Source organism: Mytilus californianus, unplaced genomic scaffold (assembly GCF_021869535.1).
Source record: "Mytilus californianus isolate M0D057914Y unplaced genomic scaffold, xbMytCali1.0.p SCAF_6, whole genome shotgun sequence".
Classification (NCBI taxonomy): Eukaryota; Metazoa; Mollusca; class Bivalvia; order Mytilida; family Mytilidae; genus Mytilus; species Mytilus californianus.
The window spans coordinates 111546352-111828873 of record NW_026262712.1 but is presented as its reverse complement, the minus strand read 5'-3'; the positions used below and the strand labels follow the sequence as shown (position 1 = coordinate 111828873).

The 282522-nt window shown below is 32.3% G+C and overlaps 3 protein-coding genes and 4 long non-coding RNA genes across 21 annotated transcripts; 1 reads left to right on the top strand and 6 right to left on the bottom strand.

The window, feature by feature from the left end:
• Nucleotides 1-17013: 17013 nt before the first annotated feature.
• On the bottom strand, nt 17014-20909 carry LOC127705839 (uncharacterized). Its single transcript, XR_007984063.1, has 3 exons — nt 20838-20909; nt 19562-19665; nt 17014-17293 (listed from the first exon to the last, which is right to left on the bottom strand). It is a non-coding gene; the product is annotated as an uncharacterized LOC127705839 (long non-coding RNA).
• A 72441-nt stretch (nt 20910-93350) lies between these two features.
• LOC127705829 (uncharacterized) lies at nt 93351-98044 on the bottom strand. The gene is made up of 5 exons (XM_052210188.1): nt 97980-98044; nt 97411-97488; nt 95187-95274; nt 94763-94866; nt 93351-93678 (listed from the first exon to the last, which is right to left on the bottom strand). The coding sequence occupies exons 2-5, from the start codon at nt 97472-97474 to the stop codon at nt 93611-93613; spliced, it is 324 nt and encodes a 107-aa protein (XP_052066148.1). The 5' UTR covers nt 97475-97488; nt 97980-98044; the 3' UTR covers nt 93351-93610.
• A 4957-nt stretch (nt 98045-103001) lies between these two features.
• On the bottom strand, nt 103002-109029 carry LOC127705831 (uncharacterized). The gene is made up of 3 exons (XR_007984056.1): nt 108574-109029; nt 104005-104102; nt 103002-103218 (listed from the first exon to the last, which is right to left on the bottom strand). It is a non-coding gene; the product is annotated as an uncharacterized LOC127705831 (long non-coding RNA).
• A 29576-nt stretch (nt 109030-138605) lies between these two features.
• LOC127705834 (uncharacterized) lies at nt 138606-143656 on the top strand. Its single transcript, XR_007984059.1, has 3 exons — nt 138606-138648; nt 141800-141879; nt 143119-143656. It is a non-coding gene; the product is annotated as an uncharacterized LOC127705834 (long non-coding RNA).
• Nucleotides 143657-161527: 17871 nt separating this feature from the next.
• On the bottom strand, nt 161528-279012 carry LOC127705825 (uncharacterized). Of its 4 annotated transcripts, XM_052210181.1 has the most exons (8): nt 278921-279012; nt 275361-275440; nt 273078-273186; nt 270142-270251; nt 269093-269122; nt 267297-267399; nt 266856-266977; nt 264390-264570 (listed from the first exon to the last, which is right to left on the bottom strand). In XM_052210181.1, exons 2-8 carry the CDS (start codon nt 275437-275439, stop codon nt 264488-264490), a joined length of 636 nt encoding a protein of 211 aa, XP_052066141.1. In that variant the 5' UTR covers nt 275440; nt 278921-279012; the 3' UTR covers nt 264390-264487. The 4 variants fall into 4 exon arrangements, with proteins under 4 accessions (XP_052066142.1, XP_052066144.1, XP_052066143.1 ...); XM_052210182.1 differs by lacking the exons at nt 264390-264570; nt 266856-266977; nt 267297-267399; ... (1 more) ...; nt 270142-270251; nt 273078-273186 and adding exons at nt 161528-161805; nt 163142-163236; nt 163531-163609; nt 165915-166009; nt 166304-166382; XM_052210184.1 differs by lacking the exons at nt 264390-264570; nt 266856-266977; nt 267297-267399; ... (3 more) ...; nt 275361-275440; nt 278921-279012 and adding exons at nt 161528-161805; nt 163142-163236; nt 163531-163609; ... (2 more) ...; nt 168479-168558; nt 169175-169195.
• LOC127705836 (uncharacterized) lies at nt 208290-218208 on the bottom strand. Its single transcript, XR_007984061.1, has 5 exons — nt 218123-218208; nt 216786-216865; nt 214964-215066; nt 210596-210708; nt 208290-208731 (listed from the first exon to the last, which is right to left on the bottom strand). It is a non-coding gene; the product is annotated as an uncharacterized LOC127705836 (long non-coding RNA).
• On the bottom strand, nt 227348-249789 carry LOC127705824 (uncharacterized). 12 transcript variants are annotated; one of them, XM_052210179.1, is made up of 12 exons: nt 249634-249775; nt 248396-248505; nt 245909-246011; nt 245057-245169; nt 241661-241763; nt 240259-240371; nt 238996-239098; nt 237438-237550; nt 232542-232604; nt 230690-230792; nt 230236-230367; nt 227461-228870 (listed from the first exon to the last, which is right to left on the bottom strand). In XM_052210179.1, exons 4-11 carry the CDS (start codon nt 245151-245153, stop codon nt 230265-230267), a joined length of 798 nt encoding a protein of 265 aa, XP_052066139.1. In that variant the 5' UTR covers nt 245154-245169; nt 245909-246011; nt 248396-248505; nt 249634-249775; the 3' UTR covers nt 227461-228870; nt 230236-230264. The 12 variants fall into 12 exon arrangements, 3 of the variants coding, with proteins under 3 accessions (XP_052066139.1, XP_052066140.1, XP_052066137.1); XM_052210180.1 differs by having other exon boundaries at nt 230269-230367; XM_052210177.1 differs by having other exon boundaries at nt 230246-230367; nt 249634-249774.
• Nucleotides 279013-282522: the final 3510 nt, after the last annotated feature.

The window sequence follows — 282522 nt, the reverse complement described above, 5'->3', positions numbered from 1 at the left end:
CGTTAGGGGTTTAGTAAAATGTCATCATAAATTATATGAGAAGAACATAACCCGTGTCATGCTAACAACTGGTTTTATAATAAATGTGTTTATTTCCGATGCAAAGACCCTATGAGTGAATCAATATTAATTTCAAAATATGCCATCTTGAATGACCTGACAACAATGTCGTTACTATATCCCTTCTGAATAAGTCTGTTTAAAGGTTTGGTTACCTTTTTAGGTGAACGACGACATGTTTGTGCTTTGTATAGAATATTACCATAAAAGATTGGATGTACTGAACGTATTAGATGCCTGCATGTTGATTTATATTTACGAATGATGTCCTTGTACCGATGATAAAATTAAGTAAATGTTTTGACTAGTTTGTGATATCGAAAACGGTGGTGTAATAATTTTTCAGTAATACAGAGATTTCGTTCGTTAAAATCAAATACGTTGTTACATACACGAGCGAATCGAACAATAGATATATAAACATGATAAGATGGTGACAAGCGAACAAAAATTTTATCTAGTAAAAAATCAAGTGCAGTTATCGTATCAAAGCAGGTCCAATTGGCCTAATTCTTTTGTTTGTTGTTACTAAAAAATGACCTTAAAGAGTTGGAACATATATATTCGCAATCTGACTTTTAAAATACCCATTTAATAAGCTTGTGAATTTCTTCATAATGAGATTATTAGGCAAAGTGGTATATAGGGTAGAAAAATCAAAACTTTAAACAGATTCGATATCACCAATATAAGCATGCAATTTATCAAGTACTTCCAACGAATTTTTGACATTCCAAAAGTAATTAATTCCACTATTTTCAAAGGCCTTTTTTGAACAATTTATTGCCAGGTTTTTAATTGTACTAAGGGTACTAGTTTGTAGAAATGACAGTTTAGTAGTTGAACAATGGCTTGAAGACGAAATAAATATATTTTTGTAAGGTGTTTTGTGCAGCTTCTGAAGCCAGTACATAGTTGGAACTTTCATTGTATTTGGTTCTGCTTGTAAAAAGGTAGCTTAAAGTTAACGTTTGTTACAGATGTCATTTTAACAAAAATGGAGTCAGTTGGAATGTTGGTGAATTGGTGATTTCCTTTTGCAGAACCTCAATGTAAAATTTACGTCAAACAATAATAATATTATTGGCAGCCTTATCAGCCGGGACAGTAGGTATACTGTCACTTATAGTAACATATTGCAATTGTCAGTTTGTGGTTGCATTAGCAAGAAATTGTTTACCAAATCTTTTATCAAATCAGTAAATTGTGCACGATATACTGGATGAAATCCAGTTTTTCTTTAATATAACGGAAAGTTGTTGTGGGGTTGAATCAAACAGACAACAACCTTACAATATTTAAAGCGAAACGACGAACAGAAGCATATTCACAAAGCATCCATTAATTCATAGACCCGTTGATGTCTCCGTTAAGTTTCCATTCATTTTCATTTATATCACAAAGCCCGCTTTATTTAACGCACCCGTTAACGTGTCCGTTAAATGTTTCGTTCAAACCGCAAATAAACGGATACGTTAACGTACTGGTAAACGGGCACTTGACGGTACATGATATGCAAGTGTAAAACTGATTAGATTTGATATGTTTTGCAATATTTGATATAAATTCTTCTATGTTGAAATTGAAGATATGTAAAAAAAAAATGTTTACCTGTTACACACGTGTGTCTTCTTCATACTTGATTTCCTTGCGCTTACATAAGTTCTGACTGTAAGTGGATAGTCTATATTAATTCTATGATAGAAAAAGCCTCAATACCACTAAATTTCTTGTGGATTTATAGTTTTGAAATTTTAACTAAACACAGAATACACATGACATCCTTATTCTTTCAATTTTAGAATATTCTATTGAAGTATGAAACAACTATTGTCTACGAAATGCGGATCGATTAGAAAACCGAAATGCTACTTGATTAACTATTTAAGCAAGTACATATTCTTCATGAGTTTTATTTTAAACACTGAAGCAAGTTGGGAAACCCTTGCATAGACGACAAAACATAGAAAAAGAAAGCTTTTGACTAAGATATATATCAAACATATTGTTCGTCATGAGAGATTTTAAACATTTCAACTTATTCAGGAAATATTCAGAAAAATTTTGACAAACAAATATTAATTTGGATTGCACTTGACCAAATTGCTAGTTTCCTGTTTTCGGAGATTTCATGGGAAAATGTTTTTTTTGAAATCACAATAGTAATGTTTGGTCATGACATTTTGTCAATTTCCGTATTTTCATCCTTGTTATCTTTTGGAGCACCTGAGATCACCCCAAGTTTTTGGTGGGGTTCATGTTGCTCAATTTTTAGTTTTCTATGTTGTGTTTTGTGAACTATTGTTTGTCTGTTGGTCTTTTTCCTTTTTAGCCATGGCGTTGTCAGTTTATTTTCGACTTATGAGTTTGAATGTCCTTCTGATATCTTTCTCCTCTCCTTTAGAATAGAGTTACATTTTGCACATGAGTCCGATTTACTATATTCGTAGAATGTATGATTAAATCTTAGTTTTTGTCTCAAAATTATTCTAAGTTCTGGTAATGAATTGTTATCAGTTTCTTCAAACAGTCATGTTACGAATATTTTGAATAGAGTTAAATTATAATAAAATATCTGATTCATCAATAACATAAATATCAAAATTGCGTTGAATTTAAAAAAAAACAATGATTTTAACCCAAGTTCATCTATTCTAACACCTATTTACGTAGTAGCCTTTTAGTCCACCATATATGATGACATCTTGACATGAAATCAATCACGTAGCTTCCGTTGCAATTTTATTAATTGATCAGCCTTCCATCCATAGATTAACTGGACTATAAAACTCAAGCCACCGATTTTAAATCAACAAAATATTTTATAATAAACTGATGACACAGAGATTATGTCTCCCCTTTATGTAACCTTAATAGTATAATGTAAGTGTTGAATCAAAATGAATCAACGTTAGCATGTAAACTATGCAAAACATACAAAGTAAAATAAAAATTGAGTGAAGATGCGTAGCCAAATAATCTCCGTTGACCATGGACATGACTTATCCCAATGCTAACACAACTGCATACCAAATATCATTGACGTATTGTAAGTGCCTACCATCCAAACTTTTACATGATGTAAACTATTCGAAAGTTCTAACATTAATGCACCATGATTTACGGGGTGAGATATATAATTTATATATATAATAATGGTTCAACGGGAAAACGAGCGAACACTATACAAAAACAAATACAACAACCGCTTAATAACACGCTACTGACATCTTTATTTCAATTGGCTTTGAACTAGCTCACAGTAACTGCCAGTACTTTTGAGTTCTGGTGAATAATTACATGGTAATCTGTAATCTATCACACAGAAATAACGGTCATTCAAAGTAGACATTCGAGACATTCCAAGTTAATAACTGTTATAAAGGTAATCAAGAGCATATGTAAAAGTTAAAGCAATTATTTTAAACACATACTTTCCTAATGTGTAAAATCAAATGACCAATTACTTTTCTTGTCAACCAACGTTGTTATCAGAGTACGACTTTGTAATTATTGCAATTTGAATGTGATTGAGGACGAGCTCCATTTTATACTGGAATGTCCTTTATATGCAGCATCAAGAAAAGTTTTTCTAGATGGTCTATTTATTAGGTATCCAAATTTGAGAATACTAAACATAGAAAATGTATTCATTTGGAGTATGTCAAATGACGACAAAAGCTTTATAACATCTTTATGCAATTACCTGAACATAAGTTTTGAAACTAGAAAACTAAAAATTGGAAAATAAATTGACCAAACTGAAACACCTAAATACAGGGTTTTGTTCTTAGTGTCATTATATAGATTGGAGTTATCTTTCTTGCACCCAGCTGGCTCTCTCACAAATTATTTATCTATGCACATGTTATATAAATCATAAAATGATGTTTAATGAATGTTTTTGTCTAAAATGATGTATACATGTTTGTCTCATTATTATTTTTCTTGTTTGTAATTGATATGCCCTTATGGGCCCTTTAATTAGGAAATATTTGATTTGATTTATACTATAAAAATCAGGAGACAAATGTCAAGGGTTCATTTGGGAACTTATTTGAAAGGTGAACTTTCAAATGAACTGATTTTACTTGATATATCAATTTACCATTAATAATTTAAGATTCCGATTTAGATCCGTATGACGCAGACAACGCTGTACCAACTAAAATGTGACAGAGGGACAACACACAAAATGCAGTACCCTTGCAGAAATGAGCACTAAATGGCATTAAACTGACAATTTAAGATTTGCGGAGTCTGGTAAGAGGATAGTTCTCAACTTCTTAAAGTGATGGCAAGTTGAAACCATATACAAACTCTCGTGACCCAACGCAACTGATGATTGAATCGCACAGACATTGGTAAAATGTACGCCACACAACTTTACACACATTTTATTTTCATGTGTGATAAGGCAAGATTATTCATTTTCACTTAAATAAGAGCCAGAATATTTATTTCCAAAATCTGCCAGGCACCCCCTTCCCCACTCAGAATCAAATTGCTGTCCCCTTAGGACTTAGGATAGCCACATAACATGTATTTGAGATCTTATACTTACCACTTTTTAATCTTGATCATAAAATAACTTAACTTACACAAAGAACGTCATGAGAAAAACTCTTAAACATCATGTGCATACATGATATGTTTAAGCAAGACAATAATCAAAAATACCATACCAAAGTTTATGGAAAGCAAGATCAAAATTATTACTTCACATGGAAACGGTGTTAATATGAAACAGTTTTCTAGTTCATAATGCTGTTTTTTTTACTGATTTTTTTTATAGTATTTTACTGATAAATGGACCTTTTTTAGTTTTTTAAGTTATCATTTTCATACAATCTTCGGTCATGTTGGTTAGATTTAAAAGGCATCAATATATGACAAGCCATTTCTATATATATTTCATTTTCAAGATATCTTAAATGGTAATACGATATCTGTTAACTAAATTAGATTTCTTATAAATTAAATTATAAGATATCTTTAAACTAATCTAGATATCTTATGAATTAAATAAGATATCTTTTACTTCAATTAAATATCATATAAATTAGATAAGATGTCTTTTAACAAAAATAGATATAAAGCCACCCTTAAGAATTCTTTATTTTGTAAGATATCTTATAAACTATTTAACATATATGAGCTGCATCGGATAGAAATCGACCTTATGCAAGTGCACGATACATGTACATGTAAAAGACTTTGATTGATTTTGGAACATTCAAATACGAAATAAAAGATGAATTTTTATCTGTTTTGTAGGGTTCTTATAACAATTCAATTTTCAAACAGTTACAGACTTTCCATAGTGATTTTTTCTATTCGAAATAAGTTAACAGATGTATTGATATTCATTTGCATAAGGTCGATTTCTATCCGACACAGCTCATATCTTATATTTTGTTTCATTTTAAAAATATTTATCTTATACACTAAATAAGATATCTTATAAACTAATTGAGATATCTTATAAAATAAATAAGATATCTTATAAACTAATATAGATATCTTATAAACTAATATAAACAAGTCTAAATTGAAAACAACGTTCAAACCTATGATTGCGTTGGATAAAAACCGCAATTTTTTGACGTGCGCATGCAAAACAAATTTCTTGGTAGAGGGGTATAAATACAGCACAAACAACATTTTCAAAAAGACAAAAAAAAGTGAAAAAGTATATTTTAACAAAACGCATTTGACTAGCAGGTCGAACAACGGATGTACTTAAACCCTGCTAATATATATATATATATTCAAGATTTGTATAGTTTAATCTAAGTAGACTGATATATGATTCATTCAACATCACAATCATATTTACTGATGAAGGATATCTGTTATCCGAAATATTTATAAATAATTACATTTATAGTTCCTTTTTTTGTTATTGGTGTTGTTGTGTACACTTTTTAGGCGTTTTTATATATATATATATATTTATATCACTTTTTTGGTCTTTTGGAAAATGTTGTTTGTGCTGTATTTAGACCCCTCTAACAAGAAATTTGTTTTGCATGCACACGTATAAAAATTGCGGTTTTTATCCAACGCAATCATAGGTTTGAACGTTGTTTTCAATTTAGACTTGTATATATATATATCTTACAAACTATTGATCATGATATCTTATAAACTTTTTGAGCTATCTTATCAATTAAATAAGATATAGAATAAATCAATCAGAAAAGCTATCTTGTTTAGCTTATACAATATTTTAATAAAAAAAGATAAGAAGATATCTAATAAAGTAAATAAAATAGTCTATATTCTTTTAGATATATCTTATTAACTGTACATGATATCTCACAAAGTAGTTTGTTTTAAAGATATCAGAATTCTTATTTGATAACTTAAAAACAAACCCAAGATATCTAATAAAGATAACAACAGTCTGCACCAAGATCTTTTCCAACTACTAGTCCAAAGACCAATATTCTGATTTTTTTTATGTTTCTAAACAAGTATTTGCAAACACTTACTACTAGTATTCAGAAGAAAAGGAGCAGGGGCAATAAGCCCCTTATTTGGCCCAAATATTACTGCAAATTTAAAAGTTATCATACATTAAATTTGTCCTAACTAGACTAAGGTACAAGGTTTTCAGAAAATAAAAACAAATTTCACATTAAACGAGCTACCATGGCAACAAACCATGACGAAATTTGTATATTTTATAAAATTTCTTGAATTTCCTTGTTTTTCATCAAATTCTAAGTATATTTAAGATTGGCAAAGTATGTGCGCACCCAAGAAACAACTTTATATTTGGTGAGATCATTTCAATAGTAATGATAAAGCTTCTCTTAAATCATTTTATTGTTTCTTGGCTGCGCACGATGTTTCCGTAATGGAAATAATGATGGAAAATTGCACAAATTCTGCATTTTTCATCTTTTTCATGAAAACGGTACATATTATGACGTAACTGTGACGTAATCATATAAACAATCTTATGTTTTTCATTTATATTTCTTCACTTTATGCATTTCCAAACCTTATGTGCCAATTTGAAATAGTTGTCAAACATTTTTTTTTCTTGGGCCAAAACCGGGCCTAAATGCCCCTACTCCTTTAACTAGTCTGGAGCATGGGACTAGTGGAGAATGGTGCAGACTGTTACAAGATATCTTATAAACTTTATAAGATATCCTATATACTTTATGAGATATCTTTAAATTGGATAAATATTAAAATGGCCGCTTGAACCCTATTAAATGTTTAGAAAATAGCTTCGGTCTGAAGAAAATAGTTGGGTTTTTCTTCTCTTTTCACCCCATATTTACTTACAAATGATACTTTTGGTGTTTTAAAATTGCTTTCAAGGTTGTAAGAATCATCTATACAGGCCAATAGAATATATATAAAGTAAAATTTTCTTTAAATTGCAATTGCGGTGGTGGATTCAAAAGTTGTTTGTGAAGTGTGACGGAAGACTGAACTATATTGTCTTGAATAAGTCTCTGTATGACATCATTGTTTTGATAAGTGAATACAGGTATTGTCAAACTTTACTTACTTAATTGATGTAATCATTTTTATGTCCCTGTTGTAGTTCCATTTTCGTTTCCACTCTAAGTTTACTATGCCTCATGCAAATTTTATGAAACTCATATATAATGCTAAAAACCAAAGCTCGCAGACAAAGTTAGAATTGGGGCCGTGAATCACTTACTTTTCTTGAGTAATGTTTATAACTTGAACATTGCAAATTTTGTTTTGTTTTCCGCACTCTAATATAAGTTTTCCTCAGTCAAATTTTATAAAACTCATACACAATTCTAAAAACCAAAACTTGCAGACAGAATTCGAATCTGGGTAGTGAGTCACTCACAGTTCTAGAGTTATGCTCCTTTATAACTTGAAAACTGCAATTCTTTTTCGTTTTCGAACTCTAGCTTAAGTTTATCTCATCCAAATTTTATGAACCTCATACACAATGCTTAGAACCACAACACACACACAGAGTTCGAATTTAGGTCATGTGTCATTTACCGTTCTAGAGTTATGCCCCTTTTTAACTTGGAAAATTGCAAATCTTGAGCGGGGGCAATAGTGTCCTCAGACACATTCTTCTTTTATTACTTATTTTTGTTAATTTTTATGCCCCCGGCGTAGCGGAGGGGGCATTAAGTTTTATCCGTGTCAGTCTGTACGTCCTTCCGTACGTCCCGAAATTGGTTTCCATTATCTAACTTAAGTTTGCCTCAACCAAATGTTATGAAACTTATACACAATGCTTATTATACCCCACGCAAATAGGTTGCGGAGGTTATAATGTTTTCTGTCCGTCCGTCTGTCTCTCTGTCCGTCAGTCCGTCAGTCCTGTTCTTGTCATCACAACGCCTCTGAAACCACACAACAGAATTTCATGAAACTTTGTAAATAATAAGGACATACTATGTAGGTGTGCATATTGACAGGAAATTATGCTTTAATTTTTTTTTCTATGAGTTATGCCCTTTTGAACTTATTGGCCTCAAAATACTACTGCAACAGTTTGTCATCACAACTCCTCTGAAACCACACAACAGAATTTCATGAAACTTTGTAGATAATAAGGACTAGATGTGCATATCCGATATTTAAACATATGTTACTGTAAATTCAGAAATAATTGCGTGCATTTATTATTGCGATTTTTTAAAAATGGACAATAATGCGAGATTAATTATTGCGATAATGGGAAAATATGCATACAGTATTATGTATTAGATATCAAAATGCGAGTTTTTATTATTGCGATATTCACCCAGTCGCATTATTCGCATTAATAAAAACATCGCAATAATTTCTGAATTTCCAGTAATCATATGATTTTTTATAAACATATGTTTGTCATTTGTTTTTCATATGATTTTCATATGATCAAAACATACGTTATTATATGTTTTTGAACATATGTTGCAATTTTTCCTGTGAAGCATATTCATAAAACTATCATAAAAGTGACTAGCACGATTAAAAAGGCTATCACGTAAATCTGCCTATATTGGACATTGCAATAAAACATGTTTTTCATTTTCAATATCATTATAATTAAAAAACAACCTTTTTTCTAAACATATATACTCGTATCTTTCAGTTTCTATTCGAATGGGTGCGACGCCACACCGAAATTTAGACATAGCACCCCTGTATTTACCAGGCATATTTTTAATCAAATAATTCTCAATACCATATATACATTTAAATTCTCTGTAAGTTCGCATTTTACTTGTATCATTAGACATCAATTTTCTTAACCAATCCTGCTTAAAATGTTCAAATAATACATTTTCGATATCTTTTATATCATATAGATATAGGAAGATGTGGTATGAGTGCCAATGAGACAACTCTCCATCCAAGTTACAATTTATAAAAGTAAACCATTATAGGTCAAGGTACGGCCTTACACACGGAGCATTGGCTCACACCGTACAGCAAGCTATAAAGGGCCCAAAAAAATTACTAGTGTAAAACCATTCAAACGGAAAAACCAACGATCTAATCTATATAAAAACGAGAAACGAGAAACACGTATGATACTTACTTAAAATATAATTAGTATTACAAAAATTATTCGTACCAAGACTTATAAATTTGGCATTTACTCTAAATTGCCAATTTTTTATTTTACCCTTTCGATAGGAATTCATCCATAACAAAACTTTTTTATGCAACCTCTCATCCCACATTTTTGTTAATCGTGACCAGTTTCTAAATATACAAGACCATTGTTTAATACTACAAGGCATCCAGCCCATATCACCATATAATGATAGATTAGGTGTATATTTACCGACACCCATAAAAAAGCGCATGGCCCTATTCTTCACACTAATAATACATGATAAATCCTTCGTACCCTATATGGCAGCACCATATTCAATTACAGACCAAACTAATGAATCAAAATGTTTTGTAAATGTGGAGTACTGAAAACCTCCATTTGCTTTAAACTTGGATATTAACAACCCTAATGATCTACTAGCGGATTTTGCCACCGCTTTTGCCATATATCATCATAACTAAAAAATTCAGTAAAATGTAAACTAAGATAATTATAATGAGATACAGTATCTATTTTGTTACCATTAAATAAAAATGGAAAAGAATTTCTAGGCACAGACTGTGTTCTAAAATGTACAATCTTTGACTTATCTAAATTAACTGTCATATCATTTTTATTGCACCATGTATTGAGTGTATCTAACAGTTTTTGTAAATCATTTTCATTTTCAGTTTAAAATACAACAATATCTGCATACAATAATATACAAAAGTTATCTTTATCAACAATAATACCAATATTTAACCTTTTAATATCATCAATTAGATCATTAATAAAAATGTTGAACAATAATGGCGATAATATACACCCTTGTTTTAAGCCACAAATTACGTTAAACCAATTAGTAAAATTACCGTTAATCTTAACACAAAACTGAACATTTCTGTACAATGAATGTATTGCCCGCAGCATGTTCGAACTTTTTCATAAGGACTGTAGTTTACAAAACAATAAATCTCTATTTATCCTATGAAAGGCCGTTTATAGTTAATAAATGCAATATAAGTTGAAAGTTTTCGAAGTTTTCGTGTTTCAATAATGTTTGTTAAAGCACTTATATGGTCCAATATATTTCTACCTTTTCTAAAGCCATTTTGCTCATCATGCAGGAAGTCGATGTCATCAAGTCTGTGTGTTAAACGTACATTTAGAACACCACAATAGAGTCAATAAGAAGTTGGCACTAAAGTCAAACCGCGATACGACAGAGGGTCTCGTGTGTCTGACGTGGAACTCTTGAGGGTTGGAGTAGTAACACCTCTTGACCACATAAAAGTTACCTTCCCGGAGTTGTAACAAACATTAAACATTCTAGTTAATGCCATTAACGTAGTCTGATTCTTATAAAGTTCAACGGGAATCTCATCATAACCAGGAGCTTTTCCGCTTTTAGAAGACAGTAGAGCGTTCAAAACTTCTTCAACTGAAATTTCACTGTCAAGCATATCATCAATAGATATAAGAAGATGTGGTATGAGTGCCAATGAGACAACTCTCCATCCAAGTCAAAATTTATAAGGGTAAACCATTATAGGTCACAGTACGGTCTTCAAAACGGAGCCTTGGCTCACACCGAACAGTAAGCTATAAAAGGCCCCAAAAAATTACTAGTGTAAAACCATTCAAACGGGAAAACCAACGGTCTAATCTATATAAAAAACGAGAAACGAGAAACACTTATGAACCACATCAACAAACGACAACTACTGAACATCAGATTCCTGACTTAGGACAGGTGCAATCAAATCAAATATAGATTGATTCTTTAAGTCATGATAATAATTATTACAATTTCTACTAAACATATTAGAAAACTCAGATTTCCATTTATGTAATATATCATTTTTATTACACGAAATAGACCCATCACTAAGTTTCACTTCCATAGGAATACCTTTTTGGCGCTCGTTTCCAACACCAATTCTACAAATCTTTTTCCAAAATTCCTTTGGATTTTTACAAGAATTATCCAAATCTTCTTGAAACAAATACCAGTAATGACGTTTTGATCTTTGCATAGCTTTATCAAATACTTTCCGTTTATTTATAAAATAATTGCGAAACTCTTTCTTTTGATTTCGATTTTTACATTTTATCCATTTTTTTTCAGAATTACACACTTCATTCCAGAGAATTGTTAATTCATCATTACACTTTCTTTTTTTACTACTATCTCCATCATGTATTCGTATCGTTTTAGGTGGAAGTTTTGACGACATTTCGTTTTTATAACGCTCACGAAATCTTCGTACACACGGTCAATGTTGTCTTGAGTTGCCTCAGAAGATTCCAAGTGTTGAATAAGCCTATTTATTTCAAAAATAGCATAACTAGTTAACAGCCAATCATCGGGTAGATTGCGTGTATCGTATTTGACTGTTTTACATAAATTTTGAGTTACATTGTTTGTTTCAATTCCAGAATTAAAATTCAACGAGAAGTCCCATGACAGAACGGAGTGATCCGGAACTATTCTGGTCAGATCGTATTTACCGATGGCACAAGTTTCATTGATCATTACACTTGTTCTAGTTACTTTGAAATTATCAAAACAACCAAGCGTTTCGTATGGTACCACACAATAGTCTACGACGCTACTATAACGTGAAGATACAAATGAAAAGTCGTTTTTAACTGTTTTGCATCCGTTTAAAATACAACAGCTTACGTCAATCAAGAAATCACAAAAGGTGCTACCATAACTATTATGATGAAAGTCAATTACATGTCTTTCGGGTAAACTGTCTATTCCAGCAATCGAATCTGACAAATCGGAACATCTACTATTCCAATCGCCACACAAATAAAACGAAGACCCTTGAGGAAGGGTTTAGATTTTTGTCATTAAGGTTTAAGAAAATTCGTTTACGTTTACTGCACGTGTGGAGTTTGCAGGGGGCAAATATACCATACAAACACAGAAAGCGTTCTGTAAACAGTTTGTATCCTCCAATCTCACCGACAATATTCCATCTGTATCATTGTCAATTATTTAAACATTAAATTGACTGCAAATATCATTTCGTTTTAAAAGTCCGACCCCACCAGAACCAATTTTCGCACGCAGGTGAATGTTTTTACGATTAAAACCGAACCAGTTGTAACCATCGACTTCAATGCCTTTATTACTGGTCAAATGCGTTTCCGCAATTCCAACCATATGCAGATTATAATGTTTAAAACATGAATCTAAAAAGTAAAACTTGTCACTATGTACATTAGTATTCCATCCATTAACATTCCAAAATCCGCAGGATAACTAATATTTACCTCCTCTAGTATTTGTTCCGAAATGGTGACTTTTACCACGACTGTAGTGCCCACGACTAAGACAGTTATAATTTCGACTTCGATCGTTATTGTTCGATTTTGCATTACTGTCTTGTTGATTTTCAAGACGTTTGGGTGATGTGTTGTTTACGGACCTATCTACTTCATCCCTCTGACTGTTTTTATCTACTTTTGGTTTCACAACTGTTTCCTTGATATCTAATTTATGTTCACCAATAGCTTTCACAATATGCTTCAGGCTCCGAGATGCCATAGTGTTGTAATTTGTTAAGTAGGCGTTTGTGTGGCACTTTATCAAATGCTCTGGCAATATTCATGATTACTAGGTCAGTTTGTATGTTTTTATCGTTGTTTTGAGCTAGTTGATGTACAAGAGAATTTACTTGTGATCCACATGATCTTTTAGCTCTGAATCTATATTGTAGTTCATATAATATTTTATTTGTTTCAATGTGTCTCATCATGTTACTAGCTAGTATATGTTCAAGTAATTTACATGAGATGCAGGTGAGTGATATTGGTCTGTAATTTCCAGGATGCTGTTTGTCTCCTTTTTTAAATACTGGTGTAACGTTAGCATGGTTTCAGTCTGAAGGTACTTTGCCTGTCTCAAGAGATTTGCTGAAGATGATTGTAAGAATATCTGAAGTTATTTCGATGTTTTCCTTCAGTATTTTGCCAGCTATATAGTATTTGGTCCTGTAGCTTTGTTGGTATTTATTTTTTTTATTAGTTTATATACTCCTTCTCGACTGATGTTTATTTTTTCCATTGTAGGGTGTGAACTATGTTCTTTCGTTGGTATTTCTATATTTATTTCTGATGTGAAAGCTGATTGAAATTGCTTATTTAGGATGTTGGCTTTTTCAGAGGGGTTTGTATGAAGAGTACCTTCACTTCGTAAGGATGCAATGCCGGTATTCTCATTTCTTTGGCTTTTGATGTATGAGTATAGCTTTTTGGGTTGCTTATTGAAGCATTGCTGGTTTGGTTCTTTTATGTCGATGTCAAAGATCATATTTTCAATGTATGCCCATTATGCTTTTCTCATCTCTTTTTGGAGTTTGGTCTTTATCTCTTTGTATTTGATGTTGTAATATGAGTCATGATTTTTCTTTTTGTAAAGTTTGTTTTTCTTTCTGATGAGTCTTTTTAGGTCTTTGTTTACCCATGGTAATTTTGATTTTCTTCCAATTTCTTTGGTTGGTATGTTTTTGTTTATGGTTTATGTCGTTTTCGTTTTGAAGGTGGTCCACAGATCATCGACAGTCAAATTTGTCTTGTTCACTTTTAAATAATCATGTGTTAGTATGAGATCTTTCTTTATGTTCTCCCAGCTGTCTGCTTTTTTGTATATAAGTTCTTAATGTGGGTGTTGTTTTGGTGATAGTAAAGCAAATTTTATCTCACAGAAGACAATGTCATGGTCACTTCCTCCTATAGGTGGGAGGGTCTCAATTCTGTTGACAAAGGATGGATTTGTCATGCACATTAAGTCTAGTGTTCTATCATTTCTGTTTTTTTTTATTACTTGTGCAAAATTATTATCATCCAGAATATTAAGCAGTTGTTGGTGTAATGCTGAGTCTAGTTTATTAGGTACTTTCAAATTTTTCTCCCAGTTTATGTGGCCATGGATAACATGGTTAAAGTCACCACTTAGCGAGATGTTTGCATTTGCTTTCTTGCACACGGTATAAAGAGAGATACCCATGGTCTCAAATGATTCCCCTTTATCTGAAGGTGGTCTATAGTACGCACCTAAGTATAATGTTTAATGTGTGAAGATGTTATTTTTGCCCTGATTATTTCGCAGTCTGTGTCAAATTCAGTTACTTGTGATGAGATGTATTTATTTTAGACTGCTAGCAATACTCCTCCATATCTGTCTTTTTTATTTTTGTTGTAAACAGTGTATTTGAATGGTTATATATACTCTTATGGTGATATAGTATTTGAAAGCCAGGTTTCTGTACCATAGATTATGTCTGGATCACAGGATTTAATCATTTTTACTATTTCAGGTTTCTTATTTTTCATAGACTGAAAATTTAAGGTTAGTGTTCTCAGTGGTGTTTTACTTGGTTTAGTTTTGTTTTTGTGATTTTTATATTAATTTTGACTATGATTTTTTGGTAATGGTGAGGATGTGAAATTAGGTGGACCAATGTTTTCCACACCAGTAGGCTCATTGCTTATGTCTAATTTTGAATAACTGTTTGATGTCTCAATAGTGGTATTGAAAAAGGTTGTGGAGAAATTTGACATGCCACAGTTGATGCATTCCCACGAGATGTTACTATGTCCTAATATTTCATACATGGAGTGATTTATTTGTTGGCAGTTGATGTGATATCACTGTCCATAGCTGTCACAGCAAACAGCTTCAGTTTTCCATGTGACCACAGGTTTGCATGTTCCACACGGATATTTTGGTGTACATGGCCCTGGATTTGGTTCAGGGGCATAGGAGTTTTTGCATCTGTATTTTACATTTCTTTTGGTGCTAGTGTGATCAATGGTGACAAACCTTAAGATTAAGACCTCAAGTGATCGCGTGAAGTCCTCAAATATCCAAACAATGGTCGCAGTGAATGTGCTTGGCATCTAGTTGGAAGAAACACACAAAATTGGTGTTCTCTTGGCTTGGCTTCGTCTTACCACAGTCTGCCTTTCCAGTGATCAGTAATAGACCGTTGCGGAAGCAGAAAGTGATTTCTTCTGTTCGCAGTAGTTTCATTGTATGAGATATCTTCAACGTCCATTTCTTAACATAAAATGACAATCTTTTGACTGAAATGTACCAGGAATGCAGAGACGAAGATTCGCTTTGAAGTTATATATAGCAACGGATGATCGGGTGGAACATGCGCAGTGTGCAGACCAAAGAAATCCCAGTTTGTGAGTTCTACATATACCAGTGGTGACTGAATGAACAAACTGATTAACCACCTACCAGTGGACATGCATCTCCAATGACACAACTTCAAAGGATCTGTTATGTTTAACAGAAGAATCCAACCACTCGAAACTCTTTATGTGATAAAATATGATAATAGAAAAACAAAAGATATGGAGTATCCTTCAATGACACAAAATTAGTACATGTACAACAAAAAAACACGCAAAAAGCAAAGGAGAAGCGCTTTTATTGCTGTTCGTCATCTCAAAGTCACAGTAAGGCCTCAACATGGAACAAAAAAACTCTCACCTCAAGTTTAAGACGGCCCCTAGCACCGGCTTAAGCGGAATTCTTTGCAATTTGCTCTGAACACAACGTATTTTAAAAGTGATTGTTTAATGTTGCTAAAACTATCCAGTCGCAGTTTTTGTAACAAAATTTTTAAAAAAATACCTGAATTTAAACCTAAAAATTAATTCTATTTAAAAAAGCAAAATATTAATTAACTGAATGTTTTTAACACCAAATGGAAATATTTTATGAATATTTAGAACGACAATCTCTAACAATTAAAAGAAGACGTTTTCCACAAGGCAGTTTGAACTTGACATCAGAAAATGAGTTTTTTTGGATAGGGGTAGAATATTTCCCCTGAAACAGGCCACTTATGGACGCATGAGAGAGAATGCAAAGGTTCCTAAACGTGAAGAGGGCGAGGTACTTTCAAATTGCACTGCACATGGCTACGTATTTGTACATCCCGCACAACTAAATGAACGCCCCCATTCCAACAGGGGTCTTGTGTCGGACGGGGGAAATCTAAAGATGACCTTACTTCTATACCATCGTCGTAAAAAACCAAATAAGAGCCCGAGGTGCACACCGACACTGAGAAATAATTGAGTCTTTATTAAATTAAGTTAAGGAGTTAAGTTACCGATCTTGGAATTTAACAAAGTCCATGTTATGTTTCTGCGAAAGTGTCAAAATTCTGTCTCGCAGTTAAGGAGCAGTAGCGGATAGAAAAATGGGATGAAAGGTTCATCAGACGGGCAAATCCATGGTTATATATACAAAACGTACTAACTTCTAGGAAGTAGTACAATAAAAATGTTAAAACTAAGAGTGCAAACGGGTTTGAGATATTCATATTTCAGAATTTATAATAACCGTTGTAAGAAAATCATCATAATTGTAAAATAAATTTATTAATTACAAATTAAACCAAAAAAGTATGCAAGTGTCCAAATAAGATTTTGCACATTTGTTCAATCCTTACAAGCAGTGCAAATGTGTTAAAGTGAATTAGATTAAGGCGAAAAACTTAAATCCTATACAGTTTTTGGAAATAAGTACATGTATCTTCAGACTTGTTCATATGGATGTACTAAAATGCGGCATCTAAACAAGCATATAAAATGTAAGTCCTAAACCAATGACAGTCAGGTTGACAAGAATACTTCCGGCTCCTGCAAAGAAAAACAACTTATATAAAACATCTGTAACTTTTGAATATAAAACAGTTAAATATTGAATTGTTAATTACTTGTTGAATGTAAACTCGTATTGTACCCCTCCCTCCAAAAAAAAAACAAAACAAAAAACGAACATCAAATTCTGTTGTAAAAGTGTTCATACTATGACAATTTTATAAAACGTCAATGTATGAAAACAATTTGAAATGAGGATTACACAACTATTTCTGAAATCACATTCAAAGCATTGTTCAATGAATTAGCAGCCGTGTGGTAGTCCTGCAGTACTAATTTATCGTATTTGATACCATAAAGACTGACAGTAGCAACAGCAACCAAGTGGTAGTACTGGATATTTTACTACTAGAAAGATGATAAAAACTTAGGGACAAACAATCCACAAGCAGCGACAGCGACCCAGTTGTACTTCTCTGAAGTACTGACCTTACTACTATACAGATGATAAATTAATGGACTGTCAGTCTTCAAGCAGCGACAGCGACCTGGAGGAGGTACTGAAGTAATGATTATTAGAAAGATGATGACCTTAGCATCGTAGCAAAAACGTTCTAAGAGATGATTTCAGCTTCCCAATTGTGACCTTTTCATTTCTAAATAAAGAGTTCCAAAAATAGCAGTTGAAATCATCACTTCGTAAATTTTAGGGACTCCATCACGATTTGGTTGACCGTTATGGAATATCCGTTTCAAAGATGATATCGGATATGTTCCCTATGTCGTAACTACAATCCCGTTCCCTTTTCACGAATGTGACCTACCAAAATAGACTATTTACCGGCATTGTAATAACATGAGCAACACGACGGGTGCCACATGTGGAGCAGGATCTGCTTACCCTTCCGGAGCACCTGAGATCACCCCCAGTTTTTGTACCCTTATTTGTGACATGTTTACCCATTGTGTCTGTTTGTTTTGTTCACACATAGTTGTCAATATAATGGAATTTGATGCGACTGTCATACAAGTCGGATGTTTAGCTAGCTTTAAAACCAGGTTTAATCCACTATTTTCTACATAAGAAAATGCCTGTACCAAGTCAGGAATATGACAGTTGTTATCCATTCGTTTGATGTGTTTGTTTTTTTGATTTTGCCATTTGATTGGGGACTTTCCTTTTTGAATTTTCCTCGGAGTTCAGTATTTTTGTGATTTTGCTTTGTACTAAGACAGAAATCGCGCTGTCAATGAAATGCTGAAATGACAGCTAAGTTTGCATAAACTACTAAACTAGATGATAACAAGCCATGACATTCATTCTTTGAAAATTTGACAAAACTCCCAAGATCCATTTTGGGGTCGGCACCTTGACAAATATTCAATAAAGAATATAGAATACATAATACTGACAGACAGTAAAAAAGGAATTTAGGGTCCGAGTTCAAATTGGTATATCTTTTAAACAAGGGGCGCCTTAAGGGGACACTCCACTATTTAGTTGTACCTGTTTTAACAGACGTCGAATATTTCTAAAATAGTTTATGGATGCTAGTAATTTATATGGAACTAATTTATCACTGATCTAATAGTTCAAGCGGCCTTAATCGTTTTTATTAGGAGGTCAAAAGACGGAGAGGCGAGTTCTTACAGAACATATCAACATGGTACGCAAGACATTTTAAAGCTACGCAGAGTGTACAGTGGTAACGTTATGTTGGCAATAATGTAATTGAATCCGTTTGCTAATTTAGTTGACTGAATATATATAAAAAATATTTTTTTTATTTCAATAAACTTGATTTGCGATTAAATAATCAACATGGCATAATGGGCAAAATTGGTTTTGATTTTTTGAGATTTTTCCCATATTTTCCGATTTTTTCCTGAAACAGGGTGCTAATTTAACTTCTTCAACTCGGTTGAATTTATGTTTTTTGAAACCTGTAGTTGCCGAAACTTTTCTAATAGATCTATATGCGTATTTTTCTGTTTATATTTTTAACTATTGCAATAGATTGAATCCCAGTGGTCTTCATATTGCGTTAGACTGTGAGCTTCTTCAAAGAACATTGTAACTGTTATATCAGTGTCGTCCATTATATCCGTTATCATAATACTAAAATTCTTTAAAACACACCGTCAAATGTGCATTTGCATCTGGTGTATCCATTAGTACGCAAGACGAAAATTGCGTCTTGTGTATTAATGGATACAGCATATGCAAATAAGACACATCACCGGGAAGCCCATTAGTAGTAGCATATCAGTGTATATCAAAGGATAATTAAGATTTTATATATTTACCACAATCGTACTGGGATACGGCCTTTCTGGTTCCATCAATAAGGGTCTTTGCTGTACCAAAATTGCAATTATCATTCAAACATTCCAGATAGATATTTACTGCACTGTTTTTTTTTATAAACAAAACAATATATTAGCATAGGAACGAAGTTTAATTTCAAAGTTGCATATTCATATTTTATATTGGTACAACTGTTTTATAAATTTGAGAATGATATACATCTACTATAGTATCGAATTTATTATTTTTAACTAAATCTTCTGCCAATAGTTACTTTCACTTATAAAGGTGGAACTGTTTACATATACCTGAGTTTCATGTATAGAATGTATTCTGTAGATGAAAACGACTATCATCAATGGACCGTTGTTAAAGTGAGCAAGTACATGCTTGTTGAGGTGCATGCAGAACAGTCCTTTTTACTAGTTTTTTTAAGACTGGCCTACGATAAAGTCTAGTCCTAGGATTTGTTTTAGAAAAGAACCCTGCAACTAGAACATAAAATTCTGCCTCTGAACTATGATTTGTTGCATGGAACAAAAAAATAATCATGTAGTGACACATAAGACCTCAAAGATAACATGTTACGAACTATTCACGTATAATGCTAATTTAACTCATAGAAATACTATGCTTGTATTTTGCGAGTCTGGTTGTTAATGTGCAAATCTACATTGTTGTAATGAGTAAACACAAAACACGGCTCACAATTTTAATTGAATTTTACTTTCGAAATAACTGAACATTTTATGAAATCTTGATAAGATTTCAATTGCTGATTAACATTAATTAAGTAGTTGACTGATAAACGTTTACGATACAGGTCTCTAACAACACAAATAAATCTAAGACGTCTACTCATGCTTCCGTTTGATTTATAATATTAATGAAAAATCGACCAGCAGTAAACTGTTCTACAGTAACACGTGATAATTTGTAGGCTTGTATGTCAATACAAATACGTGTTTAGGGCAATTTATAATTTTATGACGGGGTTGCGTCCTTCCTTAGGAAACTTTTTCTTTGTAGATGCACGAATTGCTGTAACAACTACCCCTCGACGTATGAAAAACGGTCGGAAAATTTGATGAGATGAATAAGCTTGAAAATTGTCTATAATCGGACAACCCATAAATATTTACAAGTACATAAACATCTGAAAAAGAAAATGTTCTAACTATTTAGAAATGACGAAATTTGATTAAATGCCATTGTAGACATCAAAATAAAAAATATTTAATTAGACAACACAGATCTAAAGAAAAAATATCTTACCTTGCATATTAATACCAATAAACACAAGACAAATACTGAGACCAATGACAGACAGGATGTGCATTCTCGTGGTTTAAACTGTACAAAGAAACAAAATTTACAAAATGAAATATAAGAAGATGAAAAAAGAAAAAAAAAATGCACCCAATTCAAACAAATATAATAACAACAATAAGTATCAATAAGAAATGAGGAAGCATCTGTATGAAATATAAACAGACATAGTAATCTTATAATGATTTACTATCTAACATCCAATTAGTAAACAAAAAGAAAAGTGGACGGTTATGATCAAATACTAGCATGAATTATTTGCGTTTGTTAATCTAAACATGTACAATGCACAAATAAAATATTTTGTTTTAGAAAAAAATAAAGAACCACAAATGTCCTCATAATTTCGAATATTTGAAGAAATATTACCTGATTGGTGTAAATAAATGTTGCTGTTGTCGGTTACATAAAAGCCTTAATGAAGTTTCAATCCTTCTGAAATAACAAGCCTAAAATCTTTGATGAGTTATTAGCTCAATTTATATATACTTGGCCACTTCTTAATTTCACAAATCACTTGATCCACCTATTTTGTACTTGAGTCCAATCAAGTTTCAAGTTTTGTGTCACTCTTAGTTTACACTATAACAATAGGGAAATAGGGAAATGGTAAATTATATTACGCCATAGATCTTCTGGCTAGGCTTGAGATGGATTTTGCTTCATATTCAAGAGTACATTTTTCTTTGAGACTGTTTATATTTACCGCTGCAAAGACAAATAAATAATAAAATTCATTTCCTATCAGTCCTTTTTTGAATTTATTGACGAAGCGCTCCAATAATATACCACCTTCTAATTTTAATACGAAAACTAACTATAAGTTGCAACAGTGGGGTTAACTTTATTAAAATCGGGTGTTAGGCTTGAGACAATAAGGTAGCTATTTATAGACACAAAACTGTTTCAACTGAGTATAACTCGGGTCTATAAAATAGAATTGAGAATGGAAATGAGGAATGCGTCAAAGAGACAACAAACCCGACCATAGAGCATAAAACAGCCCAAGGCCACCAATGGGTCTTCACCATAGCGAGAAAATACCGCACCCGGAAGCGGGTTTCAGCTGGCACCCTAAACAAAAATGTGTACTAGTTTAGTGAAAATGGACGTCAAACTGAACTCCAAAACATATAAATGAACTAAAATTTAAAAAAAACATACAAGACTAACAGAGGCCAGAGGCTCCTGACTTGTGACAGGCGCAAAAATGCGGCAGGGTTAAACATGTTTTGTGAGATCTAAACCCTCCCCCTATACCTCTAGCCAATGTAGAATAAACAAACGCATAGCAATACGCACAGTAAAACTCAGTTTAAAAGAAGTCCGAGTCTGATACAGAATAGGTTACAAAAGAAACTGAGCAAAATGACAATGATACATAAATTAACAAAGGACTACAAGCAGTGACTGACATGCCAGCTCCATACCCCAATTAAACTGATGGAAAGATTATGTCTTCATCATATGAAACCAAGCACAATCCCTCCCGTTAGGGGTTTAGTATCATGACATCATAAATTATATGAGAAGAACATAACCCGTGTCATGCTAACAACTGGTTTTATAATAAATGTGTGTATTTCCGATGCAAAGACCCTATGATTGAATCAATATTATTTCCAAAATATGACATCTTGAATGACCTGACAACAGTATCGTTACTATATCCCTTCTGAATAAGTCTGTTTAAAGCTTTGGTTAGCTTTTTAGGTGAATGACGACATTTTTGTGCTTTGTATAGAATATTACCATAAAAGATTGGATGTGAAATACCTGAACGTATAAGATGTCTGCATGTTGATTTATATTTACGCATGATGTCCTTGTACCGATGATAAAATTTAGTAAATGTTTTGACTGGTTTATGATATCGAAAACCCTGGTGTAAAAATTGTTCAGTAATAGAGATTTCTTTCGTTAAAATCAAATACGTTGTTACATACACGAGCGAATCGAACAAGGTGTTTTGTGCAGCTTCTGAAGCCAGTACATAGTTCGAACTTTCATTGTATTTGGTTCTGCTTGTAAACAGGTAGCTAAAAGTTTACGTTTGTTACAGATGTGATTTTTCAAAAATAGAGTCAGTTGGAATGTTGGTGAATTCGTGATTTCCTTTTGCAGAACCTAAATGTAAAAGTTACGTCAAACAATAATGATATTATTGGCAGCCTTATCAGCCGGGACAAAAACAAATTCCTTGTTCTTTTACCTTATGTTTGATACGAGAAATAGAGCTATTATGGTTGTTGCTAGGAGTAAAATGTTTTTTACAATGTTTAGGTGTAATACCACCATTGATTGTCCCCTATTAGTCTTTGTTAAATTTGCACTTTTCAAAAAATTGTGCAGAATTTATCTTTGTTTCAAATAAAGAAATACTTGGCATGAGTAAAGTTTTATCCTGTTTAGTACTATAGAAAAAATTTCACATAACATTTCATTGCATGTAAGAAAATAATCATCACTGGAAGTTAACCAGTCAAATTTTCCCCCTTTTTTAACCTGTGTACAAGCTTTAGTAACCATGTAACCTCAAGTTTCCAAAATATTCTATAGAAACCCCAAATAAAAAAATAATGGTACTTTGAAATACCCAAGATATATGTTTATGACCCAGAAATGTTTTACTGCAATGAAATGTAGGATCAATTACCTACAACTGTCAAATTCAAGGGAATATATTTTTTCGACCTATTTTCGTATGAAACCGGATGTGACGTACTATGATTTGGTGTTATTACACCTTTAATACGAATGTCAACTATGTTCATTACTTAATTTAAAAAAGAATCTAAGGATGTTTTGTCAGCTTTTTCTCGTTTTATCCATTTCGCGCAGTAAGTACGGAGTGAGTCGTTGATGATATTACGACACTCATTCCAATTAATAATTGACGGGGCGATATTTAGATCCTTTACTGAGGAATAATTTCAACTCTTGGTCATGGACGATGTTAAAGTCTCCTGTTATAACATGGGAACTGAGGCCATAAATGTATTCGAAATTACTGCAATTTCATGACGTAGGTGTACTGTCACTTATATTAACATCTCTACATACTTCGCTATAATTAAACACATGTTTCCGGGTTGATTTTTTGTAAAGATAACAGATAAGAGGGAACTCAGTATTTTCAGAATAGCCAGAAATTTGATCTTTAACGGAATGATCATTAAAAATACCAGCAATATTTACAAAATCAAAACCTTTATTGACATATTTGATTTTAATAAAATGTTTTTTATTATCTTAATGGCGATCAATTTTAGGAAACAGTTTAGAATAACAACATGCAATTATTTTGGACGATTTCATATTTAGGACTGCAATATGGAATTGTGTTGCAATCCTTTAAAATTTGATGTAATTTATTAACAGGTAAAGAACAGAGCTTGTTTAACAGATAATGTCTGTCGTTGGTTTTTTTTGAAATAGTAATTAGGTCCGAAAAATTTGTATTGTTGGTACGAAATATTCTCTGATGCGATTTATTCTACGCCTATTTATGTCTAGATTTTTAATACAATGCCATTTCCGTACTTATTGATCACATGATATTCCTTTAACAAAACGTGTTATTGTTTTCTTATTTATTCAAAACGCCCTGAATATACCATACGCAATTGGGAAATGCGCATCTATTGAAGTTTTAAATTGATACCTTTAATGTTATTAAGCCTATGCAATCAAGGGAACACTTGATTTGGACCAACTGCTTATTATTACTCAGTCAATTGCATGCTGAGCAGTATTTGATACATGCTTGTTTCACCATAAACTTAGAGTTTAGCATAGTTGATTTAACTGACATCAATCTTTCCAAAACCTTGAGATGTACTTTATCTTTTTAAAAATATAAATATTTTTAACCCCTTAACTGCAAAGTATATAACAAAATGCATGCATCAGTTAACATTTGATATATTTGTAAAAGAAGATAAATATTGATTGCAGATGTCAGTTTGTGGTTGCATTAGCAAGAAATTGTTGACCAATTTCTTTTATCAAATCAGTAAATTTTGCACGATAAACTGGATGAAATCCGGTTTATTTCTTTCATATAACGGAAAGTTGTTGTTGGGTTGAATCAAACAGACAACAATCTTACAATATTTAAAGCGAAACGACGAATAGAAGCATATTCACAAAGCATCCATTAATTCATAGACCCGTTGATATCTCCGTTAAGTTTCCATTCATTTTCATTTATATCACACAGCCCCCGTTATTTAACGTACCCGTTAACGTGTCCTTTAAACGTTTCGTTGAAATCGCAAATAAACGGATACGTTAACGTACTGGTAAACGGGCACTTGACAGTACATGATATGCATGTGTAAAACTTATTAGATTCGAAATGTGTTGTAATTTTTGATATAAATTCATCTATTATGAAATTGAAGATTAGTAAAAAAAATATCCAAAAAATAGAAATGCCTGTAAGAAAAAAAAAATGACAACTACTGTACAAAAAATTCAAGCTGAGACCATTATGCCTTTCATTAAGTTATTTCATTCAAATCAAAAGTTTACCTGTTACACATATGTGTCTTCTTCATACTTGATATCCTTGCGCTTACATAAGTTCTGACTGTAAGAGATAGTCTATATTAATTCTATGATAGAAAAAGCCTCAATATCACTAATAATACCAATAAAAATGCCTGTCAGAAAAAAAAATGACAACTACTGTACAAAAAATTCAAGCTGAGACCATTATGCCTTTCATTAAGTTATTTCATTCACATCAAAAGTTTCCCTGTTACACATATGTATCTTCTTCATACTTGATATCCTTGCGCTTACATAAGTTCTGACTGTAGTTAAGTGGATAGTAAATTTCTTGTGAATTTATAATTTTTAAATTTTAACTAAAAACAGAATTTACATGACATCCTTATTCTTCCAATTTTTGAATATTCTATTGAAGTATAACAACTATCTACGTATTGTCTACGAAATGCGGATCGTTTAGAAAACCGAAATGCTACTTGATTAACTATTTAAGTAAGTACATATTCTTCATGAGTTTTATTTTAAACACTGAATCAAGTTGGGAAACCCTTGCATGGACGACAAAACATAGAAAAAGAAAGCTTTTGACTAAGATATATATCATACATATTGTTTGTTATGAGAGATTTTAAACTTTTCAACTTATTCAGGAAATATTTAGAAAAATTTTGACAAACAAATAACAAATATTAATTTGGATTGCACTTGACAATATTGCCGGTTTCCTGTTTTCGGATATTTCATGGGAAAATGTTATTTTTGAAATCACAATAGTAATGTTTGGTCATGACATTTTGTCAATTTCTGTATTTTCATCCTTGTTATCTTTCGGAGCACCTGAGATCACCCAAAGTTTTTTTTTAGGGGGGGGGGGGAGGTGTTGCTCTGTCTTTAGTTTTCTATGTTGTGTTTTGTGTACTATTGTTTGTCTGTTGGTCTTTTTCCTTTTTAGCCATGGCGTTGTCAGTTTATTTTTGACTTATGAGTTTGAATGTCCTTCTGGTATCTTTCGCCTCTCCTTTAGAATAGAGTTACATTTTGCATATGAGTCCGATTTCCTATTTTCGTAGAATTTATGATGAAATCTTAGTTTTTGTCTCAAAATTATTTTAATTTCTGGTAATGAATTGTTATCAGTTTTCTTCAAACAGTCATGTTACGAATATTTTGAATAGAGTTAAATTATAATAAAGTATCTGATCCCTCAAAAACATAAATATCAAAATTGCGTTGAATTTAAAAAAAAAACAATGATTTTAACCCAAGTTCATCTATTCTAACACCCGTTTACGTAGTAGCCTTTTAGTCTACCAAATATGATGACTTCTTGACATGAAATCACTCATGTAGCTTCCGTTGCAATTGTATTGATGCTTCAGCCTTTCATCCATAGATTAACTGGATTATAAAACTCAAGCCACCGATTTTGAATAAACAAAATATTTTATAATAAACTTTTGAGATATGTCTCCCCTTTATGTAACCTTAATAGTATAATGTAAGTATTGAATCAAAATGAATCAACGTTAGCATGTAAACTATGCAAACATACAAAGTAAAATAAAAATTGAGTGAAGATGCTTAGCCAAATAATCTCCGTGGACCATGGACATGATATATCCCAATGCTAACACAATTGCATACCAAATATCATTGACGTATCGTAAGTGCCTACCATCCAAACTTTTACATGATGTAAACTATTCAAAAGTTCCAATATCAATGAACCATGATTTACGGGGTGAGATATATAATTTATATATATATATTAACAGTTCAACGGGAAAGCGAGCGAACACTATACAAAACCAAATACAACAACCGCTAAATTACACGCTACTGACATCTTTATTTTAATTGGCTTTGAACTAACTCACAGTAACTGCCAGTCCTTTTGTGTTCTGGTGAATAATTACATGGTAATCTGTAATTTATCACACAGAAATAACGGTCATTCAAAGTAAACATTCGAGACATCCCAAGTTAATAACTGTTATAAAGGTAATCAAGAGCATATGTACAAGTTAAAGCAATTATTTTAAACACATACTTTCCTAATTTGTAGAATCAAATGACCAATTACTTTTCTTGTCAACCAACGTTGTTATCAGAGTAGAAATTGGAATAATTCCATTTCGAAACGTTGTATGGAAACCTTTTATAAAAAATCTTCGAATCGTTCTTTCCAGAAGTCGAATTTCGATCGCTCTTTAATATTAATTCAAATTTTAAGTGAAAGAAGAATGTAAACTCGAAGATTTATTCAAACTCACTCTCGATGAATAACGTCATTCACTTACAATATAAATTGATTGGTCGATTGATGGGTGTTTGACGCTACTTTCAGCACTATTATGCAATTTCGTAGCGGCCGATTTTTATTGAGGAAAGAAGTCGGAGCGCCTTCGGTAGGAAAACTCACAATTGCGGGATTCAAACAAACAACATCAGTGTTGACAGCTAGTGATACAGTTGTAGTTCGACTACCTAGACCACTCGGTAACCAAAGCCCCCTTTCACTAATAACAAAAGAAACTTCTAACATAAACCATTAATATGTTTTGAATAAATGACTTACGTAATATTGTATCTTCTTTTAAAGAAATTGAAAAGTTATTTCATGCACATCAAAATTTTACCTTTTACACATATGTGTCTTCTTCGTACTTTATATCCTTGTACTTACTCAAGTTCTGATTGGATTGTCCATATTAAATTTATGATAGAAAAGCCTCAAAAACACCAAATGTCTCGTTGATAAATAATTTTGAAAGTTTAAACTAAACCGTGTGTTTTTGGATAGAATACACATAACATTCATTCTTCCAATAGTATATTCTTTTAAAGTATGAAAAAAGTAAAATAACAAAAATACCGAACTCCGAGGAAAATTCAAAATGGAAAGTCCGCAATCAAATGTCAAAATTAAAAGCTCAAACACATCAAACGAATGGATAACAACTGTTATACTCCTGACTTGGTACAGACAATTTCTTATGTAGAAAATTGTGGATTAAACCTGGTTTTAAAGCTAGCTTAACCTCTCACTTGTATGACAGTCGCAAATAAACACAAAAAGGCATACAGACAAAGCACATTAGCAAAAATGAAAGACAAGAATTCAAAAAAAAAAATTACCATAGCACAATAACACACTGACGGTATGTATAAGTAAAGAGCCACGTCATATGTAACAAAGAAACACAAAAGGCATAAAGACAAAGCACATTAGCAAAAATGAAAGACAAGAATACAAAATGTTTTATCATAGAACAATAACACAATGACGGGATGTATAAGTACAGAGCCACGTCATATGTAACAAAGAAACACAAAAAGCATATAAACGAAGCACATTAGCAAAAATGAAAGACAAGAATACAAAATGTTTTACCATAGAACAATAACACAATGACGGGGTGCATAAGTACAGAGCCACGTCATATGTAACAAAGAAACACAAAGGGCATATAAACAAAGCATATTAGCAAAAATGAAAGACAAGAATACAAAATGTTTTTACCATAGAACAACAACACAATGACGGGATGTATAAGTACAGAGCCACGTCATATGTAACAAAGAAACACAAAAAGCATATAAACGAAGCACATTAGCAAAAATGAAAGACAAGAATACAAAATGTTTTACCATAGAACAATAACACAATGACGGGGTGCATAAGTACAGAGCCACGTCATATGTAACAAAGAAACACAAAAAGCATATAAACGAAGCACATTAGCAAAAATGAAAGACAAGAATACAAAATGTTTTACCATAGAACAATAACACAATGACGGGGTGCATAAGTACAGAGCCACGTCATATGTAACAAAGAAACACAAAGGGCATATAAACAAAGCATATTAGCAAAAATGAAAGACAATAATACAAAATGTTTTTACCATAGAACAACAACACAATGACGGGATGTATAAGTACAGAGCCACATCATATGAAACAACTGTTGTCTACGAAATGCGGATTGTTTCGAAAAAATCTCGAGTAAACAAAAATGTAACTGGTTTAACTATTTAGGCAATTAAAATTTCTTGATGAGTTTTATTTAAAACCCCGAAGCAAGTAGGGAAACCCTTGCATAGACGACAAAACATAGAAAAAGTAACGATTATACATTGAAAATTCATGAACATTTTGACAAACAAATATTAATTTTCAAAGCACTTGACAAAATTGCCGGTTTCCTGTTTTCGAAGATTTTATGATTTTCTCAAGATTCTAAATATAAATGTATGGTCTTGACATGTTTTTAGTTTCCGTACTTATGATATAAAAACATTCCGTAACAATTGTATTGATGTTTAATTTTATAACGTGTTGTTTTCATTTTTTACTCCATTCCTGCATAGATTGACTGACTATAAACCTCAGCCACCTATTTCAAATAAACTAACCATTTCAACAATAAAACTGTTGACACAGACATATGTCTCCTCTGTATGTAACTTTGATAGTATAGTGTAAATGTTAAATCCAAATAGCAAAACTTTAGCATGTGTGCGAACAAAAGGTCTTGGTATCTTCCGATGAACTTTTTTTAGAAAAAGGATGAGACGTTCTTTGACAAAACCCTGGTTCATCAACTTTCTGCTCTGACACTGGTGACGCTTTATAAAGACTAGAGTAGCAGCTAGAAGCTTTTTAATACCGAATAAGTTGGGAAATGTATATCCCATATGCAGTTGAAGTTTGCATATTACTGCTAAGGTTAGGGAAATTTATAATTTAAAAATTCAAATCGTCTCGTTTGTCATACATTCTGGTACTGAGATGAGGGCATACGTCAAATTCGAGGTATAAGTCTAAAATGAGGTGGAGGAAGTTGTGTATGTTGTTTATTTGATTTCTAGTTCTGGAGGATATATTAATGGAACCTAATCAGAAGAGTTTGGATTGTTAATGGAAAGATCATCATCAATATATCTAAATGCGGAATTAAATGATGTGGCTTCTTTGATCTTCCTGTTTTTGACAAGTGTCTGAAGGAACTCCGACTCATATGAAAATAAAAAGAGGTCGGCATAGAGAGGCGCACAGTTCCTTTCCATAGGAATGCCGACAAACTATTTAGTAGTTGTTTTTTACCTGTATACAATATCACTTACTGAATAATCGATTAGTCAGAAAACTGACTCAAATATTAAACATGACTTACTTATTTATTGTTCAGACTTTACAGATAATATTTAGATCAACATGACCGTTTAGGACTAAAATTCATTTACCGGTGTATGATTTGTCAGAACAAATTTAAAACTCAAAAGTTATAATCTGAGTCTGAATCAATTTGAACTGATAAACGTGCACAGAAAACAGTTATAACAACTGCAGTGTTTCTGCTTTAAATAGTTACTGATACAAACAAACCGTTTTAATAAAATCTCCCTTTCCCCCCTCCCCCTTTTCGTAAAAAAAAATCAATATTAAAAGGCGCAAACATTGAATTTGCATTGACAACGGTATATTTTTATGATAATAATGAAAGCATGTGACTATGAATAACCAAATCATAATAATGCTGTGAAAGACTGCAATATTTCAAATGAAGCCCAATGTTTATTAACTTAGTTTTTCATGTCCATGAAATATAAACTAAATATATAACTTGTCATCTAAATGAAGCAATCTGATGAATTTAAAATTAGATGTCTAAATAAACGACTTTAAACGGATTCATGATTTTGTTATGTAATAATTAATTCTAAGTTTACAAAAGTTGCAGTTTTTTTTAGATATCATTAGCAAATGTAAGACGAATCTTTACTAAGTTAAGCCAAAACTATCATAAAAATGTATATACCTTATTTAAAAAGACATGAAAAAATTGACAAAAGAAAAAATCTTTGGTAATCACCCCCTCTGCTTGGTCTATCTATTGGAAATAATATATTGGTAATGAATGATAGGCCCAGAAAAGATTCAGACGAGAATCACATATGCCGAAATAGAAGTGTTTGTGAATAAATTTTAAATATATTTTGTTAATCTTAAAATCATAGATTTCTCAATTTTTTGTCTGATATACATTTCATTAACTATTAAGGAGGAAATATCAATTGAGCTGTAAAAAAACAAACGAAATTGGACTTACAGAAATGCAGTGTGTTCTAAAGCAGAAATGACATCGAACAAATTTATAACATTAAAATGGAAGTTGAAAATACACAGGAAATGCCTCGAAACACTTTTGAATATGTATAAAATAAAATAGCAATTGTTACTGTCATAATGGTGTTGTTAACATAAAAAATACAACATTTGCTAATGATATCTAAAAAATACTGCAAATTTTGTAAACTTAGAATTAATTATTACATAACAAAATCATGAATCCGTTTAAGGTCGTTTATTTAGACATCTAATTTTAAATTCATAAGATTGCTTAATGTAGATGACAAGTTATATATTTAGTTTATATTTCATGGACATGAAACACTTAGTTAATAAACATTGGGCTTCATTTGAAATATTGCAGTCTTTCACAGCATTATTATGATTTGGTTATTCATAGTCACATGCTTTCATTATTATCATAAAAATATACCGTTGTCAATATATATATATATACGCCTAAAAAGTGTACACAACAACACCAATGACAAGAAAAGGAACTATAAAATTAATGTAATTATTTATAAATATTTCGGATAACAGATATCCTTCATCAGTAAATATGATTGTGATGTTGAATGAATCATATATCAGTCTACTTAGATTAAACTATAACAATCTTGAAATTTATACAACAAAAAAGTCCAACCGAACATCAGGTAAGACGCTTGCACAATTCTAAATATGTGTTAAACACGACATAGGTTATATGACTAGTAACAACAGAGAGTTCAAATATATGCTTTAAATAAAAATAATAATGTGCGATATGAACTAGCAAAATTCTAAAGCTTTAACGGTGACGACAGTTATGATGTTACAAGAACGATTGCGTCAATAAGAATTCCAAAAATAACAGCACTGAACGATCTAAATTTGTAAATATTTCAAATTTGACAACGGTAGAGCAGCTACAACAGAGTCTGCGTACCTAAACATCGCAAACAAACGGCCGTTAAAATATAATAATAAATTTTGACCAAGGTTAACTAGTTGAACGAACTAGTTATAACCATCTTTACAACAAATCATGCCAAGAACTTTCCGGTCCTGAATTGCTCACTATCAACGAGCGCCTTCGTGACATCTTGCGCATTGAATCCCGGAAATTGCACAAAAAACAAATTAATAAATTTAAACGAGACGGCGTACTTTTAGACACTGTTGTTAGAGAGCAGACCACCTTAACTCTCGATCGTACCATCATAACCGGAAAAAAATCCCGGAATCGCCGATTCAGGAGAAAAAAACAAAGTTGCATGAACTCTACAAACACTGTAGTCAATTTGTCTTCAGTTGCTTTGTCGGAGACCGAGACTAAGGTACTGTCAAAAGGTCTTAATTTTTGTCCCACGCCGGGCAAAATAGAGTCTATACTTTTGGAAGATGACCTAGACAAGTAAGCAAGATCCCTCATAATCAAGGAATATTTTTCTAAGGACACCACAAAAAGTACCACTGATAGTGACACAAGTTATCTCGCCTCAGATGACGACCAAGAAGATGTCGATATTCCCAGATTCAGGAAAAAAAATTCATGGATTCCTAAACCCAGTAAATGTGCTACTTTAGAACATATTATTGACAAAATTAAATCCGACGTAACACATCTGTCCACTGCCACTTCCCAAACAACCAACAATTTATCGTTTGAAGAAAATGAAGCTGTGCGGTTACTTAAAAACAGAGACGACATTACAATAAAACCAGCCGATAAAGGTAGCGCTGTTGTCGTCATGGACTAATGTGACTACATTCAAGAGGCAGATCGTCAACTCTCTGATGAGAGATTTGATAAGAAATAAGACTCTGACCCCACCCCTCAATTCAACAAAAAGATCACCACAAACCTGAAAAACATGTGTGAACAGGGTCATATTGATGAAAACACATTAAAATATCTAAAACCTGAAAAATCAAAGCCGGGGCGTTTCTATCTTCTGCCCAAAATACATAAAGTCAATAATCCAGGTAGACCAATCGTTTCCGCCAATGACCACCCTACAGAGAAAATATCAGAATTTATTGACTTTCATTTAAGACCACATGAAGAAAATATACCGTCCTATATACACGATACAACACACTATCTTAAGAAAATGGAATCCTTGAACCCTTTCCCACCTGAAACATTCCTTGCCTCGCTTGATGTTACCTCCCTCTATACTAACATCCCTCATGACGATGGTATTGAAGCCTGTAGGGAAGTCTGGAACTCTCGTAACACCTTACATCCACCGACTGAATGTCTCATCCAGCTTCTAACTTTGGTATTACAATGCAATAACTTCACATTCAATGGTGAACACTTTCTCCAAGTTAATGGAACAGCAATGGGAACAAAGATGACCCCGTCTTATGCCAATATTTTTATGGGGAAATTAGAACAGAAAATTCTCAATTCTTCTCTTTATTAACCCCTCTCTTGGTTCCGATTTATCGATGATATTGACATGAAGTGGGATAATACTGAACAAGAAATAAATTTGTTCATTCAACATGCCAACGATGCCCATCCCTCAATAAAATTCACATATGAAATCTCTGACTCTAAGATCACATTTCTTGACACTACAACGCAAGTTAGGGATGGAAACATATTTACAGATCTGTATTGTAAGCCCACAGACAAACATCAATATCTATCTCCTTTGAGTTGTCACCCTAAACATTGCACCAAGAGCATTCCCTTCAGCCAGGCCATACGAATAAAAAGGATTTGCCCCACCAACGATATTGCAAAAAAAGACTACAAGAACTTCGCGGTCACCTAAAACATCGGGGCTAAAAAAGAAAAGACATTGATAAAGGTTTTTCTCGTGCTAACAACATCAGCCGGGATGAACTTTTACAATATAAAGTCAAAAAGGTCAACAGGAGATTGCCTTTTGTGTTGACTTACCATCCAAAATTTGACAACTTATCTCACCTAATACGCGAAAATTGGAAAGAAATCGAAAAACATCCTAAACTATCCAAGATCTTTCCCGAGCCACCTGTACTGGCTTTCCGTAGGCCCAAAAGCCTTAAAGACTTGCTGGTGAGAGCTGATTTATCCTCTCAAACAGGCTCTTCGTCTGTGGGCTCTTGCAAGGGTTGCGGAAACAAACGATGTCTGACTTGCAAACAAATACTGGTTACCCAGATTTTTAACAGTCACTCCACTGGTACAGAATACACCATATTTTGCAATGTTAATTGCAAGACTACAAATGTTGTGTATCTCCTACAGTGTAAATGTGGTAAACAGTATGTTGGCGAGTCAGAACAGCCGTTTCACAAACGAATGAACGGTCATCGTAGCGACTACCAATGCAAGCCAGACCTCCCTCTCAGTCGATATTTGAGATCCCCTGGCCACACTAAGGCAGATCTCAATCGACTGACCATTACAATCATTGACCACAACTCTGCTTGGTCTAGGGAGGATAGATTCACTCGGGAAAGATTTTGGATAAGAAAATTAACAACTTTGGCACCAAATGGGATAAATGAAAACATGTAGTTCAACTCCATGCAGTGCTTCACATTTGGGTTATATTACTTATTATTACAGTCTCTGTTTCTATTTCTGTACATTTTGTACCTTACTCATCTCTAAAATAAATCTGTTGAATATACCAATTTAGATTGCTTAATTTTTTGAGGGATGTAAAAGTACCAAGCCACGTTCAACTAGTTAACCTTGGTCAAAATTTATTATTATATTTTAACGGCCGTTTGTTTGCGATGTTTAGGTACGGAGACTCTGTTGTAGCTGCTCTACCGTTGTCAAATTTGAAATATTGACAAATTTAGATCGTTCAGTGCTGTTTATTTGGAATTCTTATTGACGCAATCGTTCTTGTAACATCATACTGTCGTCACCGTTAAAGCTTTAGAATTTTGCTAGTTCATATCGCACATTATTATTTTTATTTAAAGCATATATTTGAACTCTCTATGTAACTAGTCATATAACCTATGTCGTGTTTAACACATATTTAGAATTGTGCAAGCGTCTTACCTGATGTTCGTTTGGACTTTTTTGTTGTATAAATTTCAAGATTGTTATAGTTTAATCTAAGTAGACTGATATATGATTCATTCAACATCACAATCATATTTACTGATGAAGGATATCTGTTATCCGAAATATTTATAAATAATTACGTTTATAGTTCCTTTTTAGGTCTTTCCACTTTTCTGTGGAAAGACCTATTGGTTTTCTTCTGATTATTATTTTTTTTTTCTTCCGCCTAATTTTTCTTCTTGCGTAGTTTTGTTGTTTCATAAGAGGTCGCTTAGATATTTGGAATATGATATCGTATAGTTTATACGATTTTAAAACTGACAACCGCGTAACCAAATACCCTACGTTGTAAGAGTTATCTCCCCAATCACTGTTTTTCTTGTGGCCACTACTCCTTCGCAACCGTAAAAGATTACGACAAATTTATTTTACCAAATTGCTCGTTACATCTTCAGGATTAGGATTTTTATTTGACCGAAGCTATCCGGAGACTCCATATGAGAGTTATTCCCCCTTATGTATTTGATATAAGTGATATGCGTTTCTAACTGGTAAACCATAAGTGATATTGGCCTAGAGTCTTTGGATTTGAGGTCCTTGGTCCAAAAAAAAAGAAAATTAGGTCAAGGTCAAAGGTCAAGGTCATATTCTTAATTTTGATTTTGGTTTATTCTCACTTCTTTTCAAAAACCGTATAAGATATCGACAACATATTATTACTAAATTGTTAGTTGCGACATGTCGTAACACATACATTTTGGTTTAAAGGGTGCGCTAACATTAAATAAGAGTTTTCTCCCCTCTTGTATTTAAAAATACGCGTATGGTGATATAACTCATTAACCATATATAATTAAGACCTAGGGTCTTTTGATTTGAGGTCCTTGGTTAATAACCTTGAAATTGATCTCAAGGTCATAGGTAAATTTGACGTTCTAGATTTTGACCTTTACTTTTACCTCATATGTATACATGATAAAGCCATGGGACTTTTTGCATTAGGTTGCAAGCCATTTGACCTTGAAAAATCCAACCGGAAGTGACCTTGTGTAAACCGGAAGTAGCTATTTTTTATATTTATTTAATATAAAAGTATATAGAACCATAAATTTTTGGAATCAGTGTCAAGTAAACATTCAAATTATACCGGAAGTAACATTTTTCAAACCGGAAGTGACAAATTATCTCCCTTATTTAAAAAAAATGTATAGAAACCATATATTTTTGGAATCAGCTTACAATAAGCTATCAATTTTAATATTTTCATTTCAAAATAGATCTTAATGGGTGGAAAGACCTTCAATTGTTCTCTGAACAATTGGTTTTTAATTTTGTTATTGGTGTTGTTGTGTACACTTTTTAGGCGTTTCTATAATTTATTTATTGTGTACATGTATCGTTACTCGTAACGATCCAGCGCCCTCGTGGGAAAAATCGTTGACTATTATTCAGACGTTTTATATATATATATATACACACCGCAATTTTTATACGTGTGCATGCAAAACAAATTTCTTGTTAGAGGGGTCTAAATACAGCACAAACAACATTTTCCAAAAGACCAAAAAAGTGAAAAAGTATATTTTAACAAAACGCATTTGAATAACAGGTCGAACAACAAATGTTCTTACACCCTGCCAAATAAACGGATCACCGATGGAATAAATGGATCTTAATTATAAATTTAATACTAAACAGAAAACAATAAACTTGCGAAAATGATGGTATACCGCAAACAAAAGGTGCAAAGGTTTTGTACACCATATCCGGATTTCGACAATGAATGTCTCTTCAGTGATGTTAGGAATCGAAACGGTATTTGGAAAGACATACAATTAACCTCAATTTAGGATAGACTTTTGAATTTTGAGGAGTCAAAATAGGATGAACGGATCATATAAACCCGAAGGCAAATATAATACAAGCCCAAACGAAAAAAATATAAACAAGTGTAAATTGAAAACAACGTTCAGACTTATGATTGCGTTGGATAAAAACCGCAATTTTTATACGTGTGCATGCAAAACAAATATCTTGGTAGAGGGATCTTAATACAGCACAAACAACATTTTCTAAAAGACCAAAAAGTGAAAAAGTATATTTTAACAAAACGCATTTGACTAACAGGTCGAACAACAAATGTTCTGTAACCCTGCTGACTGCCATTGGCGATTGCCAAATAAACGGATCACCGATGGAATAAATGGATCTTAATTATAAATTTAATACTAAACAGAAAATAATAAACGTGCGGAAAAGATGGTATACCGCAAACAAAAGGTGCAAAGGTTTTTGTACACCATATCCGGATTTCGACAATTAATGTCTCTTCAGTGATGTTAGGAATCGAAACGGTATTTGGAAAGCCATACAATTTACCTCAATTTAGGATAGACTCTTGAATTTTGAGGAGTCAAAATAGGATGAACGGATCATATAAACCCGAAGGCAAATATAATACAAGCCCAAACGAAAAAAATATTAACAAGTCTAAATTGAAAACAACGTTCAAACCTATGTATATACATATAGTAGTTACTATACATACTAACTATAGTCTCAAATATGCGTATGTTAATTTAGAACAACAGAAAGCTAAAAACAAATTATGGAATCGTATAAAATGCTCGGACGGCAAATATAAAAATGACATAGATTCAATACTATCCGAGCAGGATAAAGTTTACTCCGAGTTGTTTAGCACAGAAGGTTGGGACGAAAATAGCGCAGAAAAACTTATCGGATGTATTGACAGGAAACTGACGGACGATGGTAGACAAAATATAGAACTACAAATTGACGCTGATGAATTAACTATGACAGTTAAAAATCTCAAGAAAGATAAATCTCCGGTAAGGGATGGGATTATATCGGAATTTTATCAAATATACTGGGACCTTATCAAAACGGATTTCGCTGAAGTAATAAAGGAAGTATTTGACGAAAATGAACTCAGTAAATCGCAATACCAGGGAATGTTAACTTTACTACATAAGGGAGGGGAACGAGAATTATTAAACAACTGGAGACGTTTAAGCTTGATGAATACGGATTATAAAATTATATCAAAGATGTTGGCTGAGCATCTTAAACCATTGTTAAATAAAATTATTCATCCGGATCAAAACGGGTTTGTAAAGGGGAGAAATATAAGTGATGGAAATAGACTAAACAGGATATTTTTGAATATGTAGAAAACGAAAATATGGAGGGATTAATTATATTTCTAGACCAACAGAAAGCTTTTGATAGAGTCGAATGGGGATGGCTGATAAAGGTTATGGAGGGTTTCAATTTTGGTAATAATTTTTGAAGCTGGACAAAAATGCTATTTAAAAATGCCAACACTTGTATTAAAACAAATGGGTTTCTGTCTAAATCCTTTTCAATAAGCAGATCAATAAGATGTCCTATAGCCCCCTTTTTATACATAATACAAGCGGAACCAATGGCGTGCGCCATTCGCACAAATGTAGAAATACAGGGAATTAAAATACCAACGGAAAATGGACATATTGAAACTAAATTATCGATGTTTGCGGACGATACACAACTTATAAACAAATCCGAACAATCGGCCGAAAAAGCCTTTGAAATATTGGAAATATTGGAAATATATGAAAAGGCCTCCGGCTCCAAAATTAACTGCGATAAAACTAAGGTTTTGTTTATTGGGAGACTAAAGGGCAAGAAACCAAGATTAAAAAAAATGACCTAGATCAAGGACAGTATAAAAGCTTTAGGGGTCCACCATAGTTATAATATTAATAACAGTAAAATATGGGATTCCATAATTGGCAAGATAAAAAAACTGTATTTTTTGGAAAACAAAAAATTTAACGTACAGAGGTAAAGTATTGATTATAAAAAACCAATTAATACCGATTTTGGGATACGAGGCTGAGATGAGGGGTATACCTTATGAATGTGAAAAAGAGATAAACTCGCTTTTCTGGGATTTTGTTTGGGGCTCTTAAGTCAGCCTTGTTGACAAAAAATTATGTTGTCTGGAAGAAAATTTAGGGAGGATCAAAATGATTAATTCGGAAAGTTTCATAAAAAACATATAAAATTAATTTATAGAATCTTAGAAAGTCCAACACAAAGTTGGAATGCAATTGCCAAATACTGGCTTAAACATTTTGACAAAAAAATTGGTATTGAATATTTTATATGTACCTGTAAAGATCTAAATGGAATTAATATTAAGTATATGTCAAATTTCTACGAAAAGGCGGTTACCGCATGGTGTGAACTTTACACTAGAATGACCGAACGTTCAAAACATAGTATTCTTGAAGAGAATATATTTGGTAACAACAATATAAAATGGAAAGGGAAACCTTTGTTCTTTCTTTCCTTTACCAAGAGTCATATCGCCAAAATTAAAGATGTTTGGAATAATGAAACGGAAACCTTTTTTAGCAATAAACTAATATTTGATAAACTAATACATACAAGTAATTGGATATCTCGAAAAGACATTGTCAACCTTGGCTTCGCCTCAGTTGACAATGTTTTCTCGGGGTAACAATCTGCTCTCTCACCCACTCAGCTATGTGTTATTTATATAATGTAAACCACACTTTGAATTTCAATATAAGCTGATTTGTATGTATTTTTTTTTAATGTATTACTTTTTTCCTTCCTTTTTTTTTAAATTGTTCTTTTACCGCTGCCACCAATTGAAGCTCCAACCTTTATTGTAAATGGTTGACAGATATTATACAAATATCATTTATAAAGTCAAAGTAATAAAACTGAAGTCCAGACTTTGGATAATCAAGAAATAAGATTTGTTTAAATAAATAAAAGCAGCTTTATTAAAAGCTAATATCATTAATAATAGTTATTAATAAATTACAATATATGTGAATAGAATTGCAGCTGTTCTCTATGGGCTATAATTTGAAACTCACTATACTTTCTGAAAACGTTTGTTAGACGACGTCATTCAATACACACTAAAAATAGTACACTAATATGAAAGTAAACCAAAGTGACGTTCTAGTTGACAAGTATGATTTTGGATAATTCTAACATTATAAAAGGATAAATATGGATTAAATAGGATGCATTTATAACTTCTGAATAAGGTTATTATGTTGTAACTATGAACAATTATTCCGCATAACAAGCAAGTGTGCAAAAGTGAAAAATAAATATTACCCAGTTTTGCGGAAAATATACGCCGGGAAATACGAATGAAATGAATGTTAACAATGTTACTGTAAATAATCGTGGCACAACAATGACCTTAACAGTTTTCTGTTTGTGATTTGTGGTGTTCAATGCTCTTCATGGACGGATTGTCTGCCCTTGATGTGCATGGCGGTGATTTGTGTGCTCTCAGGAAAATATTCATAAAATCTTAGTTTTAAGAGTTTCAGGAAGCTTTTTTTTCCCGGAAATTTCATCGAAATGATCCAAACTGGGAGAATTGTGTTTAAATAATGTATTGACATTTCAAACTTGACTGTTTACAATACTGTAATTGTACTAGATCTATATCAACATGACATCTACTCATCACTCGATAACACAAACAGAGATAATCAGACGAGATTTGTTACTACTATTTAGTCATAAATTTTATAAAGGTATAACGCATGAAGAAATATTAGAATCGTTGGAAAAAGAAATTTCACGAAATGACATAAAATCTGTCCAAATCACAGAGAAGTCGTGTGTTATAACCCTCAATGAACTGAGAAAAAAACTGTTGGTATCTGGTGTTTCAATACGAAATAGAGCAGCTATTTTATATGACGTGGATAAAAATATTACGAATGTTACAATAAAAGATGCTCCGTTCGAACTCAGTGATATGTATATAATAACTCAAATGACAAAATACGGACAAGTTGTTCCTGAATCGCTAAAAAGGGGGGTCATCAAATGTACTGATATAGAAACGGGTACAAGATACCTCCAAATACTAAAGTGTACGCCAACTCTTCCAAACCGTACCACATTCGGACGTGTTAAAGTCCGTGTCTTCGCCGACAACAATAGAACAGCGTGCTCGTACTGCCAGAAAACTGACCATCCATATTTTAAATGCCCTACGAAATCAAACATCAAATATTGTTACAACTGTTACTCACCCGCTCATCTTTCACGGGACGATCTGCAAATTTTGCCATCGAGAAGGGCACATGAAAATGGAATGTGGGCTTTTTGCGGAGGAACAAGCACGCCAACAATACGGGGAATACTCTAACGAAATATTGGAGGGTAGATGTTTAAACAAGGAAGACAATGAACAAGACCAAAGTCTCTCTGCACCTCAAGACATCATGCAGGAAACACTTACCGCAAAACAAGACAAACAAACGGGGAGAAATACACGGGACACTGACATTGTAAATGTGGTATTAGGTGCGTCGAATGCAAAACAAATAGGTGCATTTTCAGATAAAACTTCAAATGCGTCTATTTCCGGAGCCTCACTAAAGAACATTGAAAAAAATTTAAAACTTGCTGACTCCTATACTGACAAAAACAAAATAGAAAAGGTCGTCATATGTCTAGGTAGCAATGATGTCTCTCGTTTTAAATATGGACACAATATTGTTATTCATAGTATAACTCAGGCAGTAACCAAAGTCAAATGTCACTATCCTTATTCTGAAATAGGTGTCTGTACAATAATCCCTAGAAAAGGAAAGAGTCCAAACGTTGCAAAATTCAATATCACCGCAGAAATGCAAATATTTTTGTGAAACACAAGTGTGAGAGCAAACAGATTGAATTGATCGATTGTTTTGATATATTCCACAGGAATTGTACGATCCTTAGATCATTATTTGACGGTAATGACTCTAGTGGCTTACATATAAATGTTGATGGCTGTGAAAAATTTAAAAGGTTTGATTGTATCCTTTCTTAACAAAGATGGTCCAGAACTAACTGATTTCAAAACTCCTAACACGCAAACGGTGAGTGTAAGATCAGGAACAACAAACTCGGCTGAACGGTACACCAAACATTCAAAGCACGGATCTCCAGAAGCAGATTCTAAATGTCCATAACATCGTACAATGTACATGTATATTTTTGCACCTCATGTTTGCGGTATACCATCTTTTCAAAGTTATTGTTTTCTGTTTGGTAATAATTTAATAATAAGATCTGTTTTGTTACATCTTGTGATCCGTTTATTTGGCAATCGCCAATGGCAGTCAGCATGGTTTAAGAACATCAGTTGTTCGACCTGCTAGTCAAATGCGTTTTGTTAAAATATACTTTTTCACTCATTTGGTCTTTTGGAAAATGTTGTTTGTTCTGTATTTAGACCCCTCTACCAAGAAATTTGTTTTGCATGCACACGTATAAAAATTGCGGTTTTTATCCAACGCAATCATAGGTTTGAACGTTGTTTTCAATTTAGACTTGTATATATATATATATATATATATATATATATATATATAGAAGTTTATAAAAAGGACCAACCAGCAAAGTTTACTATGTACCGGATCGTCTAGAATTGTTAAAATTATTGACACCGACGAAGGCTATTTGTTAAGCCGAAATTTTGTCAACACGATTTAATAACAACATCTTCGTATAATACCATCTTATATTAGTATCGTTGTGCAAATTTTTAGACTTATATAATTTTTTCCTTATCTGCACAGTATCGTCTATTCTAGACGATCCGGTACATAGTAAATGTGCTGGTTGGTCCTTTTTATAGACTTCTATATTATTTTTCCTGTGAATGACCTGTATTATGTTACTCACATAATCCCAGTGAACTTAAGTTTCTAGCTCCTATAATATGAACACCAATGATTATTTTGAACAACTTAGAGCTATTCAACAAAAACAAATTAGAACTGAACACCATTTATCTAATTTAATTCATTATGAGTATAATGAAAGTATTCCTAACGGACTACGAATCAAGATCAAGCCACAAGCACCTGGTAATTTATCCAACACATCACTTCGCAGATGGGATCAAACTTTCTACCATTGTTCCAAGCGGTTAATGGTCCTCCTCAAACAACACTGCGAAGAACATCTCAAAACTCTTACTGGCGAATTTAATACCCCTTTGAATAGCTGCAAAAGAGATCTAACATCTGACAATTGTGATGCTATCAATACTCGCCTTAAAGACATAACAACTATACAATCCAAAAATTTGAGTGAAAGACAAAAACAATTCCGCAGGGATGGCATCGAATATATCCATCCTTCTTTACCATCTGAGGAAAAGAGAAAACGAAAAAGACGCTTTAAACGTAGACCACAAAGGACTGATTCACCCTCCAACATTGTGGTCAATCTTTCCAAACACCAGTTGACGGAATCGGAAACATCCCTTCTCTCGAGAGGCCTTAATTTCTGTCCTCTACCTGCCCCTGTCAATGAAACTAAATTGTCGGAAGACCTTGACAATTTGCCAGAAGTCTACGCATTAAGGAATATTTCGCGTCGAAGGAGAATAACAACAAAAGCTCGGATAGTGACTCAGAAATTTCAGAAGACGAGAACAACTACAAATTTATAAAAAAGAGTTCTTGGATCCCTAAACCGAGCAAAAATGCAACCTTGGAATCATTTATTGACAACTTTAAGTCGGACATTATTAGAAATACCAGAAATAACAATAAACCTTTTGACAATCTTACCAATGAAGAACGGGCTGCACTGAAACTTACGATCTAACAACAATATCGTCATTAAACTTGCAGACAAAGGCAGTGCAGTGGTTGTCATGGATAAATCTGCCTATATTCAAGAGGCTGAACGACAACTTGGCGATGCAAGGTTCTACCAAACACTAGACTCTGATCCTACAACATGTTTTAGCAGAGAAATAACTGATAGCTTGGTAGAAATGCCAACGATGGTTTCATCGATGACAAAACTCTTGAATATTTGAAACCAGAAAATCCAAAACCGGGCAAATTTTATCTTTTACCTAAAATTCACAAGGCCAATAACCCCGGAAGACCTATAGTTTTAGCGAACGGTCATCCGACGGAAAAAATATCGGAATTCGTTGACTTCCATCTTCGTCAACATGTTGAAGACTTACCATCTCACATTAAAGATACAACCGATTATCTTAGAAAAATGCAGGCCTTAAATCCATTTCCCTCCGACACGACACTTGTTTCTATGAATGTTACCTCCCTCTACACAAATATTCCACATGCAGATGGCATTGATGCATGTAAAGAAGTTTGGAATTCCAGACCAGTGAAACATCCACCTACTGAATGCCTGTTCAAAATGCTCACGCTGGTACTAAAGAAAAACAACTTCACTTTTGATGGAGATCATTATTTGCAAGTTAATGAACTGCTATGGGCACCAAAGTTGCTCCATCATATGCCAACACATTCATGGGCAAATTAGAAAAACAACTCATTGAATCTTTCATCGAAAAACCGCTTTCCTGGTTTAGATTTATAGATGATGTGGATATGAAATGGAATAAAAGTGACGAGGATTTAGATACTTTCATCACTCATGTCAACAACATACATCCAAGTAACAAATTTACTCATGAGAAATCTAAATCCAAAATCGCCTTCCTCGATACTTTCAGCTCGCTCACAGATGGCATCACATCCACAGATCTATATTCTAAACCTACTGACACTCATCAGTATCTGTCCCCTAAAAGTTGCCATCCTCCTCATCTGACTAAGAGCATCCCGTACAGTCAGGCACTAAAAGTCAAGCGAATATGTTCCAGCACAGAAACAACAAAAAAAACAACTGGGTCAATATCCCTATTGCGCCTCCAATTGAGGAACACAAAAGTTGTGTGTAAACAAAAAATCTCTGTGTAGTGATATTGGACATGTTTCTATTTTTAACAAGTGACTGAGCTTAACCATTTGTGTTGATCTGGAAAGTATAGGACCATAGAATAAATGTGTAAAAACTATGGAGTTATTATATGTATTCAAAGTATTAAATTTTCAAAGAAATTATTGTGTGAAAAAAGGGACTTTTTACAATGAAGAGCCGCATCACGAAAAGAATTTCAAGGTATGCTAATTTACGGAAAAATGAATCACACTTCGTGCCCGGAAAATTTAACCACATATGTGAAAATGTCTCAGCTTCGAAACGAGCCATCATAAATATCCAAGTTTACGATATGGACTGAGCTACAGAACAAAAGGTTACCATTACCGTCTATGGAGAAACAATTGCGCATATTGCCCCAACTACGTCAACTTGAAACCCGCTTGAAGAAAAGGGGATACAAACACAGAAATATCAAAAAACGTTTTCAGAAAGCGGAATCATTTCCTAGGAGTAAACTTTTAGAATACAAAGATAAAAAGAAAAAAAAAAGGACTCCATGTGTTCTCACTTACCACCCATCCCTCAAAAACAGCTTTGGTGTCATTCGTGAGCATTGGAAAACAGTTGAAAAGAATTCCAAACTATCCAAGATTTTTCCCGAGCCTCCCATGATAGCTTTTAGGCAACCCAACAGTCTGCGGAAGCTGTTATGGCGGGCTAAAGTGTCTGATAATAGAAGTACTTCTGGAGAATGTCGTTCGTGTGAGGAAAAACGCTGCAAATGCTGCCTACAGATGCAACATTCATCAACGTTTCACAGTAAGGCAACCGAAAATAACTATAAGATATTTTGCAATGTTACTTGCAAAAGTATGAACGTTATTTACATACTGGAATGTTCGGTTTGTGGCCTCCAATATGTTGGTGAGTCAAAGCAGCTTTTCCACAAACGCCTCAATGGCCATAGGAGTGATATCTCTGAGAAGCAACTTCTCCCAGTTTCTCAGCATTTCAGACAATCAGGTCACAAACTTGATGACTTTAATCGCATGAAAATCCTAGTGATTGAACAGAACATTCACTGGAGTGATGCCCAGCGACAGGTTCGGGAAAGCTTTTGGATAAAGGAACTAAATGTAAATCATCCAAACGGCATCAATAAGAAATACTAAGTTTTGTTTTTCACTCATTTTGGAATGTAAATATACACAGTCACGTATATTAGAGTATCGAGTTTTGTTTATATTATGATGTTCAAGATTATGGATTAAAATCAATAGACCTAAACTTACCTGTATTACTGATCTGTTTTTACACCTACAATCAGATTTGTTAAAATTATTGACACCGACGAAGGCTATTTGTTAAGCCGAAATATTTGTCAACACGATTTAATAACAACATCTTCGTATAATACCATCTTATATTAGTATCGGTGTGCAAATTTTAAGACTTATATATATATATATATATATATATATATATATATAAAAATTGCGGTTTTTATTCAACGCAATCATAGGTTTGAACGTTGTTTTCAATTTAGACTTGTTTATATATATATATATATATATATTTATATATAAAAGTCTAAACTGAAAACAACGATCAAACCTATGATTGCGTTGGATAAAAACATGCAAATCAAATTTCTTGGTAGAGGGGTCTAAATACAGGACAAACAACATTTTCCAAAAGACCAAATGAGTGAAAAAGTATATTTTAACAAAACGCATTTGACTAGCAGATCGAACAACTGATGTTCTTAAACCCTGCTGACTGCCATTGGCGATTGCCAAAAAAACGGATCACAAGATGTAACAAAATAGATCTTTTTATAAATTTATTACCAAACAGAAAACAATAAACTTGCGGAAAAGATGGTATACCGCAAACATGAGGTGCAAAAATTTGTACACCATATCCGGATTTCGACAATTAATGTCTCTTCAGTGATGTTAGGAATCGAAACGGTATTTAGAAGGCCATATAATTTACCTCAAATTAGGATAAACTCTTGACTTTTGAAAGAGTCAAAATAGGATGAACGGATCATATAAACCCGAAGGCAAATATAATACAAGCTCAAACGAGAAAATATAAACAAGTTAAAATATATTTTTGCACTTTTTTGGTCTTTTGGAAAATGTTGTTTTTGCTGTATTTAGACCCCTCTAACAAGAAGTTTGTTTTGCATACACACGTATAAAAAATGCGGTTTTTATCCAACGCAGTCATAGGTTGAAAAGTTGTTTTCAATTTAGACTTGTTTATATTTTTTCGTTTGGGCTTGTATTATATTTGCCTTCGGGTTTATATGATCCGTTCATCCAGTTTGGACTCCTCAAAATTCAAAGTCTATCCTAAATTAAGGTAAATTGTATGGCTTTCCAAATACCGTTTCGATTCCTAATATCACTGAAGAGACATTCATTGTCGAAATCCGGATATGGTGTACAAAAACCTTTGCACCTTTTGTTTGCGGTATATCATCTTTTCCGCAAGTTTATTGTTTTCTGTTTAGTATTAAATTTTTAATTAAGATCCATTTATTACATCGGTGATTCGTTTATTTGGCAATCGCCAATGGCAGTCAGCAATGTTTAAGAACATTTGTTGTTCGACCTGTTAGTCAAATGCGTTTTGTTAAAATACAATTTTTCACTTTTTTGGTCTTTTGGAAAATGTTGTTTGTGCTGTATTTAGACCCCTCTACCAAGAAATTTGTTTTGCATGCACACGTATAAAAATTGCGGTTTTTATCCAACGCAATCATAGGTTTGAACGTTGTTTTCAATTTAGACTGGTTTATATTTTTTCGTTTGGGCTTGTATTATATTTGCCTTCGGGTTTATATGATCCGTTCATCCAATTTGGACTCCTCAAAATTCAAAGTCTATCCTAAATTAAGGTAAATTGTATGGCTTTCCAAATACCGTTTCGATTCCTTAAATCACTGAAGAGACATTCATTGTCGAAATCCGGATATGGTGTACAAAAACCTTTGCACCTTTTGTTTGCGGTATATCATCTTTTCCGCAAGTTTATTGTTTTCTGTTAAGTATTAAATTTATAATTAAGATCCATTTATTACATCGGTGATTCGTTTATTTGGCAATCGCCAATGGCAGTCAGCAGGGTTTAAGAACATTTGTTGTTCGACCTGTTTGTCAAATGCGTTTTGTTAAAATACAATATTTCACTTTTTTGGTCTTTTGGAAAATGTTGTTTGTGCTGTATTTAGACCCCTCTACCAAGAAATTTGTTTTGCATGCACACGGAAAAAAATTGCGGTTTTTATCCAACGCAATCATAGGTTTGAACGTTGTTTTCAATTTAGACTGGTTTATATTTTTTCGTTTGGGCTTGTATTATATTTGCCTTCGGGTTTATATGATCCGTTCATCCTATTTTGACTCCTCAAAATTCAAGAGTCTATCCTTAATCGAGAAAAATTGTATGGCTTTCCAAATACCGTTTCGATTCATCAAGTTTATTGTTTTCTGTTTAGTATTAAATTTATATTTAAGATCCATTTATTACATCATTAATCCATTTATTTGGAAATCGCCAATGGCAGTCAGCAGGGTTTAAGAATATTTGTTGTTCGTCCTGTTAGTCAAATGCGTTTTGTTAAAATATACTTTTTCACTTTTTTGGTCTTTTGGAAAATGTTGTTTGTGTTGTATACATATATATATATATATATATATATATATATATATATATATATATATAAGTCTAAATTGAAAACAACGTTCAAACCTATGATTGCGTTGGATAAAAATCGCAATTTTTATACGTGTGCATGCAAAACAAATTTCTTGTTAGAGGGGTCTAAATACAGCACAAACAACATTTTCCAAAAGACCAAAAAAAGTGAAAAAGTATATTTTAACAAAACGCATTTGACTAACAGGTCGAACAACAAATGTTCTTGAACCCTGCTGACTGCCATTGGCGATTGCCAAATAAACGGATCACCGATGTAATAAATGGATCTTAATTAAAAATTCAATACTAAACAGAAAACAATAAACTTGCGAAAAAGATGATATTCCGCAAGCAAAAGGTGCAAAGGTTTTTGTACACCATATCCGGATTTCGACAATTAATGTCTCTTCAGTGATGTTAGGAATCGAAACGGTTATTGGAAGGCCACATAATTTACTTCAATTTAGGATAGACTCTTGAATTTTGAGGAGTCAAAATAGGATGAACGGATCATAAAAACCCGAAGGCAAATATAATACAAGCCCAAACGAAAAAATATAAATAAGTCTAAATATATATATAAATGAAGTATGCGAGTTATATGAAACAACATAGATGTAGAATGATTGAATGAAGTAGTAAAACTAAGTCTCACCACGAATTGGTTAAAGAGGAACAACTCTTATCAATTTCATGCATTATCATTCTGCTAATAGAGAAAAAAACACACTTTAATTTAATTCGGAATACATCTAACATTAAAACAGAAACCCTTTGTCCGAATATATGATATTTTTTTACCTATTTCTCTTTTGCTAACGATCGAAATGAGGATTACGTATGTAGTAAGAGTTTGTTTCAATGTGTCAAATACACCAGCTACTGGACGTTGAGCAACCAACAATTAATCAATCAATTACACCAGTGTCAGAAATCAACTCATTTATATCAGTTTTTTTAATGTCTTCATGCAATAATACTTTCTACCGTGTATCTTTAAAACGCCTTCTTCGTTATCTTAAAATAACATTCTTCGTAATACTGTGTTTCCTCTTTTTAAATGTTCGACAGAACATATTAATAAACGGAGATTTTTTTTCTGGCACATTTCTACGTAAACTATAGTTTGACAACATTTTTTTTCTCTCACGCTACTCGTGTACTAAGATCAGGACGAAATTGTTTAAGACATTAGCCGTATGTACACACGGTTCAAGTTGGAACTAAACCGATAAAAAAAACCTGTTATATTTCAAATTTTCAGCCGTCAAAGTCATCATAGAATATTTCTAGCCTGATCATAATGTTCACTATCATTTAAGAAAGATAAGAAGTTAGCAATATCCTTTAACTTTACATTCTGCTATATAGATGATGTCCTCTCACTAAATAATACAAAATTTGGTGACTATGTTGAATGAATCTATCCCATCGAACTAGAGATAAAGGATACTACAGATACAGTTAAGTCTGCCTCATACCTTGACTTACATCTAGAAATTGACAATGAGGGTCGGTTGAAAACAAATCTTTACGACAAAAGAGATAATTTCAGCTTCCCAATTGTGAACTTTCCATTTCTATGTAGCAACATTCCAGCAGCGCCTGCATACGGAGTATATATCTCCCAATTGATACGATATTCTCGGGCTTGTATTTCCTATCATGATTTTCTTGATAGAGGATTGCTGCTCACAAGGAAGTTATTAAACCAAGAGTTCCAAGTGGTGAAGTTGAAATCATCCCTTCGTAAATTTTACGGACGCCATCACGAGTTGAATGACCGTTATGGAATAACCGTTTCACAGATGATATCGGATATGTTCCTTATGTCGTAAGAACAATACCATTCCCTTTTCACGAATGTGACTACCGAATTAGACTATTTACCGGATTTGTAATAACGTAAGCAAAACGACGGGTGCCACATGTGGAGCAGGATCTGCTTACCCTTCCGGAGCACCTGAGATAACCCCCAGTTTTGGTGGGGTTCGTGTTGCTTAGTCTTTAGTTTTCTATCTCGTGTCATCTGTACTATTATTTGTCTGCTTGTCTTTTTATTTTTGGCCATGGCGTTGTCTGTTTGTTTTCGATCTATGAGTTTGACTGTCCCTCTGGTATCTTTCGTCCCTCTTTTAAATAAATAGATGATTCTCAACTACTCAATAGTCCGGCGACGCTGCAAACCGACATCACATATATTAAATTATGTTATCCGGAGAAGTTTTAATTAGGCAATTACACATAACAAAGTTATTGCAGTTCACATACATTAATTAAAAAAATTGTGTACATTGAAATAGAGGTAGAAATATAATGACTTTGAAGACCGATCACCAAATCTTCCCAGGTTTGCTTTTTAAACGGTGATAGTAAATATAAGTGGTAATTTATTAAACAATTGCAACTTGTTTTCAGTACAAGAGTGGCGTTCGAAACACACTTTTTGTCGAAATATAGTTTACAAAGAAATGTACAAAAGTGAAAAGAAATAATATCTGTTTGTTTTCATGTTCTTTCGAACATAAAGAAAAGGAAACACCGGCATTATGAAGAATGTAATTCAGACTAGGAAGAAGGCAAGCGTTTTTAAGCACACGAAAGAAAGCAGTCCTGCACTTAATATTAAAAAAATGTTTAGATAAATCAAATAAAAAAAGGCATTTCATGCTGATGTATGCAACAACCTAAGATATTCTCTACATTATCATGATTTCAATCATATGCAAAAATATTTTTTTTTTGTATTTTTTTATTTTATCAGAAAAAACTCCAAGCATTGAGATACATAGATATATAAATAATTTATGATATAAGTATTAATATTAAATTTTTCAATAGCAGTCAAAAACTAAAATGTTAGGTACGCTAATTGTATGCATATATATAGTAATTATCTACTAGATCCTACTCATCTTTTATCACTCTGGAAAAAATTACATGAATACGTCGAAAAAGTTAATAGTGGTATTGGCCTTTTCCTCGTACCACATACATCTCTGTCAATAATATGATGTCGAAAATGAGAGGCACCAGGAAAGGCCACCAGAGATCATTAACATATAAGGGTTTGACATGACATGTTGGACAGAATTACAAAGTAAATAACAAGCAAAGTCAAGAGGAAACAATTCAAATACAATAAAACAAAATTAATTATATCTATATATATATAACAATATCAATAAACATCATAAGTAGCAATTTTATGATACACACAAATCACTGTCCAATTGTGATGTACACCAACATCTTATTAATTCTACATGAATTATTATAAAGCCTTAAAAGAGCACAACAAGAAAGATATCCCCTCACATGTACACTAAGTTTTTAATCAATTCCCATTAACTATCAAATTTCTCTCTTGTTTTAGGTGATCTGTAAAAGGAGGTAGGCATATTTTCTATTTGGTAGGTATTTTTAATCATGCTATCGCACCTGTAAGAGTCGGTAATGAAGTGTTAAAGCGACATGTATAAATGTAATACTTAACCAGAACAGTGAATAAGTTTAGGGAAACATCCCATGACTCTGACCCAAGAACAATATTTTTTGCATTTAATATTAAAGTTTAATTACATGGAAGTTGAAAAAGTGCTGAAATTTCTATCCATAAATTTCTTACTCGAGTACATTCCCCAAAAAAATGACTTATAGTTTCTTTTGTTTCATTACAGAAACTACATAAATTGGTTTCTTTGAACCCATATTTCTGCAATAATGTATTTGTAGCGAGAGAGTTCTATGCAAAATCTTAAACTGGAACGTACTAAATTTGTTGTATTTAGTACATCAAAAGGGTACACAATAAATGAAATCCCAATTTTCTATATGAGTGCTTAGTTATTTACACAATTTGTCTTCTTGTTTTGTAGGACGTTCTGTATACCTTGACAATAATTTTTTATAAAAGAATTGACATGATTTTTTTATTGTTTTTAATTAAATCAAATTTTTCATTTTATATGCGCATTATTTTCTCTGAGGCAGTTATTAGATCTTTCCAAGCTTTTGGTATCATATGAAGTATAGAATGGTATTCCAGGAAATTAATATTAAGATTATATTTTCTGCAGAATTCCTTCAGAGTCAAATATTCACTGTTCTCATCAAGTAAATCACCTACAAAGAAAACTCCTGATTCACACCAACTCTGGTAAAAGACAGTTTTATTATTTATCGTCAAACTTTTGTTTAGCCATGGATTGTTTCATGATCCCTTCAGCAGTGTCATTAGTGACAGTGTTTAGGATATTCCAGTTTAGTAAAATGTCTTTCCAAAAATGATTAAAATTTATTGAAATCTTTTGGATTACCATCAGGGGCCATATTTTGTCTGCTCCAAATCTGTTATATTGATCTATTAACAGTGTTTTCCATGGGGATATATTCAAGGGGTCTAAAAGTTTATTTATCCATGTCATCTTTTGAGAACAACAGAAAGATTCTATATCTGGCATTTCCAACTCCCCCCACCCCTTTTCATACATCCCTATCATAACTTTTCTTTTAATCTTAACTGGTTTTCTTGATCACAGGAAACTAAAGAAAATATTTTGAATTTGTTTTATTTTATCCACTGGTGGGTTTGGCAAAACTGTCAATGACTGAATTTAAATAGGTAGAGCTAATGATTCAATAACAGTAATCTTTCCCATATAGGTTAAATCTCTATATACCCAGGTATAAGTAAGCTCTGCATTTTTTTTTAATGTTTTTTCTCAAAATTAACAAGCGTTTTACTTTTACTGAACAGATCAAATTTTATCCCTAAAAGTTTAAATTTTCCTGAATAATTCCAGTTCAAGTTTCCTGTAGTTGTTAGTTTATCCATCGAGTGAATCTCTGAACCAATCCATATGGCTTCAGTTTTATCAAAATTAGCTCCTAGTACAGCACACCCAGGGAATTTTTCTAAAATAATTTGGTAAAAAAATAATTATCTCATATTCAGACAAACGCCGAATAGAGCTTGAAAATGTTTAAAAGTTTTATAGGCTCCGAACTTAAATAACTTTGTCTTAATATAATCATATAGCTAAAATGATAAAACGTGAAATTGACAAGATATGTTCCCCATTTATCAAATCTTATTTCATCTTCTTTAAAAGTTCTTTATGACACTACGTTTCAATAATTTTATTAGAATGATCGTCTACATTTCCCAAACTTCTCGCAGAATCTGCATGAAAGCAGATAAGCACTTTTTTGTGACGACTAATAGAAAGTAGTTAACATTCAAGTTGATATTTAAATCAAAAATTTCTTTCTGCAGTTTAAAGTAAAATCACAAAAATACTGAACTCCGAGGAAAATTCAAAAAGGAAAGTCCCAATCAAATGGCAAAATCAAAAGTTCAAACACATCAAACGAATGGATAACAACTGTCATATTCCTGATTTGGTAGAGGCATTTTCGTATGTAGAAAATGGTGGATTAATATTGGTTTTAAAGCTAGCTAAACCTCTCACTTGTATGACAGTCGCATCAAATTCCATTATATTGACAACGATGTGTGAACAAAACAAACAGACAAAATAGGTAAAAATGTCACAAATAGGGTACACCACATCTTCCTATATCTATGTACAACAGCAACACGAACCCAATCAAAAACTGGGGGTGATCTCAGGTGCTCCGAAAGGGTAAGCATATCCTGCTCCACATGTGGCACCCGTCGTGTTGCTCATGTTATTACAAAGCCGGTAAATAGTCTAATTCGGTAGGTCACATTCGTGATAAGGGAACGGGATTGTAGTTACGACATAAGGAATATATCCGATATCATCTGTGAAACGGATATTCCATAACGGTCAACCAACTCGTGATTGCGTCCGTAAAATGTACGAACTGATAATTTCAACTGCACAATTTGGAACTCTTGGTTTAAAAATGAAAAGGTCACAATTGGGAAGCTGAAATCATCTCTTTTGTCGTAAAGTTTTGTGTTCAACCGACTCTCATAGTCAACTTCTAGGTATAAATCCTAATCAAATGGCAAAATCAAAAGCTCAAACACATCAAGCGAATGGATAACAACTGTCATATTCCTGACTTTGTACAGGCATTTTCTTATGTAGAAAATTAAGAGATATTGACAAATATTATCAAAATGGGGTCCGAGTTTTCCATCCTTTAAACCTATTTAGTTTGTATTCTTACCACAATTATACAATGTATGTGGACAAACCATCAGAACTAAAGTTAAAAGTTGGTGTACATAAGATATGTAAATAGTTATTGATATGTGAATAGCTTAACATGTACATAAAAGACTAATCAAGCAATGCAAACAGACTCACCCCCCCCCCCCCCGACACACACACACACACACACACTCACTATTTAGAAATATGTAAAAGTGGGGAAAAATACCAACGGGACATTCAAACTCATAAGTCAAAACTAAACTGACAACGCCATGGCAAGAATAGAAAAATACCAAAAGACAAACAACAGTATACAAAACACAACAAGGAAAACCAAAGTCCAAGAAACACGAACCCCAACACAACTGTGGGTCATCTCATGTGCTCTGGAAGGATAAATAGATTCTGCTCCACATGTGGAACCCGTTGTGTTACTCATGTAAGTATATAATGTATAATGTATGCCAATAAAACAAAACAAGAAAAAGATACATTGTATCGAAGAAATGAAAAAACAAGATCAAACAACAAGGTCTACTTGCCTATTTAATTCGTCTTTTTATTAGCAAAAATGCATGTGGTAAGGAGATATAAAAAAGAAGATGTGGTATGATTGCCAATGCGACAACTCTCCACAAGAGACCAAATGACACAGAAATTAACAACTATAGGTCACCGTACGGCCTTCAACAATGCGCAAAGCCCATACCGCACAGTCAGCTATAAAGGGCCCCGAAATGACAAAGTAAAACAATTCAAACGAGAAAAAACTAACGGCCTAATTTATGTACAAAAAAATGAACGAAAAACAAATATGTAACACATAAACAAACGACAACCACTGAATTAGAGGCTCCTGACTTGGGACAGGCACCCACATACAGAATGTGGCGGAGTTAAACATGTAAGCGGTGTCCCAATCCTCCCCCTAACCTGGGACAGTGGTGTAACAGAACAACATAAGAACGAACTATAAAAATCAGTTGAAAGAGGCTTAACTCATCAGATGGATTAAATACAAATAATACAAATACAAGTGGACGTGGCCGGGTACTTGTACATCCATACAACAAAAAGACACTAGGTACAGATCTGAGAGTACTCGCAGTTACTGACAGCTAGTTCAAAGCCACTAACAACTAATGAAAAAAAAATCATGCATCTAAGACTAAATTATCAATCAGTACACATCCAACATCCAATGGATTTAGTGTAAAAACGTCATAAACAGTCAGAGAAAAACATGACCTTGTGCAATGCCAAGATACAGGTATCGACAGGTTGTCAATCCATGAATGTATATATGTATATAACAATGATATTTAGTTTGCTTTTAAAAGAGGGACGAAAGATACCAGAGGGACAGTCAAACTCATAGATCGAAAACAAACTGACAACGCCATGGCCAAAAATAAAAAGACAAACAGACAAATAATAGTACGGATGACACAACATAGAAAACTAAAGACTAAGCAACACGAACCCCACCAAAAACTGGGGTGATCGCAGGTGCTCCGGAAGGGTAAGCAGATCCTGCTCCACATATGGCACCCGTCGTGTTGCTTATGTTATTACAAATCCGGTAAATAGTCTAATTCGGTAAGTCACATTTGTGAAAATGGAATGGTATTGTAGTTACGACATAAGGAACATATCCGATATCATCTGTGAAACGGTTATTCCATAACGGTCAACCAACTCGTGATGGCGTCCGTAAAATTTACGAAGGGATGATTTCAACTTAACCATTTGGAACTCTTGGCTTAATAGCTTCCTTGTGAGCAGCAATCCTCTATCAAGGAAATCATGATAGGAAACACAAGCCCGGGAATATCGTATCAATTGGAAGATATATACTCCGTATGCAGGCGCTGCTGGAATGTTGCTACATAGAAATGGAAAGTTCACAATTGGGAAGCTGAAATCATCTCTTTTGTCGTAAAGTTTTGTTTTCAACCGATCCTCATTGTCAATTTCTAGATGTAAGTCAAGATATGAGGCAGACTTAACTGTATCTGTAGTATCCTTTATCTCTAGTTCGATGGGATAGATTCGTTCAACATAGTCACCAAATTTTGTATTATTTAGTGAGAGAACATCATCTTTATAGCGGAACGTAGAGTTAAAGGATATTGCTAACTTCTTATCTTGATTAATTTACTGATAACAAAATTAATATTAGTACCAATAAAAACAATATTTAATTATCTAATTACAGTGTTAAATTGGTAACCTTTTAGAATAAGTTTATTTAAAGGATCGATAAGTTTACCAGGATCGTTTCTAAATTTCCGGGCACGGTAAACAATATTGCCGTAAAAATGAGGATGTGCAATCCCGTTTGAAATAAGTTTTCTACAGGTACAACCAAACTTCAAAACCAAATCTTTATATCTGTGGAAGAATTTAGTAAAGTTTTTAAGTAATTTGTGGTAACGAAATCCCTGGCTTAATAATTTACCAGTAATACATAGATTACGTTCGTTAAAATGAAAAACGTCACAACAGACACGGGCATAGCAAACGAGTTGTGAAATATGAACACCGTAAAATGGTGCCAAAGGACCATCACCATTCAAAGAGGGAAAATTAACAATAGGGAACGAAAAATCGTCCCTTTTGTCGTAAATTTTAGCATGGAGTTTCCCGTGTAAAACCGAAATATCTAAATCTTGGAAAGGACAGTTGTTACCGTTTAAGTTTGATTTATTTAAAGTAAGTTCCTTTGAGTAAATTTCGGCAGTATATTGAGAAAGTTCTTGATTATTTAACGAAAAAATATCATCAAGATAACGGTAAGTGTTGTTGAATATATCAATTAAATGCAATTTAGACGGTTCTTTACTGAGTTTAATCATAACCTGTAATTCATAACAGTACAAAAACAAGTCTGCTATTAAAGGGGCGCAATTAGTGCTCATAGGAATACCTACAACCTGTCGATAAACTTTGCTGCCGAAACGTACATAAATATTATCAAGGAGAAAATTAACAGCTTCAATCATCTCATCACACCTCCAGTAAGTATATCTAGCAAATTTACCTTTCTCATTAGAGAAGAAGGCTTTAAATAAGTTGCAGCAAATATATTTGCATTCAGATTTACCAAACGACCATTTAATTAAATAGTCAAATTTTGTTTGATAAGATTGTGTGGAAGTGAAGTGTAAAGAGTAGAAAAGTCAAAACTGTTAACAGAATCAAAAGGACCATCAAAATCACGTAATTTATCTAAAACATCCAAAGATTGTTTTTAAACGTAAATGTTGGTCAACGCCATCATTTACCTTTTCCTCAGGTTTAATGTAATTTATCCCAAAGTAATAAATGAATGTATGATCAAGTTGATAATTACCATATATATAAATATATATAGGGTGCATAAGTAACATTAAGCGTTAGACTGTCATTGAAAAAAAATATTTATAATACATATACCGTTCATATCTAAGTATCTTAATGTTTAGGGTTTTTCAGATATTACAAGAACTACGAAAAAATCTAAGACAAAAACAAACAAAAGGACGAAAATGAACAGTCAAAACGTAAACTTTAAGTAAAAAAGGCTGGTTAATGTTAAGCATTATATTTTAAAATCAATAGTACACGCTTGTGTTTAATGAATGAATGATGTGAAGATAGGTTTTCAATCGCAATTAGATACTTTTTATAATTCATACCGAAATTTTACTTCAGTTATAACCAACCACAAAACAAACAATGAAATTCCATAGTTATATTAATAATTAGTTTTAAAAACCACAACCATATACATTATAGTTACTATAAAAAAGATATGGTATAATTGCCAATGAGACAACTCTCCACAAGAGACCAAATGACACAGAAATTAACAACTATAGGTCACCGTACGGCCTTCAACAATGAGCAAAGCCCATACCGCACAGTCAGCTATAAAAGGCCCCGAAATGACAATGTAAAACAATTCAAACGAGAAAACTAACGGCCTAATTTATGTACAAAAAATGAACGAAAAACAAATATGTAACACATAAACAAACGACAACCACTAAATTACAGGCTCCTGACTTGGGACAGGCACATACATACAGAATGTGGCGGGGTTTTCAATTTTCCAATTTACTTTAATCAAATACACTCTGAATTGCAACTCACTTTTATTTTTGTTTTCTTATTATTTAGGACGTTATATGAAATAATAAGCTTTTGTTATGAAATTTCACTCTTTTTTTAAATCATCTTGGAGTAAATCAATATTGTTGCTATACTTTTTGTTCTCGTACCGAACGTTTGAACTCTTGTGCATAGTTGTCTCATTAACAATCATACCACATCTCCTTATTTTTATATTAAAAACAATAAAAAGAATAGATATAGTTTAGGTTACTGTGACTGAAACCATACGACAAATATAAACAAAAACAATTTAAAAAGTACGCATTTGTCTTAACAATATGTCAGACTGTATTTCGTTCGGCGTCAATACAAGTTGTGAATAAATTAAACTTGTTTAGATTTCTAACAAGGATATGCTAAGGAAGCAATCATTCCGGACCTAATTGCGATTTCCATATCTTCCAAGTATCGTAATGTCTATTGACATAGCTAAGGTTAAAAGTTATATAGCTAAGTATACAAATATAATTGATTACAATTTGTGTGTTTTAGATAGCATCTAGCAATATTAAAAAGAACGGAAAAGAGCAAATTATAAGGTTTGCATTACTCTATCTTCTATTTCTTGTGTAGTGTTGTGTGGACTGTTTTGTGTCCTTTCGTTTTATTTCTTGTCCATGATGTTGTCTGTTGTTTTACCTTGTCTTTGATTGCCTCATGGTTTTAAGTCAAATCGACAAACACGAACTTGACAGCAAACGTCCCTTTAAGCAATAACTTCGTTAGTAACTAATTAAAGAAACGGTACAAAATTCAAATTGATTAAAAATACTTCAGAATTGTATAAAGTCTGAATGTCTTTTGCATAAAACACACAGTTAACTCACTTTTTAGATTAATGACACATTAATAAAACATCATTTGGAATAACAAATATATGAAGAATTATGGGTTTGATGTTTGGTGATTGATTTCTATGTAGAACCATTCCAGCAGCGCCTGCATATAGAGTATATATCTGTCAGTTCATACGATATTTAATAACTTAACAACATGTACGTTATAAGTAAAATAACGTTCTATTAGAGATTTCCAATAAAATGACTTTACTCGACATAACCGACTTAACTCAACGTATTTCGTCCTATTGCACTGAAGCATGACGGAGGGGAGCATACACTGCATGCACTTTTTGCTTTTTGAACACGCATTTTTTGCTGATATAGACTAAATGTGAAAATCAATCACAACTACTTTTTTAAATCTTTAAATATTTTGTTATTAAATTTTGAATGATTATATTGATAAAAATATTTTAATGGAATACTTAAGCTATCAACTTGTAATCAAATACACCCATCATTTCTTGTCATTTCACTTGACCCATATTTCAGTTCTTCTCAAAATGTGAATTTTAAAAACTACCAAATAAAAATTTAGCATGAAAATATTAAAATAATGAAATTCGAAGCGAGAAGTTTATCTCTTTTTTTTGTTTTTATAAGTTTTAACGTTTAAAAAGTAGATTCCAACACACCCGAATGTAAAAGGTGTACGCGGTTAACTTTAAAAAAAAGTTCTATAATTTAATTCAAGATAATTTGACAGAAATTTATATCATTGATACATTTATCAAATAGTATTTTTTAGTCTTCAAGTATTATTATGCATGGGACGAGTTTTTTGTCCATGTATACCTAAACGTACATTCGCAGATACAGGGGTAGAGGGCGTACTCCCCCCTTTCGATCGCCAAATAATTTTGAAAATCTCATGTTTTTCACGTTATCTATACAAATGTTTAGTATAAAATCGTCTAATTTTTTTCGCGTTGCTCCGCTCGGCAGTATAAAAACACGGAAATGTGATACTGGCGTGTAATCTAATGGACAAATATTCTCGTTTCTGATGTTTCTTTTAATATAAATATTCATTTATTTGGCTATATATAATTCCACTAACAAATAATCATGTATCTTTTACTGATAAATTAGCATTACATTTTATAGAAACTACATATAATCTACTAAGCAGTTATGAACACTAATGGTCCTAGAGACACTCTGTGCTTTTGACATGACACAAGGTCTTGCTTTTCTAGAGTGTTTATGTACTTTTTTACTTATTTTTGTGATATGTAGAAAAAAGAAGATGTTGTATGATTGCCAATTCGACAACTCTTCACAAGAGACCAAATGACAGAGAAATAACAACTATAGGCCACCGTACGACCTTCAACAATGAGCAAAGCCCATACCGAATAGTCAGCTATAAGAGGCCACAAAATGACAAATTTAAAACAACTACAAATGTAAAACAACTACAACTATAAAACTAACGGCCTAAATAATGTACAAAAACATGAACGAAAGCACAGCAACAAACGATAACCACTGAATTACAGGCTCCTTACTTGGGACAGTCACATCCATACATAATGTGGCGGGGTTAAACATGTTAACGGGCCCACTTACCTAATACATTGGTGTAACAGTACGAAATAATTGATTAATATTCTGGACTGGATAATTGAATGAATTATTCTGTATTTATTAGTTGTAGTTGTTTTTAAGATAGTGTTCAGTAGCTGTGAATACTCTAAGATCGGTACATGGAGTTTATTTGGAAATACTAGTAATTGCTGTTTTTGTGCTTCGTTTTAGTCGGACGAGTCAATCCCTTTCTAATTGTTTTAATTGTGAGTAGACATGATCATTTGATAAACATACTTCTATGATCTCTATTAGCTTTAACTTGGACATTTATAAAAACTATGTAGAAAAGAGATGCATGCGTAAAATAAGTTCTCGACATAAATTGGTTAAAATTTCAGATAAGAATTTAGCCTCAAGCTATGATACTTACAAGCTATAATAAATACGGCGAATATTTAGCTTCAAGCTATAATACTTATGATGATGATGATGATACTGATGTTTGTCTTATATCCAGCGACAAATATTACATATATATTAAGGATGATGAAATGATAATGATAAATGATTATAGATATAAGAAGATGTGGTATGAGTGCCAATGAGATAACTCTCCATCCAAGTCAAAATTTATAGAAGTAAACCATTATAGGTCACAGTACGGTCTTCAACACGGAGCCTTGGCTCACACCGAACAGTAAGCTATAAAGGGCCCCAAAAAATTACTAGTGTAAAACCATTCAAACGGGAAAACCAACAGCCTAATCTATATAAAAAACGAGAAATGAGAAACACTTATGAACCACATCAACAAACGACAACTACTGAACATCAGATTCCTGACTTAGGACAGGTGCAAACAAATGCAGCGGGTTTAAACGTTTTAATGGTACCAAACCTTCACCCTTTTTCTGAAACAATAGTGTAACATCACACCATAGAAAGACACACTATAAAATATCAACTGAAATAGCTTAACTCAATCAAAGGACATATTAACACCATTGAACATACACTGAACAAATAAATTTGACCTATGACACAATGTAAATACAAAATAAATACCTTTTTGTACATGACCAACACTTGCAGTCGCATTTTTATATGCTAGGTAAATTAGCGTACCCGATATAAAGACACACTTGTCTTTCCTCGATTAAACCAATACCTGCTCTTACTCGTGAATGCATCATGCTTGGTAGTGAAGCTGAAAAATCCAGTCTTAAAATCATTCGATCAGTGGGTCCAACAAAATAATTGAACCCGTAATCGAGGCTAATCTGCTACCAGTCAATCCCATATTTAATAAAAACCTGTTTATATATTTCATGCTTTATGTGCATATATTACTATTCTAGCAACACTTGTTTTGTTGCATAATTTGTTTGGTTTTTCTCCTTGTTTCTTTGTTTCAAAAAGCTTAGTTTTTATTGTAAAACGGTGTTTCACAGCTTCCATTATCCTTGTGACTTGCTATTGTATTAATATCCAGTAGGCATGCAATTATTATTCTAAATAGTATAAAATATTTTTTAACAAGTAAAGATTACCCCGTTTTGATTCAGACTTCCTTACCACTAGCATCTAAGATACATACACTGATAAAATATTGTACCTGCACTCATATTGCAAGCACTCTGTCTGTCCGTCCGCCAGTCTGTCCCGGTTCAACAAATATTTTCAATTTTCTCTTCAAAAGCATTAGTATGCTTAGCATGCATTCTTTTTTCGATTTATTCCTTACACTCCGACATGTATATACCTGGATCCGTTTGGAGCGTCCAACTATCAAACAGAGTCCAAATGGCGTGAATTACGACTACAGTGGCTCGTGCTGTCGTCAACAATAAGCAAATACTCATACCGTATTATCAGATAATATAGTATATAAGGCATTGAATTTGAACAATGTAAACAGTTCAAACGAAATTAAACATTTTTACAAGAGTAAAATTAACCAAAAAATGACAGAAAGTAACCAACGACATCCACTGAATTGAAAGCTCCTGACTTGGGAAAGCCAAATTGAATATAGAATTTGGCCTGATTAAACGCGTTTACCAGCGATCAACACTCTGGTGTAACAGCACAATATAAGAAGAAAAAACCCTGTAAAATTTTGTTGGAAACAGCTTAACTAATCAATATTGAATTAAGCCTAAAACAATTACATTTTTATAATGAAAGACAAAGGGTACCGATCTTAAAGTACCCACAGGTACTGAAAGCTAATTCTTACATGTTAAATTACCTAAGAATATTAAACGTATTTAGTTAAAAAAAATAAAAAAAATAAGGAGATATGGTATGATTGGCAATAAGAAATGAAGTGGATGTAAGCAATGATAGGCAACCGTACGGCCTTCGTCAATGAAAAAATCCATACCGTATAGTCGACTATAAAAGGAACCAACTTGAAAAATATGAAACAATTCAATTGAGAAAACTACCGGCCTGATTTAAAACAAAACAATTTACGGAAAACAAATATAACAGATATGAACCAACGTCAACAAGTGAACCACAGGCTCCTGACTAGGAACAGGCACTTAAGGAATGAGTGTTTAACCCCCCCCCCCCCCCCCCCCCCCAAGCCCGGGACAGTGGCGCAACAGCACGACATAAGAACAACCTGGAAAAACCTTCCATCAGAGAGCTTGGTTTACATATGGAATTTTTATTCCTCAATGCTCTGATGAGTCTTATGTAGACGAAACGCGCGTCTGGCGTATCAAATTATAAGCCTGGTACCTTTGATAACTATATACATATTTAAAGTAATTATTAATATAAAATGTGTTTTCAGCCGTGTATCACCTTCACTGGTGATCCTATGCATGGATATGTCGTAGAGTTTAACTTTTATATATAAATATATACCCCTAAGGCGAGACAAAATTTGAAATTAAAATTTTTTGTTTAACTCAATCAATGTGTGATAGTTTTAGAATCCACTTCTTATTGGATTAGTAAGAGTTGTCTAAATCCAAAAACAACTATGACAATATCAAGCCTTAATAATTAAAAGTACATTTTAAAAAGAAAATTACTGTAAAGACTGAAGTGGCATTATAGTTGTCTTAAAAAATTTATTTTTAATGCAACAAGTATATAAATTGGCATTCTCGTCCACTTTTAATCAGAGATACTTGGGGACAAGGACATTTTTTAGCCAATTACTATGTACTATAAATTGATAGTTTACTATCCACAGCGATCAATGTTTATATGCAGATTAGTCATCAATTGCTAATCAAGTACACCTTCCAAATTACAATCTTTATAGCGAATTGGTGTACATATTTATTTACATATATCATTATTTATTACTAAATTCTTTTTTTAATGTTGACTTTCATTTGAAAGAAAAGTGTATGTCAACTATTAGAATTTAATGAAGTACAAGAACTGTATTAATATTTTTTTTAAATATACACATCCCTTTGTCGAACGTTTTCCCTGGGAAAAAAAACAAGATTAACTGCAGAAGAAAAGAACGTTTGAAATGATGCTTAATAAGGTATGATGCAATCCCAGTTATCAACTTTAACAGAGACAAATTCTAACTAACACTTTGAATTCGATATTTCTGAAATTGCTAGAAAAATCTCTGTCTAATAATAAATACCCACGGAAATTAAATATTATAAAACATTTAGAGACGAAAGGAAAAAGGGACACCAATCTGATAACGAAAAATAAAAGCATGTCAAATATTAAATAATAAAACGTTCATTTGCAAAGTATATCGAAAAACAAAGTCATGGTCAAAACCAAGATAGACGACTCAAATCAATTGTATGATAGGTAAAGATACGTGTATATACGTGGACTTATGACAGTGAAGTTTTGGCGGGAATCTCAATAATCACGTGATATATAAAAATCATGATTTCTTTCGTTTTTCATCATCTTAGAAATACTTGATATTGATAGAATTTATCATGAATGGGTTTAATAGTTTAGGAATACTTAGTTAAAACTTAAGTGACGCATTTAACAAAATTAATAGGTTAGCAATAACCGGTCCCGTTACGTGCGTACGTCGAGTTAGGTACGTATGTCATTTTATTGGAAATCTCTAGTTAAGCGTGATAAACATTCAAATACTTAGTATACAGTTTGTAATACATTTGTTAAATCCATGCTCAAACTTTCCGCGTATTATGACCTGCCAGTCAATAACCCACATTTCAGTGTGTGCTTGCATTCTCACATATCCTAGTGAATTTGAGATTAATTTTACTACAAAAGCTAGGAAGTCTGCTTTTGATCCTGTCATTTCTATCGACACAGAAGGACGACTTCTGACTACAATCTACGACAAAAGAAGGGACGAAAGATACCAGAGCGACAGTCAAACTCATAGATCGAAAACAAACTGACAACGCCATGGCCAAAAATAAAAAGACAAACAGACAAAAAATAGTACAGATGACACAACATCGAAAACTAAAGACTAAGCAACACGAACTGGCGATGATCTCAGGTGCTCCGGGAGGGGAAGCAATTTCCAGTTGTTAACCTTTCATTCATTTCTCAATTGTAACATGGCCATGGCTCCATCGTTGGGTATTTAGTAGTTAATGTTAATAGTTCGAATAAAGAAAATCATGACAGTTTACGAATAAGGATGTTTTGCAAATTAAATATATGCATAACCTATATTTTCAATTAACCATGATGATAAATAGAGGTGCGATGTAATAAACAATGTTTCATCACATATATTTGTATTATAACCAACTTCTTTAATTTTTGCAATTTGATTTTAAATATCAAACAACTAAATTTAAATATGTCATGTTAAACTTTGTTTACTTAATTGTTTATATCAGTTTAAAAATTATGATGGCTTTAATTCTTCCAATTCTGTGCGCCGTGATTTGCTAATAAAATGTTTGTACTAAAGTGGGACATTTAAAAACGCTTATAAATGCAACTCCCAAAACCATAATACGCATGTTGACAACAAGACAACCGGCACCATTTCCTGAAATTAGAAAAAAAGTGTTTTGTGAAACAACTGTAACATAAAAATCAAGATGGTAAATCAATTAGATAACATTGTGTTGGTACAGCGACACTTTTTTATCAGTACAAGGTCATAACTTATGACCTGAAAATCGTCATCCTTATCTTTTCTTTTTATTGTAACAGAACTGGAGATCTGGGCCCGTATGCATAAAACATCTTAACTTAAGTATTCCTTAAACTTAAATTTCACTAAGAATTCCCTTAGTTAAGTAAAATTCTTAAGTCGTATGCATAGAATTACTTAAGTCTATACTTAACTAAGGAATACTTAAATCGGAACCTTTCTATAATTACCGTTTGATATATGTTAGCTCATCGTATGTACTCATCCGTGTAAACATTAGCTTTGTTTAGTTACATTGATTGAACAAAACATACTTTTATAACTAACTAAGTATACATTGACGTTGGTATGTAAAACAATTTAAAAATAGGTAACCAACTAAAATGTCCAAAAAAATGACAAATTGGCGCATAAGAGAAAGGGTTGTTTTGATGGACGAGCATGGGAAGAAAAAAATAATGCAAAACCTACTGTTACCTCCAGTGGAAAATATCTCATGCATGTTTAGAACAAATTAACTATATACATACAATAGGTAGATCTTGTAATAGATGTTGTCCGGGATAAAGGTCGGGGAAATTTTGACTGCCACTGAAGGTATTGGATAGGGTCAGATACTATGCTTTGCAACATGCCAACTACGGACCTAAAAGAGTTGTTGCAGGTGTACGTAACGTACATAGTGCAAAGTAACCATATTTCTAATCGCCAGTTACCCTTGGGGATGGAAGGAAATCTTTTAAAATCTCTTTCGATTTAAGGTAAACTTTTTTATCCCTTCCTTTTTATAACAATAAAAAAAGGGTGTAGGATCAATTTTCCATGAATTCATATCAAAACATGGGCATTTGTCAAAAGTCCTTCAATCTTTACTAGAACACACATTATTAGATTAGATCTTAGCGTATTTCCAAATATTTCACTTAAGAGTTATAAATGGCTATATATTACTCAAAACTGCAAACATTCGACGAAAGAATTACTTTCTCAACCAACACCAAAATTCTATTGGAATTATTTGCATAAATTTTTCTTTCAGATACACCATTATTTATTTAGGTTAAAGTCTTCCTTCTGTGCTAAATTATTTGCAATATTTTCGTTAACAGCAATATATCAGGAAATATAAAAAATAATTGAATAAGATTTAAGTATCATGAATATGTTATACAGACTTCGAACTCCATGGAGTAGGTCTTAAAACTTTCTGATTTTGTCCCAGTTAGTGAAACTAATTCCGGGAAATTTTGCCTTATACCTTTAGAATGAAACTATATAATTGAAAATTAAACAGATGACCCCCTCAGAAAACAGGATTTTGCATGTCTAACGATCCATCACTCCCTTCCTTCATACTTTTTTGTACTAACAGTTACAATTGATACCAGGCGGTTATTTTAACAATATAACGTTCAATGTTATTTGTGTAAGCATACACAAACAGAGCAAATAATAGCATGAAACCCATGCTTGTAAAAACTGAGTACTTTTCGGTATACACCATAACGAGATTGAGAAATAAGGGAAGAATGAAATTATATAACTACTTTCATTTATCTCTTCATTTTGTTGATTATGCGTGATTTTAATAAAACTGCAATGGTCGTTAATATATTGAGCAATAAACAAATGAATTATTACCGAGATGTAATTATTAATCAATTAAATGGTAGCTAATCTATCCATGTTCTGCAAAAACGCATACATTCGACTGGTTTTACCTATTTCTGAAAATTTAAGGTAGCTCTATAGGTACCTTATACTTAAGTATAATCTTAGGCGTTTTCTAAGTATAAGGGGTTTTATGCATACCACTTAAGTTTTGTGGGTGTGACTTAAATCAACTAAGATTTTACTAAGGAAATACTTAGTTTAAGATTTTTTTATGCATACCACTTAGGTAAAAAGGGCGGCGTTTCCTTAACTCAAGTGTTTACTAAGGAAAATCTTAACTTAAGTAGCTTTATGCATACGGGCCCTGACCTCTAGATGGTTTAAAATTGAGAGAAATCCCATAGTAGCGACACAAATTCAGTGATAGTACTACAGTACTAATTACTTTAAGGATATAACCCATCAAAATTCTTAATCAAACAGGGTCTGACAGCGAGCTTACCATCCAACGTGTATGGCAGTTATATATATTTCTGTTTTATTGAATAATTTGGTGATTTGTGTCTATGTTTAATGATACTTGTGTATGTCCCTCGCGCCCTTGTAAAGGACCAAAAATAGAAGTTTGATTGAAAACAACATGTTCATGACCAATGATAGACAAGGTTAAACCAATAGAAACAACATTGTATGCATAAAAAGAAATCAAATAGATAACAGATATCGAAATGAAAAACTATCTTACCTTGCATGAACATACTAATAAACACAAAACAAACAATAAGAGTAATGGCAGACAGTTTCTGCATTCTCGTGGATTTCACCCTATACAAATAAACACACATATACAAAATGCAAAAAAATTAAAAAAGAAGAAAAGTTAGGTCGAGGGTTGTTAGGGGGAGGGTTGGGGCGCCTTCAAACAAGTATAACTCCGCCACATTCATAATGTGACTGTCCCAAGTCAGGAGCCTGTAATACAGTGGTTGGCGTTTGATGCTGTATACCAAGAAGTATTATCACATGTGTATTGTTCTTTTCTACCCTCTTGTAAATCAGTATTGAATGGCTACGTGATAAAATTGTAATGTTCTACTTTTGGTAAATTAAGAACTGATTTGTTCTGTACTGTAACAGTATTGTTTTTAGTACTGTAACAGTACTGATATTTTCAGTACTGTGACAGTACTGATTTTTTCTATACTGTAACAGTATTGTTTTTTTAGTACTGTAACAGTACTGATTTCTATAGTACTGTAACGTTCACGGTACTGAGTTTTATTTCAGTGGTGATTCAATACTTACTTTAGAATGCTGTTCCTAATTGATATTTTATTTTGTTGAAACGCACTCAGAAAATCACATTTGAATGCGGGCGTCATTTGGCCCGGCCCTTAACAATATTGTATATACTAGTTCAGCGAAATGGACGCCACACTTAACTCCGAAACAAACAAATGAACCAAAATAAAAAGAAAAAAAAAAGCGCACAATACTAGCAAAGATTAACGGTTCATAATTTGGGACAGGTGCAAAATGATGCATGTTTTGTGAGATCTAAATTCTCCCACTTTATCTCTGGCCAATGTTGAATAAACAAACACACAACAAAACGACCAGTAAAACTCAGTTTAAAAGCAGTAAGAGTCAGATGTTAGAATATGTAACAGAAGAAACTAGGCAAAATTACATTGAAAACCATAAATTAATAGTAACTGACATGTCGGCTCCAGACTGCAATTAAACTGATTGAAAGATTATGGCTTCATCCTATGAAAATCAACCACAATCTCTCGTAGGGGTTAAATATTATTCCATCATAAAAGATACAAGAGTATAAATAGTATCATGTGTTTATTTACAATGCAATGACCCTATGAGTGAATCTATATTATTCTCAAAAATACCCTTATTCATGCAGCAGCACTTTAGTTTAACCAACATTTTATCTGACGGCGTATGCAGTTGTACAAAAATCCGAAATTTGTCAATATGAAACCTTGAAGCGGTTCTGTTCTGTATACATGTCATTCAGTTCATATGCAATACAATACTCAGTTCCCATCTCCTTAAAAACAAGTATGATATTTTACCAATTTTCAATGCACAGCTATAGAGTCGTTTACAACTAGCAACAAACTCTTCTAAATTCTTTGCTAAAATATAGAAATAAGATGTGGTATGATTGCCAATGGGACAACTCTCGATTCAAGTCGCAATGTGTATAATGTAAACCATTAAAGGTCAAAGTACGGTCTTCAACACGTAGCATTGGCTAACACCGAACAGCAAGATATAAAGGGTACCAAAATTACTAATTTAAAACAATTCAAACAGGAAAACCAACGGTCTAATCTATAAAAAAAAACAAATAAACAAACAAAATTAAAACGAGAAACGAGAAACAATTGTGAACCACATCAACAAACGACAACCACTGAAACTAACAGTCTTTAACATGAAGTGATCCTGGTGGGAGCTTTTGCTCTGTGTTTAAGGCGTCAATGTGGCTTTGTGATTAAGAGCAGGAACAAAAACCTGTTCTTTTGCTTTGTTTTGTAATTTTGTGTATGGATTTATTTTATGTGATAAAGTAATACACTAAATCAAGTTTTTGCTATTTCAGATAAATTGAGCTATCTTTTTATAATATTCATTTGTGTATTGTGAAGAGTATCTGCATTGAGAGTTCCTTACGAGTGAAAAAAATCTTCTTTATATCTGCAATCTGCAATCTGTATTATTAACATTACCTGGAGAGCATATTTAACTTTCAGAATAGGGCATCTGACCAGTTGCTGCCAAGGTCAACTTGATTTCTCCATTATTGTTTATTTTTCTTGTTAAGAAATTTTGACATTATACCTAATAGGGGACGACTTAAACACTTGATCAAATCGTCTGAAAGTAGTTATCCGAGTTTGTACACAACACAGATAATTATGCACTGCAAAATAGGCAATGTAATTTAAAAATCTGGTTTTTGGTTATTCATTTTATAAGATTTATAAAATTCAAACGGTTTATTCAGGAATTTTTTAAATGTTGCTTTAATTATGAAAAAGTACAACGAAAAAAATAAGTAACTTAAATAGTACACTTTTCGAGTGGCACGTCTTAATTTATTAGAACTTCACTTCTTCGTGTAAGGACAAAGGAATGACAAATTCGTGTATATTACAATGTACCAATACATGTAATATTCATTTTAGCTTATTCACAAATACTTCATGAACGTTCCGTCATGTACGGATACGTCCTTGATACTTTGATAAGTTCTGCAACAGCTCTACTAGAATACATTTCCAGGTGTGCAACACTTAAATGTAGGTTATTTAACTAAAAAGGGCCTACTAGATAATAAGTCATTTCGAAGAAAAATGTGATTCTTTTTTTCAATCCATTCCATTAAACGAGATAAAATCAAACAGGAAAACAGTGTTAAAAGCTTAACAAATTTTTTTCTTTTCCTTTGCTCATTACAATGAACACAAATTGTATGTAATTTTAAATGAGTCGAAAATAGCAATTCCAGCAAAATTAAAATATTTTTAAATCTTCCCTATTATTAGATATGAATAAAAAGTTTAAAAAAATTGCACATGATTAAAAACATTTCTCTATTCCATTTTGTAAGTTTTTAACCAAAGTGAAAAACTACGTCATTAACATTGCCGAGTAACTGTTATAGTTTCCCTAGACATATAACAACAACAGTACAATACATTGATTATGTTACGCGATTCTGTATAAAATTGAATAAAAACCGTGCCCAAAATTTAATATTAGCTTTTTCAAATTTTATCAATACCCCCTCAAATTATATATGCATCCGTTTTATACTCAAGTTATTTATAACAACGAATTTTTGAATAATTTACCGAACACGCCATTGTGATCATTTCAATTTCTTGAAATATTAATTGTATAAAACCACAATATTATTTAAGAAACTATCCGAGTTACTCTTCAGTTTTAAATGTATATATTCAAACGCAGTAAACGATTTTTGATGAACAAAATTAAAAAAACAACATTTTATATTTCAGGGAGATGGATTTTTAAACGATAAAATTAAAAGAAAATCATTAAGTGAATATATATTTTTTTCTCTTAATAAAGGCAACAGTAGTATACCGATGTTCGAAATTCATAAATCGATTGAGAAAAAAAAAAAAAAAAATCCGGGTTACAAACTAAAACTGAGGGAAACACATCAAATATAAGAGGAGAACTACGACACAACAGAAACACACCATTAAAATGTAACACACACAGAAACGAACTATAATATAACAATGACCATATTCCTGACTTGGTACAGGACATTGTCAGAAAAAAATGGTGGGTTGAACCTGGTTTTGTGGCTAGCTAAACCTCCCGCTTTTATGGCAATGTTAAATATATTTTTTAACTTTTATGATTGAATGATGTTAAAATGTTCAATATTACAGAAGAATTCAACTGCGTTTACACATTTAATAATTTGAAGATGCAGAGAAAAGGAATAGCACGAAATGGATAATATTTGTTTATACCCGCTTTGATACTTTCTGTGACAGAAATTCAGCCAAAATTTGCATCGGAAAATAAACGGCGGATATTCTTGTTTAATTTTAGTGTATTCGATACTTTATTTTATACGACTCGCAAAAAACAGGTGCTTGTTAATAATGATATATCCAGTGTTTATTGTATAACTTTGATCCCACTTATAAAAAATAGTACAATGTATCAGCCGTTTTACTAAGTTTTCCTTTTTGTTCAATATCGCGTCACCTTCTTTAAAATCTTTTCTATGGATGAACTCTTTTTTCGAAAGTGCCCATGGAAATATCCAATGGGCAAAACGTCCTGATGAATGGAGATGAACAAAAGAAAATATCTCTTTATTCCTGAAAAATTATGGAGAGTTTATTCAAACAAAAAAAATACATCACAGGTGTATTCTAATCTTAGATGCACGACATTTTTTTTTATCAGTTGTAGGCTTTGAACTTGCCTTTAGTAACTGAGGAATACTCTAAAATTTGTACTTTGTTTCTTTTATGTTTTTGTTAGGGTGTTTTTGTGCATTGTATCGATAGGATGAGTTAAGTCGTTTTCAATTGATTTTTATAGTTTATTCTGAAATTGTACTGTTACAATTCTATTCTAGGTTAAGGGATGGTTTGACACAAGCAGACTTGTTTAACCCCGCCACAATTTGTATGTGCCTGTCCGGATCCTGAAATCCGGATGTTGTCGTTTGTTGCTGTATATCATATTTGTATTTCGTTTATTGTTTTGTACATCAAGCAGGCCGCTAGTTTTCTCCTTTGAAATGTTTCACATTTGTCATTGAGTGACGATTTATTGCTTGCTATGTGGTATGGGGTTAGTTTATTGTTGAAGGCCATACAGTTACATATGATTGGTAACTTCTATGACAATTGGTCTCTGGTGAAGAGACATTTGTCTAATTGGCGATCATACCACATCTTCTTATTTTTATTATTCAAAATCACAAGTCAAAAACAAAATGCCAAAGCAATAGCAAAATAAATAAAAACAAAAAACAACGAGGAAATGACAACATTACTTGATTTTATGACATCACAACATAACACAGTAAACTAAAGATTGTGCAACATGAACCATTCAAAGACCCGGGGTGATTTTGGTTGATCAGAAAGGATAAACAGTTTTAGTGTCACATCTGGCATCTGTCGTGTTGCTCATGGAAGCATGATACCCGCAGATAAGTCTTCTTTGATAAGGTCATATTTGAGAAAAAGAGAACGTGATTGTGGTCAGGACAATTGGGACTTATCCGTCGTCATCTATTTTGATTCCTAGTAATTACAATTGCTATAATTTAAATAATGAGAGAGCGAAGCCTCAATTTACATTTAAACGAACGAAAAAGAAGGATAAGTGTCATGAGTGTGCTCTTAACACACATTATTTGAAACAGGCCACTTGTGGACGCATTAGAGAGGGTGCAAAATGTTAAATCACAAAAACTCCGAGGAAAATTCAAAACGGAAAGTCCCTAATCAAATGGCAAAATCAAAAGCACAAACAAATCAAACGAATGGAAAACAACTGTCATATTCCTGACTTGGAACAGGCATTTCCTTATGTAGAAAATTGTAGATTGAACTTGGTTTTATAGCGCTAAACCTCTCACTTGTATGACAGTCGCATCAAATTCCATTATATTGACAACGATGTGCGAATAAAACAAACAGAAATAAAAGGAAAAAATGTCAAAATAGGGGTACAGCAGTCAACACCGTGTCACAATGTTCTTAAACGTGAAGAGAATGTGGTTCTCCAAAATTGGACAGAACATGGTTTCCTATTTGTACGTCCCGCACAGCTACCACGATATAATATTCTGTGAAATAATTACGGAATTCTGTCTAGCAGTTCTGGAGTAGTGACGAATATAAAAATGTGATAGACGGTCGATCAGACTGGCAACTCTCAAGCTATATATACAAAACGATCTAACTGCTAGGGAGGAGTATAATAAAGTTTTGTTAAATTTTAGAGAGCAAAAGGGTTTGAGGTATTCATGTTTCAGAATTGATAATTACTGGTGTAAGAAAATCACAATAATTGTGAAATGAATTTATTGATAACGAATTAATCCAAGAAATGTATGCAAGTGTCTAAAGAAGATTTTGCACATTTGTTCGATCCATCAAAGCAGTGAAAATGTGTCAAATTGAATTAAGTTAAGGCGATGAACTTAAATCATAAAGAGTTTTTGTGAATATGTACATGTATCTTCAAGTTTGTTCATACGGGTGTATAAAAATGCGGCATCTAAACAAGCGTATAGAATTTAAGTCCTAAACCAACGACAGCAAGGTTGACAATAAGACTTTGGGCACCTGTAAAGGAAAAACAAGTTAAGTTGAAACATCTGTAACTTTTGAATATGTTATCGTGGAATATAAAACAGTTAAATAATGATTATATAATTACTTGCTGAACGTAAACTCGTATTGCTCCCCTCCCTAAAAAAAACAACGAAAATCACAAATTTTGTTTTGACGTAGGATAGACAATAATTTACCGAAAGAAACAACACAGATCTAAAGTATATCTTACCTTGCATGATCATGATAGTAGAGAAGAGGCAAATACTAAGAGTAAGGACAGACAGGGTGTACATTCTTGTTGTTTTAACTCTGTACAAAGAAACAAAAAGAACTAAATGAAATATAAAAAAAAGATGAAAAAAAAAGAAAACGGACGCAATTTAATTAAGAAATAATTCATGGAAGCCATAGATTTGTTGGAAATTTACACATGACCTGGGCCGTGATATTCGAATTTTATCCTGAGCGTTAGGACAAATACGGTCATTAAAAAACTGAAGCGAGGGTGGGTATGCCGTGTGTGTCGCTATTCTTTTTTACTCCCTGTTAGATAAAGCTTAAACTTTCTAATAAATATGTAGCTTGCAGCAAATATTTCGCAAATAACTGCTAGAAAAATGTGTTTAATTCTTTTAACTCTCAAACCCAACATTTGCCATTTGTAATTTACATGTTTTTCTCGTAAGCTACCGTCAAATCCATAGTTGACATTTCGTAACTAAGGAGCCGCCATGTTGACTTGCTGAAATCAGTAAATATGCGAATAATGCATTAGAATAGAAAATAAAACAAACCCTACCTCAAAATTCATTTAAATGCAATATTATACGAACTTCCATGGTTCACGTAACGGAAAAACCTGCAGCTTTAGCGTTTTCATTCGTATGACGTCATGTTTTGAAATGACTTAAATGAGTCAAAAGCATTAACGGACTTTCGCGGAATTTTAATTTATTTTGCTTTTGTAGATTTCTCCGAGCTATTCCGCATTTATTTATTTTTTGTTATGCATCCGAATAAGAATAGAAGTTCTGTAGTCTTTTTTCAATTGTGTTATTTTTAAAACAATAAAATCGGCATAGCGTTTGCAAATAAGTTTCGATACATGTGGATTTACGTAGGAGGTATTTTGTAACATCCATTATTATGTATATCTCTGAGTCTGCGCTAAGTATAGATATATCGAGTATTTTATCATGGTGTTGTTTACAAAGCGAAAGAAGCACGTCATATTAGAATTAAATATAATAACAACAATAAAGATAAAACATATCAATAAGAATCGATTATTTACAATATAACAACTCATTGACAATTCTAAATTAAAAAAAGGAAACACACATTCATTTTTTGAAGAAAAAAAAACTGTAACGGTAACTTAAGGGAAACGAAAGGTTAAAAATTATAATCACCTCTTTTCATAAGAGGAAGCATGTAATATATATTCTTCCGTTTGGGCTTGTTTTATATTTGCCTTCGGGTTTATATGATCCGTTCATTCTAAATCAAAGTAAACTATATTCAAAGATCTAATTACAACATTGGTAAGATAACCTTTACTAATAAGTTTGTTTAAAGGTCCAATGAGTTTACACGGATCACATAGTGATTTCCGCGCTTTAAGTACAATATAACCGTTAAATTTATGATGTGAAATACCGTTTTTAATAAGGTACAGCCAAATTTACTAATCAAATCTTTGTATCGATGAAAGAATTTAGTAAAAGTTTTTGAGTAATTTATGGTAACGAAATCCCTGACTTAATAATTTACCAGTGATACATTGATTACGTTCGTTAAAATCGTATGACATCACTAAACACACGGGCATAACGAATGAGTTGGGATATATAAACAAGGAAAATTAACAATAGGGAATGAAAAATCATCTCTTTTGTCGTTAATTTAAGTATGGAGTTTCCCTTAAGAAATTGAAATGTCTAAATCTAGAAAAAGATAACTACTGCTGTTTATGTTAGATTTAGTTCGAGTAAGTTCCTTTGGGTAAATTTCTGTAGTATATTTAGAGAACTCTGAATTATTTAACGAAAAAATATCATCAAGATAACGGTAGGTATTGTTGAATGTATCAACCAAATGTAACAATGACGTGTCTTTACTGAGTTTGGTCATAAACCGAGATTCATAGCAATACAGGAATAAATCTGCTATTAAAGGGGCGCAGTTAGTGGCCATAGGAATGCCTTCTACCTGTCGATTCTCTGTATCGCCGAAACGTACATATATGTTGTCCAGGAGAAAAAAATGTAAAGCTTCAATCATATCTTCACATTTCTAGTAAGTGAATCTGGCATACTTTCCTATTTCGTTACAGAAAAAGGCTTTAAGCGAGTTACAGCAAATAAATTTGAAATGAGATTTTTCAAAAGACCATTTAATTAAATATGAAAACTTTTTTCAAAGGTTGTGTGGAAGTGTAGTGTAGTGTAGAGAGTAGAAAAATCATAAGTGTCAACAGAATTAAAAGGACCATCAAAAGCATGTTTTTATCTAAAACCTCTAAAGAATTTTTTTACCATTATTTTCATAAGTTTTATTACAAAAGTTAATAACAAGTTCTTTGATGGTAGTAAGGGAGGTAGTTAGAAGCTAGATTAGTAGTAAAACGCTTTCTAGATGCAGAAATATGTCTGTTTGTTTGTTCACACATCATTGTCAATATAATGGAATTTTATGCGACTGTCATACAAGTGAGAGGTTTAGCTAGCTATAAGACCAGGTTTAATCCACCATTTTCTACATAAGAAAATGCCTGTACTAAGTCAGGAATATGACAGTTGTTATCCATTCGTTTGATGTGTTGAGCTTTTGATTTTGCCATTTGATTAGGGGCTTTCCTATTTGAATTTGCCTCGGAGTTCGATATTTTTGTGATTTAACTTTTTATAGAAAACCTTCAGAATGTTGTCCTTTTTAGAATTCGAATTTAAACGGCCTTCAATATTAATGAAAATGTTAATTGGAAGTAGAATTCAAACTCGAAGATCTTTTGCAAACTAGCACTTTACGAATAACATTACTCATGTTACTTACTAATAATAGAATAAATTTTTTCATAAACCATTAACAAGTTTTTAATAAATGCCTTAATAAATATGGTATTTGTTTTTTAGAAATAGAAAAGTTAGTTCATTCACATCAAATATATACCAAATACACATATTTATCTTCTTCATACTAAACATTCGTGCGTTTACTGAAGTACTAACTGTCCATATTATCTTTATGTTAGAAAAAGCATCAAAACCATTAAATTTCTTCTCGATTTATAGTTTTGAAAGTTTAAACTAAACTGTGTGGACAGAATATACATGACATTCATATACTTCCAATTTTATAAATTTCGTTTGAAGTATGAATCAACTGTTGTCTCGAAATGCGGATTGTTTAGAAAATAATCTCGTGACAACACGGAATGTAACTGGGATTAACAATTATAGCAAGAACATATTCTTGTTGATTTTAATTTTATACACGGAAGTAAGTAGGGAACCCTTGCATAGACGATAAAACTTTGAAAAAAAGGAAGCTTGTGGCTAAGATATATTTCTAACATATTGTTCATTGCGAGAGATTTTAAATATTTCAACTTATTCAGCACATATCTAAGAAAATGTTGACAAAAAAATTAATTCGCCCCTTTTCTATAACACTTGACAAATTTTCCAGTGTCCTGTTTTTTTAAGATTTCATGATCAAATCTTTGATTTTTACTCAAAATAGTTATGAAAAGAATATAAGCCGATAACAGTCCATTCTGTAAAATATTGGACAGTTCAATATCTTACAGAACGGACTGTTAGAGGCTTATACTTACTTAAAACATTGTTTAACACGTCAAAAAGGTAAAAAAATGCAAGCAAATACAAACTTTTGGTAAAGTTTATTTTCATCAAGTGTGAAAATAGTCTGGTGAATAAACTTTCTTAACATTCAAATTTATCCTACATGTTAGCCCCTTTAAACAGTAGCTCAACTTTAACAATAAACAAAAAGAAAGTACAGCTGAAGGTAAACAACATGTATTGCTACATGAAGATAAAGACACAGCGTATGAGTATCATGATTTTTGTGTGCGTAAGGACTGCTCTAAATAATTTCCTTAAATACCTTTACATGCGTTTTGTGTTTCAAAATGGATAAAGACGATAAAAGTATATTCTTAATGCAAAAAACGAAGAAAGTGATGTCGTTATCAGTGATTGTGTTGGTTCAAACTTTGGATTCAGGTTCATGTGGACCCTTTGGCTATAATGGCTGCGTGTTCACCTCAAAATTTTCTCTGAGTACGGACAAACCTGTGAATCTGGAAAAGTTTTAAGGCATAGCATGCCCTGGATAAATAAAATTCAATAATATTCTACGTTTAAGAAAATTTAAAACTTAACTGGATTTTTCAGTAAATTTTGAGGTGAAAATGCAACCATTTTAGCCAAAGGGTCCACATGAACCTTAAGATCAAATGTGTATTCAGATATATTCGATTTCAGTGTGGATTCCAAAGAGGATATAGTTATAGCAGCTAATAATGGCAAGTTTTATATTTATTATATTTCAAAATGTAGTCCTCTACTATTAGTTTCTTGTTTCTTATGGGGTTTTTATTTCTTACTAGGTGAATGAGGAAAAAAGAAAAAGACAGGATAGCTTTAAAGAAAATACATGTGTAGGCACACACATGACAATTACCAAAACATCCTCATTTAGAAGCAATAACTCATTAAAGAAGTCATAATTTTTGTGAAATAGATAGATTTTGATTAATGTGTTGTACCCGTATGTTTCATTTTTTGCCATGACGGCCATTTGTGTCGACTGACCGGAATAAAAAAAAGATACTTTGTATATACGAGATCTTTGAAACATTTTACGACGGATGCAAAGAGATGGAAAAAGATCACATGACTTTTTAAACCAGATGACTGAACAAAAACGTAATTGTCAAAAATACTCAAAAAGTCTAGAAACTATTTTGAAACCAATTCAGTCGGTACTAGCATCATATTTGTAACTATAATGTTTCTCCTTAAAATTTATGCTAATTGTATTTAATCATATTGTATTTGTATGTCGTTTCTTGAACTAAATCGATGAAAAAAATATATATCTAAAAACGAGAAACTTCTAAAACAATTCATCAGCAAGGACCCCCCCCCCCCCATCACCACCATCACCACCCACCACCGGTGATAGACTAACTAATTCTTAAATAAACATGTTTTATATGATGGTTTGACGATTTAAAGTATTTACTGGCACACATACTGCCGATTTCAATTTTCATTTTATGAGCATATTAGAAAATAAAACAAACGGCGGTTTCAACAGGTCACAAAACTAAGTACAACAGTTTTACCACCCACAAAATGTATTTGCTGTTCTTTCACTAATGACTTAATTTGAAAAGTCTCTTATGGCTAAAATCATGTTTTAATTGTAAATACGAAAATTTGCACATTATTTCACCAGCAATACTTTTCGATCAACTCAGACTTTGTGTAAAGTTATAGATTGGCATAAAAGAATAAAATATCCGATAAGTAAAGATATCAAAAAAAGGAAGTTCAAAATATGTTTATAATAGAGTTAGCGGATGGAATTTCTTTTGATTATTGCATTTTCTTTTCGGGTGCATTGTGAACATCGGGATTTTTTAATATTTCTAAATGACTAGTATCCGAAAGGAATCAATTGTTTTAGAAATTGTTATTTACTGTCGAACTTCTTCAACAACGTTCCTATTATTTCAAAGACGTCTGACATTAAAATTGTTTACTGTAAACTTTATGCCTCTTCAAAATTCACGACTGTATCTTAGACACGCCACCTCGGCAATTAAAAAGAGGACAACTATTTATCAAGAGATTTTTTAATATTAAACACAATCATTTCTTGCTGTTTACAGTTTTTGTGGGATTCTGTCAGTTGGTAGGCAAAAGCATGCATATTCACAACAAATATCCTAACAAATATTAATATAAACTACATGTATCGAAGCAATATTTGCCGTTCTTTTTCCTAGGACTACATGGGAATGCAGTAACGTTGTTGATCTTTGCACAAAAAAGGAGGCTCGATATTATTTTGTTAGACCGAATGCCAGTATAGAGAAATGCAAGAACTTTTACTTTTAAACTCACATAGATTGATGAATACTTCAATCGATCAATAAAACCGGATTTTTTACTTATATTTATCTTCTTTTGATGACTAATGGTTTTAGTTAACAATACAAAATATTTAACAACAACCTCACAAAAATACATATGTAAAAAACATGGAATTCATACATAATTGAAACATATTAAACATATACTACCATTGAATATATTATTCTTCATGTTTGTCACTACATTATGGTGAAGGTGGAATTATCTTTTTGTATACAGACGCCATCACGAGTTGGTTGACCTTTATGGAAAATCTCTTTTCACAGATGACAACGGATATGAATCAATTTTCGTAACTACAATCACGTCACCCTTTTTCCCGAATGTGATCTACCAAATTAGACTTATCACAGGGTTTGTACTAATTGTTACATGAGCAACACAACGTGTGCCACATGTGGAGCAGGATCTGCTTAAACTTTAGGAGCGCAAAATATATCCCCAGTTTTTTGTGGGGTTCGTGTTGCTCAGGCTGTAGTTTTCTATGTTATTTTTTGTGTACTGTTGTTTGTCTGTATGTTGTTTTTTTTCCTTTCAGCCATGGCGTTGTCAGTTTATTTTCGCCTTACGAGTTTGAATGTCCCTACTGTATCTTTCACCTGTCTTTGGTCTCCTAAAGTCTGTCCGTCCAATCTTGTTAGCGCTCTCACATGTTCAATTATTTCCAAATATATATGAAACGTGTAGCATAGGTTAATATCAGTTATGTCTTAGACAAGTTCGAAAATCAGTCCCGATCAATTATTTTCAAAAGAGTTATGCCCCAGGAAATATAAATGATATGCACAATTGCGTTGTATGCATGTTCAACTCTGGCCAAATTTTAATTGACTTTTTAATAGGTTTATATCAGCCATGTCTTGGACAAGTTCCAGTGCCGATCAATTATTCTTAAAAGAGTTATGTCATTGGTTATTAAAATTGGTAATATTGATTATATGGAAAATTGGACTGTAAAAGCTTTCACTTGTACGATTCTTTCCAGAATCTATGAAGCTTTAATATAGCATAGGTTTTGATTAGCAATGTCTCGGACAAGTTAGAAAATCAGAGCTGATCAATTATTTTTAAAAGAGCTATGCGCCTTGGGAATATTACTAATATGGAAATTGCATCGCAAACGCTCTCATGTATACAATTCTTGCCAGAATGCAATGAAATTTATATCAAATGTTTTATTACATCAATGTCTCGAATAAGTTGTAAAATCAGTGTCGATTACTTTTAAAAAGAATTATGCCGGTTTGAAATATTTCATTTTAAGTTAATTTTAAGTGCTCTCATGCGAATATTTCTTGCAAAACATATATTAAATGTAACCCCGCCGCATTTTTGCGGCTGTCCCAAGTCAGGAGCCTCTGGCCTTTGTTAGTCTTGTATAATGTTTAATGTTAGTTTCTTGTGTTTAATTCGGAGTTTATAGTATGACGTTCATTATCACTGAACTAGTATACATAGTTGTTTAGGAGTCAGGTAAAGGACGCCTCCGGGTGCGGGATTTTCTCGCTGCATTTAAGACCCATTGGTGGCCTTCGGCTGTGGGGCATAAAAAGACATCAGACACTTTTAGATGGGCGTATATTTTCAAAACATAAACTTTGTATGCCTTTTAAGACCAAACTGCCTATTGTTTATGCACATACGCTATTAACACAACTTGATTGTAACAGAAAGCTCTATGATGTTGGGTCGAGCTCTTTAAAATGCAGCAGATAAGAATGTCCTTTGCGTACTTCAAGGATTCAAATATGATGTACGCTTTAAAATATGTTAAGAAAAAAAAAAGAAAATACAGCAGCCATAAATATTCAGTAGAAATCAAACAAAAATTCATGCATAAGACTAATGCTAAGAATTTTGAACTTTCAAGATTTGCACAATTGAGCTACCAACAAAAGTACCTCTAGTAGTTTTGATCTAAGCACTAATTTTGAATTAAACTAACTGGTTCCCGTAACACATCGTTGGAAATGAAGTTCAATTTTATTTTTACTGCAAAATTGTAAAAATTTTAAAACATTGCATTTTGAAATTGCCAATAAGGAAAAAACATGATAAAGATTTTGTGTGCTCATGTCATGTATCTTACTGAGAGGGTGGTAAGGGTTTTTTTCGTGCAACGTTTTCGGCCTTTTTATTTCACGTATTTGCGTGTTTTGACGTTTTATTTCTCGTTTTCGCATGTTTGGTTTGATGTGCGTGCTTCGTGTTTTCCCTTATTTATTTCCCGTGTTTCGTGTCGGTTCTCTTTATTTCTCGCGCATTTGATTCAAAGGTTACGAAACTAATGCAAAGTCGTCCAGGAAATTGTGAATGTATGGTATATGCTATAAAGGCCATGAAATTACTATGAATAATATTTTTTTTTCTCAATCAGATGCAACTAACGAACGCTAAAAGGAGACTGCAAGGTCTTCATTTCTATTAACAATGACTAAGCATTCTCCTAGAACGGTTTAGTATTAACTTCTAGTACTTTTTTCATTAATATTTACGATTTTTTTTTCTCGTGCTTCTTTTTTCCAATTTTTATTTTCTGTGCAAAGTTTTTGCGATTTTTAATTCACGTGTTTCCGTGTTCAGAACCCACCTTTACCACCCTCTACTAAATAAATCCTCTAGATTATGTTGAAGGCAAACGTTTTAAGAAATCAATATTTGAATTTGAAAAAGCTACAATGACCAGAAAGATTGAAAACAAATTTCTTATGTTGTAATTTTTTTTCCCAAAAGAACATTTAAATTCCTAAAACTGTAATCTTTTACATTTACTCTGTTTTGAGAAATACTTTCATTTGACTTCACAGTTTCCAATGGAAAGTTTTTTTCTTTTAGCTAGTTTAAACCAAAATTGTTAAATATAGACTGTTTTCCGTACTTTGTGTGTTTACCATGTTTACTGTATTCAAGGCCCGTGAAAGAGTAATAACAGAAATCATATTTTATAAAAAGGCCATATACTTGTGACATTTAAGTACTAATAACCTAAGTCTACCGGGCTCTACCCTATCATTTCAACTTCCTTAGATTTTTAATATTTAAAAATTATGAACCTACCAATAAGATGGAATAGATTATACATGCCAGACTAATTCCGAAAGTTGCATGGTATAAACTAGTACGGCCGTCAACACTCTGTAGTCGTAAATACTAAATAAGGAGATGTGGTAAGATTGCCAACGAGACAACTATCAACTAGAGAACAAATGACTTAGAAGTTTACCGTACGGACTTCAACAAGAAGAAGAACTTAAACTAATAAAACTTATAGTTCAGAAGTTAAAGCAGAGTAGACATGGTACGAAGGAGATTTCAAACAATATTACATTTCATGGACAGTGATTATGAAAGCTTATTTTAAAGCTGAGATCATCAGTTTTAGTTAGTCTACATTATGAGATCTGACAAATACTGATGCATAAATGTGATCTCTTGTATTATACTACAGATAATAAAATACTAGTACTAGTAGATACTATTATAATTTAAATGTGTGTTTCAAACGTCCAATTTGCAAAATTAATTTTCAAAAATTACAGGAAACTTGTACTTTGACGTCAGATTAAGTGTTCATAAAAAGACAACGCTTTTCTTAAAAACAAATGAAACAAGAATGTGTTCCCAATCGCAAATCAACAAATTTTGAGACAGATTTGTAATTTATGTATAAGAATATTTATTTGTATAAATAAAATAAGTGATTTATTGAATAATACAAATGCTTATACAAATACCAAATATTTGTGTGTTTCAACTATTATTATAGTAAATTTTTTAAACTGGAATGATCGTGCAATTTTTACTTGAAGCAAGAAGACTAGATCAGTGGCACCCTTTTTTCTTATAGAACATTATCATGAATATAAAATCTATCTTTTCATATTTTATTTCAAATTTTCTATCTCATGGATTTCCTTTAATTTACATCTATTTTCATGAACAATCTATGCAAATTTTGGCAAATTGACAAGACTTGAAACTTGAAAAATAGCACGGTGGCCCATTCTTTTCTTTATATGTTTGAAAATAGCATGGTAAAATCTTCATTTTGCCAAAGTATAAGAAAATTCCATCTGAGGAAATATATACTGATGACACCTCAACTAGTTAAACATAGCATTCAAGTAAACAGTTAAAACAAGGACATGTGCTATGCTTGCTGATAAGACAATATTCACTAGAGACCAAAGGATGCAGAAGTAAGGAAATGTATTTCACTCTACTGCCAAAAACACTGCAAAACTCATACTTTATAGTAACCTGTATTGCTCATCTGGATCTTAAACATAATGGCCACTTTGAGTAAAAATAAATCAATATAATCAACCAGAGCTCTGTCGACCAATTTTTAAATGAGGAAAAAATCTTAAAATTAATCATAAAAAAAAAATTAAAATCAGGCTTCTTAAAATATTTGAACTCTTTTGTTTTGGTTCATGAAATATTTCTTGCAAACAGGACATTTGTACAGGTGCTGTTTGAAAAAAATTCAGGTCAAAACACATTTTCATCAGTTCATGCAGTTCTTTTATACAAGCTAATACCGTAGGGTTGTGGTTAAGCGTGAAGACTGTGATATAGTATTAACATATGTCAGATATTTTTAATTTTAATCGGTCAAATTGTTCTGACTGATATTTTCAAGAAATCTGTTTCTAAATCATGTTATTAAAATGAAAATTTATTAAATTTTAATCATGCAAAGGATAAATTTATTGGCACCATGAATCCTCTGACATTTAGTTTTCTTCACAATTATTTGATCATGATTGAAATTTATTGATTACATTTTAATTACAAAGCTGATTTATATACATAATCATGATAATAGTTAAACAAAAAACCAAAAATATTTTTTTTAAATAAGTGTTTTCTTATTCAAAGAAAGAATAACCTAAACTGAATTGTGACTTTTTTCCTATGACTTTTTGTCCTATATTCACCTTAATTGTATTAGCAAAAGTAAGAATGGTTTAAATTCTTTGCGGAATTAATTATTTATAAATATTTATGAAGATAATTTTAAAACTTAAAATTTCATACGAATAATAACTTCCAAAATTTAGAAAAATTACATTTTGAGGTCATGAATCATAATTTAGCCATTTTATTTATTTAAATATAGTTCAACAAAAATAAAAAAAAGTTGTTTTCTTTTGATATCTTTTTTTAAATAAGTCATTTGTAAGTGTTTTCGTATTCAAAGAAAAATAATCTCAAAACTGAATTGTGACTTTTTTTCCTTTGACTTTCTGCTTTGTGAAATTTGTAAATATATATGAAGATAATCATAAAACTTTAAATTTCATACAAATAATACTTTCCAAACTTAAAGAACATTAATCTAATAAGAATCATACTTTAACTGTCAGCACAGGAGCAGATCTTTGAATACAAATCGCTAGAGAAATTAGAATTTAAGAAAATCCTTTCCCTTGATCACAGGCACTAGATGTTATACATGTTATAACAATAGTTATAAAATATGGCCAATGGGAAGAAAATATTAGTGCCTGTATGGACATGAATGAAATGTTAAACATTTACTTGCTAACGATACACTAGTTAATTTATATAATTAAATCAATAACCATAAAATATCTATATCGACAACATACATATTAAATTGTGTAAATCACAGAAAAAGTACGACATCGTATATCCATCCATGACATAAAATAAGAAAATCCATGAAATTCTGATTTCAATATCATTCAACGTTTACATCTAGTAAATGCTAGGGCTTAAAGAATAATTGCCTTTAGGCTTTAAAGTTATAACCTGCAAAAGGGAAGGGGGATTCTTCCTTATAAATGAGAAATATTATGAATCAGTCGAGTTTGCCATGGTGGGGTTTTGGAGGAGGTGGGTTTTTGGAAGGGGGGGGGGGGGGGGGGGGGGTTGAAATCCGAGAATAACATCCCTACCAAAAATCGATTCGTGTTTAAAGTGAATATATTTGTCAGTAATGTGAAGTGTTAACTCATGGTAACGGAGCTTAATTAATGATTTGTTCATTTGTTATTAACATGTTTTACTTTCAGATTCTACAACTAGAACAGTCAAGAGTTTTTACGACTAAACTATATGATACATGCACGAACGTACATATTCCTGCTATGTCGGTTATCTTACTCAGTCTTTGGTCTCATGCAAAATTGACGAAATCTTTGTAAACATGATTCATGCTTTCGGTTTTCAATAGAAATTAATGACCTTGACCCTGTCCCTTGCTGCTAACCCTTAGAAGATTTAAACGGACAAGGGACCAGTCAATGAACTAAACTTTAAATAAATTTTGTACAAATATAAAGTATTCTTTTTAAAATGCAAAGAATTGAAAATGGATCTCTAAAATGCACCATATTTCACTTCACACCTACATAAAAATAAATTAAGTTAAAATTGAGAATGGAAATGGGGAGTGCGTTATAGATTTATAGGCTTAACTTATATACTGAGGTTATCCCAAATTTCATGAAAAAGCAAAATAACAGAATACCGAAGGCAAAGCTAGACTGTAGGGGGCCTAATATTTTTACAATTTATTTATTATTTTTTTTCAAATTTTTGGAGCAAAAGAATTATATATCAGCTATTTATATAAATCGGGTATCTGTATAATAATGATACTTCAAAAACAATACACTAACTCATATTAAATATTATAAAATATGTCTACCTTTGTTTCTCTGAGGTCTTGATGTCATCATCTTGAAAGTTAGTAATTGTAATGAACAGGAATATTCGCGAGTGGTATTTATGATAAATCAATGAATTGTAAAAACACAAGAATAAACATAGGAAACAGAAGCCATTATATTTCACACCTGTCAATAGATGACAACCATGGTCTGTATATTCTGTTGACACGCACACCTGAATATTCACCTAAACATCTTTATATATGCAATATACTGCCAATATGCAATATACTAGTACTATTTTCCATGTCATTTGAATGAATTTTAAAGCGCAATAACTCAATAAACAAGTACCCAACAAACGTGAGAAAAATATATACACCTACCGGTATTCACATAATTAAAAGTAAAATCATTAAGAATACAATTTTATCATCAAGACTTAAATTACGAAAGCTATTTTAAATCATATACAGTAACAATTTAAATATAATCTTTGAGAGTACAACATTATTATAATAACAAATAATCATTTATGATATATAGCTCCTGTAATTGTTCTTCATATAATAAAAGCGGAGAACACTTTGATCAGCAACTTCAGCGGTTTATGCAGGCTAAACTAAAATAAAAATATTCTACATTTGTTCTATGCTCAAAATAGATGTGGGAGATGTGTTTTGAGTGCTTATATTACAGTTGATTTGGCAATGAAGGAAAAAGTGTTCCTCATAATCTAAAATTTTACAAACTTAACACACTCTGTGTTCTCTTCGAATTTTTTTTCTCGACCGATTTCAATTTCCCAGTTATGGTCACTTACGCGGAATTTGTACAGTACATATACTGAATTCGTTTTTGACCAGAAATATATTCCTTAGACGTGTTCAAGTATGCAAATAAATTCATAGGGTATCATATGTGGTAGTTGAAATTATTCAGTGAACTAATTGTGCGTCCGTCGTCGTCTTTCATACATATCAAATGATGTATCCACTGCATGTTTGCTGATCGTTGTCTGTTAGGCCTTGCTCTCCAAATTATAGCCCTCACTTATGTAATGATCAATCATAAGTGTGTGTTGGGGGAGGGGGGGGGGGGACTTTTTTTCTCGGGTCAAACATTTTTTCTTTATTAAAAAAAAACAGTAAATAATTTTCTATATTCTATCATTAGATTAACCGATGTATACTTTAGATGTTGAATTAAATAAAGATTTAAAAACAATAATACATCCTTAACATGTTACAGCACTCCCTCTGGTGCTTATTGCACTAAAGATTTCTTAAGCTTAGCATTGTTTAGACGCACCCAATTTTTTTTCAGAGGCACGGAGTTGAATATTCACGGAAATTAAACTTGAGAAGTCTATACAGATGTACGAAAGAGCTACACACTAAAAGACATTTTAACAGACTTGCTATCGTATTTTCTCATAATATATACATATCTATATATTAAGATGAGGGTCCGGAGGGGATCCTCCATTACTCTATTCTTTATTTTTTTGTCCATTAATCTGTATTGTGTAAACCCAAATCCAAACCCTCATACATGTTTCTCTTGTCTTAAATAGAAAATGTTTGAAAAGGAAACATAACATTCGTTTATTTTTAGCTATTGCATGTCAGTATACGTCGATATCGGTTTGTAGTAGTCTTTCATGCAAACAAACTTGTCACACGATGAGCATCTGCGTGTAATATTTGTCGCTGGAATATATATGGTCGGCTTTCGCAACAAGAAACAGTGTATTTACGTAAACTTTTAATTTTACATGAAATCCAAATGAACCTTCTCTAATGTTCAGGTTTTTTTTACAGACTATTTAAAACCCTGATTTCACGGTTGTTTTTCATACATGTTACTTGAGAAATGTGTATATATGCATGCTCTTTTGTTAATGTTTTTCGACTTACATGTATGTAGAATGACAGTCATACAAGTGGGAAGTATTCAGTACATGAATTAGTGCCTATGACAAGACTACTGTAACTATATGTGAAAGATAATTGCACGTAAACGGCTTCAGGTCATGATTAAAAAATCCTAGTTTTTATTGTAATTGGGATACGGGCAGACAAGGGTGGGTGTGCGAATTTGATTAATTTGTGACACTATCTTGGAAAATAAAAGAAAATAACCAAAACTTCAAAGACTTTGATTTGTCTCCGAATTAACCTAAGCGAGATTTAGGTGGGGAAAGGGAGTTTTTATGTTTTTTTTAATTAAGGGTTCTGGACCAGCACTCTTTTTAAAAGAGACTAACTCCATTCAATGTAATATTATTCCCAGTTTTAACTTTTAACAAAAACATTCAGTAAAATTTTAAACAACCCAATTATATGATACATGTAATGGTACAATCTGTTTGAAGGAACGGAATGAATAAAATAAAACCGAAAAAAACTTGAATGAGCGTCGTGCATTGATTTGTTCCTATTGAAATGATAATTTCTAGTTTTGAAATTAGACTTATAATTCAGTTAGATTGTACATTATTTCAAAATCAAAGCTGCTTGGAAATTTACCTATTATAAACTACATAGGCCTACGTGTATCTGTATATAAATTGACCAATAATTAACTTTTAGATTAAAAGATAATGTGCTACGGCATGGAACCAAAATTGTGTACGATATGTCATTTATTTTATTTCTTGAAGCATAACCAAGTTGAATCTGCCGTAAAGAATGTTGACTAATTACTAGTGATACTGTTTACAACATAATTTTACATGTTTTACATGTACACATAGTTTTGCAATATTTAATTTTGGCATATTTTGTTTTAAATATGCCGGGTTGTGAGTCGATATTTGCACATGTAAATTTTGAACAGAAAAAATAGAAAATCCGCTGTTGAAATTTTTTGGAACTGATTTATTTTTGCAATTAATAAACGCTTATATTTCTAATTAAAAGTTGTTTTGGAATGTTACGGTTTTAAACACATATACGTAAAATATTAAGTCATTTTAACAAAATAAATAAATGTACAAATGCACTCGACGATTATTTTATAATTTACACAATTAGTTGACGCGAAAAGTAAACGTGCGTTTACTTTCAAGTGCACGTAAAAATACAATTGAGAAGTCTGTAGTAAACGCCCGTTTACTTTTAAGTGCACGTTAAATAAACTTGTGAAATATGAAGTAAACGCGCGTTTACTGCTGACTAAACGGACACAGAGTAAACGCGCGTTTACTCGAGTAGACATTAGAAATTTCCATTTTGACCGTGTTAACGTAAATGAAGTAAACGGGCGTTTACTAGTAAACGCGAAATTCAAAGTTAACTAACGAAATATGTGCACGCCGCGTAAACTTGCGTTTACTTTATGTAATGCTTGGTCTGCACCTAACTGTTTTAGTATATATTGTATTACTACGATCCTAGCTTTTAAAAAAACCCAGTATCATCCGTTTACTAATTTTTCATTTTCATTTAATATCGCGTCACCTCATGTCCTTTAGAACTATTTCCATGGGTGAACAATCTTTTAGAAAGTGCCCATGGCAATATCCAAAGGCAAAACGTCCGGATGAATGAAGATAACTCTCCATTTCTGAAAAATAATGGAGAGTTTAAACCAAAGATTTACGTCACAGGTGTAATTTATTCCTAGATACATGATATTTTTTATTGGGTTTAGGCTTTGAACTAGCCATCAATAACTGTGAATACTCTCAAATCTGTACTTTGTGTCTTTTATGTTTTTGTTAGGGTGTTATTGTGCTTTGTATCGATCTGGTGAGGTTAGCCCTTTTAAATTGATTTCCATAGTTTATTCTGATGTTGTACTGTTACACTACTGTCCTAGGTTAGGGAGATGGTTTACCGGCAGCAGACTTGTTTAACTCCGTTACATTTTGTACGTGGCTGTCCTATGTCAGTCGTCTGTAAATCGGAGGTTGTTATTTGTTGCTGTATATCATATTTGTTTTTCGTTTATTGTTTCGTACAAAAATGAGGCCGTTAGTTTTCTCATGTGAATTGTTCTACATTTGTCATTTCGGGACGATTAGACCGTACAGTTACCTATATTGGTTAACTTCTATGTTCTCTGGTGAAGAGTTGTCTTATTGGCGATCATACCACATCTTCTTATTTTTATTATTCAAAATCATAAGTCAAAAACAAACTGACAACGCAATAGCAAAAAAACAAAACAAAAACAAAAACAAAGAGGAAATTACAACATTACGCAAAACACAACACAGAAAAATAAAGACTGAGCACCACGAACCCTGGGTGATCGTAGGTAAGCAATTTCAGTTTTACATGTGGCATCCATTGTGTTGCTCATGGAAGTATGAAACCCGCTGATAAGTCTAATTTGGTAGGTCACATTTGAGGAATAGAGGACGGAATTGTGGTCACCACAATTGGAACATATCCGTCGACATCAATGACTGATCTTTTTTGTTGCCTAGTAATTATAATTTATATAATTTAAATAATCAGAGAAAAAAAAAAAATCCCTGAATATAAACCGAAAAAATAATCCGATTTAAAAAGCAAAATATTAATTAACTAAATGTTTATTTTTAACACTAAATGGCAAATATTTTATGCATATTCAGAACGACAATTACTAGCAATTGATAAAAGACATTTTCCACAAGGCAGTTTAAACTTGCCACCAGAAAATGAGTTTTTTTTTATAGGGGTAGCATATTTGCCGTGAAACAGGCCAATTTTGGATGCATGAGAGAGGGTGCAAAGGTTCATGAACGTGCAGAGAGGTACATACTCCCATGTTGGACTTGACATGTATTTGTTTACGTATTTGTACATCCCGCACAGCTAAACGAACGCCCCCACTGCAACAAGGGTTTACTATCGGACAGGGGAAATCTAAGGATGACCACATTTCTATACCGTCGTCGTAAGAAACCAAAATAAGAGCCCGAGGTGCACAACGACACTAAGAACTAACGAAATTTTTATTAAATTAAGATAAGGGGTTAAGTTTCCGATCTTGGAGTTTCACAAAGTCCATGCCGTGTTTCTGCGAAAGTGTTACATAATTCTTTCTCGCAGTTAAGGAGCAGTAGCGGATAGAAAAATGGGGTGAAAGGTTGATAAGACGGGCAACTCCAAAGCTATATAAGCAAAACATACTAACTTCTAGGGATGAGTACAATAAAAATTGTTTTAAAGAGTGTAAACAGGTTTGAGGTATTCATATTTCAGAATTTATAACAACTGTTGTAAGAAAATTATAATAACTGTAAAAATAATTCATTAATTACAAATTAAACCAAGAAAAGTATGCATGTGTCTTAATCAGATTTTGCACATTTGTTCGATCCATCCAAGCAGTGCAAATGTGCAAAAGTGAATTAAATTAAGGCGAAGAACTTAAATCCTAAACATTTTTTTGTAAATATGGACATGTATCTTCAGGTTTGTTCGTATAAATGTATTAAAATGCGGCTTCTAAGCAAGCATATACGATGTAAGTCCTAAACCAATGACAGTCAGGTTGACAAGAATACTTCCGGCACCTGTAAAGAAAAAAAAAACAACAAGTTATGTTAAACATCTGTAACTTTTTTAATATGTTGATCGTGAAATATAAAAAAAGTTGAATATTGAATGTATAATTACTTGCTGGACGTAAACTCGAACTGCTCCCCTCCCTCCAAAAAGCAACAACGAAAATCAAATTGTGTTAAAAAAGTGTTCATACTATAACAATTTTATAGATGACAACATGCCCTTACAAACATTCTCTGAAAACCTGACAAAACTCAATTTGGGGTCGGCACCCTGATAATATTTTCCCAACGACTAATATTCAATAAAGACATTTCACCATTAAGGTGTACCTGTTTTAACAGACGTCGAAAGTAGTACTATATAGTTTATAGAAGCTAGTAATTTGTATGGGACTAATTTATCAGTCATCTTATAGTTCAAATCGCTTTTAATTTTAATTTTAACAGAAGGACACAACATGGAGATGCAAACTCTTACAGAAAATATCAACGTGGGACTCGTCAAATTAGTACGCAGGAAATTCAATGGCTACGCAGCGTATAAGTGGTAACGTTTTGTTGGCAATAATGTAATTGGATCAGTTTTATAATTTTGGTAGATTGAATCAACATAAACAGATTTTTTTATTTTAATTTACTTGATATGCTATAATATAATCAACATGGCAATCGGTTTAGATTTTTTAAAATTTTTTCAAAATTTCCGATTTTCCCTTAAACTTAACGGGGTGCTTATTTAACGTAGGGTCTTCTTAAACTCGGTTGAATTTATGTTTATTGAAACCGGTAGTTTTTCTAATAGACCTATGTTTGTATTTTCCTGCATTTGATTTTTGATTATTGAAATATTTGGAATTCTGTTGGTGTCCATATTGCTTTAGACTGTGAGCCTCTTTCCAAGAACCTTGAAACAGTTATAGCAGTTAGCCTATTATCTCCGTTATTATGATACTACAATTCTTTAAAACACTTCGTCAAAGGTACATTTGTATCTGGTGTATCCTTTAGTACATAAGGCACATCACCGGTAAGCAATTAAGAGTAACATATGAGTGTATATCAAAGGATAATTAAGATTTAATATATTTACCACAACCGTACTGAGATGCAGCCTTTTTGCCTGCGTCAATAATGATCTTAGATACACTCGCATCGCAGTCGTCATCCAAACATGTCAGAAAGATATTCACTGCACTGTTTTTTAAAAAGAAATAACCAAAACAGTATAATAGCATATAAACGAAGTTTAATATCAAAGTTGCATATTAATGTCTTAAATATATTCAACTGTTTCATAAATTTGTGAGTAATATACATCTAATATCGAAGTTATTATTTGTAAACCAAATCTATTGCTAAAAGTTACTTTTATTGATTGAAAGGCACATCTTTTTTCCTCAATTCCTCATTTTCATGTATAGCATGTTATAAGTAGATAAAAATGACGCATACCAATGGAGCAATGTTTAATTGTGCAAATAACAAAACAAGTTCTATATAAAGCAAAATCTTACTAGCATATTCTCTCCTTGTCTTGCAATGCGTTTGTTATTGAGCTCGTGAAAGTTGTGCGGCAGGCAGCACAGTCCTGTGCTTCAGTTCCTGAATAAAGTATTATTAAACATATTTTGATAGTTTTATTTAAGAGTAACCTATGATTAAGTTTAGTCGTAAGATTAATTTTTAGAAAAGAATCCATCACCTAGAAAAATAAGATTCTTCCTCTGGACGCATGGAACAAAAAAAAACATGTAGTGACACAAAAGACCCCAATGATCAAATTTTACGAAATATTAAAGTATAATGCTAATTTAGCTCAAAGAAATATCGTGCTTGTATCTATCGAGTCTGGTTGTTAACGTGCAAAAGTTACATTGTTGTAATGAGTAAACACAAATCAAGGCTCACAATTTTAATTGAATTCTATATTCGAAATAACTAAACATTTTATGAAATCTTATTAAGGTTTTGATTGCTGATTAATATGAATTCAGGAGTTGACGGGTAATGGTTAACGATACAGGTCTCCAGCAACACAAATAAATCCAAGACGTCTACTCAAGCTTCCGTTTGTTTTATAATATTCATGTAGGTTTGTTTGTCAATACAAATACGTGTTAAGGGCAATTTTTTAAATTATAATTTTATGACGGAGTTGTGTCCCTCCTTAGGACACTTATACTTTGTAGATGCACGAATTGCTATAACAACTATCCCTCGACGTATGAAAAACGGTCGGAAACTTTGCTGAGATGAATAAGCTTGTAAAAGAGGGACGAAAGATACCAGAGGGACAGTCAAACTCATAGATCGAAAACAAACTGACAACGCCATGGCCAAAAATAAAAAGACAAACAGACAAATAATAGTACAGATGACACAACATAGAACACCAAAGACTAAGCAACACGAACTCCACCAAAAACTTGGGGTGATCTCAGGTGCTCCGGATGGGTAAGCAGATCCTGCTCCACATGTGGCACCCGTCGTGTTGCTTATGTTATTACAAATCCGGTAAATAGTCTAATTCGGTAAGTCACATTCGAGAAAAGGGAGGGTATTGTAGTTACGACATAAGGAACATATGCGATATCATCTGTGAAACGGTTATTCCATAACGGTCAGCCAACTCGTGATGGCGTCCGTAAAATTTACGAAGGGATGACTTCAACTTCACTATTTGAAAATAAAGTCATCAAATTATAAATAAATATTAACAAAAGATTATGTCAAATAACAAGAAAAGCTTTTATAGCATAATTCCAATTGGTGTAATACATTGGCATTAACAAACCTTCTGAGACGCCATGATAGTTAATATCAATTGTAAATGCACTACAGTCAGTGGGCAAATCTTTTAATTACCTAATTTGAACCAACCAATAAATAGTCAAAGCAAAGCTGTTTCGCAATTTGTGTTTATAGTTAAATAATAATTAAAAATACACTAGAACATCGTTGATATTCATAACAGGAAACGCTTAACCTGTAGATACGACCAGTCTCACTACTTTTACAGTTCATGCTAATTGTTTAATTGTTACCTTGATTTGTATATTTTTAATCGAAAGATGAGATTTGAACATCGTAAACAAGTGTTGACTAAATTTTGTATATCGCGTTCATAACATAATTGATAAAAATATTACATAAATGGTTTGTTTTGTTTTTAGATTTAGTACTTTTTATAAAAATTAATTATTGTAAGCCTGTCCTTGAAAAATGACAAGAAGCAATTGGAAGTCGAATTTAAAAGACAACCGTAGTGTCACATCTGTTTAAATCCTTTGATGAGTAAGTGCGCAGCGCATATGTTAATTATCAATTTTAATCTATCATTTTTCCGTATTTGAAATCTTGGATAAGTTATTCTATTCGTTATATTGACCATTAGCCTTTTTTATTTATAGAAATAAAGGAGACATAATTTCTGCTACGTATTTTCAACTCCTTTGAATGCATCGTTACCCGCAATGTCTTAGCAACACCAATTGTTGAAAGAATTTACATGCAAAAAAGGTTCGATCTATTTTTATTTGAAATCACGGTATTTCATTTCAACCATGTAAAAATTGTCGTTAATCGGACAACCCATAAATATTTACAAGTACATAAACATCTGAAAAAGAAAATGTTCTAACCCTTTAGAAATGACAAAATTTGATTAAATGCCATTGTAGACATCAAAATAAAAATTATCTAAGAAGACAACACAGATCTAAAGAAAAAATATCTTACCTTGCATGAAAATACTAATAAACACAAGACAAATACTGAGACCAATGACAGACAGTGTAGACATTCTCCTGGTTTAAACTGTACAAAGAAACAAAATTTACAAAATGAAATATAAAAAGATGAAAAAAAAAAATAAAAAAATAAAAACTGCACCCAATTCAATCAAATATAATAACAACAATAAGTATCAAGATAAAAAATATCAATCACAATCAAATTATTTACAATATAACAACTCGTTGTCAAGTCTAAATCAAAAAAGGAAACACACACAATTTTATTGAAGAAAAAAGACCGGTACTTTAAATGAAACGAAAGGTTAAAAATCATAATCATAAGAGGAAGCATGTATGAAATATAATCAGACATAGTAATTTTGTAGTAATTTACTATTTAACATCCAATTAGTAAACAAAAAGAAAAGTTGACGATTATGATCAAATACTAGCATGAATTATTTGGGTTTGTTAATTTAAACATGTACAATGCACAAATAAAACATTTTGTTTGAGAAAAAAATATAGAACCACAAACAGCCTCATAATTTCGAATATTTAATGAAATATTACCTGATTGGTATAAATAAATGTTGCTGTTGTCGGTTACATAAAAGCCTTAATGAAGTTTCAATCCTTCTGAAATAACAAGCCTAAAATCTTTGATGAGTTATAAGCTCAATTTATATATACTTGGCCACTTCTTAATTTCACAAATCACTTGATCCACCTATTTTGTACTTGAGTCCAATCAAGTTTCAAGTTTTGTGTCACTCTTAGTTTACACTATAACAATAGGGAAATAGGGAAATGGTAAATTATATTACGCCATAGATCTTCTGGCTAGGCTTGAGATGGATTTTGCTTCATATTCAAGAGTACATTTTTCTTTGAGATTGTTTATATTTACCGCTGCAAAGACAAATAAATAATAAAATTCATTTCCTATCAGTCCTTTTTTGAATTTATTGACGAAGCGCTCCAATAATATACCACCTTCTAATTTTAATACGAAAACTAACTATAAGTTGCAACAGTGGGGTTAACTTTATTAAAATCGGGTGTTAGGCTTGAGACAATAAGGTAGCTATTTATAGACACAAAACTGTTTCAACTGAGTATAACTCGGGTCTATAAAATAGAATTGAGAATGGAAATGAGGAATGCGTCAAAGAGACAACAAACCCGACCATAGAGCATAAAACAGCCCAAGGCCACCAATGGGTCTTCACCATAGCGGGAAAATACCGCACCCGGAGGCGGGCTTCAGCTGGCACCCTAAACAAAAATGTGTACTAGTTTAGTGAAAATGGACGTTACACTGAACTCCGAAACATATAAATGAACTAAAATTTAAAAAAAACATACAAGACTAACAGAGGCCAGAGGCTCCTGACTTGTGACAGGCGCAAAAATGCGGCAGGGTTAAACATGTTTTGTGAGATCTAAACCCTCCCCCTATACCTCTAGCCAATGTAGAATAAACAAACGCATAGCAATACGCACAGTAAAACTCAGTTTAAAAGAAGTCCGAGTCTGATACAGAATAGGTTACAAAAGAAACTGAGCAAAATGACAATGATACATAAATTAACAAAGGACTACAAGCAGTGACTGACATGCCAGCTCCATACCTCAATTAAACTGATGGAAAGATTATGTCTTCATCATATGAAACCAAGCACAATCCCTCCCGTTAGGGGTTTAGTATCATGACATCATAAATTATATGAGAAGAACATAACCCGTGTCATGCCAACAACTGGTTTTATAATAAATGTGTGTATTTCCGATGCAAAGACCCTATGATTGAATCAATATTATTTCCAAAATATGACATCTTGAATGACCTGACAACAGTATCGTTACTATATCCCTTCTGAATAAGTCTGTTTAAAGGTTTGGTTAGCTTTTTAGGTGAATGACGACATTTTTGTGCTTTGTATAGAATATTACCATAAAAGATTGGATGTGAAATACCTGAACGTATAAGATGTCTGCATGTTGATTTATATTTACGCATGATGTCCTTGTACCGATGATAAAATTTAGTAAATGTTTTGACTGGTTTGTGATATCGAAAACCCTGGTGTAAAAATTGTTCAGTAATAGAGATTTCTTTTGTTAAAATCAAATACGTTGTTACATACACGAGCGAATCGAACAAGGTGTTTTGTGCAGCTTCTGAAGCCAGTACATAGTTGGAACTTTCATTGTATTTGGTTCTACTTGTAAACAGGTAGCTAAAAGTTTACGTTTGTTACAGATGTCATTTTTCAAAAATAGAGTCAGTTGGAATGTTGGTGAATTCGTGATTTCCTTTTGCAGAACCTAAATGTAAAAATTACGTCAAACAATAATGATATTATTGGCAGCCTTATCAGCCGGAACAAAAACAAATTCCTTGTTCTTTTACCTTATGTTTGATACGAGAAATAGAGCTATTATGGTTGTTGCTAGGAGTAAAATGTTTTTTACAATGTTTAGGTGTAATACCACCATTGATTGTCCCCTATTAGTCTTTGTTAAATTTGCACTTTTCAAAAAATTGTGCAGAATTTATCTTTGTTTCAAATAAAGAAATACTTGGCATGAGTAAAGTTTTATCCTGTTAAGAACTATAGAAAAAATTTCACATAACATTTCATTGCATGTAAGAAAATAACCATCACTGGAAGTTAACCAGTCAAATTTTGCCCCTTTTTTAACCTGTGTACAAGCTTTAGTAACCATGTAACCTCAAGTTTCCAAAATATTCTATAGAAACCCCAAATAAAAAAATAATGGTGCTATGTAATACCCAAGATATATGTTTATGACCCAGAAATGTTTTACTGCAATGAAATGTAGGATCAATTACCTACAACTGTCAAATTCAAGGGAATATTTTTTTTCGACCTATTTTCGTATGAAACCGGATGTGACGTACTATGATTTGGTGTTATTACACCTTTAATACGAATGTCAACTATGTTCATTACTTAATTTAAAAAAGAATCTAAGGATGTTATGTCAGCTTTTTCTCGTTTTATCCATTTCGCGCAGTAAGTACGGAGTGAGTCGTTGATGATATTACGACACTCATTCCAATTAATAATTGACGGGGCGATATTTAGATCCTTTACTGAGGAATAATTTCAACTCTTGGTCATGGACGATGTTAAAGTCTCCTGTTATAACATGGGAACTGGGGCCATAAATGTATTCGAAATTACTGCAATTTCATGACGTAGGTGTACTGTCACTTATATTAACATCTCTACATACTTCGCTATAATTAAACACATATTTCCGGGTTGATTTTTTGTAAAGATAACAGATAAGAGGAAGCTCAGTATTTTCAGAATAGCCAGAAATTTGATCTTTAACGGAATGATCATTAAAAATACCAGCAATATTTACAAAATCAAAACCTTTATTGACATATTTGATTTTAATAAATTGTTTTTTATTATCTTAATGGCGATCAATTTTAGGAAACAGTTTAGAATAACAACATGCAATTATTTTGGACGATTTCATATTTAGGACTGCAATATGGAATTGTGTTGCAATCCTTTTAAATTTGATGTAATTTATTAACAGGTAAAGAACAGAGCTTGGTTAACAGATAATGTCTGTCGTTGGTTTTTTTTTGAAATAGTAATTAGGTCCGAAAAATTTGTATTGTTGGTACGAAATTTTCTCTGATGCGATTTATTCTACGCCTATTTATGTCTAGATTTTTAATACAATGCCATTTCCGTACTTATTGATCAAATGATATTCCTTTAACAAAACGTGCTATTGTTTTCTTATTTATTCAAAACGCCCTGAATATACCATACGCAATTTGGAAAAGCGCATCTATTGAAGTTAAATTGATACCTTTAATGTTATTAAGCCTATGCAATCAAGGGAACACTTGATTTGGACCAACTGCTTATTATTACTCAGTCAATTGCATGCTGAGCAGTATTTGATACATGCTTGTTTCACCATAAACTTAGAGTTTAGCATAGTTGATTTAACTGACATCAATCTTTCCAAAACCTTGAGATGTACTTTATCTTTTTAAAAATATAAATATTTTTAACTCCTTAACTGCAAAGTATATAACAAAATGCATGCATCAGTTAACATTTGATATATTTGTAAAAGAAGATAAATATTGATTGCAGATGTCAGTTTGTGGTTGCATTAGCAAGAAATTGTTGACCAATTTCTTTTATCAAATCAGTAAATTTTGCACGATAAACTGGATGAAATCCGGTTTATTTCTTTCATATAATGGAAAGTTGTTGTGGGGTTGAATCAAACAGACAACAATCTTACAATATTTAAAGCGAAACGACGAATAGAAGCATATTCACAAAGCATCCATTAATTCATAGACCCGTTGATATCTCCGTTAAGTTTCCATTCATTTTCATTTATATCACACAGCCCCCGTTATTTAACGTACCCGTTAACGTGTCCTTTAAACGTTTCGTTGAAATCGCAAATAAACGGATACGTTAACGTACTGGTAAACGGGCACTTGACAGTACATGATATGCATGTGTAAAACTTATTAGATTCGAAATGTTTTGTAATATTTGATATAAATTCATCTATTTTGAAATTGAAGATTAGTAAAAAAAATATCCAAAAAATAGAAATGCCTGTAAGAAAAAAAATGACAACTACTGTACAAAAAATTCAAGCTGAGACCATTATGCCATTCATTAAGTTATTTCATTGAGCAGATTATAAGATCCCTTGAGCTTTCAGCTAGCAAATGTGAGGTACTCAACCACTTCAGGGAGAGGCTAAGAATAGATTTCCTCCTCACAAATTGCAGGACAGGTGATCGCATTGTTGTGTGCAAACCATTTGATCCACCGCTTCCAAAGTCATTAAAGATTGGAAAATACTGGGCCACAATCAACCATTATGGTCAGCAACAAACAAACAGACCAAATATGAAATGTAGTAAGTGCTTATCCGAAGGTCATACAGCAAATGTCTGTCCGAATGGATGGAAGTGCAAAAAATGTGGTCAAACAGGCCATAAGCAGTATGAATGCGACGAAAACTCAGAAGGAGAATTTGAAGGTAATGATTCATATATGACTAACACTGATGGCGATAATAAACAAGATAATTCTAATGTTCACGACAATAGTGAGAATTATGAGCAGAATCAAGACCATGATGATATCGACAAGCCAAGTCAGGAGAGTGAGGTCCATTTCCGGAGTTCGACACAACCTCTCATGAGTACCGAGGATAAGAGTAGGTCAGAGAGTGACAGAGAACATTCACAATCGATCCTCGATAATCACGATAGGGTGTCCGCCAGAAAAGACAATTCACCAAAAAAGAAGGAAAAACCAAAACATCCTAAAAGTGATGACAGGAGACCTGGCATCTCAAGATATTTAATAAAACCTGATCATGAGCAGGCTAATGCAACAAACAAAACGCCTAACAAGTCAAGAACAAGAACTCAAAACATTGAAAAATCACCAGTAACGCCAACTGAAAATTTACACGACGCTACAAGAGAGGAAGCTGCAAAGAAGCAGAAAAAGAAACCATAAACTGTATATATGTGTAAAGAACTACAAAAAATAAAGACTAAAATTTATTTATTATAACAATAATAAAAAAAATTTAAAAAAATCGAAAAACCAAAATGCATTATAAAAATCACATTCCTCACAATACTGTCTGTATAGCACTGTTTTTACTTATTTTTAACTGTATATATTATCCAGAATATCATTTAAACTGTTTGAGTGGTATAGCTGTTGAAGGTTATCCACAATCAATTCAGGTAGTTGTTATCCTGAAAAAGACAAATAAAACAATTAATCAATTTGTAAATGGAAATAAAAACAATATGTATGAAATTATGTATAAGAATGTAAAAATATGTAAGAAAAAGGGAAATAAGTGTTACTCTGAAAGCCTAGCTAATAAAGTAGTATGCTGTGTAAAAGTAGTTATTTGTTTAATAACTTTGATAATCATGTTATACAAAATGTATTTGTGGAGTATATTGTATTTTAATGTACTAAATAGGTGTTTATGTATCATCTTACAAATAAACATAAAAAGCTCTATTCACAACAAATTAAGTAAAGTTAAAATGAACTCCTCAAAACTAGATGAAATAACATTGACCAGACAGGCTATAAATAGGATGAGGTCAAAATATAGATCGAATACAATTGTAAATAGAGAACTAGTATACCTGGGGAGCAGGTGTTTAAATTTCTTACAGAATAAACATTATAAAAGTGATAAATATATTAATCACAGATTATCAAAAACTAAGTACAAAAAAAAAATCAAGTAAGATATGTTAATGCTTGTGATAAAGAACTGCTCAAAATATTAGACAGCCATTTAAAGAATCATATGAACAAAGATGTAGATTTCAACTCCACAGGTAAATATCTCAGATCTGATAATCTAATAGAAATCATCCAAGCATGTAAAGTCTATGAAACGGATAAAAGGAAAAAAATAAAAGAATTCAAAGTTAAAATAAATGTAGGCACAATCAAAAGTAATAAACAAATAATGCTGAAGATAAAATACTACAGAGATAATAAGAATAATTACTCACCATGCTTGGAGTTCAGGAAGATAAATAAATTTAACTATAATCCACCATGAATAAATATCTGCATATATGTACGGTCAATGCTAATGGCCTGCAGCAACCTGACAAAATAATTAAAATAGTTAGTTGGGCAAATCAACAAAAATGTGATATAATATTTATTCAAGAAACTCATTTCACAAATTTAATGCAAGATACTTTGAATAAAGAATTTGGTGAAAATCTTTTAAGAAGTGATGGAAGAAGTAATTCGCGTGGGGTAGCAATATGGTTAAGGGATGGAATTCATTTCAAAATTATAGATGAACACAAGGATTCTGAAGGGAGATTTATCTTAATTCACATTGAAATTAATGAAAATATCTACACACTAGTTAATATCTATGCTCCAAATAGATTAAGAGAAAGAAATAGTTTTTTCAAAAAAGTTAAATCTTATATAAATAAAAATGGACTAGGCCAAACTATCCTTGGGGGCGATTTCAATGATATTTGGTCATTGACTGATACAAAAAACAAAACTAAATCCTCCAAAAAATTTGATAAACCAGTAACAAGTTTGAAAGGGCTGATAAAATCATCCAAATTAATAGATATTTGGAGAATCAAAAATAAAAACACAAGACAATTTACCTGGTGTAGAAAAGATAGATCAGAAGCCACAAGGATTGATTATTTCTTTATATCAAAAGAAGTACAAAAAAATTGTAAAAGTTGTGACATTAGACCTATAATCCAAAAACTAACTGATCATAAAACGGTATCATTAAAAATTAATACTGACAGGGGAAATAAGGGACGAGGCTATTGGAAATTAAATTCAAGTGTTTTAAATAATGAAGATTACACAATTTTAATCAAAAAGTTGATATCTAAATATGAAAAAGATTCATTCAACTGCAATGATCTGGGGATACTATGGGATAACTTGAAAATAGAAGTAAGGGATGCAAGTTTAGACTACTGTAAAATTAAAGCTAAATTAAAAAAGGATGAAATTAATATTCTAGAAAAACAACTGAATAATCTTAATAATGAAATAGATAATGGTATTGATAAAAGTCAAAACTTAAAAATAGAAATTGAGAAGGTTGAAAATAAGTTAGAGGGTTTGTATAAAGATAAAATTAAAGGGCAAAAAATTAGGTCAAGGGTAAAATGGTTTGAAGAAGGGGAAAAAAATAGTGCATACTTCTTGGGACTAGAAAAAAGTCGTCAAACAAAAAAGATCATAACTGAATTATATGATGAAAATGGATCTACGACAACTGACCAAGATAAAATTCTAAATTTACAAGTGAAATACTACAAAAAGCTTTACGAGTCAACTAATCCTAATGATAATGATGTTAAAATGTATATTAAAGAAACAGAAATACCAAAAAAACTAAAAGACTCGGATAGTATTCAATGTGAAGGGAATGTAACAGAAACTGAATGTACAGATGCAATATTTAAAATGAAATTAAATAAATCCCCTGGTCTGGATGGGCTGACAGTAGAATTTTATAGACAATTTTGGGGTAGTCTAAAGAATATTATGGTCAAGGTTTTCAATAATAATTTTGAAAAAAAAGAATTAACAAATTCTCAAAAGAAAGGTGCTATTTCGCTTATTTTTAAAAAGAATGACCCTTTTTCATTAAATAATTACCGTCCTATAACATTATTGAATATTGATACGAAATTACTAGCTTATGTGTTGGCACAGAGACTGAAAAATGTTCTTCCTTCTATAATTAGTCTAGATCAAACTGGATATGTCAAAAATAGATACATAGGTTTTAATATTAGACAAATACAAGACATTATAGATTACTCTGAAAAATTTAATATAGAAGGAGCAATACTTTTTTTGGATTTTAGTAAAGCTTTTGACTCTTTGGAATGGACATTTATGACAGAAACGCTAAAAAAGTTTGGATTTAAAAATGGCTTTATCAGATGGGTGGAAACTATGTATAATGGCATTAAAGGCTGTATTTTAAATAATGGGTGGGTTTCAGGTCCGTTTAAAATATATCGTGGTATACGACAAGGGTGTCCGATTTCTGCTCTTCTTTTTGTCATAATAGTAGAATTAATGGCAATAAGGCTAAGAAGTAATAAAGATTTTAAAGGAATAACAATAAAATTAGATGGAAAATCATGTAATTTAAAAATTTGTCAATTAGCTGATGACACAACTCTTTTTTTCAGTCACGAAAAGAAATAAGTCTGGCTCTTAGTATTATTGAAACATTTGGCAGCTTTTCAGGATTAAAACTAAATAGAAATAAAACAGAGGGGATATGGTTAGGAAAATTAAAAAGTTCAAAAGATAAATATGAAAATATAAATTGGACAAATAAACCAATTAAAAGCTTAGGTATTTACTTTGATTATGACAGAAAAGAATGTGACACACTGAATATGGAAAAAGTCATGGATAAAATAGCGAAACTTGTAGATAGATGGTCAAAACGAAGATTAACCCAATTGGGAAAAATAATAATCGTAAAAGCTCTTTTGCTACCAAATATAACTTACATTGCAACTAATAGTATCATAAGTAAAGATAAACTACAAAATATTAATAATTTAATATATACATTTATTTGGAATGGAGGAAAAGATAAAATAAAAAGGTCAATAATTACTAAAAATTTTTCAGAGGGGGGTTTAAATATGATTGATATCGAGTCTTATATAAAATCAATACATATAAAATGGATTATAAAAATAATACAATCAGGGAATGCAAATTGGGCTGTATTACCAAAGCTATACCTCAATAAATTTGGCAAAAACTTACTTATTTTCAAGATAAATTTGAGTAAAATAAAAATGCTAGATAAAAAAATATGGAACGAAACACCAATTTTCTATCAAGAGATGATAAAAACATGGATAAATGTTAACAATTGTAACAATATTAATCATGATCAAATTGAGAATTATTTAGATATTAGAAAACAAATAATATGGGGAAATAGATTTATAAAATTTCAAGGAAAATGTTTGTTCTTTGATAACTGGATTGACAGCGATATATTATATATTAATGACATAATCGATAAAAGGGGGAAGATATCAGAAGAAAAAATTATTTCAAAATTGAAAAATAAAAGTAATTGGATTGCAGAAATCTTAAAAATTAAAAATTCCATACCAAAACGATGGGTCAACATATTATAATCAGAAGAATCATTCAAAACTAATGTTCATATTAACCGAACTAGAATCAAATTTCGAGACAATACTGATATCCTTACTATCAATAATAAAGACATATATAAAATAGTGCTAGGTCAAGTAATAACAGAAACGCCAATTGGATTTGCTAAATGGGAAAGACTCTTTGGTAATGGAAGTCTCAAAAATGAATTTAAAGACTCTATTAAATTCACTTTTGAGTATCTAAAAGATAATAAAATAAAAATGTTCAGATGGAAATTAATGCATTTTATTTTACCAAATGAACAGCTGCTTTTCCAGTGGAAAATTGCACAAAATGACCTATGTACTTATTGCAATGAACTAGATAACTATAACCATTTCTTCATTACATGTCAATATCATAAAATATTTTGGAAATCAATGAAAGATTTACTCAAAAGAGTTGGCATAGAAGAACATGTTATAAGTCTCCGTTCTCTTGTCATAGGATACAAAATTAATGATAAAGCTTACTTTGCACTTAATCAGTTGCTTAGTTTAATGTTCTTTTCAGTCTATAAGGCACACTATGTTTCGAATAAAAAATCTAAATGGGTAGATACAATGAAAATATTTAAATATGAAATAAATAATATAGTAGAATTATATAGTTTGGTAAACATGAAGATAAACTGTTTATTAACAAAAGTGTATAACATTTTGAGAAAAAACTAAGGTAATGTTATAGAAATGTGAAAATATACATGTAGCATAAAGTATTTTGTAATATCAATATGCTGTCAATGTGCTTATAAATGCACCTGATACCTTAAATGTTAAGGTATACAAGTACTTATTATCTACTTATAATATATATATGAAAAGATCTGTACTTGGTGTGTGTGTGTGTGTTGGTGTGTGTGTGTGTGTGTGTGTTGGTGTGTGTGTCTACATTGTACAAGTATGTATATATGGGTGTGGATACTTTATTTGCTTCAAAATAATTGGCTAAGAAATAAAGAAAAAGGGGTAAAAATAAAGAACAATATAACTAATACCATGTTACTGGGCAGATATAGTAACTAAGTGTACAGAATTTGATGTTATTCTTGAAAATTTGAGGCAATTAATATTTTATAGCCTATCTGCATATAATTTCAAATGTGATGCTTAAAATGTATAAAACATGCAACTATGAAGGAGTTTTGTGTGTGTATCTTGGATGTTTGAATCTGTCTGTGTGTGTGTAGTACGAATATGACTTCAGAAAATTCAAGTATGTGTATGTTTACAAAATAGCGGATAGGTATTTTAAGGTCACGACACGGGATCATGTTCAATTGTTCATAACGTTATGTAGGTCAAATAAATAACACATTTATTTCAAATCATTTGATTTATAACAGATAAAAACATATAATTAAAACATCTCACCTTTTCGTATTTTTATTCCAAATTACAAAACATTGCAGAATTGTGTAAATCCCAACTTGAAGCACAAAAAAACGTGCGAGGTCATCGACCAGTGACCGCATTTAGTTTCTGGAACATTTAAGATAGTATACAAAAACTCATTCCGAAATAAATAGTGATAAATTCCGTAATATATTGACGAACTTTTGTGATAACGTGTGTAATGTTACATGAATATATAGTATTTTATATAGAAAAAAATAAACATATTTTGTAGTAGACTATTTAAAACAGCTATTTGTAATAGCAATTTATTTATTTAGATATTGATAGAATTTTTTTTTTGTTAATTCTACTGAATATTCTCCCTGGATATTCGGTGGCACTATTAACAGGGATACTTGATGGAATGCTGTACATCAAGTGTTATTGTTAACAGCAAGTTGTGCAATAAAGTATCAATTTGAGTGTTAAAAAAAAAAAAAAAAAAGTTATTTCATTCAAATCAAAAGTTTACCTGTTACACATATGTGTCTTCTTCATACTTTATATCCTTGCGCTTACATAAGTTCTGATTGTAAGTGGATAGTCTATATTAATTCTATGATAGAAAAAGCCTCAATATCACTAATAATACCAATAAAAATGCCTGTCAGAAAAAAAATGACAACTACTGTACAAAAAATTCAAGCTGAGACCATTATGCCTTTCAATAAGTTATTTCATTCACATCAAAAGTTTCCCTGTTACACATATGTGTCTTCTTCATACTTGATATCCTTGCGCTTACATAAGTTCTGACTGTAGTTAAGTGGATAGTAAATTTCTTGTGGATTTATAATTTTTTATATTTTAACTAAACACAGAATTTACATGACATCCTTATTCTTCTAATTTTTGAATATTCTATTGAAGTATAACAACTATCTACGTATTGTCTACGAAATGCGGATCGTTTAGAAAACCGAAATGCTACTTGATTAACTATTTAAGTAAGTACATATTCTTCATGAGTTTTATTTTAAACACTGAATCAAGTTGGGAAACCCTTGCATAGACGACAAAACATAGAAAAAGAAATCTTTTGACTAAGATATATATCATACATATTGTTTGTTATGAGAGATTTTAAACTTTTCAACTTTTTCAGGAAATATTTAGAAAAATTTTGACAAACAAATAACAAATGTTAATTTGGATTGCACTTGACAAAATTGCCGGTTTCCTGTTTTCGGATATTTCATGGGAAAATGTTATTTTTGAAATCACAATAGTAATGTTTGGTCATGACATTTTGTCAATTTCTGTATTTTCATCCTTGTTATCTTTCGGAGCACCTGAGATCACCCCAAGTTTTTTTTTTTTTGGGGGGGGGGAGGTGTTGCTCTGTCTTTAGTTTTCTATGTTGTGTTTTGTGTACTATTGTTTGTCTGTTGGTCTTTTTCCTTTTTAGCCATGGCGTTGTCAGTTTATTTTTGACTTATGAGTTTGAATGTCCTTCTGGTATCTTTCGCCTCTCCTTTAGAATAGAGTTACATTTTGCATATGAGTCCGATTTCCTATTTTCGTAGAATTTATGATTAAATCTTAGTTTTTGTCTCAAAATTATTTTAATTTCTGGTAATGAATTGTTATCAGTTTCTTCAAACAGTCATGTTACGAATATTTTGAATAGAGTTAAATTATAATAAAATATCTGATCCATCAAAAACATAAATATCAAACTTGCGTTGAATTTAAAAAAAAACAATGATTTTAACCCAAGTTCATCTATTCTAACACCCGTTTACGTAGTAGCCTTTTAGTCTACCAAATATGATGACTTCTTGACATGAAATCACTCATGTAGCTTCCGTTGCAATTTTATTGATGCTTCAGCCTTTCATCCATAGATTAACTGGATTATAAAACTCAAGCCACCGATTTTGAATAAACAAAATATTTTATAATAAATTTTTGAGATATGTCTCCCCTTTAGGTAACCTTAATAGTATAATGTAAGTATTGAATCAAAATGAATCAACGTTAGCATGTAAACTATGCAAACATACAAAGTAAAATAAAAATTGAGTGAAGATGCTTAGCCAAATAATCTCCGTGGACCATGGACATGATATATCCCAATGCTAACACAATTGCATACCAAATATCATTGACGTATCGTAAGTGCCTACCATCCAAACTGTTACATGATGTAAACTATTCAATAGTTCCAACATCAATGAACCATGATTTACGGGGCGGGATATATAATTTATATATATAATAACAGTTCAACGGGAAAACTAGCGAACACTATACAAAATTGAATACAAAAACCGCTAAATTACACGCTACTGACATCTTTATTTTAATTGGCTTTGAACTAGCTCACAGTAACTGCCAGTACTTTTGAATTCTGGTGAATAATTACATGGTAATCTGTAATTTATCACACAGAAATAACGGTCATTCAAAGTAAACATTCGAGACATTCCAAGTTAATAACTGTTATAAAGGTAATCAAGAGCATATGTACAAGTTAAAGTAATTATTTTAAACACATACTTTCCTAATTTGTAGAATCAAATGACCAATTATTTTTCTTGTCAACCAACGTTGTTATCAGAGTAGAAATTGGAATAATTCCATTTAGAAACGTTGTATGGAAACCTTTTATAGAAAATCTTCGAATCGTCCTTTCCAGAAGTCGAATTTCAATCGGTCTTTAATATTAATTAAAATTTTAAGTGAAAGAAGAATGTAAACTCGAAGATTTATTTAAACTCACTCTCGATGAATAACGTCATTCACTTACAATATAAATTGATTGGTCGATTGATGGGTGTTTGACGCTACTTTCAGCACTATTATGCAATTTCGTAGCGGCCGATTTTTATTGAGGGAAGAAGTCGGAGCGCCTTCGGTAGGAAAACTCACAATTGCGGGATTCAAACAAACAACATCAGTGTTGACAGCTAGTGATACAGTTGTAGTTCGACTACCTAGACCACCCGGTAACCAAAGCCCCCTTTCACTAATAACAAAAGAAACTTCTAACATAAACCATTAAAATGTTTTGAATAAATGACTTACGTAATATTGTATCTTCTTTTAAAGAAATTGAAAAGTTATTTCATGCACATCAAAAGTTTACCTTTTACACATATGTGTCTTCTTCGTACTTTATATCCTTGTACTTACTCAAGTTCTGATTGGATTGTCCATATTACTTTTATGATAGAAAAGCCTCAAAAACACCAAAGGTCTCGTTGAAAGTTTAAACTAAACCGTGTGTATTTGGATATAATACACATAACATTCATATTCTTCCAATAGTATATTCTTTTAAAGTATGAAAAAAGTAAAATAACAAAAATACCGAACTCCGAGGAAAATTCAAAACGGAAAGTCCGCAATCAAATGGCAAAATTAAAAGCTCAAACACATCAAACGAATGGATAACAACTGTCATACTCCTGACTTGGTACAGACATTTTCTTATGTAGAAAATGGTGGATTAAACCTGGTTGTAAAGCTAGCTAAACCTCTCACTTGTATGACAGTCGCAAATAAACACAAAAAGGCATACAGACAAAGCACATTAGCAAAAATGAAAGACAAGAATACAAAAAAAAATTACCATAGCACAATAACACACTGACGGTATGTATAAGTAAAGAGCCACGTCATATGTAACAAAGAAACACAAAAGGCATAAAGACAAAGCACATTAGCAAAAATGAAAGACAAGAATACAAAATGTTTTACCATAGAACAATAACACAATGACGGGATGTATAAGTACAGAGCCACGTCATATGTAACAAAGAAACACAAAAGGCATATAAACAAAGCACATTTATTTAGCAAAAATGAAAGACAAGAATACAAAATTTTTTATCATAGAACAATAACACAATGACGGGATGTATAAGTACAGAGCCACGTCATATGTAACAAAGAAACACAAAAAGCATATAAACAAAGCACATTAGCAAAAATGAAAGACAAGAATACAAAATGTTTTACCATAGAACAATAACACAATGACGGGGTGCATAAGTACAGAGCCACGTCATATGTAACAAAGAAACACAAAGGGCATATAAACAAAGCATATTAGCAAAAATGAAAGACAAGAATACAAAATGTTTTTACCATAGAACAACAATACAATGACGGGATGTATAAGTACAGAGCCACATCATATGAAACAACTGTTGTCTACGAAATTCGGATTGTTTCGAAAAAATATCGAGTAAACAAAAATGTAACTGGTTTAACTATTTAGGCAATTAAAATTTCTTGATGAGTTTTATTTAAAACACCGAAGCAAGTAGGGAAACCCTTGCATAGACGACAAAACATAGAAAAAGTAAGCTTTGGACTAAGATATATATCATACATATTGTTCGTCAATAGTTAATCCAATTGCAAGCTGGGAAACCCTTGCATAGACGATTATACATTGAAAATTTATGAAAATTTTGACAAACAAATATTAATTTTCAAAGCACTTGACAAAATTGCCGGTTTCCTGTTTTCGAAGATTTTATGATTTTCTCAAGATTCTAAATATAAATGTATGGTCTTGACATGTTTTTAGTTTCCGTACTTATATAAAAACATTCCGTAACAATTGTATTGATGTTTAATTTTATAACGTGTTGTTTTCATTTTTTACGCCATTCCTGCATAGATTGACTGACTATTAACCTCAGCCACCTATTTCAGATAAACTAACCATTTCAAAATAAAACTGTTGACACAGACATATGTCTCGTCTGTATGTAACTTTGAGAGTATAATGTAAATGTTAAATCCAAATAGCAAAACTTTAGCATGTGTGCGAACAAAAAGTCTTAGTATCTTCCGATGAACTTTTTTTAGAAAAAGGACGAGACGTTCTTGACAAAACCCTGGTTCATCAACTTTCTGCTCTCATACTGGTGACGCTTTATAAAGACTGAGTAGCAGCTAGAAGCTTTTTAATACCGAATAAGTTGGGAAATGTATATCCCATATGCAGTTGAAGTTTGCATATTACTGCTAAGGTGGGGGAAATTTATAATTTAAAAATTCAAATCGTCTCGTTTGTCATACATTCTGGTACTGAGATGAGGGCATACGTCAAATTCGAGGTATAAGTCTAAAATGAGGTGGAGGAAGTTGTGTATGTTGTTTATTTGATTTCTAGTTCTGGAGAATATATTAATGGAACCAAATCAGAAGAGTTTTGGATTGTTAATTGAAAGATCATCATCAATATATCTAAATGCGGAATTAAATGATGTGGCTTCTTTGATCTTCTTGTTTTTGACAAGTGTCTGAAGGAACTCCGACTCATATGAAAATAAAAAGAGGTCGGCATGGAGAGGCTCACAGTTCCTTTCCATAGGAATGTCGACAAACTATTTAGTAGTTGTTTTTAACCTGTATACAATATCACATACTGAATAATCGATAAGTCTGAAAACTGACTCAAAGACTGAACATGACTTACTAATTTATTGTTCAGACTTTACAGATAATATTTAGATAAAAATGACCGTTTAGGACTAAAATTCATTTACTCGTGTATGATATCCCATATGCAGTTGAAGTTTGCATATTACTGCTAAGGTGGGGGAAATCGTCTCGTTTGTCATAAATTCTTGTACTGAGATGCATACGTCAAATTCGAAGTATAAGTCTAAAATGAGGTGGAGGAAGTTGTGTATGTTGTTTATTTGATTTCTAGTTCTGGAGGATATATATTAATGGAACCCAATCAGAAGAGTTTGGATTGTTAATGGACAGATCATCATCAATATATCTAAATCCGGAATTAAATGATGTGGTTTCTTTGATCTTCCTGTTTTTGACAAGTGTTTAAAGGAACTCCAACTCATATGAAAATAAATAAAGGTCGACATAGAGAGGCGCACAGTTTCTTTCCATAGGCATGCCGACAAACTATTTAGTAGAATACTCGATTAGTCGGAAAACTGACTCAAAGACTGAACATGACTTACTTATTTATTGTTCAGACTTTACAGATAATATTTAGATCAAAATGACCGTTTAGGACTAAAATTCATTTACTGGTGTATGATTTGTCAGAACAAATTTAAAACTGTCAAAAGTTATAATCTGAGTCTGAATCAATTTGAACTGATAAATGTGCACAGAATACAGACATGACAACTGCAGTGTATCTGCTTTAAATAGTTACTGATACAAACAAACCGTTTAAAAAAAAAATCAGCCTTTCACCCCCATCCCCTATATCAAAAGGCGCAAATATTGAATTTGCATTGACAACGGTATATTTTTATGATAATAATGAAAGCATGTGACTATGAATACCAGAATGATAATAATGCTGTGAAAGACTGCAATATTTCAAATGAAGCCCAATGTTTATTAACTTAGCGCTGATCATGTCCATGAAATATAAACTGAAGATATAACTTGTCATCTACATGAAGCAATCTTATGAATTTAAAATTAAATGTCTAAATAAACGACTTTAAACGGACTAAATGTAATAATTAATTCTAAGTTTACAAAAGTCGCAGTATTTTTTAGATATCATTAGCAAATGTTGTATTTTTTGATGTTATCAACACCATTATGACAGTAAATAAAGGCAACAGTAGTATATCGCTTTTCGAAATTCATAAATCGATTGAGAAAAAACAAGTTCGGGTTACAAACTAAAACTGAGGGAAACACATCAAATATGAGAGGAGAACTACGACACAACAGAAACACAACATTAAAATGAAAAACACACAGAAACGAACTATAAGACAACAATGGCCATTTTCCTGACTTGGTACAGGACATTTTGTGGCTAGCCAAACCTCCCGCTTTTATGGCAATGTTAAATATAACAATAAAATGACAACATTACATGACAGGACTACAATACAAATAAATGGGAGAACATATAGGACAGAGAAACATACGAATAATAGCTAACAAAAGGTACTAGGTTTAAAATTTAATACGCAAGACGCGCGTTTCGTCCACACAAGACTAACCAGTGACGCTCAGACCAAACAAGTACAAGAGGATTGAGGACCAAAAGTTCCAAAAAAGTTGTGCCAAATACGGCTAAGGTTATATGTCTGGGATAAGAAAATCCTTAGTATTTAGAATAATTCATACTTTTGCAAACAGTAAATTTATTAAAAATTACTATATAATAGATATACATGTTTACATCGAAGTGGTGACTAACTACAGAATAAAAACGGATACATAAAACAACATAAACCAGCACATAAAAGTTCACAGCCGAATTTCTGAAATTTCCCCAAAATAGGATAGAATTAGGATAGAATTCAAGATTTGGCTTATAATACTCATATAACATTTATTGATAACAATGAAAATAACAATACTAATTAATATAAAATGTGGTAGTAATTAGATAATTAATAGTATTATCTAGCTATGTCGGTGTTTCTTCTAAATCAAACTGTTAACCAAATATATGGTATAAATTTAGTTGACCCAAACTAAAATCTATTTAATGAACTTGATGATTAATTATCTTTACCATAACACACGAATACAACAGAAAAAATAAAATTTACAACTACAAACGATAAGACATTTGTCACAATCTGATGAGAATAACAAATATAACATCAAAACTAAATACATGAATTTTGGATAGAAAAGTACCGTGACACGTCTTATAGCAATGCGAATTCACACTCAGTAAAACAGTCACAATCGGGAATAAGTCACGTTCGGTAATTAAAAGATCAGACGACGTAATGTCAAACCACAATCTAACACGTGGTAAAAATGTCCTTAGATATTTTGGACAAAGACACATCGTATGGATCGACCAATTCGTGATGGTGTTCGTAAAATTTACGGAGTGTCATTTTTAATCTGTCCTCCTCATAACTTTGTTGGAGCAGTTTCTGCTTTTAGAGCACACTCTTGTATATGAAGTTCGTATAGTGTGAACATGCACGATCATAACGTATCAACTGAGATATGTAAACACCATACGAAGTGGCAGAGGGTATGGTACTGCTGAGAAATGGGAAATTGATAATTGGGGGAAGTTGAAATCGTCCCGTTTATCATAGATTTTCGTGTGAAGTCGTCCATTTGTGTCAATATTGAGGAAAAGATCAAGGTTTGAAGCAGTCCTTCTAGTATCAGTAGTATCCTTAATTTCAAGTTCACTGGGATATATGTGATGTAATTATTTGCTGAAATATGGGTTATTCAATGATAGGACATCATCAATATATCGGAAAGTAAAATTAAAGAATTTCGCAAGGTGCTTTTTCTTTTTGTCTTTTAGAAGGTTCTGAATGAATTCTGCTTCATACGAGTACAAAAACAAATCGGCCAGTAGGGGTGCACAATTAGTATCCATTGGAATACCGACTGTCTGTTGAAATATAAATCCTCCAAACTCAACAAATATATTGTCGATCAAAAAGTCCAGCATTTTGATAATATCATCTTCAGTATATTTTCTGGTAGATTCAGTGTGGTTCTTCACAAAATATGAATTATTGTAACCCAAAACAAGACATTTGTATCTACGATTCCCATTTTTATAGAAAAAGCTCTGTTTAATGAGATGGTGAAGTCGATCTTTCAACTGAGCAATGGGAATAGTAGTGTAAAGCGTAGAAAAATCAAAAGTCTTTATGTTGCTGCAAAATTGCAAAGATTGTGATCGAAGATTAAGCAGTAGATCTTTCGAATTTTTGAGAATCCACATCTGGTTAACACCACTGGTAGAATATATCTCATCACAATATTTTTGAAGCCCATCTTTAACTGTAGTAAGAAGAGTAGTCAGTACTTTAGAAAGATGTTTAGTCGAATATTTTGATGACCCAGCTATGTATCGTTCTTTATATGGAGTTTTGTGAAGTTTTGGTATCCAGTATAATGATGGTAAATTTTCTTCGTTTTCTTTGATGTTGATACCAAAAGAAAGAAAGACAGATTTGTGATTTTGTAAAATTTCGTCCTTGGTAAATGATATTAAAGAATATGTAGGATTACCAGTAGTTCTATTTATTCCAAGCTCTGTTGTGAGACATTACAAATAATGGTTTTTACATATGAAGACAATATTATTGGAGGCTTTATCTGCTGGACCAACGACATATTTGTCATGCAAAGAGGATAAAGCATCCACAACATCCGGATTCTTGAAAGGGTTAGTAACTCTTGTGCTCATAGTACATCGTAGTTTTTGAATGCGCTTCTGAATGCATGATCGAATAGCTTTGATCCATTCAGACAAAGTGTCCAGTTCTGGTTCGTCTGGTTCGCGCTTTACCCATTTTCTTGCATAGTCCTCAACTGCATCCATCAGTAACCTGAAGTTCTTTTTCCAGTTGATGGGCTGGGGAATTGTTCATTGGTAACGATGCCAAGGTCGCCAGTAATAACATGACCAGCTTGACTATAACTGTATTGCGACGATGCACATGAGCAATCCGGACTCTTGGATTTCACATCTTTGAGGTTAAAGGCCTCTAAAACCCTCTTGTGGTTGAAAATCTTGGATGCAATAGACTTGGTGTAAGTATAAGCAATAACAGGTGTAGCTTTATTTTTGAAGTAATCAGGTATAGTTTTGTGTTCAGATTTCTGGTGCAAAATATTGCTAATATTGACAGCATCTAAACCTTTATTGACGAATTCTACCTTAAAAAAATTACGTTTTTCCTCATTTTTGGATGTAGTCGATACGGGTTTGAATAGTCTATGGTTAGCAATGTCCATGATTATTGCAACTAATCTATACAAAACAGAACGAGAATCAGTAACGGAAGTATTTTGGGCCTCTTGAAATAGTAAAAAATGTTTTGACAATGGAATGGAGTATAATTTAGTTCTAATATGATGAATTCCTAAAGGTTTTTGAACAAACGTTAACAGACTATCAATTGTCACGGTGTGCACAGCAGGTGGTATATATTTTCTGTGACCATGACTTCTATTTCGTCGAGCAGAAGTATTAAATAATTGTAATGTATTGACAGTACTACACCTGGGACTAGACAAAATACCTACACCATCAATTTTGTCATTGCATCCATAGGGAATGGCTGTTCCTAACTCTCTTATCCAAAAGTCTTCTCTTTGTAAACGATATGGTGTACTAAATATGGGGTCATTTGTTGGATGATATATTTTCTCTATAATCCGGACTTTCATTAAAACAATAGAATGGTCAGGCTGATTGAAATGTTTATAGAGAAATTTGTTGTTATTAGGATCATTTATATTAGACCGATGATTATTCATTCATAAATTGAGTCTTTGTCGAGTTTCCCCGACGTAGATCAATCCACAAAGAGTACATTCAATACCGTACACAATATTGGAAGCAGTGCAATTCATATCCTCATGACTGTGTGTATTGTAACTTTTGGTGGTTAAATTACTTTGAAAGTGGGTATCAGATATTACTATATCACAGGTTTTACAATTTTAACGGTTACATTAGGAAATAGAGCAATATTGGTGGTTGTCATTGAAATCTAAAATATCTGAAAGATGAACAGTAAAGGGCCGAGTATAAACAAACTTGTCTGCATTTTTAAGATACAATGAGGATTCAGAAGACGGCACATGTGTCATTTGTATTACATCATTTAAGATTATCCTGGGGACACATGTTAAAATCGGTGTTGTTGTGTCCTTGAGAACATCCGATTGACACCTTTTTATCCTGTACGGCGTGTCATCCAGTATAATATTTTTTATTCTACTAGTTTTCATGCTGTTAGGCTACAGGACAGGTAGAATCCTCGGGGACAGATTGTCCACCAGCAGACATTCCGGTCCGGTGGTGATAAATAAGGCAACAGTAGTATACCGCTGTTCGAAATTCATAAATCGATTGAGAAAAAAACAAAATCGGGTTACAAACTAAAAAAGAGGGAAATACATCAAATATGAGAGGAGAACTACGACACAACAGAAACACAACATTAAAATGTAAAACACACAGAAACGAACTATAATTTAACAATGGCCATTTTCCTGACTTGGTACAGGACATTTTAAGAAAAAAATGGTGGGTTGAATCTGGATTTGTGGCTAGCCAAACCTTTTATGGAAATGTTAAATATAACATTAAAATGACAACATTACATGACAGGACTACAATACAAATAAATGGGAAAACATATAGTACAGAGAAACATACGAATAATAGCTAACAAAAGGTACCAGGTTTAAAATTTAATACGCAAGACGCGCGTTTCGTCCACACAAGACTAACCAGTGACGCTCAGATAAAAAAAGTACGAAAGCCAAAACAAGTACAAAGTTGAAGAGCATTGAGGACCAAAAGTTCCAAAAAGTTGTGCCAAATACGGCTAAGGTTATATGTCTGGGATAAGAAAATCCTTAGTATTTAGAATAATTCATACTTTTGCAAATAGTTAATTTATAAAAATGACTATATAATAGATATACATGATAACACCGAAATGGTGACTAACTACAGAATAAAAACGGATACATAAAACAATATAAACCAGCACATAAAAATTCACAGCCGAATTTCTGAAATTTCCCCAAAATAGGACAGAAATAGGATAGAATTCAAAATTTGGCTTATAATACTCATATAGCATTTATTAATAACAATGAAAATAACTATACTAATTAATATAAAATGTGGTAGTAATTAGATAATTAATAGTATAATCTAGCTATGTCGGTGTTTCTTCTAAATCAAACTGTAAACCAAATATATCGTATAAATTTAGTTGACCCAAACTAAAATCTATTTAATGAACTGGGTGATTAATTATCTTTACCATAACACACGAATTAAACAGAAAAAAATAAAAGTAACAACTACAAACGATAAGACATTTGACAAAATCCGATGAGAATAACAAATATAACATCAAAACTAAATACACGAATTTTGGATAGAAAAGTACAGTGACACGTCTTATAGCAATACAAATTCACACTCAGCAAAACAGTTACAATCGGGAATAAGTCACGTTCGGTAATTAAAAGATCAGACGACGTAATGTCAAACCACAATCGAACACGTGGTAAAAATGTCCTTAGTTATTTTGGACAAAGACACATCGTATGGATCGACCAATTCGTGGTGGTGTCCGTAAAATTTACAGAGTGTCATTTTTAATCTGTCCTCCTCATAACTTTGTTGGAGCAGTAACAATTGCTATTTTATTTTTATACATATTCAAAAGTGTTTCGAGGCATTTCTTGTGTATTTCAACTTTCATTATAATGTTATAAATTTGTTCGATGTCATTTCTGCTTTAAAACACACTGCATTTCTGTAAGTCCTATTCCGTATGTTTTTTTTTACAGCTTAATTGATATTTCATCCTTAATAGTTAATGAAATGTATATCACACAAACAATTGAGAAATCTATGATTTTAAGATTAACAAAATATATTTAAATTTATTCACACACACTTGGATTTCGGCATATGCGATTCTCGTCTGAATCTTTCCTGGGCCTATCATTCATTACCAATATATTGTTTCCAATAGATATACCAAGCAGAGGGGGTGATTACCAACAAATTTTTTTCTTTTGTCAATTTTGTTTACGTCTTATTAAATAAGGTATATAAATTGTTATGATAGTTTTGGCTAAACTTAGTAAAGATTCGTCTAAATCAAATTTAAATGACGATGTTTTTGCTTTATAAAATCAAGAAGTTTCTGCGGAAATGTACCAAGGAAAACTTGCTTTGAATGAATTAAATGCAGACGGCAAATAACTTTGCTTTATCAGAAGAATTCACGGCAAAATAGAAGATTTTGCATTTTCTATTCAATCATTTTTTTTGGGGATGATGATATTCCTTTGGCTCCTTCCTACGATGTTTGTATTTCACACTTGTTCGCTATGCCCCTGTCTGTAGTCGCGTTTTAGTATTCAATGAATGTTTACCTTGATAATTACACTGTTCAGGAGTTGGTTATCATTAATATTTTATTATTGAGAATAAAAGGAAGAAACAAAGAAGGTCTATATATATATATATATATATATATATATATATATATATATATATATATAAATGAAGTAAGCGAGTTATATGAAACAACATAGATGTAGTATAATTGCCAATTAGAAAACTACCAGAGTTCAAATGTCGTGCGTATTAGCAATTATAGGTCATTATAAAGACCTTTCCAAATGAGGAAAAAACAATATCATATAGTAAGCTATAAAATGCGCCGACATGAAAAAATGATGAAAAGTAGTATCATAAGGAACTTAAGTAGTAAAACTAAGTCTCACCAAGAATTTGGTTAAAGATGAACAACTCTTACCAATTTCATATATTATCATTTCAGCTAAATGAGAAAAAAACACACTTTAATATAATTCGGAATAAATCTAATATTAAAACAGAAGCCTTTTTCAGAATATATGATAATTTTTTACCAACTTCTCTTTTGCTAACGATAGAAATGAGGATTATGTAGTAAGAGTTTGTTTCAATGTGTCAAATACACCAGCTACTGGAGTTGAGCAACCAACAATCAATCAATTAAATACACCAGAGTCAGAAGTCAACTCATTTATCAATCAAATACACCAGAGTCAGAAATCAACTCATTTATATCAGGTTTTTTAATGTCTTCATGCAACACTACTTTCTACCGTGTGTCTTTAAAACGCCTTCGTTGTTATCTTAAAATTACATTCTTTGTAATACGGTATTTCCTCTTTTTTAATGTTCGACAAAACATGATAATAAACGGAGATTGTTTTCTGGCACATTTCTACTTAAAATATAGTTTGACAACATTTTTTTCTATCATGCTACTCGTGTACTAAGAGCAGGACGAAATTGTTTAAGACATTAGCCGTATGTAAACATGGCACAAGTTGGAACTAAACAGATAAAAAAACTGTTATATTTTAAATGTTCAGCCGTCAAAGTCATCATAGAATAGTTCTAGCCTTATTTTCATGTACACTATCATTTGAATAAATAAATGATTCTCAATTGTTCAATAGTCCGGCGACGCTGCAAACCTACATCACATATATCAAATTATGTCATCCGGAGAAGTTTTAATTAGGCAATTACACATAGCAAAGTTATTGCAGTTCACATACATTAATTAAAGAAATGGTGTACATTGAAATAGAGGTAGAAATATTCTGACTTTGAAGGCCGACCATCAAAACCTTTCCAGGTTTTTTTTAAACTGTGATAGTAAATATAAGTGATAATTTATTAAACAATTGCAACTTGCTTTCAGTATAAGAGTGGCGTTCGAAACAGAATATTTGTCGAAATATAGTTTACAAACAAATGTACAAAAGTGAAAAGAAATAATATCTCTGTTTGTTTTCGTCTTCTTTCGAACATAAAGAAAAGGAAACACCGGCATTATAAAGAATGTAATTCAGACTAGGAAGAAGGCAAGCGTTTTAAGGCACACGAAAGAAAGCAGTCCTGCACTTAATATTAAAAAAATATTAAGATAAATTAAATAAAAAAGGCATTTCATGCTGATGTATGCAACAACCTAAGATATTCTCTACATTATCATGATTTCAATCATATGCAAAAATATTTTTTTTTTGTTTTTTTTTTATTTTATCAGAAAAAACTCCATTGAGATACATAGATATATAACTAATTTATGAAATAAGTATTAATATTAAATTTTTCAATAGCAGTCAAAAGCTAAAATGTTAGGTACGCTAATTTTATGCATATATATGGTAATTATCTACTAGATCCTACTAATCTTTTATCACTCTGGAAAACATTACATTAATACGTCGAAAAAAGTTATGATGGTATTGGCCTTCCCTTCTTACCACATGAATCTCTGTCAATACTATGTTGTCGAAAATGAGAGGTACCAGGAGAGGCCACCAGAGATCATTAACATATAAGGTTCAGACATGACATGTTGGACAGAATTACAAAGTAAATAACAAGCAAAGTCAAGAGGAAACAATTCAAATACAATAAAACAAAATCAAGTATATCTATATATATACATGTATATATAAATATCAATAAACATCATAGATAGCGATTTTATGATGCACACAAATCACTGTCCAATTGTGATGTACATCAACATCTTATTAATTCTACATGAATTATTATAAAGCCTTAAATGAGCACAAAAAGGATAGATCTCCCCTCACATATAAACTAAGTTTTCAATCAATTTCCATTTACTCTCAAATTCCTCTATTGCTTAAGGCGATCGGTAAAAGGAGGTACATATATTTTCTATTTGGTAGGTATTTTTAATCATGCTATTGCACCTGTAAGAGTTGGTAATGAAGTGTTAAAGCGACATGTATAAATGTAATACTTAACCAGAAGAGTGACTAAGTTTAGGGAAACATCCCATAACTCTGACCCAAGAACAATATTTTTTGTATTTGATATTAAAGTTAAATTGCATTTAAGTTGAAAAAGTGCTGAAATTTCTATCCATAAATTTCGAACTCGAGTACATTCCCAGAAAAGATGACTTATAGTTTCTTTAGTTTCATTACAGAAACTACATAAATTGGTTTCTTTGAACCCATATTTCTGCAATAATGTATTTGTAACGAGAAAGTTCTATGCAAAATCCTAAATTGGAACGTACTAAATTTGTTGTTTTTAGTACAACAAAAGGGTAAACTATAAATGAAATCCCAATTTTCTATATGAGTGCTTAGTTCTTTACACAATTTGTCTTCTTGTTTTGTAGGAAGTTCTGTATACCTTGACAAGAATATTTTATAAAAGAATTGACATGATTTTTTATTGTTTTTAATTAAATCAAATTTTTCATTTGATATGCGCATTATTTTCTCTGAGGCAGTTATAAGATCTTTCCAAGCTTTTGGTATCATATAAAGTATAGAATGGTATTCCAGGTCATCTTTAGAGAATAACAAAAAGATTCTATATCTGGCATTTCCAACTCCCCCCCCCCTTTTCATACATCCCTATCATAAATTTTCTTTTAATCTCAACTGGTTTTCTTGACCACAGGAAACTAAAGAAAACATTTTGAATTTGTTTTATTTTATCCACTAGTGGGTTTGGCAAAACTGTCAATGACTGAATTAAAATAGGTAGAGCTAATGATTTAATGACAGTAATCTTTCCCATATAGGTTAAATCTCTATTTACCCAGGTATAAGTAAGCTCTGCATTTGTTTTTAATGTTTTCTCAAAATTAACAAACGTTTTACTTTTACTGAACAGATCAAATTTTATTCCTAAAAGTTTAAATTTTCCTGAATAATTCCAGTTCAAGTTTCTTGTAGTTGTTTGTTTATCCCTCGAGTGAATCTTTGAACCAATCCATATGGCTTCAGTTTTATCAAAATTAGCTCTTAGTACAGCACACCCAGATAATTTTTCTAAAATAATTTGGTAAAAAAATAATTATCTCATATTTAGACAAACGCCGAATAGAGCTTGAAAATGTTTAAAAGTTTTATAGGCTCCGAACTTAAATAACTTTGTCTTAATATAATCATATAGCTAAAATGATAAAACGTGAAATTGACCATATATGTTCCCCAGTTATCAAAATCTTATTTCATCTTCTTTAAAAGTTCCTAATGACACTACGTTTCAATAATTTGATTAGAATGATCGTCTACGTTTCCCAAACTCCTCACAGAATCTGCATGAAAGCTGATGAGCGCTTTTTTGTGACGACTAATAGAAAGTAGTTAGCATTCAAGCTTATATTTGAATCAAAATTTTGTTTCTGCAGTTTAAGAGATATTGACAAATAATATTAAAATGGGGTCCGCGTTTTCCATCCTTTAAACCTATTTAGTTTGTATTCCTACCACAGTTATACAATTGATGTGGACAAACCATCAGAACTAAAGTTTAAAGTTGGTGTACATGAGATATTTAAATAGTTAATGATATGTGAATAGCTTAACATGTACATATAAGACTAATCAATCAATGCAAACAGACTCACATCCACCCCCCCCCCCCACACACATACTCACTATTTAGAAATATATAAAAGAGAGGCGAAAAATACCAACGGGACATTTAAACTCATCAGTCAAAACTAAACTGACAACGCCATGGCAAGAATAGAAAAAGACCAAAAGACAAACAACAGTACACAAAACACAACAAGGAAAACCAAAGAATAGATCTTGCTCCACATGTGGAACCCGTCGTGTTACTCATGTAAGTATATAATGTATAATGTATGCCAATAAAACAAAACAAGAAAAAGATACATTGTATCGAAGAAATGAAAAGACAAGATCAAACAACAACAAGGTCTGCTTGCCTATATAATTCGTCTTTTTATAAGGAAAAATGCATGTGGTAAGGAGAGTTGGTCAACGCCATCATTTACGTTTTCCTCAGTTTTGATGTAATTTATCCCAAAGTAATAAATGAATGTATGATTAATGATAATTACCATATATATATAAATATATATAGGGTGCATAAGTAACATTAAGCTTTAGACTGCCATAGAAAAGCATATTTATAATACATATAACGTTCATATCTAAGTATCTTAATGTTTAGGGTTTTTCAGATATTACAAGAACTGCGAAAAAAATCTAAGACAAAAAACAAACAAAAGGACGAACATGAACAGTCAAAACGTAAACTTTAAGTAAAAAAGGCTGGTTAATGTTAAGCATTATATTTTGAAATCAATAGTACACGCTTGTGTTTAATGAATGAATGATGTGAAGATAGGTTTTCAATCGCAATTAGATACTTTTTATAATTCATACCGATATTTTACTTCAGTTATAACCAACCACAAAACAAACAATAAAATTCCTTAGTTAGATTATTAATTAGTTTTAAAAACCACAACCATATACATTATAGTTACGATCTTTTCAATTTTCCAATTTACTTTAATCAAATACACTCTTAATTGCAACTCACTTTTATTTTTGTTTTCTTATGATTTAGGACGTTATATGAAAGAATAAGCTTTTGTAATGAAATTTCACTCTTTTTTGAATTCACCTTGGAGTAAATCAATATTGTTGCTATACTTTTTTTTCTCGTACCGATCATTTGAACTCTTGTGCATAGTTGTCTCATTAACAATCATACCACATCTCCTTATTTTTATATTAAAATCAATAAAAAGAATATATACAGTTTAGGTTACTTGTTAAGATTTCTAACAAGAATATGCTTAGGAAGCAATCATTCCGGACCTAATTGCGATTTCCATATCTTCTAGGTATCTTTATGTCTTTTGACATAGCTAAAAGTTATATTGCTAAGTATACAAATATAATTGATTACAATTTGTGTGGTTCAGATAGCATCTAGTAAAATTGAAAAGAACGGAAAAGTGCAAATTCTAAGGTTTGTTCGTGTGTTTCTTTGTCCTATATGTTCTCCCATTTATTTGTATTGTGGTCCTGTCATGTGATGTTGTCGTTTTGGTGTTGTGTTTGACGTTGCCATAAAAGCGGGAGGTTTGGCATGCCACAAAACCAGGTTCAACCCACCATTTATTTCTTAAAATGTCCTGTACCAAGTCAGGAAAATGGCCATTGTTATATTATAGTTCGTTTCTGTGTGTGTTACATTTTAATGTTGTGTTTTTTTGTGTCGTTGTTCTCCTCTTATATTTGATGCGTTTCCCTCAGTTTTAGTTTGTAACCCGGATTTGTTTTTATCTCTCTCGATTTATTAGTTTTCGAACAGCGGTATACTACTGTTGCCTTTATTTGTATTACTGTATCTTCTGTTTTCTGTGTAGTGTTGTGTGGACTGTTTTGTGTCCTTTCGTTTTATTTCTTGTCCATGATGTTGTCTGTTGTTTTACCTTGTCTTTTATTGCCGCATGGTTTTAGGTCAAATTGGCAAACACGAACTTGACTGCCAACGTCCCTTTAAGCAATAACTTCGTTAGTAACTAATTAAAGAAACGAAACAAAATTCAAATTGATTAGAAATACTTTAGAACTGTATAAAGTCTGAATGTCTTTTGCATAAAACATACAGTTAACTCACTTTTCAGACTCTTTCAATGACACATTAATAAAACATCATTTGGGATAACAAATATATGAAGAAATTATGGGTTTGATGTTTGGTGATTGATTTCTATGTAGAACCATTCCAGCATCGCCTGCATATAGAGTATATATCTGTCAGTTCATACGATATTTAATAGCTTAACAACATGTACGTTATTAGTAAAATAACGTTCTCTATAAGCGTGATACACATTCAAATACTTAGTATACAGTTTGTAATACATTTTTTAGAGGCCACGCTCAAATTTTCCGAGTATTATGACCTGCCAGTCAATAACCCACATTTCAGTGTGTGCTTGCATTCTCACATATCCTAGTGATTTTGAGATTAAGTATACTACAAAAGCTAGGAAGTCTGCTTTTGATCGTTTCATTTCTATCGACACAGAATGACGACTTCTGACTACAATCTATGACAAAAGTGAAGATTTCAAATTTCCAGTTATTAACCTTTGATTCATTTCTCAATTGTAACAGGGCCATGACCCCTTCGTTGGGTATTTAGTAGCTAATGTTAAAAGATATAAGAAGATGTGGTATGAGTGCCAATGAGACAACTCTGCATCCAAGAAAAAATTTAAAAAAGTAAACCATTATAGGTCAAAGTACGGTCTTCAACACGCAGCCTTGGCTCACACCGAACAGTAAGCTATAAAGGGCCCCCAAAATTACTAGTGTAAAACCATTCAAACGGGAAAAACAACGGTCTTATCTATATAAAAAAACGAGAAACGAAAAACACTTATGAACCACATCAACAAACGACAACTACTGAACATCAGATTCCTGACTTAGGACAGGTGCAAACAAATGCAGCGGGTTTAAACGTTTTAATGGGACCAAACCTTCACCCTTTTTCTGAAACAATAGTGTAACATCACAACATATAAAGAATAGTTTGAATAAAGAAAATCATGACAGTTTACGAATAAGGATGTTTTGCAAATGAAATATATGCATAACTTATATTTTCAATTAACCATGATGATAAATAGAGGTGCGATGTAAGAAACAATGTTTCATCACATTATTATTTTTTGTATTAGAGACAGGTAATCAAAGAGTAAGGAAAACATATAATTATGAATATACTGAACTCTAACGTAAATAAAAAGGCGGACGTCAATATAAACTGACAGAACCAAACACTATATTACATGTATATCAACTAACGGAATGACTAGACACACATGTACTATTCCTGACTTGGTACAGGCAGAAAATTCGTAATTTAACATGGTCTGACAGTAACTTACCCTCCCACTTGTATGGCAGTTGTATATATTTCTGTTATATTGACAAATTTGGTGATTTGTGTCTATTTTTAATATACCTTCACGCCGATCTCGATTATTACATTTTGTTCTTATGTTGTGCCATTATACCATCAGGTTAGAAGGAGGGTGAGTACTCAACCAAATATTCAACTCCGCCACACTCTTCATGTTTCTGTCCCGAGGAAGGACCCTGTAGTACAGTGGTTATTGTTGGTTTCCTTTCTGTCATATTTGTCATGTGATTTGTTTTGTAAATTAAACCCTTAACGTTCTCGATTTTCATTGTTTTACATTTTTCATGTCGGGTCCTTTACAGCCGACAATATAATGTAAGTTTTTGTTTCATTGTTGAAGGGCGTATGGTTAGCCATAATTGCTTTCATCAACTTTATTTGCATTCTGGTGGATAGAAGTTTCATTTGCAATAATGCGAAGTCTCCTTATTTTTATATACAACAACATCTAACAAAGAGGTATAGTAAATCATTATGACAAATAGTATTTCAAAACAATAAATTCGTAGCGTATGATACCCTTTTTATGCAGAAAAGCACTATAGATTATTTCTATAAGACTGGTTTTCAAAATGTTTGAATGATATGCTGGTGTAAAGTGTTGAACTATCTCATGTGTTGATAGCATTAATTTCAAACAGGGAGAAAGATCTAAAATTTGAAAGCTACACAAGTTGTAGAATGGTATCGTTTCGGTAACAATCTTGTCTTTATAGTATACATTGTGTATATCTCAATTAAAGTTATTACTGTAAAATGCAACGATTAATATGTCAATCCTTGAAATGTTTTTTCAAATTTTGACGATTTAATATTTTCTATACACGGGCCAAATAAGTAGATTGTTTTTACGAATCTATGTTTATGCTAACCCGTAGTGAACAAAGTCTAGAACTTTATTATGTCAGTTTATAGTCCCGTTTTGAACCTTATAAATTAATAAAGTATTTGGATTTCAAATTAATAATATTGACTACGATTGTTAGCTATTTCCTAAAACCCGAGTTAGGACATGCCGTCAATTATCCCCGTAAAAGGATTCCAAAAATTTGAAAACAAAGATACTAGAATAATGAACTTGTACTTTAGACGGACGTGTAATCTACTAATGACACAAAAGTTAGAAGCTAGTGATACATTTCAATGTATATATATATGTACGTTTATTGTTTTCTGTTTGGTAATAAATTAATAATAAGATCTATTTTGTTACATCTTGTGATCCGTTTATTTGGCATTCGCCAATAGCAGTCAGCAGAGTTTAAGAACATCAGTTGTTCGACCTGCTAGTTAAATGCGTTTTGTTAAAATATACTTTTTCACTCATTTGTTCTTTTGGAAAATGTTGTTTGTGCTGTATTTAGACCCCTTTACCAAGAAATTTGTTTTGCATGCACACGTATAAAAATTGCGGTTTTTATCCAACGCAATCATAGGTTTGAACGTTGTTTTCAATTTAGACTTGTTTATATTTTTTCGTTTGGGCTTGTATTATATTTGCCTTCGGGTTTATATGATCCGTTCATCCTATTTTGACTCTTTAAAAATTCAAGAGTCTATCCTAAATTGAGGTAAATTATATGGCCTTCCAAATACCGTTTCGATTCCTAACATCACTGAAGAGACATTAATTGTCGAAATCCGAATATGGTGTACAAATTTTTGCACCTCATGTTTGCAGTGTACCATCTTTTCCGCAAGTTTATTGTTTTCTGTTTGGTAATAAATTAATAATAAGATCTATTTTGTTACATCTTGTGATCCGTTTATTTGGCAATCGCCAATGGCAGTCAGCAGGGTTTAAGAACATCAGTTGTTCGACCTGCTAGTCAAATGCGTTTTGTTAAAATATACTTTTTCACTCATTTGTTCTTTTGGAAAATGTTGTTTGTGCTGTATTTAGACCCCTCTACCAAGAAATTTGTTTTGTATATATATATATATATATATATATATATATAAACAAGTCCAAATTGAAAACAACGTCCAAACCTATGATTGCGTTTGATAAAAACCGCAATTTTTATACGTGTGCATGCAAAACAAATTTCTTGGTAGAGGGGTCTAAATACAGCAAAAACAACATTTTCCAAAAGATCAAAAAATGAAAAAGTATATTTTAACAAAACGCATTTCACTAACAGGTCGAACAACAAATGTTCTTAAACCCTGCTGACTGCCATTGGCGATTGCCAAATAAACGGATCACCGATGTAATAAATGGATCTTAATTTTAAATTTAATACTAAACACAAAACCATAAACTTGTGGAAAAGATGATATACCGCAAACAAAAAGTGCAAAGGTTTTTGTACACCATATCCGGATTTCGACTAACAATGTCTCTTCAGTGATGTTAGGAATCGAAACGGTATTTGGAAAGCCCAACAATTTATCTCAATTTAGGATAAGTGGAAGGAGAAATATCAATTGATATGTCTTCATTCCAAGTTGCATCAAAAGGGGAAGTCAAATGTCTCAAAGATGTTACGGAAAATCCAATTGTTAAGGCTGAAGCTGGGACAAACATTTCATGGTCCACCTAACATACTTCATCGTTGCAAGATGGGAGTAAACTACTAGCAATTTCTGTCCTTCTACCTCTATTTCATGTGCAAACTAAGTCTGTTGCAATGATACGTTATTTATTGAACTTATTCGTAGCGCTGTTAGAAAGGTAAATCAAGGTCAAACTCCTGTTGTTGCTTTTGACTAACCACTTTTCAGAGTAGTAAAACTAATACAATGGCACTGTCCTCGGATGTATGGTGAGGACATCTTTGCCAGGATGTTCGACGGCATATTCATATAAAAATGAATGAGTTCAAAGCCCTTGGTAATGGGCTTGATAATAGTGGATGGCATAGTGTTTTATTAAATACCAAGGTTAATCCCCCGGTACATCAGAATCATTCCTAAAGGCGTCTCTTGTTACAAAAACACACAGAGAACACCAAGTTACAGAATGTACACTCGATCGCTTATTTACATTCGATTATTAAACGCTTACCGGAAGTACACAGATTATTTGAACGATGATGAGGTAATCCTAGATTTCGAAAATTGGTGTTTGGAAAGATCAAAGAATCACCTAGTTTAAATTCATTTAAGATTCTGTTGCAGTTATCGAACATTTATGGATTTTAGAAGGTCAATATGGCGGCCAACTCCTTAGTTACGACCAGTCAATTGTACATTTCATGTTAATAATAGTAGCCGTTACACAAACAAATGTTAATTAAAAGTCGCGAATATTTGGCTTAAGAATTATTAGGATTAAACACATTTTTTCTATAGGTTATTGATGTGTTAAGCGGGGATCTTACCCACAAACTTTACTTTATTCAGTTTGTTAGTTAATCGCCCCGGTTTGCACATCCATAGATCTAGAAAAAATGTGTTTAATCCTATAGTATTTCCTGTACCTTATGTTGATCATCTTTAATTTGGCGGACATATTTGATTTTTGTTCATGGTTCCATATCTGAATTTTGTTTATACCCCTTAATCTTTCACTATGCCAAGTTTCATGCTTTTATCATAACGTGATCAATTATTCCTATACCCGCTGGACAAAAACACAGTATCAATTGCTGTTCACCTGCTCTTGCTGATGAAATAGCATGTATTGCCAAGTTCCCGTTATCTCTTCAGCGCATGTTTGGTGTGTGTTTCGAGTACTCTAGAAATTATGAATTGGCGGTTCTGTTGTAAAGTCAGCAAATAAAAAAATATGCAATTCTCCGTGGATACAGAACTTCCACTGGTGATTTGGAAATAAGAACATTCCGTTATCTGACAATTACGCACATTTAGGTATAGAAATTCCATTAAATGACATTGCCGAACATTCGGAGATTAAGCAGTTTTGCCGTGTTCGTGTTGTTCAATGCATAGCAACATGTGGACGTTGTGTCAGGTTAGCCAATACATGATATGTTATCAATAAAGATTTCACGGAGACTTTATGCCGAGTGACCTTAGATTATATTTGTCTTTATGTGTAAAAAAAACCAGTTTGTGTTCTTGTTCCTATTTCGTTTTTTCTTTATGTTGTGGGATATTCTTTTGAATTTTGCGTATTCATTATATCACAATTATAAGGAAATAAAGACAATAATGAATGAATACATGAATTTTAATGACTAATGATAGACAAGATTAAATCAATAGAAACAACATAGCATTCATAACAACGAAAAACAATAGACAACGTATGTCAAAAGGGGCCTAGGTGGCCGAGTAGTCTAAATAGTTACTACTGTAATTACTAGCCAGCCAACACTGAGGTTGTGAGTTCGAACCCCGCTCATGCAGGTGCACTAGACTCCAATCTAAATTGACTAGGATTGTCAGTTTTCCTATCGAAGGTCGGTGGTTTTCTCCGGGCACTCCGGCTTCCGCCACCAATTAAAAATGGCCGCCACGAAATAGCCCAAAATCGGTGCTTAAAAGCGGCTTTAAAATCACAAAAAAATACACAAAAATACATATGTCAAAAGGAAAAACTATCTTACCTTGCATGATCATAGCAATAAACACAAAACAAATAAAAGGAGAAATGGTAGATAGTTTGTGCATTCTCGTTGTTTTCACCCTGTACAAATAAACACACATATACAAAAAAGGGGGAAGGTTGATAGGAGCGCTTGATGGTTAGAGTGCCTTCAAACTAGTTTGATCCCGCCACATTCTGTATGTGCCTTTCTCTTATTCTAGTGCTATTTTCACATTTCTTGAGCGGTGTGAGAAAAATATTTCCCATCAATAGTGAAATATCTGTTCTCAGCAAATGATTGGTCGAAATTTAATTATGACGTTACATTTTCTTGATTTCTTCTGAATTTCCTATTGTGACGTCCTGAAAAAATGCGACCATGACTGATAACGTCACATATAGAGAACACAACTTTCTGCAAATCTTTGAAAAGGAAGGATAAAAATCATTAGAAAAACAGATTCCACCACCATAACTCGTGTATTACGATATTTCTCCATTTTCAACAGTTAAATTTTAATTATTTAAAAAGCTCGGCAAGCCTCGCGCTTTAAATATTACAATTTAATTGTCTCGAATGGAGAAATATCGTTATACGCTTGTTGCAGTGATGGAATTTGTATGTCTCAAGTCAGAAGCCTGCAATTCGGTGGTTTCGTTGGTTTATGTCTATCATTATGTTTTACGTTCATTATTTTGTACATAAATCAGTCCGTTAGTTTTACATTCGGCATTTTGGGGCCATGTTTTGCTGACAATGGGATATTGGTTTTACACATTGTTGGAGGCCGTACGATGACCCAGAAGTGTTAGTTGCTGCGTCATTTTGTCTCTTGTGGAGAGTTGTCTCATTGGCAATCATCCCACATCTTCTAATTTTTATATACAGAAAAAAATGAAACCTTATGAGCCTTATCAAATACGATAATAACAACTAGAGGCTCTTAAGAGCATGTGTCGTTCATGACCACTTAAGTCTGTGAATCTTCAACTAGAATATGATTCAGTACAAAAATATCTTTTTTGTAAAACTTGTATTGCTGATCGTTTCTCCAAAACACAAAAAAAAACAACAATGTTACCAATCGTCCTTTAAAGGCAATCACTTCTTTACAGAGTCTACCAACGATTTCGTTTAACTTATTTGTAGATCTTGTGTTGTCGCCTTTTTCCATATATTTCGTATATTTTTTTAAAAGATAATAGACAAAATGCAAGAAATTGTTAACATTGTCATTAAAGAGCAAGAACTTTAATAAGTAGTCGACTGAAAAAAAAAAAAAAAACGATTGGCAAAATTTTTCATTTAATGCCACAAGAAGCCGTCTAACAGTGATGAAAATGGACAAGAATACATTCTCAAATATTGAACATTTTTATTCTGTCAGATTTACTATGTTTATAGCGGTTTTTTAAAATAATGGACAAATGTTGCATTCAATCTCAATGTTCTATTTCAGCCAAGTTTGGCCATATTGACGTACGACTACAGACAACAGACGCCAAGTTTTGATAAAGCTCATATGGCCCTTTGAGTCAGGTGAGCTAATTATCATAATGGAAATGATATCAATTATGATAAAATGTGTTACATCGTATATTCTCCATTTTCACTGACTCAAATTTAAAACTTTCTTTTTTATTTTTTGGAAAAAAAAGTGATTTATGTATATCTACGATAGTTGATTTATAGTCTCATATTATGAATATGTTATAAAATATTTCCTGTTTACTCAATGTTTGGTACTGTGGGTAACATGGAATCGTTGAGGGTGTTGCTATCGTTTCTAATATTCATTTACTTGCCCGCTTTGTCATTTCGCTAGTTACTTTTGTCCTATCAAGTTTTTATGTCACCCTGTAGTCAGATGTTTGATGAGTTGATCTATTGAATATGTAAGTTACAAAACAAAGGAGATTGAAGATACCAGGAAGTAGTAGTAAACAAATATGGAAAATTTGTTACAACAGTGCTATAAATCTATCCATGTTTGACAAAATATTTCTATATACTTTATTTCTTAGGAAGAAGGAAGAATAAATATCGTTTGAACAAATATTTTTTCTTTTGTTTCTTGTCGATTAAGAATTTTTTAAATTATACTTAAGGAAGTAGGTGGATATGATAAAAACAATTCAGGAAAATCAGAATATTTTCCAAAAATGTATTTTGCGTTGTTCTATATTCAAAATATTTAAATAAAATATAGGTTGTCGAGTTTGGTTTCAAGCTGCAGGGTAGGCATACAATATCATCGTTGGGATTATACACAAAAAGGAGTTTTAGTTAACATTAGGGGAAAAGCAAAATAACTATATAGTAGATTATAAGGGTCAAGGGGTCTTTGCATCGGAAATAAACACAATTATTCTAAAACTAGTTGTTGCCATGATACGGGTTATGATCTTCTTATATATTTTATAATGGTATGATACTAAATCCTTAACGGGAGGGATGGGCATATTTTCATATGATGAAGACATAACATTCCAATCAGTTTAATCCTGGTACCTTTGTAACTATTAATTGAGGTCTTGAGCTGGCATGTCAGTAACTGCTAGTAGTCCTTTGTTAATCTATGTATCATTGTCATTTTGCTTAGTTTCTTTTGTTACCTATTCTGACATTGGACTCGGACTTCTTTTTTACTGAGTTTTACTGTGCGTATAGCTGTGTGTTTGATTTTCTACAATGACTAGAGCTATAGGTGGAGGGTTGAGATCTCACTAAACATGTTTAACCCCGCCGCATTTTGCGCCTGTCCCAAGTCAGGAGCCTCTAGCCATTGTTAGTCTTGTATGATTTTTAATTTTAGTTCATTTATATGTTTTGGAGTTTAGTATGACGTCCATTTTCATTGAACTAGTACACATTGTTTTGTTTAGGGGCCAGCTGAAACCCGCCTCCGGGTGCGAGATTTTCTCCATGTGTTGAAGACCCATTGGTGGCCCTCGGCTGTTTTCTGCTCTTTGATCGGGTTGTTGTCTCTTTGACGCATTCCCCATTTCCATTCTCAATTTTATAAAAAAAAAAAAAACACATATCAAAAGATTGCACCTTTATAGATTTATCAAATAAACAAGCAAAACGTGGTCACTGTACCTGTTCGTGATATATTACAAAATACTCAAAATAACTATCATAATTCTCTTCATCTGAAAGCAAAGTAAACTAAATTAGAAGGTACTTCAAACATTCATTAGCAAAGAAATCAAAACATATCGATTTAACATAAGTATTCAAAATATATGGTAAATAAAGAATGTATAAGATGGGTCATACATGTATAGAATAATAAACTCATTATAGATACCAGGATTGAAATTTTGTATTTGCGCAGACGCGCGTTTCATCTACAAAAGACTCATCAGTGACGCTCGAATCAAAAAAATTTAAAAAAGCCAAATAAAGTACGAAGGTGAAGAGCATTGATAATGTATATTAAAATCGGTGAAAAAGCATTTTTTCATGAAAAGTAGCGATTTCAAATCTCCGTGGTTAAACATTAAATTTAATTCGGAACTTGTGTTATTTTACTTTTTGCTGGAAATATTTACTTGTCAACGATCTGATAACATTATCGGAAATTTGGTTTTCTTTTTGCTCTGAATGTATAAATTTGTAAACGATTGCTGTTACTTGACGTCCACATGGTGATAAACTTTCCCTGTTTATTCTTTCAATTGTTAACTTGAAATATGTAGCATACAATTAATTTCATGAAATGGTCTAAAAATCAGTTTAGATCAGCTTTGATTAGTTTGCATGTAGATATATATCATGTACATAATTTAAGAGGGCGGCATGCTTAACTCGAGTTGTTTATTTTTTCAATTGAACATTTTCGTATTTTTCATGTCAGGGCCTTTTATAGCCGACTATACAGTATGGGGTTTTCTTATTATTGAATGCCGTACGGTTGCCTATAATTGCTTTCATCAAATTCATTTGAGTTTTAATTGATAGTTGTATATTTCGCAATCGTACCAGTTCTCCTAATTGTATTTTTATTTTATATATCCCAGTCTCTCTTAAAGTAAAGAAGCATGCAGCAAAAATAAAAAAATTAAAAAAAATGAAACTGTGATCAAAGTGAACTTATCTCCCATTTAATGCCCCTGAGATAGATCATAAACAATTCAAAATCAATCCATACACACTAAATTGCCAACCTCATTGTAATGGGGATTCAAAATTTTATCGCAACTATTGGTCTCTTTTTCAGCAAATTTCCACAGCCGATATGTTTTTTTCTATACCTGATATATAAGCTCAATGTTATTGTCAACTTATATAAACATATATTGTACTGTAAATACAACAAATTATACTCACCTAGTATAAAGAAACGGATGAAACAGAAAGACATTTGAGAATTAAAATGAAAGAGATAGAAAGTACGGAAGCGTATAAGGGCCATCGTTTTTTTTTTTTTTCAATTTGTCGACTTTAATCTTGGAATTACCAACTTTAATCTTGGAATTTCAATTTTTAATCTTGCAATTATCAACTTTAATCTTGGAATTATCAACTTTAATCTTGGAATTTTCAACTTTAATCTTGGAATTATCAACTTTAATCTTGGAATTATCAACTTTAATCTTGGAATTTCCAACTTTAAATTTGGAATTATCAAATTTAATCTTAGAATTATCAACGTTAATCTTAGAAATGACTGATATTTTACTTCTAGCTCATAGTTTATTGTATTTCTCAATTTATACTTCATCTACTTATAATTCGAGGCTAAATTTTTGGTAAAAGGTAAAAAATATATATGCATTTATCTAAAGTCTTGTATAGCTTCACATAGCCTAATATTCATGAGGGGTGTAACTTCCTAGTAATGGGTATACGTGGATATGCTAAATATATAGGTCATAATTTTGCGAGATTTTAAAGATGACACTGCTTTTTAATTTGTTAATGACATTCTATATTGATATCCATTGTTCATTCATAATTTTATATTGATTTGACGTATGTTCTACATATCTTATATAAATATGTTATTGGAAATCTGATATTAATGGCTAATTGTGGTACTTGAATCAATCAGTGACTTTATATAGTCCCTGAATCTCTGCATTTAAAAATTGAAACAATGTAAAAAAAGTAAAGGTCATTCTTCGTATATATTTATATATAAATTTAGGTACCTAATATTAGTGAATGCTATATAAAAAAGGGTACATTTTTTAATGCAAAAATGGCACACCCCTACCAAAACATTTTGAAGTTTGAGAGCAGAAGGATCTTATCTAAGTATTTCTAATGGTGAGTTTTGGAAATATTTCCATCGCTTTTAAATAAATTTATAGAAAGAATCATAATTTATTCTTAAATATCAAGGATTTTTCCGGTCAGTAGACAGTACAGGGTCAATGTTCAATAAGTTTGTTGTACAGGTAAACATTGATCATTTATCACATTTTTAAAAACACACACATGAAACTTAAAATTTCGCAGTTGTTTACATTTCATATAGGTTATTCTACGTAATATACAGTGTATAATGATACTGAAAAAAAAACCATATACACATGATACAATATAAACATGGTTATTATATATTTTTATAAACATCATTCAAAAATCTATTGTATTTTTATCAAGAAGTTTCATACTTTCAAAGTATTGTTTAAATTCTAACTTAAAAATTCTATAGACATCAACATTATGTTGTTTATACTCTGATGCATATGTAGATTTATGAATAGAGAACATTAATACAGTGAGAAACAGATTTATGTCATAGTATGTTTTATCATATATTTTGTAGCCAATTATTAGATTTTTATAGGTGATTATCTGTGTCCCCATTCTTATTTTATTAAGGAGTACTTTGACCTTTTTCCAAAAAGTTTGAAAGTATTTGCAAGTAATGAAAAAGTGTTCATAGTTTTATAATTGATTGCAAATATGGCACTGGTCATCGTTTTTCAGTTTCCAGATATACAATAGCTGTTTACAAGGAAGGATATAGTGAAGTAACTTCCACCTGAATACTTTTAATTTATTAACTTGTAAGCTATAAAATATAAAGTTAAGCATTTTATATAGATTACTTGACGAATCTAATTTAAAATGTGTTTTCCATTTTAGAAAGCCAATTGGTGTTTCTTCCTCTATATTACATGAATTAATGCTTTTATATATTTCTTTTGATGGAAGGTTTTCAATGCAGATCAGTTTTGTACTATTTTGCGTTTTTATGTATATCTTTTTATTTGTTTCAACTTGAGTGTAGCACGATTTATCTGATTTCATTTCCGTTTGCCACTTTTTTGGTATTGCATGTTTTATTTTAGATAGTTCTGATATCCAATTAGATTTAATGGTCAATTTATCTAATATTATCTTTGTGAAATTTTTCCTGCTTTGTCGATTATATCATTAATAAATAGTATCCCGTTTGTTATCCAATGTGAAAATATTAAGCATTTGTTTTGAAGTTTTATATGTTTATTGCCCAAAATGTATTGTTGTCTTATATTAACAAAAGTTGTACTATTATTTTTGTTTGAGATATTTTTTTAATTTAAACCAACTTTTAACTATTTCTAAGTAGAAAAGAGGGAGTGATTTACTAAGGTTTGGGATTGCTTTTATGCTACCTGGATTCATGTTGAATAAAGAAAAGTTTTCTCCAAATGTATTTAAAAAGAAAAGGGGAATAACTTTCCAGTTTGCAAAGTGTTTTGATGTTAATCGTTTGACCCAGGATAATTGTATAGCTGATAGGAAATTGTTAATATTAATCATTTTAAGGCCTCCTTCCAAATAATCTTTACATAAAGTTATCCATTTAACTTTTTCTTTTTTTATTACCCCAAATGAAGTTGTAAATCAGTTTTTTAAATTCATTCAAAAATTCTTTGGATATAATTGTAACTGATGCCAAGAAAGTTAAATTTGGTAGGATAAGAGATTTAATTACTGTTATTCTACCTATCATTGTGAAATTTCTTCTGTTCCAGTTATTGATTGCATCTTGAGATTTTTTTTAAATTCTTTCTGTATTTAATCTGTCACATTCATCTTTGTTAAGTCCAAAATATACCCCTAGGCTTTTAATAGGTTCTTTATTCCAGTTTATATTTTCATATTTATCTTTAGAACTTTTTAGTTTGCCTAGCCATATGCCTTCTGTTTTCGATCGGTTAAGTTTAAGACCTGAGAGTGTTCCAAATATTTCAATCAAGTTTAAAGCATAGCTTATTTCCTGCTTGCATTTTAAAAAAAGAGTAGTGTCATCTGCTAATTGTGAGATTTTCAAACTATGTGTTTTAGAGTCTAATTTGATTTGAAATCCCTTAATACCAGTATCTTGCCTTATTCTGCATGCAAGAATTTCTACTGCTGTAGTGAAAATTAGAGAACTGCATGGACATCCTTGTCGTATCCCACGAGATACATTATAAGTTTCTGAAATCCAACCGTTATTTAGCATACAGCCTTTAATATTCTTATATAATGTTTTTACCCATTTAATGAATGAGTTTGGGAGACCAAATTTTATAAGGGCTTCATACATAAAGCTCCATTCTAATGAATCAAAAGCTTTTGAAAAATCAATAAAAAGTAAGGCACCATCAATATGAAAGGTTTCAGCATAATCTATAATGTCTTGGATTTGGCGTATATTAAAACCAATATATCTACTTTTGATATAACCATTTTGATCGCTGTGAATTATTTTCAACAGTATTGGTTTTAAACGTTGGGCTATTGCATATGCAATGAGTTTTGTATCTACATTTAATAGCGTAATTCGTCTATAGTTATCTAGTGACAAAGGGTCTTTTTTTTGTAAATTAAGGATATTATACCTATCTTTTGTATGGTTGTTAGTTCTCCTTCTTCATAGCATTTATTAAAAACTTCAACTGTAAATTCTTTTAAATTACTCCAAAAAGTGCGATAAAATTCTACACTTAGCCCATCTATTCCTGGCGATTTATTTAATTTCATTTTAAATATTGCCTTAGTGCATTCTTCTACTGTTAAGGGGCCTCCCAAGGAATCACTTTCTACTTCAGATAGTTTGTGATTAATTTTGGTCTCATTTATATAATTTTTAATATCTTTTAAATTCGGAGAAGTGCTTTAATATAAATTTTCATAGTATGATTTTTCTATATTTAAAATTTCTGCGTGTTCTGTAACTATTTTCCCTTGTTTATCTTTTAGCGCTGTAATGCTCTTTTTTGTTTGTCTTGATTTTTCAAGACCCAGGAAGAATTTAGTATTTTTCTCTCCTTCTTCTAACCATTGTACTCGAGATCTTATTTATGCACCTTTAACTTTATTTGAATAGAGGTGTTCAAGTTCATTTTCAATGGTTTTAATTTCTTTTTTCATGGGCTTGCATTTGTTTTTTCATTTAATTTTATTTCTAATTTTTTTATATCATTTTTATTTTCAGATGATCTTTGTTTGCAGTAAGTAAGAGTTGCGGTTCTTACCTCTGATTTAAACATATCCCACAGTGTTTTTAAATTTTTGGTGAGTATTTGTTTCTTATAATTTTCGATTAATTTATTTATGAGGTCAATATAATTTTGCTCTTTAAGTATACTATTGTTTATTTTGAAAAATCCCCTGCCTCTTTCTTCTGAATTTTGTCTAACTTGTAAAGAAATGGCTTGGTGATCAGTATAAGAGATCATTGCTGGTCGAATATCTGCTTTCATAACATGCGGTCTTATATCAGGACTTATCAAAAAGAAGTCAATTCTACTGGCTATTTTTATATAATTTTTTCTTTTTCATGTGAATTGATCTGTATTTGTATTAAGTTTTCTCCATATATCTGTTAAATTATTTTTCTGTATTAATTTTTTTAAACTATTCACTGGTTTGTAGTTTCTTGGGATGTTATTAGTTTTTTTATCATTAATTGAGAGAGTTTCGTTCATATCACCTCCTAGTATAAGAATACCCAATCGATTGTTTTCAATTATATTTTGAACTTTTTTGAAAAATTTATTTCTGTTTTTGTGTTGATTTGGAGCATATACATTTATTAAAGTAAAAATATTGTCATTTATTTCTATGTTTATCAAAATTATTCTGCCTTCAGTATCTTTTATCTCGTTTATTGTTTTACATTTTAAATTATTTTTTACATATATTGAGACCCCTCTTGATTGTGTGTTACCATGACTATGAAACATTTTACCATCAAACTCATTATTTATTGTTTGTTCATATTTTTCTATAAAATGTGACTCTTGAATGAAAAGAATATTACATTTTTGATTTTTTGTCCATAGTTGTAATCCTTCTCTTTTTCCTTTTTGGCCTAAACCTTGACAGTTTAGTGATATTATATGAAGATTTTCAATCATTGTTAAATTTAAAGTTTAAATGTGTTGTTGACATAAGTGCAAAAAGAAGATATATTTGTTTCACCTCATATTCACTACATAGTTTCATTAGTTGTTTGATTTTATGGTTACTATAAAAACATTGGTACATGATTATTTGAGAAAGAAGTACATATAGTAAACAAAATATAAACACAAACTTGACAATGTACATAAACATAAATAAAATATAACGACACAAACATACATAAGCATGCATACATGTAGTTAAGCACATAATGTTATTGATTTGTTCATATATATTAGATTTTGCAGTTGCTTTTTTTACATTTTTTGAGACTATATATATATATTGAGAAAACAGATATATTTTATTTATATCATGTATAATAATTTCATGGTTATTTATTTTTAGGTCTGATATTTTGACAGTAGGCTGTAATTGTTGGACTATATACATGGTGTAGGAATTTACAGTAAATTTAGAAACAATCGAAATGTTTATAGTTTGCAGAAACGGTACTTGTATATTTCTATGGAGGAACATTTTGGCAAATAATATGTGGCTTGCAGAGGATAGAAGGATGGTTTTTACCATATGGATTAAATAGGACTTTTGAAGTATTCCTAATATGTGGATTAAATAAGATATCCAAATGCCTTTTACGTTAAATGAAAAAGGGCAGTGTAATAATTCTAATATATGTGGATTGAGATTGATGGATAATTTGTTATAAAGCAAGCATATATTCAGAAAAATTTATTTTGGATATATGTGGATTAATGAATTGGTATTCATCAAGGATATATTCTTTTTATCTTTATTTCTACTTCGAGCGGCCAGTGTGTTTTTTTAAACAGTTTAACTTAAAGTATATGTATAATTATTATGTTTATTGTATTATGATTCTTTATATGAGTAATATGCATCATAATAAATTTTATTACCAATACAGCTTTCCATATATATTTTTTTAAACCTGAGAATGTTAATTTTGTGATTGTTTTATCACAACTTGACTTGTTCCTACATGTATCTGTTATTTGTTGAAAAGCATATTCAGAACAGAGACATTTATATAGTGATTTTACGATATTCAACAATGGGGTCATTTGAAAATCATCTTTTTTTAAAATATACAGTTTTATACACAATTTATTACATGTATATACATTTTCATTCATATTTATTGTAATACTATTTTCAAGGTGTATATAATCTGAAATTATATCACACTCTGACTTTTTGTATTTGTTTCCTGGCTACAAAAAGATATATCCAAACAAATGAAAAATATAATACTGTATTTCCAATGATTCATAGTTGTATTTTATTTTTGGACGCTTATGTGTTTTCGGATCGTTATGTGTTATCAGATGTCTTTGGTTTTGTTGAGCCAATCCCACGGTCATGCAGTGTATCAGTTGGTGTGGTGGCAGATCTTTTTGCTGATTTCTGCTGAGGGGTTGTTCCAAGATATTTATCGAGTGGACCGTGAGTCGTCCCTGTGATTTGGATGCTTTTTTCTTTTTTCTTTTTTTTTCAATTTTTGTTCAGGAGATTGTTGTGCAGGTATGTCTGACTTCAATTCAGATGAGTTTTGTTCCTGTTCATGTATGTTGTTTGTAACTTTCGGAAGTTCAGTTTTTTACTGGTTTCTTCAGTATGTGGTGTATCTAACAGATTTTCGGTTAATTGTGATAAAACAATCTCCTCACCTTTCTCAGATTCATCTTCACTTGTTTCATCTGACTCTTCAGACGATACTTCTGAGTCAACTTGACTGTTCTCATTAAACTCAGCTGTGCAGTCCTTAAAAATGTGCCCATTTGCACCACATGTCTTGCATTTAGAGTCATTGTTACAGTCTGTTTTTTTATGACCTTTTTGCAGGCATTTGGTACATTTAATTTCTGTGTTGTTCTGATTTATTTGGCCCTTGTAGAAAATGAGTCCACGATATTTGACAATTTTGACGTTTCTTGGAATTGTGTGGAGAAAGGGTTCACAATAAAAGATTCTGTCACCTGTTTGACAGTTTGTCACGAGCACATCAATTCTTAATCTCTCTCTGTGGTAGTTGAGTACTTCGAGGTGGCAATTTTGTAGGTACCTTACCAATTGCCCATCATCAGCGGATAGTGGAATATTTTTTATTCTAATTTTCACTGTGGTTGGGCTTTCTTTTTCAACGTATTTTGGATGTCTTGGGTATACCTCAATGCGCTTTTTCCCAACTGTTATCGAATTAACCACAAGACTTTCTTGGTCTTCCTCACTGTCTGGGTATATACGCCATACTCCTCCAAAGACTCTCTGAAGACCATTTAGGTGGTTAGCTGGTATGGTAAGATCAATACATTTGAATAATTCGGTATGTGTAAGATAATTGTAAGATAATTGTTTGTATCAGGTTTTGAGCTACCGAAAATGTCTGATTCTAAAATGAATACAGGCTCGACGTTGAATATTTCACCATCAGGGTCTGCATTATCTTTATTAATGTTGCTGTGTTTAAGTGCCAAGACATAGGAGCCCGCCATTTTGTCACTGGCCGGATTTTCACTATTTTGACCACTCATGGTTGCAAAGTAGAAAACTGTTGTGTTTTGATCTATAACTGATGTTAATTGTTGTTTTGTTTATTGCTTAAATAGATAGAGTGACTCTCTCATCTGTGCATTGATATTAATTGTTGTGTTATTTCCCGGAGCTTGGAAAACCGTGGTCAGCCATTCAAACCGGAAATCATAATATTTATATTAATAATTTATGTTCTCAGTTCAGAGATTCACTAGGTTAAAAAAAGTCGGAAAAATCAATGTCGGACTAATCAGGGTCGGAAGATTGAAGTGAAAATTTCCAAATTTAATGTTGATAATTCCAAGATTAATGTTGATAATTCCAAGATAAAAGTTGATAATTCCAAAATTAAAGTTGGAAATTCCAAGATAAAAGTTGATAATTCCAAGACAATTGCAAGATTAAAGTTAATAATTCACCCAATTTTGTCAATTAAACAGAACTATAAACAACTGTCATACAAGTGGGATGTTTAGCTAGCTATAAAACCAGGTTTAACACACCATTTTCTTTGGAAAATGCATGTACCAAGTCAGGAATATAACAGTTGTTTTTCACTCGTTCCGTTGATTGAAAACGTTTTTTGAATATATCTTGGAGTTGTAGTGCCTGTTGTTTGGTAGTATCTGTGTTGATCTACCGTTTAGGTTTCTATGTAGTGTTCTTATGAATGTTCTTTGATAGGATCTGTATTAATCTATTAGTTTTTCTATGTAGTGTTGTTATGACTGTTGTTTGGTAGGATCTGTATCAATGATCTATCGTGTAATTGGTATGTAGTGTTGTATGACCGTTGTTTTGTAGCATCTGTATCGATCAATGGTTACGTTTTCTATGAAGTGTTGTTATGACTGTTGTTTTGTAGGATCTGTATTAATCTATTTATCAAAATAAGATGTGGTATGATTGCCAATCAGACAACTCTCCACAAGAGACCAAATGACACAGAAATTAACAGCTATAGGTCACCGTACGGACTTCAACAATGAGTAAAACCTATGGTTCAGTTTTCTATGAAGTGTTGTTATCTCTGTTGTTTTGTAGGATCTGTACTAATCTATAGTTTAGTTTGATATGTAGTGTTGTATTGACTGCTGTTTGGTAGGATCTGTATTAATCTATAGTCAAGTTTTCTATGTAGTGTTGTTTTGACTGTTGTTTGGTAGTATCTGTGTCGATCTACCATTTAGTGTTCTATGTAGTGTTGCATTGACTGTTTTTTTGGTAGTATCTGTGTTTATCTACCGTTTAGTTATATGTTGTGTTTTATTGACTGTTGTTTGGTATGATTTGTATTGATCAATCGTTTAGTGTTTCTATGCTGTGTTGTTATGACTGTTGTATTTTATCTATAGTTTCTTTTCCTATTTAGTGTTGTAATGACAGTTGTTTGGTAGGATCTGTATTGACCTATCTGTTAGTTGTCTATGTAGTATAGAAATGACTGTTATTTCTATTTCATCTTTATAATTCAATCATTTTTGATGGCTGTCTTTTTGCGACATATGATACCATAGAATTATTGAATTTGTTTGCAAATGGAAAGAACGTTAAGGTATAACAATGTGTACATAGGAGAATTGAATAAAATAGTTATGAACTAGAAAAGAGATTCATCATAAAAAAATATGTAAAATATTTTTAAAATGTGTAAATAAAATCTTAAAGAACATAGTTATCTTTACTTTCTCCAAGAGGGTAATAGACCATTATATTAAATCATAATTTAAATTATCTACCGCGGAAAATAATTTCCCAGCACTTTACAAAACGTTAACACTTCAATAACCAATGAGCATAAACTAGTTATTGTAAAACATTACAATTCTTCATTATGACATCAAAGAAATATACGACAATAATATTTTGAAGTCGTCTGGAACGTGACTTTCCATCGGGTTGCTAAATATTAATGCCACCCAATTTGTAAAGTCCATTCCAATCTAGAGAATTTCTGCACGAATTAGTGATAGGTAATTTATTAATTTATTATTTATTCGTAATGTCCAGTGGCAAATAGTTCGCTCATATATCAGGATTAGATGCATTTTGTTTGCTCATTATTTGATAAATAATTGTGGTTTACATCATCAATCAGAAATGCATCGACAACATAAACGTAGTTAAAGTTTCAAATAATTCTATTGTTTAAATAGTGTAATACCGTCTTCCCGTTTTATTTATGTTTTGTTTTTTCTTCTTCTATTTTTCTACTTAAAGTTAATACTTTTATTTATGATCATTAATCGTAATTATAATTTCCATAGAAAAATAAAGACAAATTTACACTGATCTTACTTTTTGATTTGTTTGGTGAAATTGTGAATTAACATTGCGACAGGTTCTGTGATTTTGGTAGCAAATCAATCAATTTTTGGTAGGTCCTGTAAGTGTTTTACATCATATTCAATGGAAGGGAAATCAAAAGAACTAAAAGATTGGTAATTGTATGTGCTTTATCTGAGAATCCGTTACACAGTTGTCCTTAATTAGGGGGGGGGGGGGGGGGGCGGGGGGGGGGGACATGTTTAACCCAGCTACCATCTAAATGTGCATTTCCTTAGTCCTGAAATTCAGTGGTTAAGGGAGGTTGCTGTCTGCCATATTTGTTTGTCGTTTATTGTTTTAAAGCATGGTTTTTCACTTTTTGTATTGTTTCACATTACATTTTGATAAATTACTTTTCATTATGTGTGATCATTGTTGAAGGCTTTATGGTGGCCTATAGTTTCTAACTAACTTTTTACATTATTTGGTCTTTGGTGGATAGTTGTCAAATTGGCAAGCATACCACATCCTCTTGTATTGATATATAAGTACAGAATTACTACTTTAAGATGTTGTTAAGGAATGTTCATATGCTAACGAAATGCAAATTTAGAGAGAAAAGGGAAAGTAAAGGTATATTGTACGCTGTCTTTTCAATCGGTCTTCCTTATCTACTAAATTGTTTAATTTGTATTCCGATCTGGTAACAAAACTGACAGAATGACTAGCGAAAAAAAGACGCGGTAAACATATATCTAGAACTGTGTCCTACGAAAGATAACTCTGTTTCTATACACATGCTACAGATTGTAAGTGTAAACTCAGTCTTTGTTAATTTTAATCTTGAACGGAAAACGTTTCTACAATCCCAATATTTAAATAAATACACGTAAATCTCGGACAACTTTCTTAACTTTGAAAATGATATATCAAGATATTCGGACTGTAAGTTATTTCGCAGACTTGAAAGGGATATGTCAAAGACAAAGCAAAAAGACCATACAGTTCGTAAAGATATCTATTCTAGTTTCAATTCATAAATAATTACTAACAATTATTAACAATTATTATTAAGACACAATGTCATTTACATGTTCAGTGAAACATTAATTCTGAGTCAAAAGCCTGCTTTGGCATATATATATTAACAGTTCACTTCATAATGAACATAAATAGACAATTTACCAAAAATCGAATGGAAATTATGATCTTGCTTGTAATTACCATGAGCAACATGTCAAGTAGCACTAGTGGAGCAGGATCTGCTTACCCTTCCGGAGCACCAAAGTCATTGCCATGTTGTATGTAGGGTTCGTGTTACTTAGTCTTTAGTTTTCTATGAAGAGTGGTGTGGATTTGTTTGTTTTTTCGTTGTCTTTTGATTTTGGTCAGTTTCTCTTCGGCCTTTTTTTGACCGATGTGTATTGAATGTCCTTAAAAGGTATCTTCCGTCTCTTTTTTTAACCAAAACTTTAACTTAATACTTAATACGGGACGAATGGAAGCACGGACGACCAGAACACATAATGACCCTCTTCTATTGTGGGCGGGACATAAATCATAAATACACAATGTTTGGGATTTTTTTTCGAGGCGTGTTATATCTAAAATATCGTATAAAAGGTCATTTTAAGATAGTCTTGTAGCAAAATTTTAAATCGACCGATCTTTTTGAGTTATATGCTGGCACTTTTCGTGAAATATTTACCTGCAAAAACAGTTGTCGCAATTGAGTCAAAAGATTGCCGTTGTATTGATGCACTATTGTCACGTGATCGATTTACGATATTTTAAAACAAAAAGATGGATAAAAAATCCAATAAAACGTTAATTTTTGTTTTCTATGTTAAGAATTATTTACGATAAGGTTTGTGGAAAAAATGAGAACGATGTCGCGATATTTAATGATTAAATAATAGAATCTCCGAACTTTATTTGGAAATACTTAGTAGTTTAATCGACAGAGTTTTCGATAGTCCATTCAAGCTGACGATTTGATTGGATGATGTAATTTCACTGGGCATGACTTTTCAGATTTAACATGCCGCGACAGACAAATCTAACGGAACAAAGGGATTTCCTTAAGGATGATCCGATTTTATTTAAATCATTATCATTTATTTCAACTAGGTAGCCGTAACCTTGAAATAGTGAAATACTTCTTCTGGTTAACAACAGTGTGTAGCTTAATATGCTTTTTAATGGGCTCTCTAATTACAACAACTTCAACAAATGCTGCAAAAACAAACTGGTTAGTCCCAGATTTATAGATAAAAAATTCGATGTATTTTGGCGGACCAAATGAGAAGAACGATGGAGTAACGTTCTTGAATCGACGCATGCTTTCCACAAATGAAACGTATAAAATTATCTGGCACAATTCACCGTCATATTTTCTGAAAAAGGCACATATAAGTTTGCGAGGCTGTAGATTCAACAATTGCCAATTAAAAACTGATTAAGGACAGATGCCGGTAGCAGTTGTCGTCATATTTAGACATAATTATCTACCAAAAATACCACCCATTAAACATGTTAAACAAACTGATCAGATATGGCTTTTATATGGACAGGAAACTCCATTTTATATGAGAAAGAGTTACCTAAGGAAGGCATGGTTAGGACAATTTAATTAGTCAATTACATACGGCGATGCGTCGGACATTTCAATGCCATATGCTAGCATTGCCATAACGGTCAACTAACTCGCGATGGCGTCCGTAAAACTTACGAAGGGATGATTTCAACTTCACCATTTGGAACTCTTGGTTTAATAGCTTCCTTGTGAGCAGCAATCCTCTATCAAGAAAATCATGATAGGAAATACAAGCCCGGGAATATCGTATCAATTTGGAGATATATACTCCGTATGCAGGCGCTGCTGGAATGTTGCTACATAGAAATGGAAAGTTCACAATTGGGAAGCCGAAATCATCTCTTTTGTCATAAATTTTTTTTTCAACCGACTCTTATTGTCAATTTCTAGATGTAAGTCAAGATATGAGGCAGACTTAACTATATCTGTAGTATCCTTTATCTCTAGTTCGATGGGATAGATTCGTTCAACATAGTCACCAAATTTTGTATTATTTAGTGAGAGAACATCATCTATATAGCGTAACGTAAAGTTAAAGGATATTGCTAACTTCTTATCTTTCTTCCTAAGAGGTTCCTGTATGAAGTCAGCCTCATAATAATAAAGAAACAAGTCGGCAAGAAGAGGGGCACTGAATGCATTGATAAAATTAGTACAGAATATAAATTCTACCTTTCATTTGAGAACTCTTTATGCAAGGATTATGTTTCAGAAAAAGTGTTTACACTTTATTATAATAAGAACAGTATCATTCCAGTTATACGAGGTGCTCCGAATATTGATGAATACGTCCCACGGAAAACGTATATTAATGCGTTTGACTTTGATAATCCTAAGTTCTTGCTAATTATTGATTAAGCCTTGGTTCCAATGAACAAAAATACTCGTCATATTTGGAGGAGAAGGATAAATTCAGACCGTATTATGCTAGTTACAACAGAGCCATGTGCTCTCTATCTGAAAATTGAATAAGTACAACACATCAAAAGTACATGAAAATTCATCATGGTTTACAATACGAAATAATTGTCTGGTACCCCAGAATAGATCACAAATTGTAACAGAAGACAGGGCTCCAGATTACTGGTACTGGGATTAACCACATAAAACAGATACACAACAAAAGCTGAAGTAACTCAGCATTAATGATGGTATTACTCTTTACTGTTGGAATATATATTAAACATGGCACTGCTTATGTTTTACATGAACGCATATACTTAAGTTTAAGGAACTAATATAGTAATTAGAGATGCTATGGAATGTTTACAATACGGTTCATTTTATTTTTAGAATTAAATAACTCAAAGCTTATTTTGTGCTACGGAAATAGGCACTTGAGGACGATCTTTTAATATACTCATATAGTTTGTGTCGTTATTGAACAAAATTAAGACGCACTCATATCACTTATTTAATATGAAAAGAAATAAGTGATTTCAGTGCAAATACTTTGTTTCAAGTGAGTTTTCAAGTTTAGAATAAACTATTTGAGACGTTTACAGAATTATGTATAAGACATAGTAATCGCTACAACCACGGGTCGTTGATGGACAACATGAAACTGAAATGATTGAAATAATTTACACACAGTGACACAATCATATCATGGGCCCTTACTCTAGAAACTCTCAGAGTCAATAGTATCAAATTTCAAATTAATGTGCACTTATATTATTGTCTAATTGTAAAATCATATAGAATATAATTGAATAAATAAATGTGTAATTGTAATATTCATATACTAGTAGCTAAAAAGAAAAATCACAAAAATACTGAACTTCGAGGAAAATTCAAAACGGAAAATCCCCAATCAAATGTCAAATCAAAAGCTCAAACACATCAAACGAATGGTTAACAACTGTCATATTCCTGACTTGGTATAGGCACTTTCTTATGTAGAAAATGGTGGATTAAACCTGGTTTTATAGCTAGCTAAACTTCTCACTTGTATGATAGTCGTATAAAATTCTATTATATTCACAACAATGTGTGAACAAAACAAAAAGACATGATAGGTAAAAATGTCAAAAATAGGGGTACAGCAGTCATCATTGTGTTATAATCTTAATCACTATAAAAACAAACAAATATGTAACAAAGAAGCACAAAAAGGCATATAGACAAAGCACATTATTAATTAGCAAAAATGATAGACAAGAATACAAAAATTTTACCATAGTACAATAACACAATGTCGGGATGTATAAGTACAGAGCCACGTCATATGTACCAAATAAACATAAAAAGGGATCTAATTGGCAATCATGCCACATGTACTTTTTTTTGTATATAGACAAAGCACATGAGCAAAAATGATTGACTAGAATACAAACATTTTACCATAGAACAATAACACAATGACGGGACGTACAGAGCCACGTCAAATGGATATCATAAAAAAAAAGACTAAACAGTAAGAGTAGTATTCATAAAGAATACAATAACACGTTATTAAGATGATTAACAACGTCAGTACCCAGAATATATACTTCAAGACCATTGTGTTTTGTTTGAAACGGAATATTTTCAACAAGGTATTGGTACCATCCAATGATCTTTTAAAAAAAAGGACGAGACGTTCTTTGACATACCCCTGATTCATCAACTTTCTTTTCAGGCACTGTTGACGTTTTACAAAGTTTAAGTAGGAGCGGCAAGCTCTTGAATATTGATTAAGTTGGGAAATGTATATCCCATATGCAGGTGAAGCTGGTATTTGGCTACAAAATTAAAATCGTCTCGTTTGTCATAGGTTCTGGTACTGTGATGACCGTGTATGTCAAATTGGAGGTATAAGTCTAAAAAGGAGGCGTAGGAAGCCGTGTGTGTCTGTTGTTTTCTTAGTTTCTAATTCTGGGGGATATATTAATGGAACCAAATCAGAAAAGTTTGGTTTTTTAATGGAAAGAACATCATCAATATATCTGAATTTAAAATTAAAAGACCTGGCTTCTTTGATTTTCTTGGTTTTGACAAGTGTCTGAAGAAACTCCGATTCATATGAAAATAAGAAGAGGTCGGCAAAGTAATTGACTACTGAATTCGTTAACCACAAATCAAACAACAAAATCATATTGGTTTGTTTTCATTTTTAATAAGCACCACTTAGTACTTTTGTGTGTTTATTCATGTATATTACTTACAATTTTCAAGTCACATTGTCTCTAATTTCTAAGAACCTTTTATTTTCACTTCCCCAATAATAAGGATGTAACATGTAAGAGGAGCTTGACATAGCATGGATTTAAAATAAATTCAAGGATAAGTGGGGTGAATGTCACTGAAACAGAAACTAAACGAGACAAATAACCAAAAAGTGGTTAGAAATAAATGTACAGCATATGTCTATACTCTATACGAATCTGTAAAAATTATGAATATATTGCACTTTTAATTTGGCAAAAAAAAATGAAAAGGACAACGATATTATGACCCAGAACGTTTATTTTCTCAATCTAATAACGGATAAGGACGCATATCTTTACAAATATGTCAAGCATACCACTTAAATTTTGGTTTACTTTCACACACTGTTTTCTTTTTGTTAAATAACTATATGACACATCAAGTGAGGATTTGGGGTGGACCATAAACTTTTAGTTTCAGTAGCAGTAAGTCATAGGGGAGACAGTCAAATGCTTTTGACAAGTCCATAAGGATGGCTGCAAGGTTTTTAATTTGGTCTACGGCTAATTTTCAATCTTCAATCACACTTAATAAAGTTGACTGACATCCAAAACCTGATCTTAAAGCTGTCAAAAATGGATTGAAGATTTTATCAAAGTATTGCACTAATTGTACTTCTATGGCATTTTCAAAATTTTAGAAATGGCCGGTAATAAACTAACCGGTCTATAATTTCCTCCTTTTTCTAATACTAGTACACTATTCTTTCTGTGAATAGGTGCAACTTGAGCATGCTTAAGACGGTCAGGGAAGGTTAATGGTGATAATGATAAATTTACAATATCTGTAAGACGTTTTACAATAGCAGGTTTAGCAAAATGCAGTAATTTAGGTGAAATACAATCTATTCCAGTGGCTTTTTTAACATTAATTTTACGGATACGTTTCTCAACAAAGTCTTGATCAATAGGGGAAAAGGTAAAACTGTTTTGATCAAGATCTGGAAGATTATCTTTAATGGCCAAAATACTAGGGTGATCATCATCAACCTTTATTTGACTGTTTCCTATATTCTTTGCAACATTTACAAAATAGTCGTTAAATATCTCACACACCTCCTCCTGTTTTGTAATTAAAACATTATTTTCAGAAAAATGTTGAAAAGCTTCAGCCAAGAATACATATACCACCTTCCTGTTTCCATTGGAATACTAACTTTACTATTACAATAACGCAGATGTGGGGTTGAATCAAGCAGAAAACAACATTATAATAAATAAACTCACGCGACATACGGGAGCATATTCACAAATATCTGGTAACTAACAGTCCAGCTAACATCTCCATTAAGCGTCCTTCAAGTCTAAGTTGTATCCACAAAGTCTTAGTGATTCAACAAACCCTTTTTGTATTCGTGAAATGTTAACATCGACAATAAATGGGTACGTCAAAGTACCTAGTAAAAAGGCATTTGACAGTAGATGATATCCATAAAACTAACAAGATTCGAAGTATGCAATGTTTGTAATATTTGATACGAATACAGTTGTATTAAAATTGAAATTTAGTAAAAACATTGTTTATAGAAAAAGAGAGAGAAAAAAAGAAGCTCCTGATAGAATAGCAAAAAAAAAGAAAAAAAACACAAACCATAACATGAGCTTTTCATCAATATGTTGACTTATTGTAGAAGGTCATACGTGTCTCAGACTTTTAGTATAAAAATTAGTAGTATGATTGCCAGCGCGGCAAATATCCTCCAGAGTTAAAATAACCCCGTGAAAATAAACAACTATAGGACACCGTACGAACTTCAACAATGAGAAAAACCTATACCGTATATTCAGCTAAGAAAGGTCCCGATATGTAAAATATAAAACAATTCAACATGGGAACGCATGTTCTTATTTATATTAACACATTATACGATTTTTTTGGACAGACATGATCCAGCAACAGCAATTTAGTTATAGGCTAATGACGTTTTATACGAAATCCGTTAGTTGCTGATTGATACCATTATTTGGGTGAACATGACTTATTTTAGTTGTAATTGGTTTTTAACTAGCTTTGCTAGGCGTACTTTTGAACTAATTTTTCTAATTGGGAGTTATACCACATCTAATTTATTTTTATTTGATTCATAGTTATCTGTCATCTAAAATAAACATTCTGGAAATTCGAAGTGAATTACAATTAAAAAGTCAACCAAAAATGGAAAAATTACAACAAATATTACAAAAAATATTTTCATAACTTGTAGAAGCAAATAGCAAACTTTTTTCTTGTCAAACAACGCTGTTACCAGATTAGACATTCAAATAATTCCGTTTCAAAATGTTTAATGGATTTGTTGTAAAGAAATGCTGTCCTTTCCAGGACTCGGAATTTAAAAAGAGAGGCGAAATATACTAAAAGTTCATTCAAACTCATAAAATAAAACAAACAGACAATACCATGGCAAAAACGATAAAAACAAAGAAAAGACAAGTTAAAAAAACACAACACAAAACACTAAGGACTGAGCAACACAAACTCCACTAAAAACCGGTGGTGATCTTTTGTCTTCTCTCAATCGATTTATGACTTTTGAACAGCGGTATACTACTGTTGCCTTTATATATTCCTTGTAATTTAAAGTGGAAGAAGAATTTAAACTCAAAGATTTATTAAAACTCACACTCGCTAAAAAATTTACCTCACTAATAATACAAAGAAACTTCTAACATAAAGAATTGAAAAGCTATAATAAATGCCTAGACTAATATATATAAAGATTAGAGAATGTGGTATGATTGCCAACCGTCCACAAAAGAACAGATGACACAGAAATTAACAACTATAGGTTACCGTACGGCCTTCAACAATGAATAAAACCAATACCGCATTGTTAGCTACAAAAGGCCACGAAATAACAAATGTAAGACAATTCAAACGAGAAAACTAACGGCCTGACTTATATACAAAATAATGAACGAAAAACAAAAATGATATACAGCAAAAAACGAAAACCTGATTTGTGTCAAACGTTACATCCGGGCGTTAACGTAGACTGTGACTGTGTGTGGACAGTATTATTTAAACACTGAAGAATGTTTGGAAATCCTTGCATACATGATAGTACATTGAAAAGGAAAGCTTTTGTCTAAGATATATATATCATACATATTGTTCGTCATTAGAGATTTTAAATATTTAAACTTTAATCAGTATCAATAAGGCAAATGTTGACAAGAAAATTAAATTTCATTTTGTTTGATAAATTTTGCGTTTTCCTATTTTTATAGATTTCAGGATAAAAATCTTAATTACTGACTTAAAATAGTTATGTTTGGGCATGAAATAGTATCAGTTTCCGTATTTCCATCCTTGTAATCTTAAGATAAGAATTACATTTTGCCGACATGTTTCCTTTTTTCGAAGAACTTAGTGATAAAATCTTAGTTTTTGTCAAAATATTTTCATTTCTAATCTAATGCTAATGATGAATTTTTATCAGTTTCCTCAAACAATCATATTTATGATGTTATGAAAAGAGTTGAATTGTAATAAAATATTCTGATCCATCGGTCCATAACATAAGTATTATATTTTCGTTGATTTAAACAATAAACTCCGATGATTTTAATTTAAGTTCAAATATGAAAACAATTTGACATAAAAACACTCGAGCAGTTTCCGTTGCAATTGTATTGATGTTTAAATCATTCCTCCATATATTGACTAGACTATAAACCCATAGGCACCGATCTAAAATTAACAGAAGAGTAAACAATACACTTTGGACACAGACATATATCTTGCCTTAATGTAACGTTGATAATATACACAGTCAATGACATATGACTGAAGCGGCAGTGTCAAATAATTTAACTTTTAAAGCTCACTAAAATCAAATTTCATTCTGAAGCTGTCAATTATGTATGATGAACAACAGACAGCAACCATCCACAACCTCCTAAATAAAGCTCATGATAAGTGATGTACACCTGCAAATTGTGTATATGTGTATGAGCGCTCAACCCTCCCCTACATTAGGACACTGGTACGTAATGGTGTAACAGTAATACATCTGTGTTGACATAATTTATCATTGATATGGTCATAATTATAAATTAACTCTTTACAAAACTTAGCATTTTTGAAAAGCTAAGGCTTTTCTTCCTCAGGAATATATTACCTTAGCTGTATTTGGCAAAACTTTAAGGAGTTTTTGGTCCTCTATGTTCTTCAACTTCGTACTTTATTTGGCCTTTTTAACTTTTTTTTATTCAAGCGTCACTGATAAGTCTTTTGTAGACGAAACGCGTGTATGGCGCCAATACAAAATTTCAATCCTGGTATCTATGATGAGTTTATTTACAACCACTGGGTCGATGCCACTGTTGGTGGGGTTTTTATTCCCTGAGGGTATCACCAGCCCAGTAGTCAGCACATCTGTGTTAACATGAATTATCATTGATATGTTCATATTTATAAATTTACTGTTTACATAACTTTGAATTTTTTGAAAAACTAAGGCTTCTCTACCTCAGGAATAGATTACCTTAGCTGTATTTGGCAAAACTTTAAGGAATTTTTGGTCCACTATGCTCTTCAACTTCGTACTTTATTTGGGTTTTTTTAACTTTTTTTTTAATTCGAACGTCACTGATGAGTCTTTTTTAGACGAAACGCGCGTCTAGCGCAAATACAAAATTTCAATCCTGGTATCTATGATGAGTTTTATTATACCATGGTATCTTTGATGAGGTTTTCAGTTTTGTGTTAAATTTTCTGTCTCTGTTCCGATCCATAGTAACGGTATTTATTGGAAATCTTATAAAACTAGCATTCGATTTAACTTCGTCCAGACGCTCAAGTTGATTTTCTATAAATCTTCAAAATAAACAATGAAAAAATCTCGATTTTTCATGTATGGTAGCTGAAGTTTTTATATTCCATATTTTTTTTATTGTCAGACGAACTATGATTTTTATTTGCCAGTAGTTTTCTTCTGTTATTAATTAAGCTATTTATAAGATCAATGTCGTGAATTCGTACTTAACAGTCTTACAACAACAGCCATTTATTTGTTCTTAGCATTACCATTCACTTAAATACAAATGGAACACCCTTGACCAAGATAATCTACATTCATATTCAAATTATGCTGTTTAGATTGAGAATAGAGCATCTTACTAATTGCTGCCACGGTCACCTCGTTTTCTCCATTACTGTTTATTTACCTTACCTAAAGTTATACATAATAGGGGACGATTTAAACACTTCAGCAAATATTTGAAAGTAATTGTCCGCATACAACAAAAAAAAAAAAAATGAATACTGCAAAAATAGGAAATGTAATTAGAAATCTGATTTTGGTAATTCATTTGAAAAGATTTATAGACGATCTGTTCAGGAATATTTCAAACGTTGTTTTAATTGTAAAAAAGTACATCGAAATTAAATAGTAACTTTAAAACTACACTTTTCCAGTGGCATGTCTTAATTTTACAGAACTTCACTACTTAATGTAAGGACAATGGCATGACAAATTCGTGTAACTAACGAATACATGTAAATAAACTAATACTCATTTTAGCTTATTCACAAATACTTCATATATGTCCGTCATATACGGATACGTTCTCGATACGTGAGTTCTGCAGATTCTGTGGTTTACATGTTGGAATGTACTATTATATTATTTATTTATGTATTTCTCTGTCCTGAGTGTTCTTGCATTTATTTGTACTGTATTCCTGTCACGTACATGTAATGTTGTTATTTTAGCGTTTCTGTGAAAAATTGAATAAAAACTGCTCCCAATATTTTGCTGTTACAAATTTTTGGAAAATGTTTAAAATTAAGGAATGTATCTCCCACATGCAAAGCTCTTATTCCTTGCACAGCTTCGGCTATACGTTTTTGTCCTTCTTTTGTTTGTAGCTCTTCATGTTTTTAATAAGCTTTGGATTTTAAAATATTTTTGCCTGGAGCATCAATGAGGAGTAATGCGCATCTGGTTCAGAAAAAATGGTACCGTTTATGTTTTTAATAGAAGCCCCATTCAAATGTTATCCATACCCCTTCAAATTCTTTATGCACCAGTACTTAATTCAATTAATATAATATAACCAACGAGTATTTGAATAATATAACGAACACGCCATTTTGATCATTTCGTTTCTTGATTTATTTATTCTATTAAACCACAATGTTATTGTAGAGAGTTTCTCTACTGTTTTTAATGTATATATCAAAATGCAACGAACGATTTTTGATGAATTAAATTTAAAATTTAACATTTTGAATTTCAAGGATATGAAAACGATAAAATTAAAAGGAAATCATTTTGTGAAATATAGATTTTCTAATTTTCACTATTGAATAATGTTATCGTGTTAAATATTACAAAAGAACTCAAACTCAAAAACACAGTTAAGATTTTGTAGATGCACAGAAAAGGAAAAGGCACGCAATGAACATTTGTTTTTACCCGCTTAGATACATTTGTGACAGGAATTCAGCCAAAATTTGCATCGGAAAACTTACTATTCTTGTTTAATTTTAGTGGATTCGAATCTAAAGTTTATATGACTCGCAAATAACAGATGTTTGTTAATAATGAAATATTTACTGTTTTTTGTAATGCTTGTTCTACGAGTCCGCTTAAACAAACCAGTATCAGCCATTTTCTAAGTTTTTATTTTCTTTCAAAACCGCGTCATGTCCTTTAGAATTATTTCCATTGTTGAACACTTTTTTAGAAAGTGCCCATGGAAATATCCAAAGGGTAAACCGACCTGATGAATGAGATTGAACAATTCTCCATTCCTGAAAAATAAGGGAGACTTTAAATAACAGATTTACGACACAGGTGTATTTTTTTTATCTCAGATACCTGATATTTTTTATTCGTTGTATGCTTTGAACTAGCCCTCAGTAACTGACCATGCTCTCAATTCTCTCCTTTCTGTCTTTTGTGTTTTTGTTAGGGTGTTTTTCTGTTTTGTACTGATTGGATGAGTTACGCTCTCTTCAATTAATTTTATTGTTTATTCTGCTGTTATACTGTTACACTACTGTCCCAGGATGAGGGGATGGTTTAACGGCAGTAGATTTGTTTAATCCCACCACATGTTGTATGTGCCTGTCCAAAGTCAGAATCCTGTAATCCGAAGGTTGTCGTTGGTCAAATTCGAGGAAAAGAGGACGTGATAGTGGTATTGACAATCGGAACATATCCGTCGTCGTCTATGAATGATCTTTTTTGTTGCCTAGTAATTAGAATTGATATAATTTGAATAATACCAGTGCAAAGCCTCAATCTACATTTAAACCTAAGAAGAAGAATGATAAGTGTCGTGAGTGTGTTCTGAACACAAATTATTTTATTGAACAAGATAAATAGATGAGAACAATAACGCTAACAACATTTTAAAAGTGATTGTTTAATTTTGCTAAAACTATCCAGTCGCAGCTTTTGTAACACACATATTTAAAAAATACCTGAATTTAAACATGAATAATTCGATTTAAAAAGCAAATTATTAATTAACTGATTGTTGTTAATTTTTAACCACAAATGACAATTATTTTATGCATATTCAGAACGACAATTACTAACAACTGATACAAGACATTTTCCACAAGACAGTTTTAATCTTGTTCTTGCCACCAGAAAATGAGTTTTTCTTTTAATAGGGAAAGTATATTTCCCCTGAAACAGGCTCCTTATGGACGCATGCTAGAGGGTGCAAAGGTTCCTTAACGTGGAGAAAGCGAGGTACTCTCAAATTGGACTGGATAGGCTACGTATTTGTACATCCTGCACAGCTAAATGAACGCCCCCATTCCAACAAGGGTCTGCTGTCGGACGAGGGAAATCTAAAGATGACCATACTTTTATACCATCGTCGTGAAAAACCAAAATAAGAGCCCGAGGTGCACAACAATACTAAGAACTAAATAAATCTTTATTAAATTAAGTTAAGGAGTTAAGTTACCGATCTTGGAATTTAACCAAGTCCATGTTATGTTTCTGCGAAAGTGTCAAAATTCTGTCTTGCAGTTAAGGAGCAGTAGCGGATAGAAAAATGGGATGAAAGGTCAATCAGACGGGCAACTCCATGGCTATGTATACATAACGTACTAACTGCTAGGAAGGAGTACAATAAAAAAATTGTTAAAACTAAGAGTGTAAACGGGTTTGAGGTATTCATATTTCAGAATTTATAATAGCTGTTGTAAGAAAATCATAACAACTGTAAAATGAATTTATTAATTACAAATTAAACCACAAAAAGTATGCAAGTGTCTAAAGAAGATTTAGCACATTTGTTCAATCCATCAAAGCAGTGAAAATGAGTCAAAGTGAATTAAGTTAAGGCGAAGAACTTAGATCTTAAACAGTTTGTAAATATGTACATGTATCTTCAGGTTTGTTCATATGGATGTATTAAAATGCAGCATCTAAACAAGCATATAAAATGTAAGTCCTAAACCAATGACAGCCAGGTTGACAATAATACTTCCGGCACCTGCAAAGAAAAAAACAAGTTGAGTTAAAACATCTGTAACTTTTGAATATGTTTATCGTGAAATGTAAAACAGTGAAATAATGATTATATAATTACTTGCTGAACGTAAACTCGTATTGCTCCCCTTCCTCAAAAAAACAACTAAAATCAAATTTTGTTAAAAAAAGTGTTTACAAATACTATAAAATTTGTATAGATGACAACATGCCCTGACAAACGTTCTCTGAAAACTGAAATCATTTTGGGGTCGGCACCCTAATAACATTTTCCAGACGACAAATATCCAATAAAGAATATGAAATGCATAAAACTATGCGACAATTAAATAGAAATTTGGTCTGAATTTAAAATGGTCGATCTTTTAAACAAGAGGCACCTTAAAGGGACATTTCACCATTTAGATGTATCTGTTTTAACAGATGTCGAAAAAGTACTTTATAGTTAATGGATGCTAGTTATTTGTATGAGACTAATTTATCAGTAATCTTATAGTCCAAATGGCTTTAAATTTTAATTTTGACAGAAGGACTAAAGATGGAGAGACAAATTCTTACAGAACATATCAACGTGGGAAATTTTAGGGCTACGCAGCCTGTAAAATAATTATGTTTTGTTGCCAATATTAAATGTAAATGAATCAGTTTTCTAATTTGGTAGACTGAATAAATAGAAACAGATTTTTTTATTTTAATTTAATTGATTTGCAATTAGATAAACGACATGGCAATACGGGAAATTTGTTTTGATTTTTTGAGAATTTTCAAAATTTTCCGATTTTTCCTTAAACTTAACGGGGTGCTTATTTAACGTAGGGTCTTATTTAACTCGGTTGAATTTATGTTTATGTGTATTGAAACCTGTTGTTGCTTAAACTTTTCTAGACCTTTGTGTGTATTTGTCCGAAAAAAGTAAAATAACAAAAATACCAAACTCCAAGTAAAATTCAAAACGGAAAGTCCCTTACCAAATGGCAAAATCAAAAACTCAAAACATCAACGGAATGGAAAACAACTGTCATATTCCTGACTTGGTACAGTTGATGCTGTTTAATTCACTTCAATTAGTCTGTATTTGATTCTTACTTATTGCAATAGTTTGAATTCCAGTGGGCGTCATATTGCCTAAGACTGTGAGCTTCTTCTAAGAACATCATATTTGTTTTATCAGGGTCGTCATGTTTTCCCTGTTATAATGAGACTTAAAATGTGGAAAGAACTCGTCAAAAGTACATTTGTATGATTTAGTACGTAAAACGCAAATTTCGCATTCATAAGACACACCAATTGAAAACCTATTTATAGTAACATTTCAATGTATAGCAATTTAGTATACTTACCACAGCCTTGCTTAGCCGTTTTGGCAAGTGCAATGGTGGCACCGCCATCCGATTTGCAGTCTTGTTCAGCACATTCCAGATATGTATTTGCTGCACTGTTTTTAAAAAAGAAACGAAGTATATTATAAAAGTGTCATATAAATATTAGAATAAATATATTTTTAAATTATAAATTTGTGAATAATATTCATCTAGTATCAAAGTTATGATTTTAAACTAAATCTGCCTTTAGTTACTTTTATTTATTGAAGTTGCAACTGTTTATCCTTTATTCCTCATGTTTATTTTATAGCATGTTATATGTAGATGAAAAGGACTGTTATCCGTAGAGCGATGCTTAAGTGTGCAAATAAAAAAAAAACCAAGAACTATATAAAACAAAATCTTACCTGCATAGTTTCTCCCTGTCCAGTCCTGCCGCACCTTCAAATGTTGTGGTGCAGGCAAGACAAGTCCCTGCTTCAGCTCCTGAATAATATATTAGCAAAAATATTTTCATAGTTTTATTTCAGAGTTACCTTCGATTAATCTATACAGTTGAATGCGGACGTTGTGCGTTTTTGAGCGATAAAGAACAAGCTGAGAGATGCCAATATATGATCTAAAACAATTCTGAGTTATGTACACAATTTGTATACAAATATATATTATTCACGTTGTATGCATGTTAAGTAATCAATATTAATTAAAGAATTTGAATTTCAACTCGAACTGTACTTACTGAATGATAAACGCACGCAAGTTTACAAACCTTGGTCACAAAAACTCGCCTAAAAATGCTTCAAAAATGCAAACATTAAATAACGTTACAATACTACTGATATATGGACAGGTTAGTGAGCGTATCTTCCTCCAGACAATACCCCACATACCTAGTTCATTGTAATAATTATGTTTTTCTAAAAAAGGTCATTAGTTTATGAAATTGTTTATACTGTTCCGTTCGTTGCAGTTTTGTACCCTTCGTTGCTAAAAATATCGAGAAAAAATATGTTGTCTCCTGTGAAAAACCCATCTTATATTTTTTGTAAGGACTTAACTTTTGACATTTCATATTGAAAATTAAAGGACCTGGATTTTGTGTATGTTTTATGTGGGACCAAGTGGAGCCCACACATCGAGAGTACCTGATTGCAATCCAGTTTCAGAGAAATTTTGCAAAAATAACTCTAAAAATATGGTATTTTGATCTTTAGGTAAAGGTCACACGAAGGTCATGATGATTATGCGACACATCGTCCTGAGTTTGCTCTTAGTGTGTCAGGGATTCGAAAATATTCGGGAGTAGAAAATCCATGAGTGCAACGTATGTTAAAGGCGAATTTTCCTTAAAAAGTTGTAGTACTTGATTAAACAAGCTTTGGAAGTTGTCAAGCAGTATTGTTATGTTATATACATATTTTGACCATATTGATCGGCTTTGAGTTGTAAAAATGCACAACAAACAGTGCAAGGATTTGCAATGAACGGTACTAAATAATAACACTATAATGTCAACGAAACATGACGAAATTCGAAGTTTAAAATGAAATATAATAACGCAGGGGCGGATTCAATCATTTTTAAAAAGGGGGGTTCCAACCCAGGATAAAAGGGGGGGGGGGTTTCTTACCATATGTCTACGTTCAAAAAAATTATTGGTAAAAAAAAAGGAGGATCCTTGAAAACTGAAATCATTTTGGGGTCGGCACCCTAATAACATTTTCCAGACGACAAATATCCAATAAAGAATATGAAATGCATAAAACTATGCGACAATTAAATAGAAATTTGGTCTGAATTTAAAATGGTCGATCTTTTAAACAAGAGGCACCTTAAAGGGACATTTCACCATTTAGATGTATCTGTTTTAACAGATGTCGAAAAAGTACTTTATAGTTAATGGATGCTAGTTATTTGTATGAGACTAATTTATCAGTAATCTTATAGTCCAAATGGCTTTAAATTTTAATTTTGACAGAAGGACTAAAGATGGAGAGACAAATTCTTACAGAACATATCAACGTGGGAAATTTTAGGGCTACGCAGCCTGTAAAATAATTATGTTTTGTTGCCAATATTAAATGTAAATGAATCAGTTTTCTAATTTGGTAGACTGAATAAATAGAAACAGATTTTTTTATTTTAATTTAATTGATTTGCAATTAGATAAACGACATGGCAATACGGGAAATTTGTTTTGATTTTTTGAGAATTTTCAAAATTTTCCGATTTTTCCTTAAACTTAACGGGGTGCTTATTTAACGTAGGGTCTTATTTAACTCGGTTGAATTTATGTTTATGTGTATTGAAACCTGTTGTTGCTTAAACTTTTCTAGACCTTTGTGTGTATTTGTCCGAAAAAAGTAAAATAACAAAAATACCAAACTCCAAGTAAAATTCAAAACGGAAAGTCCCTTACCAAATGGCAAAATCAAAAACTCAAAACATCAACGGAATGGAAAACAACTGTCATATTCCTGACTTGGTACAGTTGATGCTGTTTAATTCACTTCAATTAGTCTGTATTTGATTCTTACTTATTGCAATAGTTTGAATTCCAGTGGGCGTCATATTGCCTAAGACTGTGAGCTTCTTCTAAGAACATCATATTTGTTTTATCAGGGTCGTCATGTTTTCCCTGTTATAATGAGACTTAAAATGTGGAAAGAACTCGTCAAAAGTACATTTGTATGATTTAGTACGTAAAACGCAAATTTCGCATTCATAAGACACACCAATTGAAAACCTATTTATAGTAACATTTCAATGTATAGCAATTTAGTATACTTACCACAGCCTTGCTTAGCCGTTTTGGCAAGTGCAATGGTGGCACCGCCATCCGATTTGCAGTCTTGTTCAGCACATTCCAGATATGTATTTGCTGCACTGTTTTTAAAAAAGAAACGAAGTATATTATAAAAGTGTCATATAAATATTAGAATAAATATATTTTTAAATTATAAATTTGTGAATAATATTCATCTAGTATCGAAGTTATGATTTTAAACTAAATCTGCCTTTAGTTACTTTTATTTATTGAAGTTGCAACTGTTTATCCTTTATTCCTCATGTTTATTTTATAGCATGTTATATGTAGATGAAAAGGACTGTTATCCGTAGAGCGATGCTTAAGTGTGCAAATAAAAAAAAAACCAAGAACTATATAAAACAAAATCTTACCTGCATAGTTTCTCCCTGTCCAGTCCTGCCGCACCTGCAAATGTTGTGGTGCAGGCAAGACAAGTCCCTGCTTCAGCTCCTGAATAATATATTAGCAAAAATATTTTCATAGTTTTATTTCAGAGTTACCTTCGATTAATCTATACAGTTGAATGCGGACGTTGTGCGTTTTTGAGCGATAAAGAACAAGCTGAGAGATGCCAATATATGATCTAAAACAATTCTGAGTTATGTACACAATTTGTATACAAATATATATTATTCACGTTGTATGCATGTTAAGTAATCAATATTAATTAAAGAATTTGAATTTCAACTCGAACTGTACTTACTGAATGATAAACGCACGCAAGTTTACAAACCTTGGTCACAAAAACTCGCCTAAAAATGCTTCAAAAATGCAAACATTAAATAACGTTACAATACTACTGATATATGGACAGGTTAGTGAGCGTATCTTCCTCCAGACAATACCCCACATACCTAGTTCATTGTAATAATTATGTTTTTCTAAAAAAGGTCATTAGTTTATGAAATTGTTTATACTGTTCCGTTCGTTGCAGTTTTGTACCCTTCGTTGCTAAAAATATCGAGAAAAAATATGTTGTCTCCTGTGAAAAACCCATCTTATATTTTTTGTAAGGACTTAACTTTTGACATTTCATATTGAAAATTAAAGGACCTGGATTTTGTGTATGTTTTATGTGGGACCAAGTGGAGCCCACACATCGAGAGTACCTGATTGCAATCCAGTTTCAGAGAAATTTTGCAAAAATAACTCTAAAAATATGGTATTTTGATCTTTAGGTAAAGGTCACACGAAGGTCATGATGATTATGCGACACATCGTCCTGAGTTTGCTCTTAGTGTGTCAGGGATTCGAAAATATTCGGGAGTAGAAAATCCATGAGTGCAACGTATGTTAAAGGCGAATTTTCCTTAAAAAGTTGTAGTACTTGATTAAACAAGCTTTGGAAGTTGTCAAGCAGTATTGTTATGTTATATACATATTTTGACCATATTGATCGGCTTTGAGTTGTAAAAATGCACAACAAACAGTGCAAGGATTTGCAATGAACGGTACTAAATAATAACACTATAATGTCAACGAAACATGACGAAATTCGAAGTTTAAAATGAAATATAATAACGCAGGGGCGGATTCAATCATTTTTAAAAAGGGGGGTTCCAACCCAGGATAAAAGGGGGGGGGGGGGGTTTCTTACCATATGTCTACGTTCAAAAAAATTATTGGTAAAAAAAAAGGAGGATCCAATCCCCTGAACTACCCCCCCCCCCCCCCCCAAACCCCCCTGAATCCGCCACTGCAACGGGTTTCTCAAAATAGACGAGCCAAGTCTTAAGATGTGTTCCTAAAAAAAGGACCCTGTACCTTTATGATAATAAGTTTCTTTTTCATGACTATAAATTTTCGCACGGAATGATAAATGAATCATAATAGTTTTATTCTTAAAAAAAATCCTAGTATACCGTCTGAAGAATAGAACCTCATCGGATTTCAAACTTGCATTGTTAAACTTTCTAGTGTGATGTATCCATACCAGGAAACGCTTACCCTGTCGATGCGACCAGATTTACTGCTTTTGGAATTCATGCTCATTGAGTTTTTTTTTTACCTTAATTTGTATTTTTTTAATCCATTGATGAAATTTGAACATTGTAAACAAGTATCTCCCTAATTTCGTATATCGCAGTCATCACACAATTGATAGAAATATTACATAAATTGTTTGTTTTGTATTTTTATTTACCAATTTTTATTAAAATTAATTAGTTTAGGCCTATCCTTACATAAACATTAGAAAGTACCAAGAAGCAATTAGAAGTCGAATAAAACAGATACGTTAATTGTTAATTTTGATCGATCACGAATTGAACATTGTTCCATATTTGAAATCTTGGATAAGTTATTATGTTCGTTATATTGAACATTGGCCTTTTTTTTTTTATAAAAATAAAGTAGAAAATGCAAGAAACTAATTTCTTCTACGCATTCTCAACTCCTTTGAATTCATCGTTACTCGCAATGTCTTAGCACAACCTATTGTTGAATGAATTCATTTGTGAAAAAGGTTCTATTTATTTTTATTTGAAATCAAAGTATTTCATTTTTACTGACAGAAACAACACAGATCTAAAGAAAATATATCTTACCTTGCATGATCATGATAATAGACAAAAGGCAAATACTAAGAGTAATGACAGACAGGGTGTACATTCTTGTGGTTTTAACTCTGTACAAAGAAACAAAATTTACAAAATGAAATATAAAAAAAGATGAAAAAAGAAGAAACCGGACGCAATTTAATTAAATATAATAACAACAATAAATAACAAGATAAAAATATCAATAAGAATCAAATTATTTACAATATAACAACTCATTGACAATTATAAATTCAAAAAGGAAACACACACACATTTTTGAAGAAAAAAGACCCGTACCGGTAATTCAAAGGAAACGAAAGGTTAAAAATTATAATAACCTCTTTTCATAAGAAGAAGCATGTACTATATGAAATATAAACAGACATACTAATTTTATAATTTATTTACTTTTTTACACCCAGTTAGTAAACAAAAAGAAAAGACTATCATGAATTATTTGCGTTTGTTAATTTAAAAAAGTACAATGCACAAATAAAACATTTTGTTTTAGAAAAAAACCCAAAGAACCACAAATAGCCTCATAATTTCGAAATAGTACCTGTTTGGTATAAATAAATGTTGCTGTTGTCGGTTACTTCAAAACCTGCTGAAATCACAAGCCTAAAATCTTTGATGATTTATTATTTCAATCTATATATACTTGGCCACTTGTTAATTTCATTAATAACTTGATCCACCTACTTTTTACTTGTGTCCAATCAAGTTTAAAGTTGTGTGTCACTCTTAGTCTACACTGTAACAAAAGGAAAATTTATTGGTTCATCTATCTAAAATATATGATACAAAACAAAAGAGAAAAAGATATCATGGGGTAATAATAGTCTAACAATATAACATATTAAAGAAAATATGAATGGTAAATTACAAAACGCCATAGATCTTCCGGCTTGAGGTGGATTTTGTTTAGTATTCAGGAGTACATTTTTCTTTGCGACTGTTTATATTAACTGCTGCAAAGACAAATAAATAACAAAATTGATGATTTCTTTTAAGTCCCTCTTTGCATGTATTGCAGAAACGCTCCAACCTGGAAATAAAATACAACCTACTATAGGACAACTTACTTAGTATTGCAAAAACGGTGTTTACCTTATACAATCGTGTGTTAGGTCTGAGACAATAAAGTAGCTTTTGATAGGCAGAAATCTTTTAAAATTTTAATTATAAAAGTGTAATTCAGATCTGTGTCTGGATTTTCAATACTACGGCATTTCTGTTATTGATCACACGCAATTTTTTTACAAAGTGTTACATTATTTTCTAATTTATTCAAAACGTTCTGAATATACCATATGCAATTTGGAAATGCGCATCTGGTGAAGTAAAATTCGTACCGTTAGGTCTATGCTATCAAGGAAACACTTGATTTAATCCAGCCACTAACTATTACACAGTCAATTTCATGCTGAGCAGTATTTGATAATGCTTGTTTCACCATAAACTGAGAGTTTAACATAGTTGATTTAACTGACAACAATCTTTAAAAAACCTTGAAATGTACCTTTGGTTTTTAAAAATACAAATATTTTGAACCCCTTAATTGCAAGGTATATAACAAAATGCATGCATCTGTTTACATTTGATTACATTTAATACCAAGAAACTGTTGAACAATTCTTTCATTAAGACATTAAAATCTGCGCGATGAACGGGAAGAAATTAATATTTATATAACAAAAAGTTGGTGTGGGGCTGAATCAAGCAGGCAATAACCTTACAATAATTAAACCGAAACGACAAATGGATGCATATTCACAAAGCACCCGTTAATTAATAGCCCCGTTGTTATCTCTGTTAAGTTTCCATTCATTTTCATTCATATATACAAAGCCCCCGTTAATAAACGCACCGTTCACGTGTCCGTTAAATGTTCCGTTAAAACCTCAAATAAACGGATACGTTAACGTACTGGTAAACGGACACTTGCCAGTACATGATTAGCATTTACTTAATAGATTCGAAATGCGCAATTTTTGTAATATTTGATAAAAAATCATTTGTTTTAAAATTAAAGATTAGTAAAAGCATTGTCAAAATATTTTGAAAAGCCTGTCAGAAAAGCAATGACAAATACTATACAGAAAACTCAAGATTCAGTAGCAAAATAAAACAAACCAAAACGGGGTTAGCATCTATTATTCACATGAATATTGTTAATTCGAACTAAGCAATAAATTTATTGTGTGATACTAATACTATTAAAATAAAAAAATAAAAACTGAAGAATCAGAAAAATAATTAAACTTTTACACAAAAAGCTCAATATAAATGTAAGATATGTGGTATTATTGCCAATGAGACAAAAACTCTCATCCATAGACCAAATAACGTAGAAAGACTCAGTCCGTTTGGGGAAAACATGAGCGTAACAGACAAATTCGGGGGTCTTTTATAGCTGACTATGCGGTATGGGCTTTGCTCATTGTTGAAGGCCGTACGGTGACCTATAGCTGTTAATTTCTGTGTCATTTGGTCTTTTGTGGAGAGTTGTCTCATTGGCAATCATACCACATCTTCTTTTTTATAAGATAACGTATTGCAGAAGATCATGGGTATCACAGAATGTTAATATAAAATAAGGAAATGTACTGTGGTAGCCAATACGACAACTATTCACCATAGTCAAATGACGTCGATATAAGGAATTATTGGTCATCGAGCGCATACGCCTCCAACAGTGAGAGCAAACCATATCGTAACGTCGTCTATAAAAGTCCCCGACATGAAAAATATGAAGCAATTCAACGGGAAAACTAAAGAACATTATACAAAAACAAAAACGACAGACATGAATCAATGACAACCACTAAATTACAAACTACTGACGTTTTTATTCTTAACCCGTTGGACGTAAACTGATTGATACTTTAGTCTGAGAGAACATGACATATACTGACGGACTTTAAAAACGCAACACTTGATTATTCTTTTTTATTCCCATTTTCAAATAGGCAATTTTTGTAAAATAAATGTATAAATATAAATTTTATTCATTTTTTAATTGTCTGAATAAAGTTTGCAGTTCCAAAGTTGAACTCATGACGTCATTTTTAAAGTTTAAATCATGTGGTATGCACTGAAACCCTGGTTTTCCCCTTATCAATGGATGTGTCACCGTCGAATGTAATGACTGCCTGCAAACCAACGTCAAAATGAATGTCAGAAAGGTCAACCAATTCTGTTGGGCATGTTTTGAGTTCTGTTTTGTACCTTCTGATGTTTCCTCTGTGCCATGCATTACAGTGTGTTTTAGCAATTAAGTTGTTTAAATTTTAAAGCCTCAAATGTTTTTTTTTCTGCAGGTGATTCTTTGGCATTTCAGTATATGGGAAACATTTTTGGCATGAATCTGTCTGCCATTGCATTCGTCGACTTGATTAGCTGTTGACGTTGCAGCCGTAAACAAGTCTCGCAAATGACGTTGCATAATCAAATTTTATTGACGTTGCGTTGTCACTACATATTGATCTGGTCATGGATGGTCATCAACAAATTCTGTCTGCCTGTACCGTTGTTGTTAGGACAGTAAAACGAGTTTCTGACGTGAAATTGTGTCTGAAAACAGCACCATCACGTATTCCTACCTGTAATATTCTTATGGCCTGATTCAGATTTTCATTGCTTAGTCTCGTCAATATGGAGATGCAACATGTTTTTAATGATTCAAGTGTGGGTATGGATTGAAAGAATTGTTTCACGAAAAAAAAATCCTTAAACAAATCATTTAAGGGTTTCAAATTTTGCTTTAAGAAATTCGTGCGACTTCAATAATCCGGTATGTTCCATAACCTTAGGTAAGTCAGGTATTGGATTTTTCTAACCATAAAGAAATATAGTAAGCATGAATAGTAGTTCTATGATGATCAATCATGTCACACAGAAATAACGGTCATTCAAAGTAAACATTCGAGACATTCGAAGTTAATAACTGTAATAAAGCCAATAAAGAACATATGTAAAAATCAAACAATTATTTTAGAAACTTAATTTCTTAATTTGTAGAATCAAATGACAAATTATTTTTCTTGTCAACCAACTTTGTTGTCAGAGTAGAAATTGGAACTTTGGAAACGTTGTATAGAAACGTTTTATAGAAAACCTTCAAAATGCCGTCCTTTCCAGAAGTCGGATTTAATCGCGATCGGTCTTTAATTTTAATTAAAATTTTGATTGAAAGTAGAATACTCGAAGATTTATTCAAACTCGCACTTGACTCAGGTTCAGTCAACAATTTTCTACATAAGTAAATGCCTGTACCAAGTCAGGAATATGAAAGTTGTTTTCCATTCGTTTGAAGTGTTTGAACTTTTGATTTTACCAAGTGTTTGAACTTTTGATTTTGCCATATGTTAAGGGACTTTCCGTTTTAAATTTTCCTTGGAATTCAGTATATTTTTGTTGTTTTACTTTTGACGAAATACCTTACTCACTAATAATAGAATAAACATTTTACATGCACCATGAACAAATCTTTAATAAATGTCTTAATTAATATGGTATTGTTTGTAAGAAATGGACAAGTTATTTCATTCACATCAAATGTATTCCAGATACACATATTTATCTTCTTCATTCTATATATCTTTTCGTTTACTGAAGTTCTGACTATGCATATTAATTTTATGATTGAAAAAGACTCAAAACCATTAAATTTCTTGTGGATTTATTAATTTGAAAGTTTAAACTGAACTGTGTGTATTTGGACAGAATATACATGACATTCATATTCTTCCAATTTTAGAAATTTCTTTTGAAGTATGAATCAACTATTGTCTCGAAATGCAGATCCTTTAGAAAATAATCTCGTGACAACACGAAATGTAACTGGATTAACAATTGAAGCAAGCACATATTCTTGATGAGTTTTATTTTATACACTGAAGTAAGTTGGGAACCTTTGCATAGACGATAACACATTGGAAAAAGAAAGCTTTTGACTAAGATATGTATCATACATATTGTTAACTTCGAGAGATTTTAAATATTTCAGCTTATTCAGCACATATCTAAGAAAATATTGATTGAAAAACAAACTATTTCGCCCCTCTTGTATTACACTTGACACATTTTTCCAGTTTCCTGTTGTTTTGAGATTTCATGATCAAAATCTTAACTTTTTACTCAGAATAGTAATGTTTGGTCATCACATTTTTTCAGTTTCCATATTATCATCCTTGTTATCCTATGATGAGGGTTATGAAAGTCCGGTTTCCTATAATCGAGGAATTTATGATAAAATCGAAAATTTTGTCTTAAAACATAATTTCTAGTGATGTTTTATTTTCAGTTTCCTTATATACAATTATGTTAAAGATAATTCAGATAGAGTTATATCGTAATAAAATTTTCTGATCCATCAATAACATGTATATTAAATTTGCGTTGAGTTTATATTAAAAAACGATGATTTTAATCCAAACTCGTCTATTCCCCCTTTTGTAACTTGGAACACTTTTATTAGCAGTTGAAAGCTCAATTATAAGTTAATATTTACATTAAAAGACCTCCAAATAGAAAGGGGTGTTAATATCCGCGAGCCTGCTGAGCGAGGGTATTTCAACTGTTCTGTTTGTGAGGAGGTCTTCTAATACTTACATTAACTTATCATTGAACTTTTACTGGCTAACTAACCGTAAGAAATTCAAGAAAAGTACAGAAACAAACTTGCATCAGACATAGTCAGCTAGAATGGGCGAATCTAAATCGTAATCAACTTATATAATAGATAAAGAAAACTAAGACTGATATCTACCAATAGAGTTGTTGCAGAACTGAAGTATTAAGATACGTATACGTATCGGAGTATCCATATACGTGCGATAAAATTAAAATGAGTATCTATTTTTATGACCCCAATGACTCGATTAATGTATTGATTAAAATAAAATAAAAACGTAATGTGTACTTAGTTCCTGCTGTAAGCTTTATTTATATAGAAAACGTTAAAGTACAGAAGAAAGATTTTTAAAGATATAAATAAAAAATGTAACTTCGAGATTCGAGTGTACCTAACTACTTTGAAGTGCATGTCAACTCCTAAACAATAGTTCTGAACTTGTGTACTGACAAATATCTGCAGGTTTACACCAACTAATGTATTAATGAAAGCCTGCATATCAACAATGTGTTTTATGTTGATTTGCTTATTCATACATTTATTGTACTCTGCAGGAAATCAGATAAAAATAAAGTCGTTTAAATCAGATACAAATAGTCATAAAACAGTTATTTTGGTATTTTGGATCTTGAAGACTAAAAGATAAATGGTCATATAAAGATTGGAATGAGTTCTGTTTAAAGCATGTACTTGCATCTCTTCCCCTGAAAACGAAACAGTATTTGAAAAAAAATCATCGAAATTGGTAACAATCTTACCATGATTAGAAAGTCAGGTACAAGTGTGTATGAGTCCACTGTTCTGTCCTTTCAATGTATAATACAGAAACAAACAAATACAAAAACTACATCATCTTGCTTCAAATTTCATTATTTTTATATTTCAAAGTTAAATGTTTATATATCAACATTCACAATTCCTATAACTAGAAAACAAAATACATATGCGCCAAAAAATATCATTGAAATGAGTCATCATAACAGAGTAGGCTTGTTTGAATATGCAAATTATATATATATATAAACATTTGGAAAATGTATTTGATTTTATTTGACTAATCATTTAAATGAAATTTAGGCATACTAATTATCTTCTTCATGAAAGAGCACTACACAAATAGTGTATCATTGCACATCTTCTTTTTTTATATACAAATAGAAGGCGGATGTTTATTCTTTCTTCCCTCTTAAATTCTCACCGAAACCAATTGACGAGACTTTACTATTGGATGATTAAAATGCATAAGTTCTATTTTTTAATGTATTTAGGTACTGTGTCAGTCTTCAGCTTTTGAAAAGTTCTTATCGGCCCTTTCCTACAAATTTTAAGCGTTTTATTGAACTTTCCAAAATTCGCCCGACAAACAATCAGACAATAATTTTAAGTATTGTTAATTACATAAATATATAATCAATACAGGAATATAAGGATACAATATAGCGGGCTCTGCTTGGATTTAAATAAAGGATGGGAGGGAGGAAGACATATCGAAAATGTATTCAGCAATGACTACACAATTGAATTAATTGAATATTTTACATAATAATTTATCGTTCAAAACGAACTTCCCTTGGTGGCCTTCGGCTATTGTCTGCTCTATGGTTGGGTTGTTGTCTCTTTGACACATTCCCCATTTCCATTCTCAATTCTATTGTATCTTTGATTAGTTTTTGCATATAATTATGTTCTTATAATTACGACTGTACATAATGGAAATACAAGTTTGGAGATGTAGAAATCTGCAAGAATTACAGAGTAGGAATTTCTTTTAAACAAATTTATTAAATGGAAAACCGTAGCCTTCCCCTAAATGACGAGAGAGTGTTCATGTAAAAGAGGGATTTTGTTTTCACTCTACAATTCACAAAGGAAACATTAAGTTTATCCTGGTTTGCCTCTACCTTAGAAGATCTACTTATAGTAATTATTATTAATTTTTGTTCGTCCTGAACATGAAATGATTGCCGCTAGACATTAAGCAAACAACGGCCAATCATGATATATAGGTATCTCTGTACCCAGTGGGATTAATGACTTTTAAAGGTTTTCAGTAAATGTACAGTTACATGTATAGGGTGTTAATTTCTCTCGCTTTAAAATGTTGTGCTAAAAAGGAGCTTATACGTTTTGCTATCTCGACAATCATTTTAAACCTAACACATCACACTTATTATCGATCATGTATGTTTTAATATATTTTAGATATTGCCCTTCCTTCAAAATGGTTCATATTGATTTCAGCAGCTCCATATCCCCTTCACATTACACACATGATACATTAAATTATACGTCAAATACGTCCTGTGAGAAACCATTTTTACTCCACATACTTTTCACAACATCCGATTGGTTGATTAATAAAGGTAACTTTGTGGATGCATCGTACATGTCGGAGGAACATTCCGTTTTTGATGCTGATATTTCATTGGGTGTTCGATACGTATAGAAGCTTCATCAAGCGGGCCTTAATTCAAAAGTTAAAAACAGTTGAGGACACATTTTCAATTAGGTGTGTTTGAGTTATCGCTTACTCCTAAACCATTGGATAAGGAAAAAAAAAGTAGACTCAATTGATGATTTGTTCTGTTCATATCTGAAAGGTGAATTTAAGTTTGACTCTCACACGAACGAAATATATAAATATATGAAATACCATAAATAAACATTACAAATTGGGTGTGTTTAAAATATGAAAATTCTAAATTTTTCACTGTAACATAATAGACACATTATGTTCTATCATACAATCTTTCTTTGTCAGTTTTTTCTAACACTAATCAATTTTATCGTATGTGAGTCTTATTTATATATTTCATAAATGACTGTCACACAAAGCATGAGCTTATTTGGACATGAAACCATTCAACTGTTTAAAACATAACTAATTTTCTTAGCACTGCCATATGAAAAATGACTCTAGAGTTTGCAAATGAATAACGCTCATTAATGGAAATAAGGTATCTAAAATAGTTAGTATTTTATTTGCGAAAAAAAAAAAATCCGTTTATGGTTTGTAACAGTGACATATTCTGTGGCCTAGTTTGTCTTATCGTCGTTTTTAGTATTTATCCGTGTCAGTGCCTCGTCGACTTATGAGTTTTGAATGTCCCCTTGGTTTCTGCTGCCTCTTTTTGGACAGTGTTTGTTTTGTTCTAATTTACATTTACTATTATGATCCGATTTAGTTCTATAAATCTTCAAAAATAAACTATATTTTGTATTTGCATTGTATCATAGGTCAAATTTATTTGTCCAGTGTATGTTCACTGGTGTTAATATGTCCTTTGATTGAGTTAAGCTATTTCAGTTGATATTTTATATTGTGTCTTTCTATGTTGTGATGTTACACTATTGTTTCAGAAAAAGGGTGAAGGTTTGGTACCATTAAAACGTTTAAACCCGCTGCATTTGTTTGCACCTGTCCTAAGTCAGGAATCTGATGTTCAGTAGTTGTCGTTTGTTGATGTGGTTCATAAGTGTTTCTCGTTTCTCGTTTTTTATATAGATTAGACCGTTGGTTTTCCCGTTTGAATGGTTTTACACTAGTAATTTTTGGGGCCCTTTATAGCTTACTGTTCGGTGTGAGCCAAGGCTCCGTGTTGAAGACTTTACTTTGACCTATAATGGTTAACTTTTATAAATTTTGACTTGGATGGAGAGTTGTCTCATTGGCACTCATACCACATCTTTTTATATCTCTTACAAATTCCAATTTTCATGTATGGTAGCTGAATTTATATTTCACATTTTGTCTATTTGACATACGAACTCGGATTTTTCTTGCCAGAAGTGTGTGTCTTTGAATAATAAAGTTATTAGGTCTTTATATTGAATTCGTACTCAACAGTAACCACAACAACCATTCATTTATTCTTAGCAGTATCACTCACCTTAAATGCAAATATAATACCCTTGACCAAGATAACGTCCATTCAAATTTTAATCATGTTGTTTAAAAACATGAATAGAACAACTGCCCTGTTGATGATAGGGTCAACTCGTTTACTCCATTACCGTTTATTAACATTGTTAAGAAATGTTTAACAGGATCAAGTAATGTAGGTTTCAGTGGCTTGTTCAAAAAGTGTATAGACGAGACTGTTTAGAAAAAATTGTCATAACTCTTTAATACAACGAATTATATAAAAACAAATACTTCTATTTTAGTCATCCGTCGTTCACTTTCGACGTGTTAATTTAGCGAACTCCATTAAAAGTTCCCTGACTTTTCCTAGTTTTATAATTGCTCGACATAATCATCATGATCATGTATATCTAATAGACCGGAATTAGACAAAAGAACAGAACCACAGAAAAAAAAGTAAAATATGTATAGTATTTTTTAGCCATGTAGTGATTTCCCAAAAATTAACTAACAACAACATTTAAATTTTCATAATCATCATGTAATGTTAATGAAAATATTACATTATATTGAGTGTTCTAGGCATTGCACAATATCTTGTCTTCATGTACTGTTTTGTAGAATAATTCATGAATCATTAAGTTGATGTATGAAACCTACTCTGAAATCGGCAATCGATATCAAAGTGTAGTTTCCGTTGATATCATTAGGTTACACAATAATTTTAGGTCTATTTGGTACCTTCTAGAATTCTCTGAAATTATACTTCTAATTATTTTTGTGTTAAAACTTTGTACTTTTTTGTGAATCTATTATACCGTAACTATATATTGAAGTGCTTTTACTATATTGATTTATAATGTACCTACTGCTAGTTGTAATGTGTAATTCCTCTGTGATTAAAAAGGAGAGGATGAAATTTTTCAAACACACATAATGTCCTTGTGCCTTTCGGAATATCTTTGATGGTGAATTTTAGGATTTTGGCACAAGAAAAAACATAAATGTTAAAATATCCTTTTTGCTTAATTATATATAATTCATGCACGCACGAAAGCCTTCAATTTCATATCAACAATGCATTTTATGTTGATTTGCATATTTATACCTTTATTGTACTCTGCATCAAGTAAGAAATTTTTGTTTTTTTTAAACACTTATGGTCATAAAACTGTTTATTTTGGTATTTTGGATCTTGGGGACTAACAGATAAATGGTCCAATAAGGATTGGAATGCGTTCTGTTTAAATCATGTTCTTGCATCTCTAGATCTTCCCCTTGCAACAGTATTTTGTAAAAACATCCTGGAAATTGGTTACAATTTTATCATGATTGGAAAGTCAAGTACAAGTGTTAGTGAGTCCACTTTTCTGTCCTTTCAAAGTATAATACAGAAACAAAGAATACATTATTTCGCTTTCAATTTCATTATTTTTTTTTAAATCTTAATGTTTATATATCACCATTAAAAATACATATAACTAGAAAATGTAATATATATTGAACAAGAAATTATAAAAGTATCCTTGAAATCATAACAGATTAGGCGTGTTTGAATATAAAAAAAATAACAAAAGTTGGGGAATATGTAGGACTCAAATATATGATTGGTTCCAGATCTATGGCAGATTCTTAATCTATGGTAAATATGACGTCATACCATCCTCTATCTATCGGAGATTTTTACAATCCTAATCTATGGCGAATTTCTAGTTTTAAAATGCATGACAGATATTCTGCAAATAAAGGACCAGTCAGTACATATCAGAACAATGATATCAAAATTCACTAAGACAAGTCGAAATGTCCAAATGTAGCAAAAAAGCTGCTTTTAAGTGAAATTCAGCATAAGAAAAACGGATGAGGAGTACGAATAGAAACTATATCTATAACCATTTGTGAAATGAACACAGATTTTAGGGGTGAAATGGTGTGCCCCAGAAGAATAAGCATTGCCTACTCTGTTCGTGGTACCTGTTTGACCCTTCATTTAACCAAGTTCCTTTACAACATAAACATCAATTTGACTTCTTACCTTATATTCATTTGAGCGTTAATAAATATTTTTTAACTGATGACGATTTAAGTCAAAGTCCTGTAATGAACTATGCCTTGCCTCAAATACGTGACTTTCTTTAAAAACCCTAATTTTTCAATAGTACATAATGATAGTTGAAAATAATGTAAATAGTTATTAGAAATCTATGACAGAGTTTGTTCTAGTTTCCAAGTCTGAAGAAAGATTATTTGTTACAATTAATTTGGTTAAAGAGGAACAACTCTTGTCAATTTCACATTTTATCTTTTTAGCTCTAATATGAGAAATCATGAAAACTTAAATCAAATCTAATTCGGAAGTAATAAAACATTAAACAGAAGCTTTTTTACGAATAAATTATATTCAATTCTTTCCCAAACGTTTTTTGGTAACGATCGAAATGAGGATTATGTAGATTTTATCTAAATTTGTCAATTACACGAGAGTCAGGATGAAACTCTTTCAAATCAAGCTTTTATTGTCGGCATGCAATACTACCTCTGCTATTTTCTACCATGTGTCTTAAAAACGCGCGTCTTCCTCCTAGTATCAATAATAATAATATGTGTTCTCGAACATTTCTTCTTAAACCTTATTTTTACCACAAATGCTGTTTTAACGCTATTATTGCATGTGCACGAATGGCAAAATGAAATTGTTCATTATATTAGCTAAATGCATACAAACCAAAAGTCAGGAAACAGGTTTAAAAAAAAAAAACAACTGTTATGTTTTTAATTTTCAGCCATCAAAGTCATCATAGGATATTGTAAGCCTTATTTCTGTGTGCACAATCATTTAAATAAATTAATATGTAAAAAAAAGTATTGTACATGTTATAACTTGTACAATGCAAAAAAAAAGTTATAGCATGTACAAAAGTACCTCGTACATGTTATAACATGTACAAACTATTGCTTAAAAATGCTTTTTACTTGTACAAAATTTGACAATAAAGATATGTGTCTATTATTTCAACACATGTCAGTAACCAATAATCTTTTCTTCATTTACGTATTGTTCATTCATGTTAGTGTGTTATGTTTACATTTAAATAGGGTAAAATATCCTATATTGACTTTGAGGACGATTATTAAAATCTTACTTTTTAAACAGCGACTAAATATGTGTGGTAATTTTTCCATTGTTTCAAAACAAGTGTGGCGTTCAAAACAAATTTTTGGTCTAAAAAAAAGATTTTTTTGAACTAAGCCAACCGGAAGTGACCAGTTACAAACCGGAAGCAGCCATTTTGTGTACTTTTTTAATGTAAAAGTATATATAACCAAATATTTTTGTTATCAGTGTCAAGTAAACTATCATATTATACCGTAAGGACATTATGAAACCCGGAAGTAACAATTTACCTCCCTTATTTCAAACAAAAATGTATAGAAACCTTACATTTTTGGAATCAGCGTACAGTAAGCTATCATTTGACACAGGAAATGACAAATCGAATTCTAACATTTCATATCAAAATATATCGTTAGAGGTGGAAAGACCTGCAGTTGCTCTCAGAACAATTGGCCTTTAAATGATTTTTGCTATACTTTTTTTCTCGTACCGATCAGTTGAAATATTGTGCATAGGTGTCTTATTAGCTTTCATACTACATCTTGAAGGTTTATATTAAAACGAATAAACAGAAACTATGCTTTACGTTACTGTGATAGAAACAATACGACAAAATAAAACAAAAAACAGTTAAAATAGAACGCAGATGTCTAAACAATAGGTCAGACTGTATTTCGTTTAGTGTCATTACAAGTTGTGAATGAATTAAACTTGTTAAGATTTCTAACAAGGTAATGCAGCGGAAGCAATTATCCCGGACCTAATTGAGATTTCCGTATCTTCTAAGTATCTTTATGTCTATTGACATAGTTAAGCTTAAAAGTTATATTGCTAAGTATACAAATATAATTGATTACAATTTTTGCGGTTCAAATAGCATCTATCAAAATTATGTCAATGGTGTTGTCTGTTGTTTTACCTTCTCTTTGATTGTCTGGTGGTTTTGAGGCAAATCGGCAAACACAAAATGGACAGCTAACGTCCCTTTAATAAAGCAATAACTACATTAGTAATGAATTATGGAAAGTGAACAACATTCAAATTGAACTGATATACTTCAGAACTGTCTAAAGTATTAATGTCTTTTGCATAACACACACAATAAACTCAATAAAACATCATTCAGGATAACAGATATATGAAGAAATTATGGGTTTTATGTTTCGTGATTCATTTCTATGTAGAACCATTCCAGCGCCTGCATATAGAGTATATATCTGTCAGTTCATACGCTATTTAAGAGCTTAACAACATGTACGTCATAATTTAAATTATCTTCTCTATAAGGGTGATACTTCGTATCGATTTGTAATACATGTTTTATAGGCCATTCTCAAGTTTTCCGCGTATTATGACAGACCGGCCTGTTAATCACCTACATTTAAGTGAGTGCTTGCATCTCACATATCCTAATGAATTTGAGATTAAGTATACTACAAAAGCTATGAAATCTGCTTTTGATCCTTTCATTTCTATCAACACATAAGGACGACTTCTCATTTATTTCTCAATTGTAACATGGCCCCCATCGTTGGGTATTTACATACCTCAATTAATACGTGACATTCGTGAAAATTCAAATAAAACTGACCTCTTTATCATGAATGCATTCATTAGACAAGAAATTTTGCAACAGAGTTATAAAGCAGAATGACTGAATCCGACATTATAAAAATTCTACGGTCAACATAACAAAGCGGTTGACCAACACGATGTATTTGTGTCTAATCTCAAAGTATCATTTCGCTCGGTTTTCAAAGGAAGAAAATACTAAAGAAACTTTCAAAACTCGTGAGTTGAAGAAAATTGCATGAAAAAATTGAAAAAGTCTACTGCTTATGGTAAGAACTCATTTGATATTAAGTTTCACTAGATGAAGTTACATTACGTGAAAGAAGACGGGATAATTTTCAGGGCATCCGGAACATATACAAAGTCACCTGAGGAACTATTATTTCATAATGATCAAACAAGGCATGAATTTGTCCTCAAAACCGTCGCATCGATGAATAAACATTTACCTCTTTTTGAAATTGTCACAAAATTCTGTCAAAGAGAGGCGAAAGAGGGACATTCAAACTCACAAGTCGAACAAAAACTGACAACACCATGGCTAAAAAAGAAAAAAGACAAACAGGCAAACAATAGTACACACAACACAACATATAAAACTAAAGACTGAACAACACAAACCCACTAAATACTGGGGTTGATCTCAGATGCTCCGGAATGGTAAGTAGATACTTCTCCACATGTAGCACCCATCGTGTTGCTCATGTTAGTACAAACCCAGTAATAAGTCTAATTCGTTAGGTCACATTCGGTAAAAGGGGACGGGATTGTAGTTTACAATTGGAAGCTGAAATCATCTCTTTTGTCGGAAAGTTTTGTTTTCAACCGACCCTCATTGTCAATTTCTAGATGTAAGTCAAGATATGAGGCAGACTTAACTGTATCTGTTGTATCCTTTATCTCAGGTGAAATGGGATAGATGCGTTCAACATAGTCAACAAATTTTGATTTATCTAGTGAGAGAACATCGTCTATATAGGGGAAAGTAAAGTTAAATAATACTGTTAGATTCTTTTCTTTCTTCCTAAGAAGTTTCTGTATGACGTCAGCCTCATATGAATAAAGTTGAACGAAGATGTGCTTAGTTTGTTCCCATGGGGATGCAATTTGTTTGTTGAAAAACACGTCGTCCAAACGTAACAAAATGTTTCAATAAAATAAATCAAGCATCTTGCTAATGTAATAAATGTCAGAGAAATTTGTTTTCAATCAGAGTGATATTTTACAAAGAAGGATTTATCCCTCCCTAAGACATGATACTTACAATTACGTTCGTCATTCTTTTTTATGAAACAAAGCAGGATTACCTCTTTAAATTTGTCTTTTAGTATGGAATGGGGAATACTTGTGAAAATTGTAGAAAAGTCAAATGTTTTATTACAATTACAAGATGAAAGATGCTTATATTGTATGTACTCTAAAAGATCTAACTGGTATCCATATCTGATCCACGCCACCTCTGGAATAGGTAGTTTGACAATAGCCCGGCTTTGATCGCTGATAAAATTGATGTAAATAGGTAAGTAAGAGGTATCGTGGAGCACTTTATAGAACCAGCAATATACTGTTGTTTGTGAGGACACTTAATAGATGATATCGGATATGTTCCTTATGTCGTAACTACAATACCCTTCCCTTTTCACGAATGTGACCTACCGAATTAGACTATTTACCGGATTTGTAATAACATAAGCAACACGACGGGTGCCACATGTGGAGCAGGATCTGCTTACCCTTCCGGAGTACCTGAGATCATCCCCAGTTTTTGGTGGGGTTCGTGTTGCTTGGTCTTTAGTTTTCTATGTTGTGTTTTCTGTACTATTATTTGTCTGTTTGTCTTTTTATTTTTAGCCATGGCGTTGTCAGTTTATTTTTAATCTATTAGTTTGACTGTCCCTCTGGTATCTTTCGTCCCTCTTTTTTAATATATAGTTTTGGTATCCAATACAGTAATTGAAGATCCAGTTCTTAATCGTTGGTTGAAATTTCAAAGGAACATAGAACAGACCTATGATTATCCAGAATTTCCTCTATAGTAAGTGTCGTGGGGGTATATATAAATGCAACAGTAGTATACCGCTGTTCAAAAGTCATAAATCGATTAAGAGAAAACAAATCCGTGTACAAACTGAAACCGAGGGAAACACATGAACTATAGGAGGAAAACAAAGGAACAACAGAAACACTGAACAACAACAAAAACATACGTCAACATACATAGAAACGGACTATTTGATAACAATAGGACATTTTAAAGACCGGGGGTGACCTAGAAAATTTTAGATCCCTACAGCAATTAAGCCTATTTGGATATGGGCGGTGCTAACATAAAAACAGATTATGTTTAGTGAATTAGCTTATCATGTAAATAGAAGCACATGTCTATAACTGCATGCTGTGATAAGGGAAAATATGAAGAAACTAGTAAAACTAACACACAGATTTTTATCTCATGAAAATCCAATTTATTTATATACAAGACAGAATCACAATGTTACTGTATCCAATAAGTAATATTGAATGTTTCAATGAGGCATAAAGTTTAAATAAAAATGTAAAGGTGCATCCGTGAACTGATATTTAAATAAATCAAAATTTTTACTTCATAATAAACATGATGAATGAATATTAATTCCTGTCTAATTTTCTCTAATAAAATTAGTTTATTTGCATGGCCCAAATACTTTGTCTGTAATTATAAGTAGGAGGCTTATAGTTCTTTTTTCCCAATGTTACTTCTTGGGGCATTTCTACAGTTTGGGATCCAGATCGATGTGAAATCGCGATCAACATTTTCATTCCAATGACAAACTGCCAACTGACTTCTAGCTTGGTAATTGTCATCACTAAAAGCAATCCTTTTATCTTGGAACATGTTCATAGTATTGTTAAAGCTCTCAACATAACACGTATCTTTGGCTAACACATAATCCTCAGGGTGAGTGTAAATTGTAGATTTCCGTATAACACCTAAGAGAAGTTTTTCGGCAATAGGTATCGCAAGAACTATCCGCTTAGGTTCGTAATTTGTATCACGTTGACATCGTGAATCAGGATGACACTTTTGGTGGTTGTTCTTATAATGTTCCACAATATTTAGCAATACATCCTTTAATTCCTTTGGATTTTCTTTACAATTTCTACGGCCCAATGAAAATGTGTGGCAACTGATTCCACCTTGTCATCTAGTTGAGCAGACCAGGACTTTTCTCTTAAATATTTTGGTCCTGCAGACACTCTTTTCATTGCAACTTTTACCTTTTTAATTGCATGCCATGGATCATTCTGATTTGTAATTATTCCTTTGTCTTTTACAAGCTTGTTCATACTCAAGTTTCGGTCATGTGAATGTAAATTAACTTGAACATCTTGTTGTTCCAAGTACTGGTATATTCGTTGTGTACCCAATTGTTCATGTCGTTGTGATACGGAATCATCAGATTTTGTAATATGTTCACATTTAAGAACTTTGTGGATTTTTTCTCCTATGGCAACAACACTGCTGTCTTTTGCATTTTTACGCCAGCCATGTCAAGCATCCGTCATTATATCAATTCCTGTCAAGTCATCATACATTTCAATTTCTTCTAATACTGCTGACTCGATACTTTCATTGTATTGCTGTTCAATATGATGCTTGTATCTTTAAAACATGTATTGCTGTTTTTGTTTGTTGATGTCCAATTTTAGCAGCATTAGCAAATCTGTTGTAGTGCACAGGTAACATTCCGCTACAAGTATATCCATGAAATGTCCTCAAGTTTGTAAGGTATTCACCGTTAGGTAAATAAGGAGACGATGACCATAAATAGAATGGTGTTTATCAGTGTCACAATTAAAACGCACTGCAGCTACATGTCCTTTTGGTGTCAACTTCTTCATACTGAAATGTCCATTGCAAATGGGAGACTGGTTTTCTACAACTTTGACAATTTTCTGGAGTGATGTTTCAGCCGTTAGGAATAATTTTTGATCGACATCTTTTTTCTGCACCTGAATGTAGGTATTTAAATCTAATGTTGTCATATCAGACTTTTAGGACTGTCCATTATGTAAAAAAGGAAATAGTCTAAGACCTTCTCTAAGATGTCTGCATTATTTACAGGGTGATTCAGTTGCTTCACAAGTATAGTCCGAACATTTTGTAATTTTGAAAGTATTAATTGCTTTTTACTTTCATCTCCAGGAACAGAAATTTTGAAGCAAGGAGGTCGTTTTGTTTCTTTTTCCATTTTCAATAGCAAGTGAATAATACTAAAAGTAACTGATGCTATATAGTATTATACATCTAGAAGATTATCTACATGATCTATATGTAAACAGTTGTGTAATTTGACCCAGTCTAAGAAAATGTTGGACAAATGCAGGGTATTATTTTATTTACATTGTTTATCTACAAACCCTAGTAATCATATTATGGAAATAATAATTTTACAATTACAGTATAGCAATGGACATTTTTTATACATTGAATTATAGGGAGTGGGGGCAGAAAGAGTTAAACAAATTTATAATAAATCCTTACTAAACATGCATTGCCCTGCATGATAGCCTCCCTCAATTTGAGAGGGGATTCTGAAGGAGTACTGGACATAACTTTCAAAGCGGTACAGAGGCAATGTCTGACAAAAGTATGTTGGATATGTTTAAACATATTCATCATGTCAGTTTTTATCCGATATGTAAAACATTTTAGTGTAAAACATAAAATATGAGATCTCTCCTGTAGGTACCTTATTATAATATGAGAAGAACAAAAGGAAACTATTTACAGTTTATTTAGATATTACAATTGGGATGTAAATTTAGTAGATATTGACAAAGAGATTGCAAAAGTTACAACTATGTCCACACAAACTAGTGACATTGTACATGAGTAGATAGAAGATGGAATTGAAGGAAACCAATTCCTCATAGAACAAGACCAAGAATGTGAGGAATGTCCTTTTTGTTTTTTGCAAACCTTGCATTACTAATGAAAAAACAAATGTGGTGGGAAAGTGACCTCAAGGGAGACATCAAAGAAATCATAGTTTGCGAAAAGAGAAGTACAAATATTTCTGGACAATGATGTTTCACCGTGAAGCTTGGAAGGATGACAGATATTTAATGCGAAAACAAGCTGCTCTTGAAAGAGACAATAAATTTAAAATTTACACATGGCATAAAAGAGATATTATGCCTAATTGTGTCCTAAAACTAGTAAGAGGGTGGCATCCAAATCCTGAAAATATTACTTATATGGGCCACCTCTGGGAATAGTTACATAAATTTATTATAAGTGACATTTGTTTGGGATATAACATATTTTTAAAACATAAGTTGGCACTATACAGTTTAAAAGACTATCTATATTCTGAAGCTTTGAAAGGATTATATAATTGATTGATCCCCTACAATATGTAAGTAGATTCTCAATTCACAAATGCATGCTTTAGATTATAGATAGTAAAGCTACATGTAGCATGCTACTTCCGTTGTAAACATAAATAGAAAGTTGTTGTCATGGATATCTCCTCCTACTTGTCAATCACAGGCATTTGAATTTGAAAAATAGCTGTGCTTCAAGATTTTAATTTAAAATATCTTTATTGTGAGTTATATGATTTTCTGACTTTTTGACCTAAACTGACCATTATTTATGTTCTGACAACTGTACAAATTTAAAAGTAAAGAAGATAGCAATTTTAGAATTAATTTTGAAAAATGCTTCTTAACCCTGCCCAATATTTGAATAAAATCATATTTTCATGAATTGTCTCCCTTTTACACCCTAGCCCTGGTCTTTAAGAAAAATGGTGGTTTGAACCTGGTTTAATGGCTAGCCAAACCTCCCGCTTATATGTCAATGTTAAATGTTAAGTTTCTTAAAATGTCACCCAATTCATTTATCAATCAGTTTATGTAATGTGATTCACACACAAACACGGTATTGTTTGGGGCCTTATCTGCGGGGACAACAACATATTTGTCACTGGAGGTAGGCCAAGTGTTTTGCAACATTTTGGTCTTTGCAGATTGATGTAGCATGGATATTAATAGACCCATTCAGTTTCTTAATTCTGATTTGTACGAGCGACCTCACAGCCTTGATACATTCGGAAAGAGTATCAACGTCTTCTTTGTCGCGTGTCAACCAGTTCAGTAGAATAAGCGGATGCAAAAAGAAGCGGGAGACCGAGGACGAACAGATAGACATATCGATCCTTATACACCCCTTCTTTGACGGGGTTGTATGTTTTGCCGCAAAATATTGTTGTTACTGTAAAACAAGAGGTTTTGATTAATTCATATTTAGAATTTGTAATATCCATTAAAACCAAGAAAACAAAAATGGTGTTTAGAAGTTTACTTTAACAGTTTGAATAAGAAAATCATGACAGTTTACGAATAAGGATGTTTTGCAAATTAGATATATGCATAACCTATATTTTCAATTAACCATAATGATACATAGATGTGCGATATCCAGTGAAAGGTTCATGGTAATAAACAATGTTTTATCACATATATTTGTATTATAACCAACTTCTTTATTTTTTGCAATTTGATTTTAAATAAAAAATCAACTAAGTTTAAATTTGTCATGTTAAACGTTATTTACTTAATTGTTTACTAGTATATCATTTTGCAAATTATGATGGCTTTAATTCTTCTCATTCTGTGCGCCGTGATTTGCCAATAAAATGTTTGTACTAGAGTGAGGTGTTTAAAAAAGCTTATACAATGGAAATCATAAAAACATGGTAAGCATATTGAAAACAAGACAACCGCCACCATTTCCTGCAATTAAAAAAAAAACTGCTTTGTGAAACAACTGTAACATAAAAATCAAGATAGTAAATCAATTAGATAAAATTGTCTTGGTACAGTGATAATTGTTTATTTTATCAGTACAAGGTTTAAACTTATGCCCTGAAAATCGTAATCCTTATTTTTTCTTTTAATTGTAACAGACCTTGAGATCTGACTTCTAGAACACGTGCAAACAGAAAAATCCCCCAGTAGCAACAGCAATCAAGAAGGATCCTGTAGGTCAGTGGTTATTGTTGGTTCCGTTTGACTAGGTACAGGCATATATAGTAAAATAGGATAATGTCCCCAGTATAGTAACATATTTGTTTTTCATTTGAATAACTGTCAGCATTACTTCCGATTCATCCGTGTTAAAGATGGCTATTCTTATAACAATAAGATGTTGTATGATAGCCAATGAGACAACGATCTCACAATATATAAATGAAATGGATGTAAGCCTTTATAGGCAATTGTACGGCCTTAGGCAATAACAAAAATCCCTACCAAATAGTCGACTATTAAAGGCCCCGACATGAAAAATTTGAACATCTTTGATTGAGAAAACCCATCTATAACAAAACAGTTCACGAAAAACAAATATGACAGCCATGAAGAAACGTCAACCACTAAAATACAGGCTCCTGACTTGGGACAGGCACATACAGAATGTGGCGGGGCTAAACATGTATGAGAGCGTCCAACCCTCCCCTAACCTAACAGTGGATTTACATCACAACATGAGAACAAACTATGAAAATCAGTTGAAAAAGGCTTAACTCACAGATCGATACAAAGCAAAAAAAAAAAAAAAAAAACAGCTTACAAATACACAAATCGGACGTGGCAGGGTATTTATACATCCTTAACAACAAAAATGACACAAAGTACAGATCTGAGGATACTCACAGTTACTAACAGCTAGTTCATAGCCAATAATAAATAATAAAAAAATGTATCTAAGACTATAATATCAGTCAGTACACATCGAACCTCCAATCGATTTAGTATAAAGACGTCATTTACAGTCAGAGAAACACATGACCTTTTGCAATGCCAAAATATAGGTATCGACAGGTGCTAGTACCGTGAAAGCGCATATGTGTATAATATTTAGTATGGTTTTAATTTACTGACAACAAAATCAATGTTTTAATTTACTGACAACAAAATCAATGTTTTAATTTATTGACAACAAAATCAATATTTATACCAATATAAACAATACTAAAGGTAATGCTATAATAATTACAGTGTTGAATTGGTAGCTTTTAAGAATAAGTTTATTTAAAGGAGCAATAAGTCCTGATAAGTTTATCCGGATCGTATCTCAATTTTCAGGCTTTGTAAACAAGAGGGTAGGAATGCTCTTGAACGTCAGACGTCAAACGGTCATTTTCGACTACCATTAACGACGAAAATCGTGATTTATCAAAATATCATTATCGTGATTTGTTACAGGTCTCAAATAATCATCCGTTACCGTTTACTTTTTGGAAAGAATTTATCGGGATTCGTCAAAATCAGTCGGGTTTTTTTTATCGCCATAAAGAAAATGTTCATTTTATCGTCAAGCATTAAAAATTACGTACCTACCGTAAACGTCATTTTGCAAGATTCTTTTACCGTTATTTCAAACAATATCATCGTAAAAATTAGGATGTGCTTCTCTGTTTGAAGTAAGTTTTATACAGATACAGCCAAACTCGCAAACCAAATCTTTCAATTGTATCTATGGAAAAACTTAGTAAAGGTTTTAGGTAATTTGTGATAACGAAATCCTTGACTTAATAATTTACCAGCCAGACGTTGCCAACGAAGCATCGCCGTCAACAAATGGAAAATTAACAATAGAGAAAAAAATCGTCCCTTGTTTTCTTTAGACCATTTGGAGCACCTCCTTCTGCCAGTTTTATTTTAATGCAATGTTTAAAAATATTTCTTTAATATAAGAATAAAGAGATATGGTTTGATGCCAATGAGACAACTATCCAATAAAGTTCAAATGAAGTGGATGTGAGCATTTATAGGCAATCGTAGGGTCTTCAACAATGAGAAAACGATACCGTATAGTTGGCTATAAAAATAATAGACATGAAAAATATGAAACTATATATTCAGTTGAGAAATCTAACGGCCTAATTCATAAAAAAACAATTTACGGAAAAAAATTAAATGCGCAACAATCAACTTATGACTTTTGACCGGGCAAATATAGGATCATATAGAATGTGGCGGGGATAAACAGGTTTTTAGCAGCCAAGTCTCTCTTAACCTGGGACAGTGGTGTAACAGTACAACATAAGAACAAACAATAAACACAAGTATTGAATTTAAGTATGTTTTTCGACCGTTCTATTAAACGCACAGATGACTTTTACTCTCGATTTTGCCTCGAATTCTAACATTCTCTTCAAAAATCAAAGACGGTCACTTCGGAAAAGTCGATAAGAGTACTATCTTAACTCGCAGTCGTAAGTGTATACTAAGATAGCTGTAAAGTTGTAAAAAGTAACACACCACGAGGGGAATGGAGATACGCTCTGAGCACCATCATAACTTTCTCGTAAAGCGTTCGTAAGTTTTTTCTTAAATGCAACTTAAGATAGGTTTTCATGATACTGGCCCCTGATTTGTACAGTACTGTAACGTTAACGGTACTAAGTTTTATGTCAGTGGTGATTCAATACTTACTTTTGATTGCTGTTCCTTATTGATATTTCATTTTGTTGAAGTCACTCTTTCTGAAGTCTTTTTTGTTAGTTTAATATCAATAATATCAACAACTCTTTCCATAATGATGAATAGAAATGATAAGAAGATAGATGTTTAATGATTGCCAATAAGACAACTATCCAATTATAGACCATGAAAATGTGGATATTAAGTACTCTTTTGTTAATTCAGTTTCTTATATACCCATGGTTATGAATTAAATGTGGTTTAAAGAATTTAAGTAAATAATCCTTGGTGTTGCAAAATAAAATAGCATCTATAGGATTTTTCAAATTACATATCACATTAGAGTTCCAATGAGACTAAATTACGACCAATGCCAATCTTCTTGACTTAAGACAGGTGCAAAATGCTGCATGTTTTGAGAGATCTAAATTCTCTCACTTTACCTCTGGCTAATGTTGAATAAACAAACACACAACACAACGACTCAGGTTTAAAGACGTAAGAGTCAGATGTTAGAATATGTAACAGAAGAAACTAGGCAAAATGACATTGATAAACATAAATTAACAGTAACTGACATGTCGGCACTAGACTGCAATTATAACGGATTGAAAGATTATGTCTTCATCCTATGAAAATCAACCTCAACCTCGTGTAGGGGTTTAGTATTATTCCATCATAAATAATACAAGAGTATAAATAGTACCATGTGTTTATTTACAATGCAATGACCCTATGAGTGAATCAATATTATTCTCAAAAATACCATTATACATGCAGCAACACTTTATTTTAACCAACAATTATTCTGACGGCACATCCAGTTGTACAAAAATCCGAAATATTCTTTGCTAAAATATAGATATAAGAAGATGTGGTATGATTAAAAAAAAGTTCTAATCTATAAAAAGACAAAAAACAAAAAAACAAAATAAAAACGAGAAACAAGAAACACGTGTGAACCACATCAACAAACGACAACCACTGAAAGTAATAGTCTTTAACTTGAAGTTATCCTGGTGTTAGCTTTTGCTCTGTGTTAAAGACGTCGGTGTGATTTTGTGATTAAGAGCAGCAACAAAAACCTGTTAATTTGCTTTGTTGTGTAATTTTGAGTATGGATTTATCATATGGCAAAATCATAGGTACTTTATTCATATGATTTTCACTTATCCCTTTTGATAGAATTACTTCCCTTAGTTGTAGATTGAAAATATAAATTATATCAAATTTGCGGATAATCTAGTCCTTTCCGTCTTGGACCTAAAACTAACTTGTCTTTGAAAACTTCCTTAGGCGGATATTTACAAAAATGTTGTGTAATTCAAAGGGAAAATGCTTAAAATTTGACTATTTACGAAATGGGAGGGATGAAATCATCATGTTTTCAAAAGAATTTGGCCGAAAACTCAAGAAAGCAGGTAGATAAAGGTTATTTAACCTGAAAATTCAACCTACAAGGTGTTTTGTGGACAATCCATGAACAATACTTTTTTGTTTCTGTATTTCTATTTTGAATCTTGCTTCATGATTTTTTATTACTTTATATAGCAATTATACTACGGTTACGCTTCCAATTTTCAAACTAAAAAGGCCGAAAGTTTTCAAGGTAGACATTGATTATTAGTACAGAGACAGAAGCCAAAAACATGTACAATTCACCTATATGCGGACAAATGATTATTTCGACATAGGAATTTGCATTTTTGCATTTATATTTAAAGGGAAATCACACTATTTATACTACTAATAATAATTCATTGAAATTTTGCATGTAGACAGATCATACTTATTAAGATAATTTAGGCGAAAAAAAAAATTGGGGTCACCGATGTTGTTTTCGAGATATCACGTCATCAAAACTTAAAGAATCGAGTTATAACGAAATATAGAAATACCGCTCTAAATTGTTAAAAAAAGGCAAACTTATTGAAAAACTATGTTTAACTGGAATAACAAAAACAGTCAAATGTAACTTGTACCTTATGTACATTTATTTGTCTCGGTTTCCTTATTTTTGAAGACATTTGAGCATTTCCCGCCATTTTTAATTGCTATTTATAATAGATTTTTCTTGAAATAAAAAAAATCTACTAATGTTTTTCCCTTCAAACTTCTGCAAAAGTTGCAGCTTCAGGGAAGATTTTAAAAGCATAAATAAAAAAAGGGGGGGGGGGGGGGGGTCACCGATGTTTTAAATCCGCTAAAAAGGAAATAATCTTTATTATTGAATTTTGGCGGGAACTATAACCTTTTAACGTTATAGAACGACGTTGCTGGCATAACAGCATTTCTTGCAACTCTTGGGTTGAATTAAACCTTTTCACTACAAAATATAATATCATTTTTGAACATTTTTTAAGGTATTTTGATTATTTATAGATATCTTTATCAATCTATCGAATCGTTAAACATAGATACAATAACAGTTTATTATAAAGTAATTGTCAAAGTTGAAGTCATCTCATTTTTTTAATTGCATTTGTTCTATGGGGAAAACGAATGTTTGCCTCATGCCGTATTATAGAAATAATTTTCGGCTTCCAGATAAAGAATCTTCTACCTCGGAAGACTGAGGGTATCCGGGCTGAAAAGTAACACGTTCCTTTTAGACTGCAGGCAGAATAATTTCGTTACCATAATTTCACTAGCTTGTCCATTCGCACCAGGAAGATAAAACCTGAAATGCCGTGTTAAAAATGCAACAAACTCAGCACTTTAAAAGAAACCTATTTTCGGTAGGAATTTAAAATTGGTTCCGTAATTACACAACGCTTCATAATTTATTCGAACTGTGGAAACCAAATTTTTTTCTGAGTCCTATCATCCCGCACCCATTTTTCATACATCGTTTCATGTTCATTGTACATAATATGTTCAATGTTCATCGCCTGTGTATTAAAACTTTATGTACATGTATTACGTATATTCAATTACCGTTCGATTAATCGCTCAACGTTGGTATGTTATGAGAAATACAATGCATCTGATAATTTAGAGTTAATTGACAATAAAATACACATCGCCATATTGATATCAGGAACATATAATGTTCCCAGTTGATGTATTTAAAAAAATCTTTTAATTTGTAATAAACGGATCTAGTTTTTTTTCATGTTCTGCTACATCTATCCGTGTTTCTGTGGACATGTCGATATATTATATCTAACTCTAGTTTTTTGTCGAGCCTTCGACTTTAATCGAAAAAGCGAGACATAGCGATCCTACATTCCGTCGTCGGCGTCGTCGTCGGCGTCGTCGTCGTCGTTGTCGTCGTCGGCGGCGGCGGCATCCACAAATATTCACTCTGTGGTTAAAGTTTTTGAAGTTTTAATAACTTTCTTAAACTATCCTGGATTTCTACCAAACTTGGACAGAAGCTTGTTTATGATCACAAGATATTATCCAGAAATAAATTTTGTAAAAAAAAAATCTAATTTTTCCGTATTTTACTTATAAATTGACTTAGTTTTTCTGCTAGGAAACAATACATTCACTCTGTGGTTAAAGTTTTTCAGATTTCAATAACTTTCTTAAACTATCCTGGATATGTACCAAACTTGGACAGAAGCTTGCTTATGATCAAAAGCTTGTATCTCGAAGGAAATTTTGTTAAAATTTTGTACCTGTTTATCCGTATTTTACTTATAAATGGACTTAGTTTTTCTTCCAGTCAACATTACATACAGTATGCAATTAAAGTTTTTGAAACATTTATTAGATCCATAAACTATCCTAGATTTATACCAAACTTGGACAGAAGCTTCTTACAATCAAAAGATAGTATCGAGAGGAATATTTTTATTGATTTTTTTCTCGTTTTTGTTGAGCCTGCGATTAACCGCAAAAGTAGGCGAGACACTGGGTTCCTTGGAACCCTTACGAATTTTTTTATCAGATGACAAATGAGAGTGTGGATAACCTTTGATGTAGATTAAGAGTTCGAGTTCCAGCTAAATTTAGAGTTTCAGTTTCAGTTTTATTTTTTGTTCGAATGTTAATTCGAGTAAGAGTTCTAGTTAAAGCTCGAGTTCCACTTAGAAACTTCCGAGTTATACTGTAAGATAGAATAAATTCTGGTAAGAGTTAAAATTTTGAGATCTGAGATCCGATGAAATTAAAAGAAAGATTGCAGTTTTCTAATTTCTGTTGGTGCACCTCTCTTTCTTGATTTGTATATTCTTTTATCACATTTATGTTTCAGTATGGTATAGCCTATATACTTTTTTTTTTGCCAAAACTGATTAATGATAGGTACATGTAATTGGAAAATAACTGATTGATTGTGTGTGCCACTTTCAGCACTCTGCTATATCATGTTGGCCTTTTTTTTTTAAAGAACCAAGGTATCAAGAGTAAATCAGCTACCTCTGTATTAAACAAATGGTTGTCCTTTACAGTCATGATCGGAATCTGACAATCTCCCTATATCACTGTTTGTTGACATGCAAGTGATCACATTGAGTGATCTGAACACGAACCAACATCTGAACTACTAGTTTTTGTTTTGTTTTTGTTTTCGTTTTTTTCTTGATTTTTGCAAAACTTTCAGTGGCAAATATTACATGAATATCAGCACAAAATTTTTTTCTATATGAGATGAATACTCTTTCACAAGACGGACCTTAATGTGATGGTTACAGATTAGCACTCTGAAAGACATGTTACTCTACATAAATACATGTGTGTGTATTAAATATTTCTCTTGTTGGAGTCTTGTAAAGCCAAATATACAGTGTGGATTTTTTGTTGTTGTTGTTGTAGGCAGTACGGTCATCAATAGTACAAAAATAACTAGGCATAGTGTTTGATATTCCCAGATTGCTCTGACGTCTAGCGGCCTTATTTTTTAACTTGCTGGTCGTACAGTTCGCTATATAATTGACAGTTTGAAGAAATACTACAAAATATGATTTTTTTTTGTGCCCAAATTATGTGAGCCAGTACAAAGCATTAAAGGAAGATTGAGTATAATGTACTATATAATACGGTGCTAAATTTTCTTTGATTTCGACAGACAGCAACCGATGTAAAATTTTGTATGCTTCTTTTACAGTGATGTTTAACTGGCGTTATTCTTATATAACGTTTGATATTTCAACAAATATGATTACTCTACGAATCACTCGTGTTCATGTGTTTGTGCCCCCATACCCCCCTTCCCCCCAAAAAAAAAGAAACAGAGAGAGAGAGAGAGAGAGAGGGGTGTTTGACACCAAAGGAACATCGAAACTCATTGTTCTTATTTACATCCCTCTGTTGGACAGAAAACTACAAATTCCGGAAGCTGTACGCTTACATGCTGTTACTCTTGGTATATTGTTATTTTTTCCAGTATATCCCACATACCGCATCGCGACGATCCGCTGCCAACAGTTGGGTTACACTAACGACAGGACAATTGCCCGTATTGACCGGATGAGATATAAATAGTCAGAACTTTTTTGTTATTTGATAGATTATTTTAATATTTGAAGACCTTAGAAATATTAGACTATATTTTATGAATATTTAACAAAAAAAAGTTGACCGGACGGATTTCACACTCACTGATGTACGCTTTACAATATTGAACTGATAGACAAAAAGTGTTACTAGTAATATCTTTTTTGTTTTACAATATTTTTTCATACAACTAAGAATTCTGCGATATTAATAGTTATCTTACATGAAAATTTAAACTTCATAGTTAAACAAAATGTTTTTCTAAAAAAAAAAGTTGACCGGACGGATTTCACATTCGCCGATGTACGCTTTCATTATACTGAAATGATCGACAAAAAGTGTTATATCTCTTTTGTCTTTAAATATTTTTTTTCTTCGTGAAACTAAGAAATCTGCGAGATCAATAAATATGTTAATATAAGAAAATATAAATTTTCCAGTAAATAAAAAAAGTTTTTCTACAAAAAAAAGTTGAGCTGACGGATTTCGCTACAAATAATAAAGACTAGATCAACAAAAAATGTTGATATTTCTCATATCTAACAATATTTTTCGGTGAAATTAATAAACCTTTAAGAAAAATAATTGTATAAATGGTATTGTATGTAAATACTAACTCAATAATAATAATAATAATAATAATAATAATAATATCTTTATTTAAAGAGAGTAACTCATTTGAATTAAACCCAATCGTAAGGTAATTCAAGACCATATCAAGACCACTTTCGGCTATTTTTTTGCCATACATTTTGTCCGTTTCGAGTAGCATTTTCATTTTTTGCACTTAAATCAAAACGTCATTTGCTTTCTTTTGATTTAGTGAACGTCCCTTTGAGCGGGCCGCCATTTTAGAAATTAGCAACCTTTACGACGGACTCGAAACGGCGACGTCATAATACGGTCACGACACTATAGTGGCGCCGAGAGCGATGCGTATAAACAATAGTGTGATTTCCCTTTAAGGGGCATGTATAATCCTATTGTAATGACTGTCGTCATGATAAGACAATATGGCCGCTATTCAAGTTAGCAAAGTACCCTTAATTTTGCCATATGTTTTATGAATTTTCCAAGTAATACACTAAATCAAATCTTTGCTATTTCAGACAAATTAAGCTATTGTAAATAGTATCTGCATTGAGCGTTTCTTAGGAGTGAACAAATAGTATCTGCAATCTGTCCTATTAACATTAACTGCAGAGCATATTTAACTTTCAGAATGGTGCATCTGACCAGTTGCTGACAAGGTCAACTCGTTTTTTTCCATTACTGTTTATTTATCTTGTTCAGAAATTTTAACATTAAACATAATAGGGGAAGACTTTAACACTTGAGCAAACAGTCTGAAAGTAGTTGTCCGAGTTTGTACCTAACACAGATAAATATACACTGCAAGTTAAGCAATGTAATTTAAAATCTGGTTTTTTGGTTATTCATTTTAGAAGATTTATAAATTCAAACGGTTTATTCAGGAACTTTTCAAATGTTGCTTTAATTAGGAAAACGTACAACGTCAAAAACTACAGTAGCTTAAATAGTACAATTTTCGAGTGGCACGTCTTAATTTATTAGAACTTCACACCTTCGTGTAAGGACAAAGGAATTGCAAACTCGTGTATATTACGAATACATGTAATATTCACTTTGACTTATTCACAAATACTTAATATACGTTCCGTCATATACGGAAACGTCCCTGGTACTTAAATAAAGGCAACAGTAGTATACTGCTGTTCGAAATTCATAAAACGATTCAGAAAAATACAAATCCAGGTTACAAACTAAAACTGAGGGAAACACATCAAATATAAGAGGAGGACTACTACACAACAGAAACACAACATTAAAATGTAACACACACAGAAACGAACTATAATATAACAATGGCCATACTTAGTTCTGCAACAGCTCTACTCGAATACAATTCCAGGTATGCAACACTTAAATGTAGGTTATTTCGGAGAAAAAATGTGATTCTAAATTTCAATCCATTCAATTAAACGAGATAAAATTAAACAAGAAAACACTGTTTCATGATTAATCCAAATTTTTCCCTTCGCTTATTACAATGAACAAAATTGTATGCAATTTTAAATGAGTCTAAAATAGCAATCCAAGCAAATTTAAAGTATTTTTAATTATTCCCTATTATAAGTTATGAATAAAAAGTCTTAAAAAAATCCACATGATTAAAAACATTTCTGTATTCCATTTTGTATGTTTGAAACTAAAGTGAAAAACAAGGTCATTTACGTTGCCGAGAAACTGTAATAGTTTCCACTGGACATATAACAACAACAGTGAAATAAATGGATTATGTTACGCGTTTCTGTATAAAATTGAATAACAACCGTGCCCAATATATATATGAGCTTTATTAACATTTTATTCATACCCCCGCAAATTCTATATGCATCCGTTCTATATTAAATTTAGTTATAACAACGAATATTTGAATAATTTACCGAACACGCCATTGTGATCATTTCAATTTCTTGAAATATTTATTATATTAAACTACAATATTATTTTAGAAACTATTTGAGTTACTCTTCTGTTTTAATGTATATATTTGAATGCAGTAAACGATTTTGATGAACAAAATTAAAATACAACATTTTATATTTTAGGGAGATGGATTTTTAAACGATAAAATTAAAGGAAAATCATTAAGTGAATATAGTTTTTCTCTAATTTTTATTATTGAATAATGTTAAAATGTTCAATATTACAGAAGAATTCAACTGAGTTTACACATTTAATATTTTGTAAATGCAAAGAAAGAAAAGGAATGGCACGAAATGGATAATATTTGTTTATACCCGCTTTGATACTTTCTGTGACAGAAATGCAGACAAAATTTGCATCGGAAAATAAACGGTGGATATTCTTGTTTAATTTTAGTGTATTCGATACTTTATTTTATACGACTCGCTCAAAACAGGTGCTTGTTAATAATGAGATATTTAGTGTTTATTGTATAACTTCGATCCCACTTATAAAAAACAGTATCAGCCGTTTTACTAAGTTTTCATTTTTATTCAATATCGCGTCACGTAATTCAGAATCATTTCCATGGGTGAACACTTTTTTAGAAAGTGCCAATGGAAATATCCAATGGGCAAAACGTCCCGATGAGTGGAGATGAACAAAAGAAAATAACTCTTTATAATTGAAAAATAATGGAGAGTTTAAACAAAAGAATTACGTCACAGGTGTATTTTAATGTTAGATACAAGACAGTTGTAGGCTTTGAACTAGCCTTACGTAACTGCGAATACTCTCAAATGTGTACTTTGTTTCGTTTATGTTTTTGTAAGGGTGTGTTTGTTCTTTGTATCAATCTGATGAGTTGAGCCGTTTTCAATTTACACACAGACTTGTTCAACCCCGCCACAAACTGTATGTGCCTGTCCGAACCCCGTAATCCGGATGTTGTCGTGTGTTGCTGCATTGCATATTTGTTTTTCATTAAGTTTTGTACATCAACCAGGAAGCTAGTTTTCTCCTTTGAATTGTTTCACATTTGTCATTGTGGGACGATTTATTGCTTGCTATTTGGTATGGGGTTAGCGTATTGTTGAAGGTCGTACATTTACCTATAATTGTTAACTTCTATGCCATTTGGTCTTTGTTGAAGAGAGAGAGAGTTATCTAATTGACGATCATACCACATATTCTTCTTTGTATTATTCAAATTTACAAGTCAAAAACAAAATGCCATCGCAATAGCAGAAAAAAACCAAAAACAACGAGGAAATGACAACATTACTTTATTTTATGTCATCAGAACATAACACAAAAGACTAAAGACTGTGCAAAACAAACCATGCAAAGACCCGGGGTTATTTTGGTTGATCAGGAAGGATAAACAGTTTTAGTGTCACATGTGACATCTGTCGTGCTGCTCATAGAAGTATGAAACACGCAGATAATAGATATAAGAAGATGTGGAAATGAGTGCCAATGAGGCAACTCTACATCCAAGTCGCAATTTGTAAAAGTAAACCATTATAGGTCAAAATACGGTCTTATCAAAGATAAGTTTTTTTGATAAGGTCATAGTTGAGGAAAGGAGGACGTTATTGTGGTCAAAACAATTGGGACATATACGTCGTCATCTTTTTTGCTTCCTAAGTAATTACAATTGAAATAATTTAAATAATGAGAGAGTGAAGCCTGAATCTACTCTTAAACTAAAGAAAAAGAATGATAAGTGTCATTTATGGACGCATTAGATAGGGTGCAAAAGTTCCTAAATTAGACTGAACATGGTTTCGTATTTGTACATCCCGCACAGCTAAACGAATGCACACCCCCAAAAAGCTTTAACTCACGGACGGGGGAAATCTAAGGATGACAATATTTCTATACCTTTGTCGTAAATAACAAATTTTTATCCTGAGGTGCACAACAACACTAAGAACTAGACAAATCTTTATTGAATTAAGATAAGCGGTTATGTTACCGTTCTAGGTTTTTCACAAAGTCAATGATATGACGAATCAAATTTCCCAAAAATCATTTTGAAAAGAACGTAAAGGAGGAGGCATAAGAAAAAAACACCACGATATAATCTTCTGTGATATGGTTTCGGAATTCTGTCTTTCAGTTCAGGAGCAGTAACGGGTATAAAAATAAGATAGACGGTCAACCAGACAGGCAACTTATAAGCTGTATATAAAAAAACGATCTAACTGCTAGGGAAGAGTACAATAAAAATTTGTTAAATTTTAGAGTGCAAAAGGGTTTGAGGTATTCATATTTCAGAATTTATAATTACTGTTGTACGAAAATCACAATAATTGTAAAATGGATTTGTTAATTACAAATTAAGCCAGAAATGTATGCAAGTGTCTAAAGAAGATTTTGCACATTTGTTCGATCCATCAAAGCAGCAAAAATGTGTCAAATTGAATTAAGTTAAGGCGAGGAACTTAAATCTTAAACAGTTTTTGTGAATATGTACATGTATCTTCATATTTGTTCATACGGATGTATTAAAATGCGGCATCTAAACAAGCATATAAAATGTAAGTCCAAAACCGATGACTGCTAGGCTGACAATAATACTTCCGGCACCTGCAAAGCAAAAACAAGTTAAATTGAAACATTTGCAACTTTTGAATATGTTTATCGTGATATATAAAACAGTTAAATAATGATTCTATAATAACTTGCTGAACGTAAACTCGTATTGCTCCCCTCTTAAAAACACAACAACAACAAAAAACAACATTAACAAAAAAAAAACAAACAAAAAACAAAACAAAACAACAACGTTCTCTGAAAACCTGACAAAAACTCCCAAAATCAATTTTTGTGTCGGCGCCCTTATAACATTTTCCAGACGACAAATATCCAATAAAGAATATGAAATACATACAACTATGCGACAATCAAATAGAAATTTTGTCTGATTTTAAAATGATGTATGTTTTAAACAAGAGGCACCTTAAAGGGACATTGCACCATTTAGATGTACACAGATGTCGAAAACGTACTATATTGTTAATGGATGCTAGTTACTTGTATAGGACTAATTTATCAGTAATCTTATAGTCCAAATGGCTTTTAATTTTAATTTTGACAGAAGGACTAAAGATGGAGAGGCGAACTGTTACAGAACATATCAACGTGGGAACTTTTAGGGCTACGCAGTCTGTGAAATGGTAAATGCTTTGTTGCCAATATTAAGTGTAAATGAATCAGGATTTTTTATTTGGTAGACTGAATAAACAGAAACTGATTTTTTACTTTTAATTTACTTAATTTGCAAAAAGATAGACGACATGTCAATACAAGCAAAATTTGTTTGGACTTTTGATAATTTTCAAAATTTTCCGATTTTTTCTTCAACTAAAAGGGGTGCTGATTTAACGTAGGTCTTATTAAACTCGGTTCTGTTTATGTTTATTGAACCCGGTTGTTGCTTATACTTTTCTAGGCCTTTGTGTGTTTTTGTCCGAAAAAAGTAAAATAACAAAATACCAAACTCCGAGTAAAATTCAAAACGGAAAGTCCCTCATTAAATGGGAAAATCAAAAGCTCAAACACATCAAAGGAATGGAAAACAACTTTCACATTCCTGTCTTGGTACAGTTGACGCTGTTTAATTCACTTCGACAGTTTTATTTGATTCTTACTTATTCCAATAGTTTGAATTCCAGTGGGAGCTAGATTGCATAAGACTGTGAGCTTCCTTCAGAGAACATTATATTTGTTAAAGCAGGGTCGTCTATTTTGCCTGTTATAATGATAATTAAAATGAAGAAACACCTCATCAAAAGTATGTTTGATTTAGTACGTAAAATGCAAGTTTCGCATTCATAAGACACACAAATGGGAAACCTATTTATAGTAACATTTAAATGTATAACAAAGGATGAATACGATTTAGTATACTTACCACATCCTTGCTGAGCCGCTTTTGCACGTGTAATGGTGGCACCGCCATCCGAAGTGCAATTATGGTCAGCACATTCAAGTTACACATTTACTGCACTGTTTTTAAAAGAGGAACGAAGTATATTATATTAATATTTGAACAAATATCTTTTTAAATCATAAATTTGTGAATAATATACATCTAGTATCGAAGTTATGATTTTATACTAAAACTGTCGTTAGTTACTTTTACTTATTGAAGGTGCAACTGTTTATCTTTTGCTTCTCATTTTTATTTTATAGCATGTTATATGAAGATGAAAATGACTGTTATCCATAGAGTAATGCTTAAGTGTGCAAATATTGTGGTGCAGGCAAGACAAGTCCCTGCTTCAGCCCCTGAATAAAATATTAGCAAACATATTTTCATAGTTTTATTTCAGAGTTATCTTGATTAAACTACACCAGTAGCAATATTTAAGTCTGAAACAGTCATTTTGGTCTGATCAAGTCTTAATCGACTAGATTTACTGCTAGGGAAAAACGTCAAGACTTTTTCAGACTTGCAAACGCTGTCACGATATACCGTGTTAAGTCCGTTCAGTCATGTCAAGATAAACAAGACAGATTTTTCTTGCATTCGATCAAGACTTGATTAGATCATCTTTAGATCAAATTAGACCAAAGGTAAAAATGCTGTTTAGATTTTGTAAGACTGTGTTCAGTCGTGTGAAGATTTTAAATATTCGGATGCAAAACGGGCGACACTTTATCTGTGTTTATCAGGAGTTGTTCCCCCTTTATGAATAAAATCGGCAAAGCTTGGAGGATATTCTTTTGTGGTCTTTTAATGTTATAGTGTATTTCTAGTTCATTAAATAACGTTTGCAAACTTGCAACTAATTTTTTTCCGATTTTATTTCAAGTCATTTTTTAATTGGTTATATAAGAAAAGAATAATTGTTGTAACCGGGCAAGTGTGTAAGTCATAAAAACTTTGCAGTCGTGCTTTCTGGCATTAAATAATCTAGTATTTTATTCCGTTTGTAAAGATAAAATTATTAGTAATAAATATAAAAAATGTTGTTAAATAAATTTTCATCTGTCATTTAAAATAATTGTTCTTAGCCACATAAAAATTGTCAGGAAAATATATTCTGAGTATCTTATTTACTTTATATTTTTTTAATTTTTGACAGATGACAGATATTTGATGAAAGTTATTTGCATTTCAATATACGCATTATCTGAGCAGTCAACCGTAACGTGTTGTCAAACACTATCTAAATAATTATAACTACCCAAAAGTTAAGTGAAATATATTTCAATGTTTTATCCTCTATAAGAATACACCGGATAGAATTATTACATTTACAAATTATAAAACATTTTTCAAAATAAATGCAACAAGAATACAAGCATATTTCAAGAATCTAGGTAACAGTTTATATTTACTAAATATTATTATTTAGTATAGGTACCTATAAAACCCGATTTTGATACTTCTCTGACATGTTTTTACGATCAAGTCTGTTTTAGCCAGAACTAATAAAAGAATAAACTATATCATAGAAAAATTTAAATGGAATCAGTTATGAAACGATTGGTAAAAAGAAAATTCTAGTTTACGGTTTATATTTCTGTTTCGTAGCAGATTTGTTTTTTTTATAGAACCTGTGTTTCTTCTCATTTCAAAAACAAAATGTCAAAGTGGCATGGTACCTAAACGGATTCATGGTGCTACAAAAAATATCATTTTAATGATAGGAATTTAATTAATTTTCATTTATCAAAGCAATTGAACAATTTCCCAAATTGTCAAAAGAATATACGTAATCAAAAGTAATTATTTCAAAATTTTTCTCTTATATATTCAATCAATTGTCAACAAATTATTTGTGACTTTTTGTCCTATCAAATTTGTAACTTTCAGTCCTGTGACTTTTTATATTGGCTCAATATTGACACAGATGGACGACTTCACACGAAAATCTATGATAAACGGGACGATTTCAACTTCCCAATTATCAATTTCCCATTTCTCAGCAGCAACATACCCTCTGCCCCTTCGTATGGTGTTTACATATCTCAATTGATACGTTATTCTCGTGCTTATTCACACTATACGGACTTCATATACAGGAGTGTGCTCCTTAACAGAAACTGCTCCAACAAAGTTATGAGGAGGACAGATTAAAAATGACACTCCGTAAATTTTACGGACACCATCACGAATTGGTTGATCCATATGCATACGATGTGTCTTTGTCCAAACTAACTAAGGACATTTTTACCACGTGTTAGATTGTGGTTTGTCATTACGTCGTCTGATCTTTTAATTACCGAACGTGACTTATTCCCGATTGTGACTATTTTGCTGAGTGTGAAACCGCATTGCTATAAGACGTGTCACGGTACTTTTCTATCCCAAATTCATGTATTTAATTTTGATGTTATATTTGTTATTCTCGTCGGATTTTGTCAAATGTCTTAACGTCTTTTCTGTTATATTCGTGTGTTATGGTAAAGATAATTAATCACCTCCTTCATTTATTAGATTGTAGTTTGGTTCAACGAAATTTATACGATATATTTGGTTTACAGTTTGATTCAGAAGAAGCACCGACATAGCTAGATAATACAATTAGTTATCTAATTACTACCACAATTTGATATTAATAAGTATTGTAATTTTCATTGTTATTAATAAATGTGACCAACACTTTTAATTTGTCTTTTAGTTTGAAATGAGAATACTTGTGTAAAGTGTAGATAAGTCAAATGTTTTAATACAATTACAAGATTGAAGAGTTTTAGATTGTATGTATTCTAAAACATCTTTGAAATTTTTTAGTGTCAATATCTGATCCACGCCACCTCTAGAATAGGTAGTTTCAGAATAACCTAGAAGCCCGGCTTTGATCGCTGTTAAAATTAATGTTAATAATTTAGAAACAGGTTTCGTGTAGCACTTTGAAGACCCAGCAATATACCATTGTTTGTAAGGACATTTATGTAGTTTAGGTATCCAATACAGTTATGGAAGATCCAGTTCTTCATCTTTGGTTGAAATTCCAAAGGAACATATAACAGACCGAAGATTATCCAGGATTTCCTCTTTGTTAAGTGTCGTTGGGGTATATATATAAAAGCAACAGTAGTATACCGCTGTTTAAAAGTCATAAATCGATTAAAAGAAAACAAATCCGGGTTACAAACTTAAACCGAGGGAAACACATGAACTATAAGAGGAAAATAACGGAACACCAGAAACACTGAAATGCAACAAAAACAAACGCCAAAATATATAGAAACGGACCCGGCCACGTCCACTCTGTGTTTTTGTTATATGTATTTCTATTTGTATCCATCTGATAAGTTAAGCCTTTTTCAACTGATTTTTATAGTTCGTTCTTTTGTTGTACTGTTACACCACTGTCCCAGGTTAGAAGGATGGTTTGGATCCCGCTAACATGTTTAACCCCGCCATATAGGTATGTATGTGCCTGTCCCAAGTCAGGAGCCTGTAACGCAGGTTGTCATTTGTTGCTCTGTAAAATATTTGTTTTTCGTTCTTTTTTTTTGTACATTAATTAGGTCGTTAGTTTTCTCGTTTGAATTGTTTTACATTTAATATATCGGGGCCTTTTATAACTGACTATGTGATATGGGCTTTGGTCATTGTTGAAGGCCGTAAGGTGACCTATAGTTGTTAATGTTCGTGTCATTTGGTCTCTTGTGAAGAGTTGTCTCATTTGCATTCATACCAAATCTTCTTTTGAGAAAGAATGGTGGGTTTAACCTGGTTTTATGGCTAGCCAAACCTCCCGCTTATATGTCAATGTTAAATGTTGAGTTTCAAAGTGAAATGTCAGTACCCAATTTATTTAGCAAGCAGTTTATGATTTACACACAAAAACGATGTTGTTTGGGCTTTATCTGCGGGAACAACAACATATTTGTTATTGGAGGTAGGACAATTGTTTTGCAACATTTGGGTCTGAGCAAATTTGTGTAACATGGATATTATAAACCCATTCAGTTTCTTGATTCTGATTTGTATCAACGACCTCACAACCTTGGTCTATTCGGAAAGACTATGTACGTCTTCTTTGTCGCGTGTCAAGCAGTTCAAATCGAAGCGGGAGAACGAGGACGAACAGATGGACATATCCATCTGTATACACCTCTACTTTGTCGGGCCGGGTTGTATAGTATGCCAAAAAAAAATATTGTTGTTACTGTAAAACAAGAAATTTCGATTAGTTCATATTTAGAATTTGTAATATCAATCAAAACAAGAAAATGAAAATGGTTTTTAGAAGTTTATGTTAACAGTTTGATAAAGAAAACATGACAGTTTACGAATAAGGATATGTTTTGCAAATTAGATATATGCATAACCTATATTTTCAATTAACCATCATGATACATAGAGGTGCGATGTCCATTGAAGGGTCCATGGTAATAAACAATGTTTTACCACATATATATTTATATTTTACCAACTCCTTATTGCAATTACATTTCAAATATGAAACAACTAATTGTCAACTAATCATGTTATACTTTGTTTTCTTGATTATTTATATTATATTTAAAAATTATGATTGTTATAATCTGCCCATTCACGGGGCCGTTATTTGCAAATACAATATCTGTTTATTAATTAATGTAAGAAATCTAATAAAGCTTATACAATGCAAGTCCTAAAACCAAAGTAAGCATGTTGAAAACAAGACTTCCGGCACCATTTCCTGCAAAGAAAACATTTCGTTATACAACTGTTACATTAAAAGCATGAGGGTAACGCGATTAGGTAAAATCATCATGGTACGATGAGATTTTAATTTTAGTACAATTTATTAGTTTATGACCTGGCAAATCGTAATCCTGATTCTTTCTTTAAAGGTGGTATAACTGAAGAACTGCCTCCTAGAAGGGTGATAATCCCAGAAATTGATAATCCAACAGAAGCGACAGCAATCAAGTGATAGTTCTATAATAGTACTAAATAATACAAGTATACAATCCATCATTTTCAGCATTTCACCGGTAGTACAGTAGTACCAACTACTAGTACGATGATAGCCTTGGACCTTAACTTAACTATTCTCGCTCGTTGAAGACCCATTGGTGGCCTTCGGCTGTTGTCTGCTCTTTTTTGGGTTGTTGTCTCTTTGACATATTCCCCATTTCGATTCCATTCTCAATTTTATTGTTAATTTCTGTGTCATTTGGTCTCTTTTAGAAGGTGGTCTCATTGGCAAGTATACCACATCTTATTATTTTGGAGAAGACGTTTGGAGAAGACTTTTGGAGAAGACGTTACTAAGTTGAAAAACTTGTGTCTAATCCATTCGTCATTTTTGAACAATAAAATATGTTTAAACTATCTTATTATTTAAAAAAAAAAACCCGATAACTTAAGAATAAAGAAAACATATAATTATGAATATACTGAACTCTAACGTAAATAAAAAGGCGGACGTCAATATAAACTGACAGAACCAAACAATATATTACATGTAAAACAACCAACGGAATGACTAGACACACATGTACTATTCCTGACTTGGCAGAAAATTCGTAATAAGACATGTTCTAACAGCTAACTTACCCTCCCACTTGTATGGCAGTTGTATATATTTCTGATATATTGACAAATTTGGTGATTTGTGTCTATTTTTAAAATATTATTTGTGTGGGACCTTCATGCCGATCTTTTCATTTTTTCATGTTGTTCTTATGTTGTGCTGTTCTCCTATCAGGTTAGAAGAAGGGTGAGTGCTTAACCACATGTTCAACCCCGCCACACTCTGTATGTGTCTGTCCCAAAGAAGGACCCTGTAGTACAGTGGTTGTTTTTGGTTTCCTTTCTGTCATATTTGTTATGTGATTTTTTTTTGAAATTAAGCCCTTAACGTTCTTGATTTTCATTGTTTCACATTTTTCGTTATGGGTCCTTTATAGCCGGCTATACGATATTATTATTTTTCATTGTTGAAGTCTTATGGTGGCCCATAATTACTGTCATCAAATTCATTTGCACTCTGATGGATAGTAGTCTTATTTTCAATAATGCGAAGTCTCCTTATTTTTATATACAATAACATTAACATCTAAAAAAGAAGTATAGTAAATAGTAATGACACATAGCATTACAAAACAATAAATTCGTGCGACGAATAATATGTCAATCCTGGGAAATTATTTTTTTCGAGAACTTACAAATTTTGCCGATTTAACATTTTCTATACACGTGCCAATTTAGTAGATTGTTTTTACGAGTCTATGTTTATACAAACCCGTAGTGAACAAAGTCTAGAACTTTTTTTAATGTTTTCTTGATACCTTGATAGTCCCGTTTTGAACCATAAAAATTAATAAATATTTGGATTTCAAATTTATTATTATGACTACGATTGTTAGCTATTTCCCGAGTAAGGACATGCCGTCAGTTATTACTGTAAACTGATTCCAAAAATTTGAAAACAAGGATACCAGAAAATGAACTTGTACTCTAGACGGACATTTAATCTACTAATGACACAAAAGTTAGAAGCTAGTGATACATTTCCATGTATATATATATGTATAAATATAATATTGCATACATACCGCTACCACAATTGTAGGTAGATATGAGCTTTTTGGTAGTGGCGATGACATTATCAAGATTCTTATCACAGTCAGCAAATGAATTTAAACAATTCAAATAGACAAATGAAGCACTGGGATTTAAATGAAAAAAAAATATATCAAAGACATTAAAATGCAATCAATTATGATTTAATATTGAATACATAATATGATGTTCAATAGTTGTCGTTTGTTGATGTGGTTCATAAGTGTTTCACGTTTCTCGTTTTTTATATAGATTATACCGTTGGTTTTCCCGATTGAATGGTTTTACACTAGTCATGTTTGGAACCCGTTATAGTTTGTTGTTCGGTATGAGTCAAGGCTCCGAGTTGAAGACCGTACTTTGACCTATAATGGATGGAGAGATGTCGCATTGGCACCCATACCACTTCTTATTACATCTACATCTGTTTCACCAATTTTGTCCTAAATATAAAAAAGGCAACATCGTGATGAGTATTCTAGTATCTTCTTTCAAAAGCTGTTGGAGTTAATGAATGTGTGAATGTGATTTTCAACCCCTCATGTTCATTCAAATGTTATATGAAGACGAACACAAATATGATCACTTCGGGATAATTTTAACAGAGCCAATTGCGATAATAAATGTCACTACAGTGATGCAGGATGCCAAAATGTCTGAAACAACATATTAAGAAAGTTATGGGTTGATACAGGAAATTGGACAAAAAGTATATATAGGCAAAGTCAGGTAAGCGTTCAGAAAATAAAACTACAAAATTTAATCTTCAAAATCGCTTATCTAAAAATACTACCATCGCTAACATTTTTAACAATAAAAATCGTGGTTACCCTTCTATCGATAAGTGTCATGCCACAAAATGACTTACATGTTCCCGTCTTTCCACCAACAATACGGGAAGGTCCACGTTTAATGGTCGCACATTTTCTTTAAATTTTGAAACTGATATAACTTGAAAAACAAACAGTATCATTTATTTACTCACATGAAACAAACTGGGATGCGGTATACAGTACGTAGGTGAAACTGGACGATATTTATCTAAACGCACTCAAGAACATCTGTATCGTTTTAAAAGACCCAATAAATTCAAAAGAATCATTTATCAACACCTTAAAAAGCACAATCATCCTATTAAATATTTAGCAGTTCAACCTTTAGAAGTAGTAAATAAGCAGCCTGGTGAATCTCATTCAAAGTTTGTACGATCACGGAAAATAATTGAATTAAATTGGATTAAAAAATTACAGACAGTCTACCCTCTCGGTCTTAATGATAATATCATGGGAATTGGTAATATATCAAGAATCGATTCTGTTAACATTTTGGATATAGTTTCTAAAACTGTTCGTAAAAACCGTTCTCATGGTCGTAGAAAAAATCGCAATCAAAGAAAATTTCGGACCAATCATACCAATATTTCGGACATAATTTCTATTTCAAAACACAACGGCAGACATTATCTGTTAACAAAGCTCTGTTCATTACCGGTTAATAAGTTAAATAAAATTTTAGAGGATTGCAACACAATTTCATATAGCAGTCCTAAGTATGAAATCGTACAAATTATAATTGCATATTGTTATTCTAAACTGTTTCCCAAAATTGATCGCCCTGAAGATCATAAAAAAACAGTTTATTAAAATAAAGTATGTCAATAAAGGTTTTGATTTTGTAAATATTGCCGGTATTTTTAACGACCATTCTGTTAAAGAACAAATTCCGGGATATTTTGATAATACTGAGCTCCCTCTTATTTGTTATATTTACAAAAAATCTACCTGGAAATTTGTGTTTAATTATAGCCAATTGTGTAAAGATGTTAATATCAGTGAAAATACACCTACTTCATGTAATTGCAGTAATTCCGAATACATTTATGGACCCATTTCCCATGTTATAACAGGTGATCTTAACATCGTTCAAGACCGAGAGTTAAAATCATTCCTCAGTAAAGGACCTAAATATCGTCCCCCGTCAATTATTAATTGGAATGAGTGTCGTAATATCATCCACGACTCACTCCATACTTACTGTTTGAAATGGATAAAACGGGAAAAAGCTGACAAAAAATCTTTGGACTCTTTTTTTAATTCAGTAATGAACATAGTTGATATACGTATTCAACATTTTAAAGAACATTTTACTCTTAACAATAACCACAATAAACCTATTTCTCGTATCAAACATAAACTAAGAGAACTAGCCAAGGAATTTATTTTTGTCCCGGCCGATAAAGCTGCTAATAATATTATTATTGTTTGACGTAAATTTTACATTGAGGTTCTGAAAAAAGAAATCACCAATTCACCAACATTCCAACTGACTCCATTTTCAGAAAACGACATCTGTAGCAAACATAAACTTTTAGCTACCGCTTTACAAGCAGAACCAAATACAATGAAAGTCCCAACTATGTATTGGCTTCCGAAGCTACACAAAACACCTTACAAATATAGATTCATTTCGTCTTCAAGCCATTGTTCCACTACTAAATTGTCTATTCTTCTTACCAGTACACTTGGTACAATCAAAAACCTGATAATACATTGTTCGAATAAGGCCTTCGAAAAAAGTGGAATTAATTACTTTTGGAGTGTAAAGAACTCGTTGGAAGTACTTGATAAATTACATGCATATATTGGTGATTTTGAATCTGTTCAAAGTTTTGATTTTCTACGCTATATACCACATTGCCTCACATTCTACTTAAGAAAAAATTCACACCCTAATTAAATGGGCATTTAAAAAGTCAGAATGTGAATATATATGTTCAAACTCTTTTAGGTCATTTTTTAGTAGCAATAAACAAAAAAACTATGTCAATTGGACATGCTTTGATACTATATATGCCCTTGAATTTTTACTAGATAACATTTTTGTTCGCTTTGGAGATTCCGTATATCGTCAGGTTATCGGAATTCCAATGGGGACTAACTGTGCACCACTTATTGCGGACCTTTTTTTGTATTGCTATGAGTTACAATTTATGACAAAAATCAGTCAAGACCCATCGAAGCAACATCTGATACACAAATTTAATAATACTTTTAGATATTTGGATGATATTTTGGCTCTCAATAATGACGACTTCAGTATGTATACTAAAGAAATTTATCCTTTTGAACTTACTTTAAATAAAGCTAATACTAACAATGACCACTGCCCTTTCCTCGATCTTGATATCTATATCATTAATGGAAAGCTTAATACTAAAATATATGATAAAAGAGATGATTTTTCATTTTCTATCGTTAATTATCCATTTTTAGATGGTGACGTTCCCTTGTCACCATCTTACGGTGTTTATATATCTCAACTTGTACGATTCGCTCGTGTATGTAACAATGTTTTAGATTTTAACGAGAGAAATTTATGTATTACTGAAAAATTATTACACCAGGGTTTTCGATATCACAAACTAGTCAAAACATTTATTAAATTTTATCATCGGTATAAGGACATCATTCGTAAATATAGCTCAACATGCAGACTTCTTATACGTTCAGGTATTTCACATCCAATTTTTTTATGGAAATATTCTTTCTAAAGCACAAAAATGTCAGTATTCACCTCTGAAGCTAACAAAACCTTTAAATAGACTTATTAAGAAGGGATATAGTTACGATACTGTTGTCAGGTCATTAAAGATTGCATATTTTGGCGTTAATATTGATTCACTTATAGGGTCTTTGCATCGGCACTTAACACATTTATTTAAAAACCAGTTGTTGGCATGACACGGGTTTTGTTCTTCTCATATATGTTATGATGGTATGATACTAAACCCCTAACGGGAAGGATTGTGCCTGATATTCATATGATGAAGACATAATCTTTCAATCAGTTAATTGAAGTCTGGAGCTGGCATGTCAGTTAACTGCTAGTAGTCTATTGTTATTTATGTATTAATGTCATTTTGTTTATTTTCTTTGGTTACATCTTCTGACATCAGACTCGGACTTCTCTTGAACTGCATTTTAATGTGCGCATCGTTATGCGTTTACTTTTCTACATTGGCTAGAGGTATAGGGTGAGGGTTGAGATCTCATAAACATGTTTAACCCCGCCGCATTTTTGCGCCTGTCCCAAGTCAGGAGCTTCTAGTCTTTGTTAGTCTTGTATTATTTTTATTTTAGTTTCTTGTGTACAATTTGGAGTTTAGTATGGCGTTCATTATCACTGAACTAGTATATATATTTGTTTAGGGGCCAGCTGAAGGACGCCTCCGGGTGCGGGAATTTCTCGCTGCATTGAAGACCTGTTGATGACCTTCTGCTGTTGTCTGTTCTATGGTCGGATTGTTGTCTCTTTGACACATTCCCCATTTCCATTCTCAATTTTATGAATTAAAATTTTACCTGCATATTTTCCGCTTGTCAAGGATGGATGTATATACCAATACGTTGTTGAACTTTTTTCCGCAGGAATTCAATCTTGAAGAATCACAATCCTGTGCGACGGCTAAGTATTTATAAAGTATTAGAATATCTTTGAAATAGCGCTATTCTTAAAATATACAAAAGAAAATACAGCCTCATCGGATTTAAAACTTGGATCTCAATGTTTTCGTAAACTTAATAACACAAGTGAATAAAAATTATACGTTTGTATTCTAATCTTATGGCATTTTTAATTGAAATCAAATAGTGTAAACTATCCTCAAATAAAAATTCGAAATACATTATGAAAAAGTAAATTAACCAGAAGTTGAAGACAACCAGACAACAACTTTACTACTCTTTTGATCATAACCGGTAACAAGGCAACATCAAATAGTGGAATCAAATTGCTTATAATTGTATGAACCTTAGAAATAAATAAAAAAACGAAGCTTATGTAGGAATTTGATAATAAAGTTTATGTGTCGGAAGAGACTTTGTTGATTTCATTCCTATTTTTCTTATCCCCTTTTCCCCTTGTATATCGTTCACATATATTAATTCGTATGTTTAGCGGCATACGGAATTCATAAAATGGGGGTTTCCTCTTACTCAACAACTGTTTTAACAAAGTAACGAAGAAGAAGTACACCGATGCAAACAAAATGTGGCACATCTAACGTGCAACATGTTTTTGCAATCTGAGATCTTTAGATAAAGGATAATTAGAAGTTGTTCTATCGATTATAATTTTGTGACAGGTATGGATTCGCATTAAGGGGAGTAATGTATAGCATGAAATCCTGATAAGGCATCCGGTCTTGCTCTTACTGAAGTACCTGAGATTTCCAAGTTTAGGAGTGTTTCATTGATATATATTCCTAGTCGCTTAATGAGAAAGGTATCCATAATCTTGAATTTTGTAGTAAGATTTTTATATAGATAGCATTAGATTTGAATTAAAAAAAGGTCTTATATACGAATTGTTTGGGTCCTCAATGCTCTTCAACTTTGTACTTGTTTGGCTTTATAACTATTTTGATATGAGCGTCACTGATGAGTCTTATGTAGACTAAAAGCGCGTCTGGCGTATTAGATTATAATCCTGGTACCTTTGATAACTATTGTACTAGTTGTGAATTGTAAAATAATTTGCAATACTCAAGAACTTTCATGCATACTTTTTTTGCTATACTTGTTACCCAACATCAGTTATTTTTTTTCCAGGATTATAAGGTGTAAGACGGGGAAGTATGCTGTCTGGTGTATTGTTAATCATTATTTATCAATGAGTTGAAATGTGAAATTGGAAAATGCAATTACAACACAGATACATACAGTATCAATTGCTGTGCACCCGCTCTTGCTGATGACATAGCATGTATTGTCACGCCCCCGTTATCTTTTATGTTTGATGTGTGTTTCAAGTACTCTAGAAATTATGAATTGGCGATTCTGTTTTGAAGTCAGCATATGAAGTTGTATGCCATTCTCCGTGAATACAGATTTCAAAGCGACTTTATGCCGAGTGACCTAAGTGTATACTTGTGTTTACGTGTAAAAAAAAAACCCGTGTGTGTTCTTGTTCCTCTTTCGTTTATTATTATTGTTGTGGGATCTGTTTTTAAATTTTGTGTATTTAATCATTATATCTCAACTATAAAGAAATAAAGACATTAATGAATGAATACATGAATGCTCATGACGAATGATAGACAGTATTGAAATCAATAGAAACACCAAGCATTCATAAATATAAAAAACAATAAACAACATATGTCAAAGGGAAGAAATATCTTACCTTTCATGATCATACCAATAGACACAAAACAAATAATAGTAGTTATGTTAGACAGTCTGTACATTCTCGTGATTTCCACCCTGTACAAAAAAAAAACCACACATACATAAAATGAAGTATTAATTAAGAAGAAGAATAGTTATACGGGGAAGGTTGGTAGTAGAGCTTTAGGTTTGGAGCGCCTTCAAACTAGTTTGACTCCGCCACACTCTGTATGTGCCTGTCTCAAGTCAGAAACCAGCAATTTAATGTTTGCCGTTGGTTTATGTCTATCATAATGTTTTACGTTCAATATTTTGTACATAGATCAGGACGCTAGTTTTACATTTACCATTTTGGGGCCATGTATTGTTGACAATGCAGTATTAGTGTAACACATTGTTGGCTGCCTTACGGTGACATGTAGTTGGTAGTTTCTGTGTCATTTGGTCTTTTGTTGAGAGTTGTCTCATTGGCAATCGTCCCACATATTCTAATTTATATATGAAGAAAAAAATTAAACTGAATGCACCTTATTAAATACGATCATAACAACTAGAGGCCCTTTAAGAATATGTGTCGTTCATGATTACCTAAGTCGATGTGAATCTTCAACTAAAATATAAATCAGTTCAAAAATATCTTTTTGTTAATTTTGTATTGCTGATTGTTTTTCTAAAACACAAAAAAAAAACTTATGTAACCAATCCTTAAAGGAGATTACTTCTTTACAGAGTGTACCAACGATTTCGTTTGACTTATTTGTAGATCTTGTCAGGTTGATCATAGTCACCTTTTTTAAGTGTTTATATATTTGTATATTTTTTAAAGATAATAGGCAAAACGGAAGAAATTGTAAACATTGTAATTGAAGAGCAAAAACTCAAATAAGTAGTCGACCGAAAAACAAAAAAACGATTGGCAAAATTTGTCATTTAAGGTTAATACCTCCCGCAGGAAGCCGTCTTACAGTTTTGATGAATTTGGACAAGAATAAATTCTCAATCTTGAACATTTTTATTCTGTCAGATTTGCTATGATTATAGCGGTTTCTAAAGTAATGGACAAATGTTGCACCTATTTCAGCCAAGTGGGCCATATTAACGTACGACTAAAGACTGCAAGTTGTGAGAAAGCTCGCATGTGCCTTTAAGTCGGATGAGCTAAGTATCATGATGAAAATGATATCAATTATGATAAATTATGATAAAATATATTTTATCGTTTATTCATTATTTCCAATGACCTAAATTGAAAATTTTCTTTTGATTTTTTTTAAGAAAATAAAACGATCACGATTTATGTCTACAATAAGTCAATTTATAGCCTCATACAATGAATATGTTATAAAATATTACCTGTTTACTCAATGTATGGTACTGTGGGTACATGAAAGCTTTGAGGGAGTTTCTTTCGTTTTTATCATTTATATACTTGCATGTTTTGTCATTTCGCTAGTTACTTTTGTCCAATCAAGCTTTTGTAGTCAGATACTAGATGAATTGGTCCATTGAATATGTAAGTTACAAAACAAAAGAGATGAAAAATACCAGGAAGTATTAATATAAAAAAAATATGGAAAATATGTTACAACAGTGATCTTAATCTACCCATTTTTGAAAAAAATATTTCCATATACTTTATTTCTCAGGAAGAAGGAATAATAAATATATGTTTTTCTTTTGTTTCTTGAAGATTTAGCATATTTAAAAATATTCTTAAGGAAGTAAGGAAGAAGGTGGAAATATTATAAACAATTCAGAAAAAAAACTGAATATTTTCCAAAAATGTATTTTGCGTTGTTAATATTCAAAATATTAAATATAATGTAGGTTGTTGAGTTTGTTTTCGAGCTGCATAGTTGTCACACAAAGGCATCGTTTGGATTATACTCGAAAAGATGTTTTAGTTTCCATTATGTGAAAAGAAAACAATTATATGATATATTATACGGGTCATACGGGTTATTGCATCGGAAATAAACATATATATTCTAAAACCAATAATTGGCATCTTACCATTTATGTTTTTCTCATATATTTTATAAAGGTATGATTCTAAAACTTTAACGGTAGGAATTGTGCATATTTTCATATGATGAAAACATAATCTTTCAATCAGATAAACTTATAGGGTTACTAGATACGAGATATATAAAAAATGTAAAATATTGTTTTCGTTCAATCATTTAATGAAAGTTTAAATAATGAAACAATATATCGCTTTTAGCAGCCAGTATGGTTCATTTTGGCAAAATAAGCTAAGAAACATTGATGATGCAAGTGAATAATTAGACCCCATTGAATCCGTAATCATGTGAGCTTCAATTTAACCCCTAAGCTAGAGATGCATACCGCATGCATAGTGTGTGTTCAATTATTTAAAGGAAAAGAATGTCATCTTTGAAAGTGAAACAAAGGTAAATCATTTGATTGACTGATTCTATCCACAAAAAAAATCATTCTTTAACAGGTAAAAACGATGATTTTAACATATATTTTTAATCTATAATATGAAATTAAACAGACCTAGAAAATGAACATGCACGAATTTGATATCTATGTATAACTATATTTAAGTTAATATCGCTTATATTGCGATCGGAAGGCTTCTACAGTTAATTAGATGGCATCTAGACTAAAATACACACGAAACGAAGCTATATATTAACGAGACCATGCCCGTATATTGTTTATTTTAGACTCTCTTATTATTTGGATAAATGTTTTACATTGTTGAAAATCAAGTATGAGAATTTGAGTCAAATCGGTGAACAAGAATTTCACAGCTAGTGCACCTTTCATGTTTTTTTTAAACACACATACAGAAATATGTCAAAGCGGCGTATTATCATTATATATCAAATCAAACATCAGATTCGAGGATTTAGCAAACATTTTCTATGATTCTATTGTACCATTATTTTCAATATTGTAAACATATTACTTGATAAAATGTGCAAAGGGATGGGGGAGTAGAAAACCAGTTTTATCCAAAGGGTTTTACAACTTCCGATCTGAGTAAGATGCAAAACTATATTTTCTTATGATGTAACAAGATCAATTAATAGTACTCTTTTTTTATATTACTAAAAGCTCTTAAAACAAAAAGCGCTTCTTAGTCGGCTTCTAATTTAGTAGTTTTTTCCACAATATTGTGTGTGCCACAAAAACAGCAAAATGACAAAGGTTGTGAATTTACATCTGAGGATTTATCTGAATCAATGCTGAAAAAATGTGTCCAGAACAAGCACGGTATAATATTGGGTGGTCAAACAAAACTAATCATTACATGATTACTGCTTGAACGAGGATCAACAAATTAACAGTGGTCTTATGGAATAAAATTCGTCCGTATACAAAGGTATTATGCTCTACACAAAGGAATTTAACCATGAATAAATTTCAAATAAATTATCCATCAGTTATTAAAAATAAAGAGATGTAGTATGATTTCCAATGAGACAACTATCCAATAAGTTATATATATATATAGTTTTGTTAAAATATACTTTTTCATTCTTTTGGTCCTTTTGGAAAATGTTGTTTGTGCTGTATGTAGACCCCTCTACAACGAAATTTGTTTTACATGCACACGTATAAAAATTGCGGTTTTTTATCTAAAGCAATCATAGGTTTGAACGTTGTTTTCAAATTAGGCTTGTTTATATTTATTTCGTTTGGGCCTGTATTATATTTTCCCTGCGGTTTATATAATCCGTTCATCCTATTTCGCTAGTATGATATTCTCGTATTCTTGTCTTTCAATGTTTGCTTATGTGCTATGTCTATATGCATTTTGGTGTTACTTCGATACATATAACGTTGCTCTGTACTTATACATCCCGTTATTATGCTATTGTAAAACATGTTTGTTTGTTTGTCGTTCATTTTTGCTATGTGCTTTGTCTATATCCTTTTTTATGTTTCTTTGATGCATATATATATATGACGTGGCTCTGTACTTATACATCCCGTCATTATGTCATTCTACTATAGTAAATATGTGTATTCTTGTCTTTAATTTTTGCTAATATGCTTGGTCTATATGCCATTTTGTGCACTTTGTTACTTATTTGTTTGTGTTTTTATGAGTGATTGAGATTAAAACACAATGTTGACTGCTGTACCCCTATTTTTGACATTTTTACCTAATATGTCTGTTTGTTTTGTTCACGCATCGTTGTCAAAATAATGGAATTTGATGCGACTGTCATACAAGTGAGAGGTTTAGCTAGCTATAAAACCAGGTTCAATCCACCATTTTCTACTTTAGAAAATGCCTGTACCAAGTTAGGAATATGACAGTTGTTGTCCATTCGTTGGATGTGTTTTATCTTTTGATTTTGCCATTTGATTGGGGACTTTCCGTTTTGAATTTTCCTCGGAGTTTAGTATTATTGTGATTTTACTTTTAGATACGGAATATTCAACAAGGTCTAGCATCTTCCGATCACCTGTTTTATAAACGCATTGTCAACGTCATACACAAGGCGATTAAAGTCAGTGAATGTTTATTTTGTATATTTTAATAATAATAATAATAATAATAATAATAAAAATAATAATAATCATTTTCATTGAGGCCCTCAAACGAAATACATGTAAACAATGTAAAAAAAAAATACATTGCAAAATACAATGTAATATGAAACCCTAGAGCAACCAATACAAATATTAATAAATCTAACTACAAACAAACTATATCTTAAACAAATTTGCATATTATCAAAGAGAATGAAACTTACTCCCACAACATAAAAATTGAACTACACAGAAATATACGATGAAATTTCTTATTTTGGCAGAAAACTATCAAGACAATGTGAACGAGTCTTCAATTAGAAACAAATCCGGCTATACGCTTCTAAAGGTGTTAAACTAAACCTTGATAGATATTGTGAATATATTACGGATTTTCCTTACGCAAATATTCAACATCCACAAATTACATCAATCCTGAAGAAAAAAGACTGGAAATATTATTACCGATCTTCAAAACAATGAAAACATTGTGATAAAATAAGACGATAAATGTAGCAGTGTTGTCATAATGGATACTGACTTCTATGAAAATTTCATTCTGAATATGCTTCACAATTATGCATATAAACGCTTAAAATATATGTCTTATATCTATCTCTAGATTCGCCTTACGCGACAAGGTCACACTACGACTATTTAAGTTATAATTTCATATAGCGGCTGTGGTCAAGTGGTCTACAGCGCTAAACATATGCATTACGCTAAGCGAATAATGTTATAGTGTATCAAGGGTGTGCGTTCGAATCCCGTTGAGTGACAAAAATTTGGCAGCATAAAAAGATAACTCTAACACATTTGGGTAAAACTATTCAGACTTATATAGATAAGGTCGACTGCATACATAAAATGGTCATGAATTTAAAATAATTGTCCTAATCCTTTTATGTATCAAATGAGTTTAAAATCTAACGATTCATTTAATTCGGCTTGGGACATTTAAATTCGTTTCGTTTTTATATCATTTTGAAATATGTGTATCACAACATTCCGCTTGAACGATCAACAGAGGTGTTAATAACCGGTCACCATTACCATGTCATTTTAACAGTTAAACAAACATGTATGTTTACTCAGATTTAATTTCTTTTGAAAATGATTAGGTTACATAAGAAGAACATCCGATTTGAATTTCCATCATCAGTCTGCTTCTTTAAAATAGTTTTACTTTCGAACTTCAATTTACATTAGTTAAACATCGACAGGAGTATAGAATTTACTCGACTTAACCGAGAATTAGAATCAACCGAGCTCGACTCATCAGAGGTAACTATGCATTGATCAAACGGGTATTTTACCGAGGCCGAGAAATTACTTCGACTCATCCGAGTTTTCGACACAACCCAGTTCGACACAACGAGGTTTGCATGTATTTGTATTAACCCTCTGCGATCCAGTTACATAAAATGAAGAGATAATTTTTCATTCAATTTAAATGAGGTCTGGAGTTGTCATCAGTAACAGCTAGTAGTCCTTTGTTAATGTATGTATTATTGTCATTTAGGTTTTTTGTTTTTTTAAAATTTTTGTTTACCTATTCTGACATTGCACTCGGACGTCTTTAAACTGAGTTGCATTGTATGTATACTGTATGTTTGTTTAGTCTACATAGATTAGAGGTATTGGAGAGGGTTGAGTTTAGAATGAAAATGGGGAATGTGTCATAGAGACAACAGCCCGACCAAAGTGCAGACAACAGCCGAAGGCCACCAATGTTTAAACCCGCCTCATTTTTGCGCCTGTCCCAAGTCAGGAGCCTCTGGCCTTTGTTAGTCTTGTATGTTTTTTGAATTATTTATGCTTTGGAATTAAGTATGACATCCATGTACACTGAACTTATATTTCAGCCAATACTTACATCTTATATATCCCAGTGAACTTTAAATTAAGGATACTACTGATAATAGAAGGACTGCTTCATACCTTGATCTTTTCCTCAATATTGACCCAGATGAACGACTTCACACGAAAAACTATGATAAACGGGACGATTTCATAATTCATGATTTATAACTAACTTTTCGGAAATTGTCCGTTTATAAATTTTGAAATTATAAAGAAACTAAGGTTTCAACTCACTCAGGCAAAGTTGACCTTAGATGAATTTGGCTATTTGTTTTAGGTATTTTTGTCATATAGCTCTTTAACTGTTTCGGTACTTATACATCCCTCGGATTTCAAATGTTTGGCATTGAGCGTTTCTGATGAAGGTTAATCCAGAAAAGCGCTTCGGACGCATGAAATTATTAAACGTGTTGTTTTCAATTTTTTACATCACTGGGTCGATACCTCAGCTAGTGGACTATCATTCCCCAAGGGTATCATCAGCTCAGTAGTCAGTACTTCGGTACTGACATGATTTATAACTAACTTTTCTAAAATTGTCCGTTTATAAATTTTGAAATTATAAAGAAACTAAGGTTTCAACTCCCTCAGGCAAAGTTGACCTTAGATGAATTTGGCTATTTGTTTTAGGTATTTTTGTCATATAGCTCTTCAACTGTTTCGGTACTTATACATCCCTCGGATTTCAAATGTTTGGAATTGAGCGTTCCTGATGAAGGTAAATCCAGAAAAGCGCGTCGGACGCAGGAAATTATTAAACGTGTTGTTTTCAATTTTTTTCAACTTCCCAATTATCAATTTCCCATTTCTCAGCAGTCCCATACCCTCTGCCCCTTCGTATGGTGTTTACATATCTCAGTTGATACGTTATGCTCGTGCATGTTCACACTATACGGACTTCACATACAGGAGTGTGCTCCTAACGCAGAAACTGCTCCAACAAAGTTATGAGGAGGACAGATTAAAAATGACACTCCGTAAATTTTACGGACACCATCACGAATTGGTCGATCCATACGATGTGTCTTTGTCCAAACTAACTAAGGACATTTTTACCACGTGTTAGATTGTGGTTTGACATTACGTCGTCTGATCTTTTAATTACCGAACGTGACTTATTCCCGATTGTGACTGTTTTGCTGAGTGTGAATTCGCATTGCTATAAGACGTGTCACGGTACTTTTCTATCCAAAATTCATGTATTTAGTTTTGATGTTATATTTGTTATTCTCATCGGATTTTGTCAAATGTCTTATCGTTTGTAGTTGTAAATCTTATTTTTTTTCTGTTGTATTCGTGTGTTATGGTAAAGATAATTAATCACCCAGTTCATTTATTAGATTTTAGTTTTGGTCAACTAAATTTATACGATATATTTGGTTTACAGTTTGATTTAGAAGAAACACCGACATAGCTAGAAAATACTATTAATTATCTAATTACTACCACATTTATATTAATTAGTATTGTTATTTTCATTGTTATTTATAAATGTTATATGAGTATTATAAACCAAATCTTGAATTCTATCCTAATTTTATCCTATTTTGGGGAAATTTCAGAAATTCAAATGTGACGTCACTTTTTTTGCGTTGATCTCTTTGGCTAACTCGGCTGTGAATTTTTATGTGCTGGTTTATGTTGTTTTATGTATCCGTTTTTATTCTGTAGTTAGTCACCATTTCGATGTTATCATGCATATCTATTATATAGTCATTTTTATAAATTTACTGTTTGCAAAAGTATGGATTATTCTAAATACTAAGGATTTTCTTATCCCAGACATATAACCTTAGCCGTATTTGGCACAACGTTTTGGAACGTTTGGTCCACAATGCTCTTCAACTTTGTTCTTGTTTTGGCTTTCGTACTTTGTTGATCTGAGCGTCACTGGTTAGTCTTGTGTGGACGAAACGCGCATCTTGCGTATTAAATTTTAAACCTGGTACCTTTTGTTAGATATTATTCGTATGTTTCTCTGTCCAATATGTTCTCCCATTTATTTGTATCGTAGTCCTTCATGTAATGTTGTTATTTTAATGTTTAACATTGCCATACAAGAGGGAGGTTTGGCTAGCCACAAAACCAGGTTCAACCCACCATGTTGTTCTTAAAATGTCCTGTACCAAGTTAGGAAAATGGCCATTGTTATATTATAGTTTGTTTCTGTGTGTGTTACATTTTAATGTTGTGTTTCTGTTGTGTCGTAGTTCTCCTCTTATATTTGATGTGTTTCCCTCAGTTTTAGTTTGTAACCCGGATTTGTTTTTTCTCAATCGATTTATGAATTTCGAACAGTGGTATACTACTGTTGCCTTTATTTATACGCATTTATATTTAGAGGCCAGCTGAGGCCCACCTCCGGTTGCAGGATTTTCCTGTTGCATTGAAGACCCATTGGTGACCTCCGTCTGTTTTCTGCTCTTTGGTCGGGTTTTTTTTCTTTTTGACATATTGCCCATGTTCATTCTCAATTTTTTTGCACATTGTATGGTTGTCACTTGCTCAGACTTGTCTGTATGCTATACTTATTTCTAGTGACTGTATTATAAATTGAAACATTTTCCCAAAGGTATATACACATTGTTGAGTAAGATTGTTAATAAATAAAAATGTATTGTGTATGAAATTTTTTTTAAAAACACCATCTACCCACGCTTTAAACACATGTCTTATGTCTATCTATAGATTCGCCTTATGCAACAACGTAACAATACGACCATTGAAGATATATTTTTATTTAGCGGACGTGGTCCATAGGGCTGGGCATGATGTTAAGCGATTGGTGCTTATTGTATCAAAGATGTGAGTTCAAATTCTGTTGAGGGACACAAAATTATGAGAATTAAAATATGATTCTAACACTCTTGGGTGTAATTTTCAGACTTATATATATATTTTTTAAGCCTTGTATCACCATCACTGCTAGTGATCCGATGGATAAAATCTGTTGTAGAGTCGTCACTGGTTCAGACGTACTTATAATATAATTATTTCTGTGACTGCATCTTACATTAATTTGTAGGATCCTTTACAATAGATAATTCAACTGGTCTGTAACAATTCAACCTTTATGCCTTTTATATCATGTACTGTGTTACGACGCTAGATTAAAACTGACAGGGAAAGGTAACACCCGGTCACCGAAAGCTCTTTTAATAAGAGCCTAGGTGGTCGAGTGGTCTAGCGCGTCGGTCACAGTGCAATGCGATTTGGTGCCACGATATCTCAGAAGCATGAGTTCGAATCCCGTCGAGGGAAAAACAAAACATTTACTAACGCAAATTTACAGATCTAACATTGTTGGGATGATGTTAGGCGAATTATATATATGCCACTGCATCGAGTGTGATACGATATGTAATCCACTCGAGACAGTTAAATTTTCAAACACAATGGGTGCAGAAAGGGATAAATTGACGAAGAATTAGAGAAATTTCTGTAGAGTCTAGGTGGTCGATTGGTCTAGCGCGTCGGACATGTTGTAAATAGCTATCAAAGGTACCAGGATTATAATTTAATACGCCAGAAGCGCGTTTCGTGTACATTAGACTTTTCAGTGACGCTCAGATCAAAATAGTTATAAAGCCAAACAAGTACAAAGTTGAAGAGCATTGAGGACCCAAAATTCCAAAATGTTGTGCCAAATACGGCTAAGGTAATCTATTCCTGGGATAACAAAATCCTTAGTTTTTCGAAAAATTCAAAGTTTTGTAACAGGCAAAGCGATTTGGTGCCACGATATCTCAGTATCATGATTTAAATCTCGGCGAGGAAAGCACAAAAAACTTACATTGTTGGATTGATATTTAGACGAATTATATATACAGTGTATATATATAATTCGTCGTCTAAACATCAAATTTTTTGTTCTTCCCTCGCCGGGATTCGAACTAATGCTACTGAGATATCTTGACACCAAATCGCCTTGCACTGTATCCGACACGCTAGACCACGCGGCCACCCAGGCTTCACTGTATATATACAGTGTATATATATACAAATCTAAATTGAAAACAACGTTCAAACCTACGGTATATGTGTATATATATATAAACAAGTCTAAATTGAAAACAACGTTCAAACCTATGATTGCGTTGGATAAAAACCGCAATTATTTTACGTGTGCATGCAAAACAAATTTCTTGTTAGAGGGGTCTAAATACAGCACAAACTACATTTTCCAAAAGACCAAAAAAAGTGAAAAAGTATATTTTAACAAAACGCATTTGACTAACAGGTCGAACAACAAATGTTCTTAAACCCTGCTGACTGCCATTGGCGATTGCCAAATAAACGGATCACCGATGTAATAAATGGATCTTAATTATAAATTTAATACTAAACAGAAAACAATAAACTTGCGAAAAAGATGGTATACCGCAAACAAAAAGTGCAAAGGTTTTTGTACACCATATCCGGATTTCGACAATTAATTTCTCTTCAGTGATGTTAGGAATCAAACGGTATTTGGAAAGGAAAACAATTTACCTCAATTTAGGATAGACTCTTGAATTTTGAGGAGTCTATTGCAAATAGGACGAACGGATCATATAACCCCGAAGGCAAATATAATACAAGCCCAAACGAAAAAATATAAACAAGTCTAAATTGAAAACAACGTTTTAACCTAGTATGATTGCGTTGGATAAAAACCGCAATTTTAATGCGTGTGCATGCAAAACTGATTTTTTGTTAGAGGGGTCTAAATACAGCACAAACAACATTTTCCAAAAGACTAAAAAAGGGAAAAAGTATATTTTAAAAAAACGTATTTGACTAACAGGTCGAACAACAAATGGTCTTAAACCCTGCTGACTGCAATTGGCGCTTGCCAAATAAACGGATCACAGATGTAATAAATGGATCTTAATTATAAATCAAATACTAAACTGGAAACAATAAACTTGCGGAAAAGATGGTATACCGCAAAAAAAGGTGCAAAGGTTTTTGTGCACCATATCCGGATTTCGACAATTAATGTCTCTTCAGTGATGTTAGGAATCGAAACGGTATTTGGAAAGCCATACAATTTAACTCAATTTAGGATAGACTCTTGAATTTTGAGGAGTCAAAATAGGATGCACGGATCATATAAACCCGAAGGCAAATATAATAAAAGCCCAAACGAAAAAATATAAACAAGTCTAAATTGAAAACAACGTTAAAACCTATGATTGCGTTGGATAAAAACCGCAATTTTTATACGTGTGCATGCAAAACAAATTTCTTGTTAGAGGGGTCTAAATACAGCACAAACAACATTTTTCAAAAGACCAACAAAGTGAAAAAGTATATTTTAACAAAACGCATTTGCCTAACAGGTCGAACAACAAATGTTCTTAAACCCTGCTGACTGCTATTGGCAATTGCCAAATAAACGGATCACCGATGTAATAAATGGGTCTTAATTATAAATTTAATACTAAACAGAAAACAATAAACTTGCGGAAAAGATGGTATACCGCAAACAAAAGGTGCAAAGGTTTTTGTACACCATATCCGGATTTCGACAATAATGTCTCTTCAGTGATGTTAGGAATCGAAACGGTATTTGGAAAGCCATACAATTTACCTCCATTTAGGATAAACATGCATACATGTATCTTTAGGTTTGTTTATATAGATTGTATTACAATATGGCATCTAAACAAGCTAATATAATGTAAGTCCAAAACACATCACAAAAAATGTGAAAATAATACTTCCGGCACCATTACCTGAAAAGAAAGAAAACAAATTATGTTAAACAGCTATACATTGAATGCAGAATAACTTCATGAACGTTATAAAAACCAAAAGAAACAAAATAAAGAGATGAAAAACAAAGTGTAATTGAAATAAAATATATGCCTCGTGAAAAAAATTTTTGTTTACACCATGCCAATTTTATAAACCGAAAATGTATGGACACAGTTTAACAATTATGTATGCATCACGTAGAAAGTATTACCCGTAAACTATGATAAAATGAATAAGCTTCCAAGTTATTTTCCTTGGGTACCGACCATCAATGATAACCAAAAGGACTGTACTCCGTTTTTCTACTAAAGAACAGAACTGATTACCTTGGGCACTATCATTCCAAGAGTTTGAGAAGCGACCAAGTTGTACTACTCAAGTATTGACTACTAGAAAGATTATTTTCTTGAGACTATAATTCCAGGAGCAATGGAATAAACCCAGTTGTACTACTCAAGTAATGACCACAAGAAAGATGATAACAGTTGCACTATCATTCAACGAGCAATGGAAGTAATCCAGTTCATTTCCTCAAGTACTAGAAATATGATAATATTTTAGACTGGCAGTCTGCGGACAGGTTTTACTGAAGTACATATAGTCTGAAATGTGATAAAAGAGAAGCAACGGAGAGGTCCGCTAGAAAGATGATAACTCATAAGACTGACATTCTGCTGACAGTAAAAGCGACACAGTTGTACCACTGTAATACTGGCAACTTGAAAGGTGATACATGTAATCTTTTTACACTGACATTTTGTGGACAGAGTAAGCACCGGAAATTCCACAAGAAGTGACAGCGATAGAGTTGAACTACCGAAGTACTGACTACTAGAAAGATGTTAACATTTTATTATGAGTGACTTTCTGCTAGCAGAGTAAGCGACACAATGGTACTATTGAATGACTTACAACTGGAAAGAAACTAACCTTAGTGACTGACATCCACAAGCATTGACAGCAACAAAGTAGTACTAATGAAGTATTGACAACTAGAAAGAAGATAACCGTTGGGACTGATATTCCACGAGCTGGGGAAGCAACCAAGTTTTGTGATGGACGTGCAGACTACGTCGAAAGATAAACACATAATAAGGGACTGACATTTCTAGAGCTTGGGAAGCTATCAAATTGTACTACTGAAATACAGATTACTAAAAAGATGGGAACCTTTTTGACTGATATTCTACAAGCAGAGAAAATAACCAAATCGTAATATTGAAGTACAGACTACTAATTATAAAAAGGTGGTTAGATTTGGTACAGGGTTTAAGGCATAATATTAGTTAGTGTAACACATTAATGTTAACATTTTAATGTATATCAAATATTATAAGGATTACATATATTTACCACTGTCATTAACACAGCCTTACTGAGATAACATCTTGTTGACTTCCATTAAGGCCTGACCTACATCCAAATTGCAGTAAGTTCCAACTGTAGTCACACATTCCAGATAGATATATCCGGCACTGTTGGAAAAATAAACAAAACAATGAAATATCATAGAAACAAATTTCGATTATTGATGTTTTAAACATGTACAATTGTTATACTATTTTGTGAATCCTAAGTTTCTACAGCAGCGTCAAAATTCTAATTCCCTAACAAAATCTGTTTGCCGATAGCTACCTTCAGTTATTGAAGATGTAACTGTTGTTCTCAATTCGCCATTTTTATTTCATAGCATAGTATATGTTATATGTTATATGTTGATTAAAACGAATATTATCTATAGAGCGATGTTTTAGTCTATAAGGAAGAAATCAAGTTCTATATAAAACAAAATCTGACCTGCATCTTTTCACCTTGTCTTCTCCTGCCTGTGATATTGCACTCTCTAATGCTGAGACGCACGACTGTATTCTAGGAGTCGCACAATTCCGCGCTTCCGCTTCTAAATAAGGTAAAAACAAAATTATCTTATAATTTAAAGAAAGAAATTTGAAACAGCATAGAACCGCATGCCTAATATGTCCTCTTTAAAACACTAATTTAATACAAACACAGTAGATGTGGAGCCTCGTCATGGGGATGTACACACATTTAATATACACATTAATCTTGCATTAATGAAAACAAGTTTCTTTTTATATATATTAAAAATTCCGGATTATTTCTCGCTTCAGAGAAAGATTATTTGTATTTTTTTCTCCCTAGCCACACGGTTCCTACATGCAAAAGTAAAATTTTCTCATAAAAATATTTACTTCTTATTTATACTGAAGGTATTTGCAAAATTTAAAAAATTATCATAGATGTATGTAATCGTTGGAACAATTATCATTCGTATATGATATACATATAATTGAAATCAATCGCTGGTTGTGTCTGGTGGAAAACGCCATTGGACCTGTTTGAGTATAATTCAGTGGTGATTTCTTGTTGTTTAATATCAATTGTAAAAACAACTAAGTCTGTGTGCGTAACGAACACGAGTTTACCTTATTTGAATTATATAATAAATATCAAAACCAAAGATGTGATGGAGTTCTAAAAAGTTTTATCCTAAAAATACATGAATACATTTTCTAAAATATAGAACATATTCGGATTTGAACTTGGATTTCCAAGCTTTCGTGCGTGGTGTATGTTTAATAAGAACCATTCAATCGGTGGATGCACACAGTCTGGCTCAATATGGAGTCCATCTTCACTTCTTGTTTGCTTTTTTTTGTATCTTTTGAATCGATGTTTTCGATTTGAGCAATGATAAACCCCAGTTGTTTAAATGGTTAATATTGCATTCATTAAACAATTAAAATCAAAATAGTAATTGATTGTTTTTATTTACCATTAAAAATAAAGCACCATACAACAGTTGAATAAATAAGCTAACAATGCAAATATTGCAAAATCAATCGAGAAAAAAAACACAGTTAAACTTCATATTTTAAAGGGTTAGAAGATTTTCCTTTCCAGGTGTTTTATGTTCTTGTTAATGTTTTACATACAATTATTAAATTGGTTGAAATGCAATTTCATGATATTCTAGTGTAAGATCAACTCAACAATTTCCGCATCTGAATTAATCAAATAATGGGTGTGTTCTAGACATTGTCGATAACGTTTCATATAGAGAAATTTAGAATTCGAAGACACAAAAGATGGTACCTTGCATTTTATGGTTTATATTCTTCAAAAACTCCCTTCTCAATGCAATGAAACAAACAACTTTCCAAATAATTCATAATGAAAGTATGTAAAAACAATATTCAATTTGTAACTAAACAACCGTTTTAATGAACTTTGCATGTATGGCAACATTTAAATCTAAGAAAGTGCATCAACTTAAAAATAAGCGTAAAACCTGCAAAGATACAAACGTGTATTTTTTTTTACGCTAGATTACCGTTCTGGCTATAAAAAACGGAAAATTAGTGTTGCTAGCTATAAAACGTTTTTGTACATGTACATCAAGCTATTGCCTGTACCGAGTCATGAATATGACAGTTATTTACATTCGTTTGATGTGTTTCAGCTTTTGATTTTACAATTTGGTTAGGGACTTTCCGTTATGAATGTTCTTTGGAGTTCGGTATTTAAAGAGCTGATAAGATCAATATGATCGTTCCGGATTAAAGTTGATTCACTACTGAATTCTCTATTATATTGTGTAGAATATTCAAGTACAATATTGTTTTACCTTCAGCTGACAATGAAGATGTCAAATTCTCAGAGGATGTTGAATTCGGCTTGTCACTAATATCTGAAAAGGAGATAATTTGTATATATTCTGGATTTGTACCAAATCATATGCAAATAAAAGCTCATCATATACACTAGGTTTATAAATTACGTACATCAAACACGCGTTACATGTACGTCATAAATGACGCATCAGTGACGCTCGATAAATAATTGCAACCCGATCAAATCAGTGATTTTTAGAAAAAAATTATCAAAATGAATAACTTGTATTTTAGTATTGAATTAACTTTACTTTCAATATCATTGACCGTACATCTGAGCAATGTCCAATCGCGTATTTTGGCTAGAACTTACGGAGAAAGATTTTTGTATCAACAATTTTAGTTGCAACGATATGACATGATGCAGTTAATGATTAGATCAACCAAAATAGATGTCATTTTAAGTTACAATATGTAAATGCAACTTAACAAATATAACGATATATTGAATTTATCCTGCAATTAGACAACTATTGTACAAATAACAGGTACACAAATAAATGTTTGCTTTATTTGTAGTTGTACAAAAAAGTCTCTTGTTACCCCACTTCAATGTTGAGCTAGCGGTAATGTATGTATATGTACGTAGATTCCTCCGTTTACAGAACACCCCTCGAAGGCTACGAGGGTACAGTGGAATCCATGTACAGTCCTTATGTGGATTAATGGAGATGTGCCACTAACGTATTTACAATGTTTTCATATTTACAACGACAATCCCCACCCGATCACGAGGGAGTGATAGGACATCGGGCAGAGTCTGTTATAATGGTGGAGGAAGCCGAAGTACTCGGAGAGAACCACCGGGCTGCCCGGCGGGAACAGACAAATCGAACAGATATCAGCAAATTGATCTCAAGGTCAAAGTCGGGAGCAACTTTGACCAACCGAGGCCCCATAGTACCCATTATAGTTTAAACTCCGGTCTGGGTACCAGAGATGTGTGTGTGAGAGGGTTAAAATCACACTTCTGATGTACATTTGTAATGAAATCTTTAGCACCCGAGTGAGAATCGAACTCGGGCCCTTCAGCACTACAGCCATCGGTCTTACCACTATACCTCGAACTGACATAAATATATGAATATGAATATTACTGTTTCCTAACCAGTTCATTTTGGGGTCCTCTTCGCGATCCGCGTTTCAACTCTGTCGATTTCGTTGAGAAACTAGAAACTAAGATTGAGATTTTATCAACTAAAATTTCAAGTATTGGGAGTAGTTTCAGGATAAACACAATATATGTACATTGTGGAAAAATATAAAATTTATTTGTACTCGCTACGAAACAGGAGAAAAGCTCGGCGGAGCCTCGCTTTTCGTCCTGTTTCTAAAGCTCATACAAATAAATTTCATATTTTCCGACAACATACATATAATGTATGGTAGCAGTTGGTATGATACTAGTATATCAATCTTATCGTCAAAACGACTGATAGCTATCATAGAAGGATTGAAGGCGGAGGAGCGAATGTTTATACAATATTTCAACTTGGAAATCATAGCTTTGCCTTGAATATAAGTAACTTCTTAATTGTTCTACACGACAACAGTGAACCATATGAAAATTAATAATTGCCTGGTACCTACTTCAAAAAATAAGACAGAGTAGTCCAACGGGCAATACATTGGGAATAATTAAAGTACATGTAAAATGATGCATTTGCTTATAAATTTCTTCATTCTGTTACCGTATAGCGGGTTATTTTCGCGGGTGTAAAATTTCACTATTTTCATTGAATAAGGTACACGAAATATTTTGGCGGTTATTATTTTGGCGGATTCAGAACTTTTATCACTACCTTTCAACGTACACTTTTATATTGGCGGAATGTATTTTTGGCGATTTTAGTCATTCCGCGAAAATAAGCGAAATTTTGCACCCAGCAAAATAACCCGCTATACGGTATTCTTACAACTTATTCCTGTATTCTGCAAGATCATATAGTTTCGATGAATGAACTTATGTCTTATGTATCTGTCGACACTAAATGGAATTATGATTCAGTCAGAGAGAGACCTCATATGCATGCATAAACATACTCACATGCATTTCACTAGAAATTGACATGCGTTTTGTTTAGGTGTTATACCATCAAATCATAGTAGGTCACATCCATTTGCATACGAGAAAGGGTCGAGAAAAAATATTCCCTTGAATTTTGGAAACTTAAGGTTACATTGTTACAAATGTACCAAAGCTTGGTCACAGGACAAAATAGGTGAAAATTTGATTGGTTAACTTTGATTGATGGTTATTTTCTTATATGCAATGAAAGATCATGTGAAATTTTGTCTATAGTACTGAACAGGCTTAAATGTTACTCATGACTAATATTTCTTCATAAGAAACACAGTTCTTTTTTTGAAGAATTCATATTTAACAAAGACTAATAGGGGAAATCAAGTGTGGTAGTACAACCATGGACATTTTGCAATAATGTGCAATCAGCATACAAACTCATATAATCCTGCCTTACGGGGAGGTCGGGCTATTATTATAGGAGACATCAGCTCTCACAAAAAAGTCATTCAGACTTGCTGGTCTACGAAAAACTATAACATGAGGTTTATGACTTGAGATCACCCCCAGTTTTGGTGGGGTTCGTGTTGCTTATTCTTTAGTTTTCTATGTTGTGTCATGTGTACTATTATTTGTCTGTTTTTCTTTTTTCATTTTTTTTGTCAGTTTATTTTCGATTTATGAGTTTGACTATCCCTCTGGTATCGTTTGCCCATCTATTGTGAAAGATCCTGGATAATTTTGGTTGTTTTAGCAATAATCTGCCAATCGGTACGGATCAACGTGAAAGGTTAGTGAAGACGGGATTGTATGTTATAATAAACGGAACTATTTCGCTTCGCCTCGTCTGTTTGTACTTTAATAGGTCATCTTCAAAAAACAAATCAGCTGTTATTAGATATAGGAAGATGTGGTATGAGTGCCAATGAGACAACTCTCCATCCCAGTAACAATTTATAAAAGTAATCCATTATAGGTCAAGGTACGGCCTTCAACACGGAGCCTTGGCTCACACCGAACAGCAAGCTATAAAGGGCCCCAAAAATTACTAGTTATGTTTAGAAAACGTTGTTGAAATGATTTGTTTTTCTTATTTGCCTATGAAAATATTGGCGTTAGACCGTGTAATTTTTTCCCTGGCGCTGCTGTCTCGTTTATCTAAAGGTAATGTTCACCATTGGAGGTGAATTTGTTGCATTTCAGAACCAAGGTAAGCAGCTGGACTGAATATTCGGTAGGTACTTGTTAAGTGTTGCGCAAGACCCATATTTCCTTACACGATTGTAATCTGTCATCATGGTATGTTGGTATACAATGGGTTGATATCTAAAATGACAAGGAGAGTTTCCGGGGGAAGAGGGTTCATGGATTCCATCTTACGAAGGTGATCTGTGGTGTCTTGAATGTGAGAAGGCGGGTTTCCTACATGAGATCTTAAATGGAAGTATACGAATTCCGAGATTTTTTCTGTCTGATGGCCGTTTGCGGATACAATGTGTCTACCAGGATTGTTTACCTTGTGTATTTTTTAATATGATTCGCTCGACCATGCTTGGCGTTCTTTTAATATCCGATTGTACCCGCACCATTTGACCGTCATTGTGCATGGTTTTTACCGCAGTAATGACTTTGGAGAGTTGCATGTACGGTTAAGATGGGGTCAGTAATATTGCAATATAGATATATGTACACAAATGGGTATGTCGGGGTGCTTTTGTGTATATACATTTGTATGTGTTTAAAGTATATAAGTACATGCATGTGTGTTAGTTTATATGCTATGTTGCCGTTCTTTGGGGGGGGTTTTTTTGTTACCTTTTTCCTCATATTTATTATTTTGATTTACACGTCTTTTAATTTGTTTTTTTCTCGTTCATACAAACGGAACACTAATTTAATAAGATTAAAATTTGCATTTTGTAATACCAAATTTTGAAATTCACAGATTTCTTTTTGTATATATTTTGTATTTCTACTCTGGCGAAAACGCATTTTTTGTTATATTATCAGGATAATGGTGCACTCGCTAAATTTCTATGGATGTTAGAGGTGGTTTTAAGTAAAAAAATCGATACATTGTTTAACAACTTTTACATATCGATAACACTATTAGATAAAACGAACCTTGGTGAATAACTTGCCATCAGTACACCAAGATATAAAAGAGTTGGAACTAGAACTAAAAATAGTAAGGGGAAAAAAGGTCAAGGGGATAATAACAAGAGATGAGATAAAATAGCAAGTAGTGGAGAGGGAACAGGGAAGTAAATTTTAGGGAAAAAAGGAAACACTAAACAGAAAAAAAAATATTCCAATTCTTTTTTTCTGGTGGAAACGTCCGAGATAACAGATCCAAAAATTATTACAAATAAACAAAAACACTTTTACAAAAAGTAATATACTACAGCACGTCTATCTTTTGTCATAAAAAAAATCATAATATCAAAAAAGTATAGTTAAATCAGGGCAAGGAATCAGAGCTGTGCTTGACAATGTGTATGTGTGTGCATGTATGTCAATACAATTATATCATCAGTACAATTTTTAAAATTATACTTTATATGTTTGTATAACTTACCTTAACTAACTGAAATTACAACTAAATGTATTTAAGCCTGAAATATTTGGAAGGTGAATACATTTTATAAATATCATTATTTCAACGTGGGGCTCATCAAATATGCACACTGCTGGACACAGTAAAGGTACACAGGTTGTAAAGTGGTAACGTTTTATCGGCAAACATGTTTTTGAATCAAGTTTCTCGTTTAAATTATACGATAGATTTCAATTTATAGCAAAAGATAGTTTAGTTTAATATACGTACTACAATCGTAGTGGGTTAGAGACATTCTGGCATTGTCAATGGCATCTTGACCTGCTTCCAAATTGCAGTCAGAAAAATGTGTTTGCAAACACTTCAGATGGAAATTCATTGCACTGTGTTTTAAATTTAAGAAAATGAAATAGAATAGGAACTAAATGTAAAATACAAATTTTAACATGGCAATTAACTGTGTTCCTCTTGCCGACTTGTTTTTTTTTTTTGTCATATGAGCAAATAAAATAGAAACTCTTATGTAGAACGAAAAAACGCTAGTATTATGATTTTACTTCACGTTCCTATATACAGAAGATGTCTTTGCACTTAGTTTGATGACTATATGTTAAACGCATCTATCCCATTTATATGTTCTCTGTGGTGTTTTGTAATCTGTTGTTTGTCTTTAGTTGTCTTTCATTTTTGCCATTGTTTTGTCATAGATTTATATAGTCTGAATATCGTTTTGGTATCTATCGCCGGTCTTACCTTTTAATATTGTATACATGTTCAATTGTTTGACATAGGACAAGGCAAAATTTCTGGCAATTTTTTTCCAAAAATCAGATACATTTCACAAGATCTGTGATTTTTAAAATTAAATATTGATTGTATATAAATATAAAAAGATGTTATATGAGTTCAGAGAAATGACATTACATTTACTTAGTAACGATTTTATGCACAATCATGATTATTTGACACAATAAAGAAGACAACAGTCGCCAAAGATTTATTTCAACAGTAGGTTGCTAGTGTTTAGTACCAAATACACTGCTGGTTGTCTATGTTAAATAAGTAAAAATATCCTTACAAGTAGCGTATATTCGCCTAAAAACTTTAAAATCTCATTTATCAAATGACATGTATGACGTCACAGTCAAAGTCTGTCACCAAGGCTTCGCTAATATTTTCATACTCGGAAAACCCTTTTGTTTGGTACTAACATAATGTGATAAGAAGTAGAATCAAACAATGTTTAATTTTATTGGGAATTCACATGGCCAATAAAGTCTTAAAATAAAGCTTGTATTTTCAATGAAATACATCTAGTATCGAATTTCTTAATTTTTTCTTGACATCAATTGTGCATTTCCTTGCGTTTAAAAGAGGAATGAAAGATACCAAAGGGACATTCAAACTCATAAATCGTTTAACTGTTACATGTTCTATATTCCGTTTTTTTATGCAAAATAACAATGATGAAAACACTTGACCTTTTTCTCTTTAAAGTTTTGCAAATTATTTTTTATTTTCGGTCAGGATAGCATTATTCTATGAATCAAATGAATTTACCATTGCAAGAGTATACAAAATCTGATATTTCGACGTCTTTTTCCATTTTAACTGACAAAAGTTAGAACAGAATTTACCATTTTATGAATGTTTACAATATACTAAATTTTACGGATAAAATATATTTTAAAAATATTGACGATATTTACACAATATTTTCTGCAATTGTGATCATTAAAATGTTATGTACCTTTTTGCATGGCTTGGATCAAAAGTACTAGTATATGATAACACTTTAACACGATAAGTCTATAAACAACTATCTGACCTGCATATTGCCTCCTTTTCTCCCGCAGACTCTGTTAATGCACTGTAGTAGGCTGCGGCACATGACTCTATATGTTGATTAGAACAATTCTGCGTTTCATTTTCTGAATAAAGCAATTTCAATTTCAAAAATTGAGGAAAGATTTAAAGAATTATTCATCATATAACCGAGAAAAAACAATCATTTCTTCCAAATTGTAGTTTTACAACTCATTTGAAATTTTTGGTTTTACATTACAGAGTAGCATACGATCAGTTTTAGTCATAAATTTGTTTTTTTAAAAGAGCCATTCACCTATTCACCTAGTTGGACTATAGGATTTTTGAAAAGAACAAAATACTAAATCATGAAGCCACACGGAGTATTCCAATGATCACTTTAATTGAATATGCATGTGACATTTTGTTCATGTATCTTTGTCAATATAATGGAGTTTGATGCGACTGTCGTACAAGTGAGAGGTTTAGCGCTATAAAACCAGGTTCAATCCACCATTTTCTACATTTGAAAATGCCTGTACCAAGTCAGGAATATAACAGTTGTTGTTCATTCGTTTGATGTGTTTTATCATTTGATTTTGCCATTTGATTAGGAACTTTCCGTTTTGAATTTTCCTCGGAGTTCAGTATTTTTGTAATTTTACTTTATCCTAATTGAACTCGTCAAAATATAATATTTATATCTTACGAATAGGGATGTTAACGTATAAGAGATACATTGGTGCTATGAGTAAACACAAATAATGACTCACAATATTAATCGAGTTCTATTGAAAAGATGAATAGATATTTTATTTAAAAGAGTTGACGGAGATATTTTAACAACACAGGTTTCCAACAACACACATATACACATGATAGCTACACATTGTTCTATTTGTATTCTGATACTCTTGATAAATCGACATTACGAAAAGGGTAACTCATAACAATTCGTATGTATGTATGTTAATAAAATAATATCATTAGTACAATTTTTAGTATTATACTTTATATGTTTGTATAACTAACATTAACTAACTGAAATTACAATTAATCGTACTTAAGCCTGAAATATTTGAATGGTGAATACATTTTATGAATATTATTATTTCAACGTGGGGCTCATCAAATACGCATACTGGTGGACACTGTAAAGGTACACAGGTTGTAACGTGGTAACGTTTTATTGGCAATCATGATTTTGAATCAAGGTTCTTATTTATAAAGAACGTACGATAGATTCAATTTATAGCAAAAATTTGTAAAGATTTAATATACGTACCACAATCGTGGTAGGTTAGAGACATTCTGGCATCGTCAATGGCCACTTTACCTGCTTCCAAATTGCACTCAGAAAAATGTGTTTGCAAACACTCCAGATGTAAAGTCAATACACTGTTTTTTTTAAATTTAAGAAAATGAGATAGAATAGGAACCAAATGTTAAATACAATAAATAACATCGCAATTAACCGTGTTCCTCTTCTTGCCGACTTATTCCTTTTATATATATATATATATATCAGGCAAATATAATAAAAACTTCTTTTGTAGAACGAAAAACGATAGTATTTTTTTATATCACGTTCCAATATACAGAGGATGGCATCGCACTAAATATGTTCAATTGTTTAACATAGGACAAGACACAATTTCTAACATTTTTTTTCCAAAAATTCAAATATTTTTCACACGATCTCTGATTTAAAAAAATTAAATATTGATTATTTGGTACTGAACACAACTGCTGAAACATATCTTTGGCTACTGTTGTCTTAATGGTGTCAGATAATAATGATTTTGCATAAAATCGCTACTAATTCAATGCATTGTCATGTCGCTGAACTCATATGGAAGTGCACTGTGTACATACAGGCTTCGTGTTCGTGTTGAAGAGCGTACTTTGACCTATAATTGTTTCCATTTTTACCAATTGTGACTTGGATGGAGAGGTCTCGTTGGCACTCATACCATATCATCGTATACAATGTTACCTTAGAAAAAAACGTCTTAATAACTATCGTTTTCGTTTAAACATTTTTAAATCTCGTTGATGACATGACATTCATGACGTCATAGTCAAATTGTTTTATCAAGGTTTAATTATCTCGTATTTACAAACTCTGAAAATCATTGTTCGTGGTGTTTAAACGATGTGATAAGTAGTGGCATCAAACAATGTTTTTTTGTAATGGGAATCCACAAGGCAAAATAAGCCCTAAATGTTACCTTGTCCTTTTCAATGATATACATCTAGTATCGAAGTTATAAATTTGTTTTACATCATTTTTGGATTAACCGTAGTTTTAACCGTAGTATTCCTTTCTTTAAGCATACGTACAGATAATACAAATTGTTGAACTTATAGTAACGTCAATAGTTAATTTTGGTTCATCAAAGCATTTTCAATGTATCTAATAGTTTTGACAGTACACAAATCAGACATGTTGGCGGCTTATCTGTTTTAACTTACTAAATCGGAACAAAATTAACTATTTTATGAATGATTACATTATACCAAATATAACGGATATTTTAAAAAAAAAATATATCACCGATTTTGAACAACATCATGAACATTATCCGTCAATATGATCAGAAAAAATGGAGTATCTTTTTGCATGGTTTCGATCAAATATAGATGTGGACAACTATAAAACAACAAGTCTAAAAGTACAATCTGACCTGCAAATGGCCTCCTTGTTTCGTGGTGAATCTCTTAATGCATTGAAGTAGGCTGTGGCACAGGCCTCAATTTGTTTAGTAGAACAATTCTGCGCTTCATTTTCTGAAGTATGCATTATATACATTTCAAATAATAAGGAATGATAACAGGTAATATAATCAAATAACCGAGTGAAAACAAAACCAAATGTGTGTTCCAATCTTTTGGTTTAACAACTAATTTTATATAAAAAAACATATGCATACCTAACTCACATTAAAGAGTAACACACGATCAGTTTAAGTCACAAATTCGTTTTTTTAAAAGAAAAAATGTGGAGAATTTGGTAATATGGACAACTTGGTGAATATCACAACAAAACTTTTTTATTTTATTAACATGAAGGGCAATGAAATACAAAAATGCGTACATTTTCCCTTGATCTTACCGCCAAATATTTTTAAGATCATGGACAGGGATTAATGCTCGAAAATATTAGGCAATGACGTCATTTTTCAGTTAAGAAACGTCGCGTGATTACGTCAATATATCAATAAAATACACTCTACTTCATTCATACAACCGTACAACTATCCTGACGTTTTTTAAAGGTAAAAAAAGATTACTTACTACTTTATATTACTTCGTATTCCTAACAACAATGACAAATTGCCGGTAAACAGAAACATGTCATTATTCTATATGAAGATTTCAAAATTAAACAAACTGTTTTTGTTGATTGACAACTACATAACGTAAAAGTGGAAAATCAATTAAGATTGATAACTTAGTGAATATTAACATGAGGGGCAATACAATACAAAGATGTATTATAAAGCATTTTAAGAAAAAATGTCTTATATTGGTTTTAAGAAACCTTTAGTGACTCCATAATGTTTAAGATCAGTTGTGAATACAGCTTAGTCTATTCTATGGACGTTACACACACATTTAAATTAGTCAATAAATAGGCAAACCGAAATTGTTATATGATTTGACTAGTTTTATTCGAAAATACTCTAAAAAAAGTAAAATCACAACAATACTGAACTCCGATGACAATTAAAAACGGAAAGTACTTAATCAAATGGCAAAATTAAAAGCTGAAACACATCAAATGTGTCAAACGAATGGACAACAACTGTCATATTCCTGACTTGGTATAGGCATTTTCTTATGTAGAAAAATGGTGGAGACCTATTGGAATTCATCAGAAACCTTTCGTGACTCTGTCATGTTTAATACAACCAAGTCGACGGGCGTAACGAAAAAAAAAATCAGTCAATAAATAGTCAAACTGAAGATGTTAAATAATTTGAATATTTTTATCCTAAAATACACTAAATAATTTTTTAAGGAAAAAACATTACTATGTGGTATGGGCTTTGCTCATTATTGAAGGCGTATAGTGGCCAATAGTTGTTATTTTCTGTTTCATTTGGTCTCTTGTGGAGAGTTGTCCATTGGCAATCATACCACATCTACTGTTGCATAGTCTCAGGCATTAGCAACACATTTAACGTAGTCAATAAATAGGCAAATAAAGGTATACCACTGTTCGAAAGTCATAAATTGATTGAGAGAAAACAAATCCAGGTTACAAACTAAACCTATGGAAACACATCAACTATAAGAGGAAAACAACGAAACAACAGAAACACTGACGTGCAACAAAAAACAAAAGACAATGCAAGACACACAGAAACGAACTATAAGATAACAACTGCCATTTTCCTGATTTGGTACAGGACATTGTAAGAAAAACTGATGGGTTGAAGCTGATTTTGTGGCTAGCCAAACCGAGCGCATTTATGGCAATGTTAAACATAACACTAAAAGGACAACATTACATGACAGGACTACAGTACAAATAAATGCAAAAACATTAAGGACAGAGAAATACACAAATAAACAGTTCAAACCTAAACAGTTAGATACTTAGAACATGTTGAATACTGAAAACCAACTAATTTTCGCGGGCGATCTATTTTCGCGTCTTTCACGAGAAGAAAAATAACGCAAATATAAATCGTCGCGAAAATTTAAAACTTGGATCTTTCCTTGTCTAATTACATCAAGTATATGTGAAAATTGCGAAATTAAATCGTCGCAAGTTGGGCTAGAAAGGACTAAACGCGAAATAAAGTCTCCGCGAAAATAAGTTGGTTTACAGTAGTTTTATCCCAAAATACACTCAATAATTGTACTCTAAATGTGATTTTCAAAGTCTCGAGGATGATATAACCATAGCAGAAGACGTTTGGCTCCTGCATTGGTTAGAAACATTTTGTAGAAAATGATGGATTAATAAACTGAGACTAAAAATGGGGAATATGTCAAAGAGAAAACAACCCGACCAAATAGCAGACAACAGCCAAAGGCCACAATATGTCTTCAACGCAGAGAGAAAATCCCGTACAAGGAGGTGGTTCTCAGCTGGCTCCTAATTAACATTATTTCTATAGCAAGCTTAACCTCTCACTGGTATGGAAGTAGCATAAAAGTTCATGATATTTACAATGATGTATGAAGAAAACAAACTGACATAATAGGTTGTTGTTTACTTTTTAAAAAGTGTCTATTTTGTGAAAATCAAAGAAAAAAAAAATAACTATAGCAGGAGACGTTTGGCTTACTTTGAATGTCATTCTCATTATTGCTTTTGTATTTGATTTGTAGTTTTTATTGAAGGATTAAAGACGGAGAGGCGACTACTTATACACTATATCAACGTGGAACTCATTCAATACGTGCACAAACAACTGTTAAGGTAGTTCAGTGGAATAGAAAAAAAATGACAGAATTTTCTTATACTTTGCCAAAATGAAGATTTGACTATGCTTTTTTCAAAAAAATGATAAAAAGTATGGGTTACCTTGCTATTTTTTTAAGTACGAGTCGTTCAAAATTGCCAAAATTTGCTTAGATTGTTCATGAAAAAACACATTTTTGTGCATACAAAGAAATCTAAGAGACAGAATTTTGAAATAAAATATGAGAAGATATGTTTTATAATATATTTTAAGAAAATAAAAAGAAAAAATGGTGTCACCGAACTTGTTTTCTTGCTACAAGTACAAAATGAAAATTTCCCTATATGTCCAGTATAAATTTTGTACTAAAAGAGTTGTCTCCCCTTAAATGGCTTATTTGAAAAATTAATTCTAAAAGCACAAATATTTGGTATTTGTCAAGCTTTCTCGATAATGCAATGAATAACTAAGTTTTCTTTATATAAATAAACAGTGTAACCAATGAATTGTAAATCTGTCTCCAAATTTGCAGATTTGGGCAAAGAACTAGACAGATTATTTACTGTGATTGTACAATTCAAGATGGCGGTATACCCCTGATCTACCTTAAGGTACATTGGTTGTTAATATATAGCAAAGGATGATAAAATTAAATGTACTTACCACAACCAGACTGGTATAGAGTCGTGTTTGCATAAGCAGTGGCCTCATGAACTGCATTTGAATTGCAGTCAGACGAATATGTTTGCAAACATTCCATATAGGTATTTATCACACTTCAAAATACAAAAACAAATGTTAAAGAATAGGAACTAAATGTTATATCAGAATTTCTATGGGAATTAACTGTGCTCTTCCTCTGGTCGACTTGTTCATTTTTTTATGTGTGGCAAATTCATACAGGAGCATAGAAATGAAAGACGTTTATATCATGCTTTTACTTCAGTGTGCGATATACAGAAGATGTACTCTCATTAAATATTTCAAAGTTGGATGACTATGTTGAACGTATTATCCCATTAATTGGTTATGTATGTATGTATGTTTAGTATTCTGCTGTTTGTCTTTTTGTCGTCGTTCATTTTTGCCATGGTTTTGTCATAAATTTTGCCATTTTTACATCACTTTTGCATTAACCGTAGTTTAACCGTTGTATTCATTTCTTAAAGCATACGTACAGATAATACAAATTTTTGAACTTATAGTAACGTCAATAGTTTATTTGGGTTCATCAAAGCATTTTCCATGTATCAAAGAGTATTACACCTGCCTCAGTACACAGATCAGACATGTTGGCATCTTATCTATTTTTGCTTACAAAATCGGGACAGAATTTATGAATGATTACATTGTACCAAATATTAAGGATCATTTTTTTTTTTGTAAATACATCAACGATTTTTTACAACATGTTCCGTCAATATGATAAAAAAAATGGTGTATCTTTTTGCATGGCTTTGATCAGATATAGATGAGGACAACTATAAAACAACAAGTCTAAAATTACAATCTGACCTGCAAATGGCCTCCTTGTTTTGTGGTGACTCTCTTATTACATTGACGTATGCTGTGGCACAGGACGTGATTTGTTTAGTAGAACAATTCTGCGCTTCATTTTCTGAATTATGCATTATACATTTCAAATAATAAGAAATGATAAAAGGTAATATGATTATATAACCGAGTGAAAAAAAACAAATGTTTGTTTCAATCTTTTGGGTTTAAGAACAAGTTTTATATAAAAAATAAATTCTATGCATACCTAACTCATATTAAAGAGTAACAAACGATCAGTTTAAGTCAAAAACTCGTTTTTTAAAAGGAAAAATGTGAAGAATTAGGTAATATGGACAACTTGGTGAATATCACCACAAAACTCGAATATATTAGGCAATGACGTCATGTTTCAATGATGAAACGTCGCGTGCTTACGTCAATATATCAATAAAATGCACTCGACTTCAATCATGCAACCGTACAGCTATCCTGACGTTTTGTACGGGCAGAAATAGTTTACTTACTATTTTATTTTACTTTATATTCTTAACAACAAACAATACAGCTATGACAAATTGCCGATAAACAGAAAAATGTCATTATTCTATATGTAGATTCCAAAATTCAACAAACTGTGCTGATTGGTTTACAACCTCATAACGTAAAAGTGGCGTCCTTCAGCTGGCCCCTAAACAAATATGTATACTAGTTCAGTGATAATGGACGTCATACTAAACTCTAAATTATACACAGGAAACTAAAATTAAAAATGATACAAGACTAACAAAGGCCAGAGGCTCCTGACTTGGGACAGGCGCAAAAATGCGGCGGGGTTAAACATGTTTTTTGAGATCTCAACCCTCCCCCTATACCTCTAGCCAATGTAGAAAAAACATACGCACAACAGTACGTACAGTAAAACTCAGTATAAGAGAAGTCCGAGTCCGATGTCAGAATAGGAAACAAAAGAAAATAAACAAAATGACAATAATACATAAATAACAAATGACTACTAGCAGTTACTGACATGCCAGCTCCAGACCTCAATTAAACTGATTAAAAGATTATGTCTTCATCATATGAATTTCAGGCACAATCCCTCCTGTTAGGGGTTTTGTATTATACCGTCATAAAATATATGAGAAGAACATAACCCGTGTCATGCCAACAACTGGTTTTAGAATAAATATGTTTAATTCCGATGCAAAGACCCTATAAGTGAATTAATATTAAAGCCAAAATATGCAATCTTTAATGACAGGACAACAGTATCGTAACTATATCCCTTCTTAATAAGTCTGTTTAAAGGTTTTGTTAGCTGTTGAGGTGAATACTGACATTTTTGTGCTTTGTAAAGAATATTACCATAAAAGATTGGATGTGAAATACCCGAACGTATAAGATATCTGCATGTTGAGTTATATTTACGAATGATGTCCTTATACCGATGATAAAATTTAGTAAATGTTTTGACTAGTTTATGATATCGAAAACCCTGGTGCAATAATTTTTCAGTAATACATAAATTTCTCTCGCTAAAATCTAATACGTTGTTACATACACGAGCGAATCGTACAAGTTTAGATATATAAACACCATAAGATGGTGACAAGGGAACGTCACCATCTAAAAATGGATAATTAACGATAGTTAATGAAAAATCATCTCTTTTATCATAAATTTTTGTATAAAGCTTCCCATTAATGATATAGATATCAAGATCGAGGAAAGGACAGTGGTCATTGTTAGTATTAGCTTTATTCAAAGTAAGTTCAACAGGATAAATTTCTTTAGTATACATACTGAAGTCGTCATTATTGAGAGCCAATATATCATCCAAATATCTAAAATTATTGTTAAATTTTTGTATCAGATGTTGTTTCGATGGGTCTTTGCTGATTTTAGTCATAAATTGTAACTCATAACAATACAAAAACAGGTCCGCAATAAGTGGTGCACAGTTAGTCTCCATTGAAATTCCGATAACTTGACGATATACGGAATCTCCAAAGCGAACAAAAATGTTATCAAGTAAAAATTCAAGGGCAGATATAGTATCTATCAAAGCATGTCCAATTGACATAGTTCTTTTGTTTGTTGCTACTAAAAAATGACCTAAAAGAGTTTGAACATATGTATTCGCATTCAGACTTTTTAAATGCCCATTTAATTAGGTGTGTGAATATTTTCTTAATGAAAATATGAGGCAAAGTGGTATATAGGGTAGAAAAATCTAAACTTTGAACCGATTCAAAATCACCAATATATGCATGCAATTTATCAAGTACTTCCAACGAGTTTTTGACACTCCAAAAGTAATTAATTCCACTATTTTCAAAGGTTTGTCGTTTTCTTTTGTAGCCATGGCGTTGTCAATTTTTTCCCGACTCAATGGGATCTTTTGACTCTCTTTTAGAAAGTAGTCTGACGATTACGCTACAAACTCCACACTAATAGTAACAATTTAATGTAAAACAAAGGATAATTAGTATTTAATATACTTACAACAATGGTACTGGTGTAGAGACGTTTTGGCATTGGCAATGGCCTGACCTGCCTCTAAACTGCAGTCCGAATTATTTGTTTGCAAACATTCCAGATAGATATTTACTACACTGTTTTCAAAATAAATAAATAAATGAAATACAACAGAAACTAAATATGATATCAAAATTTCCATGGACACTAACTTTCCTCATGATTTTGTCGACTTGCTCAAATTTTCAAGGTAAGTTCATACAGCAAATATAAAGCAAATTCAAAAACTTCATACAAAGAACGAATACATGTAGGTGCCAGCATTATGATTCAACTTCACGTTTTGCTATATGGAAGACATCCTCTCACTTCATTTTTTAAAGTTTGTTTGATGACAATATATGTAATTTATATGTTCTATGTTGTGTTTGTACACTGTTGATTGTCATTTTGTCGTCTTTCGTTTTTTTTTTTACTCTCATATCTCTATTCATAATTTTGAATATCGCTTTAGTACAAATTTATCTTCCGTCTCTGTTATAGATGTAACATAATGTTCACAACTGTTTTACATGGGAAAAGGTAAGAGTCAATACAACAGAAACATTGTTTTCACAATTAATAAATTGAATGTATATACTGTGTGTATTTCAATATGAGTAAAACTACATGACAGTAAATATGTTGCAAATAGCGCATTTATGCAAAAACATTATTATCTGACTTGGACATGCGTAGACACAATATAGAGGGTGTGGGAGACGCTCGTGGTTAATGTTTATTTAGCAAAAATGTCCTTACAATAAACGTTGATGCACTTAAAAAAAAATCGAATCTCGTTTATAACATGATATTAATGACATCACAGTCACATTGTGTCAGCAAGGCTTTGTAGAGATGATAGAAAATCCTACCCTCACCTCAATATAGTATCGTAAATAGCTTGATTTGGTAAAGAATACCATTGCTACATGTATATAATGATTAAACACCTGTCTAGGTCACCAAAATTAGCTATTTCGTAGTTTTTTTTTTATCGTTTTACATGTTTTAACTGACTATGTTGGTACAAAATTGACCATTTTATGACTGTTTATATTATATCAAATTTTACTGATAAATTAGTTTTTCGAAAATACATCAACGATCTTTAACTAGTGTCTTGTAAAGTTGATCAGCAAATCTTGGTGTACCTTTAAGTATGACTTGAATCAAAAATATATGATAACACTACAACAAAACAAGTCTATAAAGCACAATCTGACCTGCATATTGCCTCCTTGTCTCCCGCTGACTCTCTTAATGTACTGTAGTATGCTGCGGTACAGGACTCTATATGTTGAGTAGAACAATTCTGCGCTTCAGTTTCTGAATAATGCATCATCCATTTCATATAATAGGGAATGGTTTGGGGTAATATAATCATATAACAGAGAGAAAAAAAACAAATACTCAGGTCATGCTCAAGTCATGGAACTGAACTCGTGGAAATGTTAGGATTGAATCTTGTGAATTGAAATTTTCTTGTGCTAAAGTTACATTCAATTTGGTACTATCAGAAACAAACGAATCATGACTCATAATCTTAAGTGAGTGCTATTGTAGAAAAAGGTGAGCAATTCAAAAATAGGACATTTGTTATACATTCGTTTTTATGTACTTGAGTTTTCGATTTCGCTATTTGTTAAAAAACGTTTCCGTTTTGAATTTTCTTTTGGGTTAAGTTTTGTTTGTTTTCTTATTTCATTTTTATCAACATGATTAATTTGACTATGGTTTTGAATGCTGTAGAATATGAATGAAGGAGTGGTCGGATAAAATGTTAAGACAGGTTACCAACAACACAAAAAACGTGATGATAGCTACTCATTTTTCTTTTTGTATCCTATATTCACCATTAGTCAAGCAGCAAGGAAACAGTAGCATATAACAATTTGTATGTATGTATGTCAATACAATAAGATCATAATTACAATTTTTAGTATTATACTCTATTAGTGTGTACAACTAAGCTTAATTCACTGATAATGCAACTAAGCGTATTTCAGCTTATGTTATTTGAAAGTTTTAAAAGAATTATCACCGGTTGTCGTCTAGACAGATATAGTCGGCGTATATTGTCATTGAGAAACCTTCAGTTACTCTGTGGTGATTAATTTTGATTAAAAATACTGGGTGACGAATACATGTTTAACGTATTTGAATAATCCAGTAAAGTAAATATTCAAACCGAAACTGTTTGATACTTTGAATATTTTAACCTAAAATACATTTAATAATCGTCTCAAAAAAGACCTAATAGGATATCAACTCTAATTTCCTAGGTTTATTGAATGATATATATGCATACAAGTAGACGCACCCGCTCTGGCTTCTTTTGTAACTCATTCTCATTTTTATATTCGATTGCTAAGATTTCAACTGATAAAATAAAGTTCTGTATATCGCATTCATCAAATAAATCATACCCAAATTGCATACACACATTTCACTAACTTTTTTTTACGCATTTTTTTATATAATTATTTAGTTGGAGCATGTCTTTACGTTAACATGTTCAATACAAGAAATCCATATATTATAAGAAGACAAAGAAAACCAGACAACTCCATGTTCTTTCTGTTTAATGATTAGCCATTGCCGGTAGAAAGGAATAATGCAAAAGCAGATTGGGAACTATAGAATAATAATTTCGGCCTAGATAGTCACGTGATAGTATGTTCGCCTCGAGTACGGGTTCAAAACTAGGTCAAGTTGAACCAAAGAATATAGATTAGTAGTTGCTGCTTCTCCGCTAATCACGCTTCACAAAATAAAAGCCGGTTGGCTCGGAGTGAGAATAAGATATCCGGGAAAGGTGACATGTCTGTTTGCATTCTGTTAATATATGAATTACAAGTTCGAAATCGTGCTTACATGCTGCTTGTTGGTCAGAACAAAAAAGCAATTGTGCCTCATATCTTGACTAACATCTAGAAATTGACAATGAGGGTCGGTTGAAAACAAAACTCTACGACAAAAGAGACGATTTCAGATTCCTAAATGTGAACTTCCCATTTTAAAGTAGCTACATTCCAGCACGAATGTGACCTACCGAATTAAACTATTAACCGGATTCGTAATAACATCAGCAACATGACGGGTGCAATATGTGGAGCAGGATCTGCTTACCCTTCCGGAGCACTTGGGATCAACCCCAGTTTATGATGGGGTTCGTGTTGCTTAGTCTTTAGTTTTCTATCATGTGTCTTGTGTACTCTTATTTGTCTGTTTGTCTTTGTCTTTTTAGCCATGGCCTTGTCAGTTTATTTTCGGTCTATTAGTTTGACTGTTCCTTTGTGATCTTTCGCCCTCCTTTACAGTCCTTCTGAATCTTTATATGGTTTTCCGCTCCGTTAATTTTCTAGTTACGTGTTGCAAATCACATTTCAAGTTTTACGAAATTTCTGTATTTGGTTACTTAAGAAACTAGGAGAGTTGATCTCTTTGAAATATTAGGTACAAATAAGAGGGGATAAGACATGTACCGAGGACTTTATTCACAAATTATACTACGCCAGTAAGCAGAGAAAACTATAACACATGTGATCGTTAGAAAGGCACATTTAATAATGATCGTGAGGCGGTAAACAATAAAGGGAACTAACCCATCAATAATCATACATGTATATGACACATGGAGTAAGGGAGATAATACAAATCAATACATGTAATCAATACAATACGCTGGCGCAACTTCTTTTCTCCTTTAAAGTCTCTCTCTCTCTCTTTACATCTGATATCCTCACAATTGGTAACTAATAATCTCTGTTATCGTAAAAACATATATGAAAATAAATGTGATCAATATGCATAAACTAAACACATAACTATCAATAAGAAACAAAATAATTCTGACATTTCTTTTCTCCTTTAAAGTCTTTTCTGTATCTTCATCGAATGTAATCAAATGAATGTATATATATATATATTGTATAAGTAGTTAAACAAAAAGTACTGTGCATACACATTGTAATTAACATAAAATGAGCAGTAAATAAAATACAGAAAGAAATATGACGTATCTCTAAGTTAACAACCTAAGGACGAGTGAGCATTAAATTTAAAAGGCAATGAAATCCTTAAACCGCGCTGGCGTTTTCAATTCGGAGCGCTTCCGGAGAACGCGTTTATTATCTTGTTTATTGCTTGACCTACTTTGTGTCAAGTCACGTTCGAGACTATTATCAGGTTGCCCAGTCGGCTCGTCCAAATTTTCAACATCGTCGATATTTTCGCAAATAAGAATAGGCGGGGGCTCCGCGCGAGCTGGTGGTAGGTCACAGATAGGCCCAGGAAGGCTATCTTCATCATAGTCATCACAATCAGACTCCTGATTGTATTCGTTCTGAGAATATCTTGGATTTCGGTGGACACTTATAGTGTTTAAAACTTTATAACATTCCGAAAGTTTTACTTTGTAGGACGAGGCGCGGAGCTGATTGCCTGAAAATTTTTTGATGAAACACCATTCGCCATCACGCGCTACAACAAGGTACTGATCTCTCGATTGGGTCTTTGACCTGTCGGTATAAAGGTAAACAAAATCCCCTATAGAAATATCAGGGATCGGACGACCGGGTCGACTGTAATTAGAAATTTCGCTAAATCCGTGATTTTTATTTCGGGCCTCGTGTTGTGCGCGAATAAGGTTCATGTCAGAAATTGGCAATTGTTCATGAGTAAACTGACTTCTTCGAGTCCATAGTTCGCGGGAGGACAATCCACGCTGGCGAAGCCTTGATTTAAGTCTCGTGGTAGCAATAACTAGTGTATTTTCAGATAGAGGAGAATTATCGCGTTCCTCACGAAGTAACTCGTCTTCAAGCTCAGCGATGGCTTTATCGGCAACTGGATTTTTGTTCTGATTTTTGACACGGCCAATTTTAATTGATATGTTGAGCTTCTTTAAAAAGGGATCGTCACATAAAGGGCGAAAACCCGGGGCCGGGTCAACACGAACGACAACACTGGGACCGTTTAAAGGCTTTAAAGGTATCAACAAGTGTATTAGCCCATCTCGCAAGCTACCCAGTTTTTCGTTTTTGATAAAGCACGTACTAGTGTACGAAGTTACAGTTTCTCTGACGACCAGGATGAGTTGACGGTTGCGCTTAAGAACGTCGGCCACGTAAGATATGCCAACCAAGTCCGGTGGGTCTTCTGAAGACTGCTCGACGAGGCTCTTAGGGAACCGTTTTAAAGACGCGCATCTGTGACAGGAGTCACTAGCCTGTTCGGCCGCCTTTGGCATATCTTAAGCGTAAAAGCGACGTTTTAAGACAAGGCTTAATTGGTGTTTTGACGGATGGTCCAACTTAATATGTAGAGCGGTGACGAGTCCGTCAAGAACGCTACGTGGAACAATGATCAATTCGTTTGGTGGAGCAAGGGGATCACAACGCCGAACAACTAACAAACCGTCTTTGGCGATTGATGCAACATTCAGGTAACGTTTGACGTCTTTGATGTTTGTCAGTTTTTTTGGAGGGAAGAGTGCTTTGTTTTAGATGAACGTGAGTGCGCCTAAGATCAGGGCATTCTGATTGAATATCAATCCAGGCCGACCTGGTGGTGAAAGGTAGGCGAAATTCGTCATTGAGAACATCAAGAATGCTTACGGCTCGTACGACAGAATCTTCGGTACGCGATATAAAACAACAAACCTGACAATTAGGCTCTGTACATACGGGTGCGTTTCTGCTTGCAAAGTCGGATGGAATATTTGCACGACCAGATAAATGATTGACGCTGACCTGGTATCGGCTTACAACGGAAAGAAACGATGTGACACGCGGACTGGCCGAAAATTCACCACGACATAGTTTTTCAAAGCCCTGTACGCATGGTTTACTGTCTGTCAACACATTAGCTTGCAGTTTAGACTGAATAATAAAGAGATTGAAATGTTTGACACTAGCGGCAATGTAAAGCGCTTCGATTTCACACGGTAGCCACAATACCTGATGTTTACGCAACTTAGCACTGAAAAATCCTGCTAAGGACACTTTACCGTCACGGTTTATGTATAGAGTCGCTCCGATACCGCGTTTAGTGACAGATCCGTCTGTGACTATCCACAGTTGATCACTGCATTTAGATAGCGTGATGGCTTTACGGGAGCTCAGAGACTTTTGGGCAAACTCGAAATGTTCTCTTAGCATGTCGGACCAAATAATTTTGTCAGCTGATTTCATACCACTTATTTTCTCTTCTAATGGAGCTATTAAGTTGGAACAATTCGGTATAACGCGACTTAGCATCTTGTAAGCACCGATAAATGATCGAAGACCCCGCACAGTGTCTGGTACGGGACACGAGGCTAGTGTTGCTACTCTGTGTGTGCTAGCGGAAATTGAACCCTGTGACCAAATCCAACCTAGGATTGTTATCGATTTTGGGCAAATAACAGTTTTGCTAGGTGATAGACATATTCCTGATTTTTGTAGCGACTGAAGAACGCATTCCCAATTGTATAAAAGCTCCTCCGGGGTATTACCGCCACAAAATAAGTCATCTGCCAATTTAGCTACGCAACACTTTTGTAAGAAATCCCCCACAATACGACAAATTAATTCTTCAAGAGCCATTTCGGAACCAGGCATTCCCATCGCACAACGTGTATATACGCGAACTCCACGATAAGGAGTCGCGACTCCACAATACTTCATCGAATCTTTTGCCATGGGGGGATTTGGTAAAATGCGCTTGTAAGATCAGACTTGATTATATATTTCCACTGTGCGATCGTACGGAGTGTGGAATTCACGACGGGCATAAGAGAGGGTTGCGGCTTACTACATCTGCCAACATCGGAAAATGCCGTTACAAGTCGGAAACCACCGGAAGCTTTTTTGACAAGAAATGAAGGAATAATATACTCGACAGAAATTCCGACGTCTTCGGGTTTACGGAACACTCTTTTACTTTCCAATTCGTTAAATTTGTTTTGGAGTTCTACCAAATCATTTTTTGAATACTGTGGCATTCTACCTTTCCTTTGGGGAGGCTGGACAGGACCCATATTAACAGATGCTTCAAAGGGACCTATTGCCCCATTATACCCTTCAAAATTAGAACTAAAAACTTCACTGAACTTCCGCAGAAGTTCATTAAACTTGGTTTGTAGATCTGGACCAAGTAAATTATCTGGGTCAACAGAGACTTGTTTGAAAAAGTGGGAAGTATGTGTTGTGTCTATGTAGTGTATTGTTTTTAGGTCACGGATATTGTCGGGAGCCTCTGGTGCGTTGTCTACGGTAGTCGTAAGTCGTACTCGACAGAAATGTTCATTTCGTTGTATGAATTGCGGTACTGACGTGTTATTCACGATGCGTATTTTACCTGCGACAGACTGAACAATTTGCGGACTGGGCCAATCTTTCGTACGAGAAGCGTCAGTGTGAGGCTCGATCGCGAGAATGCAATCCGATTCTATTTCCGATGGGATGTCGTATTCGCCGTAACATCCTGGCCAAACTACTGAACTTGCTGATGGAGCCCGGATAAGAAAGGCATGTGTTCTACGTACGCGAGTATTACTAGAGTTAAGTTCCTCGTTTGGGCTACCATACATAACAGTTACCTTGTCGCGTATGACGATTTTATGTTTGCTAGGGAAAATCGCGATGTCGTTCAATGACATGAAAGGGATACCGGCGAGTATATCAACGTTCAAGTCGTTCACTACTAGTGCCTCTAACTGTAACTCGATTCCGTTTCTCGAAAGTGTGAAATGACATTCACCAACTATATTTAAGTAGGTAACGCCGTCAGCTTGTAGAGCGGAATGGTTGCTTTTCTTGATTGTTACGCCGATGTAATCCGCGGAAGAAGAAGCTTTTATCATACTCACCTCAGCAACCGTATCTAGTGTTAGCTCAAGCGGGAAATGTTTATAAAATGCCTTAAAGTAAGGGGACTGTTTAGTGCTCACCCGTCTTAAAGCAGATACAACTCTAAGCTTACTAGGACCTATATTATCATTTAAAAATGAGACTAGTCGTTATCAACATTGTCCTCAGACTCACTATCACCTACTTCTGTACAATAAGATTGCCTAACTCTGGACATATATTGTTTGTCTTCATTAGGTAAATATTGACAAGTACTTAAAAAATGTTGGGACGGACGACCTGCTTGCTTACATAAAACACAACACTTTATTTGACGACCAGTTCTTATACTACCTGTCTTCTTTTCACTTCTGTGAAAATGTTTGTCTTTTATTGACGCCCGTAAAACCTTGGCATCAGTGGCTGAATGAATTTCGTCAAGTAAACTATCAAGTGGCTGTGAAATTTCAGGTTTCAAAGAAGCTAATGTTTTTGACCGTAAATCAGTTCCATATCGCTGCTTCACTAGGTTGGGTAAGTCACGATTGATAAGTCTTAACCAAGTAAGTACAATCAGGTTTTCCAAAGAAGGCTATAGTTCTTCGTCGGCTTCAGGTACTTCTCCGTGGTGATGAATATTGCCACCGGCACGAAGCAAACTGTCTTCAATAAAACTAGCCAATCGCTGAAATAAGTCCTCAGGACGCTCATTTGGTTCCAAAAAGATGCTATTAAAATCGAGAAAGTGTTCACCAGTAGACTGAAATCCGTAGTGTAGACGTATTGACTACCAAATAAAATTAATTGATGTCGATTTTTTAATTACAGTGTTTCTTGAAATAATCGGACAGTAGTTTGCTATTTGACCAAGTATAAGGTCCAAATGTGTGCACTTTTGATCTGCTGTTCGTCGGTTAGCTTCGGCAACCTCCTCGCCATCGTCAGCAATGCCACGCAAAGGATTGGCGTTGGTTTTCTTCAGCCATGTAAATCCATCTACAAGGAACGCTGCGAAGTTTTGATCAAGGGACAAGGTATATTGTAAGTTTTGTCTCCACGCTTCAAACGATGTTATTGTTTCAACTTTTGAGAGTGACCATTGTTTTGGAGCACGTGTGCCTGCCATTTTGTAAAGATCTGTTCAGTCCAACAATAGAAAATGGTGTCGTGTTAGTCAAATTCTTGAGTTATTTGAGGTGTGGGTTTCTTAAACCGCTGCCGCCACGCCAGTAAGCAGAGAAAACTATAACACATGTGATCGTTAGAAAGGCACATTTAATAATGATCGTGAGGCGGTAAACAATAAAGGGAAATAACCCATCAATAATCATACATGTATATGACACATGGAGTAAGGGAGATAATACAAATCAATACATGTAATCAATACAATACACTGGCGCTTAATGAACCCCTGATTGTGGAGAAAGTGTTCCATGATGAAATTGACATTGCACAAAATATAGAAATCAACGACAACGGAAGCACACAATGAGAACGGTTTTAATCTTTTGCTGATGGCAAGTTCAACATCTACTCAGGACCAGGATTCTTTAAGGTAAAAAGTTACGAATTAAAACAAAGTAGTTCACATTTTTAACTTGTCGCTAAGCATGCCTATTTTTTACAGCTCTTACCTGGCAACCATATTCATATTCAAAATCCTCCTGCTTGCCCCCCTTTTTCCTAAAAAAATCAAATGATTTTCTCCTTATTTAACACGAGTTTAAATTGATTGATTGTTGGTTGCTTGTTTTTAACGTCCAGCGACTAATATTTCATACATGTTTAGACAAGACGCGAAATTAAAAGTCATGTATAGAATATCAAAACAAGTAAGGAGATGTGGTATGATTGCCAATTAGGCAACTATCAACCGGAGTTCAATAAAGTAGTGTTAGCAATTATAACCAACCGTGCGGCCTTCAAAAATGACAAATACCCATACAGTTAATCAGTTATAAAAGGCCCCGACATAAAAAATGTGAAACAATTAAAACGAAATAAACTAACGGCCTAACGATATATAACAAACCCATTCTAATTTTTACCACAAAACGGGGTTGGGCACCCCGCCCCCTAAATCCGCCTCTGTCAATCATTACACGATAAACGGATTTAGTCATAAACATTCTGAAAAACAGCATTACCTTGTATACTTGTACCTTGAAAACATATACATTTGTACGATTAAGTTCTCGAAAAGTGGTGGACCGAAGGATTTGACCAGTAGATTTTTCTTCAAGGACCAATTTTGAGAACTCTGCGATATCTTTTATACAATTTCTAAAGAACAGATGTCCTTTTCGGTCATAAATATACCAGTAAAATATTGATAAATTTTTGTATAGTTTCATATTATTTGAAAAAGATAAATAGGCTGAGCTTTAAGTCGTATTTGTTTAGCTTAATTAAGTTAAAATAGCATACAGAAAAATGTCACGTGCACACCGATTTTTTCCAAACAATTTTTTGTCTTTACACTGATACTATAATTACATCAATGCCAAAAACAGAGAACACTATTAAAGTAATGTCTACCAAATGAACTGACGTAACTAAATTTTCTAATAAATTATCGTAAATTTCGTGTATGTAATCCAACATAAAAACAAATTGTGCTATATTCGACGGCAAATTGTATTTTTGTTTTGTAACTTCTTCATCAGAATATCTCCTGAAGAGGTCCAGATTCATTATTTTTGGACAAACTAGACGATATTCTGGAGATATACAGAAGACACCAATAAAACCCGCCCCAGGTCCGTACATGAAGAGACGTCTATATCAACAGTTGAGTACTAGTGTTGTTCCAAAGTATTTTTGGGACTTTAGGTTTGCACTCTGTCTGTCTGTCTGTCTGTCTGTCTGTCTGTCTGTCTGTCTGTCTGTCTGTCTGTTCGTCCGTCAGTCCAGCACATCACTTTCAGTGTTCAACTCTTTTTTTCTTCATGCTTCAAGATATTATTTTGATATTTGGTGTATTGTTTTATCATGACAGGTTACAGATCAAGTTTGATTTTTGTTCCGGTCGGATGATTTTGTGCAGAGTTATGGCCCTTGGACAGAAAATCACTTAAATAATTTCCGCACTTTTTCGTGGTGCTTGAAGATATTGACTTGATATTTGTTATATACAATGTAGTTTAAAGATCAAGTTTTTAACCGGTAGGGGACTATTATATTGCCATGCAATACTCACAGAATGCTTGTTATTTCTGTTGTTTGAAAGCTGTATGAGAAAATATTTTTTGTAATGTTTTGATAGATTCTCTTTTTAGCTCATCTGGCCCAAAGGGCCAAGTGAGCTTTTCTCATCACTTGGCGTCCGTCGTCCGTAGCGTCGTCGTCCGTCGTCGTCTGTTAACTTTTACAAAGATCTTCCCCTCTATAACTACTAGGCCAAATTCAAACAAACTTGGCCACAATCATTATTGGGATATCTAGTTTAAAAAATGTGTTCGATGACCCAGCTCGTCTACCAAGATGGCCGCCATGTCTAAAAAAAAGAACATAGGGTAAAATGTAGATTTTGGCTTCTATCTCAAAAATCAAAGCATTTAGAGCAAATATGACAAGTGTAAAATTGTTCATCAGGTCAAGATCTATTTGTCCTGAAATTTTAGACGTATCAGACAACCCGTTGTTGGGTTGCTGCCCCTGATATAGTTATTTTAAGGAAATTTTGCAGTTTTTGGTTGATATCTTGAAAACTATTATAGATAAAGATAAACTTTAAACAGCAATAATGTTCAGCAAAGTAATATCTACATATAAGTCAAATGACCAAAATGATCAATTGACCCCTTAAGGAGTTATTGCCCGTTAAAGTTAGTTTTTAATAAATTTTCGCAAATTTTTGTAATCTTACAAAAATCTTCTCCTCTGAAACTACTGAGACAAATACAATCAAACTTAGTTACAATCATCATTAGGGTATGTAGTTTAAAAAATGTGTCCGATGATCCCGCCTGCCAACCAACATGGCCGACATGGCCAAAAAGAGAACAGAGGGGTAAAATGCAGTTTCTGGCTTATATCTCTGAAACTAAAGCATTTAGAGCAAATTGGACAATGGGTAAATATGTTAATCAGGTTGAGATCTATCTGTTCTGAAATTGTTAGATGAAACAAACTGTTGTTTGGTTGCTGCCCCTGAATTGGTAATTTTACTGAAATTTTGCAGTTTTTGGTTATTATCTTGAATATTATTATAGATAGAAATAAACTGTAAACAGCAATAATGTTTAGCAAAGTAATATCTACAAATAGGTCAAAATGACCAAAATGGTCAATTGACCCTATAAGGAATTATTGCCCTTTAAAGTAAATTTTTAACAATTTTTCATAAATTTTTGGTAATCTTTTACAAAAGTCTTCTGAAACTAAAGCAAAAGTATAACAGTTGCATAATTCCATGTATCAATTGTTAATAAAGATATCAAATGAGCAACACAGGCTCCTTGGAGCCTCTAGTTTTGTTTTGTTACATTACTGATTTTTGATTCAATTTAATTATTATGACAAAATGAATACTTTAATTAACAGATTAATTAAAGGGGTACTAGCTACGAGATTTCATAAAAAATCTAAAGTATGATTTTTTGTTCAATCATTAATGAAAGAGAAATAGTAAAATAATTATTCGCTTTTTGCAGCCAGTATAGTTCAATTTTGTCATGAAATTGCCTCCGTTGAAAGTTTGCAAACATCCCATAGAGCAAATAACATGGATGATTAATATTGACCATTTGGTATATGACCGTGTTCTAAGCGACACGTACATTCAGGTCATAAATTAATTTGTTGAATGAAATCAAATCTTCAGCTACTAATTGGTGCCGTAGGAGGTCCACCGGAATTTTTAGCGAGGATTACCTGGCATGGGAGAAAGGAAGAAAGACCATTCACAAGTTGACTTACATTTTTTTTCTCTGTTCTAATTAGATTGAAAAAAAAATAAACCTTTCAAATGTAGAGTTCATCAGATAAAAAGTTTCCCTGAGGAACACCCCCCTTTTTTTGTGCTCTCAATTTTCAACCCTCGAATTAAGCTTTTCGGGCTAATTAGAATTAAAACCTTGCTTTCTAACCGATCTATTCATGTGTCGGACCGGCAACTTTCTTTTTTAATAAGAAAGTCTACAGTGCCGTTATACACATGCATGTTGTCTGCTTGGAGTCCCCGCCCGGAATGTAAAAAATAGCCGAACTCCAAGAATACTCCTGCATCACGTGATTTTTGCCACGTTGAGCTTACATACGAATAAATGCCGAATATGGAAAGTGAAACTACAATTCAAAACACAGAGTCTAAAGGCGGGCGCATAGAAGAAAAAGAAGGGTTTTTTTTGGCAAAGGGTGCCGGGGCAATCTTCTCTGTGTTCAAAATATATATGAAATATTTGCCACTACCCCTTGTCTGTTCTATAAATTCTAACCCTGAGTTTTCGATCTGTTACTTGAAAGATTTTAATAAATGGGTAATGTGTCCATGGGACATAGATGATGCCCCCGCTTGCATATCATATAAATTTATTAAATGACAAAACTGAGGAACAGTAAAAGTGATACTTCCTAAATTTGTACTTAATCCGAGTTTTGTGGTAATATGAATTGTGTAAAAGTTACATAACATTTGGTTTAGGTAACTTAAACTCAAGTTAAAGAATGAAAACAAAAAAAATCACATTTTTTCATTTGTAAAGGGGCATAGCTCTAAAATAGGTAGAATGACGTCACTAAAATTCAAACTTGATCGAGGTTTTGTTGTATTTAGCATTGTGTATAAGTTTCATAACATTTGTTTGAGGCAAAATAAAGTAAGAGAACGGAAACGAAAAAATCAGCAATTCTTCCAATTGCAAAGGGGCAAAACTCTAGAACGGTTAAAGTGACGCCACCATAATTCATACTTGATCTGTGTTTTGTGGTAATTAGCATTGTGTTTAAGTTTCATAACATTTGGTTGAGGCAAACTTAAGTTAGAGAATGGAAACCAACTTCGGGACGTACGGACGGACGTACAGACGGACAAGGGTAAAAAAAACCAAACTTAATGCCCCCCTCCGCTATGGCGGGGGCATAAAATAAAGCTAATTTAACCTACACTTATTTTATGCATCAATAATAAATTGATAAAGATAAGTTAAAATTTGTATCCACGTAATACAATATTTATTTTATTATGTTTTGCGAATTCAGTATTATGCCGAAATGAGTTTTCTTCCTACATTTATAGATTGCCTTTACCATATTTGGCACAATAGTTTGAAATTTTCATTTTTTAATGCTCTTAAAATTCGAATTTGTTTTGGTCTTAGAACTGTTTTGATTTTAGTGTCACAAATGAGTCTTCCGGAGCACCTACGATCACCCCCAGTTTTTGGTGTGGTTCGTGTTGCTTAGTCTTTAGTTTTCTATCTTGTGTTTTGTGTACTATTATTTGTCTGCTGGTCTTTTTCTTTTTTAGCCAAATTAATTTCCACAACAGAACAAAAGTTGCAAAAATTAACAACCTAACGCGAAATTTTACGTATAACATTGGAGAAGAAACGGGACATTCTTAAGCAACTTGACAGTAACATTTTAGAGGTGACTACTGTGAAAAATATGAAAGTTGTGATAGAAGACGAAAATCGGTAGGTTTTAGATTATTAAAAGTACATAATACACCCATATTTTAATATCAACTACTAAACAAGCAATTGTTCTGAGATGCGTATCAATGATAAATACATGTCAAACAAACATGAACAAACATACAAAAGTTTGCGTATTTTCAAAATCAAATTCAAGACCTAGCCGCACAATGTATAGCCGGATTACCACCTGCAAATACTATCAAGACGTAGTAATACTAAGAGAGAGGTTTGACACGAAGTACAAAACACAAGCGCATAGATTCAAAATGTAATTTATTTACCTGGGCTGAGGTCAAACACACACAGCTCGAACAACTTTTCAGACAGACTAGAGTGTGGCATGATAGGTTTACAATCGACAAAGGATAGTTCATTTGGAACCATTCGTTCGCCCATAATATACAAAACATTGCCGATGTTAAATAGAACATACACAAAGACCAGTGGAGCTAAGAGTCGGATACCGAATCACTGAGGGTAGTACTGATGAGGAAAGTATAAGTACAGGAGGAAGGACAAACTATAGTGTCGGAGTCGTCGTTTCCATGGTTTTGGGGTGTGTTTTATCTTACATCAAACATTTTATCGATCGCTTTGATTGCAATTCTACGAAACGTAAAACAATCGATCATAAAGAAAAAAAAAAACCAACCATAGACAGATATGATAGTTTATAATATAAGTGATTGCTTACCGTCCAGTGACAAATAGTTCTGGTGTTATTAGGTGGCGAACAAATTATAAACTTAGGTTTTACAAATTTGAGCCTTTATTTATTCTTTTGTAAACATTTTTTTTGTGATTAACATTCACTGCGTGAAATAAATAGTATGTATCTTTTGAAATATCATTTGTAATATTTATTACCATCTCTGAAATCTTAAGCGGTCTCCATTGTAGATTTTATTCTATTTTATCTTATTCTGGGTACCTTTTTTAATCCCCGGGCGCTGAACCCAAAAAGCTCTGTATCCATTGGATGGCGGTTTTAGATTTCTTAGTCTTCGAACTCTATAAAAAAACAAATGTTTTTATTCCAGTCCCTCATGTTTCCGTAGACATTATTGACGACATATAAGCGCTTCATGTTTTGTTCACGATTTGCCGAGTTCAAAATAGGATACATTTGAGCGGAGTAAATAAGCGGAGACGTTTGGAGTAGGAAGGTAAGAAATCTTTTTGGCCTCAAAAAATAGCATTTAAAAAATTTGTTAAAAATATAAATTGTAAGTTATCAATTGGAAAGAAGAAAAGTTTTGTTACATACAAATGGACTGTGATTTGGACAATACAATGCACATGCATCAGGTACTAGCATCATTAATCAACTGGCGGACATTTTAAGGGGATTGACACATTTAAGAATGTTACATATATATGATCAAATATGCACATACTGTATTTAAATTCACTTATCATAATAACTAATGGATGCAGACTACTGAATCCATGTATTATTTCATTTGTTGTAATATTGACTATGAATCAATTGAATCAAACGGATCATGTGAGATTTTGTTTAATCTATTTTGCATGTTTGAAAATTATCATTGATATAAGTCCATTCATTCTTGGCGCCATGATTTTCGTTGTGTATTTAGTTATACAATAAGGTACAACAAGAGTTTATAAAATGCAAGTCCTAACCCCAAGGTAACCAAGTTGATCACAAGACTTCCAGCACCTGGAAAAAAATAATTTTAAAACAAGAATGTTTTGAATTATAAAACAGCCTTAAATAGAATGTATTTGACTTGTTTAATGTTAATTCGTAATGCATCCTACAAACAAATATAGAAATTTAAAAAAAAACTCATTGTAAAGACAAGTGAAGAAATATCAATAACAATGACCAACATGAATAATTAAAAACGGTTTTCATGTATACAATTCTTTAAAAAACGTAAGAATATGAAACCAGTTTGATGCAAGGAGTAAAAATAATAATTTTGGCACAAAGTTATAAATTATTTTACACAAACAGTTTGTTTTCACTTGATGAGTCAAAATCGTTAAATGTCAATGCAACCCGATAAGCTGAAACTATTATTCTCGTACAAATTCACTATTTTCGTAAAAATTCATTATTTTCGACCTGAAATTTTTTAACCCTAACTCATCACTTTGTAGATGGTCCAAATGTATTGTGTATCGACAGCGACAGCAAACCAATCGAATATTCTCTAGAAGGTCATTCCAATAGCAGGGCAAATAGCCGAGTTGTACTACTGAGGTACTGACTACTAGAAATATTATAGCCTCAGGTACTGACATTCCACCAGTTGGAGACTACGAGAAAGATGATAACCTTAGTTTCTGACATCCATCAGTATGGGAAGCGACCAAGTTGTACTATTTAAGAACTAACCACGAAAAAGATGATAACATTAGGTACTGACATTCCACCAGTTTAGGGGGGTCGATAAAGTTGTACTACTGAAGAACTGACAACAAAATAGATGATAACCTTAATAAGTTTCTGACATTCAACCTGTAGGGGAAGCGACCCACTTGTACTACTGAAGTACTGACCACGAACAAGATGATAACCTTAGGTCATGACATCCATCAATAGGGAAGGCGATCCAGTTGATCCACTGAAGTACTGACTACGAGAAAGATGATAACCTTAGGTACTGACATTCCACCAGTAGAAGAATTGACCCAGTTGTAACACTGAAGTACTCACTGCTAGAAAGATGATAACCTTTGATACTGATTTTCCATGAGTAGGGGTAGCGACCCAGTTGTACCACTGAAGTACTAACTTCGGAAAAAATGATAATCTTAGGGACTGATATTCCACGGGTATGGGAAGCGACCCAGTTGTACCACTGAAGTACTGACTACAAGAAAGATGACATCTGAGACTGACATTCCACCAGCAGGAAAAGTGACCAAGTTTTTACTACTGAAGTACTGACTACTAGAAATATGACAACCTTAAGTAATGACATTCCACCAGCAGGAGAAGCGACCCAGTTGTACTACTGAAGTACTGACTACTAGAAAGGTGTCAATCTTAGGTACTGACATTCCAACAGTAGGGGAAGCAACCTAGTCGTACTGCTGAAGTACTGACTACTAGAAAGCTGACAACCTTAGGTACTGACAGTCCACCAGTAGGGGAAGCGACCCAGTTATACTATTGAAGTACTGACTAATAGAAAGATAATCTTACAATTTAAACCAACGTAATCAGACGGAGATCTTTCTGTCAATGACATGTTTAAATGACAATTAGTACACATTTCCTAACTGTATGTTGTCATGCCCGACAAAAGCTCTGTAAAACACATACTCCAAAAATGCATTTTGAGTTTCGGCATCTTGATAATAATCCGACACATTAACGAGACAAAGAACAAAAAATACATAAAATGAAAAGATATTAATTAAAACGAATTTTAGGACCTTGGTTCAGTTGGTTGATTTTAAAACAAGAGGCACTGAAAAGAGACACCCTACAACTAAGCTGTACTTGTGCTAACAGACGTTGAAAATAGTTCTTAAATAGTTGAACGATTCTAGTAATTAGTCTGAGACTAATTCATCAGCAATTTTATTTTCTTAATGACTTTTATTTTTTTTATAAAAGAATCAATGACGGAGCGACAAATTTCTTACAGAAGGTATCAACATGGGACTCATCAAATTAGTACGCCGGAAGATGAAAGCTACGCAGATTGTAAAGTGGTAACGTTTTGTCGGCAATAATGTATTTAGTAGAATGAATTGATATAAAAGCAATTTCTTTTGTAAAGAATGTTATTCTAATTACGACGAGAAACATGGCAATACCGGGAAAATTCGTTTAAACGTTTTGAGAATTTTTCTGTGTTGCTATGGATCATTTTGTATCAGGCGTATCATTTAGTAGACCAGACGTCAACATGAGACACATTAGTGAAACACATTAATAGTTATATTGTTATGTATACCAGATATGATTAAGATTAAAATAATTACCACTATCACTAACACAGCCGAACTGGGATAGGACCTGTTTTGCTTTGATTAAGGTCTGACCTACATCCAAACTGCAGTCAGTTACAACTTTAGTAACACATTCCAGATAGATATTCCCTGCACTGTTTTTAAAATAAACAAAACAGTGCAATAGCATATGAACAAATTTTGATTAGAAAAATAAATATTAATGTTTTAAACATGTACCGCTGTTTTAATAATTTGTGAATGATATACATCTACAGTAGCGTCGAAGTTCTAATTCTTTAACTAAATTATTTTGTGATAGCTACTTTCATTTATTGAAGATGTAACTGTTTTTCTTTATTCGTCATTTTCATTTCATAGCATGTTATATGTAAATGAAAACGACAATTTTCAATGTAGCGATGTTTAAGTGTGTAAATAATATACAAAGTACTATATAAAACAACATCTGACCTGCATATTTTCTCCTTGTCTAACGCTGCCTGTGTTATTAAGCTCCCTAAGGATGAGACGCAAGATTGCATTTTTGGAGCAGAACAACTCTGTGCTTCCGCTTCTAAATAACGTATAAACAAAAATATTTTGATAGTTTAAAGGACGAAACACAAAACTGCTTAGAACTGCATGCCTAATTATTTGCTCTTTTTATAGAACGACTAAATGTAATCGTGTGTGTCACTGACTATTGAAACCACTGATTTCATGCATATGCAGTATATGTGAGGCCTCTAAATGGGAATGCATACAAATTTGATATACACATTTGTATTTATTCATAAAAAAATTACAGGAATATTTTCCGCTTTAGAGAAAACTTTAATCTTTTGTCATAATTTCTCCGTAGCCAATCGGTTCAAATATCCCAAAGTGAAATTGTCTCATAATATTATTAACATCTTATTTATACTTAAAATATTTGAAAATTCAAGAATTATCATATGTAATCGGTAGGACAATTATCCTTTTTAAATGCCATAATTGAAATCAATTGCTGGTAGTGTCAGATGTAAAAACAACCAAACGACGCAGGAAAACGAGTTGAAAATTAGCTGAGATGAATAATCTGGTGAAAAACGCAATCGAAGCTGCTTTATTTTATTTTCAATAATAAAGTACATCAAAATATAATGATTGTTTTAAGAGCATATTTCTAACTGTCGTCTTATATTCGCATTGAGAAAACTTCATTTGATTCATGATGTTTAATGTCATTGTAAAACCAACTTATATATTAGTCTGTTGACGTAAGGAACAAATGTTTACCTCATTTGAATCAGCGAATAAATAGCAAAAACGAAGAATAGTTTTATCCTAAGAAATATATGAATACATTTTCAAAAGAATCTAACGTCATCGGATTTTAACTTGGATTTTCAAGCTTTCGTGCGTGATGTATGCATAACAGAAGGCACCTACCTTATGGATACAAACAGTCTGGCTCCTTTGGAGGTCACCATCATTTTTTTGGTATCTTTATTTGTATCTATTAAATCAATGTACTAGTATGCGATTTGAACATAGGCAAACCCCCGTTGTGTAAATGTTGATTATCGCATTCATCACACAATAAAAACCAAAAATTTAATTGATTGATTTTTTTTTATATCGCATTTTTTATCAGAAATAATTTGTTTGAGATTTTTTCTTACTTAAAAATAAAAATATCAGGGAACTATAAATTCCAGAAGTCGAACATGCACACAAATGTCGTTTTAATCCCGTTTAATCATTTGATGAGTCACAACCGACGATAAGGCATCATGCAATAGATTTTTAACGAAAGGTTCTTGTTTTTGTAAAAATGCAATATTATACACTTCAAAGTAAATGAAAATTAACAATTTAGTAAGCTGTTGATTTGTGCAGGTAAATAACAACTACTGAAAAATCTGAACGTAGACTGAACAGATCGTAATGGACTGCAATCCTATTGTCTAAACAGTATTGAATTAACTGCAGTGGATTGACTAATTGGTTGATTGGGGCTTAACCTAACTCTCGACACTTTTGTGCTATTACTTTGCGGTGAGTTTTTATTGGTACAGGGATCCGGAGTGCCCGTAGAGAACCATCGACCTTCAGTAGGAAAAATGATAGTCCTAGTTAATTAATATTGGAGTCGAGCGCACTTAATGCAGTATTTAAGTCTGAAAGTTAACTGAAAATGACTAAATAATTTAGTATTCTGTCTTTTAAGAGCTGTTATGATCAATATGACCGTTTCAATACTCGAGTAAAATACTGCTTACCTTCAGCCGACAATGAGGATGTCAAATACTCTACAATCAAATCACTTTTTTTGAAAAACAAATGACCAATTTCAATAATTTGTAATTTTGTGTTGCATTAATATTATTTTTCATATCACTATGGCAGACTATAAATCATAGACCGTCCATCTGAGAAATGTCCAATTGCGTGTTTTGGCTAAAATTTTTCCAAACAGAAATTTTTGCTTTTGCCAATTCTAGTTGCAATGACATAGCATGATGCAGATAACGCTTAGAACTGCCAAGCTAGATGTTTATTTCTAGTTCAAATATTATATAAATTGAAATCCAGAAAAATATTTAGATTGACTATGCTGTAGATGCTAGCAATTTGCATGAGTCTAATTTATCAATCTTATTGTTCAAACGACTGTTATAGAAGGATTAAAGACGGAGCGGCGACTGCTTACACAATGTAATGTTTTAAAGTGGGGCTCATCACATTAGTACACAGGAAATCGTAAAGGTACACAGGTTTTTAAGTGGTAACGTTTTGTCAGCAATAATGTAATTGAATCATGTTTCTTATTTGGAAAGAATGAATCGATAGAAAACAATTTGAAATTTCACAGTAACATGGAAATACTGGAAAAAATGGTTTTAATTTTGAATTAAACGTTATAGAGTGCCGGTCTATTTGAGGGTCTTCTTAAAATCAAATTTATGTTCATGGAAACGCTCAGCTGTCAAAACCTTTATATTTGAAATGTTTGTGTTTATTTTCGTTTAATACTATCTAAGAAGAAGTAATATTTAATGAGATATTTCGAATTCCAATTGTCATGATATTGCTTAAGACTGTAAGATACTTCAAAGATCATTGTAACTGAAATAACAGTCTTGTCCAATATCTTTGTAAAATTGAGACTACAAATTTGGAAACAACTCGTCAAAGATACATTTGTATCAGGTGTATAGTTTAGAACATAGTCTACAAGTTTTGTCTCCATACGACATACCTGTAGGAAACAATTTATAATAACGTTTTAATATATAGCAAAGGGGTATTTAAGATTAAATATACTTACCACAACCGTACTGGGATAAAGACTTTTTGGCACTGTCGATGGCCTGACCTGCATCCAAATTGCAGTCAGAAAAATATGTATTTAAACATTCCAGATAGATATTTACTATACTGTTTTTGAAAATAGAAAAAAATTATCAAAATTACCATGGAACTTAATGTGCTCCTGTTCTTGCCGACTTATACCTTTTTGTCATATGAGTCAAACTTCATACAGGAGCTTCTTAGGAAGAACGTAAAAGAAGGTAGTATTATCAATAAACTACACGTTTCCTCTCACTAAGTTTGATTACTGTGTTGAACGCATCTATCACATCGAACTTGAAATAAAAGATACAACAGATACATTGAATTCTGTCCAAATATTTTCTGACATTTAGAAATTGACAATGAATGTCGGTTGAGAACAATACTTTACGACAAAAGAGATGATTTCAGCTTCCAAATTGTGAATTTTCCATATCAATATAGCAATATTCCAGCAGCGCATGTATACGGAGTATGCATCTTTAAGTTGATACGATATTCTAGAGCATACAATTCCGATCATGATTTATCTGATATACGAGTGCTGCTTACAAGGAAACTATTAAACCAAGTGTTCCAAGTAATGAAGCTGAAGTAATCTTTTTTCCCTAATGTGACCTACAGAATTAGACTTATCACCGGGTTTGAACTTACATGAACAACGCCTTATGTGGAGCAGGATCTACTTACCCTCCCGGAGCACATCAGATCACCCCAAGTTTCTGATTGCTAATTCTTTAGTTTTCTATGTTTTGTTTTATATACTGTTTGTTTGTCTTTTTCTTTTTCAGCCATGGCGTTGTCAGTTTATTTTCGACTGAGTTTAAATGTCACTTTGGTATTTATCGCCTCTCTTTCGTAAATTTGACGGACGCCCATCACGAGTTGATTAATCGTTATTGAATATCTGTTTCACATAGAAATATGTTCCAGTTGTCGTAACCACAATCCCGTTTTCTATTAAATTGAGATCTTCATTCCCTACCTCCTCCCCGGTCTTTTTATTGTGTTCGTGTTGCTCAGTCTTTAGCGTTCTGTGTTGTATTTTGTATACTGTTGTTTGTCTTTTTGTCGCCTTTCGTTTTTGCTATGGCTTTGTCAGTGTGTCATCGAACTATGGGTTTGATTATCGCTTTGGTATCTTCTTCCTCTCTTACATAATAATATTGTATACACGTCTAATTGTTGTACATATGACAAGATACGATTTGGGTCCCTTTTCAATAATATATGTCTAGTTGATAAGTTGTTATTTTTTTTCTTCTAAATCTTCTTCCAATAATTTCATTCATTTATTGAATGTGTAAATGTCTGCTTCAAGTACTCATTTCCATTCAATGTCATGTTAAACATTGTTATATAGCCATTTATCTGCGAAAAGGTACAAAAAATAATTTTAAAAAGTTTGCATAATTATTGGTAGCAGACTTTTGACCAATAAAACATCGTTATTTTTCTTCATTCGATTAAGCTGTAAGCTAAACTTACATTCCAGTGCGTACGCCCCCTTTCTTTTTTACAGCTTTTGCTCTTTGACAATTACTTCAAATTTTATATCCATTTGTTTATCTATAGTTTAGGTGTCTTAACTAAATTGCTTTTCTATTATATTCTCTCATGGAGTAGTGGCGAAAAGGCCCTCGCTTACAAAGCAGAAATCAATGCGGTCAATGGGGGCAACAATTCGAATCCAAGGACTTTTGAATTATATGATGTTTAATAACTTAATTTAAATTTCAACTTCAAAACTACAGACATCATTGGTACATGTTCCCTTATGTTTAACTGTTGTATTCAATTTTCTTAAGCAAACGACGAGATGAAAACAATTGTTGATCTTTCCAGCTCTGTAGTCGTAAATGGTTTTATTTCGGTTCAGTATAGCATTGTTCTGTGTAACAAATGATTATACATTTGCTTAAGTACAAAAATAAAGACATGTTTACAACTTTTTCTGTTTTACCTGACAAATTCGGTACAGAATGGACCATTTATGAATGTTTACATTATACCAAATTTTACGGATATATTCGTTTTTCGAAAATATATTAACGATCTCTAACAACGTGTCCTATAAAGTTTATCAAATAAAGGCAACAGTAGTATACCGCTGCTCAATAGTCATAAATCGATTAAGCGAAAACAAATCTGGGTTTCAAACTAATACTGAGGGAAAGACATCAACTATAAGAGGAAAACAACGGAACAACAGAAACACTTAATTGCAACAAAATCAAACGCCAACATACATAGAAACGGACTATTTGATAACAACTGCACTATTCCTGACTTGATACAGGACATTTTAGAAAATGTTTTGGGTTGAACCTGGTTTTTTTTGCTAGCCAAACCTCCCACTTATATGACAATGTTCAAAATACCGCTAAAATGACACCACTACAGGAATACAGTACAAATAAACGCCAGAACTTCCAGGACAGAGAAATACATAAATAAATAATATAATAGTACATTACAACATGTAGACCGCAGAATTACACGGAACACCTCCTATGAATTTACGACAGTACACCAGGACACCACAAACGAAATATAAACTGCGCGAAATATAAAAAAAATGGCGTATTTTTTGTGACGTTTATAATATCACAGGTAAATTTCCAAAAATATGATATGTTTTATTTTTAGACACGTACAAGATTATAAAATTGGGATTGAGTTTGTAATGGTGATATTTTATGTATTTTCTAACCATGACAAGAATATTAAAAATGAAATTGTGTTTGTAATGGTGTTATTATTTGCATTTTCTAACCATGTCGGTTTTTCTACTAAATCAAAACTGTGTACAGTATAATCAAAACCACTTGGTGTACCTTTTTGCATGGCTTGGTTGATATGTAGATGAACACAACTATAACAAACCAAGTATATAAAACACAATCAGACCTGCATATTGTCTCCCTGTCTCCCACCGCCGCTGACTCTGCTAATGCACTGCTGTAGGCGGAGGCGCATGATTTTATTTGTTTAGTAGAACAACCCTCAGCTTCAGTTCCTGAATAATGCATTATCCATTTCAATAGAATAAGGAAACGTTAGAGGTATTATCATCATATAACCAAGAGAAAAACAAATGTTTGTTGCAAATTCTATAACTATTTTATATTTTTCTTTCTTTCTAGAAAACATATGCATACCTTACCAACATTAAAGAGAAACATACGATCAATTTAAGTCATAATAAATACGTTTTTAAAAAAAAGCCATGTACCTAGATGAAAATAAGTTTCTTCCTCTGGAATACATAATTTTTCGAATAGAACAAAATATGAATCACAGGTGAATCCAATGATCATTTTTTATGTAATATTCAAGTTTCATACGAACTGAATTCGCGGCGGAAATATCATGCTTAGATCTTACGAATTTGGATGTTGACGTGCAAAAGGTACATTGGTGCTATGAGTAAACACAAATCACGACTCAGAACTTTGAGTGCTATTGTAGAACAAGGTAAGCAAGTCAGGAATATGACAGTTGTTTTCCATTTGTTTGTATGTGTTTGAGATATTTGTTAAAGGACTTTCCGTTTTGAATTTTTCCTGGAGTTCAGTATTTTTGTTATTTTATTTTTTATTAACTTTAACTACGGTTTTGAATGCTGTAGAATATTAATAAAGGAGTTGTCGGATAAAATGTTAACAAGACAGGTTCCCAACAACACAAATAACCAGATGATAGCTACTCATATTTCTGTTTGTATTATAATATTCATGATAAATCGAGCAGCAATAAAACAGTTACTCGTGACAATATGTATGTATGTATGGTTTACTTTTACAAATTGTGACTTGGATGTAGAGTTGTCTCATTGGCACTCATATCACATCTTCTTATATCTATGTCAACACAATAATGTCATTAGTGCTATTTTTAGTATTATACTTTCTGTGTTTGAATAACTAATCTTAATTAACTAACAATGCAACTAAGCATATTACAGCTTAAAATATTTGAAAGTAAAAGAATTATCATAGGTAATTTTATCGTCAAGACATATATAGTCGTCGTATATTGGCATTGAGAAACCTTCAGTTACTCCATGATGTTTAAGTTCGATCAAAATTCCGCGTAACGAACAAATTTTTAAGGTATTTGAATTAGCAAGTAAATATGCAGACCGAAACTGTTTGATACTTTGAATATTTTATCCTAAAATACACTAAATAATCGTCTCAAGAAAAGACCTCATAGGATGTCAACTTTGATTTCCAAGGTTTCGTGGATGATGTTTGCATAGCAGGAGACGCTGTGGACTTTCCCGGTCTGGCTCCTCTGGTAACTCATGCTCTTTTTTTGGTTACTTTAATTTGTATTTTTTAAACCGATTTATAAGATTTTAACATCGATAAACTGGAGCTGTTACAACTCTTTAAACCGCATTCATCACACAATTTTATACAAGCATTTCACAAATTGTTTGTTTTGTTTTTTAATTAAGCAGTTTTTATTAGAACTATTAAGTTTGAGCATATCTTTACTTAGAAATTGACAATACCAAGAAGCCATATGGTATACAAAGGCGACGAAAACCACACGACCGTCGTGTTCTTCTTGTTTAATGATTAGTCATTACCGGTGGGAAGGAATAATGCAATAGCAGATTGGGAATTATAGAATAAAAAATCCTTGAACTTTCGCCTCGGTATTCACGTGATAGTATTTTCGCCTCGAGTATGGTTTCGAAACCAGGCCAGGTCAAACCAAAGACTATAAAATTAGTATTTGCTGCCTCCCCGATAAACACGGTGCACAAAATTAAAGCTGGTCGGCTCGGAGTCAAAATACTGTGTCCGGAAAAGGTGACATGTCTTTCTGCGGACTGTTACCTTATAACTAAAACGTAAAAAATCCGGCTCAGCTTGTCCGTCTAGTACAAAGCGGGGACCATGTTCATATCACACTAACATGTTTTCGTCCTGAATATGCATTTAATTTTCCAGTGGACGTTAAATAATATTTTTTCAAATATAAATCAAGGGATTTCGTTTTAACCAATATGATAATTGACCATAATCGCACAAACCAAAGACATACACTAAAACATAACACATCTGATAATTGAAATGTTCTAACTGATGAAGTTTGAAATGAACAATTTCAGTTGGCATCAAAATATAAAACATAAAGTATGATAACACAGGTCTAACGAAAACAAAAATATCTTACCTTGCATGATCATGATAACAGACACAAACCACATACTAAGAGTAATGTCAGACAGTTTGTGCATTCTCGTGGTTTTCATTCTGTACAAAAAAATCAAACATTCATACAATGTAATATAAATAACGTAAAAGCAACATCGAAAACGCATGCAGTCAAATTATGTCTTATAATATCATTAACTATCATGATACATATAATATTAATGACAATGAATTAATTAATTACATAAACGCTTTAAATAGTTTTAAAAGATTTGAATAAGAAATGAAGCAAACGCTATTTTTTGAAGAAAAAAGAACCGTGCTATTAATCAAAAGGAAACGATGTTTTAAAAACCAAATAGCCTAGGCTATTCAGTTCTACCAGTGAATATTATAAAAATTTTGTGTCAAGGTATTTCATGATTATGAGAACAATTTATGAAGTAAAAAATTTGGGGGTCACCGCCTTCGTTTTGTCACTATAGTGACCTCAGTTTCTTGTTTTTCCCATTATGAACATTATATGGTTGTTTTTCGAAACGTCAAATCATCCATTAATATCGAACGTACAACCGTAATTCTTTTTCACACTTTACAGAGTCGGTTTTAACCAATCATTTTAAGATTTTAGAGTTTATGTTACTATATTGGTGTTTTAATCTATAAAAAGTATGATGTATTTCATTCCACCCAAAAAAAAACAAACTGTTTGTACGTAAGATTTAAAAATGTTTTTCAGAATTAAAAAAATATCTACCAATGATTGCTTTGTGTATTCTTTCGAATACTTCCCAACAAAGTATGTGTCACCGATCTTTCAAAAAAGTTATGAGTGATTTTCATGTTTTTTCTCTCATTTATTTTCAGAAAAAGAAAGTTGTCTTTCTTCAGAACACTGAATCTGACGTCATAGTAAAGTTTTCTGCAATTCTCTAAAATATCTTAAATTGGACGTTTGGTACCCACATTTAAATTTTCAATAATTTAGCAATACACCTAGTTTATTATCCGTTATATATCAGTATTTGTCAGATCTCATTCTGGTAGCACTCCATAGAGGATTTTTCAAATATGAAAACTTGTGTGCAATACATTTTTGTAGAATTATTTTTGGATAGCCAAAGATTAATATAGCCTTCAAAATGGGTTTATATGAACATTAATACTGTGTAATGTATTATTGTCTGTTTTCTGTATGACAGTGCGTATTCAATTGCGTATTTTGTGATTCAATTTTACGAAAACATGAGGCGAAAGATTCAATTTTTTTTGATTATTTGATAGATTAATGCCAATAGTTTCAGAAAACTTAAAGGTATCACTCAAAGGAATAGAAATTTTTGTTTGAACCAAATTTTAGGGCAATATGTGACATGTTTATGCACCTTTTTGCAATATTTTATGGTAAACCAATGCAGAATAATGTCATTGATATACAGAAAATGAATTATATTTCAGCATTTTAACTGCTGAAAATCAAATATGAACGATAATGATTACATACATATGGACATGTATGACACAAACATTAATAGAAGATTTTAAAACATGTTGTGGGTCAATTTTAATGTATTTCCTAACTAGGGAGTGCTACCTTTGTTGCAGCACAAAATCGGCCGGCTTTAGAAACACCGTCCTTTTGGAGTGTAAAATTGTTCGAAATCACCTTCTACTACGCTTTAAAAAAAATAGTTTGTTTATTCCCCCTTCCTCTCTCTGACAAAATGATTGAAAATTAAAAAAAAATAAAATTGAGAGATGACACTGACTAACCAATAGAATATAAGACTATATTAGATCATATATATCAAGAAGTTTGTTTTGCATGCACATGTATAAAAATTGCGGCTTTTATCCAACGCAATCATAGGTTTGAACGTTGTTTTCAATTTAATCTTGTTTAGATCATATATATATATATATATATACATATGTTTTTGGTTCTAACTTGAAGAAGTTTGCCCAGCCAACTTTACACGCAGTCTAACCCTTCGCCATTGAAGTGTTGACGGACCATTACGATATATATATATATATATATATTTATATACCTATATTGCGGTTTTTATCCAACGCAATCATAGATTTAAACGTTGTTTTCAATTTAGTCTTGTTTATATTTTTTCGTTTGGGCTTGTATTATATTTGCCTTCGGGTTTATATGATCCGTTCATCATATTTTGACTCCTCAAAATTCAAGAGTCTATCCTAAATTGAGGTAAATTGTATGGCTTTCCAAATACCGTTTCGATTCCTAACATCACTGAAGAGACATTAATTGTCGAAATCCGGATATGGTGTACAAAAACCTTTGCACCTTTTGTTTGCGGTATATCATCTTTTCCTCAAGTTTATTGTTTTCTGTTTAGTATTAAATTTATATTTAAGTAGATATAAGAAGATGTGGTATGAGTGCCAATGAGACAACTCTCCATCCAAGTCAAAATTTATAAAAGTAAACCATTATAGGTCACAGTACGGTCTTCAACACGGAGCCTTGGCTCTCACCGAACAGTAAGCTATAAAGGGCCCCCAAAATTACTAGTGTAAAACCATTCAAACGGGAAAACCAACAGTCTAATCTATATAAAAAACGAGAAACGAGAAACACTTATGAACCACATCAACAAACGACAACTACTGAACATCAGATTCCTGACTTAGGATAAGATCCATTTATTACATCGGTGATCCGTTTATTTGGCAATCGCCAATGGCAGTCAGCAGGGTTTAAGAACATTTGGTGTTCGACCTGTTAGTTAAATGCGTTTTGTTAAAATATACTTTTTCACTTTTTTGGTCTTTTGGAAAATGTTGTTTATGCTGTATTTAGACCCCTTTAACTATTATTAACGTTCCGACTAAGATGGGCGTATAAAAACTATTGTATCTTATTTGTGGATTCATTATTACTGAATATTTAAAATCTAGGAAATTGAAATGATACGTAGAATTATGTATTAGAACCATTTTTATCGGCCTCAACGTTTAAAAGCTCAATTGAGAAAATCACAACAGTTCAAATTATAAGCTTAAGTCAATTGAAATTTACCCATGTGCACACGTAAACTATTAAAACATTTGTAGTTGAACGTTTAATGTCAAGGTTACAGGTAAGGCAGTGTCGTATGTGTTAATGTTTGTTAAATTTTAACTAGCTATTTGCGGCGCTCAATCCCAGTTTTCTTGACAATACTTTTTTATGCGTACATCATATTTAAATCCGCGAATAAGCGAAATAGAACGTTCTAATCTGCCGCTTTTTGCCGAATCACAATCACGTTGCGTTATCTAATGCGCAGAAACATTAGGCTGTTTGGTCTTTGAAATGTGAAGTCGCTTTGTGTTCTTAGTGGAAGCATTTAAAAAACATAAACAGACTCACTTGAAAAATCACAGTTAAAAAAAAGAAACATTCAACACAAAGAAGCTTTTTTAAAATGATTAAATAGAATGCTAGCAAGACATATTTTCGTTGATTAATTTTATCATATACAGCGTATACGAAAAAAGAAGATATTTTAAAAATAATCATGAATAACATAGCTGCAAAATTTCTAATATATCAAAACGTATTACCTATGTGGTATAAAATGATGATATCGTTAAAAAGGGAAGTTTTAAGTGAACTACAATCCTTCTTAATCTTTATATAGTTTCCACTTCGTTAATTCGCTAGTTACTTGTGGCCAATCAAGTTTCAGTTTTTTCTGTTATTCTGTATTCGGTTACAAGAGGAAGATGTTTGGTGGGTTTATCAATTTAAAATATCAGGTACACACAAGAGAGAGAGAAGAAACATGTACCAAGGACTAAAAATACAAAATACTTTATTTTATTTAACATTTTTTAAGTTAATATAAATTGAATGGCTAATTACATAACGACAATAGAAACATCGTTAAATTGTACATGATTAAGACCTGTGACTGGAAATGTGATAAATAAGCTCAAAAACATCGCTGATGTATTATTGACTTGCAAGTCAATAATTCAACCTCATTGAATCCGTATGTATGTTACCTTCTATTTAACTCTTAGCCAGAGATGGTTTACGCATGTACTAGGCGTGTACAGCTAATAAATGGAAACGAATGTCAACATTCAAAGTGTGCATGATTTTTTATTAATAATTGTTCTTGGCTATTAACTAGCTTTCAGTAACTGCGAGTACTCTCAAATCGTACTTTCGTGTCGATTTGACCTGTTGACACAATTTGCAATGCATTTTTGTTATTCAATGTTTGCTTGTTTTGTGTTATATCTCGTCTCACAATTTTTTTTATATGTACCACCTTTGATAAGTGTTTAGTATTACGATAAATTTTCACCTCTGTTCTCGTACTATGAAACAACAAATTTTTGTAAAAAATATTTCCGTACTCCTAACAACAAAATTATTTTATTTAAGGGCATACGATACAGTTTTGATCCCACGGTGATTTTATTACGAAAATTTGCATACAAGCTCTTTTTCACTTATTCAATTCAAATATGTATTGAAAAAATATACCTTCATGTGCTTAATTTAGAGATAAATGGGATCGAAATTTTAGACATTTACTTACAATTTCTTTTTCTTGGACATTTCTATCCTTTGGACAGACATACTTAACTTTTTTGTTTCAAAAGATAAACACATGCGGATTTTTGTAAAAAGATTATGAATATCTTCTTTACTGATGAATCCTCTTAATTTGTGTAACAATTCTTTATACATAATTATTTTTCATTAAATTTTCATAATTTTAGAAAAAACGGCATTTTTTGCTCCATATTTATCTAATTTAAAAAAAATTCATCGGTGATTTTTTCATCAAAATTGGAACAAATAATTTTTATTCATTATCAAGTCAAATGTCATTTTAAAAAAGAGGGGTCCATGTACTCGTCTCCAAGCAAATGATTAAAACCACTCGAAAAATGCATCTTTTCCCGATATGTCGCAGTTTGACGTCGCGAAAAATAACATTTTACGTTAGCAACGTCATTACCTCCCCTGTAACTATATTATATGCCCTTAAAGTTACCTGTGTACGTTATTTTATTTAACGCCATTTTGTCCCAGGTTATAGTTGTCTTTTTGACATTGTTTTATATATTGTATTTATATTGTGTCATAGATCAAGTTATGCCATTTCAATTGATATTTTATAGTGTGTCTTTCTATGTTGTAAGGTTATACTACTGTTCTTCATCTTGTATCTATTCAAATTGAAACAAGAATGAACCATTTCGTTGACTGGTTCGATCCACAAAAATCATTCTTGTACAGGTAAAAAAAAATGATAAACATATTTTAACCTATAACATGAAGTCAAACAGAACTAGAACAATCTAATTGCACGTGCTCGTTATCTTTTTACATTTATGTTTATATTGGGTTATATGAGCGTCGACAGTCTTCGGAGGTCATATCGATGGATTATTAGATGGTGTCTATATTAAAATACACACGAAGTGCTGGTAATCGAGTCCATGCATGGTTAATTGTTTATTTCAGACTTTTGGTAATTTTGAAATACGTTTTAGCATGTCATAAATCGAATATTAGAATTTGAGTCAAATCGGTGAACATGAATTTTACAGCTAATGCCCCTTAAATAAAACGTTTTATTATTTTCTAGCATTAAAAATTAAAAACAAAACAACAGAAACACACAAACAAACAAACAAACAAGCAAAAACAACAAAAAATATTCAAAGTCCAGTATGTGTTTTTGTGATATGTTTTTATGCAGTATCAATCCGATGAATTAATCCCTTTTCAACTAATTTATATAGTTTGTTTTTATATTGTACTATTACACCACTGTCCAAGGCTAGGATTGGCGCTTTCAAACATGTTTAACTCCAAAACATTCTGTATGTGCCTGTCCAAAGTCACGAACCTGTAGATTAGTGGTTGCCGTTTATTTATGTCTGTCATATGTGTATTTGTAAATTGTCTTTTGTTATTTAAATTGAATTGTTTCATATTTTTCATGTCGGAGCAGACTATACGATATGGGTTTTCTCATTGTTGAAAGCCGTATGATTGTCTATAATTGCTTGCATCCACTTCATTTGAACTTTGGTGGATATATAGTTGTCTCATTTGCAATCATACCACAATGGCATCTCCTCATTTTTATATATGGTGAATGGGCGTTCACGAATGAATGAAATCAACAAAAGCGTTAAACCATAAATCTATTTATTTTGCGCCATTTTCATCAAATGCAAAGAACAGATACAACTTGTCATTATCCCATATTCTATCTACATGAAGCAATCGATGTTTCTGGTTTTGACTTAATGTAAAAGCATGTTTGCCTTGACCCAAGATCTGTTGCCACCCGGAATTTCTTCAGGGTTTTTATCAGATGAGTACAAATAATCAGGCTGTGACAATATGGTTTAAAAATAATAGAAAGTAAAAAAGTTTTAGAGTTATGTTTCACAACAGGTGCTGTCCAATTTTCTCTTCTATGCATTATAAACACGTCATGTCAGTGTGTTGTATGAATAAGAAAAATTTTAGATTTCCTCTCTAAATGATTTTTCAGACTTTGATCACACACTTGAAAGACGCTATTGATACTAATACAGATCGTATGAACATGACCTTCGTTTCCTTTTTGTTTGACAGATTTGTATGGGGGAATAACCGAAGACGTATAGATTTCTTTCCTACTTCGCAAAAATATTCAGTTTAGTATGGCTTGTTCTATTTATACAGGAAAAAGGTATTATTATTTTTTTCAAAGAGAATATTAAATGAGTTTAATAGGACAATTTTTGATATGTTAATGCCGTGTTAGGAAAACCTGTGTTTAACGCGTAGTAATGTTATAACCACATATTTATTCAGACTTTAGATCATGGCATATTTGATATATTCATATATGAAACCCCACATTCGTTAATACTGATTTTTACACAATTAAACGAATATAACAAAAAGCTGTCTCTTGCTCTAGTCGCTGCATCAAACTTTTCACAACATAGCATAAATACACGTTTTTTTTTCTTTTCAAAATTGTTTGGAGTGCATCCACCTAACAAATAATAAATTATAAAGTTCAAAGTCCTTGTCTGAACATGTAGTATCATTTTGCACAATTCAAGGTAAACTGAATATCAGTGTTCCCAAATTCCAACAGTTCGTATAGTATCCGTATATCAAAATTGATTATACA

Excerpts from the sequence above, each read along its gene's own strand:
- LOC127705825 (XM_052210181.1), bottom strand. The coding sequence starts at position 275,439 with ATGAAAACCACGAGAATGCACAAACTGTCTGACATTACTCTTAGTATG. Across the intron at positions 269,123-270,141 it reads TTTATCCCAGTACGGTTGTG|AGTATTTGACATCCTCATTG; the intron begins GTAAGTATATTT and ends ATTTGATTGTAG. Across the intron at positions 264,571-266,855 it reads CGGCTGTGTTAGTGATAGTG|GTGCTGGAAGTCTTGTGATC; the intron begins GTAATTATTTTA and ends ATTTTTTTCCAG.
- LOC127705829 (XM_052210188.1), bottom strand. The coding sequence starts at position 97,474 with ATGTCTACACTGTCTGTCATTGGTCTCAGTATTTGTCTTGTGTTTATT. Across the intron at positions 95,275-97,410 it reads TATTAGTATTTTCATGCAAG|GAACTGAAGCACAGGACTGT; the intron begins GTAAGATATTTT and ends TACTTTATTCAG. Across the intron at positions 93,679-94,762 it reads TGCATCTCAGTACGGTTGTG|GTGCCGGAAGTATTCTTGTC; the intron begins GTAAATATATTA and ends TTTTCTTTACAG.
- LOC127705824 (XM_052210179.1), bottom strand. The coding sequence starts at position 245,153 with ATGGAATGTTTGCAAACATATTCGTCTGACTGCAATTCAAATGCAGTT. Across the intron at positions 241,764-245,056 it reads TCTATACCAGTCTGGTTGTG|AAAATGAAGCGCAGAATTGT; the intron begins GTAAGTACATTT and ends TGCATACTTCAG. Across the intron at positions 232,605-237,437 it reads TCTAACCCACTACGATTGTA|ATATTAGTGACAAGCCGAAT; the intron begins GTACGTATATTA and ends TCTCCTTTTCAG.